The 276896-nt window shown below is 43.6% G+C and overlaps 1 protein-coding gene across 1 annotated transcript; it reads right to left on the bottom strand.

Moving 5' to 3' along the window:
• Nucleotides 1–37486: 37486 nt before the first annotated feature.
• On the bottom strand, nucleotides 37487–263018 carry dcc (DCC netrin 1 receptor). Its single transcript, XM_070924473.1, has 29 exons — nucleotides 262868–263018; nucleotides 205086–205451; nucleotides 193014–193301; nucleotides 184974–185124; nucleotides 184340–184476; nucleotides 168645–168799; nucleotides 167183–167303; nucleotides 143167–143326; nucleotides 136454–136608; nucleotides 135542–135690; nucleotides 135268–135406; nucleotides 130796–130845; nucleotides 111522–111663; nucleotides 109988–110098; nucleotides 107922–108116; nucleotides 104673–104768; nucleotides 97538–97776; nucleotides 95775–95913; nucleotides 92031–92138; nucleotides 91249–91443; nucleotides 91115–91147; nucleotides 85431–85496; nucleotides 79448–79610; nucleotides 77816–78039; nucleotides 77144–77260; nucleotides 68438–68587; nucleotides 62960–63268; nucleotides 50814–50962; nucleotides 37487–37576 (listed from the first exon to the last, which is right to left on the bottom strand). The coding sequence occupies exons 1-29, from the start codon at nucleotides 263016–263018 to the stop codon at nucleotides 37487–37489; spliced, it is 4548 nt and encodes a 1515-aa protein (XP_070780574.1).
• Between the last annotated feature and the right edge of the window lie 13878 nt (nucleotides 263019–276896).

Here is a 276896-nt window from a genome sequence, read left to right as displayed (position 1 = left end):
GGGATGCATGCATCTCTCCTTTATAAGATGAGCCGGTACATATCTAGATACGTGGGGTACGATACGATTCAGGGACGATTACATTTTAATACAGAACAATTTGGTGCAATCCAATGCATTACGATACAGGCCTTACCTTCAAATAGATACTGTATGTTTCCTAAAAGACCAGGGAATCCCAAGTATTTCTGTTGCTCAAACAGCAGACCTGACAACAAATTATGTAACAAGCAACGTTCAGCAAATGCGACAGAGTGTTAGTCGCCCACGTGACACGTTTCATCAAACAAGACTCCAAAGACCGGTCAAATAGGTGTGTTTTGATGAAAAACTAAACAAAGGCATCTACGAGGACAGCTACGTGTTACCTTGCTGTTTCCAACAGCCGTCATAACCACGACAACAACAGGGGAATTCAGCTGATTCCGCCAGTTAACAGGGTCCCTCGTTAAACTGAAACACCCGCAGAGATTTCACCATGCTGTCTCACCAGGTGAGTGTTGAGATATGTCTCGCAAACAGCGGTACTTAATCACTGTTCTACAGACCTTACAAATGGCCAGACTTTGGTCCAGTTTTCCTCATGAAAGACAAACGTCTTCCAAACTTTGGATTTGATGGTGAACTGTAAACCGTGTCGGCACATGATTTGTTTTGACCTCACAAGCAACACTGTGCAGATTTAGCATCAAAGCTTCAGTCAACCGATTTGTAACTTTAGAATCGGGCCGTCGACCGGTTCTTGGTACATTTAGATCTTTAATGTTAAACCCGGATTCCGTTTCGTATCGGTGAATCGTTACATCCCTAATACATCATAAACTGTATTAACAGTACGGACAGTGTGAAATGAATACACTAAGATATATACAGTATGGGCATGTGTAGCAGTTACAGTGGGCAGTGCAGGTATAAGTAGTGCAATATAAAATGTGCAAATGTAAGTACAACTAATGAGAATAGTAAGAAAATAATAAACAGCTGGAGAAATGATATGAAAATGGAGTTTACACTATAGGTCAGATATGTACAGTACAGACAGTAGACAGTAGTATACAATGTACAGGTATATGCGAGCATATATAGTGCAAGTAAGTAAGTGTGTGTGCAGTAGTGTGGCAGTGGTGAGTAAGTGTGAGCCAGCAGCCAGTGAGGCAGAGGCAGTCCTAGTGCAAAATTAAGTGTCCCTGACGATGCTGTCACAGCTTGTGCTGAACAGCCTCAGTGTTGGAGAGAGGAGAACTGGTGATGTGTTTGGCAGTTTTCACCACCCTCTGCTGTGCTTTCCAGTCCAAGACAGAGCGTATGCCATACCATGCAGAGATGCAGGTGGTAAGGATGCTCTCAATGGTGCACTGCTAGTTCACCAGAGTCTGAGGAGGCCGATCTATCTCCTCAGGAAGAAGAGATGCTGGTGAGCCTTCTTGACCAGAGTGTTGAGGGTACAAGAGAGGACCTCAGTGATGTGGACACCCAGAAACCTGAAGCTGGAGAAATGCTCGTCCTCGTCCTCGTCCCTCGTGTGCCACTTTGGGTCATCCTGAAGTCTACAATCAGCTATTCGTTTTTTTTGGTGTTAAGGGCCAGGTTGTTGCCATGTGCTGGACTTCCACCGTGTAGGCCGACTCATCCGTATTGTTGATGAGACCAACTGCCATTGTGTCTGCAAACTTGATAATGGTATTAGAACCATGTAAAGGCTTGCAGTTGTAGGTGAAGAGGAGAGGAGAGGACTCAGCACATAGCCCTGCGGGACGCCAGTGTTCACGGTGAAGGTTTAGGTGGTTGTCTAACCAAATAAACAGTTTACTATTATAGATTGGCGGCAACAAGTGAAGCTTTCTGTCCATCAGGAAACTCCTTAAATCATAGAGAGTTACTCAAGACGCATGTGGATTCGCATGTTAAGGCACAGTATTGAGTGTAGGTCACCTGCATTTGGCAACACTCAAAGACCAACGCACACTGTATGAAAATAGGCTTCGGGTTGCGTTTACGCATGTATAACAAGCCACTACGCGGCCTGTGTAGGCAGCTGGATTGTTTAGACAGACACTATCTGACACGGATGACTGCAGCTGGCCAATCAGAGCTCCTGGTGCTGCTATTTCAAATGAATCAATGTATTAATAGATTATAATCAAACACTGGATGGTCAGACTCCCTTGATCCGTCTGCTATCCTTGCAAGAGAGTCTTCATGTACTTCGCAGGTTTGGAAAAGTCTCTCAAAATGTTTAAAATGAACAAGTTCATACGAAATGTGGTTGACCCCATCTAAAGTCAAAGTGTCTGAATGACCACACTCGAAGGTGGGGTTAAAATCCTCAGGGGCATTCGCGGTGTCGCAAGTAGTTGTGTGAGGAATGACAAAAACGAGCTTGAGAGAAAAGTTCAAACTGAGGTGTGCCAGCCAATCAGAAACCAGGATTTTCTGTTGCCATGGTATAAGTTACATTAAGGGAAAGACACGCAAGGGTGACAGTGACGAAGCAGCAAACAGCAATAACCTGTTTGTCAGGACTGAACGGTTAGCGACAGTAGAGCCTGATAGATGTGTAGTTGGCCTGTTTCTGGCACAAATGGAAGCTCATACATTCAGCTCCTGACGGCAGAGTTATTGATCAGCGTATGCTGGGCCTGTTTCCAGCTCACAGTCAGTCAGAGGACCCTGCCTTCATCGCCTGCTGTCTGACTGAGAGCTGCCTGACTTGATGAAACATGGACATTATCTACGTTAAGGGGCCTAAACATATGTGCGGCATTCACAGATCCACATTTGGACAATAAAGGCCTGAAGTATGAAAACCGCAAAGACTTTGTGTCGAATATAGTCTTTAATATTCGGCAGCTGTGCTCCTGATAAACAGAGAGGACTCTGCTGTCTCTGTCTGGCAGCTAATTAGCATTTTTGTCTTTTATCAAGCAGGAAATTAATCTGACGCTCAGTCCAGATATCACATCATCACTGACACACTTCATTGGTGGATTTCATTCAGTCCACTTTTAATGTACGCTGAGCTGTTCACTTTCTGTTCACACACCCGATAAAGTCCTGAGCAAACCTTCGAATGAACTTTCAAAATCCAAGCTTACTTCCTGCTTGCGAACAGCTGACAGGACTGTGGGCTGGTGTGCTTATAATTTGTCATAGACTCAAAGAAGTGTGACATACAGTATAGTCTATACTGTATACAGGGGGGGTATATTATTGTGTATTCTCGAGCTCTCTTCCTTCAAGGTTTCTGGCATCCTTGCGAGTTAGTGAAAACAATAATTTTCTGCTAAACCACAACATGACACAGAAAAAGGTTGAATAACACAGAGATGACATTTCCAACCCAATGAGGCTTATGTGCACGCCTCTCGCACTGGCTGATGCACTCTGTCTTTCAGCGACGTAGTTAGATTGGTACTTTCATGTGTGGTTGCAGTTATATTGCTTCAGTTTATTTGTCACATAATCACATTTGTACAAAGGAATTCTTCAATTTCAACTGCCCACTAGTGTACCGAGTGTTGCGATTTAGTTTGAGGACCAGTGAGGGAACAACTTCTTTACTTTTATGTTGCACTCCTACCCCTCTGGAAAGGGGGCTTAACAAGGACAAATGCAAACAAACTTCAAGATTGTTCCATCTCTGTCATAAAGACAGTCAATAGTAAACAAAGGTATATAAAAAATATATGAGTACTCTGCTTTGAATGGCAGTTTGAGTCTGATATGGTTTTTCTTTTGAAAAGTGTAATTACCTAATATTTCTTTTGATGTACTCCTACTTCATTGGAAAATCTAATATCTACACAAATAGTTTGTTTCGAGGCTTTAAGTGTTTGACCCTCGTTTACTCCAGTTTGAGTCCATTCTCCGTGTATGAGCCCTGGTTTCATACTGGACAATGACTAGACTAGTTGTGATGGCCCCAAGTCCTGTTTGTACGCACATGTGTTAAACTGAGATTTAAAGTGGACACGGAGAAACATTTCTCCTTCAGCAGATGAATGTGAAAACAGCCCTCTTGTGTCTAACATATGCGCATATGATACTTCCAACTTAAGAAACGACAAGCATAACGTTTTGTATGGACCGTGGGGCTAGAGGTGTTCGGTACATGAACGAACAAATCTTTTCCTTAAGATAATTTTTGCCCTTCTTTGGTAGCAGAGAGTTTAGAGGCAGACAATGGGAAAACAAAATATGACATGGAATGAAGGTCCCCAGTTGAAATTGAACCAGGGGGACATTGCGGTTATGTGGTATGAGCCTTAACCATTAGGCTATCGGGATGACACAACGAGTGACGACGACAAATCTTCCAGTTTAACTGACTATACTTAATCATCAAGACCGTCCTCCCAAGAAGAACAACAGCATCGGCCGCTTCGGCACGTGCCCTGAAACAATGTTCAAGGGACAAGCCTCATGAACGGCAGAACGGAGGAAGACAGGCGTCGTTGTTGTAGAGTTGTTGCTATAAAGTCTGCATAGGGAGGAGGTCGAGGTGGGTGGATGAGTCACACGTGGGGACTTGCCCATTGTTCCGACGGCCCATTATTCCGAAACCCCAATAAACCAAAAAATGTCCCACTGGACCAAAATCCCATTTGTCCAACAGCCCGTTATCCCGAAAACAAACGCCGATTTCTCCGAAAACACTGCAGTTGTTGGTTCAGCATTCACAATAATCCCTCCAGATCAACAGGAGGAGGCGCGCGGAAACAGCTGTTAACCGTCTGCAGCTCTCTCTCTCTGGAATTAGGGCCAAAAGTTCAGTTTACAACCACAAAAAGCAGCAGGCTAAGAAACTGAACCAAGTGATCTGTGTTCTGTCTGTCTGTAGTGACTTTAACCCAAACTACCATGTTTCCCTAAACATATCCAAACCTTAACCATAGCCTTGTCACATGGGAAAATCTGTTCTGAAAGGCACAGAGAAATGGTGTCGTCCTGCTTGGGGAAAAATGCCCTAATCGTGCCTTGATGTCCCCCTGTGTCCAACTGTCCTCATCCAAGCTGCCTAAATAAGCAAAGACTGCAAACTCATATGGTTTTCCATTTATTAAAACTGATGTGGGAGGTGTTCTATTGACGTACATTACCTGAGTTCCGGAGGTGTTGGTGTTGAGACCTGTTTGGCAAATGTGTCTATCTTGTCTGTAGTTGGTGGTCTTTGCCTGAAGAAGGTCCACTAAAGGTCCACCTCTGGATTTATCTGCTGTTCGAGACATGATCCAAAAGAGTATCAAAGTGCTGTACATACATGAAAGACATGGGGACACAGAGTCAGTTAGCAAAGCATGTATTACAGGGGTAATTACAAATATGAATGTAAAAAAGCATCAAATGAATAAAACAAACTGACGAAAAAAAGCATTATACAAGTGGGTTTTGAGGAGAGATTTAAAATGAGGTAGCGATTTGGCACTCCTGATCTCCTCAGACAGGGAAGTCCAGTCTGGGGGCTCTAAAAGCAAATGCAAAGTCACCTTTATTTTTTAGCCGTGACTTTGGAACTGATAACAGAGCTTTGACAGTGGGTAGGAGGAGGCCAGATGAGAGGACACAACCTTGTCTCACTACAGACTGAACCCACTCAGAGAAGGTTTTACCTATGATAACAAAGTGTTTGTAGATGATGATAGATACAAACTTTATTTGTTTGTGATATCCACTTAATGTGGTATTCGCTGGACCTATATACAGTACGTTTATATAAATGCAGGAAATAGCATTTAAATAGTTTTATATTGTCTAAATCTTCACTGTGTCCTCCTTACCTATGAAAACAAACCTATGGCCTTGTAGTTTGCATTAGTATTACCATACTCTCTCTGCACTGAGACCTGGAACTGGCAGGTAAGAACTTCAGTCTCTCCAACTATTTTAATTTCCTATAGTAATATTAAAATCTAATATTCTTCAGCATTTCCTTGAATCACTGCAGGTCACTCTGGATTAGAGCGTCAACTGTGTGTGTTGTTTCCTCCCCTGCTGCAGTGTGAGCATGCTGTTTGCTAATCTCCCTAAAATGAGCAGGGAGTGGATCTGACAGCTCTCTGTTTGCTAACTGACAGCCAATTAGCCCAGTTTCCACACGGAAATTAAACAGACGCTATTCTTGGATTGTGAATCGACGTGACATGTTTCACTGTCACACTGCTTAGAAAAGCTCTCTGTTTAATTTTAATTGCACTGCAACAAGAAGCAGAATTCTAATTAGAGTCTATGTGTGAACAGAGAGAACTTCTGCTGTAGCACCGCTTAACATTTGACAACAAAATGTAGTTTTTAGGAAAGTAGCGTTGAAGTTGATGTGGTTATGTTTTGGACCTGATTGCTGTTAGACATTGTGACTTATTACTTCATCAGACAAAAGTAATTTAAGTATTTAGTGTGTAAGAGCTTTAGTGGGTGTTCAGACAGTAAACCGTATGTATGTACCTAATGCCAATGCAGAACCTTGCTGGATGACGTTTGTGGCGCAGACCTCTGTGTTGGCACCCCATTCAAGGTTGCGCTTTTTCACGCCATGCTAAAGTCAGCCTTACAGTTTGAATATCACCAGTCGTTGGTGCTCCTCTGCAGAACTGGGACAAAGTCATTGTTTTGTACAATTTCCCCCCGGGGATCAATAAAGTATTTCTGTTTCTGATTCTGATTCTGATTTTGCAGTTCACAATTAAGTCTCAGGTCTTGGCAAGACCAACAAGTTCTCAGGCAAATTTCAAGTCGAGGCAAACAAGTCCTAAGTCAAATTCCAAGCCAAGATGGGAAAATCCCTAGTTAAATTAAGGACTAACAAGTCCAAAGTCTCAAGTCATGACGGGCAAGTCCTGAGTCAAGTTGGAGGGAAAACTAAAAGTCCTAAGTCAAATTCCAAGTGAAGATGGGAAGGTCCCCAGTTAAGTTCAAAGTGAAGACTCCCAAGTCCCAAGTCAAGTTCCATGTCAAGTCTCTCAAGTCCCAAGTCAAGTTCCATGTCAAGTCTCCCAAGTCCCAAGTCAAGTTCCATGTCAAGTCCCAAATCAAAACCAACAAGTCCCGAGTCAAGTCCCACATCAAGACCATGTCCAGAGTCAAGTACATATTGAAGACCAACAAGCCCCATCAGGACTGACCAAGGACCTTGAACAGCACTTTCCTATGATTCCTTTGAGGAGCAATTTAACCCAAATATGGTGCTGTGTGAGCCTGGCAGTACTGTTGGTTTATGTCAGTGTGACTAAAATACTGTATTTCAGTTTATTCATGTGGTGTGTTCAGGTGTGCCTGGGACACACTAACAACATCCAGATAGATTGCTGTTCCTCCACACATCTATGGCACTGGATAAGGGACAAAATTTAGACAACTGAGAAGTCGTGGAGGCTATATCTTTGCCGAAGCCAGCTACTGATATGGCCAATGATGAGCCAGCACTGGTAACTGAGAGGCTGGCGGTGGGAAATGAGAAGTCAACTATTTATTCGACCAATTCAATTCAATTCAATTCAATTTTATTTATATAGCGCCAAATCACAACAAAGTCATCTCATGACACTTTACAAAATAGAGCAGGTCTAGACCGACTCTTTATAATGTTATTACAAAGACCCAACAGTTCCCACCATGAGCAAGCACTTTGGCGACAGTGGCAAGGAAAAACTTCCTTTTAAGAGGCAGAAACCTCGAGCAGAACCAGACTCTAGGTGGGCGGTCATCTGCTTTGACCGGTTGGGTTTTAGGTGGTAACTCATGCGTCTAACATGAGAACCCACTGGATCTGCTACTGACTTGGCTGGTCACCAGCTTCTGAGGCTGGTAACTAGCGTGCTGGAGCTAGAAACCCACTGGATCTGCTACTGGCTTGGCTGGTCACTAGCTTCCGAGGCTGGTAAGTAGCGCGCTGGAGCTAGCAACCCACTGGATCTGCTACTGGCTTGGCTGGTCACTAGCTTCCGAGGCTGGTAAGTAGCGCGCTGGAGCTAGCAACCCACTGGATCAGCTACTGACTTGGCTGGTCATTAGCTTCCGAGGAATGTATGCTGGAATATCACGCTAAATGGTTATGTTGGATTGCATCAAAGTTTGAAATACAATATCAAACACATTTTAAATCATTAAGTAATTCCAAAATTGAACTAGTATGTTTGGTTTTCAGAGGATACATGTATAATTTCATGCATTTTCCTTAACCAATAGTTAACAACCAATAACAGATTAATCATTAATTAGACATAAAACATATTTTTTCTCAGTTTAAGTTTTATTTAAACAATTCTTGCACACTTTAAGTATGTGAAATATTAATTAATGAAACACAAACATTTTAACAAACAGAATAATAAAACAATAATGCTCTTGATCGAGGCGGCTGCTCTTGTCCGCCTGTCCTTATTCAACAAATGGCACTGCTAAACAAAACAGTGTCAATCACTGCCATTTCTAGACTAACAAGACAGACCAAACCAAACCCATTTTTTAAATAAACATAAAGGGCTGTATAAAAGGAAAATAAAAATACTCCGAACCTGTCCACAATAAAATGAAATCATACTGGTTTATATTTAAGAACATGAATTGTAAATGCAGAAAAAATACTCGTTCACGTTCACCACAACATATTTAAGACCTACTTTTATTTAGGAAAATGAGCATGTCTATCTATCCCCTTTCTTTTCATGGTTAGCACTGTTGCACGGGAGGTAGAGCACGGGAGAGCAGATTGAGGGTTTGATTCCTGACTCCCCCTATCATGTTGAAGTGTCCTTGACACTGAACCCTAAGTTGGTCCTGGTGGCCCTTGCATGGCAGCTTGGTGCGAGTGAATGGGTGAATGAGACTTAGCTGTAAAGTGCATTGTTAACCGCGAAGGTTAATATATAGGTATATAAGTGAGACCATTTACCATTCTCGAAGCTACTTGTAATTGTGCCGCTTGAAGGGATGCGATAGCTTTCCCTGACCTTTACAGAACTCACAAAACTCACCATGCTTATAGGCATGGAGAAGAAAGTTACCAGCCAATGACCAGCCAAGCCAGTAGCTGATCCAGTGGGTTGCTAGCCTTGGCGTGCTAGTTACCAGTTGCCAGTACTCAGTAGTCTTAATTTGTGCCTTAGGTGTAGTGAGGTGGGAGAGAAGTTTGTGTATTTCATCTTTGTTGTTTTTTTTTTTCAGTTGTAGCGATGAAGATGCTGCTTTTTGCATGTTGGCGTGACGGATAAAGGAATGTCCACCAATAAAAACTAATTTCACAGCTCAATACACTGATCTAACGCAGTGTTTTGGTGCGTGCATTCATCTCACACAGCTGATAACACAGGTAAACTTTGTTGCTCGAAACAGCAAGTCTGACGAGCTGAACACACGTCGTCCACTGAAGGGATCTATGATGAGGTTAGGGGTCCAACACACCTTCCATGTAACATGAACAGGATAATCACTCCCTGTCATAATACATATAATTATAGTTTGACAAGAAACATTGGGAAATATTTCAACGTCAATGAAGAACAAGTCACAGCGAAGATACATTCCTGCTCCTGTCGCCGTCAAATCAACCGCCAAAGAAACCAGCAAAGAAAAACCAGATCATTCCAGCACGACCGGTCAAAGCAGATGACCACCCACCTCGAGTCCTGGTTCTGCTCGAGGTTTCTGCCTCTTAAAAGGAAGTTTTTCCTTGCAGCTGACGCCAAAGTGCTTGCTCGTGGTGGGAACTGTTGGGTCTCTGTAATAACATTATAAAGAATACGGTCTAGACCTGCTCTATTTGTAAAGTGTCATGAGATGACTTTTCAAGCTGAATTGAATTCGGATATTTTAGGCGTATAAACCTTCATTCCGTCTGTTTGTCAAAGAATGAAAACAATGAGAGAGGAAGAAAAAGATACGAGACGAAAGGAAAGAAAGAGAAAGAGGAAAGACAGAGAGGAGATGCAGCAGAGAAATGATGATGAGGAGGAAGCTGATATAATTTGCCTGTCAGAATTCATTAGGGCTAAACTAGTGACACACACACACACACACACACACACACACACACACACACTCGGTGGTTTTAATTCCAGAATCTCATTTCAGATCTGATTAATTACTCTCTCACGCTTGACGAAGGAAATCAGCAGCAAAACTGAGGGGATTAACACACACACACACACACACACACACACACACACACATACACAGATGGTAAATTAATTATTCATCCAGCTCGCCTGTTTTTGTTTGTGTTTTAAATTGAAAATGCAACACAACAGCAACACAATTATATCAGCAAAACAATGGGATATAAACCGTGTATGTGTGTGTGTGGGTGTTACACTGAGCTAAGCACATAGATCTCCAGCGTCAAATGAAAGCAGCAGCACATTTTGGTGCCACTGACAACAACAAAAACAACTATTCACGTGGCAGTTGTTCTGTCATTACCTCAGCTGCAGTTCAAGGTTCAGCAGCGTAAAGCTGTGTCCTCACGAGGCCCTTTAATACCATGGCTGCGTCTTCGTAAACAGTTTCACCTGCATGGGGACGCAGTGGTTAGCACTGTCGAGGTGTCCTTGAGCAAGACACTGATCCGATGGAGGCCAGCACCTTGCATTGCATGGCAGCTCGGTCGCTGTCGGCGTGTGAATGTGGCCTGATCTGTAAAGCGCTTTGGGAACCGTTAAAGTAAGTGAAGACCATTTACCTGTGGTTTAGTCCATGCCCAGTTGCCATGTTGCCTGTTGATATCCTCCAAATGATATTGAGGTTTAAGTTAAATCTGCTGTTGCTGGTGTTGGACGCTTCTTCAGAACCATGGATTAAGTTCAGTGCTAACGTTCTTTAAGTCCAAACATTTTTTAATTCTCACTTTCTACAGTATTTTTGTATGGCAAGTAAGTAAGGTTATGGCAAATAAACAGTGGTGTTTATAGTTAATGCAACTGTAAAGGTCAGGGAAAGACTGCAGTTAAGGTTAATAATAATAATCTGTAATTGCATGAAAGACCGATGTGCTACACATCCACCTACCACCCGCACATGTACCTTGTAAGGTGTGGAATCATCCGGTATGGATGGAATTCCAAGGGATACTGGGCTGAGTGTAACTGAGGCTTACATTGCATTCAGATGCTTTTGTTCAAAAGTACTATAATAAATGCATGCAAATTCAGTAGGAAGAAAAGATAGATGCGCACGTCAAATATACTTTCTATAGCTGCCCTGGCTCTGCGGTAACATGTCAATTGAATGTCTGCTGCATGAACTTTTATGGGTATTTTCCTGTGTCTACCACAGTGGTCTCTCTCTCTGTCAGTCTCTTTAAAACACTCCGTCACAGTCTTGACTTTCAAATGCCAGCCTGGGAGCGTCTGCAGGACCAATCACAATCCATTACCATGGTGGCCGTCACTAACGCCCCATGAAAATGAATTCTGACCGGTTTCATGCCTCATTATGTACCTGTAACCTCCAACAGAACAACTCTTCATCGGAGAAAATAATAATTCTCCTCAGCCCTGGAAAAAAAGGTGCACATTAAATATCATTTTATTTGTATCATTATTTGTTCCACTGCTTGGTAAATGCTTTATAAACCCCAAAAGACAAAAAATATGTATATATATAAGATCACAAAAACAGTCATTTTATTTTAAATATATATCATTTTAATGACGGTCCTCTTCCTTAAGAAAACCTTTATTGAAATGTCTGCTTTTAGTAGTGGTGGTAGTACTGGTCCAGGTCAAAACTGTCAACTTTTTCATGCTTTGTTCCTTTTTTAAATCTTGTTAAATAGTTAAGATAAATATCCACCTGTGGGTTTGCATCATCACCTGCCTCTGTCTCCAAACTATTGGTCCTGACCGCTCCTTGGTCAGCCTAACAATCATAAAGAAGAAAAATAAGAAACGTGAAAACGTGAAAGCTAAAGTGACTTACATTCAAACGTGCAAATCTCTAACATATCACAATCCCAATAAAAGTGACTGAGATTTCTTTTTCCAGCTGCACTGAAATGATGGTAGAAAGAGAAGAAAGTTTAGGGCTTCATATTCCCTTTATTTACACACAAAAGAAATAGAGATAAGAAAAAGCGACTAGGAGTTAGAGAGAAGAATAGCAAAACATATATAGAGAGTGGGTGGCACAAAGAAACCCTGCAGGGTTTAATAAGAAGAAAAGCTGTTTTTCTGAGGACAAATAAAAGAAAAAGAGAATGAATATGACAGACAGACAGAAGGAGGAGGCAGGAAACTAGACTGAAAAACATTATAAGTTTGGTGGGGACAGTGCCATCAAACACAGAGCCGAGACTGACTGTGAACAAGCTAATGTTCAAAGTTCAGTGAATTTTAAAATTGCGGGTCGTTTATCGCATACACAATCGTACACGGTACAGTGAGACATCAAGACGTCATGATTATGTCATGGCGTTAGCTGGAGGTGAAAACACCGGAGTGAAAAACACGAATCACCTCAGAGTAGCAGGCTACATAACCTCCCGAAAAACATCATCGTGCTGGTAGCTGGGTGCCAGAATTGAAGGAGTAATGGAGTAAATTTTATCACATGCGAGCTGCCACTGCCAGTCCAAAAAAACTGCTCGTGTTTGTGGCTCACACTTCGTATCGCGTAAGGTTAAATAAAGTATTGTCTGTTGTAGGTATGGATAATGTTACCGTGTCTAAAGGTTTGTCATGAGAACCTAATCAGAAATCGGGGAACTCTGAGGAATAGGTGATTTCCCTCGTCACTCTTTTAGCTAACTTTGTTGGCTAGTTGTACGGCCATAGACAAAATCTGTTAAATCTTTTGCATTTCAAGTCTTCTAGGCCTACATGACCATTCAGGACATAGTCATAGGCATCTAAAGATTTAGCCACCCTCGGTTTTTACTATACACGCTTGGTTTCTCTATCAGGTAGGTGTAACGCTAAAATGTCTGGCCATTCCACCGGAGTTAATCCTGTCAGATGGTCCATCCACTGAGTGAGCGTGTACGGGTTGGCCAGCCTGGCCCGTGTTCAGAGACACTCGTATTTTCTTCAGCCATTGTTAAAAAAAACAAACAAGCCAACAAAACTTGCTAGCTAGCATTAGCTAACGTGCCACCTAAGCTCCGCCCACAAAAAAACACCATCATAATATTTAAAGAAAAGGGGTCTGTAAAAGAGCAGTTTTTGGCAAAAGAAAATAAAGATAACTATATATCCAAGGTCACTTTAACTGTATTCACCTGTGTGTGATTGTCCTGCAGCCAGACAATCAGTCGATGGATTGCTGTCTTATTCACAAATGGTATTCTCTCTTTAAAGACTATCATCACTGAGGAGTCAGAGGGAGACCGCGGTGCCCTCTTATTGTTCCGCTGTGAGAGAGTCTGCACTGACAAATACAAATGGATTTGTCATGAATAATGAACTGAATGAATCATCTGACAGCCTGTGTCAGCTTGATGACTAAAATGTGATGTGAATGTAGTTACTGTTACTTACTAATGTCGGTGTTCCAGGACATGAAGCTAATCCTGAGGTTGAAAGTCATTGTGGTTCCGGGAGAACAAAACAAATTGGTGAGATAAAGCTGGAAATGGTGATTATTGCGGTCCACGCCTGAGTGAAAAGGGATGATGAGACTGCAAGGTTAATTTCTCAGTTTGCACATGTTGAAATGTGCCTGTGGTCTGTCTGTCTGCTGGTTAGTACTTTGGGCTGAAACAATGCATCTCAGCAACTATAGGTCGGAAATGTACCGACCCTATTCCAGTACCCCAGAGGACGAACCTTTGTACTGTGGTGCCTTCAGGACAAACTCAAAAAGTAAAAACAAAAAGCAGTTTACCACAGATAACACTCCCCCGCCAGCATATACAGATTTTTACTGGTATATGCCAATAATTTTGTAATGTCACACTTAAAGCTAAAGCTGCCAATAAATTATCCAATAACAACAATCATACGTAAGTCCATAGCAAGTTTAGCTAATTAACGTCATTGTTTATTGGCCCAGACTGGATAACTTTGACTGATTGCCCCTCAACCATTGTTTACTGCTGGTGAAGAGGTGTTTTATTCAGGGCACACAAGATACCAGTACAATTAGCCATCAATGACTCCAGTGGTAGTGGCAAATAACAGTTCATGTAAGGCTGCCATCGGTTTATACTGGAAGCAATGAAGGCTGCGGAGGTAACAGCTCGCTGGAAGTTTGGAAGTACTGACCATCCCATGCCACTGAACACACCATTGAGAGTGACACATCATTAGACAGTCTTCGATCTTGGCATCACTTCCACCGCCGGTGAGGCTCTAAGAGGAGCTAAATCATCAGTATGTTGTGCGGCTGCAATGAACGCTGCAGCCTCTAGGGGATAGCAGCGGCACTGTTTCCCACTTTAATCTCTCCTGGTCAGTTTTTGGAGGTCGTACGAAGGATCAGTAAGCAGTGAGGTGTCACATACTCCGGAGGAGAAACCTGAGAGACAAGCTTACACTGCCTTCAATATTTGATTCTTGTTTTTCTCAAACTTTTTTTTTGTAACCTTACCTTGTCTGACCTGAGCTACACTTTCATCCCCACCCGTGTGAGAAAAGGTGCTCATGAGTTTTAACACACACACACACACACACACACACACACAGACATAAACACACTGGCACTGAGCAACATGGCCTTAAAAAGTGGGATGTAAATGAAATGATTCCATTATTGATCAGGGGACTGCAGCCTGCAGCCGCCCGTCTGACACTGTAAGTGATGAATCATCCATTTGAGAGGGAGAGGAGGTGAACCCAGTCACGCAAGGACATGCACTGCATAATTACGCACGCATACAGACACAGTAGACACACACACACACACACACACACACACAGACAGACAAAAAGACATGTATAGAAAAGTAGTGATGAAACTGGTGATGTTATCAGCAAATCTGTCAGTTATTTGTTTGACAAAGAGGACTGCTGATAGTTAGTATAGCACTTCCATAAAAGTTGGGGTAGAGGAAGGTTAAATAAAGAATGGTTAAAAAAGCAGAAAAGGCAGAGTTTGTTTTATTTCCTAGTATGGGTCAAGCTCCCAAACCACTGTATCCTACATTTCCCATAATGCAACTTCGCAGCATATATTTTTGTCACTAAACTCAGTCTCTGGCTGAGTTTTAAATTTTCCTGGCTGACAAATAAAAAATAACAAACCTGCAAAAAGGTTTTAGATATGCATTAGGTGGCTACATACTTGATATCACGCTAAGTCAGCACCATATAATGATGCAGAAAAGGCTAAAGGCTAACGCTAACAGCGTCCAGGCAAAACCATAGACTGTATATAAAGACGGACGACATGGCAGCTCCCTGAAAGTGAAGCCAAAATGCCTTGATCGCCACCCCGGATGGGGCATGGGACAAACTAAAAAGCGAAGATGATTTCTGTCATTTTAGGTGGTTCTTATCACGCTGATGTGTGTTAATTTTTCTGATAAGTTTTAATGGCTTTAATTAGTAATTTGATGCTATAGAAACGGGGTGAGACGTCATGATTGACAGCTGTGATTGACTGTGTTGTGCTCGGGATTGGGTCGGGCAGGCGTATGGGAGGGACCTCACTGCAGGTCCACTCGCCAACCACCACTGGCTCCAAATGGCGTCACCAGCGCAAGATGGCAGTGGCCGTATCCAGGATATTTTGGATTCATTTTTGTACAGCGGGAGGAAGTGGAGACACGTCGTCCATCTTTTTATATACAGTCTATGGGTAAAATGGGCTGCTGAATTAGTAGTAAAAGTATTGAGTTGAGTTATAGTTGTTGACTTTTGTACTTTGAACCTGCATTCATTGATCTTTTTGCCACTTGGTAGCAACAAGCTGTAAACACATCACTGACATTATCACCTGATGGTTCAGGTGATCCAGCAGACACAGAGCGTCCCGTTGGAGTGGCGTTTGTGTCACCTGATGAATGGAAAGTCCAATATTCCCTCTCTTTTTCGCTCTGTTTTTGGTCTCTACCAACATGTGAGGGAAATATCTGGCTCTTCAGCTGCTAAATACTCCACTATGTTCACCAGCTAGTCTCTAACTGTGTCTGCCCTGCTGTTTGCTGCTGAGCAGGTAGCATCACAGTGGCTTTATCAGAGCCTTTTTGTTGAAAACAGCTGCCTGCTGCTGCTGGAAATGTTAATGAGAGGGCTAGGACTGAGCCAAACAGTGAGGGGCGGGGGATAATTCTCTGCGGGTTCTTGACTACGGGTGACATCTTTCACGGTATACATGGTAATTTGACCCATTGTTAATATGAACATATTGATTAGTGCTCTTTTTTTTTTTTTTTTAGAAAATATCCAAATTTAAAGATGGGATTGATTAAATTAGTTTTTTTCCCCCACTCATTTGTTGAATCATGTTTCCCAAAAGCAGAACAAATCTGCCCGGCTGGATGTTTCCCCCGTATAGCGTCCTCAGTCGAGTTGCGAGCTGCTCATTCATAAAACACACAGAACAGTAATCAGAATTTTACATTACAGGCCTGGCTCCCAGCATCAAAGCACCATAGTCACACATGAAACATGCACGACGCTCACAGCTTCACTGAGTTTAACTGCGGAAATGAAAAGAAAATGAAGTTCCTGCTGCGAGTGAGCTTCTTACTGCTCATCAGCTCACACACGACACTTCACACACACACACAAAACCCCCACACATTTAACAGGAATCATTTGTGTGAAAAGCAGTTCAACTTCAATCTGAGGTTATTATTCGTCGCCAAGGAGCGTTAGAGTGCGCTGATTTGATGCTTTTGTCTTTTTATTTCTGTCAATGTTCAAAATGAATTTCAACTCGAAAGAAAAGCTGCTGTGCTATTTGATCAGAAGGTTAAAATGGGAGATGCTTAGAGTGTGTGTGTGTGTGTGTGTGGGGGGGTGCTGCTCACCAACCGACAAGGTATTTCAAGGTACTGACCCGGCAATGTGTATCATCAGATGTGGTCTTGGTTCAGTATTGAAACTGAAACGGGTTTTGTACTTTTTCCAATATTCATTCCAAACCACCATCTTTCCTGGAGCATAAACAAAAGGGATTTATTCGGTTAAACCACAGGCTGGCACAGGACAGCAATCCCGGTCCTCAGTGTCCAAAGTCCTGAGCGTTGGATGTCCAACCCATGCACCCCACTTATAAAAAAAAAAGACATGGGAACTTGGTCACTACCATGATGTTACGATACCATAGTAATACCATTGGTACTGTACAAGAAGGGGTGAGTAATTCCTAGTGATACTGTACCATCCAGCCCAGTATCACTAGGAATTACTCACCTCTTCTGCGCCTCATGATTTACGTACAGTGCCAGAATTCAGTGCCCTTTATGCACTGAGGAAGAAAGTAAAAGCGTTAACTTTACTTATTTCATTAACCATGAGTGCAACCTTTCCTCTAACCTGCAATAACTTATTTCTTGGGCTATCCTGTGGACAGCAGTCACGTCAGTGTCGTGTTCATACATCAACTGTGACCCCTCCCCCCTCCGTTTAAACTAGGATCTGATGGTGAAGAGTGACCGCATCGACTCTCAACTCAGAGTGCTTCCTGTCTGCTCCCCACTGCTCTGCCCGCCTGCTCATTTTCTGTTCAGAGATGGCACCCTGCAGGGCATCATGGGGAAGGGCTGTTTGTGTGTGTGTGTGTGTGTGTGTGTGTGTGTGTGTGTGTGTGTGTGTGTCCAATAACTAACTTTAGGGTTGGACTGAGGCGATTTGCACCAGTTCATATCACAGCATGAGACCCAGACATGCAGACATAGACACACACACACACACCCGCTTCAAATACGAAATCCCTCTCTCTCATACTCATACATGGCTTTTAGGCGCTCTCTCTCTCTCTCTATCTTCAGATCTAGCCGAGTCAAAGGACAGGCTGCATGTCAGCGCCTCAGCTCCCCTCTTGAGCCCAGAGAAAAGGCACGAACTGATACAGAGCCCTCGATGTCTGTCAGGCTTGGATGTCCTCTGGTCTCCAGCAGACAGACTCATATTCCCACTGTGAGTTGCAACTAGACGTCCAAGTATCGATGATGTGAGGGGTCTGGACACATATGGGTTGAGTAGAACAGAGATGTAAGATGATATCAGCCCATGCAATGCTTTAAAAAAAAAAGAAGCAGCCTAAAATCAATTGACTGAACAGCAATTGTTCAAATCCGACTAGGCACAGCAGGACGGTCGAGCTTTGGATTTCTTCCACATGCTGAAGCAGTGAACATGGAACTGATGTAAGAGGGATACTCGGCATTCAAAGTGTTTGGGGCAGGGGGGTGAAAACCAAAAACACATGAGGAAAAAGTGCGTTTGTCTGCTGAAACGTAAGTTGCAGTCGTTAGCATGTTTGGCCAATTAGCCAATTGCTACCTACAGTAGCCGCTAACCGAGCAGCACCTCCAAGGCCAAAAACACTTTGGTAACAAACAACATTAGCTTGTGGGCTTAGAGGTTACGTAAAAAAAATAAATAAAAATAAACTGGAAACATTAAAAAGCGTTTTTTAACCAATTTATACAGCTGATAAAATCTGCCAGTGACAGTTGTCATTTTGTCTACTTCTATTTGAAATCAAAGTTGAATAAAGTTTCTGCCTCTTTGTTTTATACACATGTGGGTTAATATTCCTCAAAATCACACTCATGTACCCCCAGTATAAGGGATAAGCGTGTAGTGAATCCGTGATGAAAAGGTACAGTGTGTACAGTTGAGTGGTTTTACTGTAATGTGTCTAACTTGAGTTGTTATGCTATGCATTGTTATGCTAGGCTAGTGGACTTTTGCTAATGGGGTAGTGTTACGTGCACAGTACGATCGGAATGCTAATGAGACGCGCCGAAGGGGGTTTGTTGTTTATTAACCAACGTTAGGTTACATACAGTGCCATATTTCATGTTCATCAATCATTCCTGTTTTGTTACTGATTTTCGGAAGATTTGTAAAAGCAGGAAAATGAGAATACGTGACAACAGAGTATGTAATGTGAAAAGTACAGTATAACAGTCACTCACTGCAGCGTTCTATGTTATTGTCTAATGTGTTTTGCTGTCATTAAAATTAAATAAATAAATGATATGTACAGTAGTCAAATGAGAATAATTGGGTTTTGGGTCTTCTTACTTCTTATGGCTAATATGTAACGGAAGTGTAATGAAAGAACAAGGACATGTACTCAGTTGTTTACTTTATGGTGCTTCAGTTATCAATGTATTGACACATGTTATGGTTACAAGTGTATTTTCTGAAGATACGGAAATATCTGAAATACTAGGTTGCTGTAACTTACCTGATGCTAAATGCTCATGGTAAATTCTGCAGTCGAGCTGAACGGAAGCTAAAGTTTCTGCCTGAGCTACAGGATTTATGAATACACCTCTCCCTCACCACGCCGGTTTGGGAGAGTAACGAAACGCTTTGGGATCGGTCCGGTGGATCGCCTCAGCCGTCAGCTGCGAACAGGCTGCAACGCAATCCTTGCGACCAACTGCGCCGGTGGAAAAGTAGGTCCACTAAAAGTGCTTGTTTTTGCCCAGTGACAGGTTCAGGTTGTTCTTCAGAGTGTCTGGCAACATTATGGAAAGGAGAGAGACCTTTTTGTTAAAGAGTAAGATCCTTTTCCAGTAGAAACACAGGTCGCTCGCTCAAGGAGAAGTCTCGCTCTGAACTCTTGCTAAGAGGTGAACTAAATAGGGCCCAGGTTTAAAAATACCGAAATTAGGAACAGTTGGTAAAGGGAGGTGGGGCTGAGCAAACAGTCGGTTCTATATTTCAATTTCTCCAAAGCTGGAGTCAGTGTGTGGTTAGCCAAGCTTAGCATAAAGACTGGAAGCAATGGGAAACGGTTAGCCTGGCCATGTCCAAAGTTCAAAAATACATCAATACCTCTAAATACACTGTATCTTGTTTGTTTAATCTGTACACAAACATAAATGTAAAGGGGGGGGGGGGGGGGGGGGGTTATGTGCTGACATGGTTTCTTGATGAGTGACTTCAGCTGTAGTTGTTTTTTTTCTGAATTTTGTTATATACAATGCAACTTTTGACAATTCACTGCACAAACACGTTTGGGCTGATATATATGCCCCCTCCCCCCACCCATGATGACATTCAGAGGGTATACAGTCCACGGAAAATAAGTAAATAAATAGACATTAATACACAAATAATGCAGAATACTCAGTTAGGGAAAACTTAAGTAAAGTAAAGTAAAACAAAATAAATGATAATAAGTTGTCAGGGGTCAAGAACAGTGGTTACCAACCTCCCACATACAAATACAAAAAAGGTGAAAAAGTACATACAATTTAATAGTCTAAGCAGCAGATAACTTATAACTAATAACCCTTACATTTAGTTGTCTTCTTCACAGAAACGAATTAAATATATATATGTGTGTGTGTGTGTGTGTGTGTGTGTGTGTGTGTGTGTGTGTGTGTGTGTAAATATATAAAATATGTATACATATATATTTTATATATCTGTATAACAGTTTAAAAAACGATTAATTAGTTTATTAATAGCCACGATGTTGCACCTGGGAGACGACCACAGCACCCCTTCATCAAGCTAACGACCCAGAGGCGGAGGTGGACACCTGTATGAGAGACAACCCCCCCCTCACTGGCTACTACTATTTATTTTAATAAGTTATAAAGGCTGGGCTGTTATGCCTAAACTAAATGCTCCATACAGCGGTCATACAGTGTGTGTCAGCCTAGGATGCTCTGTTGTTGTTTGTGCTGCTACTGTACATGTAAAAAATAAACCCTGTTATAAAAAAAGAAAAAAAAAAAAACACTTGTTTTTAATGGGTCACAGACATTTGTCCATTCTAAAGACCACATTTTAATCTTGTCGGTTAACGGTTAATGATCTGTTGACGAGGGTCGGGCTATCTGTCGGGAAAAAAAAAAAAAAAGACAATTAGCATCCCAAATATATAATATATATATATATATATATATAGATATATATAGATATATATAGATATATATAGATATAGATAGATATAGATAGATATAGATAGATATAGATAGATATAGATAGATATAGATAGATATAGATAGATATATAGATATATAGATATATAGATATATAGATATATCTATATATAGCCACTAAGACATATAGATATATATATATATATATATATATATAGCCACTAAGACATATAGATATATATATATATATATATATAGATATATCTATATATAGCCACTAAGACATATAGATATATATATATATATATATATATATAGCCACTAAGACATATAGATATAGATATATATATATATATATATATATATATATATATATATATATATATATATAGATATATATATATATATATATATATATATATATATATATATATATATATATATATATATATATATATATATATATATATATATATATATATATATATATATATATATATATATATATATATATATATATATATATAGCCACTAAGACATATAGATATATATATATATATAGATATATATATATAGCCACTAAGACATATAGATATATATATATAGCCACTAAGACATATATATATATATATATATATATATATAGATATATATAGCCACTAAGACATATATATATCTATATATATATATATATATAGATATATATAGCCACTAAGACATATATATATATATATATATAGATATATATAGCCACTAAGACATATATATATATATATATATATATATATAGATATATATAGCCACTAAGACATATATATATATATATATATATATAGATATATATAGCCACTAAGACATATATATATATATATATATATATAGATATATATAGATATATATATACATACATATATATATATATATATATATATATATAGCCACTAAGACATATATATATATATATATATATATATATATATAACCATGACTATACCCTTAAAATCAAGAGGCCTTCACGACCCATGATGGGGGTCGGGACCTTGGGCACTGGCACACATAGAAACAAGCACAAGACGGAAGCAGAAAAATGCAGCCACTAAGACATAAAGGATCTTTCCAACGCTCCTAGTTACGCTCCACACATAGGCTTTATTCGGCCACAAAGCTATCGGAGCCTAAAGCATCAGCACGACTGAGGAAAGGTTGCCACATAAATGTGAACTTGTCAGCTGACTGACCCCCCCCCCCCCCACACATTTAACAAGTATACCCAATCTTCTCCAGTTTAATAAAATACAACATATCTGATCAAGATTTGTCGCCCGGCCACCAGCGTGACAAGACACTATAGCTCATTGTTATTTAAAATGAGATTACACTGTTTCGCTGTCTCCTTTTGCTGGAGACCTCACGGACGCCTGTGAAACGCGACCGGCCAAGGAGGCGCGTCATTTCAAGCACCTCTACGACCCCTTCTGTGAGAGACCACAGAGATCCCGAACCCGTGGAGAGAGACCGCCCGCCACATTTAATGGATAAAAACAGATACATTCTTCCTCAGCAACAACAAGCTCTAGCGTAGGGCCATGTTTGTTTAGGACAAACTGTTTTTTAATTTTATTTTACACCATAAACAAGACTTAAGAAGTTCAGTTTGTGTGGCCGGGCCATAAGGTTGCCCAGACAACAGTGGAGACACTGCACAGAAATACTGTGAAATATAATATTGTAAGAAATTTCAAATATACACCCCCCCCCCCCCAAAAGGTTTTAAAATAACTCAAACTGTCCTCACTAGGGTAGAAACACGAGTGTTAACACATTCTCATTTGTGTTTTCAATTCCACCTCCATGCACCTAAAACATTCACAAACGCCTACACACACTCCCCACTGACACACACACACACTGAGTTGCATGCAGCTCAACTTGGCTGCAGCTCGTTAACGGCGGCTCGTCTCGTTGGTTGCCTGGAGACCGTGCCTCATGTAAACAGCCACTCTGTGTGAGGAGTTAATTGACTTGAGTTTTTGATGTATAAACTCGTCCTGATTTGAGATTTACTCGACAGGTTCTACTTGTCATCTTTACCTCCTCCTTCATTCTGTATTACCTTCTTCTACCCTTCCTGCATTCCACTCTCCTTCTGTTGTTTTTTTTTATTTATTTATTATTTTTTTATGACTGTCAGGAGATTCAGTGAGATAAACACAAGTAGCCATCCATAGTGCAAATACAAACAAAAAAAAGCCAGCTCAGGTAACTACACAGCAGAGTCAATAAGTATTTGGACAGTCGCATTCTTTTGGTGTTTTGACTCTGGTCCAGCACACTGGACTTGAAACGAATGCTGAATCTGATCTTTAAGGGACTTTGATTGTGCCCTTTCCTATTCAGTTGCGTACAGACATGGCGTGATTTTAATCATACAACCGAAGCAACCAGAGTTTTTATGACCCAGGAGTGCACTGTTGATGACCGGCAAACTTAGTCACCTGAACCTCAGTCCAGCTATGTAGGCTTCTCACGTTGCTGAAAAGCAGACAGTGGTTCCTTCGCAAGGATAGCGAGTATCAGCTGATGTCTGAGTTTCAGAATTTACCCGAAAACATCATGCTCTGAGTTTTCAGAGATTTTTTTGGGAGATAAAGACACAGCTGCTTTCAGTGTCTACCAAGAGACTATGCCCATGAGTTTGGCTGACACTGGTGTAGTGGGGAAATACAACTGGAAAACATGGTTTGTTCATTAGTTCAGAGAACTGAAACAATGGGAAGTGGATATGGTTGTTGGCCACCTACACATTTTTTACCTGACTATAAGACACAAATGGAGCTTGGACTTTCCACCCCATGTTGTCAATAATTATAATTTACTGGAGAATTGCGTTGGTGGATTTCTTTTTGTTGCGGGATGGTTAACGTTGAAGTCACTTGAGAACTGACAGCGTGTATGACAAAACCTCGGTATTGGATGACCTGGGAATGAGAACTGGTTGGTGGGTTTTGAGGTTCTGCATTTTAAACATAGATGACCACAACAGAAGTAAAGGAATAGGTATAAACAAATATAGCAGCACTGACCTTTAACATTTCATCACTTCCACCGTTGCTGCAGCAACCCTCACAACCATCCCCACCCGACAAGAAACAGGTGACAGCCATCAACTACTAATAACCGGCAGCACCCAACAAGCCACGAACCCAGCAAATGACCAAACAACCAACCAACTATGAAACAACAATCACCCTAACCAGGTTAGCAGCAGCTACCAACAAACAATACCAGAAATCCACATTTATCCCAATGGTCTGTAAAGCCCCCAGCCACTCAGAATTACCAATGCAGTATGACGAACTGTCGGTAATGCGATAGTTACTGTATGAAATTGTGAATCTATCTGAGAATATTAGAAAATAAAGTATAACGCTCAAATTGTCACGACTGGGCAAGGCAAAAATGACCCCACACGCACGACTCAAACAAAGTACAAATAAAGAGTCTTTATTGATAACAAAATAAGAAGCTTGACCAGGCAAGATCTCTCTACAAAGTAATAAATCAAAATCACTCCTAAGAAACGGAGGAAAAACGCTAATACAAAAATGCGAGAAAACAAAGGAGCTTTAAACTAACAAAGTAAACAGAAAATCACTCCTACAAGTGGAGGAACAAAACTGGAAAGTAAACAACAGAAAATCACTCCTACAAGTGGAGGAACAAAACTGGGAAAACCTAGACAGAAAAGTGAACAAAATAACAAGAACACTGAACCAACTCACACAGGCACTAACAGGGTAACAAGACATGGACTTACAGCTGGTAATCATGGCATAAAGGACAAGACGAACTGGCACAAGACAAAGGGAGACGCAGACTATTTAAACAAGAGGTGAGTGAACACAGGTGGAAACAATCAGGGCGGGGCTGACAATCACAAAGGCGGGAAACACGAGGGCAGGAAGTCAAGTGGTCTGAAACGAGAGGGAACACAGTTACTACAAAATAAAACAGGAAATGACAAGACAACATGACTAAACGAGACAAAAACGGTAACTTAACTTAGTGTAAATGACGAGACATGACACAAATTGCAAAATACTTTTAAACACCAACTAAAAGATTTCATTTTGAAAATTTTGTGTGTAGTTTCGCTTCTATCTTAAAGTGATCCTAAAATTCCCTAACCTAACCCTAACCCTTAAAAAAAAAAAAAATGGAACTAGTAAATAATATTTCATGCTGTATACCCTTGAAAATCCTGCCCATACCGGTGTTATACCAAATTTTGTGACCCATGATATTCTGTGTCTATATACGTATACCCCCCCCCCCCCCCCCCCCCCCCCCCCCGTTTAACAGTCCTCCAGGGCTGTTACAACAAGCCAACTGCTGTATTGCTAATGCAAGTAGCTAGCTGCTGCTCGATAAATATAATATGAAAAAATGAAATTTGGACTCTGTTGAAAAGGCAGATGTGTTTAAAAGTAGTTCTCAATTTGCACGTTGTCATTTCTTTTCTAACATACTACTGTATGAAATTATGAATCTGTCGCTTTACCACCAGTTCGTCACACTCACTCACATACAACACAGTGGTGGAGAACTGAAGGTGACATTAGTAAATTATCATTGGACCAACGCAATGTCAATATTGTATCCTGGTTGTTGATTGGTTAGGGAGGACGTCCTCCGTTGGAGCATCATTTTACGTGTTTTGGCCAATAACAGATTTAGCATGAAAAAAGTGAAGTACATTAAATTGAATATGATCCAACCCTGGGGACGAGAGGTTGCCTTGTCAGCCTCAGTTGAACACGAAATCCGCTTTAATTTTTTTTTTTTGGCGGTACAGCTCGGGCGCTCATCTCATCGCTGGTCAGGACACAAAATAAGATAAGAGAGACTTTACTGTCATCCATCTGTACACGGAGCCGTACATGGAGGAATGAACCTTTGTTCCTCCTGCAAGATAAAGAGTGACTGATGCAACATTCAGTGGGAGTGAAGCAACATCTGGACTCCACATAAGGTGCAAGAGTACAACCAGGATACCAAACAGGCACAAACATGTAGCGCACTATGCAGGACAAAAAGAACTGTTCCAAGGCTGTGTCAAAAACTGGAAAAGTATAAATATAGATATAAAAGAGTATATAAATATAATGTGAGTATGGAATACGTGTAAAGTGTAAGTTGTGGAATAGCAGCGGTAGCAGTTTGGAGAGAAAATCCCTAGGCTCCCTTAGAGTTGCTGAGTTAGGGGAAACTTCAACAACTTTGTGAAATGCTGTTTCGACACAACCCAAAGGGTGAGTGCCCTACAGCCTACCGGAGAAACCTCTGTAAACAGCGTATCAAGTAAGGTAACACTTCACCTTCTGAACGGCACACGACCGTCCAACCTCGGGTCCCAAACCAGGGCTTCCTGAGAGCACATAGTGCACCCCCCCCCCCCCCAAAAAAAAACAGCGCAAACCAGTGCAAAAGCAAAGACCTAACAGTCAACCAAACCACCTAATCAGCATGCGCAGTCAACACCATGCGCCCCCTGCTGCCCAAGGCACAAACCAAATGTATGAACCAACCTTAAGGGATGGACCCCCATTTGTTATGACCTGGCTCAAGTGGCAACAACAAAAGGGAGACCTCAAGAAGACCCCAAGAAGACCCCAGTATGGTCATCACAGCATCTTATCCATCCAGATCTTCAGCATTGCTCTTCACCCCACCATCACCACCATCTAAACTCCATCGGAGGGATGTTCCTGTCAGCTCATGGCATCACAATCCCCCTCAAAATATAATGTCACGATGGGGTCCAAGCCTCTCTGACTGAGGTATCCGTCACCAAGATAGAAAGATGATCCATTCTTTCTCCCACCTACAAAGCTCTGATTGGCTTGGGTTGTCTCTTCAATCGGTTGGAAACCTATTTCAATTCAGAGGCCCGGATCCAGGGTAGACATTTTTGGAAAGTGACGACATTTTTATCCAGTCCTCATTTTTTTACAGTAGTGTTTGAGGGTTATGGTTAGAATTGGGTCTAGGTAGGGTTGGGGGGGAGGGTCTCTTAAAAGTTAACTTAGGTGACGTTGAAGTTAGCTTTTTACTTTGAATCAAAATCACAAAAGTGGTGTTCATTTGCCTTTATCTTGCTGAACAAAACGTGCGAGTATCATAAAACCTTTGTTTGCCGCAGACCTTATTTTCTGCAATAATCCAAAATCCTTCAACTCACACAGTTAATGTTTCATCTCGTCCGAAATGAATATTCACTGTTTCCTCCTGTCGTCCACCAGCCTTTGCAAATGTGCGTTTTTTCACTTCCTATTTTATTATCTAATCACTTTGTCTGGTTGGCGGGGTTCGTCAGGCTGGCAGGCGGCATATGGAGGCTGACATCTCAGCGTGGAGGAAGGAGACGAGCTGTCAGATAGTTTATCCTGCGCCCTCGTCCTCCGCTAACAACCAGCTCGCCACAGGCCTCATTCATCCGCCTCGTCAGGCTGCAGACAAGCAGCTGGCAGCTCGTCAGTCTCCATACAGAGGAGACAGTGGAACGGAGCGCAGTAAACCTCCTCAAGGACTCTCTGTGTTGTCCTAAAGGTCAGCATGTCCACAAAGAGACAAAACATGTGCAACAACTCCACACCTGTTGCCAGAGGTGAGCAGAGACGACAAAAACTGTCAAGGGGCGAAATCTTATGTCAGACACTGGGGGGACCATCCCCAGTACAACAACAGTATGCTGTGGTGCTGTGGAAATGTGCATTGTACTGAGCTATCATGGGAGCCTTTCTGGGATCCCACCCGGCCTTTATTTGAGACCCTGCCATTATAGCATTTTATAAAACGCTTTGCTTTGCTTTGATTTTCCTCTCATTCGCCCATTCACTCACACGCTGATGACAGCCAGCTACCATGCAGGGTCCTGGCCAACCGTCAGGAGCAATTTGGGGTTCAGTGTCTTTCCCAAGGACTCACTCCAGGAGGAGAGGAAATCTACTCAAGGTCTGCTGGTGCATAGTGTCATCAAACTGCCTAATCACTAATCACGTTCCTTCTCTTCAGGGAATGGAGCATTTTCGATTTGAATGACTCCGTGACCTTTCCAATGTTTTTAGCAAAGCCTCTAAGTGTAGCTAAATCACCCGTGTTTGTTCTGTCCAACACTTTCATAATGCAGCTGTAATGAACACTGCGCCCTGTAGAGTTAGGGGTGAACGGTGTAAACAGTATAGAAATGATAAAAATGGTAAATGATCCCACTTATATAGCACTTTTCAACCTTCACGGTTCCCAAAACGCTTTACAGCTAAGTCTCATTCACCCATTCACCCACCGATGGCGACAGAGCTGCAATGCAAGGTATGGTCTCCATCAGGAGCAACTTAGGGTTCAGTGTCTTGCTTAAGGACACTTCGACATGACGGGGGCAGCCGGGGTCCGAACCCCCAACCCTGTTCTAACCAGGTTTACCTCCCGTGAGACAGTGCTAACCACTGCGCCACCATGCCGCCCAAACCAGTATGAATTAGCCCTACGGTACGAATCTTGGCGGTACCGTGCAGACCAGTAGTGCCCTCATTTTGCTTGCCCGAGAAAAGAAAATTGTGGTCCCAAGACTCAGGGACAGGATTCGTTGACGTCACCCAGCGCCAGCCAAATCGTCTGGAAAAATCCATGGACGCTATCCGATCTGTACACCCTGCCCGAATGGAACGAGTGACCACTTACTGCTCCACATGCAAATAAACTAATAATTTACAACTTTATTCACTGAGTTTAGTGACATTGGATCATATTGTATGGACAAAATATTTTCTATTTCCCCTCAACTCTGATTTAAGCAGTTTCCTGAAGGACAGATAGCTTTACTTGTTGCTAAAGTAACTGCTAACTGTGGCTGCCGTTAGCTAATTGGCTCAGTTAGCCGGGCAGCTAGAGGTCCTATTAGCATTTAAGCTTAAACAAAGCTTTATTAAACCTCCTGCTTCCGGTGATCCAAAGCCCCCTGTGCTAGCCTCGTAAATATCAAGAATTAGCTCGCTCTGCAAATCAGTTTCACTTTTCCAGAAAGTCCTTACAAGAAAAAAAACAGTCAGCAGTGGAACGACATAACAAATGTCATCACTGCGTACTTGTGTAAAGACATGGTTCCTTTTTAAACAGTTGATAGAAAGGGCTTTGTTATGTGTAATATGTACTAGAAATATAGTTGAAAGTACGGTAACAGCTGCCATGCAGTCGTCATACCAGTGTTTTACCCCTTTAGAAGCATTTATATTGAAATGTTAAAGGTCCTATATTGTAGAAGGTGAGATTTCCATGTCTTCTTTGATTATAAAGCAGGTCTAGGTGCTGTATAAATACTGTGAAAGTATCAAAACGCTCGTTCCACGGAGAAATGAAACACAGCCCGTATTCAGAAACTGTGGCTTTAAACAAGCCGCCGGGACTTCTGTAAGGTTGTGATGTCACACTGTCTAAGTTATTGGAGCGCTCTGCTCAGGAACTACTCTTCCAGGTTTTTGGAGGTTGTTCAGTCTGTCTAAAACGGCTTGTTTCAGACAGAGGGGGGAACTGAGGGGCTGCATGAAGGGCCAGGAGAAGATACATAAGGACTTTTTTTTTTAACTGTTGATCATGCAAAGCTACTCTGGAATCCTAGCTGAAATGAGCACAACATGGGACCTTTAAGAAAAACAGATATACCGCCCCGTGCCTCAAATTATACCGTGATATACATTTTAGGCCGTACCGCCCAGTCCTACTGCCGGGGAACGCTAGCAGGGCTTCACTCACCATTTCACATGCGCACACATTATTGACCCCCAGCACATTTCCTCGGATGAAACATTTTGATTCATAAAGACTTATGAATAAAGGCGCGTTTGCTTTTGTATCAAAACTTTATTTATCAAACAAAAAGAATGCACCATTGAAATAACATTTCTATAAAAAAGGACCATGGGACTGTTCTACAGTGCATTACAAAACCAGCAATTGTATACAACATTGTGGATAGAAACTTCGCTTCGCTTCATCTGAGATACGTCGTTGTCATCATCGTTTCCATCATCGCCATCTTTTTCTCTCCTTCGCTCGAATGAACAAAACGTACACTCTTAAATATTGCAGTCACTAAGCTAATTTGGTTATAATGACTCTAGGATTGGACATTTTATTTAAAGGACAGAGTCAAACTGTGTTTACTCAGAGCTGTCCGACTGTCGGCTCCTCTGTCGAACAATGATGTTCCGGAAATGAAGTAATTGTCTGTGTGAGAGTAGATAAGGGCTGTTTTAATTTGGCCCCTTTCACCCCGATGAGATGAGGTCCAAATCATTATTATTATTTTAGTTTTTTTTTTTTTTTTTTCTACCCCATTATTTTCTCTTTGTACGCCGTCGGCCTGAAACTGTCTGTGCTGGAGCTGACAGAGTCGATTTCAGGCCACTTTCAAAGTCAGCCCATCCCTGACCAACTTCACGTCGTCCTTTTTTGACCGTGTAATTTGTCCCTTTTTTTGATCCTCAACGGTTCCCACACAGGAGTGAAGCGCCCAAAGAAAGAAGTTAATGAAGTCGAGTTTCCCTTTGAAAAGTGGGAGCCGAGCCTCCCCCAGTTTCCACCTTATCAGGTCTGGTTGGTGTTTCTGAGTTTCACACAGCCACCACAGGGTGAGTCTTTACAGATGGAGGACGAGGTGTCTTTAAAAGGACCATCCTGGTGTTTTTCTGCATGTTTTAGTCCATGGACTACAAATCATGTTTACTTTCCTGCAGAGGAGCACCAGTTTTTTTTTTTACAGGGATCTCCTAACTTCCAGACAGCCCCTTCAGCGTTAGTTTTCTGGTCAAAGATATATTGCGGTAATGCATCCGAGAGCAGGGACTGTTTCAAACACTCTCAATGGTGGTGCATTCAAGGATGCTCAGACGGCTGAGAACTCATCACCAACCACATGTGCCGGTTGGAGCTTGAGCCCTTCAGGAGACCTCACTGTCAAATCTCCCGATGTCGGAACGCCTTCGAATGCACCAAAGATTTCCACGAACGGTCACTGCTCTCAACCGCATTACCGTTGACAAATAAAATGATGTCAAGTAAAAGTTGAGTGTGGTGGAACAAACTACACCTTAGCTCTGCCCTCTTTGCCCAAATTAGGATTTCTGGGCTCCGGATGGCCCGGTGAGGTGTTAAAACCTCTCCCCTTGGCTTGAAAACATCACAGACCTCTACGGATATGTCTGCCATTATATACAGGTTATAGTTACAAAGGATAACTGCATAGATGCGGTCAATCTACAAATTTTAGACTGAAAATAAATTAATTAATTTAAAAAAAAAAAGGCGGTGGTGACTGTGTGTCCTCAGAGTGACCAACCATTTAAAAGTTTCACCTTTCTATGATATTATTAAGAACCCCCCCCCCCAAAAAAAAAACTACTGAAACCTTTTAAGGCAACAAACGAAAAGAGAAACAAAACAAAACAAAAACTCTGAACAGCGCTTCAGTCCTCTTTTTCATTTTGTTCTTTGCTAAACTAAATTTACATTTGCAGAAATATCACACGGTTATAAATAATACGTTTTAAAGAGCACTCGAAATAAAGTCATAATATACCAATAACAATAATAATAATAATATATTAAATTTGATTATAAAAAAGTTACTACTACTCTAGTGGAACTCTGTACACTGTAAAAAAAAAAGCAGCGTTCTGTAGTAGTAGTTCTGCTGCAGCGACGCTTTACAGTAAAATACACGTGTAGAGCCAACATGGGAGAAAAAAAACAACAAGAAAGGCTCCGAACATCTTGCTGGGGTCCGACTGCCGAAGGGGAGCCTTTGTGTAGAAACGGAAGTTTGGTTCAAGCGTAACATTTAACCGGGGGTTGGGGGGCAGAACTGAGTCACAACACTTTGTTTTTCCTGTATTAAGGGCCAACCTTTTATTTAAAAGCTGACAAAATGAAACTGGATATTTTGTATATTTTTGTTGCACTGAATTATGTAGTTGACTTTTGGGGGGGGGGTAGTTCATTGTTTCTGTTCTGGGATCAGTTAAAGAAGCATACCAGTAGTTTTGGATGTTGCAGTCCGTCAAATCGCCTACTTGTACTTTTACATTTTCCAAAATGAATTAAGACTTGCAACTGGGCTCGTTCGCAACAGTCGCAAAGATTTATTCTCTGTAGGTCGACTCATCTCTTCAGCCCTCTAACATTCGATTTCCATGCGAGATCCACTTGCACGCGTGATGGAAGGCAGGTACGGGACCTTGTCTTTGGTGCCAGAGGACTCACTTGCGTTCGGTGATTTTAAATAGGAACGCAGGCGGCGTAGATGGATGTCATGGATGTTAAGCTTTTAAAGATACCCGATCCGAAATCTGAGCAGTGGCCACAGGTAAAACCTTCCCCCCGCATGTGACTCCGAACGAGAGTCCAGATCCCTGCTGTTTTGTCTCCCGCTGGCTTTTGACTGAACAAGTTGTTAGAACTTGTACAAGATCAATTTCACGTTATTATTTTGGGGTACTTCTCCTTAATGTAATGCAAAACTCTCGATAGTATCCGTCTAATAACTTCACCTGCCTCCAACTTTTTCGCTTCAGTAATTACCTGAAAATCCTGAAACAAGGCAAAATGAACTGAGTGCGGGAGAAACAGAGAGAAGCGTATCAGTATTAGATTGAATCTGAGACTAAATGACTCATGGAGATGGATGTTTTTTTTTTGTTTTGTTACAGTACGAGTCACCGCAAGCTGGTTAGGAGTTCTGCGTCTTGCTCAAAGACATTTTGATGGACGCGTTGGCAGTTTTGTGGATCCCATCTGTGATATTTCAGGTACAGGACGATGCCTGTCATCTCCAGAGTCAGCGCGTCTGATGTGTCTGTTTCCAGACAGCTGCTTGAAACGACTGCATCTGTGCCAACTGAAGGAAAAGAACCCAGTTTTTCCTTTTAGGTCTCTCTGTTTGAAAGGTCCTTTTGGGAAAAGCCCTCGGCAGAGCAGACAGTCTCATCTGTTCCCTTTGTGTCGGCTGTGCGAGGGGAACGAATTAACATAACAGAGCACATTTTAACGTTCCACAAAGGGTTCAAATAAAGTGACTAAACGCGGAGAAAGAAAAATAACGCTTCTGTGAAAAGAAAAGGCACATAGGATGTTTCCTTCATCTCGGAGGGCAACAACAAACTCATAAGGGCAAATGATAAATGAAATGTTTGACACATTGTGGTATCCAGAGACTGTTAGCTGGTGTTTATGACACATCAGAACGAAAATACCTTCTGTATTTTCATCAGACGTCTTGGCAAATGTTGTGGAATTGAGGTGAACAGACCATTAAGCGCCTTTTGACAGCTGCAGGGAAATGGCATCCAATAATAATGTAATGTAAATAATGTTTTAGCCCACTAAACGTAAGACTTGTGAGCTCTCCATACCACGGACCATTTTCAAAATCCTCCGTCAGGTTTTAAGATTCAGCCATTAGTTTCAGGTCATTTCTATGAGAGTCAACTTGCAGAGAGTTGAAACTACAGGGCTTCATAGGTCCAAACATTGGGACCCGATCTGAAGCAGACCCCATGGAAAACCCATCTGGACGCGATGCGCGTACCCGAGTAGCGTAGCGCCGTAATCTAGCAGAACCCTTCCGGAACAGAGAAACTCAGTACGGACAATCCATCACAGTCATTTGGTGCAAGTTTTTGACCAAATTTCCAGAAAATCGTCAAAGGAAAAAGTGAATACATTTGCGTTTTGGGACTAGGAGTTTATCTCCAATAAACAGCTGGTGGGGCCATTAAATGCAAGAAGAAGAGGACGCAAGGCTAAGTTTAAAGTCTCTGCAAGTTGATTTTTCGTAGAAATTATCTAAACAAGGGAAAGGAATCAACCTAAGCACTGATGGATCCAGTATGGTCGCTTCCTCTGCTTTCGCCTTTCTTTCCTCTGGGAAATGAGCCGCCTCTTGTGTCAACAGGCCTTTTAATTTCGCATCTGCTGTTCGAATCCGATTTTTCTGTCTTTAAATCAAATTTCCGGTCCCGGCCCCCACGGCGTCGGATCGCTCTGTCTGGTTGCAGCGCCGCTCTGCTTCCTGAATTGGGAGGACTCAGCTCAGACTGGACACATCTCCCCGGAACGCGCTGATGAGTTTGATCCCCACATCGCCTGCATGTCCGCGCTCGCTCGCCTTTCATCCCCACACCCCACCCCCCACTCGTTCTACAGAGACGTTACCTTTCCATTCCCTCCGCCCCCCCCCGCAACGGCCCGGCGAGCGTGAGCTTGAATCATAATATTTGAAGCGGCTTTATAATGAATTCCCGGCCTCGTTCCTCGGTGCCCCAGCTCTCACATACAAACCACCTCTGAATATCAATTCACCTCCTCTGCCTCCGCTCTCTCGTCGTCTCCCTCAGGCTTTTCCCCTTTCATCACAGAAAGATAAAGGTCTGGAAATTACAATACGGTGACTGGGGTGACACAGTCAAATATGGAGCATACTGATGGCCTCTTTTTTTTTTCTCCCCCCACCCTCAGCTGATTAATGTATCATTTGTCATTTTAAGTCCCTGCCATTCTGCAATCTTCCCAAGTAGTTCAGTCGCATACTCGGCTTCCAAATCTGATTTTTTTTCCCTTAAAATGAGGGAGGTAAAATTCCACTTATTCCCAACGATGTCTTCCTTGATTCAGGAAATTTGAAAAATTGCTCCAGTACTATAGAAAAGAGATCTTACCCCCAATTAGCAGGTTTCATTTTCCATTTCTTTTTACAGTGTACACCGTGCTCACTCTGCTTTTACTGCAATGTTTCACACATGTATTTTCTCTCAGCAAAAACACTTTTGCAAAGAGTAATAATAATAATAATAATAACAATAAAAATGTCCAATAACCCGCTAATTCTCACGCTAATCCTCCAAAATCAGACTTTTTCTTTCCTGTAGTCAATATAAATGTAGTTGTTTTTTTTAAAAAGAACTGGAAGGTGGGTGCTCTCTGCGCTGTGGTCCTGACTGGCCTCATGTTGGGGGGGGGGGTCGTCCTGAAACACTCAAACGCTGAGGGTTTCGTTCCCTCACTGCAAATGGTTTCCTTGATCCACTTTTTAAAGTCAGAAAAAACAAAAAAAAACAATTCTCCCCGTACTAGTTAATAATTGAATTCTGATTAAAATTTAACCTTTTTTTTTTTTTTTGATGCATTCAAAGGCTGTAGGTTATCAATTTTCATGGTGGCTCCTGGCCTTTAAAAGCAGCTCTTTGTGGGAAATGCGTTAAAAGAAACCAGATTTAAAAAACAAAAACAAAACAAAACTCACAGTTCTGACAGGACAGCGAATGTAAAAATATACTTTGTGGAATATGCATTATTTGTGTTTATGTTTTTGTTGCTGTTTTTCTCATTTTTGTATAAAAAAAAAACGGAATGCCCTGAAGTCAACTCAAAGTGAAGCTGGGCTCCCACGTGGGCGATCAAGATCGACAGAGGTACATGTGTGTTCATCTCATGAAAAATAAATATGGGTTCATCAAAAGCCGGCCGGAATACAACACACTCGCCACCTTCAGTCAAACAATGGTACAGATTATTCTCATTATCATCATCGGCTGCCCCACGAATACCTCTAATGTCAATAACAATTATAATAATAATAAGTTGATCCTGTGGCTGTAACACCTACTTCACAATTTTCATTCATACCTACTTTGGATGGGATTTCTTGTGGCTGTTGGTAAACAACAGATCCAGCCATAGTTGCTAATGACATACAGTTTTTTTCCCCCCGAGATCCTGGCTTCATGATCTCGCTATCTCAAGGTAACAAGCGTTTTGTTTTCTCAAGAAAACAAGATGATGTTTTTGCGATCTTGTAATGGAGACCCTGACCCTGATAACAGTTCCGTTGTGTACTAAGATGACAAACTGCTTGTCTTGTGATGACGGCATCATTAGCTCTTTCCCAGGATGCTATGTTGCGATTTGCCGGAGTTGCTAATAAATCTGTCTTTTGTGAACACATGAGCAGGGGTCCCAAAAGCCAATGACACAGTATTCACTATTTCGCGGACTGTGACCATTCCTTAGCACTCCAACCAGCGGGGGGGATTCGTCACACTGAATGCACTGAACACTGTGCATTCGTCACACTGAATGCAATGTGACGAATTGTGAGCGAGGTTTTAAGACCGAATTTGAAAACGTTCAAAAGCACCAATCATCACATACCATCCAAAGCCAAGCTTCGTTTGTCCAGGATGGAATTACTACTACTCAACCACTCCAAATCCAGATTTCTTGTAAAATGTGTTCCATACAGATCGTCTTCCTGCTTTCGACTTCCAGTCCAGGTTTGGGACTGAGACAGACTTGAGAAAAACAAAGGCTTTCACAATAGGCTTTCCGACATGAGAATTTGGCAACGACACAAGTCCTTGTGGGTAAAGATCGGAGTTTGTCTGGGTTAGGGAGAGTAAAGGCTTGGTCAAGAGCAGCAACAGACTGTGGGAGTCTATAGAGGTTTCTATACAGTCCTGTAACAGTAGAGTCAGCTGGATCCAGATCCAGATGATTCAGACGGGTCTAGTAGGTTCTCACACTCGTTTCTATTCAAATCACATTTTTGATCCCTTCATTTTTTTTTTTTTTTTTTTTATAAACCTCAGGATCCAGAGGTGCAAGGGCTGCATGTGTTATGGGTGATGGTCGGTTCAATGAAATCATACTGAGGACGATTGAGGAAGAATAGATAAGAAATGTCGGAGAGGATCAGCTTGCGTCACCACAACAGGCAACCTCGGATCCAGGTGTGGAAAAAAAAAAACCAAAACACTTTGGTGGCGGAGGACGTGTTATCTACTTCTTACTGTAGGTTCTGGTAGTGTTTTTTCAAATCATACACACATCCTGTGACTGCACAAAGTTGGAATACCCGAACAAAGAAACAAAAGACAAAAGGAATACTTCCAACAGCGATCATGAAAAATAAGTGAGGTACAGTCACAGTAACCGAGTTGCGGATAACTCAGCGGAGGAGGATGCTAATAAATACCACAAAGAAGAGAAACAGGAGGGATCTTATAACTTTGTCTTCTTTTTTAGTGATAATCCCGTCATCCTGTATCATTAAGTCAAGGCGCTAGGCATCGGGTTTTTCTAGTTTTGTGTTTGAGGTTGAAGGGTCTAGAGGGGTTTCAGTTTGAATTCCTAAGGAAGCCCCTCCACTTTTGTCCTGTTCTTAAAGTTGATGCTGTGCTGCTGTAGTGTTTATCCTCTGTTTAATTCCCTTCTATCCAGCCCTGGTCCCAAACCGTAGACTGAGACCAGTAGAAACCAATCAAACTCAACCCAGCACAGGTGGAGGTCTGATTCCACATGGGCGTCTTCAAACCCAGATTGACCCGTTGCCACCCCTTAGCGAATGGACAGCAGGTGACATCCGGGCTTGATGAGGGGTTCCAGACTGGACCATGGCTGAGGGCTGTGCTGGGTCGGGGTCAGAGGTTAGAAGGCGGAGCCAGTAATGGCGTTGAGCTGCTTCATCAGCCCTTCTAGACTGGCCATCTGCTCCGAAAGGTCGTCCTGCTCGTAAACCTGAAAGACAAAAAAAAAAGCAGGTATGAGCTTTATAAAAACCTGCCTGAATATCTGTGTGGTAACTCATCGGTTTCTGAAGGCATGATTTTGAAGTGGTGTTTAAATGTTAAAACCATTTGCCATAGTGTTGAATTTCTTCTTCTCTCTCCTTACCACTCCTGCTGATCCACAAACTGATCCACTTTGGTGAAAATCCAAATTTACACGAGGACCGATCTTTTGCTTTGATATATATCAAGGATGTTGGCAGTTGGTTAGTTGATAACCTCTGTGACAAAGCTGGTATTTCCTGTAGTTGCCACTCAATAAAAGCCTTCCAGTCATTTGCCAGTGGAAAGCTTTTAGCTTAAAGGTCTCTTCAGACGGGGAGCGATTGACACGCCTAGCAATTCATTTCCAGTGAGAGGCGAGTACTGCCAGAGTTGAATCGTCTTGAGCTTTTTCTTCTACATGAAAATCAATGGACAAGAAACTGATCCTTGCTGTTCGTGAATTCCCTGAAATATATAACAGGGTTTCTAACAGTTACATAAACGGGGGCTTTCGCATGGCAGTGCATCTGCGCGGGACGGATGTATCAGGTGACGTTACGTACAGTTTTAACTTTAGCTAGGCTATAAAGTTACGACTATGCTAATTTAGCTAACGTTAGCCATCAACAACAACAAACAGTGGTTTGCATCAAAGACTGGGATTACCACTGTGTGTCAACAAATTGACCTGTGATTAGGGACATGTGAGGCTGTTGTACCGGCAGGGATACAGTAGCGCACGGAAGCCGTGTCCATGCTTACCACGCAATGAGCGCCTATTAACAATAATATGATATAATAACAATGTGTAAATGCAGTTGAATGTGCTGCGACACCGCCAAAAACTTTTCTGCACCGGACCAGTGAAGAAAGGACATGAATCAACACCGTATCCATTGCCGCCAACCACTTCCCTGGTCACACATTTCATTTTGAGGTAACACTTTACAATACAGTACACACAGTACACACACAAAAAAAATGTGAGTGGTTATGAATTCATTGTTAATAACCAGCTCCCGAATCACTCTGGATCGCGGACTGTATCACGACGGGTTGTGGTGAGTGGGAGGTACTGTGTCCATGAATCCTTAGGTGATGATTAGTTAATATCTGAAACGGCGTGCTGACCACTTTCTTCATGAGTCGTTCCCGATTGACTGTGAGACACTAGTAAAGACTCATTCATTTCTGATGACTGAATTACTCTTTTATTGCCCTCTAAAGTAAAGCAGTACACCATTCTGCATATGAACCCTCTAATCCATCACAATGAGCGTCATGTCTATTTTTCTGTCTGTCGAGAGTTCAGTTCTTGTCTGCGCAGCAGTGCAGTGCAGACTTTTCCAATCCGCGCTTATGACGGACTGAAATAAAAAAGGTGACTGTATGTCGACTGTGACGGATTATCTATCAGCAGCAGGTGTCCTAGCCTCAGTCAAGTTGATTGAACGGAGACCAGTGACTGCCTGAGGGAAGGCACACGGAATGAGAAGTTGGGAAGCGATCAACAGCAGTGCAAAGTTCACAGGAGTTGTAGTTAATGAGCTAAACGAAGTGTAAAACAAGTAATAAGACGTTCACAAACTGTGATCACAGTTGGCCTCCGAGTTGACCGCAGCAAACGTGCTGGAGTCGCTGCTGTCACCGTCTCCGCGAACGGCTGCACTCTAATCCCACAGAGACTCTGCGATCACTGTGTAATGGTGTGTTCGGCCCGAACTATAAAAACTGTCACCTCTGAGTGGGTCGGTTTAAGTGCCTCCATTTCTGTGTATGTGTGTGTGAGTGTGTGTGACAGTCAAGTGCACATCTCCCACATACGCACACACTCTCTCAGTGTGTCATATTGAGCGTGGCCTTCATGCAGAGTTTGTCTGTGCAGTTGGGGGGGGAATCAATATTCTCTTCAGCACGCAGTGGAAAACCAATAAAGGCTCGGCGGATGTATTTCTCGCACCTAGATTGAATGGTTTGTGTCTGTATGCGCAAAATATTCTTCATGTACTTGTGCTGCTTTAGCACAATTACACAGTCAATGTACAATGCCTTCATTGTAATGCACGGATCCTGCGTAAACATCACTGGCTATTAAGTGCAGGTATTGCAAAAACTACAGATATGCAGACAAATCGGCGCAAACTACAAAATCTATTGATATAAACTGTATACTCCACACCGCCGGTGCTATTTGTTTTCCTTGTGTTAAATCATCTGTGTGTGGAAATCAAACTGCCTTACAACTGTAAACAATTTCATCAAAAAACGACCATTGAATAACGCTGTAGCTATATAGCTTTCAATTCAATTCAATTCAATTTTATTTATATAGCGCCAAATCCCAACAAAAGTCATCTCATGACACTTCAATAGAGCAGGTCTAGACCGACTCTTTATAATGTTATTACAGAGACCCAACAGTTCCCACCATAAGCAAGCACTTTCAGCTGTAACCATTATTTTCATTATTTTCATTATTGATTAATCTGCTCATCTACAAAATGTCAGACAACTGCGAAATCCATTGTTTCCACGGAGAATTGATGGCCGACAATTTTGACGATCGAACGATTGTTTCAGTTATTCCATCCAATGTTCTCTGGTCCAAGTTTCTTTCATGTGAGCAGTTTGCTTTTCTTTCTTTCATGTCACTGCAGACTGACAATTTGAAGACCGCACCTTGGATTCTGGCGTCCTTTCATTTTGAAATCAGGCCTTTGTACTGTATGCATCCCTCCAGAGAGGCCCGGACCTGCTGATCCAGATTTGAAAATCAGATATCAGTCTGGTCCAGTTAAAGCTTTTACCCTGACCAGAGTCACACTGGGTCAGCTTTCGACCGCTTTCTGCCTTCGGAAAAACTTAACTCCCCCTCCAGTCATGTATAGATTTTTTTTTTAATATCGCCTCCGTTTAAAACATCAGTGCGGCCCAATTACAGCAGTTCACAAACATCCTGAATCCACCAGCATCACCCAGTTTACCAACTAACAGTTAGCAGACAGTGAGGTGCAGTCATTTCACAGTCAAGAGATATTCAATTAACACTCCCTTTAAATATTTAAAGCAGTCTATAATACTTTGCTACAACGCAACATTTCAGATACTTCATGTGTGTGATGTTTTCTTCTTCTGTGTATTTGAGTGACGACTGAGTAGAACAACTTCTGAGCTTGCTTTTCTGACCATTCGTCTATTTGTCCAACACTGATTTATTACCAAATACCTGCATAACAGATGACATTCCCATCAGCCTCAGCTACAGATGTCTGGCGCTAATTAGCTCATTTTAGCCTGCAAAGGTGCCTAACACTAAGATGGTGTTGTTAATTTCTTCTTCATTCCCCAGATGTAGGCGATGATTCGATGATGGAAGGAAACTCCGCTGATACTGACTTTTCACATAATATTTTTTATTTGCATCAAAGATCAGGATCAACAGGCATGCGCATCTTAACCTGTACAACACCCGTAGCCGAATCAGTACTGCTGCCTCGAACACTGTTCAAGCTCATCTTTTATACATTTAGGCATACATGGGGTCCTACTATAACACACAAGTCTGTACACTTCTGTTTCCCATCTAGGGTAAGGAAAAGAAACCTCTCAGAATGACCTTTCATATTACCTTGACCTCTATCTCATAACTCCCACATTCCAAGGGAGACATCCAAGCAATAATGAGTCGTATCTTCATGAGCCCCAACACCTGCTAGTTGTTTTCCTGGAACATTGCATACGTGGCAACTTTGTACTACATATCATTTTATGAAAAGACTACTTTTATGATTAGTATCAAATAATACAAATAATACACATCAATGGTGAACAGGGTTGGTTAGCATTTTCATTGTCAGTATTCTGATGTTAGCATTGAGCTCAAATCACCACTGTGTCGAACTACAGCCCCACAAAGCAGCTACGAGGGCTGTACACTCTACAGGCGGCATTCATAATGAGGGTAGTGTGTTTAGCAGTGGTAACCATGGGGGCGCAGCGCCACTGCTGTTGAGACACGCAACCTGACGTCACGCTGTGGTGGCCAATCACATATGCCGCCGATTAGACCGGATGACGCCCACTTTCTGGTTTGGGGGGGGTTAAAGTTCACACCACACCGGCGCACAACCCTATGTTAATCGCCCGACCGCCGGATTTGGTCTGAATGCAGCCTTAGTCTTATTCATAACTGTTCCCTTCAAGCTGTAACACTTTACTTTAAGTCCCCCGATTTAGTGTTTATAATGAAAATACAAAAATTGAATAAAAGGTTTATATCACACTAAAATGCAGTTGTTTGCAGCTATAAGGACATTGTTATGTGTTTATTGGTGTGCAGTATTTGTCAGCAATTCTAAATTTCATATTATTACACTTGTGTATTACTATATGGTCATTCATGACCTGTTTATACAGCAGCATCCACAGTTAAAAGAGGACTCATTTCCAGCTCTATATTTTCATTCCACTAGAGCAGCTTTGCAGGATTCATGCAGCCCCTCAGTTCACCCACCCTCTGTCTGAAACAAGCTTTTTGAGCTCCTGTCTCTTTAAGGCCCCCCCACTCCCTCAAAGCCCACTTTCTTCTGATTGGCCAGCCAAGTTTCGGAAGTGTTTGAAAGAATCTCCAAAGGCGAACTGTAAACCTAACGTTACTGAGCAACGTTGACGTAAACATAAACATCTGGTCTGTGCCTGGAGCAGAGATACCATATAAGGACATCCGTGCTTGTACGACATCAGATAGACACGCCGGTTAAAAAAAAATGGAACATAACAGGTCCCCTTTAAGAGTTATAGTTGTTGATAAATTAATGAATAAACACTTAAATCTCTTACAACTACATTTTTATATTCTGCTTATAAATGCTAAACAGGGGGACTTACCCATGCCAACCATAAGGAGGCATTGTGTTTTGGTTCGCACAACATTTAAATACATACCTTATTTTTTTTTTGCAGTCTCAAAAATTTTTTTTTTTATTATTGCTTGACTTTGATCTTTGTTTTGGGGCCAGTTGTTCAAAAGTCATCCGATCAGATTATGGCTATTGGATTGGATCAAATCTTGGAAAGGGGTTGTTCAAAAGGAAGTCTGGATGCTGGAAATCGAATCAAATTTTTAGTCTGGATAAGACCCTCAGGTTGTGTTGTTCAAAACTTTTTAGTCAGATTGGGATCACTTTGGTCCAAAAAAAACCAAAACAGGATTATTCTGATCCCAGTTGAAGGTGGATTTCAAGATGGCGCCGCGCATGGCTGCCTCGGTCTGTTCGAGCGCATAGTTTTGCCTTGTTTTGTTTTGGACACTTTATTATGGTCACTGAACTGTTTGCTATTTATCTTATCCTTTTACCTTTAAATGTAGCACCATCAGACCACGGCAAATTCTTTGTAATGTATGTTACTTGGCAATAAACAGTTTCTGATTCTGATTTCAGGATAAAAATGGCATAAAAATTTTGCAGTTGATCAAAAATACACTTAAATCATGTAGTTTAGATACATTTATTTATATTTTACACTTGATTTATATATAATATAGTTATTTTAATGATCATTTATCACTGTAAATTATTTACAATGATACTGGTCAGTGGACATTTAGTTTTGTCAGTTTGTGTAAAAATGTGTATTTGTGGTAAATTCATATGTTTACTCTAATTTATTTATTGTGGGCCAGTTGAAAAGCCTGACAATTTAAAAAGGTATTAATGGAAGAGCATGTTGGTATTCTGCGGGTCCGTCCCTTCAATTAAAAACACTTAAAGTGGCACCCTGCTGGCTGTTACCTGTCATTACCATTCAGAGCGCTGTTAATCCAGGATTTGGTGATCCTAAAAAAAGGATCTGGATCAGGGTGATCCCAATCCAATTTTCATTGAAAAAACGGTAGAACAGTAAAACGGATTACCTGATCCTGGTTTGAAAAAAAGAAAAGAAAAGGGATTTCCAAATCTGGATTGTTCGGATCCAGGTGAACCTTTTTGAACAACTGGCCCCAGATTTGGTAGGCACATCCAGTATGTCCTCCAGTGCTGTCATACCAAATTTGGTGAAAATCCAATGGTGCTTCACCTAGTAATGCTTTTGGCTTCTACGGTATGCACGTCTATTGTACTGTACTTGTATTGTACTTGTCTGTATGAGCTTTAGCAATGCCAATGTCATCTAATCCACGATGGTGTCCTTTATCCGGTGTATCTTCCCTTAAATACAATTCACAATCTTTTATTGAGATGAACACTTCAAAAATGGATTGTATAAAGTCTTTGGAAATCATTTCCGTGTCTCCAGTGTGCCATTTCAACAGATGACAGAAATCTCTCTTCAGACATAACTGACCGTGGAGATTCACATTATAGGAAGAAAAAGGACAAACAGCTCTTGTACAGTTCCTTTATCTGTGTAATACACGCAGTGAGAGTGAGTGTTTGACCTTCCACTTTCACTCTGTGAAAGCTCATCCAGAAGCCCTATGCTGCCAGGTATTTTCCACTTTCCACGGACAAAAAGGCTTCCATAAAAAAAATAAATAAATAAAGTCTATAAAACCACCCAGTGACCTCTTGATCTCATTTGTTGACCCGTAACAGCAGAGTTTAACTGTCAGTGAACGCTTCATCAATGGGATATAACGCCTGTCGATGCTCCGTGTTTCTCTCTGATATCCTGTTATCTCTGTCGGCCTGTTGACCTGGATTCGCACTCCTCTGTAATCCGCCAGAGATTCATCCCAACACAGCGGAGCGAGGGGGGGGCGCGCGCATGTAAACTCTCTCTCTTCACACCGACACAGATACACCTGAAAACAGCGTTTGCATGCCTCGAGGTTTCTGCCCGCACATTACAGATGCGAGCTCAAAGTTGGCCACTGAAACTCCAAAGTGTTGAACTGTCAAATCTCTTTCTTCTATTGGGAGATCAGGGAGACTTGGAGGGGACAGAAAGTTGGACACAGACATGGTCTTTTTCAAAATACAGGGGCTGGTCAACAGGCTTTCTGCTGGATTGAGGGAGACCTGGTTCTGAATGGCAACTTCTAAATATGTCAGCTGCGCCAGCTCTTCGTAAATTAGCCTAGTTACAACAGAAGTGTTTATTCATATGCTATGTATCTGTCTGAACTAGCTAACTGACGGACGCTAACTTTAGCTAACGTCTGACCCGTGTACAGCGGATTGAAGAGTAAAGTAGGCAATATGAAATATGGTTGAAATATTTGACCTTGGCACATCTGACACCTGGTCAAAATGCTGTTTAATAAAGATTTTGCAATTCTGTTCACAGCTTGTGATGCACAGTAGGGCATTCCAAGAAGTAGTTGATATATCGCGGGGGATATATCATATTTTTTTCACCCAATAACAATGATCAGTTCTGTCAAAAAGGTCTCAAATACAACCAGTAAAGGGTTAACTAATGCAGGCGGGACAAAACCGTGTAGTTTGACTGCGGTAACAGCGACAGCTTTCTTTCAGGGGATAGCGGCAGCGAGATGCACTGTGATTACATGCTCAAACAGTTTGAAATACAAGATCAACTTCGGATATAACTACTGTAGTATACAGTAGTCTAGTACACACGGAACTCACTGTCTGATGTCCTTCGGCTGCTCTGCCTCAACTTTCGGTTTCCTGATGGACAGATAGCGTTAGCTGCTCGCTGTTAAAGTGGCCGCTAACTGTAGCCGCTGTTAAGTTAGCCAACCGTGCAGCGAGCGGTCCTCTGCCCAGGAGCTCAGAGCTCCGGGGAAGGGGGGTTGGTGTTAGACGCCGCGAGCGCCAGGAGGTTTAATAAAGCTTTATTTAAGCTTTACAGCTAATAGGACGCTAGCTGCGCGACTAACTGAGCAAGTGAGCTAACGGCAGCTACAGTTAGCGGTCACTTTAGCAACAAGTTAAGCAATCTGTCCATCAGGAATATTCTTCCATAAAATACGATCGAGTTTCACCAAAATCAGTGGATGAAGCTTGGTTTTTGTACAGTATATCAGTGAAAACTCAGCTCTGGCAGCATCAATTGTTTTTCCTGCATCGTGCTAAAGCCACAGATGAGTCGATTAGTCGACAGTGACTTCCTGTACATAGCTGGCTGCTTTCGATTGAATGGTGCCACAACTTAACAATTCCATCATTTTTAATGGTGAAACTTTGCAAATCACTCGCTAGCAGTCATTGAAAACTCAGGAAGGACCTTACACGCAAACTTAGAAATGCATTTACAAAAGGCTGGTGCAACCCTGACCTGGTGTATTTTAAGATCAGTTCTTCTATCTTCTATTAAAAAAAAACACACACTAGGGAATGAGATTAGCACTGTCAAATTAGTTGTTTTGTGGTATACAGTTAAAAACCAAAACAAAAGCGAACAGCATGTAATTGTTGTCGAAGATTTGTACAATTCTTGTGGATTTGAAGGCAGAGACCAACAGATGTGGCAAATGCCATCATTGTAATGAATGAGACTGAGCTACTTACCAAGACAACTACTGCCACCAAGTATAATAATAATACTAATAATAATAATACTAATACTAATAATAATATTGCAGTGAATAGATCAGATTAAAGCATGGGGACAATTGCAAAGTGCTACCTCAATGAGTGCATGACAACTGGTGTGTTCAGTGACCTTCCCCACTGTCAGAAAGCCTGAGCTTCACAACTCTGCTCTCAGAGAGACTGAGTGAAAAGAACGAAGAGCCTGAGGACGTCCATGGCGTTTGGGGGTTAAAGGTCAGCTGATGTATTTTGTATAGACGTGTGAACCTCTAACCTGCTGCTCAGATCCAACTGAGGCCCCGGAGCAAAGAGAGGGAGAGAGAGAGAGAGAGAGAGAGAGAAAGGGAGAGAGAGAGCTGGGAGTTTAGAGGACACTTCATGCTCCCTCTTTTCTCATGTATCAACACAAATACAGGGCACAAAACAGGTGTTTCAGACCTGAAGTTTGGTTCAGAAGCTTCCACACTTCAGAATTACGCCGCCCGTGATGTTCTCTTGTTTTTCTTGCCGTCTTCAAATCTCATCGTTCAGACTCAAACCAACAACGAATGCATCTACTAACAAGCACACCGCCCTGCTGCCCAAACAGTCACTAGAGCACCAAACGTGGGTTGATACGCCGCTGAAAATAGTCCCCGACAAAAGCACTACCTCCTCCTGCTTGATAAAGGTTTGATAAAAACTATGGTGAGCAGCTGCTTTAGGAAATTACTTTTTCTACTGAGAATTTCTTTATATTTGTGAGCCTTTTTGAGTCACGTATTCAGCGGGAAACGATGGGCTTGAGTGCCACAGAGCAGACTCTGTCCACATTACCCTGTCCTGCTGTGCTGATTTAAAATATGTCACTGGTGTAACAACATAATAAAAGCACCATTGTGCTGTACTTACATCATTCACTCACACTGTGTCGCAGTCCATTAACTAGCTGTGTGTGTGTGTGTGTGTGAGAGAGAGAGAGAGAGAGAGAGAGAGAGAGAGAGAGAGAGGCCAGGGGGCTGATGGGAAAAGACTAGATCAATTACAGAGATAGAACAGCAGATGAAGAGAAAGACCTGCTGACCTTTAGCATCCCTCTCTCTCTCTTTACTATCCTTCCATCTCACTTTCTCCACTCCTCCCTATCAGTCGCATTGATCCTCTCCCCATTTTCCCCATAAGTCTCGCCCCCTTATCTCTCTCCTTCCCTCCTTCTTTCCTCTCCCCTTCTTCTCTCCTTCTTTTCTCTCTCTCCCTGTCCTCGCTTCCTCTTCGTCGTCCCTCCCGCCCTGTCTCTCGCAAAGCATCCCTCTCCTCCTGTTGTCATGGCTACCTTCTCCTCCCGGTCCTCCTCCCTTCCCACGTCCTCTCCTCCCTCTGTCTCTGCTTCACCTCGATCCCCCTGCTCTTTCCCCTCCATCCTCCCCCTTTTCCGAAGCATCCCTCCCTCTCTTCCCGTTGCTATGGCAACGCCTCTTGCCCCTCTGCCCTTTCCTTCCTTGCACCGCTCCTCTCCTTGAGTCTCGTCTTCTCCCCTCGCCGTCTTCTCCTCTCTTTGCGTTGCCGTGGCGATGCCTCCTCTTCGTCCAATGTTCATTGAGTCACATGTGAATATTTAACAAGTCCTAACGTCCGGTGCCCCTCCACATCATCTTCTGTCGTTTATCTCTCTGCCTGTCATCCTCTGCCCCCCCCACCCTTGCTTCTCTCCTCTCAATCAGCCTCTCCATCTACCCCCCCACATCTACCAATTCTCCACACTCATCTACTCCTTGCCACCCCCCCCCCCCGCTCCTATGTTTCCTTCCTCCAGACTAATTTTTGTCTCTCCTCCTCCCTCCTCTTCCCTTTCCCCTCCTTCTAAATTGTTGTCCTTCCTCACCCCATCGTCTTCTTCATCTCCTTCCTCTCTTCCTTTCCTCAGTCTCAGTCACTAATGAACCCTGTTTTACTCCACAGCTGAAAGGCCACCGGCACACTGAAGGGAAGGAAACAGGTGTAGTGACAAAGCTGAGCAGGTGTGTGTGTGTGTGTGTGTGTGTGTGTGTGTGGGGGGTGTGAGTGTATGAGTGTGTGGATACCTTCCTCCCGCCTCTCTCTCTCTCTCTCTCTCTCTCTCTCTCTCTCTCTCTCCCCCTCACCCTCCTGCATTTCTCTCTCTTTCTGAGTCTGTGTCCGACCTTTCCTCCTCACTGGACATTCGAGGACAGCTTTGCTTTGAGTCCTGTTTCTACATCTGACACCTGCTACACCGGCGGAGCTGTAAACCAGCCAGGAGTCCCACTCCTCCAGCCGCGTCCGTCATTTCAGTTTAGAGTGGAGACGGATAAATCGGCCAGGGCTATATACTGGAAATTCCAGTACAGAAATATCAAAGTCCATACACATCTTGAGCACTATTTCTTGATTAGAAACGGTCTTCTATAGAAAAGAATAGAACAAATCAATCATCCTCCATCTTCTTGTGACCACTATGATATATTGTGTGCCGCCTTAGGGGGGTCCAGACCCACAGGTTGGGTAGGTTCCGCTACTTTCTAGAGGCTTTCTGCTTGTCCTCTGCTACACGTGAGAGGGAAATGGCATACGTTTTAATCCACCACTTTTATCATAAATAGAACCAAATCTTCATTTGACACAGGCTTATATTGGAGGCAGGTTTCCATTTCAAATTCTCCTCTGTTCAGTAAGTGTGTTTGATCATGTTTTAGTAAGAGGCTTCCCCGTTTCCTGATTTGCATCTGTGTTAATTTGCTGTTGATGCAAACCAACACCCTCAGCACCCCTACGGCCACACACCCCTACTGCCATGCAAGGTGCTGCCCTCCACTGGAAACAACGTGGGGTTCGGTGTCTCGCTCAAGGACACTCAAGTCTACCAGAGGGATGGTGCCATCTGAGCCACTGGAAGGCTTTTAATGGGAAACACCTGCAGGAAATGTACGGTATCAGATGGCTGCAGTTATTTGTTACTTTGGACATTCACATTTTTACATTCGACAGAGGATAAATATGATTGTGGCCATGTAAAAATATTATGTCCCCAAAACGTCAGCCTTTAAGGAACTCAAACAAACAAACATCCTCGAGGGGATTCAACGTGAGTTGGCTGGCTGAACTACGACTATTACTGCTCTGGTCTAGTACTATTACTACACTACTACAATTAAAACTGCAAATGTTTGTATTTTGCTACAATCATTGTTACTACTGCCATTGCCTTATTGAGTGATGAATAAATCAGTAGGTACAGTTATCAGGTTTGTAGTGGTTAATCCTCCAGACAGTCTAAAATGGAAAATAAAAGTCATGTTTGCGGATTCATTCCATTAAATTCGGTTGTATTTATATGGCGCCAAAGCATGACAGAAGTTATCTCGGGGCACTTTTCAAATAGAGCAGGCCAAGGCCGTACTATTCGTAGCATTATTAAAGGTGTCAGTTGTTATCATGTGTTGGTATCAATCAGTCAATGCCACCCAGTAAACGAGACGTGCTGTGATACAGTATAGAGTATAAACTGATAAAAATGATTAACAAAATATGTACATAAAAACTAAAATAAAGGTCTATATTCTATATATATATGTGTATATTTATATATACATACAGTTTTTGTGTCTAAATCAAAATGCCAGTAAAGACATTCAAATTCTATGAATTCTTCATTTTCTGTCATATATATAATGTTGCAATGTCGGATATTCATACTGAATGTTGCCAAAGTTGCCAAATAATGAGGTAAAGGTATGTAAAAGTAATCCCAGTGAGCCAAAAGCTCAGGCTTCAGACTGCTCTAAACGCTCCATTTCAGTTTTTTCAATCACCGGGTCTATCTGATGTCAGATAGGCACGGATGTCCTTATATGGTATCTCTGGTCCAGGCACAGAGCAGGTGTTTATGTTTATGTCAACGTTGCTTAGTAACGTTAGGTTTACAGTTCGCCTTTGGGAATTCTTCCAAAGACTTCCTGGAACTTGGCCGGCCAATCAGAAGAAAGTGTGGGGGCCTTAAAGAGACAGGAGCTCAAATGGCTTGTTTCAGACAGAGGGTGAACTGAGGGGCTGCATGAAGGGCCAGTAGAAGATAAATCAGGACTTTTTTTGAACTGTGTTTTCATTTTGTGACTCTAGTGGAGTCACAAAATGAAAATATAGAGCTGCAAATGAGCGTCATAGGTCCCCTTTGACATGCAGCAGTTGTGTCTCCATCCCTGCTCTCGTGCCTCCTGAACACTGCATAGTTTCTCTGAATGCATGGCCGTGACCCCGGTTTGAGGGATCACATGAAGTGTGGAACACATATCATTAAGATGGCTCCAGATGGATAAAATGATGCGGAGCATTTTTACATTGACGCGACTTGTAGAAAACCTCGGCATCTGGTCGTCAGTTAAAACAAGCGGAATCATAATCAGCCAATATGTATTAGATAATATTAGATTTTTTACCAATTAGATGACTTCCACTTATATGTTTACATAACTTACAGTTATGTGAAAGGAATATTGGGATTCCTCTACATTTTAAACCCAAGCTTATGCAAGTTATGCATTGTTTGCTTCAAGTTTGGAAGGCTCTACAAACTGAAAGACATATAAAACGGAATCCAACAGTGTCAATGTCAATTGACATGGACACTCTTCGGCTCAGCGACGTACCTGTGCTGTAAAACCCAAATCAACAACAACTGCAACATTCTCTCCATGCTCGACTTACGTTGGCAGCTGACTCCTCGGCAGGTTTTGTTCCTCCCTCCTCCGGTAAGTCTGGCGCTGTAGGGACTGAGACTGGCAGCAGAGGGGAGCGAGCCTTACCGGCCTGACCCAGAGAGGCTGTCTTCACCTGGGGCTTCGGAAGGCTCGCACCTGGGCAAGACAGAAACGTAGAAAAAAAATAAACTAGTCTGACGCTCCTCATTGACACTATGTTTTTGACATTTGGTGATTTGGTGAAACAGAGCGGTATTTTTTTTTAAAGCAAAAGGGGAGCATAATCTATGATTATAGAGACAGAATGTCAAGCGCAGCCAATGATTTTAGAGACGGAACAGCAACATAAGCACTGATTTCAGACGAGGAATGGCGAACGGCGTCTATAATTTTAGAGACAGAACGGCAGCGGCGTAATCGATGATTTTAAAGACACAACCAAGGGTAATCGATGATTGTAGAGACACAACATGCGAGTGTAACAGATGACTTTAGAGGCAGGACGGAGACCATAATCGACAATTTCAGAGGCAGAATAAGTGAGAGTAATCAATGATTTTTCTTTTGGTCACCATCTTCACTTCTTCTTTCAATAGAGCGATGCAGGAAGGAGTCCTAAAACCCAGAAATTGTGTTCGTTAGTGAAGATTATCTTGCTGAACAAAAACGTGTGAGTATCATGAACTTTTGTTTTGCCACAGAGCTTATTTTCTGCAATAATCCAAAATCCCGTGGAACAATCCCATTGGCTTTTTGTTGAGGGAATCGGGGCGACGCTAACTTCGGGGCTGGCCTACAAAAATAAGTCATCCCCTGCAGCACTCTATTTGAAAACCTCAATTTTACAGCTGGTTGCCTCGGGCGACTGGGCCAACTGTTGCTATCGAGCCGTCACCTGTCCATAAACTGGGACTATTTATCTTTGGGGCACCAGGTCACTGTTGAGTCACAGTCTGTCAACAAAAACTCATTGCAGAGAGCTGCTTTTTAATATTGACGTCAATGTGAGCACCGACCGGGACAGGGTTTGATCTGGTAACACACAGCTATTATTGATTTATTTAGATGGCAGCTTCACATGAAACTAAGTCAACCACTGAACAGGAAACGGAGAAGAGGCCTGAGCCATCCAGTCATCATTTTCCAATTCATATTAATATCATAAAGAGTACGGTCTAGACCTGCTCTATATGTAAAGTGCCATGAGATTTTGTTGTGATTTGGCGCTATATAAATAAAATTGAATTGAATTGAAAAATTCACGTTGTTCATTTAGCGTCCATTCATCTATTCCACCATTTAGTTGTTCCGTGGATCACCTGTCGACACAACATTAAACAGATAAGCAAACCAGCAAGGACACAAATTTACCGGACTGAAAAGGGAACAAACATCCAAGCCAAACAACAAACAAATGAATGAACAAGAAAATGAGTCACATAATTACATTCAACTGCATTCTCTCCATGATACAAAAAACATTCAGGAAGCTTCTTCACAAGGCCAGACAGAAAGCGAATGAAAAACAACTTGGAAGAGTGAAAAAGAGGAGACAAAAACAGGGATGTCTGTTTTTATCTCCTCCCTGATTCCCTGAACAGCCTTGTGATGTCTGAAAGCATCCTCGGGCTTCTTCCACCCTCCCCCCCTTTCTCTGCACTGCACTCCTTCACTTCCTGATCAATAGACCCCCCCCCCCCCCCGCCAAACAAAAAACAGACTCGATAGCAGCAGATTACACCAAAGAACATAATAGTATAAATAGTCAGATTTAAACTTCCAACGACATCAACAGTCCTCACAGTGCAGAAAAATGACTCCCAAACTTTGTACAAATTGCCTCAAAACTGTATGCCCCAATCCCAGTTCTTCGTGCAGTTTACAAAATGGAAAAAGTGAGGTGTATTCACCAATAGTCACCAGTACAAAACTGTCCACAAACTAGGGTGACCATATTTTCAATGCCCTAAACCGGGACCCTGAAGGGTATCACAAGTTTGTGCATGTTTGTGCGCATGCATGCACTGTAGGCGTTTTTTCAGCAGGATGGGGAACAATTATTTCAGCACACCTACCGAGCGCACTTTTCAACACCATGGACGCCTTGAACGAAGCATTTTTTGTTATAAACGGGGACTTCACGCAGGAAGACATAAGCCTCCCGGAGCTCTTTAGAAAAGGCCAACTTTTTCCTCGGCATGATGGCTAACCGTTAGCATACTGACTAGGTTCTGTTCATAGCCTGTGACGCTTGCCTACGACTCATAGCTTAACAACAGCCTTGACAACGACAGAACACGATAAACGCGTATGTTAAGTGCTGGAAACGAGTACAATGTTGTAATTAGTGGCGAAAACCAGGACATTTTAGCGTTTTACAGGTTACATTTGTCAGGACTCGGGACAGCCAGCTCGGTTAAGTTAGGCAACAGGAAATGAACGGTGGTCTCAGGTGTCATAAAACAACACACTTCATTGACTGATCCAAGAGGTCTAGCACTATAACATCACACTACCTCCTCGATCGCTACTGGCTCATAAGAGTCTCAATTCACACAGCCGCTTGTAGCCTTTGTCCGGTGGTCGCCTGAACAATCAAGTGATGCCGTCATTGTACTCATGAGAATAGCCCCCTTTAGCTGCGTTCTACATGAAGACGTGGAAGGGATTTCATGGTGGCTCGTTGGTCTAGGGGTATGATTCTCGCTTGGGGTGGAAGAGGTCCCGTGTTCAAATCCCGAATGAGCCCAATCATGAACAAAAAGAAAGGACTTGGCTGGTTCTCTGGTTAAAGAGAAATTGGGACTTTGAGGCCGGCGACAGAAAAACTTCCACGAGGTCCATGTAAAGAAATAAAAATTCTTACACTGACATATTTCTACAAACAACCACTACCACATCCTGGTCTACTGAAAATCACGTTGGCGAGACGGCCACGTCGCTCACCACTGATCAGTTAGCACAAAACAAAACTATGCCCCAATCCCCAGTAGAAAACAGCAAGCATGAAAAAAATCTCAGACTGAATTCAATTTTGTTTTCACTTCATTATTCAGTTTTTCATCATCTGGCTTTACACACAAAATCATGATATATATATATATATATTTATTAGGGATGTTATTAATTAATCATTAACCGACAGTAAGAGTTTTGACAGATTAATACTATCAGTTAAACAGTAAAAAAACAAATTAATAGCCACGATGTTGCTGCTGGGAGACGACTACAGCTGATGGTAGAGTGGGGGGACACCTGTGTGAGAGATAACCCCCCCCCACACACACACTGGATACAGTGGAAAAAGTATTCAGACCTTCTTCCCAAGGTGTTCCGCCGGACATCGGTACCATCTGAGTGGGTGTTCTCCGCCGCGGGTCTCAGACTGAGCACCAGAAGAACCCCACAGCATATACTTCTGAATAACAACCAGTAGCTGTCCACGAGTCAGGACTGAGGTAGGCCTGTTTATTTTATTTTAGGACTATCTGAGGTCTGAAAAATGCGACCACAAGGGTCGGCTATCGGTCAGAAAAAAAAAAACGAAATTAGAATCCCTAATATATATATATATACACACACAAATTGTTGTCAATTATATATCATATCTTTATATCTATAGATATATACTGAAAATGCTGACTGAAACAGTTTCTCTGTGCCTGGAAAAGTTCCTGCAGTTGGAAACTGTCTTCCAGATGGTTCTGAATTGGAATTTCACTGGGTATAAAGTGTCTAAACTTCCTTTTCCTCCATCAGCCTACTGGAAAGTTAAATCAGGGGTCCTTCATCTTTAAACCCAAGGAAATAGGAGAGTCACATAAGAACAAGGGTGTTGTCAAATTGTATTTCTCTTTTCTACAAACAAACACTAGAGCGTAGAAAACGTCTGCTTCATGGTCTCCTGCGGAGAATAAAGATTGCTTTCAAACTGTTGAGTCATACTCTCTGCTTTGCTGTAAACGGCATGAAAAAGTTCACACTAGGATTCCAGCAGAGAACAATGAGGACAAATTCCAAATACTTCCATGACAGCAAGTCTTCCCCTACAGAGACTGCAGCTGTACTTTGAGATTATTGCTAATGCGTGTGACATAGCATGCTAACCTTCTCAATGACATTCAACTTGTCATTAAAGTGTGAATCATCGTGATGAGTGTGAACCTAGTTATGCTGCTATAGGCCTACACTGCCGGGGGACTTCCCATGATGCACTGAGCTTTCCTCCTCTCCCTCTTCATCTTTGCACATTCATCACAGTCCAATGCATGTTGCTAACTTTATTTCTTCCCCGGAGTTTCTTTGTGCTTTGTCGACTCGTAGGTCGCTGTGGATCGTGGTCCTGGTACGCCTGGGTGCTGCTGCCGCCATGGGCCTGCCTGACTCTCATCACTACAGTTATTATGTTTAGTCGTAGTTCTGTCACTATTAAAGCTCCTATTATTAATCTCAGCTAATATTACAGCTATTTCTACTGTTAGTGCTGCCATACATCTTTGCCTACCTATCTGTCTGTCTGTCTATCTGTGTCTCTATGTCTATCTCTCTCTCTCTCTCTCTCTCTCTCTCTCTCTCTCTCTCCCTAAAACCCAACCGGTCAAAGCAGACCGCCCACCTAGAGTCTGGTTCTGCTCAAGGTTTCTGCCTCTTAAAAGGAAGTTTTTCCTTGCCACTGTCGCCAAAGTGCTTGCTCATGGTGGGAACTGTTGGGTCTCTGTAATAACATTATAAAGAGTCGGTCTAGACCTGCTCTATTTTGTAAAGTGTCATGAGATGACTTTGTTGTGATTTGGCGCTATATAAATAAAATTGAATTGAATTGAATTGAAACCTGGACAGAGCAGTTTGAGAGAAAAGAAAGCCAGAGTCCAACATGGAGGAAGCTGTCATATTAGCTGTGCATCCATTTTTATACAACCCTCTACTGCTGACATGTACAAGGAAGTTTTTCCTTGCTACTGTCGCCAAGTGCTTGCTCATGGTGGGAACTGTTGGGTCTCTGTTAATAATATTATTAGTACGGTCTAGACCGTATAATATAATTTCCCCCCCCCCCGGGGATCAATAAAGTATTTCTGATTCTAATATATGTAAAGTGTCATGAGATGACTTTTGCTGTGATTTGGCACAATGTAAATAAAATTGAACTATTTGAACATTTACTGTCCAGTTAGAAACCCGAGCCAGCCAGCATGCTAACAGCAAGTAGCAAGGGTATTGTGGCTGACCGGCGCTAACACCTTCCCAGCAGCGTTTCCAACTTTCTCATTAGGATTTGACGACTTTTTACTTTTGGGTTTTTGGTTAGATGCCTGAAATGAGGTCTGTCAAGCTTAAGAGATTTCAACGTTTTGTTCTACGACATGAAATACGTCAGTAAAATACTCCACTGACACTTCAGTTACTTAAGTCAATACAACAGCCTGTTTTTGAAACTAGAATTAGATGTGTACTGACAAGATGATAGCAGCTAATGAAGATGCAGTCGGCCTGGCTATCGTGTTTTTCCTTTGAGCATGGCCTCGTCTGCAGCTTTTTGATGGGATAGCAGGAAGGGGGGATGAGGTGACGTTTCAACTTATTTTTGAGGATTTATGTCTTAAGAATATGGCCAACCTGCACAGTAGTGATCTGATCACAAAGTGAACCAGACCACCTTCAGTTTTCATCCATCCATTCTGGTTTGTGCAATATTATGACCTTACAAGGGCACTAGAGTGGCTCAAGACTTCTCTGTCTGCATCTTTCAGTCCCAGCACTTCATTTCCACAGTAACACTGACCTTGTGTGGCTCGGAACGTCTTGTATGTCTCGAAATGTGGTGTAGAAATCCCTGCCAGCTTCATTTCAAAATGAAGCAGAACCAAATGTGTTTGTATGACTTCTCAGCACGCTGCTGTAAGAGCGAATCCAAACTGAACTGAGTTCCAGAAAAAAAAAAAAAACATTTTGTAGAAAAACACAATGAGCTGCAGCAGTAGAGAGCTGAAGCAAAGGTTACACATCCACAGTGGAGAAAGCCATAAAAGAGAGTTTCACGGTGCCTGGCTCACCCTCGGGGGGTTTGTCAGAGAGGGATGGGGTGTGTGTATGGAGGTGGGGGGGTGGGGGCTCGTCTCCTCAGAAAGGTGGATATATTTACCAGACAAGCTGGAGTAGAGGTGTGAAACACCCGCCGGGGGTCACATCAGCAGAGTCTGTCTCTTGTTTGTGGGTCGAAGGCAAAAGATGGAGAGATTTATACAGCGATAGGCTGAGGTGAGGATGGAGGGGGCGGGGTTATTGATCCTCAGGACGGTTTGAAGTAAATACAGTTAAAAGATGAAAAGTGTCTTTGAGGAGACAACGCGTCTCTGGGGGGACAGAGGCCCGACATCTCCTCTGCTTCACACAGGGAGTCTGGCGTTTCTTTGTCTGTTTTATCTTCTTCTTTCTGTGTCTCTGCCTGCCTCTGTTTGATGTCTCCGTTAGGGTCGAGTGAACTTTTGGAAAGTAGCCCTAAGTACTTTCCAAAATTGTACGTTGCGTCTCATTATTTGAGATGTTTTTCCTCATTTATTGTAAATGTATGGAGGCCCATTTCCACCAGGAGAAAAAGGAAAAAATAGGTGAAAAGTTAGGGATGATACCTAAACTTGTGAGACACTAAATCCAAATTTCAACTTTCAAAGTCAAGACAGTCACAATAAATCAAGGTTTTGACCTCTTCCTTTAATCATAACGATGTAAAACGGAACCTGAGTTCTGAAAGTAAGTCATAATGTGGATATTGTAAGTAAACATTATGAGATGGTACCTCAAAATCTCGAGTCCAACCTTTCATATATAATTTGAAGTCATGTAATCATCCTCAGCACAATGATTTAATAATTACATGACTGTGAGGCTGTATTTTTAGGTTGTATTTATGCTTTTTATTTTTATTTTTTTGGCTGGGTTAATATATTTTTGGCTACCTGGGGATGGATCCTAATGATTCTGGTGACCTCCTGACCTTTCCTGTAGTGCCCACCCTCTGGTTAACTGTTAAGGCTTTTGTATAGTGTGAGGTAATGAACATTACAGCCTAGTGTACAAGTGTATGATTTGCCACTATAGAAAATGTCTGCCACTGGCCTTCGTGCGTTGTCCAAACGTTACAGATAACCATTTTAAACCATCGTAAAGCTTTTCATTGGTAATAACGTGTGTCCTCAGAGGCGAGATGAAGGCGTACGCTAAAAGCATCCATCACAGCTGGCTCTGCGTCTGCCTCCAGCTGTGGCTGAAATGTCTTTTCTCAGTATCAGACATTCAGTCAGACAATCCCATTATAGCTCCCAGCATTAAACTGCGCATTCAGGCCAATTTAGGTGAGTAACTGCCCGCCATCACACTTCACTCTGCAGATGGGCTTCGGAGGCTCGATTTAAAAAGAGAAGACGGCCTCCGTTTAAAAATTGATATGAAATGAGGGAGGAAGTTTCTGTTGGTTGGTGAAGAAGAAAAAAACCCCCAAAACATCTTTGCTCCAGCTCCAGCCCAGGGGACAAGGGTCTAGCTCCTCCGTCCTACCTGTTTAGGTTCAGGGTAGGGATGTTCCTGTATCAAATTGAATAATTTTGGACATGATCATTTTTAGCTTAAATATCGCAAACCTCACAACTTCAGTTTGTCTCAAGTCCAAGCCGGGATAACCCTGCTGACATCATCAAGGTACCCTTTTCAGACTTTGGAAAGAAGACATTCTGCAACCGATTTGACGGGCGGAGCGGAACGTCTCTTGACATGTGAACTGACACTAACAAAGCCCTGGACGAGCTGTACACAGAGTTATTCTTGACAGGGGGTGGGACATCACGGAACGAAAAAGGCTGCTTTTATTGTGGCTGGGGATATTACCGACACATCGGCTGTCCTGCGATTGGTGGTAACACACTCGACCATGTTTGTGCTCCTTTTCAGGACGGGTGTAAGGCCCTCCCCCTCGCGGCAAATCAGATCGCGTCTCAGTTCTGCTTCAGAAGCCCTGGGTGGCCGAACTTGAAACGCGGGCCAATGCTTACAACTCGGGAAGTCCAGGTACGCACTCTGGAGAGCTATTAGCAGTGCTGAGACACAATGCAGGGACAAAGTGGAGTCTAACTACCAGGGCCCCAACACCAGAAAATGTGGTCTGGACTGAGAACTATCACACACTACAAAAAAAATAAAACCAGCATCTCACAGATGAGCTGGACACCTTCCATGCACGCATTGAGAAGAACAACTCCCCGGATGAGGAGGTTACCAAAGGACCCAGGACCCCTGACCACTAGCAATCCGCTGTTTGTGTACGTTCATTTGGCGTTCGACGTTTAGTTCAATATCGCTGGAAAACTAATAAAATACGTTGACAGTAAACATTTTGCAAATATGTCCAATAAACTCAACACCTGATCCAACACCAGGTACATTAGAGGAAGAACAAGTGTCCAGTAAATTTCTTTCCTGTGCGGCTTTCTATCCATCTTAGAAACTTGAGTACCAACCTTTTAGTCTCTCTCTCTCTCTCTCACCACAACAATCCAATTAAACCATGAAAACATTGCATTCTTTTCACCGAGGGAGTCATTCAGGCTCGGATAAACACACAAGGCAAGACCAACAATGAACATCAAACGCCATCGCTCACAAGTCTGTTTTTTCCCCCCCTCCCTGAGAGAGAGAGAGAGAGAGAGAGATTGAGGTAGCAATGGCCCGCTCTGAGGCTCTGTGTTGGGGGAAGGGGGGTGAGGGGTGGGTGGTGGGTCACAGGGTGAGCAGTGTGTGTGTGTGTGGGGGGGTCTCTGGGAGTCGAGCCGAGCGTTGCCGCAGGCTCTCTATTTCTGAGCGAAAGGTTTCCAGGAGCAGAAAATCAATGTTAATCTGAGGCCACCTGGGCATGTAAACACAACCATAATGGAACTGTACACACACACACACACACACGCACACAGAGGTGATACACACCTACAAGAAGCCGGCACACACAACAGATACACCTACACACGCACATACTGGCCCGGGATCATATGTACTGTAGGCGAGTGTTTTGCTTTCTGTTCGCGCTGCTGCAGGCGATCAGAGAAAGACAGGATGAGCCACAGAGGGAGATCTGAAAAAGAAAGATCTAAGAAAACAGACATTGAGGGAGGAATACAAAAGGGAGAAGGAAAAAGAAAGAGAAAGCAGAGTTCCGTTTCTGCCCCTCTCACGGTGGGACAAGCGCCTTACGAACACACTGGGATGAGTCATTCTCCTCCCCTTCCGCTGACTGCGCAGAAGGGGAGGAGCTCTATTCAAAGTCTTGTGGTTTTATCGGGTCCACAGTGAGCCCCTCCAGAGCTCAAGTACAGGTAGGCTTCACCTCTAGGACACCTGCGATCAGGTTATGTTCGTCTTTTTTAATCGGTAAAAGTTGTGAAATCACATAGTCTACATTGTGTTACAACGGCACCGTCGCTGCAATCCCGGGCTCAGAGCCCGCCCAAGATGATTGCGATTGGTTCAAAGACAAACAGACAAGCCAGAGTATCACCCCCCCCCCCATGCCAGAATGATAATGGGCTGAGCCAGACCTATGCGAGAGTAGGATTAAAGTAGATGACAAAAGAACTGAGTGAGCATTTAAACTCATCCGAGCGCTATTCACGGAGAGAATTTAAAAAAAAAAAAGGTAGTACTCACTCGACCATTTGGGACTAGCGAGCTTTAACGGGACATGTAGGGACGCCGCGGCCATGTCTTTCAAAAGTTAAAGTGGAGTGGCAGCACCGTGGAAAACCTGCTGGTGTACCGACTAATATTAACCATATCGCCAAGCTTTGAAAATGGGGTTACGGGAATGGTCCTACCGCCCCTACTTTCAAAGTGTGTGACTTATTGCACCACATCTTTAGTTACTACTGTAGTCACTCATTAAAACACACGAAGAGCTTCTCAAATATGATGCCTTTATTCTGAAATTAAACTGCTGCGCCTAACAACATGTACAAGTAGAGCTACCAAGATATTGGTAGGCTGACAGAAAATGAATGTGCAACTATTTCGAAAAAAGCTTTTTTCGCGTCAAAATGCCAAACGTTTCACGGCTCCACCTTCTCAATCGTGAGCGTTTACTACTTTTCCTTTTAATTGTTTTGAATTATTCAAATTAAACTGCAAATAATTCAACTAATAATAATAATTTTGAGGGTTGAACAAAACAAGCATTGTGGCACTCTTCTGAAATGCCACAAACCAAACAATCAATTTTTCGAGGCAGTTCCACCTCAACTACAACAGTAAAATGCCTTTTAGACATTAATAATGTCATGATAAAATATATAATAATGCATCCTCATTGAGTACTCCAAGTACATTTTCATTGTACTTACATACTTTTAATATAGTAACATTTTCAATGCATGGGCTTTTACTTATAATGGATTATTTATCACGGTGTGGTATCAGTATTTTCATTTAAGTAAAGGATCTGAATACTTCCTCCACCGCTGGACATTTTGACTTGATGCTGGCGCTAGAGGAAAAGTCAGGAGCTCAAACATGGTCCTCGTCTTCTGGGGCGTGTTGGATATCGGTACCAAATCTTTTAAGACAATCCACCCGATGTTTTGTCGAGATATTTCCCTGCAAACCGCGGCGGGCGGGCAGAGATTGCCATCGCTTAAAGCCCACCAGCAGTCTCAAAAGAGACAAAGACAACTGAGAAGAGCCCGCTTTTTCATGAGGGAGAGGGATGTTTTGTCGAGAGAGAGAGAGAGAGAGAGAGAGAGAGAGAGAGAGAGGTGAACATATGGAGAGACGGACAGGTAACGTAAAGAGAGAGAAAACAGAGGGAGGTCAGTCGAGATCAGATCCAACCCTCTGGCTAATGTCAAGGCCAGAGTATATCTTTCTACAAACACACACACAGCGTGTAGCAGCCTGAGGCTAACACATTTAGCATCCCCGAATATAATATGAAACAAAGTGCAGCCGCTCAGCAGAGAGGATCCACCTTAGAACAAAGAGTCACTGGAATCTGACAAAACAATCAACAACAAACTGGAGCTACAGGGTGGAACGTTAAAACAAATATCGTTTTTGTCATCATGTGTGATAAACCTCGCTTATTTTCTTGTTTTGGCTTCGGCGGAGGAGTGAGACCAGGCTGTTACCATTTCGTGGGCTGAGCACTAAATGAAAAATAATGAACTCCAGTCCAGGGCGGGCACACGTTTTCTACTGGGAGGGAGGTTTCAATGGAAGTTGGTTTATAGTAAAGATACAAGAACCGGCAGGAATGTAACCTAAGTGTGTTGCACCAATGCTTTTAATAATGGACAGAGCGCAAGCATTCTGTTGAATCACTGTGAGGATCGAAACATTAGCGTCTCGTAACTGTCCAAAGGAAGCAGCAACAGAGTGCTGCAGGAATGAGTCCTAAAAACCCAGAAATTAGTTAGGGTCTGAAATAAGGTCTGTGGTTAACACAAGCCTAAGAGATTTTCACATTTTGTTCTACGACATGAAATACGTCAGTAGACGTACTCGTGGATTTTGAAACTTTTACATGTCTTAAAAAAGGCGATTGCTAACAAGTGGCTACATGAGGCTACAGCGGTTGTCGTGGACGTTAACGTCTTCATGCCCAACACGGAAAGTCGTCTACTCAGTCCGCCTTTACAGCCTCGTTGTGTTTATACTCTATATCTATATCTGTCGAAATATCTATATCTATCTATATTCTCTTAAAAGTGAAGCTTAGCGGTGGTGACGTTGAAGTAATGCAGCCGTGGTGTAGTTCCTTTATAGCCTTAACGTTAGTTTTTTACTTCTGGTGATTCCATTTATGCTTCAAATATCATAAAAGTGGTGTTCGTTAGTGAAGATTATCTTGCCGAACAAAAGTATCATAAACCACAGAGCAATAATCCAAAATCCTGTGGAGAAACCCCATTGGCTTTTTGTCGACGGAACCAGGGCGATGCTAACTTCCGGGTTGGCCTACCAAAAATACGTCATCCCTGCAACGCTCTATACAGCACTTTAGTCAATGACAACAAATTGTGCAAGCAGGGATTTCTTGGAGTAGCAACTAGTGGACATTAGTCAGCTTTTAAAAAGGGTGTGCCTTGATCTTTGATTTGTGAAACAATCAGCTGTACTCACTGGACTGCGGCATCATGGAGGTGTACACCTTGGGGTCGATGGCTCCCATGGGCGGCGGCAGCAGCGGGTTGGTGAAGCTTCGCAGAGGGTGGGTGGGCCGCACGCAGGCCGTTGGGATGGTCCGACCGCTCGCGGCCTGGGCCTCCTCAGCAGCGGTTGCGGTAACAGCAGAAGGGGCCCCTGGGACCGGACCCACCCCAGGAACAAGCTCCCCTGGTGGGGCGGAAGAGCCGGGGAGGAGCGGGGGTGCCTGCTGGGGTGGAGGCTGCTGCTGGAGGAGAGGATTGGTGGAGGTGTCTGAAGGCATCGCTGAGGGAAGAGGGAAGAGGAAGAGGTGAAAAGAATTGTTGGGTGGATGAAAAGAGATGATAGATGTTAGGGAACGGATTTGAAGAGAGAATGGGGGCGGAGAGATGGAAGGACAAGAAGACAAAACATCCAATTATTCTGAATCACAGTGTCATTTGTAAAGAGTGAACTCTAATTTGGAGAAAACACACTGAACACATAGGAAAAAAAAAAAAACTTCAAACGTGTGAATCATCTGTTTTTTCATAGACAGCTTTGCTTTGATGTAGGCAGTAATATGCTGAGAAAATGTGGCGCTATAGTGTAAATTACTGCTGCTGGAGGACGGCCACAGGACTAAGAATGTGTTTCTGTTAGGAATGTAGTCTGCAGGAACCATCTACTGTATGTTTCTGCGGTCCGTGGCCGTTTTACTGTGCCCCACGTTCCTAAGCCACTTAGTCTGCAGAGCATCTTAGTTTGGAATCCAAATCCAACTTTCTTTTTGTAAACCCAACAATGTACTGACAAGTCCAAAGAGGCAGGGGAAAACTTCAACGAGGGTTTATTTGAATATCGATTCCAACATCATGGCAGGTGATTCTTACGCCTCAGCCCTGACTTAAATGACAAAACTATACCTGGATTCTAGCACTTCTTAACTGGATTTATGGTCGCCGTAGTGTCTCTGGCGCAGGGGTCCGTGCGGCAAAATGACGTCATTGTGCCGTGCTGAATGCTCCGCAAGCTGTCGCGGCGCGTAGCGGCATTTCAAAATGGACGCCTGTGAAACTAGGCTGGCTGAGCGGGTGCATAATTTCAAGCACCTCTACGACCCTTCCGTGAGAGACCACAGGGACAGCTACATGATTACGAGACTGCCGCCACATTTAATGGATAAAAACGGATACATTCTTCCTCAGCAACAACAAGCTCTAGTGCAGAGTGCAGCCATGTTGGTTTATGACGATCTTCCACTCGTTTTTTTTTTTTTTTTCATTATACGCCCCCTGGCGTTTCAGAGAATACTGCAGCGGATCGCCCTTTAAGCACGAACGCCTCCTTGCAATCTCAAAACTCACGTGACTCTACGAAGGCCTGCTCACAGGCTAATAGCAAAAATATAACCTTAGCATACTCCACCTATTCAAAATATACATTTTATACATAAGTAATGACGTACTGCAATATCCTCAACATATAACCACCCATTTTGCCGTGGAAGGAAGATACACATTTTTCACCCATTACTCTTCTGATAGCATGCAACGTGAGAGAAGCCCGCCTCCCCTACCCTAAATCCGTCACTTACATCACACTGGTGTCATTGTGATCCAAGGATCAGAGAGCAGTCTGGATACCAGACAAAGAAGGATCCCACAAACTAAAGAAGAAGAAGAATCAACCAGAAAAAGTGATAAACATAGGAGAGATGACAGGGAGGAAGGATGTGTCCTCCTCTTTTCTTCATCAGCCCTGGTATGATATGCTTCCACTCCCCCGCCTTCTATTTCCACTGCACAGCTACCCTCATCTCCATCCCTGCAGTGATGGAAAGCTGCAAATAACACTCTTACTCTGAGTGATCGTAAATAAGGAGAGATGTGTTTTCTAAGAGCAACAGTTGTAGTATGTGCTCAAATAGCATCATCAGTAAATCGTATATTGGCCCTGTTAAATTTTTCTTGAAAAGGTCTTTAAAGGAGTTTTTGACCACTATGTGTGCAGGCTTGTGTTCTACTGGCCCACCCACGATGACGCGGTGACACATTAGGGTCCGTTCAGACGTTGTTACTATGGAGCCCAAGACGCTTGTCATTGTCACCGTTGTTCCTTCTTGTCGGTGTCAAAATAGTAAGAACTTGAAAGGTTGTACGGCTCCGCTTTCGTGCACGATCATTTCTGGTGCAGGAAATACATTCTAACCTTTTGTCCTTTCTTGTGAAACACTGTACATAGTTTTTAAATCTAACAATCTAAGACGGGGAAAAACACTCACAACAACAAAGTCCCCCCTCACGCTTAATGAGTCTTGCACGGATCAGATAGTAATTGGATATGATAATAGCCAAGTGTAAAATGCGTCCAAGAAGCTTCTGAAACGGACTGAAATCCAGGAGGCATTCCAGCCAGATGCTGAAAAGGTGTAAATGCATCCATCTCTCCAAGACACATACATAATCTTTACTCCTCCAAGGTGTGAGCTCTGTGGAAGTAACCTCTGCAGAGTCTCTTGTCCCCTGTGATCACGAACGCTGAAGTGATCAATCCCTGATCAGTTCAACCACGGAGTGATCTCTGTGAGTGAGAGAGCGGTGTAAGCGAGAGGTTGTGAAGGCGATAAAACGTCTGTCTCACTCGTAGTCCCCAAATGCGATCCATCCACGTGTTTGTGTTAGCTTATGGATAGTTCAGCTAGCTAGCTAGCTAAACTGCTCAGGTGCTGTAATTACAATCAGATTTTCGATCTGGCCAACAGTGTATGTTGCTAAGTGTAAATGAAATGAAGTTAACTAGTTAACTTAAGTTCGGGAGCGGGGCAACACCTCGACCCACCCTCCCTTTCTCGTTCCCTCTCATCCCTACCTCATCCCTCCCTCTGCTCATCCCTTCCAACATCCCTTCATCCTCTCTTCCATCCTCCCCTCATCCCTTCCCGTTCATTCCGATGCACACCTCTCTCACGTCTCATTCTAGCTACCGTCTGGGGGTCTGTAATCTGCTCGGGTGGAAACACACTGAGACGGAACCCCCACACTGAGTCTTCACTACGACCTCCCAGACCAGCCTAACAGACGACATCCTTCTTCAACCTCCACCCCCTCCCCTTTACATTCATTCATCTGTCTATGGCATCCAATCCTCCAGAATTTCCATTAAACCTTTAAATGACATATTGTTGTGGTGTGGTCCTTGCTAGTGAAAGTGTATTAAATTGTATCTGGATTTCATCCGGAAGTCCAATTCTCAATTCAAGTTGGGTGTCCCGAGTCCCGACAAATATCTGTAAAACACTAAAATGTCCCGGTTTTCACCACAGTTCAAATATTATCATGTTCTGTCCCACTCGTTATTACCTAAAAACGCGTTGGAATTCAACACTCATTTGTCCGCAAGCATCATGGCAGAACCTGTCAGTATGCTAACGGTTAGCTAGCTGTCACGCTGAAGAGAAAGACAGTCTTTTCGTCTTTTTTTAAAGAGCTACAGGAGGCTTACTCCTTCCTTCATAAAGTACTGGGCTACTGAAAATGGCGCGTTCATGGCGTCCACGGTGTTGAAAGGTGCACTCGGGAGGTGTGCAATTTCTCGTGCAAGTGTACTTCAGGGTCCCGGTTTGGGGGTTTGAAAATATGGTCACCCTATGCTACACTGACAAATGGTGAATATGCATAAAACCAAAAGTATGGGCTAAAAGAGTCTATAAAGCGCTGTAGAGCCGAGGGGGCACTGCAGAGTTGTCGATGTTCCCCTGTGAGTTCGTCACTGCGAGCAACACCTTTCATGTTGCTTATCTGACCCATTGTTAATATTATATATTATTTATAAGTTTTCCTTTTTATGATTTTTTTCCCCCTGCACTGACAGTATTTATATTGTGTATCGCCTCGTTTCAGTGACTGTATGTGATTATTATTCAAACTATTAGAGACGACACTACTCACTGTGCACTATTCAAAGCCAATGCCTGTGTTTTTATGGCGGCGCCAATCCATCAAAAAGGGAAGTGGCGCCGTGTCTCATTGTTTGTATGACTTTAAAGTTTAGCCTATCTCCCTCATTATCTGCCTCCGTATCTCTCGCTCATTACATCTGCCTCTCTGTCATTAGCTGCCCTACCCCACCCCACCCCACCCTCCTGCCAGCTCATTGTAAGCGTGTGTGTGTTCTGCCAGCAGCGATCGGCCCTCCCAGTATGTCAGCTAATTCAATGACTCTGAAGCTTCCCCTTGCTCTCTCTGCTGTTGTTAAATCACCGATACAAGCCGACCAGGAATTAGCCAATTACTGAATTATTGCTCCCCACCACGTCGTTTAGCATTTAGCTCTGCAGCAAAATGGGGCTTAAATATGACGAGCGGTGGGCGAAGAGCTGGAAAGATTAAGATGCTGCAGTGTGAGCCCTGTCGTATTTATTAAAGGTTGAGAGTGTATTACTATTATGCCTACTATTATTTCTATTATTAACAGTTGCATTGGTTATAGCAATAGCATCACTAGTTATAATAGTGAGACATTAATAATAACCATAACCATGGTACAAATAGTATCCAGTATATCAATAGTAGTAGCTACTGTGTTATATGTCTCTAGCAGTAGTTATAGTATTAGTAGCAATGCAGTACCTGGTGTGTATCAGTAGTACTCTCAGAAGTAGTAGTAGTAGTAGTACTGCAGTACCCGGTGTGTATCTCTGTCTCTACAGTAGGATCAGCAGTACTCTCAGAAGTATTAGTAGTAATAGTATTGCAGTACCTGGCATGTATCTCTGTCTCTAAAGCATGATCAATAGTATTCTCAGAAGTATTACTAGTAGTAGTATTGCAGTACCTGGTGTGTATCTCCATCTCTACATTAGGATCAGTAGTATTTTCAGAAGTATTAGTAGTAGTAGTAGTATTGCAGTACCTGGTGTGTATCTCTGTCTCAACAGTAGGATCAACAGTACTCTCAGAAGTATTACTAGTAGTAGTATTGCAGTACCTGGTGTGTATCTCTGTCTCAACAGTAGGATCAGCAGTACTCTCAGAAGTATTACTAGTAGTATTATTGCAGTACCTGGTGTGTATCTCTGTCTCAACAGTATGATCAGTAGTATTCTCAGAAGTATTATTATTATTATTAGTAGTAGTAGTAGTATTGCAGTGCCTGGTGTGTATCTCTGCTTCTACATTAGGATCAGTAGTATTCTCAGAAGTATTAGTAACAGTAGTAGTATTGCAGTACCTGGTGTGTATCTCTGTCTCAACAGTATGATCAGTAGTATTCTCAGAAGTATTATTATTATTAGTAGTAGTAGTAGTATTGCAGTGCCTGGTGTGTATCTCTGCTTCTACATTAGGATCAGTAGTATTCTCAGAAGTATTAGTAACAGTAGTAGTATTGCAGTACCTGGTGTGTATCTCTGTCTCAACAGTATGATCAGTAGTATTCTCAGAAGTAGTAGTAGCAGTAGTAGTATTGCAGTACCTGGTGTGTATCCTCTGTCCACGGTCAGGCTGGGGAAAGGCATCGGCCTCAGGCTGAACTTGTTGTGGGTGAAGCCGCAGGAAGGTGACGGCAGGATACCAGGATACTGAGACGAGTCCAGAGCTGGCACCGGGATGGCACTGACCACCGCTGAGACAGGGGGGACAGAAGAGTCAGTACAGCAGGCATCAGTGAACTGTGGCACAAAGACGTCGACCCCTGCTGAAACATCAACAGTCAGTGACGCACGAAAAATCATATTAAAAGTATTCAGTATTGACGTAAATCCGTCCTGCTCATTGATTGGCAACATTACTCCCAATGACTGAGGATTCCTGGGAGGGATACTTCAGTGCACGCAGTACTGACAGAAACATTTCCGTCAGCACAGCGTACATCGTCACATCACCCTACGAGTCAGTCAGGAAAGAGTTCATGTTGTGACCTTGAGAGGAAACTACAGGGAGTCAGGCTCACGCGACTGATTACACTGCCTCAGGTACATTACGTGCGCGCACACACACACACACACACACACACACACACACACACACACACACAGGAGGAAGCACAACCAGTCACGCAAGAGGCGCGTTCAACATTGCATTTTGCGACGTATGCCCATGAAGTGTTTGTTTTTTTTTGTTCAAAAGTAAACATTTGCAAATGCAACTCCCACCTCATATTGAAATTAAGTCTCGCCATCCCGCTGTAATGAAATCATTAAAATAATCAATAAAAAAGAAACATTAATGAAGGGCACAGTGTGCAAACATTTGCGTCAGACAGTGTTCTTGGACACACCTCTGGTTGTTTTCTTTGTTTGTTTATGAGTCAACCTCACCCCCCTGTTTCTGGACAGGGAAGACAATATCACATAAATATGTTCATATAGAGATTTGTTTTTCTCACTCAAGTCGTTCACTGATGTAATTCTTTGGTTTATTAAAGTATTGGCCTGACATTTCATATGAAGATACAGCCAGCAGCTGGTTAGCTTAGCTTAGCATAAAAAAAACCCTAGTAGTACTCTCAGAAGTATTAGTAGTAGTAGTACTGCAGTACCTGCTGTGTATCTCTGTCTGAATAGTAGGATTAGCAGTACTCTCAGAAGTATTTGTAGTAGTAGTACTGCAGTACCCGGTGTGTATCTCTGTCTCGACAGTATGACATGTAGTATTCTCAGAAGTATTAGTAGTATTGCAGTACCTGGCGTGGTTCTTGCCAAGAATTAGACCTGCGCACTTTATATGAAGCCACAGCAGCTCCAGGGGCTGGTTAGCTTAGCTTAGCATAAAAACCCCCCCAGCAGTAACCGGTGAGCAGAAACAGCTAGCCTTGCACTGTCCAAAGGTGAAAACAAATGAAGCCTGATCATGCCCACCACTACTGGGTTTATCAGAATCAGAATCAGAAATACTTCATTGATTCCCGGGGGGGAAATTATACATTGCACAGCGCTGTAACAGACATATTAAATCACCATGACTACAGTCTGCATGTCCAGTTCCTACAACCCTTTAGTGTAATGTCATCATCTCAAAATTGGCACATAGTTGCTTCCATATACATTGTCTAGGACAGTCTCCTGTTGCGCCAGGTTTCCAATGTTGCACTTGAAGTGTTTCACAAGCAGCCCGAGACTCAGCAGCCTGATTTTGCATCATTTTGTGTTTCACTAACAGGAAACCCCATCGGGGGAAAGTACTCTGTCCTCTTCATAACTGCTGGCTTAGCTATGTTCCGGGTATGTTCAGCAGGCCAATGGGACCTGGATGTGGTTTCGTGCAAATACTTTTCACGTGCAGGTGGAGTCACAAAAGTGCAGCAGGACATGCCAGTGGTTTCACAAACGGCTCAGTTCTAAAAGCGGGTTGGCGTCGTTCAGTAGCCACGCCCCCAACTGTACAGGGTACATCATGAAATGTCAGGAGTTATCAAGAAAAACGTACTTGAAACCTGAATCTCTAATTTTCTGTTACAGCGCTGTGCAAATGTTTGTAATACTCTTTATGTAACACCCGTGTAAATAAAGCTTCTTCAATTGAATTCTAACGGACTGACTGAATCTCCTTCTGCCTCCCGACTCTTGTTTTGAACCACAAGGTCTGATTCTACTAAACCCTGATCTATACCAGTATTGATTGTGAAGTATTGATAGTTTGGAAGCAGCAAGGCTGTGATCAGCAGCTTTAAGAGGTGTGTGTGTGTGTGTTGTGTACTGTATTTGTGCTGTGATCATTTAAAGAGAAGCAGGGTTTGATTACAGCAGCGAGATGACCAGAGATGAGCAAGTCTGATCAATACCGTTATTGATTGAGAATATTGATGATTTTGGTGCAGTGAGGCAGTGAGCTACAGGTTAATGGAGGTGTGTGTGTGTGTGTGTGTGTGTGAGAGAGAGAGACACAGAGAGATGAAGAAATGTAGGTTTTCTGATGTAATGAGAGACAGAGAGGAAAGAAAGAAGAAAGAGAATGTCACAGAGAGAAGAGAAAATAAAGACGGAGAGAGAAATGAAGACACAATAAACAGAGAACAGATGAGACAGACAAAAGAATACATGAATAAAGAACATGAGGCAACAAAAGAAGAGGCAGAAGGGGTTAGAATCAGATGACTGAACAACAGACTCTATAAAGACAAAGATGGTAAAAAGACGGAGATGGCAACAGAGAGGAAAATAGATAAAACAGAGGGTAGATGAAGAGATCAGCAGGTCTGTCGTCTTCAGCGCTGACATGTAGCAGAAGAGCTGCTTCAGTAGAACGGAGAGAAAGAGACGGAAGCAGAGACTGAAACTCTTTTAGAATGAACACATTATCGGAAGGCTGGAGTTTGGTCACCTTGTATCTTCTCCCTAACACCTGGAGTGTATTCACCTATTAGCTTTCCTTAAGTGACGATGTGGATATCTGGAAACTGGGTATTTCTAAATTCAGCTAATTAGTCGTTCATTTCAATTCCTTCTGTATGCATTTCCCCGCTTTGGTCTCCTTCCTCCTCTCCTGCAGACGATTCAGATAGAGGAAGAGCGGCTTGTCCTGATAGCCCCAAACTGGCCCCACGTGGTCTGGTTCTCAGACATCCCACCGTTGATATGCGGGGCACGCATATCAATGGGAGCTCCCAGTCCGGGAGGATTGGCTTTCACAGGCCCAAGGGGTTCTGTTCCACCCCTTTCCCCAGGGGCTTTGCCTTTGGGCTTGGCCCCTGAAAGGACCAGCCTCTTAGCAACGGGTCTGCCACATATGGTGGTGCAGACCCTTCAGGGGGCATGGGCTGCATCTACGAGGGCAGCATACTTGTACCGTTGGAGGGTATTTGAGTTGTGGTGTGAGGCAAACCAAGCAGACTTACTCACATGTGGGTCTCAGGAGATCCTTTTTCTGCAGGATCAGTTGGTCAGGGGGAAGGCTTTATCGACCCTAAAAGGTATGATGGCTGCCATCAAAGCAGCCCGTGTGGGGAAGTGCAGGCTTTCTGTGGACTGTAGTATCCTCAGTGCACGATTTTTGAACGGCGCCCGGAGACTCAGAGCTTGTGTTAGAGCCCCTGCGGCCCCGCCTTGAAACCTAAAGCTGGTCCTAGCAGCTCTGCAGTGCGACCCCTTTGAACCCCTTGAGTCGGTGAAATGACTCTCATTCAACACAGCATTTCTGTTGGCAGTGACGAGGAGAGTGGGGGAGATGGAAACCTTATCAGTCCATAAGGGGCTTTGCAGTAGGGGCGGGATGATGGGGTGTAGTGCTGCATCCAAACCCGGCCTTTCTCCCCAAGGTTATCTCAGATTTACAACTCAATCAGGTGACAGAGCTATATCCCTTCTTTTGCCCGCGAGCGGATGGTGAACAGAGACAGAGACGGCCCCGACTCTGCCCTGTTAGCGCGCTAGAGTTGTACATCAGAACCACAGGATGACGGACCAACTCTTGTGTGCTTTAAACAGGAGTGTCTGGGTAGACCACTGTCAAAGGCTAGACTGTCACACAAGTGGTCCAGCAGGCGTATAAGGGAATGGGAGTACCAGTACCGCCTGGAATACGGGCACATTCCACCCGTGGAGTTGCGACCTCCTTGGTGCTGTGGAAAGAGGCATCTAGCAGAGAGATCTGCACGGCAACTACTTGGTCGACTCTATCTACGTTCATCCCATTCTACCGACTGAATGTGGCTGCATCCGCTCCCTTTGGGGAGTTGGTTTTGGGTGCTACTCTAGATATTGTCTATGGCGCTCCAACAGGTTGGGGTGCCACTTAAACCAAATCAGTTGACCTTGCATCAGGCAGTCTGACTAGCCCCTTCACCCCTGTGGTGACACTCTAGGTAGGGCCTTGCACCTAAGCATACAGCGGCAGCAGTCGGCGTCTGGCTGTGCGGCCGGCTCAGGGGTCCCATACATATGGCATATGTAGCCAGGTGGAGAGATAGCCTCAATACAGTTCAATCGAACTGTAAGTTACATTTTAACCGTTGTTCTCTGAGTGAAGGGCCTATCTCTCTACCTTGAGGTTGCGCAGAATCAGGTGTTGATCAAGGAAAACCAGAGCGATCATTGATTTTGTTTTGTCAAAACACAAAAACCAAATCAAAATCAGGTGCAAACACGAACATGTCTCAGGAGTACCATCTACAAAGAGGAATTGTTTGTATTTATCAGCTTCCGTCTCTTTTTCCTTTCTCTTTGTCAGCTGAGCACACCACAAACAGGAGGTTCTATCCAAGACGATTTATTAAGCTCTCATGTAAACACTTTAGGAGAAGTTCTCGACCAGATATCGACCGCAATCGGCAGAAGAAAATAAATGTCCCCCCCATACAGCCAGACCTATTATAGTTCCTTATATTCTGTCATATATGTAATGTTACAATGTTGAATCTCAGGCTTCAGACTGCTCTGAATGCTCCGTTTCAGTTTTGTCAACTGCTGTGTCTATCTGATGTCAGAGAGGCACGGATGTCCTTATATGGTATCTCTGCTCCAGGCACAGACCAGATGTTTATGTTAACGTTGCTCAGTCACGTTAGGTTTACAGTTTGCCTTTGGAAAGTCTTCCAAAGATTTCCAGAACTTGGCTGGCCAATCAGAAGAAAGTGGGCTTCTAGGGGAGCGGGGGCCTTAAAGAGACAGGAGCTCAAACGGCTTGTTTCAGACAGAGGGTGAACTGAGGGGCTGCATGAAGGGCCAGTAGATGATAAATCAGGACTTTTTTTGAACTGTGAATCATGCAAAGCTCCTCTAGTGGAGTCACAAAATAAAAATATAGAGCTGGAAATGAGAATAATAGGTCCCCTTTAAAGGAAAAGCAGAGGTATTATTAAATTAATTAATTATTAGGCTTTTAAAACTTCAAGAAAAGTTTCAGATCATTTCCAGAAGCTTAAAGGTTTTGAGTAACTTTTACAAATCTACATTTATGCATATAATTTGCATCTATTATTACAGATGTAATTGAATTATTTGCTGTTTTTTTTTTTAAAAACATTGATTTTTATTTGTGCAATCTATACAAGAATGTTTTAATGACATCACAGGTGCCTTTTGAAACAATGCGTTCTCTTGTAAATTCCTGTAATGACACATTTCTCTTTGTGGTATTTGCATGGTAGAAATGTATGTTGTCAATTAAGAACACACTCAATCGGTTGTAGCTGTAATGATGCTTATCGTCCTGGCCATTTTGTTGTATTTTGTCATTGCAACAGGAATGAGCTTTCAATTTTCAATAAAGCAAAGTAAGAAAAAATGGAAACTCTGAAAGCAACAAAGCCACACAGCCTCGGCTCAGGTGGAGGAAGGAGCGGGGGGAGGAGGAGAGACAGAATGAAGATGTCTTCCTGACTGAACTTAGACCAAAAAGATGCAATTAAATAAAAGTCATGAAGCGTTAAAAAACGGGACAGAAACCAAAACGGAGAGAAAGAGAGAAAAGAAGGGATCAGAGGACGTGTGGATGTGTGTTGGCAGAGGAAGCCTGAAGGTTTTTCCTGTTCTACTGTGACCCACATATCACACACACACACCCTTATTTAATGCACAGGGGTGCCTGTCACATGCTAGAAGAAATTATCAGTCACCCGCTGACTCACTCGGCGTTGTAACCTGTTTGTTACCAGTGCAGTAAACAACAACAACAACAACAACAACAACACGACAGAAGAAGAAAACAGGGAGGAAAGAAGGAGGACACAAATCCTTAAAGACACGCTGACAGACTGAGAGCTGGGTAATTACAATATGAAACTTTTCAGCTCAGAGTGGGGTTACTGAACACACACACACACACACACACACACACACACACTCCACAGAGAGAGAAGGCAAGTAATTAGACAATGCGGTTCTCCACAGACTGAAACTGGTTCACGGGCGCTATGTGGTGTCACCGCAGACGTTACGCATCATGTCTGTCGATGAGCGAAAGCGGTGTTGCGCTTGACAGGTGGATCCGCCTAAGGGTGGCCGCAGCCGCCATGAGCTCCACCCACAGTGTGGAGGTGAGCTGCCAGGAGGGTTCTTCAAATGTGATTTAGATTAATTCCGGCAGAAAACATGCTGATCTCAGGCGCAGCTCATTTGGCTCTTTGAACACAGCTTGAGGAGTGATTTGTGGGACCTGGACTGAAGTTATCAACGCCTGAATCTCCCCCTTCAAAAAAGGGGGCTTTAATTTCAGGGACACTTTTAAGCAAAGTTTTAGTCTTCATCTTTAGAATATAAAATATATATAAAATAAGTGAATACAGCTCAGCAGCCATCTGTTGTGAATGTTCTATATTGGTGTTTTTGCTGACTGGAGGTGAGATATTAGAACAAAGATATTAAGAGTTTTCACTTCGGTCTGATTTTTAAAAGAACAACCAAAAAAAAAACTCACATGTGACTGAAAGTCATCAGAGTCACTGCTGGAGAAGAAATTTTCATTCATCTGGACTTATGAACCCATTCACACACCGTAAATTGACACTTAGCGATGGTTCAGAGCAACACTGCTCTCTCTCTCTCTCTCTCTTTGTCTCTTTTTTCTTCAATCTCTCTCTCTCTCTCTCTCTCTCTCTCTCTCTCTCCCTGTTTTTGTCTTTCCTCTGCTTATCCTCCTCTCCTCATCCGTTCGCTCTTCGAGCTTCTCCCTCTCCCGCCTGTCTTCAGAGTCAGTCTGAAGGAACATACAGGCTAATTAATCCGTGTGAGAAAGTGTGTGTGTGTGTGTGTGTGTGTGTGTGTGTGTGTGTGTGCGTATGTCTGTCCTCTCTTCCCTCAACTTCACTTCTGTCGTTGCATGAAAGACCTTTTTTTTTTTTTTTTTTTTTAAATCTCAGCCACCCAGACAAGAGAAGGACACAGAGGAAGAGAGGGATGAAGCTTCGTCGCCATAAGGCACCCCAATGCTGCAGACATGTTGTGTGATGTCCCATGCACCAGTAGAAAGAACCCTGACCCATAATGCAAAGCAGAATGTAAATTATTATAGTCAGTTGATGCTGGGTTTTTGTCCTGGCTCCAGGAATCTGTGCAGGTATTTACTGAAGATCTGTGGACCTCCTTTAAAGGAGACCTATTAGGCTTTTCCTTATTTTCTGTCAGTGTTATAGAGAGTCTTATAATGTTACAGTGTTGGATATTCATACTAAACGTTGCCAAAGTTGCCAAATAGGTAAATGTATGTAAAAGTAATCCCTGTGAGCCAAAAACTCATGCTTCAGACTGCTCTGAACGCTCTGTTTTTTTTTTTTCAACCACCGGGTCTATCTGATGTCAGAGAGGCACGGATGTCCTTATATGGTATCTCTGCTCCAGGCACAGACCAGATGTTTATGTTTATGTCAACATTGCTTAGTAACGTTAGGTTTACAGTTTGCCTTTGGAGATTCTTCCAAAGACTTTTGGAACTTGGCCGGCCAATCAGAGGAAAGTGGGCTTTCGGGGGGGAGAGACAGGAGCTCAAACGGCTTGTTTCAGACAAACTGTAAATATAGAGCTGGACATGAGCGTAATAGGTCCCCTTTAAGCCACAACCAGTGTGACCAGAATGACACAGGTAAGGAGCACACCTTTATAATAGAGCCACAGGCGGCAACAACCAATCACAAGAAGGAGTCAATTCACAAACACCTGAGACGATTAAACCATCAATAAGTCATAAAAAAAAATAAAAAAAAACATCCTTAAAAAGAGACAGACAAGAGCAACGCACTTATGTTAAGCACCACCTCAAGATAGGTCACCATTTAGGGTAAATATTTAGCCATGCTAGCGGTGCGGCTCCAGTGTTGGTGAGTCGGTCCGACACTTTGGTCCCAGCTGAAAGATCTCAACAGCTATTCGATGGATTGCCATGACATTTGGTACACACATTGATGATCACTTTTAGTGCCAGCTTTTAACATTCATGCTCCCCTCAGGATGAACTGGGATCACTTTGGTGATACTAAAATTTCTAGCTCAATGGCTAATTAGCTAAATATTAGCATGCCAACACTCTAAACTGAGACGGCGAACATGGTAAACATCATGCTGCTTGTGAGTATGTCAGCACATTAGCATTAGCATTTAGCTCGAAGCAACGCTGTGCCTGAGTCTGGGTACAGCCTCACAGAGGCGCTAGCATGGCTGAAGACTAGTTTTTTTTTTGTTTGTTTTCTTTTTGGCGGCTTATACACTTAAAGTTCCTTAGAGCCAGAAAATGCAAGAGCTGTGTTACTTACGTGTGTTGCTCGGCTGTGAGTCCATGGGAATCATCATTTTGCCTCGTGTCCCCCTCCTGGCAGCCAGGGAGCGCTCCAGAGTGGAGATACTGCTGGACGCCTCATCGCCGTCAGCTCCTGGAACATCAGAACATTGAAATATTAAAACTGGGATTCACATTGGCTCTCCCTTCTTTAAGCCGTCAAAAGAGAATCTGTTCAGCTAATTGTTTTCCACCTGGAGAAATTATTTATATATTGTTACTTAATATATATATATATTTTTTATTCATGATGAATCAGGCTTCATTATGAAGCTAATTGAATCAAGACTAATAGTAATATAAATTAATCAGTAACTGCAGCACCATAGAAATGAAGGAATATTTAGCATGCAGATTACAAATGGAATTTCTAATTTTGGTGTTCAACACATTGTGGAGATTTTGATGTTGCCAGGCAACACAGAGATGAACCCTAACATGAATGTGCAGCAAGAGACAACCACACAAGCAAACAAATCAAAGTTAATAAATAAAGAAAAGAAAAACCCCTCTTTGGTTTATATTAAAAGCTAGAGGGCATATTCTTATATGTTAAATAAAAGTCATAAAATAAAACAAGTAAACAAAATTAAGCTAGTGATGGTTATTTTAAATGGTTATATGGAAGGAATCAGCATCCATCCTGTACCTGAGTGGCTGCTCTTGCTGCCCATCTGGCTCTCTGATTGGCTGTGTGCAATCTGGGGGAGGTCTTGGCAGGACTGGATGGGCGAGTCACGTCCGGACGGGGCGACGCTGGGAGCTTTCTCCATGTTCTTCATCTCCATCTCCTCATGATGGATCCAGAGGTCAGGAGGTCGCAGGTCCTTCTGGCTGCCCTTCCTCTTACTGGCACTGTGGCTCGCTCTCTTCCTGCACAGAGGACCAGAAACGGAAGTCAGCGGGAAGGTGCCAAGGCATGTACACGAACATGTGAAGAAACAACACAACAGACCATGGGCAGACTGCTATTAGAGTCATGTCGCTAGGCAACCCTCCAAATCCCAACAGAGCATGAACACAACAGCTCACCTATACCATAACAGAAATGTACATCCATCATAAAACCATTAGCCTCAGCCATGCATGCTGCAATTTACACAGACAACAAGAAGGAATCAGATCACGGTGGATGGACAGACGAGGACAACAAGGGCTGTGTAATGTTCAGATGACCTGTTGCTCTGGAACACCAAACTGAAACCTGGCAGACTGGGTTAAAATAAAATTTGATTTAATCTCATGAACTGGATTACAAAATAACACTAAACTGGATTAGACAGAGTGACATGTTTTGAACTGGATTACAAATATAACACAACTGAAAGCTGAGAAATGGGATTATGAAATAATGTCAACTTCAACATCATGAAATTAATTACAAAAAAAATAGTGACTTTAACGGCATGAAACAACATGAATTTATCAAAAGAATGTGAGTTTGTTTGGCTGCACTGTAAACGGAAGCACCGGTTACTCTTGTTGTATTTCTGATTAAGTAACTTCTCAACCCATAGACTGTATATAAAGATGGACGACATGGCACCCCCCCCCCCCAAAAGTGAAGCCAAAATGTTAGCGGATGGGACATGGGCTAAGCTAAAAAATCAAAGTACACGTCAAATACATTTTTCCCAAAGATGGTTTCTGTCATTTCAGGTGGTTCTTATCGCACCGATGTTGTGTTCTTTTTTTCTGATCAGTTTGGTTTTAATTAGTTATTTGAGGCTATAAAAATGGGGTGAAACGTCAAGATTGACAGCTGAGATTGACTGTGGTGTGTGTCGCGGTTTGGGTGTATACCGCGGCACCACTCACCGATCACCACTGCACAAGACTCCGGCTCCAAATGACGTCACCAGTGCAAGATGGCAGCGGCCATATCCGGGAGAGGCTTCATTTTTGTGCAGAGGTAGGAAGTGGAGGATGCGTCGTCCATCTTTATATACAGTCTATAGCTCAACCAGTGTTGGCTGTAGTATTAAACCGCACTTGCTAGTTCCAAGGTAACCACATGGGGTCACAAAATAAACCAGGGCTGAAATCTTGAGGATTTTAACTTTAAACCTGATGTGGATTAGGAAATGACATGGGTATGATAGTCACAGATCCTGTTTGATTTGGGGAAAAAACTCTCAGACTGGTGTCAGTTGGGAGGAGCACCTTTGAGACTCACTTTCCATGAGAACACAAAAGGACCTGGACAGATCATTAACCATCTGCCATCGTTACCCTGGCAGCTGTTTACTGCCATCCCATGAGATGAATGAAACATACTTACTTCCTCTGCTGGGCGGAGGAGCGCCGGGTGCAGATGAGCGCCACGATGACGACCACGACCACGGTGACGGCCCCCACGGAAACCACGATGATGACCAGGAGGTTGCTATTCTTTTGCGGCGTGGCGCTGCCGTGAGGTGGACGCATCTGACCAATGGGAGACTCTGAAATACATATAAAAGACAAGTGGACGTAAGACAATGTTGAGCACAGAGTACAAAAAGTGTATATTGTCAGCTGTCGGAATTGAAGATTTAAGGATTATGAAAGCCTATTGCTACCAATATTAACATGAAATCCTTTAAACAACTACTGCCAACACTGACATTAGAATTAAAACTCCATTGACACATTATTTTCAGGGCACTCGCAGCATGACACTGCCATAACAAGAAAGAACTTGACTGCGAAATTGACTTTTCATTTTCATGTTTAAATGGGCAGAAATTTCAATTTAAGTAAGCCTGAAAAACAAAATTGCAAACTAGACATAAATTTGAAATTTGAATTCAAATGATGTTTTAGCTTGTTTTTCTCTCTGGAAATTAAAGGCAAAAATCCTTTTCCACACAAATTTTCCTCTTGGTCCATTTCATTACAGAATCAGATTCCGATTCTGTTGACTTTGACAGATTTCAAAAGGGAGACGTCTGGGAGGATTACCTAGAAACAAGCTAAGATCAAAACTAGCTGAGGACAAAATTCAGTCTGAATTTCATTTTCAAGTTTAGTTTGAATTGTAAAAGTGACGATCTCACTGTTATGCTAAGTGCAATAAATTTTATGTCGACATAGTTATCATTTTCATTTTACTTTTGGCATTAACTGTATTTTTAAATTTTTTTTTTTTAATTTCAAATTATTATTCCAATTTTGTCATACATCATAGAAATAACACAGAAATGTAAAATCACATGTCATTACTTACATTTAATTATTTCATTTCAATATTGGCTGCCTGAGACCACCACAGAAGGTGTTGCACGTATATTGTGGGTATTTTCCCTTTACGGAAAAGTCACAGTATTTGAAAGCTTTATTATTATGATATTTTGACTTGAGATTTAAGTTCATTCCTTTCTGTTTATCTAAACTGCAGCGTTCACAGTCTTATCTAAGTCTTTTTTATTAAATTAAGCAGTCCACATGGAAAATAAAAAGACTCATTTAGCCAACTGAAAATAGTCTTGTTTTGGAATTTTAATGCTATGAAGACACACAGTTACAAAATAAAAGCCTGCGGAATGAAACCTGAAGTGGTTTCATAGGGCTGACAACACAAAGCTGTTGCTGCTGAAGTACCAATCAATACACACTGTGTGTGTGTGTGTGTGTGTGTGCGTGTGTGTGAGTGTATGACAGGTGTAAAGGCAGGAAGGGGAATTGATGACACGCTCTGTCATTCATTAACTCGACCTTGGAGCCGAGAGAGAGAGAGAGAGAGAGAGAGAGAGAGAGAGAGTGGAGGGGAAAGAGAGAAAAAGAAGATAGAGAGGGGTAAGAGAAAGGGCAGAACAGTGGGTTAAAGGTGGGGGGGTGGGGGGGGAGTGGAGGAAAGACAGATTAAGAAAAATGTGTGTGAGAGAGAGACCCTTTACCTCTCTCCCTCGGCCGTCTCTCTCAATGAATTCCACAATCCATCACAGCTTTCGGCTGCGGCACGGGGGGAGCTGCGCGCTATCGCTTTCTTTTGCTTTTTCTTCTTTCAAGTTCGATTCCATCATATTTAAAATGCGTCCTTCGTTTCACGTGGCGCTGGGAGCGCTGACGTTGGTTCCCGGCTTTCACGGTGGCGTCAGGGGGTAAAGGTCGCCGGAGGTCATTAAAGTCAAGAAGGGGAGCAGGAATGCGATCTGCAGCATCAGCCTGGTGGAGGGGCTGACGTACTCAGACCCGGAATACTATCCCGGAAGACTATCATCACTCCAGTAATGACAGTTATCATCATCTCTTGTAAAGTAATATTTCAAATCTCCTGTAGCATCTGGGGATTAATTGCATCTTTAGGTCACATTTTCCTTTTTTTCCCCATTAAAGGGAGTTTTTCTATATCCGAGCTGAGAGTCTGAGGATGGAGGGTGTTGTTTGTTTGTCATGGTGGTAGCTTTGAAACAGCCTTTCTGTTAATAAAACTGTAATGCTTCAGGTTATGCACCTGTAATTTCCTTTTTAAGAGGTTTCCTGGAGAGAACTATGTGACGTGGTGCTAGTTACAGGGAGAATGGAGACAGTTGTTTGGGTTACACTTTAGAGCTAGTTTCAAATTTAAAAGCAGTGTTCTGCTGAGCGGCTTTTCTTGGCACTTTATCTGTTGAATTTGAGTCATGAGAAAACGTTTCAAAACGATTTAAAAAGATAAAAGTTGCCCAAAAATCCAACAATCTAGGTGACAATTAAACGCAGCACGCGGCAAACATAATCGCGGTCCTTGAAGTCAGAATTGCGTCGCACAATAAATCTTTTTTGGACCGTAAAGCACAAAAAACAGAACATGCCGTGGTTGTGGATGAATACAGTAAGTGACAGCGACTGACAGAGCGGAGGTCAAAGCTGAACCGCTGGCAACATGCACTGCTACTGATGACAACAGGAGCGTGAACAGCTCTGCTGAGATGCCCTTGAGCAAGGCACTGAACCCCCGGCGGTTCAGAGAGAGAGAGAGGGAGAGAGAGACTGTGTGGAATAAATCAGGGGTGGGGCGCAACAACATCAACGGATCGACAGGAAGTGCAGGACACCAAGCAGGGAAACAAAGCTGATCAGCTAAAAAAACTAAATTTATTTCCACTCAGTTTCATTTAATACGTTCATTTTTGTTTTTGTTTTTGAGGACCTGTAGAATTGAAGGGACAAATCAAACAAACAAAAAAAACCCCACCAAGTCATCATCACCACATACAGCTTCCTGTCAGACAGAACCACGGACTGTATATAAAGATAGACGACATGGCAGCTCCCCAAAAGTGAAGCCAAAAAAAAAACTAAAAACGTCTCAATTGCCCCCTGGTGGCTGGCTGCAGTATAGGTCATGAGCCCCGCCCCCTCCATGTTCGCAGTTGGGACAAGTGTTTTTCTGATCAGTTTGGTTTTAATGAGTTATTTGATGCTATAAAAAGGGGGTGATTGACAGCTGTGATTGCCTGTGGCGTGTTCGCGATTGGGTCGGGCGGGTGTATGGGCGGGACCTTGATACCGCGGCATCCAAATGACGCCACCAGCGCGAGATTGGCAGCGGGCGTATCCGGGACATTTTGGCTTCATTTTTGTGCAGTGGGAGGAAGTGGAGACGCGTTGGCCATCTTTATATACAGTCTATGGACAGAGCGATGGTCATATTTTGATCATATCATGTTCTATTTGCAATTCTCCATCGGCCTTAATGGACGAGCCTCTTCAAAGTATTGAAATCCCTTGAAAGGACCCTGAAACCGTTTAGACCTTGTCCAAAAGGAATCAGAGCTGCTTCTCAACAGCAGGCAGTGGTGTGTCCTGATTGGACAATTGGGACAACGGGGTGGGGGATAATGAGTGTCATTCAGAAAGCCAAGCGAACACACAATTTAGCATGGCCGGGGAACCTGCGACACCTTAATGGCATGCAGCCATCTTCTCAAACTCACTGAGTTTCTGTTTATATAGACAAAAGGAAGTGTTGCTGCCACATCCTCCCATGAAGGTTGTGCCTTAATGTGTAGAGTGTTATTAGCAGACAATAAATAAACACGCTGATTGATTGGCTCATTATCTGTCATAGGCATATAAAGGTGGTGAAGAACGTCATTCACCATTTGTACGATTGTGAAGCTCTTCTTCCGAGGTCAGAGAGAGGAAAATGTCTTTTCTACCTTTTCAGCTAAGTAAAGTTTCAGGGGAATGTGAGGGCTCGAGATGTTAAGTCCTCCATTAGCAACTCTTTTGAACAGACAGTTTCTTTCACTTGAAGCGGAGGTATTTTTAACTTTAATTGCTTGAGCCTGTATGGAGCTCTCAGCCCTGACAACAGCCAGCGTTACCTCCCCGGGAGAAAACGAGGAGGGAGGGAGAGAGAGAGAGAGAGAGAGAGAGAGAGAAAGGAAACCTCAGTATCAGGGGCCCAACAGCCCGCTCAGACACTGTCAGCGGATCAGAACAACTGGCCGCACGCCTGAGTACCGTACAGACAGCGAATATGAGAGACCTACAGAGAGCTGTGGGTGGAAAGAGTCGGTGGGTGAATCGCCTCCGCAGGCCCGTTTTTCAAGCGAGAGGAAGCTCTTCGACGTGAAGGACGACACTGCGTTAACGATGAAATACGGCGGAGCCGGCCCGACATAAAGCCGGAGGAGGGCGGAGGTCAGAGAGGACGGATTTATGGTCGCCTCCAGCAGCAACAGCAACACCGACAAAATGTTAAGGGTCCATCCGCAGACACACACACACACACACACACACACACACACACACACACTGCTCAACTGTCCTCCAGTGGGATACTGTATCACTGCCAGCTAAAGACCCTGACCTCTGACCTCTGACCTCCCCGCGGGGGAGGGATAACTGAACAGTTTTCTCTTTGAGCAGAAACGAGGGAAGACAGTTATGGTTATGACCATGATTTGTATTATTAGCAACAGCTTTAGCTTTAGCTATAGTTTCAGTGTTTTCTAATAGCAGCAGTATTAGTTATAGCATGAGAAGAAGCATTAGCATTAATGTGTGTATTGATAATAATATTAGCATTAGCACGAGTATTTACTTTAGCATTGAGATTGCATAGTTGTTAGTATTAGCAATAATATGACCATTGGCTTGGGTATTTTTATTGGCAATTAGTGTGTGTATTAAGATTAATATTAACATTAGTGAAGGTATAAGCATTGTTATTACTGTTTTATGCATTTATGATCACAGCAACAGCAACACCGACAGCAGCAGTATTAGTGGTAGCATGAGAAGAAGCATTAGCATTAGTGTGTGCAGTAAGATTAATATTAGCATTAGCATGAGTGTTTCCTTTAGCATTAGATTTGCCTTAGTGTACCAGCAATAATGTGAGCATTGGCTTGGGTATTATTATTAGCTTTAGTGAGGGTATAAGCATTGATATCACTGTTGATATCACACAGCATGTGTATAATGATAGTTTTAGCATTAATGTTGCAGCAGTATTAGGATAAGCATGAGTATTTCCATTAGAATCAATATCATAATTAGTATTACAATTAATAACGGTATTTACATTTATGTATTATCATTGTCATTATTAATAACATTAAAATTATGCATTAGCATGGGTAGTAGGCTACCTTTAGCATTAGAATTAGCGTACTGTTAATGCTAATTAGTATTACTTAACAGTAGCATTAGTTTTATCACTGGTAACATTAACAGTTATATTATAGCTATATTACTAATAATATGAATACAGGACATAATTTAGAGATGAGTGGCAGTTTTAACAAATGAAAATATCTTAACATGTTTTTGTATTGTTTTATTAAAATCTAGAAGCTCACGTTTTCCCCTGGCCTACTTAAAATGATTATCAATAATATTCTTGTTGTTTTTGTCGTTTTATTAAAAACTACAAGGGGAAAATGTATATGCCTGTCCCTCAACAAAGATAAGTATTTTCTCCAGTTTGTAAAAACACTGATTGATGGTGAGATGGTGGATCTAATTAATTTTTCCTGCCAGCGGCGTTGCGGCAACAAACAGGAAGCGACGCTAATGGACTGCAAATCAGCGAGCTGCAGCTCCTCGTCAGGACGCAGCGAGTCATTAAAGTAAGTTTAGACATGACTGAGCCGAGTGATCAAAGAAAACAACCGAGTCGCTGTGATGATCTGATGACGCTGCAGAATATCACACACACACACACATAATCAGCTCAGCTCGCAGGAGATTTGGCCTCATTGCAGTATCAAGTCCAATAATGAACCCAAAAGTAATTCTACTGACAGTCAAATTCAGTCAAGCAGAAGAACTGTGTGTGTGTGTGTTACCATTGATGCTGCTCCTGTCAATCAAGTTGGTGTCTGACGGCCAGTAGGCGTGGTCCCCCCCTCGACCTAGGCGGACAAGAGACAAACAGGGACATCAGGAAGGAACAAAAGAAAGAAAGAGAAAACGGCGGACAGAGAGATTGGCTCCTTGTTAGGAAATAAATGACTTTGTGAAGACGGTGCGCATGCACGCAGACCTGCCATGCGTGTGCTGTGTGTGTGTGTGTGTGTGTGTGTGTGTGTGTATGTGTGTGTAGTTCTCTCCTGGGAGTGCTGTGATCCTGGATTATGACTTAATTTTGTGGCCCCTTTCTTTAATAAGGGCCCTGTGGGGGGAAAAAAAGTCAACTTTTAAGACCGTTATTGTTTTAGTTTATATCTCTATTATTATTTACAATACAAATTCACATATAGAAAACTAGGAGGCCTGCAGGAGAACTTCTATCGTGTCTGGACCTCTGGGTAAATAGTGAAGCTGCCATGTATAGTCAGCTATGTGCTTAATGAGAATTTGGAGGCCCCCGGGGTACATACACAATGCAGAGAGGGCAGGAGGTGGGCTGTGGGGGTGGGGAGTCAACACTTATTCTCTCTGGAGCCCTCTGTATATCTATGGGTGTGTGTTTACTGTGGACCTTCCACAGTAAGAGGGATGAGCATCAATCTTCCCTCCTCCCCCTGACAACACTTCTGATTTCTAATTGGTTAATGCAGTCGTGGTTACAAGTTATGAACTCTTCCTCTTTAAATGAGCAGATGCAGGAGTGGTGTTTTAGCACCCTACTGGTTTGTTTTGCCACATGTTAGAGTTTGAAAGAGGAGGGCTGCACACGGACTTGGGTTCTTTTGCGTGAATGTCTTCTTGAGCATCGTTATGGTGGATCGTGGCCCAGTGTTCTTTTTTACTTGCTCCTTAATAGAATTTTTAGGACCACTTAAGTCGCAAATCTAACATAAATGACAATAAATAATGCCTGCTTTCTTCTACAGGACCAAAGTGAGCTAATCGGGGCGATTTCTCGGGTGGCATGGTGGTGCCATGGTAAGGCAAGGTAGAGCGAGATGGGGGTTCGATCCTGTGTCCTTGAGCAAGACACCGAAACCCTAAGGCTGCATTCAGACCGAGGGTTGTGCGGCGGTGTGGGAGTGACACTACGTGGCCCATTTGTGTGACATCAGGTTGTGAACTTTAACCCCGCCAATCCAGAAGGTGGCGGTAATGCACTTAAAAGGTGTTTGCCAACTGCCTCTAAACAACAAAAGAGAAGAAGAAGAAGAAGAAGAACTTTAACCCCCTGACCTGGGCTGTTAGTATGCCGGCTCGTACGAATGCTCGTCTGTCCGTATCAACACATGGCGGTCTATGTGAACGGTTGCGTTTCTCCAAAAGTTGAATCCATCTTAACTTTTTTTTCGGAACCCCTGCGGTTACCACGGCCGCAGCCTAAACGCACTACCCTCATTCAAAACGAATGGGAGGACTGCCGTTTCCGCTGCAACGCCACATCTCTGATTTCTTCAGTGATTCAAATGGGTTTTGGCGCTGTGTCCATTGACGGCTGTTTCCCCCTCGTAGGACTAACAATCGACGAATCTAAGCATTGTAGAAAAATTTGCGACAAGCATGGGCTCAAACCATCAGTCAAAAAAACAGTAGAGATGGAATGTTGAGGTCAACTGAACACTCTTCACGTCCTGGCTGCGCTTTGACAGATTACGACAGAAAATAGGCGACAAGGGGAGATCCTGAGCTTTAACGTCCTGCATGAGGTCTGCGGTTGGACCACTTTTGTGACCCCCCCCCCCCCAACCAGCAGGTGAGTTAATTTGGAACATCGGAGGAGGACATTAGAGAGGAAGTCAGAAACGGATCACCACAGTCAGAAACAGACAGGAACAGATCATCACAGAGGCTCCCAGAGACTGAAAACTGATGAGAGAGCTTTTCAAAGCCTCCACACTGCACCCCCCCACCCCCCCCACCCCCATCAAGAAACTGAATCTAAAGACCTCCACATCTAAAGTGAACTTAAAGCCAGGCACGATACATAATTCTCCCATATTTTAAAGCTAACAGCTGGCTTCTTCCTCTCCAACCATCCAGTCGCAGCAGAGTTTTGGTGCCAGAAAACAGATTTGATGTCTTCTTGCAGTTTGAAGCTACAGAAAGTCGTCTGAATAAGGCTGGATTCTAAAATCTCCCTGTTTCTGAAAACACACACACACTCATCTTTCTCGTCAGTCTGTCTTGCATTGAACAAGTGTGTATATCTAGGTGTGTGTGTGTGTGTGTGTGTGTTTACAGTGTAAGGTCCACAGTAACAGGGCTGAGCATCAATCTTCCCTCCCCCCCGACGACACTTCTGATTTATATGGAGACTGACCGCAGTGTGTACATGCGCACACCACACACAAACACACACACGCGCGCGCACACACACACACACACACACACACACAAACGTATGTCAGTGACGAACAGAACCATTTAACACCCTGACACCGCAGTGGAGTCTCCCTGGTTCAGTGTCTCTCAGTGTCTGAATCGCTTCACTGCACTTCCAGCGTCACTGAAAATTCCCAGAATGCATTTGTAGACAGCAATGAGCATCTTGCACAAAGAGTGCCACATCCACTCTGTACACAATACCGGACTATATATTGGGAATCTGCCTGACCTCAGATTTAGTGATGTCAATTCCTGATCATACAACGGTGGACCAGGGCCCAGGTCATTGAACATGGCTTAATTAATTCAGGATGAAATGACTCTATCCAGCTAAAACTATCCTGTTAACTCACATCCAGCTAAATTGGTTCTTTGAGCGCAGTTACGTGATTGATTTTGTTGAAGGGGACCTTTATTATGCTTTTCCTTATTTTCTGTCATGTATATAATGTTACAATGTCGGATATTCATTTTAAATGTTGCCAAAGTTGCCAAATAATGAGGTAAACGTATGAAGAAGTAATCCCTGTGAGCAAAAAGCTCAGTCTTCAGACGCTACGTTTCCAACGTTTCTGACTTCCCAAGTATGGTTCACAGAAAATGCTTTTTCTTGGTTGTGAAGGAAAGTTGGTTACTTTCTTGATGGACAGATGGCTTTACTTGTCGCTAAAGTAATCGCTAATGACCACTAACTGTAGCTGCTACTTAGCTGTGCAGCTAGCAGTCCTCTTAACCATAGATATGTATCTATATATATATCTGATCTATGCTCATAGCTAGTTGACTCTAATCATCTGAGTCTCGGAGCCCAGGAAACCTGAAAACTTCCTCCTCCCAGTGGTCCAAAGCTCCAGTGATAGTGTAAACGCCAACACTCCCCCGGTGCACCCTTAGCCTTGAATTGAATCACTGGGGGTGTGTCAGCTGAAGGCGCTGGTAGATAACTTTACTGCACGATTGTTCATAATATAGAACTGACAAATCAAATGGCAGACAGTATCTTCAGTTTACGTAGTAAAAAATGGTAGTAGAAAGAGATTTAGGGGACTATGGGAAATTGGGAATGCCTCCTTCACGTGGCGACTGAGTCAAAAGGTTCTAACTGCGGACCTTATGCAGGAAGTTCAAGCAAGTCCTCTGTGAACTCTGTCAGGTTGCCCCTAGTCTCCCCATCTCTTTCTTATCTTAATAGACACATCTCTAAACACAGCCAAGAAGTGTCGAGTGTCCAGATTGGTGACCACGGGATTCCAACTCTGTTTTTTTTAGACGTTAATGGCTCTCGGACGGTCGGTTGCCACTTTGGCCCTCATTGAAATATCTCAACAACTGTAGAATGGATTGATACTACATTTTATGCAGACATTCATGACTTTGGTGATGAAAGTTAGACATGTCCTCTAACTATTAGATGGATTGCCACTACATTTGGTTCAGACATTGATGTTCCCCTCAGGATGAATTGTAATAACTTTAACTTTTCATCTAGGGCCATCATCAGGTCATGATTTCTATTTGCCCAGTACTTTGGTTTACGAATAAATATATGCAAAATTAATGACATTCCCATCAGTATCAGCTGTACTCTGTGTTTAGTGCTAATTAGCAAACTAAGCTGAATTAGCTGAACTAAGATGGCGGTCATGGTAAAGATTGCACCTGCTTAGCATCAGCATGCTAGCATTGGCATTGTGAGTACGCAAGCATCGTGGATGTGGTTAGCATGCTGAAATTAGCATTCAGCTCAAAGCACAAGTGTGGACTCTGAACCTTGTTTGCTGACGATGTGTTGTTGTTGGTTAAAGTCCAGCGTGCACTGGGGCAGTTTGCCAGTGTGTGCTATGGGCATCAAACGATGCAACCCAACACGACGACGGTTTCTGAGCACGTCATCATCAGTCTGAGTGATACTGAGGCTCATTACACTTTCAATTCAAAGGCTTTGAAACAAATAAAATCAAAGATTCCAAAACTACAAAATCGTCCGTCATGTTCTGCGAGCTGCTGTGAGATTCAAGAGTGAAGCAAATTAAAAATGTTTTGAGCGTTCATTAGCATTACGTCCCCTTCCGCTTGCTGCGTCTGATGAACAGAATCAGAGAACAGAGCGTTAATTATGTCTGAGTTCATTTGATGAACTTACATATGGTAAACAGCTCTTTTCCATCGCCTCTCATGTGTCTGCATTAATAATTACATAAGCCTCTTCTTCCTCTCCTTTTATTTCTCTCTCCGAAGAAAAATCATTTGCCATGCAATTAACGACTTTCCCTCAGCTTGATGAATCGGGGATGTTTGCATGAAAGTGAGAAATGAATGAAATAAAGAAAATAATAAGGAGAAACTGAAATTTCCGCCCACCTTCCTCTCCTTCCTTCCTAAACTAACAAAGTAAGTTACTTTGCAGTTTTCCCCCTTCTATCCTACTTCTTTTCCTTTATTCTAAATCACTTTTCAGCTGATAGTTGTTGAGAAATCAGATTAAGATTAGACAAGACAAATACTCAGTGAGGTCGTCTTCGATTCAGTCAATTAAAATGTGTGTGATTGGCACCGTTATTCTTCTTCTGTATGTTTCTTTTTGTCCTGTAATACCACTGCATAACTCAGGCAAGTAGTTCGCAAATGCTAATTAGTCTGGAACCTCTCAGTTTTGATTTCCCAGTGGCGTTGTGCACGGGATGCTACAATCAGAGCAACAACATGGTATTGTAGTGGTAGGCTGCTAGGCTAGGTAGCAAATTCCGACATCCAATTCATATGGCATGACAAGATAGTTATAGATGCAGATATATGTTTTGGAATTTACTTGATAATACGTGATGCAGTTCGAGAATGATCTGCTTATGTTAAGCAACTTTATCAATCTTGTCAGCGCTAGCTAGCGATCGCATCCATCGCATTTCCTTCGGGAAGCACGTTCCACCTAAACAAGACATGGTGATTTGAGGGTGTGAGGAAAATATGTAATAAATAAAATGATACATTCAAAAAAGAAAAAAAAAATTAAATCCAGGAAGAAGAAACATGATTTAAAGATGACTTGAATTAGACGTGATCTGACATGAAATGAGAGGACGATTTGAATAGTAAGTATGATTACAGACAATCTGATGAGAAAAACACTTGATGACTTAAAGACAGCGATGATTTAGTGATGACAGACAAATAGTATTTGAGATGCACACACACACACACACACACACACACACACACAGTAGGGAAATAAGCCTACCTTGATCATTGGCCATCTTGTCTGGATGCTCCACTGAAAGAGCAACAGAGAGTGTGTCAGCATACTTATAAGATATAAAACCAAGGAATACATTCACAGAGGTCTTGATCATACACACACACAATCTGACAGACCTTTGGCGGTCCTGAAGTGGACGGGCTCAGACAGCGGGCCGACTCCTTTGGCGTTCTTGGCCTGAATCCTGAAGTAGTAAACCGTGTCGAGGTTCAAATCCACCACCTGATGGGTCAGCCGATCGCCGCTGATCGCCTCCATCACCCAGTCGTCTATGGGCATGTTCTTGTCCAGCGTGTAGTACAGGATGTAACCTGTCAGACAAGAAGTTATAAGATACAGCAGACATGAGCACATTCTTATGCAGTTTGGGGAAAACACAATAATAAACTCAACATGTTGCATTTGGGACCATGGACACCTCATATTTCCATTGTAGAATAAGACCTGAGGACGTAGGAAGACTCATAATTGAACATATTTGTGAACGTTTCATCACTAAGAACAGACAGACTGTTAGATGTAAGGTGTGAGATATACAACATTTCAACATTCTAAAAGAATTAGAGAAAAAAAATATATATATGGAAGTACAAGATCTAAAAATATCTGATCTGTGTGTGTGTGTGTGTGTGTTGTTGTGCTGTTATGCCCGCAGGAGCAGCAGAGCTCGTTAAAAACCGACGGGTTTACAGCCGGGTCGATCGCCCAGAGGGAGAGAGAGAGAGAGAACAATGGAAAAGAATGTGTGTGTGTGTGTGTGTTTCTGGTACTCTTGAACTGTTGATATCGCAAGAAGATCATTTTGCAATATTGAGTGTGCACTATTACCTCTGATGGCTACTGTAGAGCGGTACACCTGTTGGTTGGTGATTGGTGTGTTTGTTGTGCGAACCCTCACCTGTGATTCGTCCATTAGCCTCCATCGGCGGTTGCCAGCTGATTAAAATGGCGCGGGGTCGGCCCTCGCGACTGATCACTGTCAAATCTTTGGGGGCGGAGCTAGGAGCTGTAAATAAGGACGGGCAGGAAGGAGAGGAGAAAACAAAACTAGTTATTAGCTTCAATTAGCTAATTAGCTAAGCTAATTAATCAGCTTCAATTTATGTTTATCAGTTGGTGAATGTTACAGTGTTCGGAAGTTCATTAAGTAAGTAGCAACCGGGGTTACCTACACCTTTAAATTAAATTAAATACAACTAATGTGATTAAAGGAATAATTCCACATATGTGGGAAATACAGTTGTTTCCTTTCTTGCAGAGCGTAGAAAAGCATGTCTGTCCATTAAGTATTCGAAGCAGGAGGAAACAGCTAACTTCCGAAGTTAAAACAACACTAAGAGCCGACAGCCATGCTAGCAATTCTGTGATGCTGTGCTTTGGGCTAAATGATAACGTCAGCACGCTAACACGCCCACGGAAAATGCTGGGGCATGCGTTCACCGTGTATTTCAGGGTGTAAGCATGCTAACATTTGCTAATTAGCGCTAAACACAAAGTGCAGCTGAGGCAGATGGGAATGCCATTTGTTTTGAAAGTATTTGGTCATAAACCAAAGTATTAGACAAATTTAAATCTTGGCCTGATGCTAGATGAAATGTCAGGGATCACCAAAGGCAGTAGGATTCACTGCTGACTGACCAACCAGCCGACAGACCAATATTGCCATCCATACGCCTTTAGCATCGCGAAAAAGTCAACGGCACCTCTTTAGCTCACTAGCCAACCTGTTTTACCTCATATGTGGAATACGTACACAGACAGAAATGTTGTGGTTTTACAGGGACCATTTCTTGGCCAATAGTTGATACTAAGCATGCCTGAAATGATTAGTTAATAGTGACTATTTCTGAAGTTCGGTGACAAATAATAAAAACACCTGAATTGGCTAATGAACCTTGATAGAAAAGGCAGAGTTTAAGAAATAAAATTTCTGTTCATTTTTTTTAGCTTCATTATGTAATTTATGATTACGCTCCTGCTGACGTGCTCTTGGGCTGTTAGTGTTGTTAGCATGATGAGCATGAATTGCATCTTTTAAAGATATCTCCCCAGGGGGAGCTGTGTTTATAAAGCGCACGGTTTTATTTTTCTTGCCAGACAATCTTGTGTCAGGGTTTTCTATCTGGTCGGTGAAGTCTTCATATCTTTGCTAAACGTGAAAAAACACAACTGACAACAATCTAACTACAGTTCAGCCGGTGTGTGGGCTTGACGTGACTTTTTTTTTTTCTGTCACTGTCCCGAACTGCCCTGTTGTATTGCTCCTGTTGTGAAAATTTCAAGCACTCACAACCTCCTCAACTGTCACCATGGAAACTGAGTGGGAGCCTATCAGAGCTTGAGGGTGTGATGGCTGTGTGTGTTTCCCGAGTTATAGATGTGATTAAAGAACAGTTTTAAGCTTTGCACCAGGACAGGCGTCAAAGCCTGCTTCCCAGCGTTGGCCGAATGAATGAAACCGCTCGTTAAATCTGACAGACGCGCTGGAGGAAATTACAAGTTCCAGCTGAGCCTGTGAGTGAAAACCTGTACTTCTCGTAAGGGAGACCTCAGGAAAATACACTGTACACATGCCTCTTGGGGAAAGCAGCGGCTCCAGCTTTCAAAAGTGAAATCTTCAGTTTGTAATCAATGCTACTGAGTGGTTGACTACTCTTCACTGAAAAACACAGTATGGATTCAAATGAGACTTCCAAAACAGCCTAAACATGAACATACACACAGGGTTGTTCAAGTGTTCTGACTGCTTTGCCATGTTGGAGATGGGGGGTGGGGGGGTGGGCTTTGTTTGGAATTACATGAAGGCCCTAACTCTTCAAACTAAGAACCACTGGTTACAGTGAAGCAGCTATCAAATGGATTCAATGCTGTCTCACAGGTATATTTTTGAAAGGTGGATTGTTAATGGGATGCTTTCCAGTCCTAAGCACATAACCTGCGGGGTTAGGTCATCTGTGTACGTTAAAGTGACAAAGCCCTCCAACGGCTGGAGGCAAAGGAGGAAGTCAGGTGACGATGGGTGGATGGACGGGTCAACAAAAGCGGGACCTTGCCGTGATAGACCACCACTTATTTCCCAGCTTCCAACTGACAGTAAATATTTCATTTAACCCACGATCATTTCGTCGGTCCTCTAACCTCTAATGCAAGCTAATGTTTTTCTAATCTTAACTAAGTACTTAATTGAACCTACACCATGATCTTTAACTTGTGCTTGTGCCTAAGCTAACCAAACCTTAACCATAGCGTTATCAGATCACTTTTTCCAACAGTGATATGTAACAGCTTTGGCAGGCAGTGATGTCCTACTGACAAGTGAGTCAGATCACAAAACACACATGCATGTGTTGTTCTGTTTCGCTGTTTAATTTCAAGGATTTATTGGCAGTTTGGCCAATTATCAGCAATTTTTTTATGTGATGTGAGCAATATAATGAATTTGATTTAGATGTCAAATACTTTAATAATTTTTTTGCTAATTTCTTGCAGCACCATGTGAATATCAGACAAAGGTTCGGGAAGGGTGGTGTCTAGGTTTTAGCTTTCGACATTTCTAACTGCACAATAAGTTGAAGTTTTGTCCTGGTGGTGGTGCTGGGGGGCAGGTCAGGGGATCACCAAAATCACCAAAATCCATCCTCTAGAGAGCAGGAAAATACACAGCAAATGTAGCGTCAAGCTGTCCAGTAGACGATGAGAGGTTTTGCCCAGACCAAAGTGTTTGTGACTCTAAGAGGTAAAAACCAACATGTCCCTCAGCTGGTGATTATTTCTAACTGTAAGGCAGAGGTGTTATGAGCTGCAGTAAAGGCAGTTTTTTTTCCCTGTGTTTTGCTGTGAAAATGTGGTCAGTGTTTTTGTGTCCAGAGCCGGTGGATCACTGCAGGGACTGAGTGGGCTCAGTCCGTCTGCTTGCTCTGAATGTCAATGTATTCCAGCGGGCCCCGGGGAGCCAGCGGGGGTAATGCCGTTCACGCTTAATTGGGTGACAAATCCGACAAACATGATTGTAAACATCCTGAAAGGGACACCTTGACATTTTGATTTCAGTCTGCGGTTGGGTTTCATTGTGGCAGACGGTTGTGCTGTTGCGGGGGAGAGTGGAGGTTCTCCATTACACCTCAGTGAACCAAAACATGATTTCTGTGCATTGTTAAACCTCTTATTAAAAGTAATCATTGTTCAGAGAGGGGATAGAAAATAGAAAAAAATTGGCATCCATATTGTTTTGGTGAACCTATATTTCCCGAACCTGCCCTCATTCGGTGTATCCCTGTTTTTGATGAAAGGATGACTTTCAACCAATCCTCCAGAGAAAAACTATGAACTTTCTGTATTCACCTGAGCGTTTTCAATGGCAGTGAAAATGAAGTGACAGAAGAAATGTTTATTACAATTGTAAATAAGTAAGTAGCTTTAAATGGTCATTTCCTTGATGTGTCTCTGAACTAACTTATTCCAGACTTTTCAGCTGTGTGTTACTCAGCAGGTGTATGACATCATATGTGACAGCTATGGGGAACACTACATAGGTGACAGGGCAAGCACCCCGAGGACAAAGGGCTGTTTGAGGGTTGAGACTTTTTTTGGTTTTGGGTTAAGGTAAAAATTAGAAACATGAGTGAGTGTCTGAGAGACCTACCTGCTTCGTACGTCGTGGCGTGCGCCGTCATGCTCCAGGTACTGGACTTGCGACCTTTGGTTACCATGACGGCAAACTCGTACATAGTGTTTGGTTTGAGGCCGGTGACAGTGTGGCTGAGTGCCGTGGTGTCTGCCGACTGGACACACAGAAAAGGAAAAGGTAAAGTCGAGACAAAAGACTAAAGCTGCTGTTACAATATAATACAAACATAGCAGATACAATATAGATATGTGTGCCTTTGAAGAAGGATTCTAGACATGAGATGAATGATGTGTCAGAGTTTCATAAGATTTTGACAATGTGTTTGTCCTTTGAGCATCTTATTTCCTGCCTGTTGTGGAGATCTGTCCTTGTGTTTGTACTTTCAAAGATTATTTCTAAGACTTCAGTGAATATTAACAAACCCTGGTGGCGGAATGAACTCAGTTGCGTTTTCACTTTAAGACCAGAAATCTGTTTGTCCTTGTGGCGACGAGAAAATGTCTAATTTTCAGAGTCCAATAGAGAGAAAAGAGGAAGAAGAGACTTGTGTGTCTCTCTGTCTCCCCCAAGCTGCACTTTATTAAGGTGAGCAGACAGTCTGCCCTTGTATTGGTTTACTATTTCCAGTGTTTTTAAAGCTCAGCTCAGATTACCTTCGAAGTTTTCAGGGTTTGTCCAGAGTTTGATTGGAAGAAGTCTCACCAGGTGGACAGGAGAGCATGACAAGATCAGTGAAGGATTTTATCCTGTTTTCAGAGCCATCAAAATGATTCCAGGTTGTGTTTTCTGACTGCACTGCCAAACAATCTAAGCTGTTTCTGTCAGCTGAGAATAATGTCTTGTGATATTTTTTGATCAATAAAAGCTTCTGGAAACTATAGTATGCCGTTTCCCTCCGGTCCGTGTTATGCTCAGATCAACTCTGTAACTGTTTTTTAAGACTCCTTGATCCTCAATGATTATTGTTTGCAGTGGCTGGGCTCCATTTAGTCTTGCCGGGGAGCCACTTGTTACATAGCTGAAAGGGAACGCCTTGCCTTAATTGAGTGCAGGCAGCACTCGAGGTGGCAGGTATGATAATCTATTAGCTGATAATCAAACGGCAGCAGGTAGAGAAGTTGCTGTGGTAACACTTGCTCATAAAAGGTACAAGAAGGGGTACATTCTTCTCACAAGTATGCGACAACTTGTGAATTTGTTGCTCTCTTACAAGCTTGTAAGTATCAAGCTTGTAAGAGAGCACCTCTGTCCCAAGTCAGGACTAGCAAGTTCTAAGGCAAGTGCAATGTAAAGACAGAGAAGTCCCAGGTCTAAAGTCAAGACCAACAAGTCCCAAGTCAAGTCCAATGCAAATACAGAGAAGTCCCAGGTCTAAAGTCAAGACCAAAAAGTCAAGTCAAGTCAAGTCAAGATAGGGAAGCCCCAAGTCGAGCCCCAAGTCTTACAGTATGTATTTCAAATCCTAAACAAGTCATTATTTGACAGATAAGTACCAAGTCAAGACAGGTATGTCTCAAGTCAAGTCTTAAGTCATGACAGGTAAGTCCTAAGTCAAGTCCCAATTTAAGACAGGTAAGACCCAAGTTGTGCCCCAAGTCAAGACAGGTAATGCCCGAGTCAAGTACCAAGACTAATCATGTTTAAGCTTTGGGCTTGGCGAGGGTATCAAGTCATTCCAAAAGGTTTTACAGTCAAAGTCAAGTTCCAAGTCTTTTTCTGATTGAAAGTGATGTGGAACAGCTGCACATTCACATCATGGACTGACTGTCAGTGTTTACCTTGTACTTTCCACTGGTGGAGTAGCTGGTTTTCCACTTGACGGAGTAGTACCGGACCTCAGACGCCTTCTGGTTCTTGGTCATGGAGTTGTCGGCCCAGGAGACGCGGACTGAGTCTGAGGAAAGAGCCACGGCTTGGACCCCCACCGGGGGGATCATGGGAGTGCTGGTGTCTGGCATGGGAGTGGGGTATTTATCAAAGAGATGGAAGAGGTCATCCTCAGATGGGTCTATGGGGTCTGAGGGGAGGCCGTTAACGGTGACCAGGGTGTTTGGGGATAATTAATGAAATCATACAGTGTAATGAATGTGTGGTAATGAAGATTTATATATGGAGGCAAGAGCGACACAAGCATATAATCAGATTAATAGGGGTTTGTTACGTGTTCATATACACACAGGTGTAAAAAAAAACAACAAAAAAAACACAAGATGACATGCAAGTTTAGAAGTGGCACGCAGCAGCCATGTTTGTTTGAGAGGGGGAAGAAGGAAAGAAGGAGTGGATGGATGAGGAAGTGAAAAGCAGGAGAGAAAAAAAGAACAAGACAAAGAGTAAGAAGACAGTAAGAGATTTAAAAAAAAAAAAAAAGGAACTCTAAACTAAGCCTAAGATCCACAGAGGGGCAGGGCTTAAAGGTTGTCTCCCCCCACCACGGTGCTTGTAGTTGCTGATATCCATAATATGATCAAATTTAACTCGAGGTTTGGTGCACCTGCAGCACTCTTGATACATTGATTGATTGATGCTATTGATATCTCTCCATTCAGAGATGTCAGAAAATACTTAGAGCCGTATCATAACTGACTGACAGAACTGATGGAGCCGCGAAAATACGACACCAGTCATAATAAACTGCAGTTTTGCCTTTAATGAAACAAGACAAACACGTGGAAGTCAAATATCTGAAATCCACACATGCATATGAGAATTCATCACACGTCTCATTTCTCATATGAAATCAATGACTGCATGTTTTATATGTCCTATATATTGCTAATTCATCGCTTGTGGAGTGGTGCTTCACATATGTATCAAATTCCCTTGTGGGGGATGTTTGTCATTATTCAAAAGGTTTCACGGGAAAAAAAGAAAAAATAAATCACCACAATTCATCTGACACTGTATTGTTTTCCAGCCATCATATTAGTTCCCCCGCTGTTGGCCTCTGTATATTTGAACAAATGAAACCCATCTGTGTGGATCTGTGTCTCCGGCCAATCAGAGAGCAGATGCTGCCTCCATGTGCTTTCAGAAATACTGACGTGAGCATGTGTCAATGGAAAAATAAAACACAAGAATAACCACATCTTTATTTTTGCGAATGAAATTAGCAAGTACTTGAGCATGTTGTTGAACTGCTCTGCCGGGAACATGAACATTTTAAAATCATTGTTTCTGATGTGTGGCGCCTGAATGCCTCACAGGATGTATAAATGGGACTTCTGAGCCAGGAAGGTAAGGCTGGAGGAGCACCTGAAGGCAGCATGAAACACGAGACAGACGCTAAAAGATGCTAACAGAGAGCTGGAATGAGCAGAGATAACTACAGTGGGCCAGAGGGATGAGATATAAAAGTCACTCGGCTGATCCCAGCTCTGTGGCCTCTGATCTACTGACAGTCAAAGCTACTGGAAGCAGAAACACAATTAATGACAAAGACAGATTCAAATAAACACACATCAGTTTTGAACTTGCTGTTTTCTGGTTCACTGCAGAAGTTGCAACTGAATCATTATTTTCAGTTTGATGCATTTAATAAGTAAAGAAGCCTGCAGGGCAGCTAGAGATTTTAATGCAGGAGAACCTCTGTGAGGTTCGTTAAGAGTGTTTCACTGTTTGTACCAAAAACGCTACTGACCAAGATTACATGGTGAAAGGGTGATGATGTGAACAAATCACAGAAAGACAATTTCTTTTATTTAAATGTTGCCCCAGTTTTCCTGTGCACAAATTGAGGACAGTGAAAGTCAAAGTTTTCTGCTTGAGTGCTCGTCCCCCCCACCCGCAACTGATTCTGAACTGATTGTAACATCTATTTTTATCTCATTTACATCTACACACACACACGTTGTGGAACAAACCATTTATAATTCTAGTTTAACAGACGGCTCAGCCTCCTCAGGGCTCGACATCTTCAGCACCCCCCCCTGCCGCATCACAAGAAAAAACAAACAAAAAAACACAGACTTCCGGCTTCGACTTTGTTATCGTGTTGAGACACAGGCGGCCTTTAAGCATTCTGCGCAACCTCTACATCGCTTGGCGTGACAAAAAAACAGCACCAGTCAATGAGTTTTAAGTTGGCAGAGTTGAAGCCACGTGACGCCAGAACATTCAGCGTGAAAGTACCTGCGAACGCACACCGTCTAAGCCAGTGGGCGCGGAACTGTCGTATACGTCTTTCCCGCATTGAAATTCCAGTGAAAAGCCAGGGCTGTCTGACTTCCGGAATCTGGATCGGAATCTGAAGTCTGAATAAAGTGTGGCTCGTTTACAACCTGTGAGTTTTGATTACTGATAGAAATAGAAAACTATGAAAATAAGACCAAAGTGGTAATAAAGCCTAGTTTGTTTGTTTTTTCGTTAAACATACAGAAGGGGGGAAAAAAAGTGTTTCAGTTTTAATGCTCTGATTCCTTGATCCCATAATTTGAACCACTTGAACATATCGTGGTCTTGACTTTCGTGCATTCACACAAATCCATGCACATTATATATTATTTATTCTTTAAACAGTGCAATACACACATATATATATACAAATACATATACATTGTTATTGTATATATTTTTTATTCTATTTTTCACTTAAATATTGTAAATGTGTATATTTTTTAATTCATATTTTTTTTATATCTCATTTTTGTAGGTACTCTTATTTCTAAATTTATGCTACTTTCTACTCTTGAATGGGAGCACCGGTAATGTATAATCCCCCCCCCCGGGGATCAATAAAGTATTTCTGATTCTGATATTATATGCTGTATACATAATAAACATAAATTGGTCGTAATGTTGTGTTAACGTTCTGACTATCGTCATCGCGTGCTGTCCAAGTATTTGGACAAATTGTGTTTTGACGCTTCGGCAACAGCGCTCTTCCGAAGCTTTCATGCCGAACAGAGCCTTTTTGGACTGAACTGAAGATGCTGCAGCAGGCGGCGGTGTCGTGGTGTCAACTGGTCGCCCGGCATCACAATAAAGCCCCGGTCAGGACAGAATGCTGATGAGGGTGCCTCCTCCTCTGCGCTGCTCCCCCTCTATCCCTTATTTCCTCGCTCTCTACTTCTGCTCACTTTTCCGCCTTCCTTTCTTCATCTCTTCCTTCCTCCAACCTTCCATCCCTCCTCCTCTTCGCTCTTCCCCTCATTGCTCTTTACGTCACCTTTTCCATCCCTTGCTTATCCCTCACACTTGCTCTCTTGCCTCCCTCCCTCCATCTTTTAAGAGCTCCCTTATCCCTCCTCCCTCTCCCCTTCCCTCTGTCTCTTTCTCTGGTCCTCCTCCAGTCACTGATTAAATGGCGGCGCGGCGGCTGGTTGAGGATCGGTCTGCAGTGTGCGGGGTGGCGAGGCGAGGACGAGGCAGTATATTAACAAGGATCCCGCCCCGTTAACGGGCCGCTTCTTTTAAAGCTCTCGTAAAAAAAAAAAACTCTCCAGCAGCCTGCCGCCATAAAGTGACGGAGAATTTAGCTTGTCCCGGCATGACAGGACAGAAAGTGTGTGTGTGTGTGTGTGTGTGTGTGTGTGTGTGTGTGTGTGTGTGTGTGTGTCACTGTTGATGACCTTGTCAGAGCAGTAATGGGTTTAGTTTTTTGTCTCAGCCCTCAGGGCCCCAGCTTATCAGCTCCTGACTGTCACACTACAACTCCACGCGAGACTGTATATCTCTACACAACTCCCAATGTGTCTGCAGAACTCGAGCTACGTCGGTATGCGTCTCTAAAACTCCACCATGTGTGTCAAACACTGAGCTAACCAAGAAAGGACCATATTCTAGCCATTAACTTTCCCTCAATAACTTCCTAATTACGACTTATTGAGAGTAAGTGAGGAAGTTGCTGTACATGAATTTACGGGCCTTATAAGGTGGTAGTACCACAGGAAGTGTCAATGGTGTCCAAATACTAACTAACTAAATTGAGTCTTTCTGACTCAGGATATATTCCCCATTCTAAAGTGAGGTCTAAAGTTGCCTCCCACACTTAGTAAATCCATTATAGACATATCATTATACACACTTACTCTGGTCATGTCAGTAACCCTTAACTGTTTTACCTCCCAGGTCCTTCGCCTTCGGACGCAGGCATCGGACGTGGGAGTCAGGGCACTAAATGGAGCCCGCCTCTGAGAATCGTTGATATTTATTATGACTATTCTTGTGGCACTACCACCTTATATGGCCCGTAATTCATGTGCAGCCACTTCCTGAAGTACTTATCAATAAGCAGTAAGTAGGAGGTTATTGAGGGAAAACTCTTAGTTAATGGCGGAGTAGTTGTAGAATATGGCCACGCAGAATAAGGCATTAATAAGTGCTTTATAATGACTAATAGAGAGCCAATAAGCAGCTAGTTAATGGTGAATATGTGTACCTTAATATATAAAGTGTTGCGGAATCTTTGAAGTAGACTCAAGCCTGGTCGCGACTCAAGAGGTAGAGCGAGTTTTCCGTCGATCACAGGTTTGCGGAGGGGGGGTGTTTGACCCCCCCCATGGTTGCAAGTGCTTTGGATGAAAGCGCTATATAAATGTAGCCAATTACCATATACATATATATATTTATATCTTTAAACTATGACTGTAGGAATAAATCTGTGTGGCTATAGATGCCTATGTCCCAATGTATTTTACTTTCCGTCTTTCGTTTTTGTCTCCGACGTCCCTCTATTGTCACGCCCTCTTTCTCTCCTTGCCTGTCTCTTTTCTTTCCCTGCAGTCACTCATTCCTCTTTCGCCGCTTCTCTCCTCTTTCCATGAGCTTTCATTAAAGTCCATCAAATGTCTCTCTCCCTCTCTCTCTCTCTCTCTGCTACCCTCCGTCTCTTCCTCTCTCTCTCTCTCTCTCGGATCCACATCCGACCTTCGTCTCCCCTCTCCTCCTCATCGCTCCTTCCTCCCACTTTTAAAGGAATCTCAATCGAAGAAAGACAACAGGCACGAGTTAAAACACTAATCTCGTTTCGGGAGGTTCCACCATTACAAACATCCCGTGTTGAAGGTTGAGAAAGGTTAAGAGGTCTCGGCTGTTGGATTTTCCTGTGACTATCATCACATCATGAGGGTTGAAAAACCTCAGAAATGTGGCGTTTTTTTATGCGAGCAATAAAGGATTTATGTCTGCTGCAGGCTGCTGGGTGAGCAGAGGAGGGCCAGCTGTTTAATTCATAAGATGAAACTTGGCTGAGAGTTGGACAAGTTTCATTTATCTCACTTCTACAGCCCACAGTCTGCAGGAAGAGCTAATGAGTGTCACACACGCGCACACACAGTCATAGCAATGGATGTAAGCCACACACCGCGTATAAATATATAAACACACAGCGACAGTTCATGCAATCACACAGACATTTTCGTCAGGATGAATATTTCAGGACTCGGTGCTGTTGGATTCGGGTGGAGGCCTAACTGTCTGACTGTCACTTTAAAATCTTTACGGACTTTTTAAAGTCCTCAGAAATATCCGCTCAAACACAGCTGGGAGAGATAGAATGCATCTATAGCCAGTAGACATCTATATTACTTCGTCTGCCACATTTGCTAATACTGCCGTAACTGCTACTACCCTTACTTAACACTGCTAACGCTACAAGTATTCGACCAAGGCAGCTAATACCACAGCCACTGCAGACGACTGCTGCCCTAACCCTACTACATAACTTCCTCAAAACTCTACTAACAGCACTACTGTTACAAATGTAGGCAGAATTTGTAGCTAACGCTACTGCGGCTGCTATCGCTAATAATGCTAACAGCTACTGCTAAAGCCGCTGCCGTTACACTGCGTTCACATCATAGAGTATATAAAAATGGACGGCATGACAGGTCTCCAAAACGTCTCGATCGCCCCCCTGGTGGTTGGCTGCAGTATAGGTCATAAGCCCCGCCCCCTCCATGTTAGCGGATGGGACATGGGTGTATCAAAGTACACGTCAAAGATGGTTTCTGTCATTTCAGGTAGTTCGTATCACGCTGATGTTTGTTCGTTTTTCTAGTCTGGTTTTAATTTTAATTTTTTTATTTTTGATGCTATAAAAAGGGGATGTGACATCATGATTGACAGCTGGGACTGACTGTGACTGTGGCGAGATGGCAGCAAGCGTATTCGGGTGAGTTTGGCTCACACATACAGATCCAAAGTAGTAGACGGCCTCTTGTGAAGCTGTAGCTTTGTGTGTGTGTGTGTGTGTTTTGTGTGGAGCGTTGTTTTAATGTTTTAATACAACAATGACGCTTGAGTGGGCAAAGATGGTTGCACTGCAACGCCAGGTCCTATTCACAATGGAGTGCTACTACTGCTACTGCTAAAGCTACTCCTAGTTATACAGTTACTGCTAATGCTACTGCTGCTAATACAGCCAATACTGCTACTTCTACTGCTACTGCTGCTAATACAGCTAATGCTAATACTGCTACTACTGCTTCTGCTACCTCTGCTCGTAGGCCTACTGCTGCTAATACTACCGTTACTTTAACCACCACTACTAATACTGCTACTACACGTACTAGGCTGCTGATAGTAATGCTATTAGTACCAGAATCAGCAAAGCTGGTTGCACTGCAACGCCAGGTCCTATTCACAATGGAGTGCTACTACTGCTACTGCTAAAGCTACTCCTAGTTATACAGTTACTGCTAATGCTACTGCTGCTAATACGGCTAATGCTAATACTGCTACTGCCGCTACTGCTTTTGCTACCTCTGCTCGTAGGCCTACTGCTGCTAATACTACCGTTACTTTAACCACCACTACTAATATTGCTACTACAAGTACTAGTCTGCCGATAGTAATGCTATTAGTACCAGAATCGCTACTGTCCCTACTAATAAAAGCATTATGGCCACATCACCGTCACACTCAAAGCAGTCACGGTACATTAGGTGAGGTGACTCGTGTGTGCGACCGTACCTGTCAGCGATCGGGTGACGGCGCTCTCATACAGAGGGACTCCCTCTCCGGCATTATTGAAAGCCTTCAGGGAAATCACGTAGTGCGAGCTCGGCTCTGAGAAAGAGACAGACAGGGAGACCCACAGAGAGAGAGAGAGAGAGAGAGAGAGAGAGAGAGAGGCATAAAGAGTCATTTAAAATGACATTCAGCAATGGCAACATAGTACATTATGATTTTAAGACGTAACTGTTGAGATAATTTGCTTTCTTATCATTGAATTTCTTTCCCTCCTATATGCTTCAGCAATACATAGCAGAGGCTATTTGCACTCAGGTGTCAGTAGGCAACAATGCTATTGGAATAGCCAATGTGGCTAGTTACACCCGGGTGTATATAGCACTGCAGAGACCAGCACCCGGGTGCTAGTTGCAGTTAGGGTTAAAAAAGAAAAAAAAGAATTAGCTTCGCAGGGGATTCGAACAGGTAAAAGACCAGTATTTGGTCCCCTCAATCCTCCTTTAACTGTACTCCAAGAGGACCACCTGACTTCCTATCCAGCGGCCCAAAACAGGCGACCAGCGGCCAGTGCTGAACACCTGCGGCCGACTCTCAACACTTGCGTTCAGATTAAACGGAGCGGGTGTTTGCGTGCGGCCAAGGGTGGTTATTGACAGCAGCAGGGCGTCTGGTTGTCTATTGTCGGCGCGGGGGTTTAGTGCTGGCTGCAGATAGACTTGAGGAAGTCAGGTGACATAAGCATGTATAGGTTAATGGATAGCTGAGTCGATCCTGCGCTGGCTTTTCACCCGGGAGGCCGCTGTTCAAATCCCGAATGAAACTCTTTGACAGTGTTTTGTTCTGTTTTTTTTCCAAACCATGGTCTTTTCTAAAACCTGACTGAAGGCTGTCTAACACATGGTTAATGTTGCGAAACTGTCGCAGTTTGGTTAAGTATTTAAACGTGACGTCAGTAAGTTGAAAGCAAAAGGTCAATGGGTTAGCCCTGTTTTATTTTTATGATGAACATTGTCACGAGCTCATCTCCATCTCCACCCCTGGATCTCATTGCCCTCGTCAGTCACTCATTCATATACGGGGCCAGATCTACTTACCCTCTGCCAGATTGTCAGTGGTGTGTCATGCCTAGCTTTCCATGTCTGCCTGATCTGCCCTGGTTTTTGACCAGTGCCTGTTCTTTTGGACTTGATTAAAAGATTAATTCATGCTTCATTTCTCGTATCACCAATATTACAACCAACATAATAAATATTTCAAATAATTGTGTCTTGTATTGGCTTGTTTAACATACACTGAAGTCATAATTTCCCTCCAAAAAAGTGAGTGACTTGGTTTACAGGACGCGACTTCCTTTCCTCGGTCCCGACCTCACTCTGTCACATGAAGACGGCAGATGTACCCGAGGACGTGATGGCAGTAGACCGCACGAGCTGATTGTCATGCAGCGGCGCGTCCCGTCAACGATGATGCCGCATGCCCCCCCCCATGTAGCGTCAAAAAACAAAATCCCCCTCACATCAGTTAAACAAACACGCCCGCTCCGCTCCCCGGACGCCTCAACCACATGAATTAATGATCTCTATGAATTATAAATGCCATGTACATATGTGCGTGCGCTCCCATGAGTGCATGCAACACAGCGGCTGGATTTCATTTTTTTCATTATGCTCCTTTTATGAGACCCAAGACGGAAATTTTCATCTGCGCATAAAAATGCACCCAATTTGTTATTGTCGTCTTTGGCATGCAAATTGCTTCTCGCGGTCGCTGGGGAGGATGTTTTCTCTTTTTTTTCGACCTTTCACAATTAGATTTCCACCTCAAGCGGCGGTTCTTATTAAATTTCTTTAAATTATTGACTGTAATTAAATTCATCATCATAATGGATTAGTGGAGCAGGGGAGCGCCGGGTCAATATTGGCACTCTGTCGGCAGGTTGCAGCTGGATTCGTGAGGGATGCGCATATGAAATATTTCGCGTGGATAAGTGCCGACCTGCTGGGGAACTGCCCACTGAAATGAGTCAAAATCAGGTCACGTAGCTTCCCGACTGAAGAGCTCCTAAACTGGGCCATACCCGCGTCTTTGAGGACCCGTACCTGATTGATCGTGACCGTGTTTGATGAGGTGACATTGTCGCAAAAACCTGGTGGGACTTCATTTCTACATCTACGGTAAAAACTGATACACGATAGGAATTCTTTAGAAATTTTGGGCAGCAATAAATGATTCAATATTTCTCCAACAGGCACCTTGAAGGTGGCTTTGAGACCGAATTTAAACTTTTTCATGTTGGGGAAATGAAATGTCTTACAAAATGTTTTGGAAATGTCCTTGGAAAGAAATATGTCATCTGGTACTAATTATAGGACACACGACCTCAGCATTTCTAAAATCCAGACTAATCTTCACTAATGAACACCACTTTTATGATTTTTGAAGCGCAAACGGAATCGCCGTAAGTAAAGTAAAAAAAGCTAACATTAGGCTATAAACAAACGGTCGCATTACTTCAACTTCACCACCACTAAGTTTAACTTTTAAAGAGAATATAGATAGATATAGATATAGAGTATAAACACAACGAGGCCGTAGAGGCGGACTAATGACGTTTAATGTCAGTGACAACCACTGAAGTCTTATTTAGCCACTTGTTAGCAACCGTAAGACACGTAACCGCTCCAAAATCCACGAGTGGGGGCATCCACTGACGTATTTTATGTCGTAGAACAAAATGTGAAAATCCCTTAAGCTTAAGTGTGAACCACAGACCTTATTTCAGGCATCTAACCAAAAACCCCATTGACTTCCAGACGAGGGAACCGGAAGTGTAAACATGCTGATTCATTTCTGGGTTTTAGGACTCATCCCTGCAGCACTCTATACCCTGCCTTGCATTGTACTTGGAATTATTTTCATGACAAAGTGTTTTTTAAGTAATAAGTCTTACATATTCATCTAAATTTTTCCTAGTATGAGCAGTCCATTAATGTTCTCCAAACTGCTGGAGAGAGGGATGTCAAAGGTTCAAGCTAAAAGTAGAGGTAATACGGTTAAAATAACTGCAGCAGATCTGTTGACTACTTCATGTATCAATGTACCATTTTTGTTCATGGAAGTTGTTTTAATCTGAACTGTAAATCAAATAGCTTTGGGGCTGTGGAAGTTGTAGTTTTTCTCGTTTCATGGAGCTAGGTTAGCAGTGGCCCCCCTATCTTGGAACAAAGACCGGAAGCACAAATCCCTTACCTAGGTTTTCGATGGAGTAGTATCTCTGCTTGCTGTCCACTCGGACCGTCTCGGCGTAGGGACTTCCCACTCCGTAGCCGATGATGTAACCTCGAACTAAGATGTTTGGGCTGAGGGGTGGAGTCCAGGACATGATGATGCTGTTGGGCAGCGGTCTGACGTGCAAAGAGCTGGGCTGGTCGGGCACCTGACTCTCTGCAAAATCACAAACAATGAAGGGTCACGCCAAAGAAGACGATCTCAAACCTCGGTATTTCTGTAGTCCTGGCTGCGGCCCTGACCTCCACCACCGGCGGTTTTACAGCTGCCCTGTTAGCAGCACCAGTAGCAGGTACTTAGAGCAATAGGGCTAACAGATGCTAACCCTGTTAGCTGTGTATTAAACCCTAATAGGCCCTGACACTTTGTGTTATTCCTCGGCATCAGATTAGATCAGATTAGCGAGCTCTTGGCCCTCAGGGGGAGACGCTTCATATCACTTTATTGAGTGATAATCCATTGAAATGAGATTTGTGTCTCCCCCTGTCCCGGCCTGGAAACATAGTTAGTATGGATGTGTTTGGGTTTTTTTTTTTTTTTTTATCTCAGCAGCATCCTGCTGACCAGGACATTCGTCTCCTGAGCTTCAGCCTGAGGTCAGTTTTTCTAATTGTTCTGCTAGAAATTACTGGGTGACCAAACCCGAGACCTGCCAGCCCATTTGCTGGTTTTTGTTTTGTTTTTTTTTTTCCACTCTCTACATTCATTTCTACATCATTTTGCTGACCAAAGCTGAAGCCAGTGGCCCACTGGATTTCTCTCCGTCTTCCCATTAATAATATTTCATGACATTTTTTTGCAGCAGCAGCCAAGTCGTCTAGCCTTGGCGGTGCCAAATGATGGTGGTGATTCAGCAACTGAGAGAGACAACTTCATCCTTACCACCAGCAGGGTAAAATATTTGAAGTTTGTCTCGAGGGTGGTGCCCAACGCCACAGTGACTTTGATTGTGAAATGTCGTGGCTTACTGTAACACCGTGTTCTGGAATATGTCACAACAACCTGACCTGATGGTGGCACTAGAAGGAGAGTCAATAAAAATCGGTTTTCATACAACTTTGGGTTCAGTTTATCTTCAGATGTGTTTATTTATGTCCTTCCCATGTAAAACACATTCTGGTTCCATGGAGATCTTCATATCCTATACGCAACAGCCCTTTTTCTTTGTACACAGGACTTTCAAAGATGGATAGTCGTGTAAAATTGCCTGCAAACACTTGAAATAAACACACAAAACATATATATATGTATATATATATATATATATATATAGTACAATATATTGACACACCTTGTCACAAGAAGCCAGAAGAAAGTCTCGCAGAGGGAAGCGTACATTTCACTTATATAGCATTTCGAGAACAAAGAAGTGAAATGCAATTGGTCCTCTGCCCAAAGTTAAACAACAATACAACCAATTAAAAGAAGCCATGAAGAAAGCATAATCCCCCCCCCCCCCCCCACACACACACACACACACACACACACACACACACACATACAAGGCCTCCACTTCCAGGCATTCCAAGAGCCAGATTTTCTATCTAACGAAGTGAATAAATGATAAAACTAATGATTCATGCTGTTTCACCTTGGCAGGACACAGGTCATCCCCGTACAAAGGCCCCTCAGACTGGAATAATCTTTTCTGAGATCATTATTACCTCTTTCCGCTGCTCCAGGACACCTTCATTTTCTCATCTTAACAAAGCTGTTTATGCTTTTCACCCGCGTGTGCTCACAGTCTCTCAAATTATAAGTATCTCGTCAAATACCTTTCCTCTTCCTTCTCCTTTCCCGCTCTCCTCCACCTCCCCCTCCTCCTTCCACCCGTTCCCATCCCTCCCTCCCTCCTGCTCCCCTGAGGCAAATCACCCCTCCATCCGTCCATCTCAGCCCTTAACTGGTTAAATATTCATGTGTGTGTCGGGACAGCGGAGGTATTTACATGTTGTTGCACAGATCACTGCTATCACACACACACACACACACTCTCTCTCTCTCTCTCTTTCTCTCTCTGTTCTTACCGTCCAGGTCGTTCTCCGGCGTCTCAGCGGTGTACCAGTCACTGGCCGGACCTGTACCGTTGGCTGTCATGGCTGCTACCTGGAAACTGTACTGACTGCCCTTCTCTAGACCTGGGGAGGGAGAGAGAGAGAGAGAGAGAGAGAGAGAGAGCAAGTCATTATAACTGACGATAGATGTCAATTCAATTCAATTCAGTTTTATTTATATAGCGCCAAATCACAACAAAAGTCATCTCATGACACTTTACAAATAGAGCAGGTCTAGACCGACTCTTTATAATGTTATTACAGAGACCCAACAGTTCCCACCATGAGCAAGCACTTTGGCAACAGTGGCAAGGAAAAACTTCCTTTTAAGAGGCAGAAACCTCGAGCAGGACCAGACTCCAGGTGGGCGGTCATCTGCTGTCCGTGCTGCTATACATATTCCTGTGGTTACTATAACAACAGCTGTAATCACAACATTACTAAAGAGGAGGAAATGGACAAAACTGATAGTTCCAGCAGTGCTTTTTCTTTTTTAACAGTAACCTCAGTGTTAAATGAAATCAAAGATTTAAAGGGCTTAATGGAGAAAATCATTCTATAGCATCAAATGACTCATTTAAAACCAAACTTAGCAGAAAAATGAACACAAAATGAATAAACGTCAGCGCGATAAGAACCAACTAAAACCATCTTTGGGGAAAATGTATCTGACGTGTACTTTTATTTATTTTTTTGTTTGGCCCGTGTCCCATCCGCTAACATGGAAGGAGGGAGCGGGGGCTTGTGACCTATACTGTATCGGCCAGCCACCGGGAGGGGGGGGGGGCGATCGAGACGTTTTGGCTTCACTTTTTGGGGAGCTGCCATGTCATCCCCCTTTATATACAGCCCGTGGAACCCACAGGCCTTTGGTTCAAACGTGGCAAACAACCGCGCGGGTTTAAACCCTCTGATTTGAATTCCTTCCAACTGGAGACGCTGTGATTGTCACTTCTGAGTTTACCATATGGTGGAATGAATTAAGGTTCAACGTGTCGCCCTTTTAATCTCCTCAGTGAAGCTGCGATTCTTTATCTTGTGTACTGAAATTCCGTTTCTTAAACCAACGACAGTAGAAAAAGGCGTGATTATTGCTGACAGCCACACACACAAACACCTGCCACTGGGGAATGAATTCCTGTGCGGACGGACAGACGAAGATAACCATCAGTGGAAAATAATGGAAAGGAAGATCAGTTTCATTCAAATCCTGCACACCTCAAATTGAAATAATAGCTGGTGGCAGTTTGAATGCAGACACGTGCACATGCACACGCACACACGTGCAGACTTCTGCTTTTCTTTCAGAGGAGAAAAACAACGGACACAAGCAGACACGAGGCTGATTTTTAAAATCTAGGTCCTTTTTTTTTTTGTGGTTTGGTCCAAACAATCAGGCTGATTGTAAAACCAAATTTACTGAACTTTAAATATTTAAAGTAAATGACCTGAGCTTCCGAATTCAAACGTGATATGATGTAGAGTAAATCAAACTGCGGAGACTCACCTGTGAACAGGTACCAGAAGTTGTTGGGTTCGATGGCCTCTTGGTCTCCACGGCGACCGGTCTTCCTGTATTTGATCTTGTAGGCGGTGACGATGCCGTTCTGGGCGCTGCGCGGAGGTGGCTGCCACGACACCTTGATGCTCTGAAAGACAACAGGGACAGAGAAAAATAAAGTAATTGTGCGGCAAAACACCCTCTGACTGAAGACGTGGATGGATCATGAGACAATGGGCCCCTGGGCACAGACAAGTAATAGCCACCATCCTACATAGGAAGGACGACCCCCCAGATGCAGCCGTGTCGTTTGAAGTTGTGGTCATTTTGCATCTCTGTTGTCATCTTGCGTCTTTTTGTTGTTGTTTGCATCTCTTTGTGGTCATTTTGAATCTCTGTTGTCATTTTGCGTCTTTTTGTTGTTGTTTGCATCTCTTTGTGTTCCTCTTTGGGCAGCATGGTGGCGCAGTGGTTAGCACTGTTGCATGGGAGGTAAAGCTGGTTAGAGCGGGTTGGGGGTTTGATCCCCGGCTGCCCCTGTCATGTCGAAGTGTCCTTGAGCAAGACACTGAACCCATCGGTGTGTGAATGTGTGAGTGAATGGGTGAATGAGACTTAGCTGTAAAGCGCTTTGGGAACCGTGAAGGTTGAAAGGCGCTATATAAGTGAGATCATTTACCATTTACCATTTGTGGTCAATTTACATCTCTTTGTAGTCGTTTTGCCTCTCTTTGTGGTCATTTTGAATCTCTTTGTAGTCGTTTTGCGTCTTTTTGTTGTTGTTTGCATCTCTTTGTTGTCGCTTTGCGTCTTTTTGTTGTTGTTTGCATCTCTTTGTTGTCGCTTTGCGTCTTTTTGTTGTTGTTTGCATCTCTTTGTGGTCAATTTACATCTCTTTGTAGTCGTTTTGCATCTCTTTGTGGTCATTTTGAATCTCTTTGTAATCGTTTTGCGTCTTTTTGTTGATGTTTGCATCTCTTTGTGGTCATTTTGAATCGCTTTGTTGTTGTTTTGCGTCTTTTTGTTGTCATTTTACATCTCTTTGTTGTCATTTTGCGTCTTTTTGTTGTTGTTTGCGTCTCTTTGTAGTCGTTTTGCGTCGTTTTGTTGTTGTTTGCATCTCTTTGTAGTCGTTTTGCATCTCTTTGTTGTCATTTTGCATCTTTTTGTTGTTGTTTGCATCTCTTTGTTGTCGCTTTGCGTCTTTTTGTTGTTGTTTGCATCTCTTTGTGGACATTTTGCATCTCTTTGTTGTCGTTTTGCGTCTTTTTGTTGTTGTTTGCGTCTCTTTGTGGTCATTTTGCATCTCTTGGTGGTCGTTTTGCATTTTTTTGCTCTTGCTTTGCATCCCCTTGTGCTCTTAGAGTCAGTTCTGTCCATCAACATGAAGTTTGGTACTCACATAGAAATGCTGAGGATCAATGTCAATCAGTGGCTGCATCAGCTGCTGCCCACCAGTGTTTTCTTTACAGTTGGTCACATTTTACACCCCAACATTGTTCCAAATTACACTACACATAGTATTTTGCGTTCACACACGTCATACTTTGTTCAGTGTATGACAGGTTGTTTTTCTAATTTGGATACACACAACTTAGTTAACATTCTGTCACATCGTTCTTTAATTTGCAAGTAACACTTTTGTTTTCTTATCTTACTGAGCTCAGGGAGAGGAAGAAGCCGTCAGGGAGAGGGAAGACGGGGGGGGGACTTGAATTTAGAGTTCTTGAAAATCTCTTTTTGTTTGGCTTTGTTATCGTTTGCTGGAAGCGAATTCTTTCTTTGGAGATAATTTCTCTTGATGGGTTGTTTATGTCGGGCTATTGTTAAGTATGTTAGATGCTTAATGCTGTTGTTAGTCAAGTTTCCCCTTATGTCTGTCGAGGGCTAGTCCATGTGTGTACATAAGCTCCTTGTGTGTCATTAGGGAGGGAGGTCTGTTTAGTCATGTTGTGTTACGTTGAAGTTTTAGTTTAGTTTTGAGTGGTAGCTTCTTCTCCTAGTATCTTACGTTATATTAGGATTGATTTACTTTAGGTTTTTTCTTTCCACTTTATTAAAGAAATTTTCCTTTTTTACACACTGTCCTCAAATATATATATATATGTATATATATATATATACGGTGTATATATACAGTGCTTAACAAATTTATTAGACCACCACAGTGTAAGGTGTTTGCCACCGCTGCCCTAAATTAACAGTATTGCTGATTACCAAAATATTTTATGTTTCTGTAATGGTTAATCCACCAGTATGTGCAAGCCAAGCTGATATCTTTAATGCTAAAATATAATTATTGTTGTTATCCATGAATTCTCAAATTTACTGTTTTACAAAAAAGCAGAAAAAAATACCAAAGCACAAAATTATTATTTTTTGATTAAGATGCCTATTTACAGTTATTTACTTGCATTCCTGAACAGAAACATTTATTTTGTGGTTGCAAGAATGCAAGCTGTTATCAGGGCCAAAGGAGGTCATATAAAATATCAAGATTTTTGGTTAATATATGTGAATAAGGACTATTTAGTTGTTCCAGTTCAAGTTTTTGATAGATTTCTAAAATATTTGTGTTTTCTCATTTTTATGACAGGTGGTCTAATAAATTTGTTAAGCACTGTATATATATTCTATTTTTGCTCAGATGAGTCTGATGCTGAACTTGTTTCTGTGATTTTACTGTTTTTATTGAATTGTTCTGGTAAAAAAAAAAGCTGTGTGCAGTTTGAATTTCACTACACGTTTGTGTGTGTGCATGTGCGTATACACATCGCACACATGTCTATGTGCACGTGTATGAGGGTGCATCTGTGTTTGTGTGTTTGTTTGGGCGTGTGTTGCATGAATTTTAATTGCTTTATTTGCATGTTAACAACCCACCTCTGACACACACACACACACACACACACAGCAGATGTTTGCTCAGCCCCCAGTGTGCTCTGCTCTGTGAGGCAGCTGCCATCAACCATTCTGCTGATATACAGTGTTAGGTGGGGTGAACATTAATGAATGAAGATTAATGAATTAGAAAAGTGAAAAAAAAAAAAAAGAAAAGAATCTGATACATCTCTCTGTTGTATCCCCTCTCTGTACCTCCTTCTATTTCTCGTCTCATCACTTATTATCTCTGTCACAGCTTCTCCTGCTGGTTGTGCCGTTTTTTTTCAACTACTAGTAATACCATTTCTACGAACGATAGAAGAAATTACAACTTTATTGTACTGAAACTTAACCATCAACGTTGAGCTCGGGGGAAATTTAGAAATTCAGGGACACTGTAACAAAGTCGGGTAGTGTATTTGATAAAAACAATCTTAGTCTAATCTAATCTGTAGTGCTCAGAGTCATATTTGGCTCCAAATTATGACTAGTAGGTAAATATATATATATTCACGTGTGCAGGGACTCGATAGCTTAGCCAGATGGCTCGGCCAGAGAGGGACTCAATGCCCAATCTCCGCGGGCCCGCGCCAACTAGGACGCCCATGCACGTGACTTGCACACGGGTGACGTGGCACACATCCCTGACAGTGGCATTCGCATTGTTCTGCTGACTGACAGGTGGCGGTGATGTGCCAAGAAATGTGGCAATGGGCGAAGGTTAAGAAGGAGAGGGAGATGGCTATCGGGCAAACATGGACGTAAACGACTGTTTTCAAATAGGTTTTTAAAAAAAAACATTCATTTTCATGTAGTTCACAGCCCCAAATACTCACTGGAGCACCAAATGTGGATTAATCCGCCACTGAAAAAAGTCCCCAACAAATGCACTATTTCCTCCTGTTGATAAAAACACTACAGTGAGCTGCTGAGTTGAGTGTCACAGACAGGCTACAACCGAAATAGCACATTGTTGGTTTTGGTCTTTTTTCATGGGATTTGAAGACAGACTTAACTACGAATGTTCATAAATACGACCTCCCTAGTTCCATTAGCAGTCAGGGCATATTACCTTGAGCACTGATTCAAAATGGTGGTCAAGCGGTAGGGTGGACCTACAGTAGGTGTGATGGTAGACACCTGCCAGCCAATCGGAAACCAGTGTTTTCTGTCGTTGTGGTCAAATTGTCAGTATTGAATAAAAGTGGGCGGTCATTTTGTACAAAGCACACGCAGCTCGGATCCAGGCAGGCCACTTACACATGTACAGATTGTATCACACACACTCACACATCTGTTGTCGGTGTCACATGAACACACACACACACACACACACACACACACACACACACACACAGAGTGATGGTGTGTGAGCCAGCAAGCAGTTTAAATATTCAGCCAGTGTTACTGTGACGACGGCCACAGAGGAATTCATTAACATTTAGCCGCACCTGTTCCCTCCGCTGCTCCTCATCCTGCTAATTGATTACAGCAGAACTGATTACTGAGAGGGAGGGGGGAGGAGGGGGAGGAGCGGAGAGGCAGGAGGACGGAGGGAGGGAGAGAAAAAGGAGAGGGGCAAATTGAATAAATGTGTTTGCCGGCCAAATTCCTCCATACACTCCCTCTATCTCTGTCTGGTCGGGCGTCACCACGCGCCTCATTAACTAATTAGCCACTTTGACAGGACACAGGTGGATGTGAGGTCTCCATGGAAACGATACAGAAGTTAAATTCATGTTGGAACAACTCCCACAGAGACACAAAGAGGCAGACGGACCCATGAAGGAGGACACCACCACCACCACCACGAGTCTCTACCGTGAGGGAAATACTACAGCAACAACTACTACAACCTTCCCTGGATGTTTAGCACTTCCTAGCTAACGTTAACGCTGCAATGTAGCGCTGTGCTTTTTTTTTTTTTTTTTTTTTCTCCCAAGCTTAAATAAATGTGTCCAAGATGTGCGTAGATACTTCAGAATGAATTTGACGCCTTCCCCATCGTATCGTGTAACACCATCAAACGGTAGCAACAGGCCAGGACGTGGTTGAATGCTAACGTTAGCTGTCGTCAGACGGTAGCTAATGGGCTACCAAATGCATTGTTTTACCTTGAAATACGGCCCGACGTCCCTCCGGATTTTCACCATCCATTGTTTTTGCAGTTGACGGTCAACCAGGTGGTGACACGATAACGATTTGTCAGATTCCTCTATGTTTATACGACTTGCGAGCTGGAACAGAGCAGCGCAACACGACAGCAGCATTTGCGCTTCCCACCCTGAGCGGGAGCTCAGAGGAAAATGGGCGCCGTGTGAATATGGAGCTACTAATGGGGATGCTAGTATAAAACTAGCGCTACTAGCACTGTGCACAATGTATAACTGACCTACTCAAGTCAGTATTCTGTCAGTCTAGTATTAAGTCCACTTTCCACCTGCTGCTAACATAACAGCTGAAGCACAGCGTGCTGTGTTCATCAAGTTGCTCCATTTCATCTCTTTCTCAGTGCTTGCCGGACTAAATGGGCTCCGCGGATCAATTAAGCCTGTTTCAGATGTACTCTCTTTCCTCGTGTGAATTAGAGGTGAAGTGGCCTCAGGCTGTACTGTAACACTGCATCATTTTGCTGCTTTTTTTTTTCTTTTTCTTTTTCTCCGTCTGAGTGGAGTCAGAAAATGTCGGTAGCAGAAATCCCTCTCCTGCAGCTGCTTTGTATTCAGATGCAGTTGACGTTGTAAAGCAGAGGGGGCAAGCGAAGCCGTGGCCCCCGTTCGCAGCCTTCAAACAGGCCGGGAGTCTCCCGTCCTTTTTTCTTTTTAATTTTCCCTCAGAGGGCGCAGAGTAAAATGCAGGGAGGCCTGCAGAAAGCAGATGAGGACGATAATAATAAGTGCGGATAACAAGCAATAATCACAAGAAGCCGAGACGTCTGAGGGATACTTAATGAAGATAATGAACAAAGACAACAACACTCTCTAATATTATGCTACTAGTGTTGCCACAAGAACGCTATCCATAACGACTCTTACGTAGTACTGCTATATCTGCTGTTGCTCATGCTGTTACTGCTAAGGGATGCTCCGCATATAGCATATAATTTTTCAGCATTTAAAGTACAAACACACCAAGCTTTTCTCTTGCCTCAACGAGCCAGTGTGTCCCGATAACTTCAAATCTTCAGCTGTGACCCATTCATGAAGTGTGAAAGTTGTAGAATGCAGGAAACGTGACGGTCAGACTGCTTATTTTATACTAAACTCTTATAAACTGTAACCCTAACTTTTAACCAAAACTAACCTCGTCAGGTAAACCTACTCGTGTGCAAATTCCAAGTGGGTACAATGAGTTACGTGAGTGGCGAACCACCCTTTGCCTCCCGATTTGGACTTCAGATTCATATGCAAATATAAAGCACGTTTGAAATTTGCATGGTCCTCAAGTGAGAAGTAGTGGTTACAAAAATAACGGCAACTCCAAGATCTTCAGCTATAAGCTGCCGTTCTTTACCTACAGTTCAATACTGCCACATTGCTTTAAAACTACAAACACCAGGCGCCCAGCTGTACCGTCGCATCAAAGTCAATTCACCCCTTCCAGCCAACCAGAATTGAGAATTTTCAGTGGCCATGGCGCAAACAGGTCTATACATCTGCGTACTGGGCGGCTGTATCGGGGGCCGGACCTCGGCCTCAGATCACCACTGCGCCGGTGTGTGTGTGTGTTGCCATTTAAACGTTAACGCCAATCTGATGCTTCATTCGGTGATTCTGCGGGTCACAGCGTCTCTGTTGGCTGTCTCAGGTCGTCTGGCAAAAAGAGCCAAACCTGTTTCAGTGACGAGATGAAGTCATAGTCATCGGTTACTGAGACTGGACTTCCTGGATCATAGTTGATCTTCCCGTGTGTACCTGCCCCCACCAACACAGCCTTTTTTTTAAAAAGGCGGTGATGTTTTCATCCTGAATAACTCTCAACGTTGCTTTCGGACACACAGGATGTTTGTGCGAAAGACTGTCGTACCGCGGGGCTGGTAAGGCCATTGTAACAACGGGGCCTCATGCGGAAAGCCACATACCAAGAAATGTCCTCTTATTTTTGTTCGTATCCACGATTTGCTTTTATTTTGTTACCCACTGATTTGGGAGGTTTGATTTGGGATTCACCAATCCCCACTTATTTTTGCTTTTCTCTTCGAGAAAACTTTTCGAGAGCACTCTTACCAAGGTAAGAAAAAGAAATCTTGTTCTCACAGATCACAAAACTGTTTGTCCAACGCAAAGGAAACACAAGTTTGAAATTTGAGAGAATATCATATCATCAAATTTAGATTATTATGTGTTTTAGAGTAATTATGAAAATAAATTCGAGGGCTAAAGAAATACTTTTGGTCCGTTGATCCCAATTCAGACTATACATTTTTTTTAATTTTTTTTTAGTTTCAGTTACTGTGCGTCCCTCTGCTCCGCTGGGTTTTTGAATTTCCTGTAACGCCAGCCCTGGAAGAAAAAAAAAACTTGAATGTGGAATTAATTCAGAGGGTTTCTCTTCTGTTTCTGTATGCTGAGCTGCAGTGTGAGAGCTGCATACAGAACACCTCATCCACCCCGTGACCTCCACACACACACACACACACACACACACACACAGGGCCAGGTGAGTAAACACTCCCTGAATTCAATCTGTGATTGTTTGTTCATGTCCTCTGGGTGAGAGCTGCAACCACATCGACTGTGTGTGTGTATGTGTGTGTAAGCGCGCGTAAGTGTTAATGTCCTCTGGGTAAAAGGAGCAATCACATGGAGGGCAGACTGTCTCTATTTGCTCTGCAATACAACATGCAACACCATGCTGTGTGTGTGTGTGTGTGTGTGTGTGTGTGTGTGTGTGTGCACGTGTTCATAAAATAAACAGCTGTTAGAACAACAACTGTTAGAACAACATATTAAAAATACACATGGAGGTGTGTTTGAGCAGTTGGTTTTCTACGTACACAGAATATTTAAGAAATACTTGAGGGATTTTTCAGAGATGGCAGCCGAGTATTAAAGCAACAGTCTGTGACGCTGACAGTCAAACACGGTGGAAGCTGCTGTCACTATCACTTTCCTTCAACAGGTCTTTAATATAGACCCCTCTCCTGTTAGTAAATATTATGGCGGGAGTTTTTTTTGTGTGGGCGGAGCTTAGGTGGAGGCAGAATAATCCCCTGGACGCGTTAGCTAATGCTTGCTAGCAAGTACGAGTTGTGTACGGTCACTCACTCGGTTAAAGTGAACATGAACCACTGGGGCCAGATTAGCTAACCCGTACACGCGAGGATTAGCTCTGGTGGAATGGCCAGACATTTAGCGTTGCACCTACCTGACAGAGAAACCAAGCGTGTACAGTAAAAAGAAAATAAATCTTTAGATGCCTATAACTATGTCCTGAATGGTCATGTACAAGACTTGAAACGCAAAAGATTTAAGAGATGAGTTTTGTCTCTGGCCACACGACTAGCTAACAAAGTTAGCTAATGCGCTAAAAGAGTAGAGTTAGCGTGACGAGCGAAATCATCTATTCCTCAGAGTTCCCTGATCTGATTAGCTTTTCATGACAAACCTTTAGACACGGTAACGTTATCCATACCTACAACAGACAAGACTTTACTTTCCCAAGCAGTTTTGACGTTGGCCTCACTCCAATCCTTTCGTCTTACCACGTTTAACCATAGTTTTTTTTTTTTTGGACTGGCAGTGGCAGCTCGTATGTGATAAAATTTCAATTTGGAGCCATTACTCCTTCACAACTAAACATGACATCTGCACTAAAATGTTCTGCAGGGAAAGTAGATGACAACTAACTACTAAACTGAATTGCTTGCAATGGGAGCGCCACGTGCTTATGCTATGCTACAAACGGCAGCAGCGTGACGAGGCACTGAGCGTCTTTTCTTTTCTTTCACAGAGAGTTAAAAAAATGTTCAGCTTTGGGTAAGACGCTGCACTCGTCACTTTTTACCCAGCCGTCCAATCGCAGCGGGGCGGGACAAGTACCACAAAGACCAACCTAGATGTTTCCTCGCCCATGAAAAAACATCCCTACGTGCGTCTGTTGCCGTTCCTCCAAAAAACCCTCCCATCACAAGTTCGCAGAGCCAAGCAGATGTCCCAAAATGTCGTGTTTTGTCCGACCGACAGTCCAAAAGCCAAAAATATCGACTTCACAACTGTATAAACAGAGGGGAGTCGCACATCCCCACCTTTGAGAGTCTGCAACAAATGAATTTGTTTCACATTCGTATTGATTATTTGATCATCTGCTGATCATTTCAGCTACGCCTCTGTACCTCTGTTTTAAATGCTTTTCCTTTCAGATGGGGGGAAGTGTTTCCATGGCTACTAAATTGCATGCATAAATACGTAAATCACTAAAGGGTGTGATTTCCTCTTTGTAACCAGTTTCATCATAATGTGTTATTTGCAAGTTGTATCCAGGCGGGAAATAGACCCCAGAAGCAAGCGTCATGGAAGATGTAGTCGTTGAATGCTAAGAACAAGATCATTATTTTGTCTTTGTGTGTGCACGGCAGTAAATGTTTCTTTATATCCAGGATCACACTCATGAGTTTCTGGTCACAGGGCCCTCCCTGGTCCAGTCTGAGCTCGGCTGTTTACCGCTCGGCCTATTCAGGAGATGCGCTCCTGCTGAGGTATACTCCCTGAATTTGTGTTTAAAATCTTTTACGTACACGAGAAGAGCACCTCGGCACATTTCTATGGACGAACACACTTCACTTCGTTCAAACTTTTTTTTATGGAGACTTTTTTTTCTTTCCTCTGACACAGTAAAGGTCACGTCCAGCGGCTCTTCATGGATCAGAAAACTTGCCTGGAATAACTCTGCAGCCAGTGAAACCGTGTTATATCACCACGTCCAAAATAAAATGCTATTATACTACAGTAATAAAACCCCCAGAGGATGTTCTGTTCTGTCATTACATTTTACAGGAACGATCAGGAATGACTTTTGAGACTGGAGAGAAAATCTTAATTAACTGAATCCCTTTTTACCAATGGGAAATGTCATTTGTGTCTCAGTATACAGTATATATTTTATATTTATTTCACGGCTGGAGGATGAAATGATTTCTCCGTATTAAAATACGGAGCACTGTTGTTACTCCAGATTTAGGGTTTCAATGTAGTTTTGACTTCTGTCTGAAACCCAACTGATCTGACAAGAATGTTTCTCAAATGCTGGCACTTAGTCAAACTTAAAGACAAGACCGAGACAGCTCGTGTGACGTCATTTCCAGTGTTTGTTGGGACTTGTGTTCTTATTGGTCCCATTTCTTTGTAATTAAAAAAGGAGGAGGAAATTTAAAGCTTTCTCTGCAGCAATAGCTGCCCTATTGGTGGTCTTTAGGGGGTGTGAATCTTTTGTTTATTAATCATTATACAACATGCAAGCTGTAGTCCCTTCATGTTACACACACAAAAAACAGAAAACTGTTATTTATTGAGGAGAATGAAGCTGGTGGTACGGCAGAAGATACTTCTGTATCGCTTTTCAGCCTTAACAGTTCCCAAAGTCTTGCTCAAGGACGCTTCAGCATGATGGGGGGGGGGGTCGAAGTCCCAACCCGCTCTACCTCCCATGTGATGGTGCTAACCACTGCGCCACCATGCCGCCACATTTTTAGTATCCTCTGGGGCCTCACCTCACCTCACCGATATCCCTGATGGGTACCAATGATGTTTGGGGCGGTTTGAATCACCCGCCGCAGAGCCCTCTTGTCCTGGGCCGAGCACATCCCACACCAGTTTGTAATGTTTCCAATCAGGATGCTTTCTGTTGCTCCTCTGTAAAAGTGTAAAAAAAACTTGGCACGGCAATTTTGCCTTCTTTAGTTTCCTTAAGAAGTACAGTCGTTTCTGAGCTTTCTTTACCAGAGTGGAGATGGTAGTGTCCATGACAGGTTCTCTGTGATGCTGATTCTCACAGGAGTGTGTGTCTTCCCCTTTTTCCTAAAATGAACAATCAGCCTCTTTGGCTTTGCTGATGTTGTTCTCTGTGCACCACTGTGCGAGATTGTTGATTTCCTCGTGATATGAAGTCTCGTCGGTGTTTGAAATCCGAGCCGATGGTGGTGGCGTCGTCTGCAATTTCTGGAGTTTCAGTCAGTATGTGTACAGCGTGAACAGGACGGGGAGCTGAATTCAACAAATGTGATCTAAGTGTAAGATGTGTGAGGGCTGGGAGGAGAGCAGTAGAGATGGCACCCTGTGTTGATCCAGTTTCTCAAAGCACTAGACCCTCTAGACGTTTTGGGCGATGGTGGCTGCCTTGCAGCGGGTGGGAACACTCTCCTGTGATGGTGATACACTGAAAATGTCAGCAATGACATCGACTAGCTTGGTTGACACATGTTCTGATGACCCCCAGGGATGAACTCCCAGCAGGGTTCTTCTCACATCTGCTGTGGATACCGACAGTGGCCCGAGCCTCTGGAGGCGGAGGAGACTTGACAGCTGATTGGTTCAAAGCGAGCATAGAGGGTTTTGAATTAATCTAATAATGGCAACGTGGCCTCACACATGATGGGGGGGCGCCCCTGCTTTTGTAGCCTGCGATGGTCTGGATCGCCTGGCGCATATCTTTGGTGTGGTGGTTGGTGTGTCTCCAGCCTCTCCTGATGTCTCCGCTTTGCCTCCTTGACATCAGCTTTCAGTCTCGGTCTGCGGTGCTCTAAGCTTCCTTGTCACCTCACCCAAAGGTAGCTTTTTTGGCTCTGGATAGGGCCCTTCACCTCTCCATTGATGTGGTTCTCCTGGTGGGGGCCATCTCTGAACAGAACAGTCGTGTAGAGCTGCTGTAGCTTCATCTGTCCACACTTGAACTGTTTTTTCCCCCTGATGGTTTGGGAGCTGGCAGTGAGTTGGCAGGAGATGCAGGGGAATATGGTGTGATTGACCAAGATGGCGGGCGGGCGAGGGCTTTGTAGCTGCCAAAAACGTTTGTATGAACATGATCCAGGGTGTTGCATCCCCCTTTTTAAAATTTTCATCTTGAGGAATGTAAACAGCAGCAGCAAAAACACTGGTGAACTCTCTGGGAAGATAATATGACCAACATCTTAAAGCTACAGCAGGCTATATCATTGAATTATAATTTTCATTGAAATAACTAATTCTGACCATTGCATGTCACAAACAACATCTAATTGAAGGGCTCCTTTAAAAAAAAAATGTGTGTCTGTGAGCACCCGTCCCCTTTGTATTTAGTCTTTTAAAAAACTGGACCAGGTCTGAATCAAAGAACCTATCAGGGTTAGCTAGCACGTAACTGGCCAATCACATTGACTCTGTACGAACAAGGGAGAGAGGAATCAAAACACAGAACCCCTGATTACCCTGATAGGTTGTATGATTCAGCCAATCAGGGAAAAGGGGGGTTGGGTACCGTGAAATTGCAATCATGGGGCAATGCCAGGGCTATCTGGTGGGAACCACTGCTAACCCTCAGCAAGCTGGCTTGCTAGCGTCCACTTGACAGTAAGACGGGTCCTCTAAATGTAGAATGGTATGAGGGGACGCTGCACACGCTGCAACTGTACATAATCAACACTAAATAAGAGCGTGCTGTATCAACACCCGTAGGATACATGTAATAGTGTGTAATGGTCAGTAGCACACCACCCGAGACGGCAGCGCATCTCCTAGCAACACTGGCTCAGATGTCAGTCAGCGGCTGCCACGGGGGAAACGCCCACCCACAGACTTCAAGCTTAGACACTGTTTCCCAGAAATATGCCAAAAAACAGTTTGACAAATACATTACACATTTTTAATGGTGTCTAAGAAAGCAGTGGTATTTTGCTCGTGAGAGGTTGCGCGGAGAATTCGAAACCATGTCCGGATTCCTGCTGATCTCAAGATCTGTTGAAGACTCAAGACACCTGGACGCAGTCAACACACTGGTGTCCTTGTTTCTTAACTGACTGCTCATGACACCAGAGAGAGAAACCAGGTCAGAGATCAGTTCATGTCCCGCTGCCTCCATCTGTCCAGACTGGACATCAATGTGGGCCCCGATACGGTATTCCAGAGTTCTCCGAATCCTTTCAAAAACGTTTTAGGGCTTGTAACAGTGAAAACACGCGTGTGAGCGGGAAATGCGTGAATATGAGAGGGATTACATGTGTGCTTGAGAGTAAAATTAATGAATTATGACCTGCACAGCTTCTCATAGACAGGCACTAGCTGAGAGTTTTCATAATGGACTCTGTAAAACCTGATTTCATGTCCCAAGAAGTCAAATGAACACTTCACTCAGCTGGACCCTCCACTGCTGGTTCTTTGAATTCACGTTTAAACGAGAGTCCAGCTTCTCTCCAGAGTCACGCTAACTCAACTGTGAGGTTTAGTCGCTCCAAGCAGGAACCCTTCCAAGAGCTATTCTTAGACCAGTGGTGGAGTTTGCAGAGTTTGCAGAGTGCTGGATGTTCCCTGAATCCACTCCTGATCCTGACTCTGACAGCCACACAGACAGTGACCCCCGGGTCGGACTCCCTGGAGAATTCTGGGCACAAAAAAAACCCTCTACAGACTGACATACTGTAAACTCCGGCTGTGTGTTCAACCAAGCATTCAACAACACACACACACACACACACTGACAGTGACGCTCCACTGACTGGAGGAAAGTTAAGAGAATGTCAGATTTGTCCGAAAAGTTGGTTTGACGGCAGAAAACTCAACGAGGGCAGAGAGAGAGATTTCACATTTTCCTCCTACAGCAAGAAGCTGCAGAGGAGCTGTACACCAGTTCAGCACAGTTCACATGCAGTTTTATAGATTTTTCCATTAAAAAAAACAAACAACACAATTACGACTGTGTTACAATTACGATTAAAAAAACAAGCTTGACGGGAGAGTTAACCTGTAAGTAAACTCTGACCCATGCGTACGAACATTTTGGCTGAAGCCAGATTGTGATGATGACGCCTCTCACACATTTAATTTCACTTAATATCAAAGCGTTAATCCACGTCATCGTAAAAACTGTACTTGGGCATGTAGTGGAGCCATAACTATTCCATTAACTATTCTATTAACACCTTTCGCTTTGCCATGATGCCATGGTGGCTTTTGTGCGCTCGTACACTTTTCAACCGTCACGGTTTCCAAAGGGCTTTACAGCTACACTATATTGCCAAAAGTATTCACTCACCCATCCAAATAATTGAAATCAGGTGTTCCAATCACTTCCATGGCCACAGGTGTACAAAATCATGCACCAAGGCATGCAGACTGTTTCAACAAACATTTGTGAAAGAATGGGTCGCTCTCAGGAGCTCAGTGAATTCCAGCGTGGTACTGTGATAGGATGCCACCTGTGCAACAAGTCCAGTCGTGAAATTTCCTCGCTCCTAAATATTCCACAGTCAACTGTCAGTGGTATTATAACAAAGTGGAAGCAATTGGGAACGACAGCAACTCAGCCACGAAGTGGTAGGCCACGTAAAATGACGGAGCGGGGTCAGCGGATGCTGAGGCGCATAGTGCGCAGAGGTCGCCAACTTTCTGCAGAGTCAATCGCTACAGACCTCCAAACTTCATGTGGCCTTCAGATTAGCTCAAGAACAGTGCGTAGAGAGCTTCATGGAATGGGTTTCCATGGCCGAGCAGCTGCTTCCAAGCCATACATCACCAAGTGCAATGCAAAGCGTCGGATGCAGTGGTGTAAAGCACGCCGCCACTGGACTCTAGAGCAGTGGAGACGCGTTCTCTGGAGTGACGAATCGCGCTTCACCATCTGGCGATCTGATGGACGAGTCTGGGTTTGGCGGTTGCCAGGAGAACGGTACTTGTCTGACCGCATTGTGCCAAGTGTAAAGTTTGGTGGAGGGGGGATTATGGTGTGGGGTTGTTTTTCAGGAGCTGGGCTTGGCCCCTTAGTTGTGGGAACAGTTTGGGGATGGCCCCTTCCTGTTCCAACATGACAGTGCACCAGTGCACAAAGCAAGGTCCATAAAGACATGGATGAGAGAGTTTGGTGTGGATGAACTTGACTGGCCTGCACAGAGTCCTTACCTCAACCCGATAGAACACCTTTGGGATGAATTAGAGCGGAGACTGAGAGCCATGCCTTCTCGTCCAACATCAGTGTGTGACCTCACAAATGCGCTTCTGGAAGAATGGTCAAAAATTCCCATAAACACACTCCTAAACCTTGTGGAAAGCCTTCCCAGAAGAGTTGAAGCTGTTATAGCTGCAAAGGGTGGACTGACGTCATATTAAACCCTATGGATTAAGAATGGGATGTCACTTAAGTTCATATGCGAGTCAAGGCAGGTGAGCCAATACTTTTGGCAATATAGTGTAAGTCTCGTTCACCCATTCACACAGCGATGGCGACCGAGCTGCGGTTCCCAAAGTCTTGGGCTCAAGGACACTTCGACATGACGGGGGGAGCTGGGGATCGAACCCCAAACCCACTCTACCCTGCTCTACCTCCCATGCTAACCACCATGCTGCCCCCCCCACACTACGCACTGTTTTATAAATGAGACCCCTAGGCAGTGGCTACTACATGATCTTGGCTAACCTGACTATAAGCGGGGGGCTCTGTCGACCAGCATGCTTCAGCTGATAAGGCAACTACCGGTGCGCCGCCGGAACGCTCCAGGTAAAACTCATGCCCTAGAATTTCTGTTCCGTGCTTGCGATTAGTCGCGATAAAAAAACAAAACAAACAAACAAACAAACAAAAAAACATGTCACGGGGCCCAAACATTAGTCCTCTTCCGAATGCTTTTGGGACGAATATGTGAAAGACTGTAAGCACTGTACTTACAGCCTGTTTTATAGGTTTAAAAGTAGATTAAGTTCATGGTCTGTGGTGTTAAAATCTGTAGCGTTAAAATGTTAAAAGCGTTATCGACAGTTTAAAATCGTTAAACTGCTAAAAAAAAAGACGTTTCTCACATTCTGATGGGTTAAAAGAAGATGTAAAAGTGTTGAGCTGTGGTCTTCTAGATAGTCTTGATCTAAGATCCTGCGATCGATTGCTTTTGTCTCAAGTCGCGGTATTTTCCTCAATAATCACTCGATGCTCGATGAAAAACACTTCGGCAAGGGGCTTCGACGTTGCTCGTCGATCAGCCCCTGACCTGAGAGCCGATCAGCGGAGAAATATCAATCACATGCAGGAAAATACGCGGACAGAAAGCTAAACGAGGTCAGCTCTCCACAGACCCGCGGTCCGGGCCTCCTCCATATGGACATGAATTACGAGCCGTTCGCTGGAAACATGAATCATTCCCCTCTGCTGCTTACTCTCTGAGCAGGATGATAAAAAAAAAACCTTCACACCAACATCTGATGAAACACCCAGACCCAGATACCTGACCGGAGGCTCTCTTAATATGTACAGAAGCCATGGAAGGTGCGAAACATTGTTTCACAGGAGAGCATAACGTCTGAAAAGGTGACGTCATCTTTGAGCAACGGGCTACTCAAACAAGGTGAATCATGGTCAGACAACATCAGCCGTTAAAAAGGGGGGGATTTATAGCCTTCAGATGAAGGCGTACGGCACCCAAGAGACAAAAGAAGCATCAAAAGTTATTTTGTTCATCATTAGTTGTTGTTTACATCTTGCTCAGACCAACTCAGAAGCAATTATTTTGCGATTTCAGTGCTTTTGTGGCTTAGTTCAGTTTTACTCTAGAAGCTCCCCTTCATATTTATAATGATAAGCTTTTCTGTATTTTACAGTTTACTGATCACCGTTCATCTGTGTTGCAGCTGTGTTAAAGGGGACCTATTACGCTCATGTCCAGCTCTATATTTTCATTTTGTCTTTGGAAGAATTCCCAAAGGCGAACTGTAAACCTACCGTTACTAAGCAACGTTGACATAAACATAAACATCTGGTCTATGCCTGGAGCAGAGATACCATATAAGGACATCCGTGCCTCTCTGACATCAGATAGACACGGCGGTTGAAAAGACTGAAACGGAGCGTTCAGAGCAGTCTGAAGCCTGAAGCTTTTGGCTCACAGGGATTACTGTTACATACGTTTAGCTCATTATTTGGCAACTTTGGCAACATTTAGTATGAATATCCAACAATGTAACATTATATATATGAGGAAAAGCATAATAGCATATACAGCATAATTAGCATAATAGGTCCTCTTTAAGTTATTGCTGCTGCTTCACATATTTCCATCAGTGAACCAGCGGGAGAAATTTGTTGCAGGAACTTCGTCAGCAGAGCTAACAGATGTGAACATGTGTGGTGCTATTTGGTCAGCGGATCAGGCAACAGGCTCTGCTTTGGTTTGTGTGAACTCTTAATTAATTTATTTTTTTACTCTCCAAGCAAATCTCCAAACCCCATTTCCTTTGGATCATCAAAATAAATTCTGTGGCGTCAGCAGGATTATTACAGGGAGCTCTCGGTTTATGGAAAAGGCCCGATGGCCACTCGCTCTGCCGTGCACACGTACATCTGACCTGAGTGCAGTCAGCGAGACGAGAAAGATGGAAACGTGTTTAGAATGAAGCAACTGCTCCATTTTTTTTTTGCCTATATTTGTTCACATTTTGGCAATTTTTTAAAACTGTATTGCTGAACTCCAGCCTGGGCGCCCTCTTAGATCAGCTGATAGTGGCCTCCGGTCATTCCCGTTGGGCTTTTGCAGGCCGGTCCCCCAAACTCTGGAATGACTCACCTGCTGAGATTAGGTTTGTCAAATCTATTAAATCTCTTCTTAAAAACACAAAGCAAAAGAAAAAAAAATGCTTGATTTATTTATATTTTATTGTTTTATTGTTTTTTTGTGAGGCACTTTGAGATCAGATCCAATGTTAAGAAAAGTGCAATATAAATAAAGTTTGTCATTATTATTATTATTATTATTGTTAAAAGTATGCTGAATTAGCTATTAGCAGCTCCTGTTTGCAGTGTACCCGTGGATGTGCAGACAACTATCACTGGATTACTTTGATACTGAAGAAAACTTAAGAACGCGATGATTCTCATGGGGGTTCTGAAGCGTCTTTTTTCAATGATTTCTGGGTGTTTTTTTTTATTTGCAATGGACATTGGCGATAACGGTAGATAGCCTTTGAAAGTCACACTGAGTCGAAAACATGTGTGTCATGTCCGTGTGTTCAGATTGCTGTGCAAACTACAAACCCATGGTTTTCAGAACACCTGCCTCACATCTCTCCCTTCAACTCTCCCAAGGGGGGTGCACATATTGTACAATATGTTATTACATATTGGAGGTCACTCCAACTCCGCCCTCAGCTAGTCAGGTGCCAGCTAGGCCTTACATATTTTTACTTATGTACTCCATGTCTTCTGATGTATTTTTAAAGGCTGCTGAAAAGCACATTTCCCTTGAAGGCAAAATAAAGTCACGTGAACTCTTCTCATATGTATATATAAATACATCTATCTTTGAGCTTTTGAGCACCTGACTTAGAAATAGAAACTTTCAGACAGCGGCCCCAGCAATGGCCCCCGGGACACCTGACCCAGTTGTGTCAGTGGGCAGTGGAGGTCATTACTTTTTTTTTATATGATGAAAAACATCCATTTTTTGGGTGGAGTTTTTGCCTTTGAGAATTATGTTGTATGGTCCTCTACAGCAGTGGTTCCCAACCTGGGGGTTATTTTAGAAGTTCATATCTTCATCTATTTATTATAAAGCCCGGCCGCTTGGACTATTAAAACATATGTACGATAGTGAAATAAAAAAAAAACTGTGTAAAACTGTGTTCCTAAAAATATAAGGAGAAATTGTTGGATACATTGCAATATCCACGGGATATAGTCTGTTCAGAATTGTATACAAACTGCTAGTTTCACACAAACGCCCTGCAGGTACCAAGTTCACTGTTTAGGCTATTTTTATGCAATGACTATTATGAAATACACATAAAGATATTCAGAAGAAAGTAGGCTACTTTTTCCCCTTTTTTGTAATTGCACGTGGGTGGGGTCGTCAGTGTATATACAGTGGTAAAATCAAGGTACCTAAATACCATTGATCTACAGTGTTTCATAAATCATTTGAACAGCTCGGACGGTGAACAGAGGAAAAGTAAATGAGTTGGGAATATGGGAGTACATGCATATACACATTTGTTGATCACATCAATCAGTAAAAAATGAGGCCGCATCACCGGAGAGGCTGACTGATGTGCGGTGTCACCGTTTAAACGTGTGTCAGAACAAACATCAGTCACTTCCAGGAGTGGAGAAACCTGGGACATCAGATCCGGAAGTATGGCATGTGGCGATATGGTTTCCAGCGGATGCAGACCGTGGCTGGTGGTGCAGGGATGTGGAGATGTGGAGAGAATGAAAGAGTGCAAATTCAAACTCACCCTGGACAGGACAACCTCTAAGGTGATGTTCTGAGGAGGAGCGCTGGGCACTGCAGAGACAAGCACAAACAGTGTAAATACTCAAAAATCAAAGAGCCGCTTGCACAAGCAACCTTGACTTGAACGTTGAGGCTGTGGCATACAGCGCGCCGTGCTTTCTTTCGTCGCTTCAGAAATCAAAATTGGACGGGAAGGTAGAACAGATCCCGGATCACCGAGCTTAGAACCAGCGATGCGGGGGTCACGAGCCAAAACAGTGAGCGCATTCACTGACTCGGTTCATTGGTTTTTAAAACGGGTGACTTAAACAGACCTTGTTCGAAAAGCACACATACATTTGTAATAACGCACATAGATAAAAACACAGCTTTGGAATAACTCCCTGTGTTGTAGCCGCAAAGTTGTTGGAAGGTGTGTTTCTTTTTATTTTCAATTAAGCTAAGCTAACAGCCCCCCCCCTTGCTTCCAGTCTTTGTGCTAAGCTAGGCCAAACACACCTAAAATCAGTTTGTTTCTCTCAAGAGACTCTGGACCCAAACGCCTTATGCAGATGATGTTGTCAATCAGTCCTCCCGGTGACATCGGCGCAGACAGGGAGCGGGCGGAGCGGGCGGAGCAACTCCGCGACGGCGTTCAACTATCCGAGATCTGACTGCGCCACTACAGACCACCACCCAGAAACACGCCAGGTGTCATTACATGCACACACTTTATCCCTCTGAACCGTCAGGACATCAGACAGATTCTGAAGTCAGTCCCGGTTTCTTTACTTCTTGAAGTTCTCAGAAAATACCTGACTTTAAAGACTCTCTGTGAGCGTCACAGCAGATAATGATCCAACGCAAAGATGAAGGAGATGAAGAGGAAGAAGGGGTGGAAGAAGATGGAGAGAAACAAAAGAAAGAAAGCTGAGTATCTGACTAACGTTTCGGAAAAAGAAAGCAAATAAGAAGATGAGGAACAAGAGAAATGAAGGAAAACAAAGAGCAAGATAGAGACAAAAAAAAAAAGAGCAGAAGACATATGAAGCTAAAATGCGAAGGCAGATGAAGAAAATGAAGAACAGGAAGTTAGACGGCGATGATGTGAGAGATACAGGGCGTGAAAATGAAGAAAACAAATCACGCACGGAAAGAAGATGGGGAACCAGAAGATGGCAGATGAAAAAGGAAGAAAATGGGAGACAAAGACAAAGACGGAAGCGGAAGAATGGCAGGGGGGAAGAGGACGGACGGCGGGGCGGCGGAGAGGTGGCGGGCGCGTGGTTCGACGAAGGCGAAAGTGTGATGTTTCACATTGAGAATCAAAAGTGTTTCGGTTCTCGAATGAACTCTGCGTCTGTTCAACCAGACGCCTGATTAACTGTCAGCAGCTTATCTATTGATTCAGCTGCTCGCTGTCTGTGTGTGTGTGTGTGTGTCAGTTTTATTGTGGATTCAATTAGCCCACAAGTCATTGTTATCATCGAGGCACAGCCAGAAGATTCACAATACAGCCGCTCTGCATCTGTGTGTGTGTGTGTGTGTGTGTGAGTGTGTGTGCGCTTGCAGCTGGACAGAATGCCTCTAGGTGGCTTTTGTTTTCACAGGCAGTAGAAAGTTTAAATATTTACCAATATTTCACATTTCCTGGCGAAAAAATGATGCCCACACAGTGCCGACTAGTGGTTCGAGCAGTTGAGTATTTGGTGAAACTCGACAATAAAATTATTCAATATTAAAGGTCCAATATGATGCTCGTTTCTGGCTGTATATTTTTATTCTGGGGCTCCTCTAGAGTAGCTTTGCACGATTCACAGTTAAAAAAAAAAAGTCCTTATTTATCTTCTCCTGGCCCTTTCTGCAGCCCCTCAGTTGAAACAAGTCTGAAACAAGCCGTTTCAGATGAACTGAACAACCTCCAAACACTTGAAGAGTAGTCCTGAGCAGAGCGCTCCAATAACTCAGACAGACTGAGCGGGTGGATGAGCGTCCCTGTATTTGGTGGGTGGTGCTGTGCCTGGGCCAGATGACCTGCTGGGGGGGGGGGGGGGGGGGCGTGGCTGACTGTATAGTTGTGACATCACAACCTAACGGAAGTCCTGACGGCTGTGGTGTGATCGTAGACATACACGTAGACTCCGCATTGGCCTTTGGATCGCGCGTCGTCAACGAATTTGTTAAGCACTGTATACATATGTCTATGGTTTTGATACTTTCACAGTATTTATACAGCAACCTAAACCTGCTTTATAACCACACAAGGCATGGAAATCTCACTTTCTACAATATGGGACCTTTAAACACACTCTCTTGATCTGCTCATGTTGCAACCTCCAGCCAGGTCGCCCTCTAAATGCAGTTCAATTTCACGTAGCTTTTCCCAGATGAAATGGTCAGAAAGAAAATGTGAATTCATGAGCGTTTCCATTAGGTGATGGAGATAAACGTCGCTACCATTAAACCAATCACAGAAGAAGAAGAAGAAGAAGAAGAAGAAGAGGCAAAAGGGCGTCGCTGAAAGAGCTGCAGTCGAGGCTCGAGTGATGGAAAACATGACATTTCAAGCGTTTCCACTCGGGTTCTTTAACATGCAAATTGCAAATGTGCATGAAAACAGGTGACCCAGGTGACCCAGTAGCCCCCCTGCGACATAATCCTACAGTGTGACGTTTAGTGTGGCCAGATACCTCAAATAATAGTTCAAACTCCTCAGTTATGCATGTGAGGATCTGTGGATCTGCACAGATGGAATATCTTTTGGGGTGTGTCCACTATATATATATATATATATATATATCACCTGTTTTAATATTGTCTTTCTTTGGACTCTTCAATACTTTCAAACTTTATGAATACCTCTTGAAAAATGTTTATTGTGTAACGTGTCATTTGTGATATGCACACTGATTTCCGCTCAGGCTTTTGCTCGCTGAATGTTTCTATCATTGACTTTTGACACATTTTCTGTTGATTCTCTCCGTTCTTCCCAAACTTAAATACTGACCCACCCCCCCCTCTCTCTCTCACTCGCTCGCTCATTGTGTGTGTGTGTGTGTGGGCTCCATTAGTGTGTCAGGCTAAGAGGCTCTAAAATGAAGCAGCTCCTCTTTCTCATCCCCCTGCTTAATTAAAGACCCCCGAGTCCCCCTAATGAAACAACTGACAGCAGGAGAGAGAGAGAGGGAGAGAGAGAGAGAGAGAGAGAGAGAGAGAGAGAGAGAGAGAGTGTGTACGAGAATGTGTGTTTGGGAAAAAAAGAGGGGATAAAGTGTGTGTTGCTATTGCTTGGCTCGTTTTTCTATATTTCCTGCTCCTTCATCCAAACCACAGATGGCCCCTCTCTCTCTCTCTCACACACACACATACACACACACACACACACAGCGTCAGGTAATAGGCAGCACCTGGTCCAGCAGTTCTCCGGTCTCAGCTGAACGGCTGCAGAGCTTCAAACTGGGACCAGTTGAAGCCAGTCACGCTGCAGACCAACAGACGCACTCTCAGTACACTGTGTGTTTTACACCATTCATACCCAGCCCTAATTTAAAGGGGTTTTACTTTGAAATGCCGCATGGACAATAGTTTGGAAGAGATTGCAACCTGAACAACAATAATCAGGAAGTAAGGATGCTAATGTTACTTTAAAAGTTACTGCACTTCAAGGGCGTCATTGGTAATGGTAGGGACGGTGGCGGAGTGTCCCTACCACTTTTCTGATTACCTAAAATTGTCCCCGCCCCACTAATTTGACACTCTTCAGATTTCCGTCCCACTGTCGAACCTCTTCCTCTTGGCAGGTCCAGTTCATCTTTAAAAAGAAAAAGGTCCACAGAAATGATATTGTCCCCCATAACGTGTGTGATGTCATCAGGCTCATAGCTACCATTGAGATCATGTCGTCGGTATTTTGGGGGGGGTGAGTTTTTGCAAACTATTATTATGTGTAACTTTTTTCGCGGTAACTTTATTTTGAAATGTAGACCTTAACTCCAGTATTTCATATCCTGTGGTGTAAATGGCCACAACATGATGGTAAACCAGGTTGTTTCTTGTTTTTTTTCTTTTTTCAGGTCTGTTTGAGCAACAGAAACACTTGGGATTCCTGGGTCTTTTTTGAAATATACAGTATCTATTTGAAGGTGAGCAATGCTACTTTTATAGAATTGGCTTATTTAAATTCATAATGGAAAATGAATGCCTACATTAAACAACTGAATCAGATTGCATCGTATCGCACCGTATTGCATCGTATCGTTCTGTATTAAAATGTATCGCCCCTGAATCACATCGTAGCCCATGTACCTAGATATGTATCGGATCGTTTTATAAGGGAGAGACGCACATCCCCATGCACTTGTATATGCTAGTTTTGCACGGAACTCAACCGTTAGCGCCGGATGTCACGGTTGTGGCAAGCGGTGATGCATTCACTTACTGATGTGCGTGAGTCACCACATTGGGTATATGAGGAGATGTTAAGGTAGAGCTCACCGTCTGATTGGGTGGTGACGCCGACCGTCTCTGAGGCGGTGCCCGGTCCGTAGCGGTTGATGGCCAACACGCGAACGGTGTACTCTGTGAACTTATTGAGTCCGTCCATCTTGTAGTTGAGTCCGTTCACCTCCACACTCTGAACGCAAACACAGAGGAGCGATTACACTTCATTCCACTTGTGACCTTTGAACACTGTGTAACGTTTTGTGTTTCAATTGGACTCTCAGAAAAAGGGCAAAGAGTTTATTAAACGCCACATGAAAGTGCTGACCTGCTCCTTGCCGGACGGGCTCTCGGTCCACAGCAGTCTGTAGCCCAGCACGGGGCCATTCGGTTGGCTGGGAGGCTCCCAGCTCACCTGGACGGAGGTGGGAGACAGAGCCTCAGCTTGGAGAGACTCCACCCTGCTGGGAACCTGGACTGTAGAGACACACAGAGACAATACAAACACTCATAGTACTGATCCTACTACCACTACTACAAGCACTACTGCTCTTCTTCTGCTACATCTACTACCATGACCACAGTGACCAAAACCATTTGGAGTGTGCGGAGCCTGTTACATTAAAGGGGTACTCCGCTGATTTAGTATCAGACCTCCATAAATTTGGTGACTCTAAGAAATGGCCAAATCAAAGCAGTAGAGGCCAGGATATCCCATTATCCCAAGATCCAAAAACACTGGATCCTGCACGGTGACATCATCGGGGTTGCCTTTTCAAACTTGAGATGACTTTCGCTGTGATTTGGCGCTATTTGAATAAGAATGAATTGAGTTATTTGCCTCAATGTCGCTAGGCTAGCCACATTCCTGATGCCTGTTTATAGTATTCTTACAGTTTTTTCGAGCTAATTAGCGCTAAATGTGTTGAGTTGGCCCAGTTTGACCTATAGGAGCTAGTTTTTGCTTTTGGTCTACCAGTATCTCTGGGACACTCTCCCCAGCAGAAAGGGTCTGATAAAATGATTTCATTTGATTTCATCCTCGAAAAAGTCTTTTCCCAAAGGTGTTGAAATTAAGGGGGTTGTTTCATAATCCGGGTGGTCTTATATTTACACAACACATTCAGAAATATCTAGAAATGTACACGATACACAAAACAAAGACCACAGATTCAACAGAGTATAGGTATGTATATACGGCTTTTAAAAAGAAAGATATTTTAGTGTGTGCATGTCTTACGGTCAGGTTTGGTGGTGATCCTCAGGGGGGCAGAGCTGTCTCCTGGCCCCACGTCGTTGTAAGCGATGACTCTGAAGCTGTAGCTCTCCTCTGGTTTCAGGTTGGACACTGTCAGCTCCAAAGACTCCGGCTCCGACACGTTCACTGACCGCTCCCTGACACAGGGAATCGCAGTGTCATACACTGAACTATTTTTCATTACAATGATAATAAAAAAAAAACAATAATAATGTTTTTATTATCACCACATTTTCTTACTCGTAATATTTATTTTATATTACTTGTTTATTTTTTTTTTATATGTTTTGTTTTATTTCATCATGAAAATCAGACGTTGATCAGGGTTGATACTCCTTAAATGCCACTGCATTTAAAAGAGAATCCACTTTGTAGCAGTGCGGATAATCGGAGCTGTAATCAACTGTAATCTGTGTAATCCCTCAGTGACTGCAGCTAATCCTCAGATTACAGCACCTCTGCAGCCTCTCACTCCTCAACTATTCACCAACTGAAGAGGCCGCTGCAAAGATTAAAATGTTTCCACTGCAGCATCAAATACACGCTGTGGCTTTTAGTCTGCGCAGTTCACCGTAAAGCTGACAGAGAATATATATATTTGGAGTGATTTTTGTTATACTAAACATTGGAGGTATTTCTTTTTGAAAATCCTGCTGACGACAAGGATGGGAAACTTCCATCTTGGCAGAATTTTGTTCCTCTTTGGTGAGAATTGATAAGAAAAACATTGTACATGTTGAGGAATCTTTGTCGCACGGAACTCACTGCAGTTTCTTGTCTTGATTTTATCCAGTGAGAAACACAAAAGAGTTTCAGATTGTAACTGATCCTGAATTTAGATTGAAGGGAGGATGAAAACAATGCAATTAATTTATGTGTCCACTAAATAAATGACTGCTGCCAGGGATTGAAAGAGTTTAAAATTGGCAACATCAGAATCAGAATCAGAGTCAGCAAGCAATGATGGATGAATCGCAATTACTTCTGCTCATTTCAAGTCAACATTCCCATCAGCCCCTGCTGTACTTTGTTTTTAGTGCTAATTAGCGAATATTAGCGCGCTAACACACCGAACCAAGATGGCGAACGTGGAACTGCTAAATGTCAGCATGTTGGCAGTTCTAATGTTTACCATGTTCACCATCTGTGACAGCGGTACTAACTGCTAATGTCGCCATGCTAACATGCCCACAATGACGACATTAGCATGTAGCTCAAAGTGCCGCCGTCACAGAGCTGCTAGCATGGCTGTAGGCTTCTTAAAATTATTCATTTTCATGCTATCTGCACTTGACAACTACAGTATGGTTGAGGTTAGCGAAAAGGTCGTGATTAGTCTCTAACAGGACGTCAACTGTGGTCTCAAAGTCAGACATGCTACTTGACCATCCACCATCCCGACCTCCAGACCTTTACTTTCTGCCTCATGACATATAAGACACGTCTTATATGATACTTCCTGCGTTGGCATTGGACGTAATTTTTTGGGGTGCGGATCAGTCAAATATATAGACGTAATTCTAGGGATACTGGACTGCAGTGGACAGAGGAGAGCCAGCTCAGACTCCCTTGTCTGGGTCTGCTGAGATGAGTCTTGTCTACAGTCACAAAACCATAACAGCTGGTCCAGTATTTATCTACTTCCGGCCACAGACTGTAGGCTGCATGTACACCTGTGCGACACCTGTGCACCTTTGTGGACTGACAGCATCCATTCATAAGAACATGTGTTCTCGTGTCACTGCTTAACTGGGTCCAGAGTGCCAACGTCTGGTGTGGTTTATGTGAAGTCTATCAAAGGGCTGCTGCGCGAGACGTTAACAAAAGCAATAATCCGCCATTGTTGTTACTGTTGTTCACTTTACATTACACGTTACGTTACATTACACGTTTGTGTACGCATGGAACAAATGAGCCACCGCATGTTCATTCATGAGCTTTAGAGGTGTCGGTAGTGTATTTGTTAACACCCATGCTAGCTAAGCTAAGCTAAGGACATCCTGAATCAAGATCCACACACAACACACATGACACGAGATTGATATCAATCTTCTTACCTTTCACAAGGAGCTATACTACTCAAATGGAGATACCCCTATCTCTCTTTACATATGGATGAAGGACATTATGCTATGTTTGAAAAAAAACAAAACAATCAAAAATCAAACATCTGTGTGAGACCATTTTCTGTCCTTGCTGCTCCTAAACATTATCGTAAGGAGATGGTAGTGCGCTTGCTCAATGGGCCACACAATGTGGAAGCTATGTGGAAGATCTGTGTAATTTTTAACCCGGAAGTTGAACTGCGCCACTGAGCGACTTTCATAGGAATTCATACGCCTCCGACGCTATAGCCAGCTCTCTTTATACATCCTTGATAGAAACATGTAGGTGCATCCTCTTGTTCTTGTCTTCCCCAGAGTGAGGTGTATCTCTGTGTGTCCACTACAGAGATAGGTCAATGGTTAGCCTAGCTTAGCACAAAGACTTCCAACAACTCGAGAACTGTCTGATTTACATGTATCTTTTTAGTTAACAACAAGAGCTCAAACCTGGCAACCCCATAATGGACTGTAATATTTTAAGGGACCTTTAATGGGTGAAAACCCCTTGAAATATAAAAATAATACATACATAAACAATAAGCTATTTGAACATTTCTAAGGGGCTTTCATCCATTAAACGCCCTTACTTAATGTCAACACCCCCTTATACCCTTGTTATATTGGAATCAATTAATTAGTTATTAATTACACCAAATTTGGAGCCAGTGCCTGTAACCCTATAACTCTTTATAACTATATTGATGATTGTGAAAGGAAATGGACCATTTTTTAATCACTAGACCATTGCAATGAATTTGGAGATAAGGTTTTCCAGGATCTGTTCCACTGTTGGACTGTCGGACTGCTTTAAAGGCAGGGCGCTACCAGACCTTTAAGGTTTCAGTTGTATCCCCTGCCGTGGGATTATTTCTTTGACAGGCTGTTCTTTTTAAAAATGTCATAACATGTTGATCCTCATCTCACTTTTCCTAGTACAAGCAGCACTGTGACAGCGAGTTATAAGAGGTCATATATTTCAGTCAATCAGTTGTTGGGTTGCCAGGTTTGAGCTCTCTCTCCTAACTCTTCCGTCAACAAAACCCAGCCGACACTAGCGTTTTCACCTCGATTGAAAGGTTAATTCCCTTTGAAGGTAGCAATTAAGGGACGGCTTTCCCTATTTGGTGGGTTTTCTTCACCCTTTACAAGAACCTGCAGAAAACCCAATTTTAAATTCTTCACAGTATTGCAATCCATCAACCAGTCCATTAATCATCCTACTTAAAATCCCATTAAAATACTGTCGTTCAATAAACAAGACACAACATGCAAATTAGACAGCTTGAGAAAGGGAAAGTTGGTGAAATTTTAGGGCCCATTTCGTCGAGAGGTCACCACAGTCCTCAGCAGACTGAGATTGTCCACTGCCAAATGTCATGCCAGTCTAGGTAATTATCAAGATATCTGTCTCTAGACCAAAGTGTTGGGACTGACAAACTGACCGAGCAACAAATCACCCAATATCAGCAGCAGCAGTAGAGAGACACAAAGGTTACAGAAAACACAAGAGTTGAGAGGAGTTCTCAGGGTTTATGAATCCATATTTTAGTAAAAAGGCTGAGAGGCCAAGCTGGATGTCGAGTTAACCAGCAGGTCTGCTTCTGTCACACAGCGTGAATTCTCTTTGCCCTTCAAAGGCCACAGTCCGGGGTCATTCCGTCCGTTCAAAAACTAATAATTCACCGACGGTGAGAGACGGACTCATCCCATCATCTTTCTGGTGTTTCTCCTTATTTTCTCTCTGCTTGACAGCAGGGTGGGCAGGACCTTTCTCACCCAAGGTTAGGGAAGGGTTGCGGTTAGCCTGTAACAGGACGCAAACTCTGGTCTCCTGTGAGAAAAGGCAGACATGCTACTTGCCCATCCACCATCCCGACCTCCAAACCATTACTTTCTGCTTCCCGACATATAGGACGCTGCTTCCTGGGTTGGCATTGGATCTACATTTTGGGGTGCGGATCAGTCAAATATAACGCAGTGGTTAGCACCGTCACGCGCGAGGTGGTAGGGGTTTGATCCCCCCAAGTCATGCCAAAGTGTTCTTCAGCAAGACACTGAACCCTAAGTTGCTCAGTGGCGTGGCATGGCAGCTTGGTCGCCATCGGTGTGTGAATGAGACTTAACTGTGAAGTGCTTTGGGAACCGTGAAGGTTGAAAAGCGCTATGTAAGTGAGACCATTTACCGAAAGTAAATGTTGTGTTTCTAATCTGTTGATGATCTGACAGATGATCACTCGTACAAGCCCGCCCTTGTCAGGGTTTAAGTCTAAGCTCTTCTTCTCCTTCGCTTTTGTTGTTTAGAAGCAGTTGGCAAACTGCTTTTAAGTGCATTACCACCACCTTCAGGATTTGGGGGGGGCGGGGTTAAAGTTCACAACATAATGTCACACAAATGGGCCACATAGTGTCACTCCTACACCGCTGCACAACCCTCCGTTAATCGACGCAACCGTCGGATTCCGTCTGAATGCAGCCTAATCCTTAATGGGCGGAGGTCCAGCGTTTATCATGGAAATAGGTTTAAGCTATGTTCCTGTCACAGAGTGTAGGCTGCATGTACAACATGTGCAACACCTGTGTGGGACAAATACCAGAATATGTTTAGTACCACTGACGTGCAAAATGGTGGCACCTGTGAGTACCCTAACATATTCTGAAAATAACAATAAAGAGTATGACATGCTGAGCTATGACATGCTGAGCTATGACGTGTAGCGACTCGGCCAGAAGCCTCTGAATAGAGAGTGAAAGCTCATCTTTTCGTCCATCTAATACTCTTTGCTTTCCTTCTGTTTCCATTTTTCTCTCTTGATCTTTTTTTCAATATATTTCCTGGAAGTCATTACAACTGACAAAAAAAAAAATGTCATCCTCCCTTCTTGCTGTCTCCCTTCCTCCTGTAATCTTTTATTGTTTTCCCTCTCCGTCTCCCTCCCTCCCTCCCTGCCTCCTCTGTCTCATTTTTTTCTGCAAGTTATTAGTGCTGAAAAGAAAAAAAACCCCATCTCTGTGTTTTTCTCTAAGTCATTAGAACTGACAAAACCCCTCTGCCTCTGTTCTTTCTGTAAGTCATTAGGACTGACAGAATCTCTCCGTCACATCGTTTCATGATGGAACTTCAGTGGCTCTTTTGTCCAGCGTACCGTTCAGAGCAGTAAAGCACTGCAGGCCGGTTAGTCCCTGGTGTAACAAAGCTTAAAAGCCTGGATGTGAAGCCTTCAGCTGGAGCCCCAACTGTCAGAGGTTACCATTTAACATCAGCGGGGGACTTGCCAACATGTCACCCAGAGACTTTTCTAGTAAACGTTCAGAGCTGCTGAGAGCAGCAGAGCTGTGATCAAAGGCAAAAAAGTGTTGTCTTTGACAAACTGTTAGTATACAACTCCAACGCCATCAGTCCTGTGTCCCTTTACAAGTCAATAGCATGGACCTTCCTGTTATACAGCATTATGTTCACACACCCTCAAGTCTACAACATGGGTTCATCTACCTTTTTAGCCATGCTAGCAGTCACCGCTGTGGTCCAGACTGAAATATCCCAGCAACTATGGGATGGATTTGCCATGAAAGTTTGCATAGACATTGATGGTCCACAGTGGATGAATCTTGACCACTTCGGTGATCCCCCGATTTTTCACCTAGTGCCATCGTCAGGTCAAAATCTCAATTTGTTCAACACTTTGGTTTATGACCAAATACCTGCAAAACTAATGGCATTCCCATCTGCCACGGCTGTGTTTGGTGCTAATTGGCAAATGTTAGCGTGCTAAAACACTAAACTAGGCGAAATGTTACCTGCTCAACATCCACGTGTCAGCATGTCACCACCACAATGGAGTCTTAAAGCTACAGTAGGCAATATTATTGAGTTATAATTTCGGTTGAAATAACTCATTTTGACCATTGCATGCCACTAACAATATCTAATTGAAGGGCTCCTTTAAATAAATGTGTGTCTGTGATTTAGGTCTGAATCAAACAACCAATCAGGGTAATCAGGGGGCGTTTTGATTCCTCTCTTCCAACGGTTCTGATTCACACTCCAATCCAGAAGCCCTTGTTTGTACAGAGTTGATGTTTTTGTTGCGTGCCAGCTAACCCTGATTGGTCCAGTTTTTTTAAAAGACTAAATACAAAGGGGGGCGGGTGCTCACAGACACACATTTTTAAAGGAGCCGTTCAATTAGATATTGTTAGAGACATGCAACGGTCAAAATGAGTTATTTCAACCGAAATTATAATTCAATAATATTGCCTAATGTAGCTTTAAGTTAAGGTCCATTTATTATTATTATCTATTGTATTTTCCAAGATCAAGAATGAACTCTCTCACTCAACAATAATGATTTGTATATGCAAATACAAAACTTTGGCAGAAAGTAATGCCAATGGGATGTTCACTCTGATGGATTGCTAATTGATTTATACGGTGGCCCTGAGAGCTCAACACACCAACGCAACCTAAGAACACATGCAAACAGACAAAACACAAGCAAATGAATGATGCCTATATAACTTTGTGGTCCAGACATCCAGGTTGGGAACCACTAGCTTAAAAGAAGGATTCAGGATCCAAAAGTCCCGTCTTACCTTTCGATGCCATCCTGCGAGTAATAAATGCCGTAGGTCTGCACAGCTCCTCCGGCTTCCTCTGGGGGGCGCCAGCTGAGTCGGACAAATCGGCTGGACACTAGGACAGGGACCAGGTCGCGGGGGGCAGAGGGGAGGGCAACGCCTGGGCTGGGGGACACTGGTGGGGGATCAGAGGAGGAGGAGTAAGTCAAGGGAGTGCCAGAAGGGGCAGGGGTAGCAGGGGTAGCAGGAGGAGCAGGAGGAGCAGGGGGAGGGCGAGGAGGGGGAGGCGGTGTCTGGGCGGGTCTGTACTGAGTGGGCGTGGCCTCTGTTAATAGTTCATCCAGGGGAGGGGAAGGGAGGAGAAGCAGGGGACCAGGACGGGAGGGGGGAGGGAGGGGGGGGGGGTGCAGGAGGTGAGCAAAAGGAGGTGGTCAAAGAAAAGGAGCAAATGGCCGATGAGATGAGCAGATAAGGAACGGAAAAGATGTGGAAGAGACAAGAAGGAAGAAAAAGGAGGAAGAAGAGTGGTAAAGAAGATCACAGGCAAGAAGAAAAAAGCGGCAGAGCATCTGAAGAGTTTAGTCATCAATCATCTGCTAGCAAAGACTAAGAGTCATGTGATCTTATAACGAGCCATGCTGGATTCACTCAGACATTTCAAACAGATGTGCTTCAAAGTCAGGATTTTGTTCCTGGGAGAGTTGATATATGGGGGTTTCCAACTAAAGAGTTTGATAGTGGAGCTGTATAGACTCGTGCAACACTTGGTGGATTCTCCGACATGAAGTAGGACGTTTGAACCGATAATAACCAGCATCTGTATCTGGACACTTTATCTGGAGAATGACGTCTGGTCCAATTACACCTGGTGATTAATAAATGTTATTGTTATCTCGAGCCTGCTTTGCGATCGTTGGGATCTTAATATGCTAATTAGGTGGGCGAGGCCAGGCGGAGGGCTTGTGGGGTTACCAGGGTGACTAGTCTCAGCCATAGACTGCACGTAAAGATGGATGGACATGACAGCTCCCCAAGTGAAGCGAAGCCAAGAAAAAAAAAAAAAAAAAGTCTTGATCCCTTGCTGGAGGTGTAATGTGTGTTTACAACACGACTAAATCTGATATCACACACCACACTGCCCCTGTTCATTTGCATTGTATTGTATTCGTTTTCGCTGAAGTGTGGTGAGATCTAGACACTGAAGGAGTCAGCGCTTCTGTACAACTACCCAATAAAATTTTTTTTAGACAAAATGACGGATTTCAACTCTGAGAGCTTTCAAAAAACACAGCAGCACACACATAATTGATATCCCTACCTACACGCCAACAGTCATGGTATAATAAAACGGTGACGGTGTGACAGGGTTTGGCTCCTTATCCTCCGCCATCGCTGCCGGTCGATAAGAAGTGCGCGATTGGGATCTTTTGTCCGGACCGAGTTTACACGCAAGTCGCGCAACGAGCAAAAACCGATCTCGGCCAAATGAGGACTTGGGCGGCGATTGATGCAATTTCACCACAGTCCACAAGAACAACAATCAGGACTGCCAAGAACCCAGATTGAGAGAGGCCTTGCAGGTCCCCAGGAGACCGTGTGTGTGTGTGTGTGTGATGTGTGTGATCAGCAGTGTTACAGTAGTTCTGGCTTTTAAGTTGCCACCAATTATACTGCTATAATCCCTTAGGCAGAACACAGCAATAATCAATGTACACACACACACACACACACACACACACACACACACACACAAATACAGTGACAGACCACAGCTGATGAGTTTTCTCACTTTGTAGTGTATGCTCAGTGGTGTGTGTGTGTGTCTAAAACGCCATCAGCTGTCGTCCTCTCCTCTGGAGATGGAGGGAAATAGGAGAAAGAGGAGACAGAGGGAACGAGAGGAGAAAAAGATGAGGACGAGAAGGAAGAAAGAGGAGGAGACGGAGGAAAGAAATGTAGATGGAGGACAAAGAGGAAGAGGGGGGAACAAAAAAACAGGAGAGACGGGAGAAGGAGGAGGAGGAGAGGAAAAGGGGATGAAGAGCCAAGGAAGGAAAGAGGAGTGAAGACCAGACGGGAGGTGAAACTGGAAGAAAAAAAGAGGGGTAGATGGAAAACAGAGGAGTGTTAACACACCTCCTCTCGTCTCTGTATGAGATGAGATTTCGGGGTGTGAAGGGCGGATTCGTTCCTGCTCAGTGACCCGGCCGAGAAAAAAAAAAAAAAAAAGACCAGCCGGCGCTGAGAAAGTAAAGCATCACTCTCAGTCCAAAATAGGCGAGCAGGGTAAATAATAGAGTCAGACACCACAGAAGAAGAGCTAGAAAACCATCTGAATAAGTGCTGAAAATTACACCGCAGTCCGCCCGACGACAGATGATACCTGCGCGCGCACACACACACACACACACACAGCCTCGTGTTTTTTTTTTTATTCCCATCACTCTGTCCATTTTCTACAAGCTGCTCTGCATTTATATTGTTTCTGCCGCCTGAATGATCTGTAGGGGAGTTTTGCTTTCAGCTCTGAGGCCTCTGCAGCAAAGAAATGTGATTCTTTATTTCTTTATTTTTCATTTTTTTGCCTGTGTTACAAAAAAAATACAAACAATGCACTGGAGAATTATAACTTGTACCTACAATAAATGGACAAAGCGCAGTCTACGGGCTCTGGGTTTGGGCACGAAACAAGCAGTTTTATGTGCTTCGACATGGATGGTTTTATAAATAAAGGTTATTATTATGATGTGAATATTACATGTGTAAGAGAATAACGTTTGGACGACAATTATATTGCTAAATTCAACTTTCTAACAGAGTTTCACATAAAAGAAAGTAAAGGAACATGACATTTACTTCCTTTTCAAATTTGACAGAGCATATTCTGTGTTCTAATAAAAACACTGAAGCACTGGGGATCAACCTGGTCAAAATAACTCTGTAAAATGATGACCATGGAGCTGCAAGTACGCCGAGCTGCAGTGGGCGAGAGGCACTGGATGACAGCAAGATCACTGCCTCTCTCTCTCCCATCACGCAACCCACATATATACGCCCTGGCCGAGGGTTACCATTATATTTGATTTTGTTTTGTGGCCCAAAGTACGAGTTGCCTCAGACACAGCAAGAGCCTTCTGGCATACGTTCAGGCGGGAATGCACCCAGGTAGATCAGCTGATGGTCAGCTGACTATACAGCCATTCACTTCGCTCACATCAGTGAATGAAAACAGCTGGCAGCATACATCGAATCTGCTGCTGTTAACTGCCGCGGTTGCTGGTCTTTGCTAAAGCTGCTGCTAACTGCTATATGCTTAACATTGACCCGTGTAGATAAATGGTAAATGATCTCACTTATATAGCGCGTTTCAACCTTCACGGTTCCCAAAGCGCTTTACAGCTAAGTCTCATTCACCCATTCACTCACACATTCACACACCAATGGCGACCAAGCTGCCATGCAAGGTGCTGGTCTCCATCGGGAGCAACTTAGGGTTCAGTGTCTTGCTCAAGGACACTTCGACATGACGGGGATCGAACCCCCAACCCGCTCTAACCAGCTTTACCTCCCGTGCGACAGTGCTAACCACTGCCCCACCATGCCGCTCACCTCCCCGGTCGTATTGTGCACCTAGCTAACAATATATGCCAAAACAATTACAAAAAATATATTTCTTTGTATACTTATTATCAAAATCCAATTGTGTTTTTCTTCCTGCAAAACAAAAAACAAAATCAAACAATCTTCAACTTTTAGCAGCACAGAGCTAAGATTCACGAGTTAGCCAGCAAGCAAAGGCGCGGTGCGTTGAGCCCACTTTTGAACGCTCAAATCGAATTCCTCCCAACGTTACCTCCCTGCCTGCCTCTCCTGTTTCACTTGGAAATATCGTCACGGTACTGTTGCTAACTGCTGCTGCAGATGTTGGTGCCATTGCCAGGAGCGGTCACACCTGCAGTTAGAAGTTGCTAGTGCCTGTCATAAACCGCTACTGCTGTTGCTAACTGCTACTGCTGCTGTTAACTGCTGCGGCTGCTGCTGCTGCTGTATGCTATCGCCTCTACCAGGAGCTACTGCCTCTGCTAACTGCTTGCCATTAACACCTACCACTGCTGTTAACTGATATGTTGCTGCTAGCTTCTGTCGATACTCATACATTTCACTGCTGCTGCTAACTTAGAGATTGCTGCCAACCACCCCAAATCTGACTATTGTAGTCTATTTATCTGAATGCTGAAATACTGCCCCTGCTAACTGACAGCAGAAAATTAGTCAGCATTCTTACACTTCCAGGTTCCCTCAACTCGAAGTCAGTGGGGTTCTTTGAATGGGTTTTTGGGTACATGCCTGAAATAAGGTCTGTGGTTACCGGGGCAACGCTAACTTCCGGGTTTGCCTACAAAAATACGCCAACCCTGCAACAACTCTATTACTAATATATATATATATATATATATATATATATATATATATAGATACATAGATCGATAGATAGACAGATAGCAGGGTCTCAGTTAAACTTTACCCACACTGCAAGAGCTTAAACATAGCGACATCTATTTTACTGTCTGTAGTGCTAAGGCAGCATAAATACATTAGGGAGGACTTCTGATGTGTAGAGGCGACGCAGACTAAATCTGTGTCTCTCCTTATCATTTTGCCTATAAATGTTCTGCGTGTCCCTCACTCCCTTGCCCTCTTTCTCTCTCTCTCTCTCTCTCTCTCTCTCTCTTTTTTAACCTCTATTTATGCAGAAGAAGACTGCTGAGCTCATTCACTCGCTTCACATTCATACTGCCTCTCACTCTCTCTCTCTCTCTGCACTCAATTTCAGGGCTCATTTCAGCCAGCTGCCGTTAAAAACCCCTGTACTACACACCCACCCACACACACACACACACACACACACACACACACACCACTCCTCTCTGCCCTCTAGTTTTAAATTCCTCTAAAATGGATATTTATTCCTGTAAATCTCCACCACTGTGGGTGAGTGAGTAAAATCTCTAAAACGTTGAGTGAGTGAGTGTGTGTGTGTGTGTGTGTGTGTGTGTGTGTGCATACTATGTGACCAAGCTGACCTGAAGGTGGAACCTGACTTTAATGGATGAAAGTTGAATAACGGCACGTAGACCCACAGAAAACAGTAGATGCTGGAGGTCGAAGAGAACACACTACACTCGAGTCACGTAGCATCTTTTAGCTGCTTCGGTTTTGTATATTTTCTCACTGACATTATTCAAAGTTAGGTCTTGTGATATTCTATATTTTTTTCTGCTTTATTTTGTGTGTGTGTGTGTGTGTGTGTGTCACAGCCGGATAAATCTTCTTCCTCTGTGCCATAGAGCTCCATTGCAGTTAAAAACACACCCGTGAGCCGCACTGCTGCACGTTCCCTTAGCTCCGTTTAGCTGCCCCAAATACTCATTAGAGCGCCGACTGTGGATTCATCCTCCGCCGAAAATAGTCCCCGACAAATGATCTATTTCCTCCTGTTTGTTTGATAAGTGAGCAGTTGTTTTTGGAAATGAATGAGCCTTTTTATTTAACAATAAAGCAACATATTTGTGAGCTTTTTCTTTTTTTTTTTTAAAGATTTACATCTTCGGACGAAACCAGTGGGCTTTTGGGTGCCACAGACAGCCAGAGGGACTCGCACATTGTTGGTTTTAAAGGATGTGCCAGTGTGATAAGTTTAACGCGACGATGATTGTGGCCAGAAAATATCAGCATTGCAATGATAATAATCCAGCTTTCCTGAAATTTTACCGTTATTACTATGAGAAATCGGGACTGTTTTGGAGTTGTTGAAGGGGTCAGCTTTAACTGTTATGTTATAGAGCTCGGCTAGCAGTGTACTACCTTGCTCCCAGGCTAAACACATCGTGGACGCACAGAGATGAAACTGATACGCCATCTTCTCTGACTCTGGTGGAAGACAGAAAACAAACAAAAAAAAAAACTCAATGTTGGACTGTTCCTTTACTGTCCCGGAGGCACTGTGAGACATGGAGTGTGTGTGTGTTTTCTAATTTGTTGTGAAAGCCCTGTGGTGTGTCTGCAGTTTTAAAGCTGCTCATAACGGTGTGTGTCTGTGTTTGCAGTAATTTACTGTGAAAGCTGAGAGCGTGTGTGTGTACATTAATTTACCCTGAAAGCTGTGTGCGATGTGGGTGTTGTGCACTGACAGTTACACACTGTGAAAGCTGTGTGTGTGTGTGTGTGTGTGTGTGTATGTGCACTTAAAAGCTCTGTGTTACAGTGCAGTAATTCTAGGTGTCTTTCTGTCTGGTAACGCAGCGTTCTCTGTATCCGGAGCCCTCCGTGTTATTACTGTGAAAGCAGGAAATGCGGGTCACACACTGAACTTTGAGACCCCCCCCCAAAACACACACTGATGTGATCTTAGAGAGCTGACCTAACAGCCTCATCAGCCCGTAATAATCAGAGTAATAAGCCATGGTCTGAGTGCATCTACTTTTACCTTAATACACACCAGAGTGCCATTAATAAACTATGCTGACATTCACCACGACACCAAAAGTCCAACACACCACACCCCAGTGCACAGGCCAAAAATCATTGTTGTTATTGTTGTGTTGTGCGTGTGTAAATATCAGTTGTTACTCTCTCGTAAATCATACATTACTGCAGAAGCGCGCGATGACTAATGAGAAAGCGCCCGCCTACAGCCTGTCTTTGTGTGCCGGAGGGCGCTCTTACCTCCGCCCGATGGCGGTATGCGTGCGATATGTTGAGACTTTCTCTGGCGGCCCCTGATTGGTTGACGCCACTCCAGAAAATAAGCGGAGCTGGGGCGGAACGTTTTTTTTTTCGGCCCCAGAAATGCTGCCAGATTGGGCCATTTTCCGCCCCATTTAGGTGGCTGTAGGGTGGTTTTATGTCGGTAAAAAATTAGCTTGGGGTTGGTTAGACAAAACATTTGGCCTGATTTGTCATAGTAGCCCCTACCGAGTGGAAACGTTACGGCACGCCTCCGATGGTCAAGATTAGGTGATCAGACGTTCCTACCCGAAGTGAAGCTAAAACGTGTGAAGTTTGAACTAAGGTCAGAGGTCACTGCAAATCAAAAGGGTCCGTCCTCTAGGGAGCACGGACGGGATCGGGAAATGTCATGACGACGTAGCCATTAGGGGTTCAGAAGTGTTGCTCTTGTCTAAGGAGGGAATAAATGTACGAAGACAAACTCATACGATTGATTTTTTTTTTTTTTTTGCTGCGGGAGTGTAACGAAAAAAAAAAATCCAGCTTTATCCCACTTCCTCTCATGTTCCTCTCTCGCTCTCTCTATCTCAGCTTTCCAGCAGATGTGAGGCCTTCGTGTCTTATCTCAATCTACATTTTAATACCCCATGTTTTGAATAATTCTTACTACAAAATCATGTACATGACTGACAGCACAAGATAAAAAAAAAAATAAAGGGGGGGGTTGAGTTCTTGGTTGATTTGATCAAACTTTTACAAGAAACGTTAAATTTCTCTGGGTGACACAGAGACTAATTCATATCCTGCGTCGGGTTGACACCAACTGAGGTGCGCATCAGACTAAACTTACAGATGTATTAACAATATTTTTCTACATAATAACATATAGTGGGTGCCTTCGGTGTGTAGGACACACACAAGAAAGCAGCTAAAGCGCCTCCCTTGTCCTTTAGACCAGTGGTTCCCAACCTTTTTCTTAAGGGTATATACACTGGCGACCCCCACCGCCCCACCCACGATTACAATAAAAGGGGGAAAAGTAGCTTCCTTCTTTTGAAATACCTTTATGTATGTTTCATTATATTCATTGCACAGAACATTTAAGTGTACAATGAGCCTAAATAGTGCACTTAATACCTGCAGGAAGTTTGTGTAAAATGAGTAATTTGTATAAAATTGTGAACAGACTATTTCCTGTGAATATTGCAACGTATCAGACGATGTTTCCTTAGATTTTTTGGAACACAATTTCACTATCATACATACGTTAAGTCCAAGCAGCCTGGCTTTATAATGAATAAAGATAGAAACGTCTAAAATAACCCTTAAATGTAATTGTCTGAAATGCATGTATGTTATATATATATATATAAATTCTTACACCCTTAAAATCAAGAGAGCTTCACAACACCCCCATGGAGCTTTGGTAACCCCTGATGGGGAGCACTGTGGTTTCCTGGTAAGATACAGCCACACTGGACATAGGCTTTGTCACTGGACGCACAAATAATCAAACATTTGCAATAGGAGCCGCAGTCGTACAGTAATTATCCACTGTCCTGGCCTAATGAGCATGAACTACAGCCATCTGGGGGTGTCCAGAAATTATCCACCGCCCCGTACAAATGAGGGCAAGCTATAGTCATCCAGGAATTACCCCCTGACCTGTCGAAATGAGCCCAACGTGCAGCCATCCAGGGGATTACCCACTGCCCTGTATTAGCAAGCCCGAGCTGCAGGTGTCCAGGAATTGGCCACTGTCCCCGCGTAAATGAGCAAAGGCTACGACGGACGGACCTCCAGGGTCTACAGAGAGCTTCTGCATTCCTTTTCGTTTGTCCCGCTGCTCCGAAAAAACGCGCAGCATCGCAGCTACGTACCAAAGCGCGTCTTTGTGAGATTTTGCGCCCCATTCCACCGCTAACACGCGCTAATGCATAGCTGGCGTTTCTAAGTTAAAGACTGTGAAAATCCTTCACGTCTCCCGGAGTTCTGCTTTCTTTGAACGGCAGGATTCATTCAGAGGACATAAAGACACACACATACACACACACACACACACACACACACACACCTCCTCTCTCTTCCTCCTCCTGCTGAGTGATGATGAAGGGGCTGATGGGAAGGTGTTTCATCTCAAAGGGGATCAATGTTGGAAGTGACAACACACACACACACACACACACACACACACACACACACACAAAGACACACACGTAGCATGGCGACACATTTAGGCACAGGCGGTGAGGTACAAACCTCCAACCTCTCACCAATCGATAAGCGAGGACAGACACACACACACACACACACACACACACACAGACTATATGGATGACCTTCCACTTTCTCCGATCGATAAAGGCCAACGTCGCAGAAACATCAGCGGTATGAGAGGGAGAGAAGACAAATATTTTCCTCTCGCCTACCGTCTCTCCCTCTCTTCTCTGTGGGTTTTTATGCAGAACAACAGAGATAGGTTTTTTTTTTTTCTTTTTTTCCCGGAAGATTGATCTCATAGGAGGTGAGGAGAGAGCGGCGTGAAATAAAAAAAACATATCATTGAGAAAACGGTGGGGCGCGAGAAACCAAACTAGAGCATCGTTCATTGGTAATAATGGGTGTAATCCCCACTTCTCATGACTCCTCGCCCCGTATGCACACTATCTTTGTCGAAGCGCATCAGCGTTTTGTCAATTTAAGAAACTACAAAGCTGCCAGAAACCCAAAATATAGGGGGGAAAATGATACAGGCACCCATTAAATAATACATATCTGGAGTGATAACCACTCTAGAGCGCGCTTCAAGGTTGAAAGAATCTTGTTTCACTTTATATAAAGCAGAAAACATCTCTACTAACAAACTCTAATAAGTTTTTACATGTAAAGGGATTTTATCTTCCTCTTTAATTAAAAAGTCTGTGTATGCCGGGGTAAATCACTGTAAATATTAATATTTCATCGAAAGGTTATGATCCACAGACATAAATGAGACAGCGTGTGAAAGCCCCACATTGGCATTTTCTCAGCCCGGCATATAAAAGTTCTGCTTCTATAAATAAAACATCAGCTCAGCGTATTCACCTGTGACTGACTCCAGACGAGCATTAGCAAGGCGCTGCCTTCAAAGAGAGCACTGGCATCATCGCGAGAGAATATGTGCCGGTGGCTTGACATGCGAGCTGACAGCAGAGAGGAGCTGTCGATACAGTTGTTGCAGGGGTGACGACGTATTTTTGTGGGTTAACCCTGGAAGTTGGCGTCGTCCTCGACAAAAAGCCAATGGGATTTTTTTCCGTGGGATTTTGGATGATTGCAGAGAATAAGCTCTGTGGTGAAACAAAAGTTTATGATACCGACACGTTTTGTTCAGCGAGATAATCTTCGCTAATGAACTCCACTTTTATGGTTTTTGAAGTGTAAATGGAATCGTCAGAAGTAAAAAAGCTAACGTTAGGAAATAAACAAACTACAGTGCGGTCGCGTTACTTCGACGTCACCACCGCTGAGCTTCACTTTTAAAGGGGACCTATTCTGCTCATTTCCAGCTTTATATTTTTGTGACTCCACTAGAGCAGCTTTGCATGATTCACAGTTTTAAAAAGTCTTGATTTATCTTCTACCCTTCGCGCAGCTCCCTCAGTTCACCCTCTGTCAAACAAGCCATTTGAGGTCCTGTCTCTTTAAGGCCCCCCCCCTTCCTAAAAGCCCACTTTCTTCCGATTGGTCGGCCAAGTTCCGGAAGTCTTTGGAAGAATTTCCAAAGGCAAATTGTAAACCTAACGTTACTAAGCAACGTTGACATAAACACAAACATCTGGTCTGTGCCTGGAGCAGAGATACCATATAAGGACATCCGTGCCTCTCTGACATCAGATAGACCCGGCGGTTGAAAAAACTGAAACGGAGCGTTCAGAGCAGTCTGAAGCCTGAGCTTTTGGCTCACAGGGATTACTTTTACATACATTTACGTCATTATTTGGCAACTTTGGCAACGTTTAGTGTGAATATCCAACAATGTAACATTATATATATATGACAGAAAATGAGAAAAAAACAGGTCCTCTTTAAGAGAATATAGAGAGATATAGATATATAGACAGATAGATATAGAGTATAAACACAACTAGTGACGTTTTATGTCCGCGACAACCTCATTTAGCCACTTGTTAGCAACCGCCTTTTTTAAGACACGTGAAAGCTACAAAATTCACGAGTGGGGGTATCTACTGACGTATTCTATGTCGTAGAACAAAACGTGAAAATCTCTTAAGCTTGTGTTAACCACAGACCTTATTTCAGGCGTCTAACCAAAAACCCATTAAAAAAAAAACCCCACTGACTTCCAGACGAGGGAACAGGAAGTGTAAAAATGCTGACTCATTTTCTGCTATCAGTTAGCAGAAGCAGTAGCATGCAACAACAGCATTCAGATAAATAGACAAAATAAAAATAAAAATCAATAGTGTAGTACAATAAATAGTCAAATCTGGGGTATTGAAGTATTTTATGACATAAAACAAAACATTAGCAGCTAAAGGGGAAAACTGTTACTGAAAGCATGTGCCGCGTCGTTAACAATACCCAAAAACCCATCCTCCTTAGGGACTGATGAAAATGTCATCCAGTGTGTGTCTGTTGTTGACTATTATTATTATTGGTGTCGCAGCTTTCTGTTTTTTAGTCACAGTTTTATTAATAACAAGAGCAGAGAAAATATTTCCAATTCTGATCTCAGCTGAATCAAATCCTATCGGCTTTGAAACTGTGTTCGCATTGTGGCAAGTGTATGCGTATCAGATCTACTCATTCTATATATAGATATATACACTCAAAGGCCTCTCTCTCTCTCTCTCTCTCTCTCTCTCTCTCTCTCTCTCTCTCTCCATATCATACAGGTGATATTGAGCTGAATTTCATTAAATCTCCAGGTGCTTTGAAGCCGTTTCCGGGAGCTGCCGCGCAGTTCAAATGGCACTCGGCAGGCGGGGGGGGGGGGGGGGGGGGCGCTGCCGTGTCTTGATTTGTTTTGTTGTGTTTGGGGCGACGGCGAGAGAGTCAGACCAGCACCTGTCTGTCAGGAGGACGAGGCGCTCGACGAGAGAGGAGGTGGAGGGAAGAAACGAATGACAAAGGACAAGGGTGGGTGGGTGGTGGTGGTGGTGGTGGGGGGGGGGGGTACAAATGATTAAGACAAGGTGAGGAAGACAGGGAGAACAAGGAGACTTAAGAGGCGGAGGGAAAATGCAAAGGAAAATAAGAGGGAGGAAAGTTTTGCCGAACATTCTGTCTAATATTTGAAAGAAAATGTCATCCGGACACTGACACAGTAAAACGTTTTATTCTGACTATTTTGTACGTTTGAACGGCCGTTTATTGCCTGGATTGCTCTTTTCCTCTTCAATGTAAGCACATTACAGCGTAAAATAATTAGGCCACAGTGAATATACTGTAGAGGAAAACACCAGGCTTCCACGAAGGATTTCATCTTAAACATTCATGGGTTCGGCTTGCATTCGCTCTGTAGTGGCGAGAATTTCCGACCAGTTTCCATCATTTCCGACCGCGGCTGCCAGCTGAAACCTGCCGCAAAGTTAGCCGCCGAACACAACGGGGCATTTAGCGGCTAAAGAGCTAACCGGTGACGTCGTTTGGGGCCAGAGTCTATCAGGAAAATGAACACTTGACAGAAACCATATTTGGGAAAAATGTATTTGATTTTTTTTTTAGTTTGGCACATGTCCCATCCACTAACATGGAGGGGGAGGGGCTTATGACCTACACTGCAGCCAGCCACCAGGAGGGGGCAATTGAGGCGTTTCGGCTTCACTTTTGGGGAGCTTTCATGTCGTCCATCCTTATAAACAGTCTATGGTTGCAACCACATCAAACTTTAGGAGGCAATGATCTGTCGGTGTTGTCGTCAAGAGTGCCCCCAAGTGGCCAAAAAACACAGGTTTCAACACTCTGACGATCACATGTATACCTTTCTAGAGGCTGCCCAGAGGTACAGTGGGAAAAATATGGAATGGCAGACAGGGATGAGGGAAAAGAAAATGAAATGGCAACTCCCCCCATCCCCGGCCACACTCCCCGTATTTAGCATTCAGAAGCAGTACCCAAACATCAATAATATACATGTTATTACTCACTGTAATGTTGTTCAGCAGATATGAGTACATTTTCTCATTAATGTATTTGGAAACTGTCCTCCCACTCACTCATTTTTTACGTTCAAGACAGGGCCCCCCCCCCCATTAATTATGATGGGAGGAAAGGAGGGAGTCAGGTGACATTATAGAACAAATGCTTCTATGTGTCGTCGTAGAGTTCTGTCTATGTACTGAAGACAAATCAATAGATACGATTGCAGCTGTGTTATACCGTGTGATCAATTATTCATTACCTGTTTATGCACCAGTTTGTAGTGTGTTGTAAAGTATATGTTCATATACTGCTTATAAATGCTAAATATTTGGGTTTAAATAAAGTGTTGCCAAACAAAGAGTTGGTGGAGGTCAAAGCTCCCAAATCCAACCGTTTAGAGTCGACTGCGAAGGCAGCGTTCACAGGCTAACTTCCTATTAGAGGTGTGTGTGATGTTTTTTTATATTTTCATTCACTACACTTGAGGGGTTTTTGTGTGTGTGCTTTTTGGTCAAATATGAATTGGTCAAATGGGCAGAACACACACACACACACACACACACACACACACACACACACACCTGTCTTCTTTCTTTTGCTCTCAGGCAAACATTTAATATGTATCTCTACCTGTCACACACACACACACACTCATCAGGTCCTCACAGGATAGAGGATAGAAGAGGAGAGGAGGCTACTATCACTATGGCAACAGACAGACTCCCACACCCCCCACCCTCCTACACACACACACACACACTCCTGTTGTAGAGTGGGGGTAGAGTGTGTGTGTGTGTGTGTGTAGAGAGAGAGGGAGAAAGAGAGAGCATAGGTGACGGAGTAAAAGCATTTCTCTGTGTGTGAGAGATAAGTTTGTGTGTCTGTGTGTGTGTGTGTGCGCGGGCGCGTGGGTTTGCTAAGGTCAGACGCTCACTGTGGAATACAAATCTGTCATGGCTGACACACTTCCTCCTCTCTCTCTCTCTCTCTCGCCACCTCTCTCTCTTACTCGCCCTGCCCTTCGCTTGACCCCCCGTCTCTTACTCTCTCCTTTTTCTTCTTCTTCTTCTTCTTCTCTCTCTCTCTTTCTCTCTCTGTCTCTCAGTCTCTCTCCATCTCTCCATGTCCTCCCCCCTCTCAGTTTTTTCCACAGAATCGTGTTGGGCGATTCCATTTTATAATTCCATTTTCTTCCTCCCCATCCGTCCTGATCCTCCCTCAACCTTCTTGTCTTCCAGCAGCCTGAAAATGATCTGGGACGACTGTCTCTCTCTCTCTCTCTCTCTCTCTCTCTCTCCGCAGATGATACCTTACTTCCATTTGAAGCATGGAAAGAATAGATAAAAAAAAGAGGTTTTCAAAGTCCACATTGCTAAGCGGGCCAAACTAACTACGTCCCTTTCACCTCACGTGGCATCATCGCCTGGAATCTCTTCCCCCTGTCTGACATTTTAAAACCTCTGCTATATAAAACATCGTTTTTTGTGTGTGTGTTTGTTCATTCCGATGTTAATTGTGTTTGCCTTGGCCTTTGTGGGATCTGACACATCTGCCCTGCGACGCGGTCCAGCGCGGCTGACAAAAGGAGGCTATACAGAAGCTTCGGATGGCTCAGAGTCGACCCGCGCGCCCTCGTCCTGGACCCGGCTCCCCGAAAAGTATCATGCAGCTGAGGGCAATAAGCGAATCCGTTCATTTGAGCGGTGTGGCCCAAAAGCTTTGCAAATGATTGATAGTGGATTGACGAGCGCCTCCTGCCCAAGTTGCGGGAGGTTCGGATCATATTAAGGAGGAACCAAAAAAAACAAAAAAAAACGTGTTTCATTTAAGTTTTCATTCATTTTTAAGTCTGTGCTTTCGTCACGAACCAGGCGTTTAAAGTAAAATGAGCGGTAACGTTGTGCTTATATAACAGCCGGCAAAGTACAGAGAAATGATGACATTCACAATAGACAACATGCATGCTCGTGAAACTTGAAGTCACCCTTCATTGTGGGTTTAAGAGTAACGTCTGCCTCGAGCAGCAGCTAAATCAATCAGAGTTTACTCCATACAACATAAAAGACTTCTTTGTGCCGTTTACACTTGTTGATGTGTATTTCTAATATACAGCACGGCGTGCAGACAGTTAAACATCCAAAGTTACATCCCAGTGTGCAGCATCATCTTCGGCACCTCGGACAGCCGATGTTAAGAAACTATTCACGGTGTGCGTGTGCTGCTTTGGGAAACACATTAGACATTTCAAGGTCCCATGTTCTGCTCATTTCAGCTCTATTTTTTTATTCTGGGACTCCACTAGAGCAGCTCTGCATGATTCACAGTTCAAAAAAGTCCTTATTTATCTTCCTCTGGCCCTTCATGCAGCCACTCAGTTCCCCCCCTCTGTCTGAAACAAGCCGTTTGAGACAAACTGAACAACCTCCAAAAAACTGGAAGAGTAGTTCCTGAGCAGAGCGCTCCAATAACTCAGACAAACTGAGCGGGTGGATGAGTGTCCCTGTACTTGTGCCTGGAGCCGATGACCCGCTGGGGGTCGTGGCTGAGTGCGGTGACTGTATCGTTGTGACATCACAACCTTACGGAAGACCTGGCGGACCTAGACCTGCTTTATAATCAAAAAAGACTTTCTGCACTATAGGACCTTTAAGAGTATTCATAGAAAGACTTAGAGAACTCTAGCTAAGCTAGTGTTCAGTCTGTTAGCTTTCTTCTAGGGGATATGTGCTCTAAAAATGCAAAACTGGCTTTTTCTCAACAATAACCTTCACTAGGAAGAGGCACTTTTACAAAGCTACACAATGGAAGAGGTAGCTCCTCCACAACCAAGAACTGACGCTTTAAAGAGAACTGTCCTGCACAGGGCGACCTCTGAGACTGTCCTCCCAAGAGGAACGCCGGCATCAGTTTCACCAGTTTCAGCAAGCGCCCTACAACATCTGTGCACGTTCAGTAAGTATGACCCGAGCGAAGGCGGAAATGAGGAGGTGTTGTTACAGAGCGACAAAGACCACATCGGGACGAGGTCGGGCGGATGGATGGGTCAACAAAAGAGCAAAACATCAGACTATAACACCGGATACCGCTGTTTGCAGTACAGACATGATGATGTCACCCCGCTGACCGGGCGTCAATTCAGAAAACACGTCTATGTGTCGTTCTAGAGGGCGTGGAGCGACAACACAGTTTGTCCTTTGATTCGGGGGCCTCGTCGCAACTCTCTTTGCTCTGAAATCACCTGGGCCAAGTTCACGAGAGATTTTTTTTTACCAAAGACAGCTGTTATTCAGTTTGCTTTAGCTGGCAGTGTGATGTCAGGGGGCAAGCGAATCAGTCCAATAGAATCCAACTGTCAAATCGTCACAATCAGAACGCGAAATGGTGAAAACAAGATGACAGGTCCAAGAGACAAGAAGAGCAGGGACGGCATGCCAAAGATTTAAAACGCAGGAGAGTGTTTTTCTATCAGGACTGACAGCAGGAGGACAAAACACTGAGGTCCAATAAAAACACCTTCACATTCACTGAAAGGCAGCAGGCTGACAAGCTGCTGCAAACGAAACCAAAAGTTTGGGCGATTCGAGAGGGACGAATGAAAGGAGGGAAGCAAGCAGGAAAGAAAGTGCAAAGAGAGGTCGGAAAACAATCAAAGAGCAAAGGAGCCGATTGGAGGAAAAAGACGACGGGGAGCGATTGCGGTCCTGAAGAAAGGGGACAACAAGGACGCGGGATGAAACAAAAATGAACTAAGGGGCCGAGCGACAGACCCAAGGAAGCAATGGAAGAATGAAGGGAGGATGCAAAGGGGGAAAGGGGAGGAAGGATAGAAGAGCGATGGAAGGTGTAAGAGAGCGCAGGGAAGGCAGGAAATAAGGAAACAGTTGGGAGAGAGTGGGACAGATAGAAGATAAAGAGAAAGATAGATGTGTGTGTCCTGACCTTCAAGCAGTAATAACAACTACATTTGCAATTCAGACCTTTCCATAGACACCACACACACTATCTCTCTCTTTCTCTCTTAATGTCTGAAGCTGAACTCATCCCGAATCTGTGACAAAATTGAATCATTTATGAACAAACCACGGCGCAGATGTTTGGATGCGAATGAATATTACAGGTGAACTCGGCCGTCCCGGCTCATTTTCCGAGCGGTTCAAGGGAACGGGAAGAGTTGAAACGGGGGAGAAGGGTTAGGATGCCGGGTGAGAGAAATCAGAAGAAGGAAGAATGAACCCCCAGCTGTCCAACATGAGACTTTGCGAGAGAAATGAAGGAAGACGGATGGCAACGAATGCTCTGAGGTTTAAATCCTGATCCGGCTTTCGGATCAGATCCGGACCAGGGTTTAACTGAGACTGCACTGCAGCGGGAGCGAGAGAGGAGTGAGGAGACTGTAACAGAGAGAGAGAGAGAGACAGAGAGAGAGAGAGAGAGAGATGGGGGTAATGTCTTTCTAACATATATGAATGCATTAACATACACATCACATATACACGCCATCAACCTCTCTCTTACCTCTCCGGTCTCTCTCACAGGGCAAGGGCACTCTGATTCATTGGATGTTATGACGCAAATGAAACAACTGATTAGAAATATTCTTGAGTTAAAAAAAAAAAAAAGTATTAATAAATAAATAAATGAAAAAGACTGCGTTCACTAGGAAAGTAAAACAGGAAGATATCAAGGACATTTTCTGTAAGGGAGGGGAGTTATAGAGCTGTTGCAGGGATGACGTATTTTTGTAGGCAAAACCGGAAGTTAGCGTCGCCCCTGGTTCCCTCGACTAAAAGCCAATGGGATTTTGGATTATTGAGGAGAATAAGCTCTGTGGCAAAACAAAAGTTTATGATACTCACACGTTTTGTTCAATCTTCACGAACAAACTCCACAGGATTTTTAGAAAGCGTAAATGGGATTGCCAGAAGTAAAAAAAAGCTAACGTTCAGCTATAAAGGAGCTACAGCACGGTCGCATGACTTCAGCGTCACCACCGCTGAGCTTCACTTTTAACTTTTAAGACAATATGAAAATATATATAAACAGATAGATTATAAACACAGCGAGGCTGTAAAGGCGGACTAGTGAGTAGATGACTTTCCGTGTTCGGCATGAAGACGTTTCATGTCCGCGACAACCTCTGTAGTCTCATTTAGCCGCTTGTTAGCAACCGCCTTTTTTGAGACACGTAAAAGCCTCAAAAGTCACGAGTGGGGGCATCTACTGACGTATTTTATGTCGTAGAACAAAACGTTGAAATCTCTTAAGCTTGTGTTAACCACAGACCTTATTTCAGGCATCTAACCAAAAACCCACTGACTTCCAGACGAGGTGTAAAAATGCTGACTCGTTTCCAGGTTTTAGGACTCATTCCTGCAGCACTCTACGACTGATGTATCTGCCTGTGGTAGCCTTTGCGAGGAGCAGTTAGCGTTACGCTTGAGTTATTTCTGTAAGTTGACGTACAAAATGTACAGCCGCGTGAACAGAGAGCTATTGACAACACAGCAACCAAAAAGAGCTTTTTAGCCTCTAAGTTTTGGTGTTCTGACACCCTTACTGTTTTGATTCAGCCTCACAGCTCTCATCAACCTTGTTTCCAGCAATCAGGACCGAATGCTGCCTGCCAGCACCAAACAGCAGACAGACAAAGTTAGCGACTGGCTAGTAAAGGAAGTGGAACATTTAGCAGCTAAAGTTTCAGACATCTTTCTCAGGGTTGGAGGGACACCAAGCCAAAGCCAAATGGGAATGGATTGTGGCCACAAACACAACTCCAACCGGGATCATAATGCTGCACTGTATTTGCTGGATGTGGACATGGCAATGTATGCGGCGTTTTCTTGTTCAGCTGCCCACACGTGGCCAAAAAGAAAAAAAATGAACGCAGCTCGCCAAGGCTCGGCTCATTCAACTAAATGCTGAACATTACATGTTTGAAAAGGACTGAGAAGAAGTATACGCTTGTGTGGCCCTACCCCTTTTCTGTACCTTAAATAATGAACTTAATGTTTATCATATATGCGCATGAATAATGACCTTAATGCTTGTCATGTATAACTTAAATATAAACCGCAGTGTTAATCCTGTTTACACATGCATAGTCATAGTCATCAACGAGTGTCACAGCCCCTTCCTCATCCCTGTACCTCTCAAAAACGATTGATTTATATTTGTACTTTCCCACATTAGCTAACTCGGTAGCAGCAGGGTTATTTAGCTAGCCTCCTCACGAGCTCCGTTAGCTCGCTGCAGGGACCTGCAACCTGGTCGAAACAAGTCAATACTGTTGTGGCTTTGTTTGATATATTCTGATATGAGTGAGTGGGAAGCCAGTGAGGGATTAAGTGGCTAGCAACCAGAAGGGAAAACAGAGAGGAAAGAGATCTTTACGAGATGTTGAGGCCCAGAGTGTCAAGTCACACAGCATCACTACCTGCACGTGTTCTGCATTAATAAACCCCGCTCAGCTACACTGTGTGTGTGTGTGTGTGTGTGTGTGTGTGCGCGCGTGTACACTGGTATTTTACCTGAGTGAATGGTGTATTTGTGAAAATGCAGTTTGGAGAGATTTTAAGTGAGGCAACAAAACAATTGTATTATGTGTGTGTGTGTGTGTGTGTGTGTGTGTGTGTGTGTGTCTGTGTTTGAAGAGTCACTCCAACAATCAAGAGGCATGGCATCGTCAAGGGTAACAAGGTGGTATGCAGACAATCAAACACACACCCACACGCGCGCGCGCACACACACACACACACACACACACACGCCCGCCGTGATTTCTCGTGGGAATGTCTGATTGGCCGCTGTGAGCCTGCTGGGATGCTCGGTTCCCGTGGCGATAGTAACCAAGCGATAACACCAACCATCTGACCCTCTTAATGTCTGTGTGTGTGTGTGTGTGTGTGTGTTGCCATCTGTGCTGCTGGCTCAGGGGAAAAGCAACACACTGAACAGTGATTAAAGCAGAGACAAAGAAAGAAGACAGAAAGACAGAAAGAAAGAAAGGACAGGACAGGTTAGATGAAGACGTACAGGTGACAGCATTTTGAGACACGGACGACGGAGGTTAAATCAGTCAATCGGATAGTTAGGTACTTAGTTAGCTAACAAGTACGCTGGTCAGCTGCGTGGATAACATATCAGTTATTTCTGTACTTAGTTAGTTGATCAGCTGGCTGTCTGGTGTGTGTAGTTTTTCGGTCAGTCAGTCACACAGTTAGTTAGCTTGTCAATTAGCTAGAGACTATCAGCTAGGTAGACAACTAGTATATCAGTGATTCAGTTAGTTAGGGTTAGATTGGTTAGCTAGTTGGTTCGGTGGCTGTCTATAACATTAGTTAGTTAATGAGTTAGTAAATGTGTTTGTTCCTCAGTCATCACATGAGCTAGTCACTTCTTTGAGAATATGTTTGTTGGACAGGTAGATAACTAGTATATTGGGTATTCAGTCCGTTGGTTAGTTGGCTGTCTATAACATAAATTAGTTGATTTGTTAGTTAGTTAGTTACTTATACTTTTAGTCAGTCAGTCACAAAAGCAAGTCACTTTAAGAATACGTTTGTCGGTTAGCTAGATAACTAGCATAACAGGTATTCGGTTAGTTAGTTGGTTAATTGGCTAGCTAGTTGGTTAGTTGGCTGTCTATTACATTCGTTGGTGAGTTAGTTAGTTACTTTCCGTCAGTCACATAAGCTAGTCACTTGTTTAAGAATATGTTTGTCGGTTAGGTAGATAACTAGTATATCAGTTATTCAGTTGGTTGGTTGGTTGTCTGTTACATTAGTTACTTAGTTGGTTAGTTAGTTACTTGTAGTCAGTCAGTCACATAAGCAAGTCACTTGTTTAAGAATACGTTTGCATTCTAGTATATCAGTTCTTCAGTTGGTTGGTTGGTTGGTTAGCTGGTTGGTTAGTTAGCTGTCTATTACGTTAATTGGTTACTTACTTTCAGTCAGTCATCACATGAGCTAATCACTTTAAGAATATGTTTGTCGGTTAGCTAGATAACTAGCATAACAGGTATTCAGCTAGTTAGTTGGTTAATTGGTTAGCTAGTTGGTTAGTTGGCTATCTATTACACTCGTTAGTGAGTTAGTTAGTTAAGAATATGTTTGCATTCTAGTATATCAGTTCTTCAGTTAGCTGGTTGGTTCGTTGGCTGTCTATTACGTTAGTTGGTTACTTACTTTCAGTCAGTCAGTCACAAAAGCAAGTCACTTGTTTAAGAATACGTTTGTCGTTTAGGTAGGTATATCAGGTGTTCACTGAGTGTCTCACTGAAGCCTTCCTTCTGACTGCGCCTCTTCTTCGTCATTCTGCCACGATAAAACACATCCTGAAACCCTTTCCTGCTGATGCTTCACCATGAAGAGATTCTGCCTCCTCAACTGCTTTTCACGTGAAACAGATGTGATTGATTGCATTGACATCAAACAGCAGCAACAGCAAAAAATGAATAAATAAATAAATAAATAATCAATAAATTATTGGATGCATGGATATAATTGAATATGGATTATGCAGTGTTTCATGTGAACAGGATCACTGCAGACTCCAGGATCACAGCCACAATAATGTACAGTGTGACTACAACACAGCCGCTGGGCCATTTGCATGCAGAGTGATTCCATTGTGCTGACTCAGATGTTCTGCAGACTGGTGGAGCAGTTTCGCATCTTCATATCTGTGTGTGCGCCTGTGTGTGTGTGTGTGTGTGTGTGTGTGTGTGTGTGTGTGTCAGATGGCAGGAACTGCTGTCAGACCACATGACTAACTGCATTTCATCCCTAACAACAAACAACAACGCAAAACAACAAACACTGACTTTGCCAAAAACCAGTGGACTCCTGCTGTCCCCTCAGCTGTGACTCAGTGAGGCACTCAAACAGAGCACCTCCTCCCGGGACAGGATCCATGTTAGACCTCAAGTATTAACTCCCTGTGTGTGTGTGTGTGTGTGTGTGATCTCATTAAAATATGGAGGCACGTGTGGCAGGGCTGGGAATGGAAACGACTAAAGCAGAACTAAAGAGCTAAAGAAAACAACTTTAAGATCTCACTTCGACCTGTGACGGGGTGGAAACAGTCCCCACTGAGGGACATATCTTATGGGAGCTAATTGAATTCACCAAAGGGGAAAAAAATAAATAAAATTGGCCCTTTTGTAATTATCACTTTTCATTAGGACTTAAGAATTGCCGCGACTCCTATTAATGACTTCCCTAATTTAACATGTAGTTACTGTAACTCGTAATCATCTATCTGTCTATCACTTAATGATATGACCTCAATGACTCGTAATTATGACTTTTTTTTTCTCAAACAGAGATGATAAACGAACAATCTTTTCCTCTTATTATTTGTGCACACACATAAGTCATTCATGCTTTTTTTTTTAAATAATAATAATAATAATTCATTTAAAAGCACAAAATAATCATTTGTACACAAATAATTACATTTCTCTCATAACTACCCGATTGCTCATGTACATTGCAACCTATTCATTACCGATTCATTAGAACGTGTTTACAGCTATACTGTATAAATTCTTGTTTGCTCCAGCTGTGGTGTGGTGATTTTCATGTTCGATTTTTCACTCTGATGAATGTACATGCAGCAAACGGGGCAGAAAGGTCTGGTCTTATACTAAACGATGCATACTAACGCGTGGGAACACGTTTCCATGTGGTGGCGGCGTACAATTCCAGCATTTTAAACGCTCAATTAAAAATCAGCCGTTTGAGCTTCTGATGTGTTGACCTACGTAAACTAAGCTGAGTTAGTTAGTTAGTTAATTAGTTTTAGTCAGTCAGTCACATAAGCCAGTCACTTCTTTAAGAATACATTTGTTGGTTAGTTGATTAGCTAGTTGGTTAGTTGGCTGTCTATGACACTAGTTAGCTAGTTAATTAGTGAGTTCATTACTTTTAGTCAGTCACATAAGCTAGTCACTTAAAGAATATGTTTGTCAGGTTAGGTAGATAACTAGTATATCAGGTATTCAGTTGGTTGGTTGGTTGTCTATTATGTTAGTTAGTTAGTTAGTTAGTTAGTTACTTGTAGTTAGTCGCATAAGCTAGTCAATGCGTTCATCGGTTAGGTAGATAACTAGTATATCAGGTATTCAGTTGGTTGGTTGGTTGGTTGTCTATTACATTACTTAGCTAGTTGGTTAGTTGGCTGTCTATGACATTAGTTAGCTAGTTAATTAGTGAGTTCATTATTTTTAGTCAGTCACATAAGCTAGTCACTTAAAGAATGTTTGTCAGGTTAGGTAGAGAACTAGTATATCAGGTATTCAGTTGGTTGGTTGGTTAGTTGGTTGTCTATTATGTTAGTTAGTTAGTTAGTTAGTTACTTGTAGTTAGTCGCATAAGCTAGTCAATACGTTCATCGGTTAGGTAGATAACTAGTATATCAGGTATTCAGTTGGTTGGTTGGATGTCTGTTACATTAGTTAGTTAGGTGTTTAGTTAGTTATTTGTAGTCAGTCAGTCACATAAGCTAGTCACTTCTTTAAGTAAACGTTTGTCGGTTAGGTAGAAAACTAGTATATCAGGTATTCAGTTGGTTGGTTGGTTGTCTATTACATTACTTAGTTAGGTGGTTGGTTGGTTGTCTATTACATTAGTTAGGTGGTTAGTTAGTTAATCATTTGTAGTCAGTCAGTCAGTCACATAAGCCAGTCACTTCTTTAAGAATACATTTGTTGGTTAGCTAGATAACTAGTATATCAGGTATTCAATTAGTTGGTTGGTTGGTTGGTTGTCTATTACATTAGTTAGTTAGTTGGTTACTTGTAGTTAATCAGTCGCATAAGCTAGTCAATTTGTCAGTTAGGTAGAGTTTCCATACGGTGGCGCCGAACAATTTCAACATTTTAAACACTCGTACGCTTCGCCTTGTAAATAAAAAAGACACTAAACTGTCTGTAATGAAAATCTGCAGATTCGAGGTTTCGCGATTAACAAAAGAATAAAACCGGCCACAGAAAGTTGGAAATCAAGCGATGACGTAAGAAACACAGCGAGGTCAGAGAGGAAGTGACAGAAATGAGGAACGACAGATGATGATAAGCAGGTTGTGTTCATCAGTGAGCAGCAACAGGGACATCACATGTATCAGCTGTGTGTGTGTGTGTGTGCGTTCCTACCTGGCTCTCGGAGCAGCAGCTGAGCCATCGCCTGCGAGCTGCCGGCCGAGTTTTCAGCCACGCACTGATAAAATCCTTCATCTGACTTCACCAAACCCAAAATCTGCAGGTTACTGCCGTCCTGAACAGTAAACACGTACAACATGTCAACAAAACGTCAATAATATACAACAAAAGTCTGGCTTACAGCATCATGCAAACAAGGATGTGTTCAAAAAAAGGCAAGGTGTGTGTGCGCGCAATCATTTCCTTTCATCTATTTGTAACTTTAATTTGACAAAACTTTTTTATTGTCATTTTTCAATATATTGATCTCTCATTAGTGCCCCTGTATATTTCGATGGATATTTTCCACACATTGAGTGACTCCAGCTGTAGATATGTCTTTACAGTCGCTGAGTGAAACAGAGGGCTATTTTCCTCATAAACAGGACAGCGGAGACCACAGTGAAAATCTCAGGTATTTCCACGTAAAACCCGGAAATAATCACAAGGCTTGAGGATTCAGAAGCATTTACAAACACAAGAACTATTTTGATTCTGTGCCTCAAGTTTCCAGCAGATCATTGCTTTCTAAGTAGCATTGTGGCAGTGGGGGGGGGGCTTTCTCAGCATCAAATCAAGGCCAGACAAGAGGTTTCTAAGGGGGCAGTGCATGGAACTCTAAACTCGTTTTGCTGGAACAGGATCAGTAGATCAGAAGATCAACACGTCGAGCTAAGTTCCCCGAAAAAAAAAAGCAAATTCATCACAGATACAGAATCTGCTAAATAAAGAACGCCAGACTCCAGTCAGCAAAAGTCCTGTCAAACGAAGGCTGTCTTCTTGTAGTGGTCTCAGGGGACGAGCAGCAGTTTCTAAACCACTTCTCAAGCGTTTGGCCTTGTTTCTTCCCCTTCTGAGAAATGTTTTTTTTTTTTTTTTTTCCCGTCATCTGTCAGGGAACTAAGCTCGACGTATTGATGTTCTGATGGCGTGGAAGGGATACAGCTCACAGAAATCGAACCTTTTGTGCGAGGGAGTTAAGTTGGTCAGCTTGAATTTGATCGCCGACCTAAAAGTAGCACAGAACCAAGATATTTCTTCTTCATTTTGCATTTCTTAACTTCTTGTGTTTTGAAATGTTACTCCTCAAACTTTGTGACTATGTCCGGGTTTACGTGAAAATACTTGAGATTTGCACTGTTGTTATTTATCTTATCTTATTTCTATTTTTATTCTTATTCTTATTTTAGCTTTTATATTCTACTTATTTGTTATCAAAACAATAGCACCGTCAGACCACAGCAAATTCCTTGTAATGTATGTTACTTGGCAATAAACAGTTTCTGATTCTGATTTTCAACGTGGTCTCAGACTTTTGGACCCCCCCCCCCCCCCCCCCTACACCCCCCACTGTATTTCCCTTGCACATATAGAGAATATCTGTTTGTGCGTAGGCTCTGGCTTCCGCGCGACTCACCACGATCTGGAAGTAATCGCTGGGGATGACTTCCTCTCCGTTCTTCATCCAGCGGACGGTCGGCGGCGGGCTTCCTGTCACGGCGCACTCCAGCTCGATGTCGGTGGACTCGTAGGCGTATGTGTTGGTCGGGTAGTTCAGGAACTGAGGAGGCACTGCAGGAGTACACAAAGTTCCATTGTTGTTTCTGTACGTATTGCTGTTCAGCACCTTTACTTACTTTCTGTCAGGGTTGTGTTTCACATTAGCAGGTTTCTGTTACAACCTCGGTTACAAACTAATTGACACAATTACAATCAGAGTCCTCGGCTCATTACCCTCCATGGATCATTGCATATTTCATCTCCTCATGGTCGTTTGACACTTTCAGGTCCTTATGCATGTGTGGGTTGTTGCTCATCTTGCAGACAGAGAGTCCACATGGTTGATCATTAGTCCAACGTTCTCACCATGTTCACCTTTAACATATTTTCTTTTTTGTTGTCGTCTGTTTGCGACGAGAAGCTCACTTGAGTTGAACGTCTCGAACCTTTGGATTATTGTGATTCAGATTGCTACGTTTTTAACATTACAAGCTTCTTTTGAGGCACATTTTCGGCATGTCTACATTTTTCCACATTTTTTTTATTACATTTTTAAGCTATTGTTAGCATGCTTTAGCCCGTCTATGTTTGACACTTTCATGTTTTAAGCAGGTTTTAGAGTGGTAAGCATGGCATATTTCAGTGACAGTCGGGGGGCTGAGTGAGTGCTGGGGGTGAGGATAATGCATCCGGTTGTGCATGGATGCAAATCATGGCCATAATAACTGAAAATACGTCACCAACTGCTGGTAGGCGGACCTCTGGCGCTGGGCTAGCTGTTTCGCCCTATTTTTAGTCTTTATGCTAAGCTAAGCTAACTAAGCTCGTGGCATCAATCGAACTCTGCAAGAAAACAACTACATGTATTTCTTAAGAAGGCTCCTTTAAACTCGAAAAATGTTTGAAAACACACACACACACACACACAAGTATGCGGACACCAGAATATTACAGCCATATGTGATCGTTGAACATATCCAAGGATGAAGGGAAGGACAGAAGAAAGAAAGAATGAAAGAAAGACATGAGGAGAGGAAGGGAAAAGGAAGGAAGAAAGTAAGAAAGAAGACAGAAATAGAGACAGAAGAGTACAAGAGGAAAGAGAGGAAGACAAAATGGAAGGAATGGAAACTGAAAATGAAGATAAAAGGAGAGGGAACACAAAAGAAGAAAGAGAGGATGACAAAACAGTAAAGGGGGGGGTGAGAGGAAAGAAGAGAGAAAACAGGAAGTGAAAGAGTTGGATGGGGAAATTGGGAAGAAAGGGTGTTGGAAATAGAGAAAAGAGGGTGAGAGACGGATGGGGAGAAAGAGAGGAACGGTAGAACGTTGGTAGAGGAGGTGAGGTGTGTGTCCCGCGTCAATACATCATTATCTGGAGGTGTAACTTTATCACAGCAGTGATGCTCTAATTAAGAGCTAACGATTTCCTTTAAACTCGGAGCTGCTGCGAACCACACACACACACACACACACGGCTACACGTGTCCGGGAATTAGCCTGAGCACATTAAACGCCGGAGACACAGGAGGAACCGGTCTGCACCAATCGGGATCAGCCTGCAGTTACGCTAACGTCCGCCAGGCGCCACTCCAAGAAAAACGCTGACTGTATTGAAGAGAATGGGGAAAACCCCCAACTTCTAAACAGCTAAACCTTTTTTTTTACCAGCTGTGTCCCAGTTCCACACTACATACTAACAGTATACAGCATTTTCCATTTTGTTATCGTCGTAACAAGCCTGATTTTACGGACCAATGAGCTTCACCGTTTTGTATTGACAGGAAGTGATGCAATACGTGCGCCATTATAGCCAACGAAACTTTGGCTTTGGGTTGAAGCGATGAAAAGATTTAGCCCGCTTGTGGATTCTACAGGTTTGATGTTGTTGCTCATCAATAGAGCCAATCAGAGTCTCCGTGGGCGTGGCTAAAGGATGGCGTCGAAGCATACTGGTGACACCTTCCATAATGTAACCTCTGCGCATTGTGTGTTTGAAAACTGAACTCCTGAAGCAACTGAAGCATTCCTTGGTTTACAGGTCCACACACAAGGATTTTCATGACAATTTCTTCCTCTGGGGGGGGGTGGGGGGTCCATACATTGCATTTATGGAAGGGATAATACCTTTCAAGCCTCTGTGGGGCCAATCAAAAGCAGCCTTGAAGGGTTGTTTACTGTTCACCTGTGGCCTTCTGAAGTGATTCATCTATTCTCTCCAATCTGTTCCTGTTTCTATTATTTCTACTTTAAAAAACAAACACGGCAGTTGCTGTCTGGGAAGTTTTCTCAAAAGTTAGAGAAAGATAGAGCTTGTTTGTTTCTTCCCGTACAACAGTCACCCATCGTTACTATGGAAGACGACCGCTCTGGGGCCGATTACCCGGCAGCCTTTGATGTGTTGGGGAATCCCCCCCCGAGCGTCCGCTGATTGTTTGCTGATTACCTGGTCATCGGTGGAGACGTGTTAACAAAGGCCGTCCCGTGTTTCCAGGCGGCTCTTTGTGATACCGAGCGGCAACAGGCATCCGTTCTACTTCCCGCTGGAAACAGCTGAGAGCAGCCATTCATATGGTAATGAGACGCATCGACAACCACCTGACCTCCACCAGACTCCTCCTCGTCTATATGCACACACACACACACCCTCACCTGGATTATCATTTAGAGCCTGACACTATTCTTTTATAACGTTCAGTCCAATAATAAAAAATAAAAAAAATGCAATCTGAAAGCATTTTTGAAACACACAATAACACACAATAAGGAAAGAATGTGCTGTTGTGTGATCTCGCTCTATCTATCTGTCACACACACACACACACACTCACACATACACACACACACAGTATCAGTGATGCTGCCTCTCTATAGTGGCACCGTAATAACTTCCACTCACAGCATTCAAATGGAAATCAGCTCCATCGCTCATTTCGACGAACATCTGCTGTATGTGTGAGTGTGTGTGATGATAGTACCCAGTGAAGGACATTCACTCACTCACACACACACACACACACACACACAGCTACAGCTTTAGATACAAACACACTCACTCAGTCTGAGTTAAACTCTCTCTTCGCGCGAACAGAAACTCGTTAGCAGCCTCTTTATATCTGCACTTAACCGCCAATTATCTGTCATTAAGTGCATCCATGGAGACTCCCTACACACACACACACACACACACACACACACACTTTATCATTCACTCTGTGGATATAATGTCTGAATAGTAAACAGGTTTTAAAGTCACAATCATTCAAGAGCAAAGGGGCTAACATTGCTGTTAGCTGTTAGCTTCAGCCCGACCACGCTGCCCCTGTGTAGCGCTTTGCCGCTAAAAGACGTCTTTGTCGTCCGTGTCCAACATCGCTGACAGTCAACGTTTAAATGTGCTGTCTGCGTACCATGTCTTGCATCATGTGTTGTGAAAGAAAAATCTGTCTCTTGGCGATTTGCGGAGTCTCGTGATCGACCGATAGCTCTGCTTGCTGTTCTCGTGACCGCTAGCTGGACTTGCTGTTAGTTAGCCAACCGTGCAGCGAGCGGTCCTCTGACTCTGACCTCAGACCACCAGGGGCAGTGTTGGCATTCACCGTCACTTTGAACCGTCGGAAGAAGGAAGAGGTTTAGTAAAGCTTTGTTTTTGCTTTACAGCTAATAGGACTGCTAGCCGCACGGCAAGCTGAGCTGGAGCAGCTAACGGCAGCTACGGCTAGCGGTTAGCTATCTGCCCATCAGGAAGCTCCGTAAGTCACAGAGGGTTGAGGCGGACATCAGATGGAGACCCAGAAAATATTTTCTCCATAAAATATGATCCAGTTTCACCAAAATCAGTGAATAAAGGTCAAAACAAGTTGTGTTTTTCGTACGGTAATCCCGCCTATCATTTTTCCAACCTAATTCTTGTCTCATTTGCGGTCTGATGAACAGGAAATTCGTCAAATTCAGGTTGAAAACAATAGCAAACGGAACGGTTAATTTGCATATGGTCACCGGAGACCCATGTTGATGCCAGGCCTGAGCAGGGTTGACTTGACAAAACTCCTCCAGAGCCACAGAAGACAATATTATGACTGTTTCTGCGGGCTGAGCAGTACTCCCTTTAATATATTGCCTTGATAGACTATTTAATATTATTTCCAATGCAAGCAAAAACAAATCTGTATCTGCAATTCACAACGACTCTTAACATTAAAAATCGACTTTCATTGAAGTATTCACTCCAGTTCTTTACTCGCAGAAATACCACAATGTGAAATCGCTCCATTACATGGCCTTACAAGTTTTTACCTCGGCAAGTACTATCAGCCAAATGTAACTGAAGTATCATTATGTTATCTCATTATGTCATATTTGATTGGGTAATTATTCTTGATGCATTAACATGTAAGCAGTATTTCATTGTTGTGATTGGTTCGAGGTAATTCTACTCATTATATACACACCGTACCGGTAACTCCAGCTCCAGTCTGATGCATGTAGTGGAGGAGAGCGTGATGTACAAGTGCATCAGTGCTGCTACTTACATCACCACACGCAGGCTTTTTTTTTCTTTTTTCTTTTTTTTTATGCAGCGTCTACTTCTATGCATGCGTTTGTGAAACCAATTCATTAGAAAACCATAAAAAGCCATTTCTCCCAGTGAAAAACTCTGCGGCGGCACACTGACACTGGAACTGATTATTTTCTGTCAAACTGAGGCACGAGCATGAGGAGACTCGGCGCCAGCACTGACATCACAGGAACCTGGTGCTCCAAGAGCTGGAAGCAAGGCGTGGGCAGACGTGTAAGAGCGGTTACAGAGATGGCTGGATCACCAGGGCATGCGTCGCGGCTCTGACGAGAATCTGAAATAACTTTAATGGTAATTTAGCAAACTTGAAACTGCCAGTGCCTTGCTCAAGAACTCTACAGCAGTGCGTCGGATGAAACTGAAAAAAAGGAATGGTACCTATTAATAATAATAATAATATATATTATTACTATCATAACTGCCCTGACTTAACGATAATGTAACGATGAAAACAACAATGACAATACTTCAGAATAACAAAAAGTAATGGTAACAACAGCAATAACAACCGTAACATCCATGATAATAACACTAGTAATGTTAATACTAACAATATTGAAAATAAACGAAATAAATGACAAGAAATAAACTAAAAATAAAATGAACGCCACCGTCAGTAACATCAATTAAAGTGATGGTAATCATAATAGTAATGATGGTGATGAATAGCAGTGGCCAAAGTGGTCATATTTAATTAAAAATTAGAAGAATATATAAGCAATCTATAGGAGGGAAAGAGAGTGGGAAAAAAATGTAAATAAATAAATAGAATTGTTGCACAATTATCTTTTAAAGAATCACTTCTGAACAGAATTCAGTTAGGAATTTAGTGACTTTTCGTCACACAGGGAGAGGACTGATTACAGCCACACTGAAAGTCAAAACACCAATAATAATAATAAAAATAATCTATTCCCGGTAAACTGTAAGGACGGGCTATTATTTACTTCCGCTTGTCCTCCGCTTGGAGAAAGGCTTTTGATTCTAATCTTTCCATAAAAAAAAGAAAAGTTGATTTTTATCACACACTGATCTGCTCTTGCTTCAAGTTTGCTGTTGAGACACGGCGCTAATTCCACCAGTACTACGGAGTCAGGTCGACTCAACACCTGCGACATATAATCAAATTTAGATTATATGTTTTAGAGTTATTACAATGATTGGATTATTAAATTCGAGGGCTAAAGAAATACTATTGCTCCACTGATCCCAATTCAGACTATAAAAGCGCCTGGCTTGGGCTTTTTTTTTTGCTTCCATTTTCATGTCAAACCATTTTCTTTTAATTTCAGTTACTGTACGTCCCGTTGCTGACTCTGCATTTACAGCAGCAGCAGCATCATCATTGACTTCTCTTATTTTGCGTACTCAGTTTCTTCAGTTTCTGCTTAGTTACAGTCAAAGGGGCTTCAGCTGGTTTCGGCCAGCACCAACCAGGCTTGTGTGAGTGTGTTTGGGCCCACAAGTGTCATCTAAAGTTGCTATAGGAACTATATATATACATATATAAATAAGATATAACGACAATTTATTTGACGTTAATGGTCAGTAGACTGCTATTATTTTTAGTCTATTGTTATCTTCTTTTGTGTGTACATTTTATTTTTCTTAATATTATAATTTTTTCCCTCTTTAGTTGATACATTTGAGTTTATTTTGGGGACATAGTTGAATTGTGATTTAGATATACAGGCTAACATACACAAGGAGGGGAATAGTTACTGGGTAAGACATTCTAAAAACTAAGCTAAAGAATGGAACACATGAATCAGGGCACTGTCCTATAGGTAAGGATAAGGAAAGTTCTGCATACAGGTACCCAGCCTTTATTTCAGGGCTGCAGCTCACAGCGAGAAGCAGACTTCTAGCTGGTCACCATGGCAGCAGCAATGGGCGGCGGCGGCAGCAGCAATCATCTAGATACTGCTGGGCCGACCTCACCTGTCCGTCCCCGGCTGGAGCTGTCTGTCTGGGGGGGAACAGGTGAAGCTGCCGTGAGGTGTAATTGCTGCAGACTAAACAGGCGGCAAGGAGGAGGGAGGACGCTGACAAAACTGTGACGTCATAGCAAGGAAGAAACCAACTGCAGCCTGAAGCATGACGGTTAAAGCGCAGAAGGAGTGTAAAGAGGCAGAAAACCGTAAAACAGACTGTGGAAGCCATCGGAATAACCTTCAATTACAGAATCACCTCCAACCAGCAGCGAGCACTATTTTACATAATATCAATTCCCGAACAAGAGAAAACCAGGTGGCAGGATTAAGGGCAGCAATGAGAACAAAACGGCAAAGAGCAACCAGGAATCTCCCAAAATTCATCCCGAACATTGGAAGCAATGAGCAATGAGAGTGGGAGAGAGAGAGAGAGAGAGAGATGACGACAGATGGTCAAACGAACAGATGTCTGTAAGTGATCACCTTCCGTGAAGACGTGTGTACTCTCTCCAGGACAAGCGTGAGGAAGACGGGGGTTGTTTTTTTTTCACTCCACAGGTGGAGGTATCACACATGCGCGAGTGGCATTCTGACAATCAGCTGTTGACTCTTAAAGCTCAAGCGGAGCACGGTTGGTAGCAAACACAAAGAGCGAGGGGTCGGCCCCCGTCATGGGGTCAGGTCAACCTGAAATGTCACGTTAAGTCCTTTTTTTTTTTCTTTTTCCTATTGCCCTCTGCGACTTGATTGAGGTAAAATCCTGGATTACAAAGCTTAAGAGACAAAGGCGGGTCAAGTTGATTTGATTCGTCGGCGGGGGGACTCAGCGGGCGCATTAAAAACCTGCGATCAGGCAGAAAGAAATGAGCAGGAGCAGGCACGCTGACGGCGGATTAAGCAGTCAGAAACAACGTGGCCAAACAGCCCGGCGACACTTTAATCCGTAACACCGGACAGTTCATAAAAGGGACTGAGAAAGAAAGACTGAAGAGTAACATCATGTAACCTGGATGTCATGGGATTTATGGTGCAATACATTTGGGGAATCATGCAAAGCGACTACCTGTATTTGTATCCAATATATAACACTTTGCCCCCCCCCATTAAATATTGACAAGGCATCATCACAGCCCTCCAAATGCTTAGAGAGAGGAATCTGCTGCCCTGTTTTGTTGGACATACTGCATTACATTCCAACGAGCTACTTTCGGGATTCATACCCAGGAAGTCCGCTCACAACGATAATGATGAATAACAAATCTATATCTATATTAATCTATAACACTGCATGATGAAGTTGTCTCCCCTCCTCTCCCTCTCAACCCTGTACGCATTCATGGCCCGCCGATAGGCCCCTTTTAGTGCTTTACGTCGTGATGACGTCACGGCGTTAGCTGGAGGCAAAAACACCGGAGGGCAAAACACGAATCACCTCAGAGTAGCAGGCTACATAACCTCCCAAAAAACATCATTGTGCTGCGTCGCTGGGTGCCAGAATCGAAGGAGTCATGGCTCCAAATTGAAATTTTTTCACAAACGAGCTGCCACTGCCAGTCCAAAAAAAATCAAAGACAACTATGGATAATATTGGACTGAGGCCATCGACTAAAATGCTCGTGTTTGTAGCTCACACTTCGTGTCACATAAGGTTAAATAAAGTCTTGTCTGTTGTAGGTATGGATAACGTTACCGTGTCTAAAGGTTTGTCACGCCCACCTCATCAGAAATCGGGGAAACTCTGAGGAATAGGTGATTTCTCTTGTTAGCCCTCAGTTTCTTTTTACTACGCACGCTTGGTTTCTTTATCAGGTAGGTGCAACGCTAAATGTCTCTGGCCATTCCGCCGGAGGCACAGCGAAATGATAAGAAATGAATATGTCAAAGTTAAACCCAGGCCAAAGTGACATCAAACAGATCCAACTGTGACTCAGCCCCCCCTCCCCTGCCCACAGGCGCCAAACAGCTTCCTTTAATCTACTCAAATTAAATGTCCATTTAAGGATCACTTTTTATAACTTCAACCTACTTGAGGGAGAAAATGTGGAAGGAAGGCTGAACAAAGAAAGAAGAGTCGGAGCTAACAGCTAACTTAACACCAGTCTGTTCTTTTGTATTTGCCGTTATATACCTGTTCAGTGAAACCACGTAAATCAGGTAGCTCTGAAGTTGTTTGGACTGCTGCTGGAACTTGCTAACAGCCCCCTCCACCCCCAACCTAGTTCTTTTAGGCTTACACTTTTATATAACACTTTACTTAGTGTTGCGTTTATTGCCTAGTAGCTAGCTTTAAGAGATGCTCCTCCCTCTGTTCCCTCCAGCTCCCCATGATAATTATTTTTTTTATCCAACATGGAGCCAAAACTATCTGAGAGTGATGAGACGTTCTATTCATTCTGATTGGCTGAAAATGTCCTGGCCTTGGTTTGGACGGGTGGACATATTGACAGACTTTAATCCGCCCTGTGTATTGGTGAGGACTTCCCCCTCTTTACAGGGGCTCTGTGACCCCCCTTTCTGTTTCATGTCTTTCAGTCTTTTTGGGCGGGCGGCAGCGGGCCGGCCGGTGGCTCAGCAGGGGAGTTTGGCAGCGTGTTAAATGTTTTCTAAAACACCCACAGTAATTCACAGAGCCTGTAATTAATCAGGAGAGGAACCCCCCGCAGGCCACAACCAGGAAAGTGTGTGCGTTATTGCGTGTGTGTGTGTGAGTGTGTGTCGTCTTTCCTGGAGAGGGGCTTTGTGATTCCACAGCAAAGTGAGACAATCAACTGCAGACCACAGAGACTAAACAATCTGTGTTTTACTGCTGTGAATTAGTCCGAGTGTGTGTGTATTTGTATTTGTGTGTGTGTGTGTGTGTGTGTGTTTGTGTTTAGTGATTAAGTCGTGTGTAGTTAGGAACCAGGACCTCCACTATTTGGAACATAAGCTAAGGCAAACGCAGTAGTCTACAGCTGGTATTTCAATGTGTCAGAAACATATTTAATCAACACCTAGGCAAATAGAATTGTGAGACGGGCCTTGGAATCAGCAGATACCCAATATGAAAGGACTTGGATCTGGTTGGGGGCCAAGAAAAACTTCATGGGGACATCCCTAGCATTTAACATTTAAAAATAACATCACTATAACACTATTTTAACATCTTTAGCACCTTCACAATACATCTTAGCAACACCTGTATAAGAAAATTATGAACATACCATAACAACAATAACGTTTATAACAACACTGTAAAACCTTTATAACAACACTGTAAAACCCTTATAACAACACTGTAACCCTTTACAACAACAGTGTAAAACCCTTATAGCAACACTGTAACCCTTTATAACAACACTGTAAAACCCTTACAACACTGTAACCCTTTTGTAACAACACTGTAAAACCCTTACAACAACACTACAAAACTCTTATAACACTGGTAAACGTTTATAACAACACTGTAAAACCCTTATAACAACACTGTAAAACCCTTATAACAATACTTCAAAACCCTTACAATACTACAAAACCCTTACAACACTGTAACCCTTTATAACAACACTGTAAAATCTTTATAGCAACACTATAAAACCCTTATAATGACACAGTGAAACCTTTATAACAATACTATAAAACCCTTATAACAACACTGTAAAACCCTTATAACAACATTGTAAAATACTTATAAGAACACTATAAAACCCTTTATAACAACACTGTAAAACCTTTATAACAACACCATAAAACCCTTATAACGCTGTAAAACCCTTATAACAACACTGTTAAATCATTATAACAACACTATAAAACCCTTATAGCAACGCTGTAAAATCCTTATAACTGTTAAATCTTTATAACAACACTGTAAAACCCTTGTAACAACGCAGTGAAACCTTTATAACAATACTATAAAACCCTTATAACACTATAAAACCCTTTATAACAACACTGTAAAACCCTTTATAACAACACTGTAAAACCCTTATAACAACACTATAAAACCTTTATAAAATCACTGTAAAATCCTTGTAACACTGTAAAACCTTTCTAACAACACTCTAAAACCCTTATAATAACACTATAAAACCTTTGAAACAACACTGTTACACCATTTGTCAGCAGCTGTCATGTCAAATGAATCATGTCATGTAGTGATGCTGTATGGGGTCAACCATGTGACTCTCTGGTTACAGCAGTCTCCGAATGATTTTTTTTTTTGCCTTTAGCATGCAGCGCTGACAGCAGCACTGAATATGACTGATAGCTGCAGCACGGGCTCTGTTTCTCACGGCTTCCATTAAGCTGCTAACAGGGACCGGCTAATGAGCCGGGCTGCACTCATTATTATGGGAAACAACACACACATTCGTTATCCTAATCATCTAATCATGGTCACTGCCCTGTGGAGTCAGAGCACACACATCTCCATACATCACCACACTGTGGATATTCATCACCATCTAACTGCCTCCACTTGGAACAACAAAGTGTAACGGGGCATGCGAACACAACATATTTCTTCTTTATTAGTTTAATGTAAATGTAAGGCAGAGACTGGAGAAGTGCCCAAATACACATTTTATATGTAGAGTTTTTATGGAGGGGGGGGGGTTATGTTCAATACTGAAACATTAAACTAAGTTAAATTAAGTTGAATGTCTTTTTGCATGTCCTCAGTGGACCGAACAGTGAATGTAAAATTTGTCTTTTTGAGGACACAAACAGTGGGATTTAATTCCAAAATGACTTCAATGACTTTTCACTTTGAAAAGTTTGTTGTTCTTTGACGATACTGTATGCCACAAGAAAGAGCCTGCAGTCAAATAATCAAATAATAGCATTACTTCTTTTTTTTAAAATCACTATTAATACAGCCAATGAAACACTTCCTGTATAATGTTTCACATTAAAAGTCCACCGGAACAGGGAGCGTTTAATGTGAAACATCTATACAGGAAGTGTCGAGCTTCACCAACAATAGCATCATTTGAATTTCACTTCGTCTGTGATGAGAGAAACTGAGAGGGGAAACGGGGAGCATTTCTACACAGAGTGTGTGTGCGTATCTACATATTTGTTCTCCCTACACAAAGCGTGTAAATGTAGCATGTAAGTAAACTGCTCGTCTTATCAAATATATTTAATTTGCAGATGGGGCAGAGAGCAAGATAAAAGGCGGGCAGATGGAGGGATGAATAAATAAATCCAGAGTGCATTCACAGATAGCTGCAGGCTCGCCGTGATAAGAAAAAAAAACCTCAGTTTAAATCCTCGCCTGCTTCAGCTCTGAAATGTATTATCAAAGGCCATTTAATGGGAAGGAATGACAGAAAAAAACGGATTGCAATAAATGACGTGTAGAGAGGCTACAGCGTCGGCTTCTGTGCGTTTATCACAAATGCTAAAATTACTCAGGAGGGTAATCCCGATCACGTCAGCTTCATGTCAGCTTTACATTTTGGTTTTCTTTCAATTGATCCCCCCCTCCCTTCCTTCTAGCCGTTTTATCATCTTTCTTTTCTGCAACCACTAGATTTGCACCACCCCGCTCACTGATCGGCAGTGGATGGCGGGTGGAAGTGGTGCTGGTTCTTTACTGCGAGAGGCCAGAAAAGACAGCTCTCTCTAGGTGGAGTTCAGTGTTGTGGTCAAATATTGAATGTCTGAGGTCTCGGGAGTTGCATGTTTATTAGGATTTGGGATATTATGTGGACGTTGCAGGTTTATACAGAGTTTAAGTTATGTGCAGTGTACGTGCTAGCTAACCCTGATTGGTTGTTTGGTTCAGACCTGGTCCAGTTGTTTTTTTAAAAAGACTAAATACAAAGGGGGCGGGTGCTCACAGGCATTTTTTTTGAAGGAACATTTCAATTAAATATTGTTAGTGATATGCAATGGTCAAAATTTGTTATTTCAACCAAAATTATAATGAAATCAGGGAACACCATCTTCAATTCTTTATGCTTTGCCTGATTCAGTTATTATTTACTATTATTATTATTATTGGTGAAAGAAATACATCAATACGATTTGAGTTTAAAGCTACAGTGGGCAATATCGAATTCTAATTTTGGTTGAGATAACTCATTTTGACCATTGCATGTCACCAACGATATTTAATTGAGGGGCTCCTTTAAAAAAAATGTGTGCCTGTGAGCCCCCGCCCCCCTTTGTATTTATGTTTTTTTTTTTTTAAACTGGACCAGGTCTGACTCAAACAACCAATCAGGGGTAATCAGGAGGTTCTTGTGTTTTGATTCCTCCACCCTCCAATCCAGAAGCTCTTGTTTGTACAGAGTGGATGTGATTGGCCAGTTACATGCTAGCTAACCCCCGATTGGTTTAGTTCAGACCTGGCCCAATTCTTTTTAAAAGATAAAACACAAAGGGGGCGGGGGCTCACAGACACATTTTTTTTTTTTAAAGGAGCCCTTCAATTAGATATTGTTAGTGACATGCAATGGTCCAAATGAGTTATTTCAGCTGAAATTAGAATTCAATATTACTGCCTACTGCAGCTTTAAGAAGTCTAAAAGATGCCACGGTCATGTGAGCAGTAACATTTCCATTTCCATGGCACTAATTTAACATGCAAAATACAGCACTTTATGATCAGATCTGACTCCCCCTGTTCAATTGTGAGCATCGTGCGGTGAGAGTGTAAACAGAATGCGAATGTGATGTGAACACAGGGACAAGAGACAGACTCAGAGGGGACGCTGAGACAAAGACATGAAAGGACGGAGGCGAGCGGAGAGGCTCAGCTGGAGGGAAAACGCAAACATCGGAAGGTTAATTTGCAGATTTTCTCCCGAGAGTCGAACAAACAACAGCTGCTACTGTTTGATTTCGACTCTCTGCTGGCAGAAAAAAAAAATAAATCCTGTCATTTGTTTCATTAAAGGTAAAAAAAAGATTTTTTTTTAAAATGATGCAGTCATTTTCTTCTGATAAGCCCTGCATTCAAAGCCCTCTACGTCAATTTTCCCACAGAGCCCTGACGGAAGATGTTGTTGTTCTACCTTGTGTGCACAAGATAATAACTTGTCATGCTCTTCAGTTCAATTCAATTTTATTTATATGGCGCCAAATCACAACAAAAGTCATCTCATGACACTTTACATATAGAGCAGGTCTAGACCGACTCTTTATAATGTTATTACAGAGACCCAACAGGTCCACCCTGAGCAAGAGTGGCAAGGAAAAACTTCCTTTTTAAGAGGCAGAAACCTGGAGCAGGACCAGGACTCTAGGTGGGGGGGGGGGGTCATGGGGTCATCTGCCTCCTGACAGTCCTTCTATCAAGCCTATTCATCAATTTAAGAGACCGAAACAGACGTTTCTTCAGATCACTTCTCTCCACAAATCCCTCATTTTGTCGCTATCACCGTTAGATTTGCTATTTAATCGGCATTATCGACGAATCACCCAGGATGTGTTACTTACTGGATGCATTTCAGAGAAAGTTACTCACTGTTACCCAGGACAAGTTTTTGGGGCCCCTAAAGCATGAGCATTAGGCGTGAAATTACAAAGCCGTCCCGATCATATCTGAATGAAGCTGCTTCAAAAAGAACGCAGGGTTGTGCGGGAAAAAAAAGAGAGCTTTCCCAAAAGTTTGTGGGGACGTATCTAATTCATCCTGGCATAAATCTACACGTGCTGTAAAAACATGGCTCGAGTAGCCATTATGAGACGCATCATTTTGTACCATACATTTAATAAGCCCGAATACAGGCTGGGAGAGGGAGGCTTGTTAAAGAGGACCTATTATGCTTTCCTTATATTCTGTCAGATAGGTAATGTTGCAATGTTGGATATTCACACTAAACGTTGCCAAAGTTGCCAAATAATGAGGTAAATGTATGTAAAAGTAATCCCTGTGAGCCAAAAGCTCAGGCTTCAGACTGCTCTGAACGCTCCGGTTCAGTTTTTTCAACCGCCGCGTCTATCTGATGTCAGAGAGGCACGGATGTCCTTATATGGTATCTCTGCTCCAGGCACAGACCAGATGTTTATGTTTACGTCAACATTGCTTAGTAACGTTTACAGTTTGCCTTTGGAAATTCTTCCAAAGACTTCCGGAACTTGGCCGGCCAATCAGAAGAAAGTGGGCTTTTAGGGAGAGGGGGGCCTTAAAGAGACAGGAGCTCAGACTGCTTGTTTCAGACAGAGGGTGAACTGAGGGGGCTGCATGAAGGGCCAGTAGAAGATAAATCAGGACTTTTTTTGAACTGTGAATCATGCAACGCTGCTCTAGTAGAGTCACAAAATGAAAATATAGAGCTGGAAATGAGCGTAATAGGTCCCCTTTAACTTATTTGGGATCATATATTTATTTTGGGCATGTTATTTTCTGGCTTGTGGACACATACACACACACACACACACACAAAAAAAATACTTATCTTAACGTAATCGTTTTACGGTAAAATGATGAAAATCCAACAATGTTACAGCAAAAATATATTTGACTGTGTTTGCGTCGAACCAAAACCAACAATCAGCTGTCGTTCAGGTGTCTGAACACACACTGAATACATGAGCAGCTTCAGTGTGAATCCACCAGCTGAGGAGCAGTCCGACAATAAATACAAACATATTTTATTTATGAGAACCTCCTGAAGCAAACAGACGGCTCTGATTTTATATTTCATGACTGCATTTGATTCTGGATGTGACTCTCCTGTCTGAGTGTCTGCAGACAGGATGGGTTTTTTTTTTATTATTATTTTTATTCTATTCTGTTTATTTTTATTCTTTTGGGGGATGTCAGGCTGTTAACAGTTTCCAGTCAGGATTTCCTTATTACTTCCCTCGAGCTTTGAGAAGCGACAACAACACCGAGCACTGAAGGTGTGTGCGTGAGTTCTTGTACTACCGTGTGAGGACCTATGTCAGTTTGGAGAGTCCGGTCCCCTGTTTACAGTATAAGATGGTTTTAGGGTTGATGTTGGAATCAGATTTAGGTTGCGGTGTCCCCCTTTGGCTAGCGTTTTAAGAAGCCAACCATGTGATCGTGTGATCATAACATCCCTGATTCAGGTTTATCTCTCTACTGTCGATATCAAAATAAAGGCAAAAAAAGCCCCCCCAAAAAAATGCTCAGCTCACCCAGTACACTCAGCTCTGTGTGTGCAGTGATGTTGTGGTTCTTGTTGGTGGCCGTACAGCTGTAACTGCCAGAGTCGTCGTCGGTGACACTCCTGATGATCAGATTGCTGCCCGCCAGCAGAGAGTACTTCTTATTCCTACAGAGGAAGGAAGAGTGAGGACGTTTTACCTTTGATACTTAAAGGATTTAAGTACATTTCCCATCGTCAACAAATCCCATGACAAGACCGAAACCAACAGGCTTCCATACCTTGTTTGAGCCCACTGGTTGTAGATGCACCTTTTAAAAGGCTCAGTAATTTCCAAAAAACAGCAAGAAGAAATAGCGCATTTGTTGGGGACTATTTTCAGCTGCGGATTAATACATGTCAAAATAAACTGCAGTGTGTGTGTTCATGGTGACAGCAATGGAGCTCTATGGCACAGAGGAAGAAGATATATCAGGCTGTGATACACACACAGTACTCTAGTAGATACGTTCACTGTTGGTTTGAGTCTGAACATGAGATTTGATGACAGTAAGAAAAATATAGACTCCTTATCACTGGATTTATACTAATGACAAGACTATACCCTGGTTGTTACCTAGTGTGCAATGCAAACACATTCAAGCAGGCAGAAAGGTTAGACAAACCAGCTCTGGATCAATTCCTCTCCTCTCCTCCACTGGAAGCTCGGAGTTGGGTATCCGGAGGCAGAGCATTCCAGCACGGCGTCGGCTCCCAGCAGAGCCGTCACTCTGGACGGACGCTGGAGGAACTGGAGGTTCCTGCTCACCCCGGGCTCTGAGAGAAGTAAAACACAGTCCATGTCATATTTTATGGAAGCATGCAGGCATCCGAACATACCCTATAACAGTCCCATTCAAAGCGTGTAAAGCATCGGAGGACAGGAAATGAAATAACTGGATCAGGCGTGGGCGCATTCTCGGGGGGGTGGCCCTTCTGGTGAAGTAATTTTAAAATTCACAACTGTAAAATAGCTGATATACCCTATACTATCTCATCCATACACGCAAATTGTCACTTACTGAGCCCTGGCGAGCCTACGTCGAACAAAATTAAACCAAACAAGATTTGTGTATTCTACCGCTGGGACAAAACCAGGATAACTAGGACAAAAGAATTCAAACAGGCTAACGAACTTTGTACATAGCACGGCCCCTTTTTAAGACTTTGTCCTCCTTTCCGCCACGGTGGCAAACCTGCCAACCACTTTGTGAATGTTTACGTCCCATGGCAAGGGGTTTGATATCTATGCTGTGATTAGCCGTTAGCCACTGTCAGGCTAGTGACATTAGGGCTGGCAGGAACGGTGGGCCCTACGGAGCGTGGGCCCTGGGGCACTCACTCCCTCTGTCACTTGTGCGATGTTACAGTATGGAATGTAGTGTTGGCGAGCAAAAGATGTGAAAAATGGGCAAGGATGACGAAGTTGTTTACGGTACTGGTTGCCATCTCTGTGGTTTAAATGTTGCCAGTGTTTTTCGTCAATCCATTCAGTAGTTATTGAGATATTTCAGTCCGGACCAAAGTGGTGGGCTGACCGACCACCCCTTTCGAGTGTTATCATATAATAGGTTCAGGAGGCCGTTATCATCTATTCACATGGGTGATCACTCATGTCACATGACCTTAGGTGTAGGCAACAAAACTATTTGGTTGGGTTTAGGAAAGGATTGTGTATGCTGATGATGTATGCTGACTTGAAACTTTTAAACAAGACAACATTGACTTTTTCGTTTCACATGGGACCTAAACACTAGCCTCCCGGGGTGAAAGTCCTGTGTTTGACCCTTCTGTTTGACCCTGGTACCGAAGCCTCTCGTGGTTCTTAAAAGTGCATGAATACATGGGCCAAAGAAATCGTCTGAATCTGAATTTCAGAGGCGGCAGCGCTCCTCTGATGGGCAACCCAGATTAAGTCACACTGACATCCAAAGACTATCTGAGCGTTGCCTTTTTTTGGAAGTTGATGTAGGGCGAAGCTTTCATGTTTTCAGACTTCAGATTTTCTATCCAATTTCATCCAAGAAAAACCTGAGGCCTGAGGACACACACACACACACACACTCCTGCAGTGGGTCAGGTTGCGTTCGCCCTCAGGTTGGCCCGAGGGCTGGAAGGTTCTCAAAGAAAGACGAGACGATTTCCTTTAGGAGACAGGAAGTTACATCAACACGCCCCCGGGCACTGACACCCATCCACCCACAACCCCCCCCCCCTCCCCCCGGTAATCCTCTATTAATCCTCGACTATAAATGAACGTTTAGTCACTTCATCTAATTTCTTCAGGCTAAAATGAATCTAATTGAGCTGATTTACATTTAGGAAGTAATTGAAGAAAATAAAAAGGGGATTAAAAAAAACATTGACTTAGTTCGTTTAGTTAGTTGTTTCACCATCTACAAATCACACTTGATGTTTATACCTTATTCTAAATGTTTTTGTGTGTGTGTATATATATATATATTTGTAAATGCTATTATTAATTAATATCATGTTGTGAAATGTATTATTAATTTTACTACCGTTATAAATACCATCTTGATATACATGTTATTTTTCACTTAATTTTTTATTTCGTTTTATTTTCTGTTATTTTACTTTCCTAATATTTTCATTTTGTCTATTCGTGGATTGTAATATTTTATTTTATTGCAGTTTTTTGTATTTCACATCGCGTTACTTGATTGTCTCATATTCGGAGTGATTTTGTAATCAATTTTACATTTCACATTGTTGATCATACGCATCATGTAATCATTTTTAAAGTTTTACATATTTCAGTTAGACAGTATTTTTTGCAGCATGTCTCATTTTTTTAATCTACGGTAAATTTGTATATGTATACATATATTTATTATATATGTATTTTATACAGTGAGTGTTTCCAAGTCGGTCTGATTCATATACAGCGTCACACGCATACAATAAATAAGATGTAAAGCTGTATGTATGTAAGATATACGTATCATATAATACATTTTAAAGGTTTACATATTTTAGTTAGACTGTATTTTAAAGCATGTATGTCAATATTTTTTCGGATCTCATTTTGTGTAATTTAAGGTAATTTGTATGTGTGTGTGTGTGTGTGTGTATACTATAAGACTGTATTTTTTTCAGTGAGTGTTTCCATGTCGGTCTGATTCCTATACGGCATCACATGCACACAGTACTTAAGATGTAAAGCTGTATGACCTCAGGATTCAGGAGCAAAAACAAACAAAAAAAGATAATCAGCAGAAACCTGCGCAGCAAACATGGGGAGACAAAAGAAGAAGAAGACGAAGAAGCCGGAGAAATGTCCATGCAGCAGATTTGGCGTGGTTGGTCGCAGAGAAGAGTGAAGAGCGAGGGATCACGGGGATAATCACTGAGCGACGCCGTGACTCTTTTAATGTTTTCACAGGCACGCCGCCGAGGAGAGGAGGCTGCCAGCAAATCCGATGCCACGCGGACGCCGCTCGCATGGCAACGAGGGAGGAGGAACCAGGACGCTCTCTGGCACACACACACACACACACACACACACACACACAGGGGCCTTTCTCAAACCACCCCCCTACACCCGTCCACCACTTTAAGTGCCATCCCAAACCAATTACCGGGGGAGTGGAAGTGGGGTTATAAAACCCTCCGACAGTGAGTCTGCACCAATGTTACTCATGGAAGACGCTGCATACAAACGTAAGTCCTGTGTAAACTGCTCAAACCACGACATTTGATGTTCTACACACACGTTAACAACTTGGCGGTTGCATTGTATTTGTATTTGGTTGTATATTTTACGAAGCAGAAAAAAATGAAATGCCACCAAAGACACCTGGGGGCAAGGTTTATTTGTCCATACAACAGAATAATAGTCATTTATTTATTGATAAAAAGGTGAACTGACTATTTCATGTGTCTCCAAACACTAATTATTGAATAATTCATCTAGTTTACACAGATTCTTTTTGCTTTTCAGGGCCTGGGCTATGTCATGTTATTATTCTGGTATGATCTTGTTGTATTCTTCAGTGTACCTGTGAAAAAGACTGCGTGCTTTACAAATAAAAAGGTAGCTAATCAGACTCTTTTTCAAAAACTTGGAATGTACGTGTTGTCAATATGAATGCCACTGGTGCTTCACTTCTTTCAGCTGCACGGCTGTATTTTATTTTTCTTCTGTATGGAGGAGCGAAATGGAAGGAGCTGCTGGTTCCAGGTGTGTTTTTTTCCCACGTCGCGAATTCGAGAGAGTTTTCTCTCAAGGTTCTACTCGATGCTCCTCAACACAGAAACTACAGTTGCTTTAACTCACGGCCGTGGCCATCAGTTTGAGTATTATATACTTTGTTTCTGAGACGTCGTGCTTTTTCTGTTAGTTCGGCACGCCGGATGGCTCCAAATACCACGATACCCATGAGCCTCAGCTCAGAATGCGACGTCTACCTTAAAACAATACTCACACGTCCGTAAGTACTTTGAAACAGCTTTTGCGCCGTGTTCTCCTTGTTCTTCCATACTGGCTACAAAGAGGTCCCTTTCCCATCTTGATTCCAATGCAACTGATGGACGACAAAATCCACAGTGTTTAAAAAAAAAAAGTATCCCAAAGTTGATCCGAAGTTAGCAGTATCGAGGTGGGTTTCTTCCAAGGTCACCACGTGTTAGTTTGAGATTCTTTAGAGGTGCTGGCTGGCTGTTACCCCCTGATTCTGTGTGTTATGCTAAGCTAAGCACAGACAAGACAAGTGGTCATGTCCACACACCTGTACATTTGGCTTTCAAAGAACCCAGTTGTTCATATTTTGGACTGACGATTCAACCAGTAGAGTTTCTTGTCAACCCCCCTAACAGGCAGAAATGAGCCAATCCCGACAAACCAATCAACACGTGGTTACACCTGCTGTAAAACTACACACAAGTCTCTCCATGCATTAATCTGACTGGCTGCTACTGCTGGAACAGAGCAAGAAAGTAGGACAGAGGACAAAGGTCACACAGACAGCGATGCAGTATCTGGAGATGACACATGGGAATCAGATGGTGCCATCTGATAATCTCTGACCTTTGACCCCTGAGCCCCTCTGGTGGCTCCATCTGATAAAACTTTATAAAGTCAAAGTTAATGAAATCCCAATCATTAGAGCTTAATCCATCCGTTCCATTAAAACTTCATACAGAGAAAAGGGTGGGTGGGTGGGGGGGGGGCTAAAAGAAGAAAGGGATTAAGGCGGAAACCTCGCCATGTGAAACCCTCTTTAACGGCGCCACGTTAACAGCATGAAAGACTTTACAAATCTGATCCCTTTAAACTGGAAACGCAGGAAACTCGGTGGCGACAGATTGCAAGAAATGTCCCCGGAGTCTGGACAGAGATCAGTTTAAGGCCATGCTCTGTTTTGCACGTGTATGTATTCAATTTTATTAGAAAGCAATCATAAAGTCAGTTATTTCGAAACAGAGGAAACGTTTTTTTCAAATTAGTTATATTCCTCCCTTTGGCTTAAAACATCTATCAAATTGTAAACCTTCATGCTATTTACGCACTTTTTTTACATTTATTTATTTGTCTTATGTGTTTGTTTGTTTTTACCGTTTTGGGTTTATTTTTCAAACCTTTTATTTCATTCTTAAATCGAAAAATTCCATTTAATTCGATTCTATTGATTGATTTACACATCATATCAACAATGTCTTTATTATTCACTGTTTTACTGCTATAGGATTACATTTTTTAAACATTTCATTGAGTCTTTATTTTAAATGTACTTAACTTCATGCAGTCATTTGGATATTTTATTGCATGTTGTTTGAATAATTGATTTTAATTAAACTTTTTCAAATGCATTTTACTTGAGGTGAGTTTTGAGGTTCAACGATGACTCTTCCCTCCTAAACCGTGCCTCCAGGACGCCTCTTGGCCAGGCGAGAATGAATTATTATTATGCTCATTTCCATATATTTATTCTGGGAAACCACTTGAGCAGCTTTGCATGATTAAAAATAAAAAAGTCCTTCATCTTATTCTGGCCTTTGATGCTGCCCCTCAGTTCACCCTCTGTCTGAAACAAGCCGTTTGAGCTCCTGTCTCTTTAAGCCCCCCCCCCAAAAAAAGCTCACTTTCTTCTGATTGGCCAGCTCCCTGAAGCCTACGGAGGGGCAGTGAGACGCCTCTGAACAGTGTTTCCCGATGGCTGGATGACAGATAGCTTTATAAGGGAACAGTTAGCCGCCGTTAGCTCAGTTAGCTCGGAGCACCGGGGTAGTGTTGGTGTTTACACCGCCAGCACATGAGCTTTGGACCGCTGGGAGGAGGAGGTTTTCAGTCACATGGTTAGAGTCAGCTAGCGAAGACCATAGATATAGATATATATTCATGGCTAAGAGGGCCGCTAGCTGCACAGCTCACGCTAACTAGCTAGCTGCAGCTACAGTTAGTGGCAGTTAGCAATTACTTTAGCAACACGTAAAGCCATCTGTCCATCAAGAAACTAACCAACTTTCTTTCACAACCGAAAAAGCACTTTCTGCAATGGCCCCCAAATACTTGGAGTAGTCCTGAGCAGAACGGCCAAATAATAACTAAGCATAACTTAGCAGGCTTAACAGAGCGGGTGGAAGAGCACGTCCCTCTATTTGGTGGGTGTGCTGTCACTGCTGTGCCTGGAGCAGATGACCATATAAAAGAAATCCGTAGAAAAAGTAGAAGAAAAAAAATGTTGGAATTGTCGCGCTCAGAGCAGTCTGAAGCCGGAGCTGCGTTTACCCCATCATTTGAAACTTTTGCGACGTTTAATATAAATATCCTACATTGTAACATTTTATATATATATATATATATGACAGAAATATAAGGAAAAGCATAACAACTGCTGACCTGTAGTTTTGAAATGCAAAAGTGCATGTGACTGCGCGGGCTGAAGTCGAGAGTGGTGTTTAACCACGAAGAGTAGTGAGCTAACCTGAGGTGTAGTCTGAGTGAGGAAGTGGACGGTGCATGGACGTGTATAATTGGACGGTGTGGAACATCGGTGGCTGACAAGGCTCCCCGCAGACTGATGAGAGGCTGCTTCCTCTCAGCCCACTGACACGTTATTAAAAGTCACATCTTGCACTCTATAGTCATTACATTGCAATTTCATTTTAAAATGAGACGTCCGGCACTGGGAGGAAATGAGCAAAAAAATGACTACCTCACAAAATGATGATTGCGGGAAAAGCTAGAACTGCTGGTGCAGACTTCACTGTAACAAGACTGGGAATCTAAATCGGTCTGCTTTTGAAGGTTGTTAACACAAATATACACCGATCAGGCATAACATTATGACCACTGACAGGTGAAGTGAATAACACTGATTATCTCTTCATCATGGCACCTGGCATGTATTAGGCAACAAATGAACATTTTGCCCTCAAAGTTGATGTGTTAGAAGCAGGAAAAATAGGCAAGCGTAAGGATTTGAGCGAGTTTGACAAGGGCCAAATTGTGATGGCTAGACGACTGGGTCAGAGCATCTCCAAAACTGCAGCTGCTGCTTGTGCGGTGTTCCCGGTCTGCAGTGGTCAGTATCTATCAAAAGTGGTCCAAGGAAGGAACAGTGGTGAACCGGCGACAGGGTCATGGGCGGCCGAGGCTCATTGATGCACGTGGGGAGTGAAGGCTGGCCCGGGTGGTCCGATCCAACAGACAAGCTACTGTAGCTCAAATTGCCAAAGACGTTAATGCTGGTTCTGATAGAAAGGTGTCAGAATACACAGTACATCGCAGTTTGATGCGTATGGGGCTACATAGCCGCAGACCAGTCAGGGTGCCCATGCTGACCCCTGTCCACCCCCGAAAGCGCCAACAATGGGCACATGAGCATCAGAACTGGACCACGGAGCAATGGAAGAAGGTGGCCTGGTCTGATGAATCACGTTTTCTTTTACATCTGGGTGCGTGTGCGTCGCTTACCTGGGGAACACATGGCACCAGGATGCACTATGGGAAGAAGGCAAGTGGAGGCAGTGTGATGCTTTGGGCAATGTTCTGCTGGGAAACCTTGGGTCCTGCCATCCATGTGGATGTTACTTTGACACGTACCACCTACCTAAGCATAGTTGCAGACCATGTACACCCTTTCATGGAAACGATATTCCCTGATGGCCGTGGCCTCTTTCAGCAGGATGATGTACCCTGCCACAAAGCAAAAATGGTTCAGGAATGGTTTGAGGAGCACAACAACGAGTTTGAGGTGTTGACTTGGCCTCCAAATTCCCCAGATCTCAATCCAATTGAGTATCTGTGGGATGTGCTGGACAAACAAGTCCGATCCATGGAGGCTCCACCTCGCAACTTACCGGACTTAAAGGATCTGCTGCTAACATCTTGGTGCCAGATACCACAGCACACCTTTAGGGGTCTAGTGGAGTCCATGCCTTGACGGGTCAGGGCTGTTTTGGCAATAAAAGAGGGACCAACACAATGGGCAGGTGGTCATAATGTTATGCCTGATCGGTGTATATGTTCAGAGTTATGTGTTATAATATTTCACGCCGGACATTCTAAGTTAGGTTTATCAGAACTCTTTAAGGCAGGTCGACTTATTGATACATTGATTGGAGACATGTGGGACCCAATGGATCAGTAAACCAAGCAGCCATGTATTTGCGGTCCGTCAGTCTCACAACCACCCGTTTACCTGGGAGCACCCGGAGCTCGGCGTCCGTCCCCGTCCTGGTGCTGCCGGGGTTGTCGGCCAGACAGCGGTACGTGGCCGAGTCCGGCGGCTGGACACGGCTGACCTGCAGCGAGCCCGACGGCAGCACCGCCAGACGGGAGTCGAGGTCAAAGGTCAGTGGCAGGTCCTCTCGGTTCTTCTGCCAGCGGATGACGGGCGTCGGGTCCCCCGAGACCTCGCAGCGCAGCAGGGCGGTGTCGCCAAGGTACGAGGAGACGGACTCCGTGGGGACGACCACCTTCAGAGGACCTGGAGGGAGGCAAAAGAGGGAGGGGTTTATGAATAGACACATGGAGTACTGAGTATGGAGTATCCTCTCAGCATGAATGTACATATTTTACTGATCATTTCTTTGACTCTTGCCGAAAGCTTCTTGTTTTACCCCGCACGGAGTCATTATTCATTTTCACTCTGTTGGTTGTAACAGAATCAGAATCAGAAATACTTTATTGATCCCCGGGGGGAAATTGTACTGACATTGTAACATGAAGAAGACTGTGCTAAACTGAACTTACATGAACTTCACAGAACCATATAGAACTGTACTATACGGAACTGTACTAACTTAAATTGTAGGCCCACTGGACTGGACTGTAATGCTGTATACTGCACTGACAGGAAGTGAATAGGTGAACTTCAGAGTGACCTGTGTTTTGTGGAGTGGACCCGTGATCTCTGATAATGATGTTCATTTTCTGTTTGCTGACTTTGCTGTGCTTTACTGTACTGAACTGTACTGTACTGACCTGCACTGTACTGAACTGTACTGACCTGCACTGTACTGTGCTGACTTGCACTGTACTGAACTGTACTGAACTGTACTGACCTGCACTGTACTGAACTGTACTGTACTGAACTGACCTGCACTGTACTGAACTGTACTGTACTGTACTGAACTGCACTGCGCTGACCTGCACTGCACTGTACTGAAGTGTACTGAACTGACCTGCACTGTACTGAACTGTACTGTACTGACCTGCACTGAACTGTACTGACCGGCACTGTACTGAACTGTACTGTACTGACCTGCACTGTACTGAACTGTACTGTACTGACCTGCACTGTACTGAACTGTACTGAAATGTACTGTGTTGAACTGGAATGACTGACCTGCTGTCAGTACTTCTGTTGGTACTGCTGTTTGTAATTCTGTCAGTACTGCTATCGATACGACTGTTAATACTGCTGTTAGTATTTCTGTTGGTACTGCTGTCAGTATTGCTGTCAGTACTGCTGTGTTCTGTTAGTACTGCTGTCAGTACTGCTGTTAGTACTGCTCTTAGTACTGCTATCAGTACTGCTGTTAGTACTCCTGTTAGTGCTGCTACCGATATAGCTGTTGATCCTGCGTCCAAACCACTGTTAGTATTGCTGTCAGTTCTGCTGTAAGTACTGCTGTCAGTATTGCTGTTAGAATTGCTGTCAGTACTGCTGTTAGTACTGCTATCAGTACTGCTATCAGTACTAACAGTTAGTTAGTACTGTTGTCAGTACTTCTGTTGGTACCTCTGTTAGTACTGCTATCGATATAGCTGTTGATACTGCGTCAGTACTACTGTTAGTATTGCTGTCAGTTCTGCTGTCAGTACTGCTGTCAGTATTGTTGTTAGTTTTACTGTTAGTACTGCTATCAGTACTTCTGTTGGTACTTCTGTTAGTACTGCTATCAGCACCTCTGTTGGTACTTCTGTTAGTACTGCTATCGATATAGCTGTTGATACTGCGTCAGTACTACTGTCAGTATTGCTGTCAGTACTAACACTGGCTCTGCGTCAGAAACCAAAGACACAGCAGCAGCAGCAGGGCTGAAGAGAAGACGTGAGCTGACAGTAAAGGCTTTTCAGGTCAACGAGAGGAGGGAAAACAATGAGACAAAAAAGGAACAGGAAGAGAAAGTGAGGCACAGCGGGTGCAGATATGCGAGAAAGAGTCCTCTGAACAGCAGGAGGACGGATGAAAGTCAGACAGGAAGATAGAAGGACAGACAGAGAGAGAGAGAGAGAGAGAGAGAGAGAGAGACGGGGAGAGCGTGGCGTCCAGCCTGCTGTGTTTAGGACACACGTCGTCTCCTGTCTGATCGGATTCACTTCAGCTACAAACAGCCTGTAGCCACATACACACATGACGCTGCCGACTGCCAGGCTCACTCCACTCTCACACACTGGAAAGCCTGGTTATTTTATCGTCTGAAGCTCATGCGCGGTTATATTTTAATTTTTAACACGGCTGCCAGGGCCTCTGGGCAGATTAACTAAAATCTGCAGGAATTCAATAAAAAGAAGTTTACTTTCTTGTCTGTGTTGATGTTGTTCCAAGATTTACAGCTGAGTTGAAACAGGTTTAAATGATTAAATGAGAATATTTTCATGGCAAAATATTTGGAATATTTTTTGCCACCAGCTTTCGATCCCTCTGCTGACAACAAGACTCCGGGAAGTCACTAACTCCTGGCAGGTGGCGAGACATGTTGGAGGGGGTGGGGGTGGGGGGGGACTAGTTTGGTCACCCAGGCACAGTCACAAAATAAAAAAACAAGACTCAAGTCAGACAGGTCTCAGCTGACCACATAGAAGAGACTTACTCCAACAGCAGTGACGCTAACATGTCGCTATAATCCAAGCTGCTACCACTGTGGGTTTCAAGTGGCTCCTTTGCCCCCCTATTCTGGCGTTGCCATGGCATGCGTGAAAAAGGCACGAGAGTCGTCGAAAATCACTAGCGGCGCCTGAAAGGTTATTCCAGCAATTTACTGGGAACTATGTGTGAAAGGGGCTTTGGTGAGCATTCGATGTGTCGGTAGGCACATTTCTTTACTTTGGACGGAGCTTGGCTACCTTTTTATCCTTGCCTCCAGTCTTTATGCTACGCCAGGCTAACTACATCCTGACACCAGCTCCATAGTCCATACACTGACTCTGCCCTTGTTTTTTGGGGGTGTTTTTGTGTAGCAGGAATGAGTCCTAAAACCTGGAAACTAGTTAATCTAGCATTTTTACACTTCCGGTTCCCTCGTCTTGAAGTCAATGTTTTTTTTTTTTTTGAATGGGTTTTTGGTTAGATGCCTGAGATAAAGTCCGTTAACACAAGCTTAAGAGATTTCAACGTTTTGTTCTACAATATGAAATGCGTCAGTAGACAACACTTTTTGTGTCAAAGGCGGTTGCTAACAAGTGGCTAAATGAGACAACTACATTAACGTCTTCATGCCGAACACGGAAGGACATCACTCAAGCCTTTACAGCCTTGTTGTATTTATACTCTATATCTATCTGTCTATATATCTATATCTTTCTATATTCTCTTAAAAGTGAAGCTTAGCGGTGGTGACATTTGAAGTAATGCAACCATGGTGTAGTTCCTTTATAGCCTTAATATTAGCTTTTTTACTTCTGGCGATTCCATTTACGCTTCAAAAATCCTAAAGGTGGCGTTCGTTATTGAAGATTATCTTGCTGATCAAAACGTGTGAGTATCATAAACTTTTTGTTTGCCAGTTTATTTTCCGCAATAATGAAAAATCCCATTGGGTTTTTGTCGAGGGAACCAGGGTGATGCTAACTTCCGGGTTGGCCTCCAAAAATACGTCACCCCTGCAACACGGTGTGGGGCGCAGGAAGGGCCCAATGTTGGAACGTTGCCTTTTTGGTGGCATTTCATGGCTTTATTTGGTAGCACCAGAGAAGCGATGACAGAAAACGAGTAGTTCGAACAGGGGAAAAACCTACAAAAAGTTATTCATTTTCTTTTACGCAGTCATTTAATTTCTTGAATTTCTAGAAAAGGCATGTTTTGTGAGTAAGTTTTACGTCTTCACACATTTAGAATTATATTTTGGAGAAGAAAACTGCTGTTTGATTGGTGTAAAAAGTTGGTCAGACAAGCGATGTTTATTTTGATATTGTTGATCATGTTTTAAAAGTGTAGTTTCGAACAAGTTTCCAACTCCCAAGAGTGTCACATTTCTGTCGACATATGAATCCTCATGAAGACTTTTTCATCTCGGGAAGAGACGGAAAAATAAATGCAGCTCGTGTCTGATTTTCCTTGCAGTTTGTGTTTGTGTTATTTTGTTTTCATGCTGGTTCGAATCAGCTTCTGCTCCCCCTGTTTTAACTCGGAACGCAAACAGCCCGGGAAACTTTAGCTCTGACGCAAACGCTGACTTTCCCTTTCTGTTCCGTGACATTAGAGAAGCTTCGGCTTGACTCTTGAGTCGTAGGATGAGCCGCCGCTGGATGCGGGTTTGTGCATCTTCACGGCGGCGAAGACTTGAGCCGCTGTGACATCACACAGATTGGAGGCGACGGGAACGCTGATGTGAATTTGGATTGTGTGTCTTATATAAGTTCTGCTGCTGTCCGTTCCTATGTGAATCACATTGCTGCCTGCAGTGGCACACACACACACACACACTCTTGTTTTTGTCACTTGTGAGGACACTGTATTAACTTAGATTTCATTTCTGGGGGCTTACCCTAATGCTTCGCTATAACTGCTACATGTGTAATCCATAAATCTTCTAAAACAAATGTTTTAAGCTCAATGTGAACCCTAAAAAAGTCTTAACCCTAACATGGTTCAGCTTGTGTAGACTGTCCCCACAAGAGTGTGAGTCCTTATAATGTTGGTATGTGAACAGGTTTTTGTCCCCCATGGGATTATACATGAAGTTCTTACGCAGTATAGATACATTAAGGAGGATCACTTTGTGCAACAATAACTTGAATGTAACAATTTTCCATGATGCCTTTCAGGAAAAAGCTGTTAAGCTGTTAAGTAATGAAAGATGTGCTTTAAAGTTCAGCTTTGATGTCATATGGACGTTACTATAGTTACCAATTCATGGATTTTAAATACCACAATTAAAATCAGCATCCAAGTGGTAGTTACAACTGTGAATCTTGTATTTTCCAGAAAGGTCAGCTATATCTGACTCGATGCTAAACAGTACAGAAAACAGATGTGTCCGAGAGGCAAATCAACAAGGCAGCCTTGTGTCAGCGTCACATCCGTCAAAGTGACTTAATTAGTTCTGATTTAATGTTGTTTTAGCATCATCACATCATTACTATTTTCATTTCAATCACACAGTTGTAGCATAGCACTATACAAACTGGCCATCCTGTCTGACCTGAAGCATCGTGAGCCCATCTCCGTTGTCACCAAATGGGCACAACAGCAGACCTATTTGAATCTGGCATGCGGGAGAGGTCAGGAAACTAGTCTAGTGAATCCTAACCGTGGGGGCTTTTCCCAGCACCACGTTCCCTCCAACAGAACCAACCTGTGGTATAGCTGAACTGTATCCGGCTCTGTTAAGATGCAGCATTTTTCATGTCTTCAGAGGACTTCCACCTACAACCAAGGTAGCCATGTGACGGTCTAAGCCAACAATGAAGTTTAAAAGAAAAATAAATAAATAGAAATGAAATAGAATATAACAAGTCCTGCAGACATGGCAGCTGAATTATGTGCATGTGTTCTCGCTTGCGCCTGGTCTGACAGTGAATTTGCTACAAAAATTCAAAATATTTGTGGACTGTAATTAGGGGCAAGTTGATTGTCATCAAAAAAGAATTGCATTAAACAGAACAAAGTTAACAAAAAAAAACTATGATAACCTTAAAAGAACCGATATCCTAAAAAAATTGCATTATCTGTTATTATCACAGCAGGTTCATCATTCAATTACAAAAGCTTCACCAAGTCATCTTATCTTCAGTCATCTGCCTTACTCTGTCTACTTTTTGAGATACCCTTTAGATACCCTTCTCGAAATTCCAGGAACAAGCTAAACTGACCTGGGAGCAGGCTGGATTATCTCACCCGACTGGCTGATGTTTTTCTACAATCTGAAGGTCAGACTAAACTACCTAAACCTTTGTTGTTTCTTTGATATTTTATGAATCGGCGGCACCACGTTCATCTCTTTCACTGGAGCTGATCTGACAACACGAATTGCTTTTGATAAAAGGGAGTGAGTGGCACTCGTGGATCCAACGTGCAGGAGCGGGGAGTTTACTGTGCTCCTGATCACACGGAATGAAAAAAAAACAAAACAAAAAGAAAAATCGAAGATGAAGGGGAGTCAAGAGAGGAAGAGAAATGGGTCAAACCGTCAAGAGGGGAGGAAGAGGAGGAGGAGGAGAGGACCGGAGGGATTAGGAAGGACAGGGGTGAGAAGAAGAAACTGCCACCCTGAACTCAACATGCCTTCACTTCAACTTCCTGTCTTAACCACTAACCATCACATGCAACCACCACCCCCCCCCAAAAAAAACCCCCACTATGTCTTCAATTTCAATGGCGACGGTGGCTGTTGTCTCCCCGTCATTAGACAAATGGACCAACATAACTTGGATGGATAATAACATGCAAATCACAGTGAACAGGCAAGGGCAGCAGAGGGATTTGGGGGAGGGGGGGGGCTGCTCTGAATCTTCGCCTTGGGAACGATCATTATCTGCTTGCGTGCGTTCGAACCCCGCTCCTCCTCGCCACCGCTAATTGGGATTTGTCCAATTCCTCAGAGAGGCGACTGCTAATTGGGGACGGCCGGACTGAGCGCGGTTCGGTCTCCACCCGTGAGTTTAATAATGGTAGTTTGTGCTTTGGGGTGGCTGGGAAACAGCACTGAGGTTAAGACACCGTAGCTTGAGATGAGCAGCGGAAGCATTCGATAATATTAATACAGAAATATTCCTTTAGTGAACATCTAGAGAAAGATTCAGCAGCCTACATCAATCCTGCACTTGTTCCCATTGATAGCCTATAAACACCACTGAAAGTAACGTTAAGTAGTAGCGTTTACGTTACATTAGCTTACATTTCTTTAAACGTTTTTAAATTTTAAATTTTCAGTAGGACTGATGAATTCAGACAGATGAATCCCTCCCAGAACCAGTAACGTCGGCTAACATTGCTAGCAGAGGCATAACGTCACTGAAAAATCGGCCTTTTCCACAGCAGATGTTTGGACCTCTATTCTATTCAGGGTGTCAAGAGACAGTTCGACACATTGACCATCACTGTCGCATCAGAGACTTTTAGCTAGCATGGACAGCAAGGACCCTCTGGGCGCTTTCGTACGCCGACCAGACGTCACGGTTTGTCCGGGATTGTCCCGGTTTCAAGCTGGGTGTCCCGAGTTCCGACAAATATCTGTAAAACACTCAAACTTTCCCGGTTCTCACCACAACTAGAATAATAACTATAATATTATACTTGCTTCCAGCACTTACCGCAGACGTTTATCACGTTCTGCCCCACTTGTTAAGTAGAAACAGCAACAACAAAAAAAGGCACCACGCGTCTGAACTCAACACTGATTTGTCTGTGTGTGTGTGTGTGTGTGTGTGTGTGCTATGAGTCAAGCGTCATAGGCCATGACAGAACTGGTCAGTATGCTAACTGTTAGCTGAGCTACCAGGAGGCTTACTCCTTCCTTCGTAAAGTACCCGGTAAAGAAAATGCCGCGCTCACGGCGTCCACGGTGTTGACAGGTGTGCTCGGTAGGTGTGTTTAGCGCTGAAATAATGATCGGTAATGATTTCAGGGTCCCGCTTTGGGGGGTGGGGGGTTGAAAATATGGTCATTCTACACTTTCGCCATTGATGGATCATACAAGGTGGAGGAACTACTTATATACCTAAAAAAAAAAAAGACCAGACCTGCATGATTCAGAAGATGACGGCGGTCCCCGTGCCTTGCCAGGTGGAACCTCTGGCGGAGTCCGCACCTCCATGAACCCAAGGAAATGCTCGTTGTGTGTGTGTGTGTGTGTGTGTGAATGGATGATTGAAAATAAATGAAATGGTTTTTGGTTTTATGGTCAATGAACGTTACAGAAGTGTCGGTGTTGAACTGTAGATAAATAAAAGCATGCTCAATTCAAATCAAATACTCTCCGCCGGTCTCCCTCTCTTCATCCCGCTATGCTCTCTCTTTCTATTTACCTCTTCTTTACTGTCTCAATCGTCGCACTCCTTTGTACTGAGCGTTCAGTCTGTGTTTTCTTTGCTTCACCCCCCCCCCCTCTCTTTCTCTCATCCTTCTGCTGTGGTCTCTCTCTCTCTGTTCCTCTTTATTGTCTCTCGCTTCATTCTTCCTCACTCTCTCTCTCCGAGTGTTCAGTGTTTTCAAATTAATTCCCAGTTTACAGTCATCTCTGAACACACACACACACACACACACACACACACACACACGAGTCAGACTACTAATTGAATTTTTAAGCCTCTGCTGTTAATTAGCATTTTGCCTTGTAATGTAATGTGTTGTGTGTCGCCTGTCTCTGTGTGTGTGTGTTTATGTCTGTGAATGACATGTAGGCAGAACTTCATTCATATTTTGATGTAACACTGGGATCTGGGTGAAATGTTATGTGTTTGTGTACCTCAAAGACAAGCTCCCAAGTTTTTTTTTTTTTTTTTTACTACTGGGTCCGCATCGACCAGTACAAACAGTACTTTTGGACGAACCAACATGTCCGGGCCCTTTTTAGTACTCGGAGAGAGGAGGCCATGTCGAACTTACCTCGCCTCGCCTACCAAATGGACCACAACAATGCCAAAAAAAAAAAAAAAAGGTCCAGCTTTCATTACATATAATCCCCCCTTCGTAAAATACAGTTGGAACGCCAGGAAGAAACTGAGCACCAACGCCTTCTGTCCATTATCTCGTGGTGGTTTTGGGTTTGGTGAGTGTTTTGATTCAGGCTCAGTCCAATCTTTTTGGTTTTCGTTTCTTTGTTTGCATGCTCTAATGTCAGTCAGCCTTCAATTCCCCATGGAGATACAAAAGCCTTTTAATATTACGTAACTGCTCTGCTATTTACAAGTGCGCGTAGTGCTTTCTTTTTCCTATAATGGTCTGGCTTTGCCATGTAACAACCAGTAATTAGTAGTTTTATGCACAAATGTATGGGAATACATATACGTTTGTGCAAGAAAGTTTTGCTTCTCAAATATATGTAATTCTTCTATAATTTTAAACAATGATGCAACATTTAGGCACATTTACATATAAAACTTCTCAACTTGTATTTCTTAAAGGGGACCTATTGTGCTCATTTCCAGCTCTATATTTTCATTTTGTGACTCTACTAGAGTAGCTCGATTCACCATTCAAGAAAGTCCTGATTTATCTTCTACTGGCCCTTCATGCAGCCCCCTCAGTTCACCCTCTGTCTGAAACAAACCATTTGAGCTCCTGTCTCTTTAAGGCCCCCTTCCCCTCCGTAAAAGCCCACTTTCTTCTGATTGGCCGGCCAAGTCCCGGAAGTCTTTGGAAGAATTCCCAAAGGCAAACTGTAAACCTAACGTTACTGAGCAACGTTGACATAAACATAAACATCTGGTCTGGAGCAGAGACACCATATATATATATCGAAGAATATCGAATGGGCGCGCTTTCTTTTGGTCTCGGTCTTCTCAATACTCGCCACGATTCGGACTTGTCTCCGACTCGACTGCCTAGACTACAACCAGGGGTTCAAAGAGTTATGAGATGGTGGAAGTAGTAAACCGCAAAACCACAGACAGGTCTCTCTCACACACACACACACACACACACACATACACACACACATTCTCGCCTCCCTGTGAGCTGCACCTGCCTCTGTAAACGCTCTAACTGAGTGGGAGAACCTGCGAGTCACTCCAGAGACCAAAACACTCCAAACACAAAGAGCTGGGCGAGCTAAAGAGGCGACACACACCAAGAGGAGGCTGGTCCGCAGTGGCAGAGGAGGTTGGCTCCTCCTCTGTTTTTTGGGGAGACGAGACGGAGATCAAAATCTAAATAAAAAAAAAGAGGTATTGTTTGAAACCAAATCTGTGTGTTTAAAAGTAGTTCTCACTTTGCATTAATATAATTTCTCTTCTAACACACTGCTATCTATCGCTCAACCGCCAGCTCGTCACACTGGGTTGGTTCTCCTCCCGTCCAATCTTTTGGAGTCTCCAGCCGCCACTGTGATCCTTGTGTGTGTGTGTTATGCAGAACCTTGTAAACAGAGTCTCTGAAGTGATCAGCACTTTAGTTTAGGCTATAATTTCCCTTCCCATCAGCCAACTGAACAGAAGTCGCTTGAGCGAGTCGGTGGCAAACTCTCTGACCTCACATTTTGGGTTTTTTTAAGTCCGGTCCCGCAGCTTTTCTGTCCGAGCAAAACCTCCGCCAGTCAGGACACATGGATCATAGGCGTTTGACGTTTTAAACACGTGAAATTTGGACCAGTCAGTAATTAAAAAAAAAAAAAAAGCCCAAATACAATCTGACCGATAGGGCAGAAATGATCCCTGAAAATATTTCCAAAACACTTTTCCAGAGCTGTAACTAATACTTAATTAGCCGCTGGGATGATTTTATTTCAGATCAGTCAAATTAAACATTTGGTGTTACCATGGAGACTGCAAACCAGATGCGGGAAAACACAGCAGTGACGGGTTCTCGCGGCAGCACGATTTGGGACCGGAAAGGCTACTCTTTCTTTCTTTTCTTTTTTTAAGTCCAATGACAGATGTGAGGAGCTAAAGAAAATCCCTGAAATGTCAAAGAATAGTAAGGACACCTTCCGGCAGCATTTCAGGCTGCGTTGAGGGGGGGGGGGCACTACTTGGGTCGACTTTTACTTGTGAAAAATGATACATTGTATGTTATTAACCCTTTGAACTCTGCAATAGAAATGGTGCCTATATTGGAATTTTAGCTTATTGTGATTGTCATTTCTTTGGAATATCTTCAAATGCTTCATACCTCTAAGAATCTGTACAGCCTAAGCAAAAAGATCATGCATGCCAATGTACCATAATAATTGATAAAAAGTGTTGAGATTGTGTCATGAATAATGTTTTTCTCATCAAATTCTGTGAAATGAAACACACAAAAACACGTTGATCCAAAAGATTTCTACATGTGGAAACATGAACAAAATATTTAACACTCCATAAGTTATTTGAACTATGTCTTTTTTTTCCAGTTTCTCTCTCTCTCTCTGACTTTCCTATCAACCTGCTAATAATGAATGCTCTAGCTCTAGCTAGATCGATTTAAACACCGTCATGCAAACAGCGGCCCATTTTCAAAGGGTTATAAATGCTGGCGTACGTGCGACAGTTCAACTGTGCTCCGACGACACAGAGTATATGTAGAGCTGAGAGAGACTCTTGATGTTCATGTTGAGCTTGAATGTAACTGCTGAATGAGTGAAAAGGAAAAACTGATGCTGTCACACAGCGCATTGTCTTACAGTGCAGGCGGTGCACACTGTGGGTGACGGTGATGCACTTAAGCCTCTGCGCCACTCTGCCCACTAATGTCTTCCATAAAGCGTATTGATCTGAAGCCACACTCCACTTACTAAATTACATTACAGGTGAACTACTTTGGTTCTATTAAATAAATATGAACAGTAAAATGAACGGAGGAAGCTGAGTAATATTAAGTCTAAAAGTGTGTGTGTGTGTGTGTGTGTGTGTGTGTGTGTGAGAGAGAGAGTTGCCTGTCAAGGACAGGTCAAGGTGTTATGGAAACATTCATCTGAATGAGGGAATCTCCTATATTTCCCTGGAAGCAAACTGTTTAAACCCAGAAAAGAGTAGGTACCTAAAGTCGAGCCCTGTGGGACACCACAGCACCACCACCTTTGACAGTGGTTTTAGTCATGTGGGCAGTTTAAATGGGGACCTATTCTGCTCATTTCCTGCTCTATAATTTCATTTTGTGACTCCACTAGAGCAGCTTTGCAGGCTTCACAGTTCAAAAAGTCCTGATTTATCTTCTACTGGCCCTTCTTGCAGCCCCTCAGTTCAGCCTGACGTTACTGAGCAACGTTGACATAAACATAAACATCTGGCCTGTACCATATAAGGACACCCGTGCCTGTCTGACATCAGATAGACATGGCGGTTGAAAAAACTGAAACAGAGCGTTCAGAGCAGCAATAAAACACTAAATCAGTGAACCAATTACTGTATGTGCTGTTAGCAAAACATAATTTGTGTGTTAGAATAGAATAGAGCAGTCTCTTACCGGCTACAGTGACCCTGGCGGTCCGGCTAACAACGCTCCCCAGTCCGTCCAGTGTGGCGAGGCACTGGTATTCGCCCTCGTCGGGCCGGTGGTGCCGTGAGTGCACGACATTCTGCACCAGCAGCGAGCCGTTAGCCAGCTGCTGCCGCCGCTCATCCACCACTGCGCTCAGCAGCACGCCGTCCTTGCGCCATGTGATGGTGGGAGGCCCCGCCACTGCGTCGGACTCCGCCTGACAGTCGAGCTGCAGCACGCCCCCTCGCACCGTCACCGTGTTCTGCGGCTCCTGGGTGAAAGTGAAGTCCACGAAACCTCCGAGACTAGGCGAGGAGGAGGAGGAGGAGGAAGATGAGGAGGCGTCTGAGGCTGGAGGAGGAGGAGAGATGAGGAGGAGTTACATGGAAGCACAGAAACATGAGATCACCAATAGAGTCAATCATTTATTAATGCGAACTGACAACAGAACGGCAACCACACAGCTGTGTGGCTCATAACAGGGATGAAATACAACAGGGTTCCCAGGAGGGGGCGTGACTTGTATTCAATACAAGATGCAATAAATCAAAACAAAATAAATTACAAAAGTCGGGAGGTAAAGAAACATCGCACAACGTGAGATCAAATCTTCACAACTGGGTCATATATTCGTTCTGTGTCAGCAAACTGATTAATTGCACATTTGCATGTGAATACGTACCACTGGCATAATATTAATTGAGATGATAAGGACCTTAACATGTGTCCTGCCTGTCTAAATGACCACAAATTGGAGGGGGGGGCATGCCAATTCATCCCACAGGATTAACCAATCAGACATCAGCCCCAACTCTCCGTGACCAATGAGGGGAAAGCATATGATGCAGGTCAACCAGAAGCGATGTCACCATGCATGTAGCATGGATTCAGATGCTAGCGGCGGCTGGATAAAAACCGTTAGCAATCCACTAAACGTTCTTTTCCAACATGAACAACATTTCACACTCATACAATCAAACAGTTTTTACAAGGGGGGGGGTTCAGCAGCAGGTTACGTTTGTCTCTCGTGCTTTTATCTGTTTATTCATTTATTCATGTTTCGGCTGATGTATTTATTCATATTTGTCGTGAGTTTTGTCAGACACGGCGGTGTTTAACCCCCCCGCCCCGGCCTGTAGTGCTCTGCTCAGCAGGATAACTTGTCGTCTCATCCACAGCTACATCAACTTGTTGTGTTCTCTCTCTGTCTTTTTTTCTTTTTTTTTTAAACATTTTGTTTAATCTTGCGAAAGGCTCTGACAACGGCAGAGGTGTCTCTCCTCTCCTGTTTTGATGCCGGCTGCTAAAGAAAGAAAGAAAAAGGCTTTCATCCCGATCAGAGAGGCAGTTTGTCCGATCAAAGCCGCCGTTCAGTGTCTGTGTGTTTCTTGGAAAGACTGAACAGAGGCTCAGAACAACCTGAAGTCACGTCATTACGGCACGGAGTCGACTTTGAAGCACAGCAGATGTTCTTTTTTTCTTTTTCTTTTTCTTTTCTTTTTTTTTAAACTGACGTTCCTCTTTTAAGAGCCTCGCAGCTTCGGTTTCTCCTGCAGGAAAACTCTGATCAGGCACGCATCAGGTATAAAAAAAACTAAATAACTCTCTCTGGCTCTATTCCCGACTGGGACGGGAAAACAAATGGAGAACACTCAGCATAAAAGCAATTCATCACTAATGGCTGGGGTTTTTTTCCCCCTTCAGCATAGCTTTGTTTTATTTCTTACTCAAATAATGGGGCAAAAACAGAACCAGCATCGATAAGCAACAGGGCCGTGGGCAGGAGTCTAAAACTACTGAGCTCATGAGTCAAAGTCCTCCTAACAACTCCCTCTGTGCTAAAATGCTTTAGTTTCTTCAAATTTTGGGGATTTTTCATATTTCATCTATTTGATTAGGTGCTCATGAAGTCAGCAAGTGCTTATAGACTCTACACAGTTTATTAGACAAAAACTAATCTCACGAGTCCCTATAATTAGCGCCAGATTAAATCGTTTTAAATTTACTAGAAATTATAGACCTCGCGGCATGTGGAAGATAGGCCAGAGTGAAAACTCAAAAAGATAAAGTTAAACAGAAAATAAAAGAGAGAGGTAACTGTTTAAAGTTCAGAAATAAACTCTCAGAGAGAAAATACATGGAACGGAATGGAACGGAACGGAACAGAACGAAACGACATCTTCACAAGTGTGCAATGTGATGACGCTCATGGCAGAAGCGTTAGCTTTCTGCTGCAAAAAGAGTGACTGCTCTAGTGCTTATGTTTTTTTTTTTAATTTTAGATCGATTTGAACAGGATCATGCAAACCATGACGTGGCCATTGTGGTGGTGGGGGGAAGGGTCCGTGGGAGATCCGCCATGCTTTTCACTGCATGTAACGTAAAATTACGTCATCACGAAAAAAGAGTGGATGCTATAGCTGTTAATTTGATTGATTTGATAATTTGAACAGGAGCATGGCCGCGGGAGACCCGCCACGATTATCACCACATGTAACGCAATGTAACGTAACAACGTCATCACAGAAGCATTAGCTTTCTGCTGCAAAAAGAATGACTGCTCTAGTGCTTACGTTTTTTTTTTCATTTCAGATCGATTAGAACAGGATCGTGCAAGCCGTTTGCATTAGATCCATTTCGGAGGGTTAACCGCATATAAACCACCCCTGGTTGTTTCCAGAGGCAATACAGGGGGCGGGATGTGACCTCAGCGTCCTCAGCTGCAGATAAAGCAGTCAAGAATTGGATCAGCATCTGTGAAATCGTCACAACACCGTAAACTTGAGGATACCTTCCCCTCCTCCCCTCACTTCTCCTTCTTTATTCTTTATTTATCCTTCTTTCTTTCCTTACCATCCTCCTTCCCTGCCCGTCCTTCCTTTGCTCTCTTTCTTTTCCTTCACGGTTTCCTTCTTATTATTGATTCCCCTTCAGCAGCCCCCCCCATCTCTATCAGTAAATCACCATCTTGACAGCTCTATCTGTACTCACTCCCACCAGTCACACACACACACACACACACAGAGTCAGTCAGTTCATCAATGTGTCCTTGTCCTTGTTGTCCTGCAGTTTGATGCTATCACTCTCTGTCTCTGCTTCCTCTCTCTTTTCACTGCCTTTCTTCATATTTCACCTGGAACACGATGCTGCCCCTCACCTCCATATTTTTTGAACACAATCACGTTATTTTACTGGTCCATTGTTTCAGAATCATTAAGGAAATTCCTTAATGATAACGAAGGACCCGTTAAAATTAAGCATTACCAAGATTTCACAAGAAACGGGGTACAAAACAGCTGAAATGCTGTCGTGAAAATCATTTAAGTTCTTAAATTCAGCAAACCGGAGACATTTTAACACATTCCAAACCTGAAATGAACCCACGGAAAACCCACCCAGACGTAACGTGCATGAATTACTTTTCAGGGAAAGGGACCAGACCCGATGAGGCACAGTCAGACCTGGCCCATGAGATAGGTCCTGGGGTTCATTAGAACCGGTGTGACTCCGGTCCGGGGTCTGATCTCCGTTACTGTGGCTCAGGAGGCAGACCGGGTCGACCACTGATCACAGGGGTGGCGGTTCCAAGTGTCCTTGGGCAACGCGCCAAACCTGAAATTGCTCCTGATGGTCAAACCAGCACCTCGCATGGTAGCTGGAGACCATCGGTGTGACCACAAGACCGTAAAACATGATATAAACCCCGCCCTTTATTTGCTACTGGGTGGCCCTGTGAAGATCTGTACAGCAGACACTCTCCTAGTCAGGAATGTGGTGTGACCCCACACTGGTTGGGGAACTCTGAAGCCCAGTTTTTTTTAATATATATATATAATAGAGGTGGAGAGGTAGAAAGATATAGAGCCATCCAGGAGTTTAACTGATAAGATAAGAGTCAGTGACAGCGAGGTGGACAACGGCCAAGACCATCGGAGCGCACACACTCTCACAGTGGCTGACAGCATGGGTTAGTCTCTGAAAAGCAGACTGCATTAAGAGTCTGGGGCGGCATCCAAAAAAATGTGAGTGTGTGTGTGTGTGTGTGTGTGTGTGTGTTTAAACTCTGCCAGCAGCAGAGGATCATCTTGACGGAGAGGAGGAAACAGGAAGGCACTACGTCCTGAATGGTGATGTAGGCCTACAAGACTTGAAACGCAAAAGATTTAACAGAGGAGTTTTTAGTCTCTGGCCGCACGGCTAGCTAACAACGTTAGCTAATGCGCTAACAGAGTTAGCGTAACGAGAGAAATCACCTATTCCTCAGAGTTCCCCGATTTCTGATGAGGTGGGCGTGACAAACCTTTAGACACGGTAACGTTATCCATATCTACATACAACAGACAAGACTTTAATTAACCTTACGTGACACAAAGTGTGAGCCACAGACACGAGCATTTTAGTCGATGGCCTCAGTCCAATATTATCCATAATTATCTTTCTTTTTTTTTTGACTGTGGCAGCGGCAGCTCGCATGTGATAGAATTTCAATTTGGAGCCATTACTCCTTCGATTCTGGCACCCAGCGACGCAGCACGATGATGTATTTTTTCGGGAGGTTATGTAGCCTGCTACTCTGAGGTGATTCGTGTTTTTGCCCTCCAGCTAACGCTGTGACGTAATCACGACGTCCCGCACTGAAAGGGGTCTATTCCATGTCTTTGATAATGTATTTCATGTGATTATAATGAAACAATCTATTGCAAGTTTAATGATTTAAGCTAGCAAATTATTACCCCCCCCGGAAAAAAGCTGTTAAGTGTATGTGAGTCATGTAGTTGAGTTTAATAAGCCAGTAAGGATGGGCGGTATGATGACACTCAATGGCAATGTTACATGTTTTATAGGAATTTTAGCGTCAATATGATATGAAGAGCCTTCATTTGTCAGGTATGTAACTCACTGCAACAACCAAAAGAAAAACATCCCCGTCTGGTTATTTCCTCCATAACAATATTCCAGTTGATTTTATCGACGCAAAATGGCATCCATTGCGATGGAAGATTTATCGATTTTCGGGGGCAAAATTCTACTGCAAACAACAACAACAACAACACGATGTACATTCTCAGAGGTGACTGCCGAGTTGGGTCAACTGTGCTAAACCACATCCCTGCTGTCAGATACACTCGCCAACTAGCCAGCATCCCAATTATATACATGCACACGCACACGCACACACACACACACACAGTTTGTAAGGTCCCATCTGCAGTGAGGTCTGACACCAGCTGGACAACGCCAGTGCGCGCGTGTTTAGCGTTAAGCCTTCGTTAACAAGTCTCACCTGTCGTCCACCCTTCGCATCTCATTGAGCTATAACTCCCATAATCCCTTTGACAATCTCCCAGCTGAGCTCAGCAAACACACACACACACACACACACACACACACATTAACCAATCAGCAGTGACTGACATATGCGTCCGTCCATCCATCCGGTGATTGCTGGGAGCAGTTAACATTTGTCATGTCATTTTTGTGTGTGTGTGTGTGTGTGTGTGTGTTGCAATTTTTCTGTCTCCGGACTAGAAATACGATGTCCCCGTTCTTAATCTGGCCCACAACCTCTGACTGGTTGATCGGCTCTGTTACACAACGTCCTGTCCACACACACTCAGTGAAAATCCCTTTCTCTTAACGTGAACACACACACACACACACACTTCACCCACTGATATTAACACCAATTGGTCTTAATTAGTCGAGTCTCATTCAGCCTGCTGTGTTTCCTGCTAATTACTTTGAGTGTGTGTGTGTGTGTGTGTGTGTGTGTGTGTGTGTGTGTATCACCACCATCAATCGCAGCCTGTTTGTTCTTCAATGTGTAAATTTACGTTAACGACAGCAGATGTTTGAATGCTTCGGCTCAACAATAATGAAGATCTTTGTCGAATCGTGCTGAATTTCTGCACGTTCTTGAGAAAGGTCAGCCAGATTAAACGATTTTAACTTCGAATGAATGTAATTTAACATTTTGATCGGTATCTTTGTACATGTTAAGAATTTTTCCTCCTTCGTCAGAACACAAGCATGAAGGCTGAATGAAAGGAAGTAAAGGGATTAGTTTCAAGCACACACACACACACACACACACACACACACACACACAGAGCTGTATGTGTGATTTCCATTTGGTCCTTGTCAAAACGCTTTGAGAGACAACAGTGACACTCCATCCCCTGAGACAAATAGGATCATATTCACTGTGTGTGTGTGTGTGTGTGTGTGTGTGTGTGTGTGTGTTTGTGTTTGCAGGTTAAAACCCCAATAAGCGTTCCGTCTGCACGTTGTTAACAGAGACCTTTACTGCTGTCAAACACAATTACCAACCGGTCAACAGCAGGCCAATTATAGGCTACAGACACACACACACACACACACACACACACACACACAATCAGTGAATGACAATAACAAGGTAGCTTACTGTCAAAGAGGAGGGAGTAGCTGTCATAACACGCACGCACACAAATTCCTGAATGACAATTTTAAAGTAGCTTTGTGTCGAAGCGAAAGGGGAATAGCTGTCATACATGTCACTGGAAAACACACACACACACACACACACACATTGTGTAGTGATACCTCAGGTCCACATTCTGTCCACTTCCACTGCATCTATCACTTTAAATATTAACCATCAGATGAATTATTAATGAGTTCATGATTTGTAGCAATGTTGCAAAAAAAAAAGTCATGTCAAATTTAAATGTAATTATTACATCATCATTACAGTGCTTAGGTCCAAACTGATCATTTAAGGTCCAGGCTCATACAGTATGAACGGTATCAGACACAAAATGAGCCTCACGAGCCTCGGGAGATGAGCTAAGTGGTTAGCCTCGGTTAATGTTTGCTGGTTAGCCTAGTTTGAATACAGCAAAAGCTAACCAGCAGGCCTCTGCTTCTGTTAATGGTCTGAACACAGTTAAAGTCAACCACAGGCCAGTTGGAATGAAGCCAAAGCTAAATGACTAGCCTCAACCTCTGCTAACTCATCCAGTTAAGGTTAACCAGCTACCAATTTTCAAAGGTGACCATATTTTCAAACCCCCAAACCGGGACGCTGCACACCTACCGAGCACACCTGTCAACACCATGGAAAACCACAAACGCAGCACTCCCATAGGCGGGTACTTTATGAAGGAAGGAGTAAGCCTCCCGGAGATAAGGCTGACTTTCTCTTCGGCATGACAGCTAACCGTTAGCACGCGAAAGAGCCGCGAGCGTCATAGCCTCTGACTCATAGCTGATTGATTGACACACATACAGACGAATCAGTGTTGAATTCAGACGTGAGGTGCATTGTGGGTTGGGTAATAAATAAATGTCTATGTAAGGGCTGAAAACTGGTATAACATTATAACTGCTATTTTAATTGTGGTGTAAACCGGGACATTTTAGTACAGATATTCGTCTTGTGACACTCAGCTAGAAACCGGAACAATGCCTGGAAAACCGGGACGTCTGGTCACTGTTTAAAAGCTAACTGGCTAGCGGCCTCTGCTAACACTCAATACAGTTGCGCAACTGTACTGAGCAGCTAGCATCAACATCTGATACCCATGAACACAGTTAAAGATAACCAACTAGCCTCTGCTCCATGCTAACTAGTCTAAATAGAGTTAAGGTAGGCTCTCGTCTCAACGCCTCAACTATTACCATGCGCACACCTAAAGCTACCCAGCTAGCGTCAGCAAATTCTAGCAGTTTACAGCGGCCTAGCTGTGTCTGAGAAAATGGATGTGTGGCATGAGAGCGTGTGAAAAGTCTCAATAGCGTGGGCGTGGGAGAGTCGGCAGCCCTGCATATAACCTAAAGCTAATCAGCTAGCCTCAGCTAGTGGGTCACTGTAGCTTTTACTCTTCTCGTTTTAACGGTTTCAACACAGCGAAAGTGACGGAAAAACAACTTGAACAATATCTGCGTGAAGGCTGGTAATCATGCATAATCAATACAAGCTGGCCGATTAGCCGGGGTGTAATGTGATCACAGACAGAGGAACAGTATTCAGAGGCAGACTTGGTGTGCTCACAGGGGGATAATATCAGGGATAAAATCTGCAGCGTGAAGTGAAAACGGTGTCAGAGCAATCCTATTGGTCTTTGATCACAGATTCTCACTTCCTGAAAACCCTGAGAGTCGAGAAATAAAACACAGCAGCTAAAAGCTGCAGGATGAAAGGGAAGATCAGGAAGAAATATCAGTGAGGGGAGGGAGGAGGGGTGATGTGCTGTTTTTTTTTTGTTTTTTTCAAAAGCCACTAATTCCCCCTTTCTCCTTCAGTCTACAGTTTTCTGTTAATCTTGTCTCCTTTCCTCTGCTATCGTTTTGCTTTTCCTGGTTTTTGTTTACTATCATTTTTGAAATTATTATTCTTTGTTTCTTTTAAGGGGAACTAATAATTGTGATAAAATATATATTTTTAAAATGCAGAATACTTATGTGCAAGTGTATGCTATTTTATTCATGCCAGATTTGTTCCCACATTTGAGGCTGAGTTTCTGTAGCAGATGTTTTGGCTGCGCAAACTGAGCAGGAAGAAACACAAATTGGTTCCATGTTGGTAGGAAAATGTCTTTCAGCTGGAAACCATTTCCAGAGGTGGAAGGTCAGCTAGTGTGCAGCTCAGTCTGATGGTCCACCAATCTGCCTCTAACTGAACACTGCCACAAACCTGCTGAGTCTAGTGGAAAAGGGTCAGTGTAGCAGAACTACAAGGTCTAGAACTAGAATGACTAGAGGGCCAATAGCTACAACAACTACAAAGCCTAGAGCTAGAACACTGACATAGCTGAGGTCATAGCAATCCAAGGTCTAGAGCCAGAGTGACTACAGGATCTAGAGCCAGGCTGACTAGAGGGCACAGAGCTCGAACTGGAATGCTTCGACTGAGGACAACTACAAGGTCTCGGGTTGGACCAACTTAGAGGCCTTGAACTACTACAAAGCCTAGGGCTGGACCAATGACAAAGCTTAGGGCTAGAACACTGACATAGCTGAGGTCATAGTAATTCAAGGTCTAGATCCAGAGCGACTACAGGATCTAGAGCCAAGCTGACTAGAGGGCACAGAGCTCGAACTGGAATGCTTCGAATGAGGACAACTACAAGGTCTAGGGTTGGACCAACTTATAGGCCTTGAACTACTACAAAGCCTAGGGCTGGACCAATGACAAGGCCTAAAACAACCACAGGGGCTAGAAAGACTAAACAACCTGGACTTGGATGACTAGAGGTCCTACAACTAGAACTGCTACGAGGCAAGTACAGTAGAAGGTCTAGAGCTGGAACCACCAAATGGGTGGGGCGGCTGTTACTCAGGAGGTAGAGCGGGTTGTCCACTGATCACAGGGTTGGCGGTTCAATCAAACCCCAAATGAACCCCAAATTGCTCCCAATGGTTTGCCAGAACCATAGCTCGCTGCCATCGGTGCGTAAGTGTGCGTGAATGAGAGGCAAATTGTAAATTGCTTTGGATAACAGCGCTATATAAATGCAGTCAGTTTAACATTTTACCAGATTCTGGCCCACAGCTAGAACTACAAATCTTAAAGCAACCACAGTATCAAGAGTTCAAACTAAAAGACTGAAGGTCTTGAACAATGAGCCAGAATAACAACAAGCACCAGGGCTAGAGGAACGAAAGGACCTCTTCCTTCCTTCCATCCTTCTGTCTCTCTCTCTCTCTCTCTCTCTCTCTCTCCTCTTTTCTTCTAGTCCTCTCTCGCCCAATGTGCAGCTATAACCCTGATTACCCCACACCTTTGGCATCACAAGGCCAACTAGGATCAGTAATATCGAACAGGGAATCTAAGTCTCTTTCCATATGTGTAAGCGCTTTAAGTGTCTGTTTGCATATTGATTTCACCCAGTTCGCTGTTTACACGCATTGACCTGTTTGGGTTTAATGAGAATAAATGTAAAATGTTGAGATTTGGCCTCATTTACACAAACACACACTGTGAAATGTAAATGAGTGCTTGTTGTCTGGCTCTCTTGCATGAATGATTTATGTGGATTCATTCCACCGTCTCTCCAAAATGAAATGACTGTTGGTTTCTGAGGTCAGTGGTTGTCAGGGAGCGTGCAAGCGGAGAGCAAAGCTCACACCTCGTTGCTGGCGAGTGCTTTCACACTCGAAACAGAAGTCCGTAAAGCACTTCATACTCACCACCAGTCAGCAGCTTGTTTAATCAGAGCAGCGTGTCTGTATGTGTGTGCTGTAGAGCACCCCCAGTGCCATCCAGGGTTCAGATAGCATAGATAATGTCAGGTGGTGAGCATTTCGCTGCATTTCATACTAATTAGTTTGTTTGTTTGTTTTTTTGGCCAAATACGTATTGGAACAAACATAATTGCCGCTGGATTATTTTATATGTCAATCTCTCTTCCAATTCCAGGAAGCATGACATCCTTATTTCACACAGGGAAGAGGTTGGACATACAAAAGGTTAAAGGGTTTGACACCAGAGACTGCGGTTTGTGTCTTGCGTACCCATAGGTTTAGGGTGCTAGACCACTTTGGTTCAGGTTCAAGAAAGTAAATATTTGAAAAAATTTGACGCATCCTGTCTCGTGCTTCAAGTCCGTTTCGACTAGTTTTGACTTTTCGTGTTTCGAAATGTTGACCGAAGAATGATTTTGTCAATGATTTTTGTTAACCTAAACTCTGGTGTCATACAGTATTTCGACCACACACTTAACCACCTTGTCACAATTTTTCAGTCACTATTTTTCATCACTGTTGCTAGCTTGCTAGATGTATGTGATGTCCCCACTCTTAATCCCGCCTACTAAGGTCTGATTGGTCAACTGTTTATCCAACCAGAAAGACAGCTTTTTACACTTCCGGTTCCCTCGTCTGCAAGTCAATAGGGTTTTTTGAATGGGTTTTTGGTCAGATGCCTGAGATAAGGTCTGTGGTTAACACAAGAGATTTCAACGTTTTGTTCTATGACATAAAATAAGTCAGTAGATACACCCACTCGTGACTTTTGAAACTTTTACGTGTCTTAAAAAAGGCGGTTGCTAACAAGTGGCTAACTGAGACTACAGAGGTTGTTGCGGACATTAAACGTCTTCATGCCGAACAGGGAAAGTCATCTACTCACTAGTTGTGTTTATACTCTATATCTATCTAAGTGAAGCTTAGCGGTGGTGACGTTGAAGTAATACGACCGTGGTGGAGTTCCTTTATAGCCTAACGTTAGCTTTTTACTTCTAGCGATTCCATTTACGCTTTGAAAATCCTAAAAGTGGTGTTTGTTAGCGAAGATTATCTTGCTGAACAAAAACGTGCAAGTATCATGACCTTTTGTTTTGCCACGGAGCTTATTTTCTGCAATAATCCAAAACCCCATGGAAAAAATCCCATTGGCTTTTAGTCGAGGGAACCGGAGCGACGCTAACTTGCGGGTTGGCCTACAAAAATACGTCATCCCTGCAGCGCTCTATGCCAGACCTTTTTTCTATCGCTAAACAAATATGGGAGATGTACGCAGCAATTCAGAGGTCTGGAACCAGGCTAGGAATTTGTTTTCATTACAGTAAGGTTCCACCAACATCGCTAACAACATACTGTATAAAAGACACACAGCTGAAGGGTTCATGATCTGTTAGGGAAAAAAAAAAAAGAAAGAGTGTGTGTGTTCACGTGTCCGCGACGGGTAAATGTGCATGTGCTTTTAGCTTTAAGCCTGTGTGCGCACGTATTTATATTCCTAGAGTTGTGTGTGTGTTTAATGATGTGAGGCCCGAGGTCAGCAGAAAGCTCAGCTGTAGAAATAAACTCTGCAGGTTTCTGTCCTTCACTAACAGGTGTGTTGGATTTGCACTCGACAGATCATCAGTGGGGGTTTTTTTGTTTGTTTGTTTTTTTTAAATGAAAAATCGTATGACTGTGTGGGAGAGACTGCTGCTGGGGTGGGGGTGGGGGGAAACCTGCCTGTACTGAAGATGTTTTCTGCTCTGTGTGTTGAAATAAAGAAATGGAGTGAAGGCTCAGTCTGAGTGATGACGTGTGTGTTTTTGTTTTTCAGGCTTCAGGTGAAGAAAAGAAACATTTGAGTGCGCTGACAGTGAACTTGGCTGCGCGATTGCAGTACAATCCACGAAGGAAAGCCTGACTCCGACTTAGTGATTAAATGTTGAAAAAAACAATCGATCAAGCCCAAATTGGCTCTCTGTCAGATCCTGAGGACTCTGAGAACAGATTCAGGTGTGTCATTAAACCGTCTCCGTCGTGGGTGATCCGATCACGAGAGCTTGACCTCATACCCGGATCAGAGTACACTTCACCCGCGTGAACACCATGTACCGGGGTCCACTTGAAAAAGGTGGTCTCGGGTGCAGTTCAGGTGCGAAAACTACCGTAGCCTCCAAAACACGGGACGTAGACCGCTATTTAGAATGTGACGCCGGAACCATTGGCCTGTACCGCTGCTCGGGTCGCGCCGATCTCATCCTCCGAACTGCGCGGCCGTGGCCGATGAAGGCAGGGAGGGGGGCAAGCGGGTCGTCCTTGACATTGTCTCCCCAATAATAGTAGGCAGGAGTGCTCAAAGTACTGATGAGTGATGACGCAAGCGAACTCTACCCTACTTCTGTCTTGATGCGTTATGGCGCATTTACCGCCACCAACTGCCACAGAGCATGGATCAAGTGCACTCGGGTACGGAGCAATGTGGAAGCTGACCCGGCGGGGGGCAGTGGAGGGGTCGTACTGTATGACATGACTGTGTTGTCGTACTGATGGAACCAGTGCTTTGGGAATGTATATGAAACTGAATTGGAAAACATAGGCCTTTTATAATGCGGGTAATTCCAAACTGTATGGCACACACATCCAACCACGTGAAATTCGCCACACTGAGTGACCCTACATTTTTGCAGATTAGCCAACAGGGGGCGCCACCGGGGCATCACTGCAGCCTCTTCCAGTCCTCCTCCACTCCTGTCCTTCTTTCTTTGCTACTTCCCTGAATCAATTCTCTCTCTCTCTCTCTCTCTCTCTCTCTCTCTCTCTCTCAGGGGAAACCTCTCCTGTCATCCTCCTGATCTGAAAGTATAAACGCTCTGTGCGCGCGTGTGTGTGTGTGTGTGTGTGTGTGTGTGTGTGTGTTTGTGAGAGAGACAGGATGGGGGTTGTGCAGACAGATGAGGATTTCTATCGACTGACACCTTATCACATTTTCTGTCAAATCTTGACAAATACTGTCAAACTCTGTGTGTGTTTTTGTGTGTGTGTGAGAGTGTGTTATATTTGAAGCTTGTAAATCAGGGCCCATGAGCAATATTTATTTCCTGATTTTGGAAGTCACATCACATCCGTGCATAAATACTGGCTTTTTATTTTGCGCTCACACCGAGCAAGCTGTGTTTCACCGCACGGCTTGTCAACGGCTCTGACCCACTGCACTCCCTTTTACCGCGGCAAACCTGACGCCAGAAACCCTCAAGGAGAGGCTGACCTGGAGCACACAGAGTAGAGCAAGAGGGTAAAGCTGTGATGTCCCAGAGGTGGGTCGTAGAGTGGAGTAGTAAATATTAAATACAACAATGAATTATAGCTGCAGGGGGGGCAATGATCGGGCTCCAAGCAGAAGCAAAACTCTTTAAAGGTCCCATATTCTGCTCATTTCCAGCTCTGTATTTTTATTCTGGGGCTCCGCTAGAGTAGCTTTGCACGATTCACAGTTGAAAAAAGTCCTTATGTATCTCCTCCTGGCCCTTCATGCAGCCCCTCAGTTCCCCCCCTCTGTCTGAAACAAGCCGGTTTAGACAAACTGAACCACCTCCAAAAACCTGGAAGAGTAGTCCTGAGCAGAGCGCTCCAATAACTTAGACAGACTGAGCGGGTGGATGAGCAAATCCCCCCAGTACTTGGTGGGTGGTGCTGTGTCTGGAGCAGGTGACCTGCTGGGGGGGGGGCGTGGCTGAGTGCTGTGACATCACAACCTTACAGCGTCTGAATACAGGCTGCGTTTCATTTCTCCGTGGACAGAGCCTTCTGATCCTTTCCCAATACCTGCTTTATAATCAAACAAGACGTGGAGACCTCACTTTCTACAATACGGGACCTTTAAAGTAACTCCGGTTTTGTTTATGTGACATCAATACCTTGACGCTCCGTTAAGGGGTTTCCTACACAGCTAACAACAAGCTAACAACGACTCACCAGCGGCATTCAGTGTCTGGCTGGCCTACAAAAGTCTCAACCCCTTTAGGACACATAAAGAACATTTTAAAAGAAGAGCGAGTGGAGGACCTTAGTGATCCGGCTGGACCAGCATCTGGGTATCTAGTTTCAAATTTTATAACAGGAGCCCTGCATAGGAACGCGTTTACCGGGCAGGCAGGGTCAAAATAAAAAGATCTAACTGAGTTGCATTATGGGACATTTTCTCGGCTTCTGGTGCTACCACTGAGCACCTGGAGAGCTCAGCGGTGGTACTGCTATCTGCAGTATTTTGTGCAGTATAACGCAGCTCAGTGGGTTGTCACTATTTGAATACAATGTTTTAAATGTGCGTCATGTCGTCAGATCTCACGTCACATTGCTGCCCATCCTGCAGATTCTTTGCGTGCCTCGATGTCTCGACGAGTGTCCGCTCCGCTCAACGCAAAAAACAAAACAAAACAAAAATCTGCTGATGTGTTTTTTTAATGTTGAGTCCTCATTTATCAGATGGTTTATTTGACTGCAAACGAGGGCTTTCCGTCGCTTCTGACAGACGCTGAGGACTCATCAGACACATCTGCTGCTGCTGCAAGGACGCGGCAACGTCCTCACAACGCACCACGCCGCTGAGTGTGTGTGTGGGTGTGTGTGTGTGTGACATCCGTGACCAATCAAGACAGAAGCCACAGGCTTTCCAACTGCCGTCCCTCGAGACAGAGCAGCGGCCAGCCAATATGTCACACACACACACACACACACACACACACACACACACACACACACACACACACACACACTGTGTAAGCCTGACAGATTGGTAGTTTATGGGTGTTAACAGACAGAGGGAGCCTCTTTCTTCACCATCATCAGTCATCGCCTTCAAACCCTCCTCCTCCTCCTGACGCACACAATAGCCCTGCATGTGTGTGTGTGTTCTTGTGTGTGTGTTGTTTATTAAAGCAGGAAACAAACAGGGAGCAACTGGCGGGTGCAGGTCAACAGTGTGACCCCCCCCCCCAAACAAAGCCTAAGTGTGTGTGTGTGTGTAAAAAGGATATTAAAGGGCTTCAATTTAAGGTCAAAGGTCAACAGCGAGCTGACTTGGGTGAAGAAGGAGTTCGCCCTCCAGGAAAAAAAGGGGGTGGGGGGGTGGAAAAAGCAGTGTCTGGAGGAAAGCGGTGCTATCGAGGAAATCGAACATGTTAATGGCACAACATCCGACCTTAGACCATCGTCTGGTCTAATACGCCGTGTTGTCTAACAAGCTAGAATAACACAAACGACTGAATGGATGGTCGATAAACACAAAAAAAACAAATCAACAAATATAACACTCTAATATTGTTTGTTTAATATTTCTGGTGTTAGTGGCCTTTGACAAACACCATTTCCCACAATCCCACGGACTGCTGCACGGTTAAAAAAAACAAAAAGCAGCTTGACAGACTACCACTGCCTTCACGCATTACTCATGTCGGCCGGCGGCTGCAAATTAATTAAGTCACCCCGGGCTCTTACTTGAGACGTCTCTGGAAACATCAAGACTACATTTTTTTCTATTTTATTCCTTTAACGCTTCAATACTGTTCTGCAACTGCTCACTAAAAACCTGTCTGCAAAAGAGCTTCACAGAAATAAATCTGCAGGGAGGTTGGAAATGATTCTTTCACACACACACACACACACATAATAATCAACAAACACCCTGTGGCCTGTGCGGTTCATATTTAGCGTACTTGTTTAGTCACCGGTGTGTGTGTGTGTGTGTGTGTGTGTGTGTGTGTGCGTTGGGGGTTGGTGGCTGTCAATCAGAGCCAGCGGAGCGTGGAGATGGAGGAAGGGGCGTTGCCATGGGGAACGCCGGGTGAGCGCCCCTCCGTCCTCACGTCCTCTCCTCGTTTCCTTCCTTCGCTCCCTCCTCCCCTGCGTCCTAACCTTCCCTTCTTACATCTTTTCTTTCCTTCCTTCCGTCCTCCCCTTTTCTTTTTCGCTTCCTTCCCTTCCTTTTGCTCACCAAGTAAATGATTTGCTTGACATTCTCATAACCTTCTAAGGGAGTTTTCTTTAATATATACAGTAAACTAAAATAAATACATTAGATGATAGTAAACAAAAGAAATAGTAGAATAACATATATATGGATATGTTGAGTTGTCAAAGATGAGGCGTAATGAGAGAGAAAATAAATGTAGCCCGTTTGAACTGGGAACAGTTCGGACTGAATATTAATACGCACACACACCCTGCAGCATACGTTCAGGGGTCAACACGCCAACGCTGGCCACAGTCCTGCAGGGGATTATGGGTAGGCCAAGCGGTAGCTGTCAGCAATGTGAGGACCTCACTATCTAACAATCTCACACACACACACACACACACACACACTGTAGCTGAAGCTCTCTGGAGTTTTATAAAAGTGAGATCGTCCTTCAAGCTTTATCCTGTCCCTGGAGTGTGTATTTGTCTGTGTGTGTGTGTGTGTGTGCTGACAGTGAACACGCACGCACGCACGCACACACACACACACACACACACACACACACAGCATCCAGCTCTGTCTATTCATATTCTCCTCATTTGCAACAGAACGAATATGTTGCAACAAAAAGAAGAAACATAATTACATTTTTAGCAACAGAACAAGGAAGCGCTTGTAATTAATGTATCTGTGCGATGTTCGCTGACAGCATGTTTAATTTGTTTTCCTCACGACATCTGCTGTACTTATAGTACAAATAAAAACATTTTTTTTATGTGGGTGTGTATAGCCACTCAGCCAAGGGAAGATAATGGTCTTGGTTAAACATTCAAAAAGTCCTCTTTTTGGGGACCTGGGGGTCGTGACCTCGCCAAAGCTCCACGGGGGGGGGGGGGGGGGGGGGGGGGGCGTCGTGAAGCCCTCTTGATTTTTAAGGATGTATGAATTTTTGTTTATATAAAATGCAATACACAAGCATTTCATTAATTTCTGTGAAGAAGGCGACTACATTTAAGGGGTTATTGTAGAAGTTTATATCTTTATTTGGGTTAGGGTTAAAACGTATGTATGTATGACAGTGAAAATGAAAAGAAAATCATAATACGGACATGGAATTGTGTGAAAAATCATCTGATACATTACAACATCATCAGGAAATAGTCTGTTCAGAATTGTATCCAAATTGCTGGTTTTACACAGACTTCCTGTAGGTGTCAAGGTCACTGTTTAGGTTAACTGTACAGTTGATTGTTCCGTGCTGTTATTGTTTTTTTTATGCAGAGAATGTAATGAAATATACATCATGATGTTTTTAAAAAAGTAGCTACCTTTTGCCCTTTTTTATGTGGGTGGGGTCCCTTAAGAAAAAGGTTCGGGACCAGTGCTCTAGAACGACACATAGCAGTGTTCTGTGATCTGACGCCCAGTCAGCAGGGGGGGGGGGGGGGGGGGGGGTTGGTTGGTCATCGCCTGTCTGCGCCTTCCTGCTACACGTCGCTGTTGGAAAATAAATCCATGCTGTGATGTGACAACGCCTCGGTTAGGTTTAGGCTCAAAAACGAGTGAAGTCAGGCTTCGGTAAAGATAATGGTTCGGGTTAGCGGAGCTTCATCGTCATGGTTACAATAAGAATGTAAATGTTTGGGGCGCTTTCTGAAACGACTGATTTTGTCGTTGTCCTTGTTACCAATTCAGTTTAAATTGCATGAATGAGTTCCTCTGCTGATTGGCCCCCGAGTTTCGGACGTCTCCTGACGTGACATGAGCGGAGACTTCATTCCACCAAGCTTCTGAAGTTGATGGGTGACTCGAAGCTTCCGGACCAGTTTGGACTGATGTCCTGCTCTGAGATGCTTCAGTGATACACACACTTTGTTATTTGTGTTTGTATTTAGGCATGAGTGTTTGTGATGGATTACATTAGCCAAAGTCAGCGTGTCTTTGCATTGGCTATGTGGGCCTGTGTGTGCTCACGCTGTCTTTCGCTGTAAATAAGCAGTGTGTGTGTGTGTGTGTGTGTGTGTGTGTGTGTGTTTGAGCTGTATTTAGGTCAGAAGCTGCCAGGAAATCTGTGTTTTCTGTTCCTGCGAAGTGAAGCCGTCTGGTTCAGGTCGCACGCGTTTGTCTGCCCACCAAGAAACAGGCTCATTAGGCTAATTAGTCCGATTAATGCAGAGGTGACCTGCACGGCGGAGGGGGCCCCGGGGCCAAACAGATGGGACGGCAGCACCACCAACCTGTCAGCGGCGAGCGCGCAGTCACTGAGTCAACAGTTCAACAGCGAACACGACACTATAGACAACGCAGGTGTCGGCCCCCGGCATGTAGACTTTGAGCTGAGATGAACTATGAAGCTGAAACGATGGGACGCGAAAGGTAAACCGTGACAAAAATGCCAGACTGAATGATGGGGGGGGGGGCAGAAAGGGCTGATTGCGCAGGAGGACGGAACAGCTCGGGAGCTCACTGCTGCCTGCGCGTTCACCGTGCAGGGGCCCGGACCGTTTTGTTGCCGTTGCAAAGTGAACTCCAGCGCGTTTGCCCAGTTGGTTCAGTTCGTGTTTAAGCTCGTGTGGAAAGCTGTCGATCAAACTGTGTGCCGTACAACCCAGACCCGGACCACAGGCTGTATATAAAGATGGCCGACGAGTCTCCGCTTCCTCCCACGTGTACAGAAACGAAGCCGAACTCTCCCCGGATGCGGCCGCTGCCACTGTGCACCCACCCGACCCAATCATGAGCACACCACAGTCAAGTGTTTGTTTTGTTTGTTTGTAGAACTTAAATATATTAGGGTTGCCTGTACGTTTTCGGTCAACTGTTTATTTATTGATCTAAATATTGACTTATTCCATTTATTTATTATTTTTTTATTTAAAAGATTTTCCTTTTAGATGTTCTCTAATTTCATGCCTTATTGTTATGTAGTGATTTATATGTGTACTCAATATGAAAGAATTGTTAACAAGGACCGAAAAAAGAAGCAAGCAAACAAAACATAACATATGCATATATCCACCAAACACTGGGCTGCTCAGCTCTCTGGGAACTGGGTCGCAGTGGAAGGTAAACAGTAAATGTAAAGTGTCAACATGTTTCCAGTGTATATGTATATATATATGCATTTAGAGCAGTGACATCAGAGATTCACCGGCTCTGCGTCTGGAAAACGCACCAAACAACCACAACACAACTACAGTACAGGCATTCCTGTCTCTGAGCCCAGGGAAAACACACACACACACACACACACAGTGTTCACTTCTAACAATAGATGTTGGAGCAACATGACAGGGACACGGCGATTCAGAGGAGGAGACAAACATGTAAACAACTCTGTGATGTCAACTTGTGCTCCCTGTCACTGCCTGCATGCCGCGGTGGATTCTGGGTAATTGCCCGCCTCGCGTCAAAGTCAGTTCTTGGTGATGAGAGATCTCAAGGTCGTTCCTGTAGATATTATCCCGTCTACAGGTTATTTACCAGTTTGTGCAAATGATTATGATTAGAAGCATACGATATCAGAGTCACCTGTAAACAAACGTATAGATTCGATGATTTCTTTTGATAAAAAGCCGGCAAAACACTTGAGACTGCTCGTAAACCTCATTGCTGCGAGCGTACGGTAATGACTGAATGACTTTATGAATGATATTAACAGTTTAATTTTTTTTTTCTGTAAACCCTGTCTCCCTACGTGACCTTTCAAAGCCTTTCCCAACACTTCCTGGCTTGACCTTAGCATTAGCACCTGACAAATGTAAGTCCAATATTCTCTCTCTCTGTTAGCTCTGTTTTTGGTCTCCACCGCCTCCTGGGAGGGGAAATAGCTTGCTCTTTAGCTGCTAAATGCTAAAAAGCTTTTTCACCACAAGCAGCTGCTGGAAACCAGAGTCGATGAGAGCGCGAAAACGCGGCAACAACACGGCGTTCCGGCTGCGGTGTTGAAACAAAACCCAGGCCTGTATGACTGTTCTCGAACGTCCCTCAGCAGTAGTCACGCCAACAAGACACCAGCTTCCTTCAAAAAAACGGCTGGGATTTTCAATGTCTTGGTAAAATGAAATGTGTTTTCATACCAAAATACTTTATCTTGGTAACAGTAATGTTGAGTAAAATATAATATGAACTTGCCCCAGGTAATTAGGTTACGCCATAATTCTCAGAACTGTTCGTGTTTGTGGCTCACACTTAGTGTCAGGTAAGGTTGAATAAAGTCTTGTCTGCTGTAGGTATGGATAACGTTACCGTGTCGAAAGGTTTGTCATGCCCACCTAATCGAGAAATTGGGGAACTCTGAGGAATAGGTGATGTCTCTCGGTACGCTAACTCTTTTAGAGCATTAGCTAACTTTGTTAGCTAGTTGTGTGGCCAGAGACAACACTCGTCTGTTAAATCTTTTGCATTTCAAGTCTTCTAGGCCCACATGACCATTCAGGACATAGTTATAGGCATCTAAATATTTAGCGTGTTTTCTTCAACAAGCCAACAAAACTTGCCAGCTAGCATTAGCTAACATGTTCGGGGAATTATTCTGCCGTTGCCTAAGCTCCGCCCACAAAAAAAACAAACCGGAAAAGGGGTCTATGTTAAGTGTCATAACTTGTGTTCTACTTCTCTTCCTAGGTTTAAGTTCTTTTGTGGTTTTTGACCAACTAAAGGGAACTAACCGCACAGTAGCAGGAGGTTGATCCGCTCCCAGTTTGACTCGACCTGTCTTCACATCCGACAGCAACATCGGAACAGAGCTGTCAGGTTGTTCATGACGAGCTCTGAGGATGAGGATGGATCGGCTGGCTTCAGCATTAATATCCAAGTCCCTGCTCTTTGAGGCTTATTAATTATTGTTCCATATTTTTGGTGTCCTTTAGGCATAATTCCCTTACAACAGGGGGGCTAATAACACCCGTGTGGTCCAAATACAACACATCATTCTTTAGTCTTTGGGCGTGATTTACTTAAGCTACCTTATCTTTAGGTTAAACTCTTGCAGCTAAGACGGATCAACCCAGTTTGCATCGTTTCATGCATGAAGCCGCTTTGATGTCTCGTTTTAAAAGTTTTTAAGAAGCAGAGAAGAAGAAGACGAAGATGTGTACTGACAGGAACGCTCGTGGGCAGTGAGATGTTAAGTCAGGACATAAACTTCCTGCTTCAGGGAGAAACAAACCATCAGAAACGCAGCCGGCCTTCCTGTCGCTCTTCAGTCCCGTTACATGTCCGTCTGTCCGTCAGTGTCGGCCAACACTGACTCACCCAGCACTTCACAGTCACTTTATAATGCATCTTTTACCTTTAACTGCAATATGTCATAATAATAATAATAATAATAATAATAATAACACTGACAAAACCAACTCAATAAGAGCCATGTTTCCATGGTGACCATCAGCGACACCGGCCAACCAATGGCACTAAACAAAAATGAGCACAACATGGCTCATGATGAAAGCACAGACTGTTTGATACAGTGCCATGAGAGTGCCTTACATGTATGCTACATTCAAAGACAGACCCATTTTTATAAAGTTTGGGGAAATCTGTCAGAACTATGTGGAACCTGGCGTCTCTGCAATCATGCCGCGAGGGATCGTCTTGATTGTTCCTTCTTGCGCAATATCATTGCAACCTCTGGTGTTCTTTGTTTTTGTTTTAGTTTAGTTTGATAATGTATGAATTTATATTTGTTGCAAAAGTGAAAATGAATACATATATTGTTTAAAAAAATAAATAAAGAGGGGATAAGGCTTTTAGAGACGCAGCAGTCTCGCATTGCCCAGACCTGCCTCCACACTTGGGAGACAGGTCTGGCTCAACCCAGTGTCGTTCTGGGATAGGGCGGGCGGGGGGGGGCACACGCTCTGGCTTGTTTGTTTTCTTTAAACCAATCACAATCGCCTTGGGCGGTGCTAAGCCCAGGATGCAGCAAATAGCGTCCAAGGGGGAACTTGTTATGGTGGAACATTTGCACGTGGGGAGGCGAGCCCTGGCATTAAAATGGTTAAATCCCCGCTAAAGAAAACTAAAAAAAGGCAAACTACAACTATTACTGTTAAAGAAGGCGAAGACCTGATCATCGGTGTCCTAGAGGTGAAGCCTACCTAAACTTTAGCTCACTGGACCTGTGAAAACCACCCGATAATGCAAATCTTTGTCAAAACTTGCCATTTTCAGTGTGCGGGCTGCTAGCTCGCAGGTTGTTGGTGTTGCGGTTTCACGTAGCGACAGGGACTTTGAAAGCAGCAACGCGCCAATAGCATAGGGGGGCCATATTTTCGAACCCCTGCACAAGGACCCCGACGTATATACCACACACGCATGCACACACACGGAGGACAGTTATTTCAGCGCTTAGCACACCTACCGAGCGCACCTGTCAACGCCACGGACGCCATGAACGCAGCATTGGAAAAGTTAGCATACTGGAAGGTTCTGAGCCGCAAGCATCATAGCCTATGACTCATAGCCTAGCAACAGCCTTGACAATGACACTTTGGGACTCAGGACGCCCAGCTTGAAACCAGGACAAGCCCGGACAAACTGGAACAATCCTGGACAAGCCTCGGTGCAGTCCTTAACTAAATTAGGACAAACAGAATTTCACTATTTAGCACCCAAAAAACGGGGGGGGGGGCAAATTCTTCGTAAATATTCCCCTGATTCCATCTCTGGATTGAATGTCCTGTCTGTCTGTAACTTTGTATATTGCTGACCAGGTCTCTCATGAGACCCCATATCTCATAGAGATTGTAACCGTTTACATAAAGATTAAATAAAAAACAAAGTGTAAGCCTTGTGAGATTCTATGTTTCTCTTATAGTCATCAAATCCCATGTTCGGACCCTAACCAGCAGTAAATGTATCTATTAACAAGTACTGTGTGTGCGTCACGGCCTGATATATCTCCCCAAATGCTCAATAGAGCACCAAATGTGGATTCATCCACTGCAGAAAATAGTCCCCAACATATTTCCTCCTGTTTTGAGTGACGTTCGATAAAAGAAAAACACAGTGACTGACCAGCTGTTTATCAGAATCAGAATCAGAATCAGAATCAGAAACTGTTTATTGCCAAGTAACATACATTACAAGGAATTTGCTGTGGTCTGAAGGTGCTATAGTTTTGATAACAAATAAGTAGAATATAAAAGCTAAAATAAGAATAAGAATAAAAATAAAAATAAGATAAGATAAATAACAAACAGTGCAGTGACCAGAATAAAGTAAAGTGTCCAGATAAAGTGTCCAGTAGGGGGGTGAGTGCGTTAATGTAACGCAGTGGGGACAGGGGTGATGTACGTTAATATAACATATAGCTTGTGTTTGTGTTCTGGGGGGGGGGGGGGGGGGGGTCAGTGAGAGTTTGTCAGGTTTAAGGAATTTCCTGAGCCCTTTTCAAAAAAAAATAAACTATCTATTCAGGACCAATTTTTTTTAAAGATTTAAATCTTGAGTGAGAATGAGAATAAGATGGGCTTGGGCTGAGTGCCACAGGCAAGGTAGGGAAGTCAGACAGAGTTGAGAAACGGTTGTTTTTGGCCTGCTCGTGGGATTTGTGGGCAGTCACAAAACCACATAATATCGCCAGCCTTAAACTTTACGGAGCTGGAGTCAGGGCGTGGTTAGCCTAGCTTAGCGTGAAGGAGGAAGCAGCTAGCCTGGCTCTGTCCAAAGTTCCGTTTAAACCTGACTAATCAACACGTTGTGCCTGTGGTATCCGTACGCAAAAGGGGATGTAAAAACAACACTTTGTGATTTTGGGGGGGGGGGGGTCACATGGAACGATTTCTTGACAAATGTATCCATCTCGCCCAGCCCTTCTGTGCATCATCTCCAGACGCAGCTGGTGTGTCCAGATACAGTTGAGCACAGGTTTTGGTCTCTGTGCAGACACAATGGTACCAAACCTGGCATCTTCACTGCCCCCCCCCCATGACTAAATCCACCTCTGTGCACGGCCCCCTGTTAACAAATAACTGTTATAAAAATAAAATCAGCGCCTGAGTGCAGCTGATCACAACACGTCCTCGCTCCGCCGCTTCACAATCAATTAACAACAACGAACGCTCCATGAATCACCGCCCGTTACTGAGTTCCTACAGGTCTATTTTATGTTGCGTTCGGGCTCTCTTGGCGCAGAGACACACACTGATCCGTGGTCAGTGTGGCGGCCAGTCATTCCGCACGGGCCCACAGAGAGAGAGAGAGAGAGAGAGAGAGAGAACAAAGCAGAGTGAAGAGAGAAAACTGAGAAAAAGGAAAAAATAAAAAGCAAGGAGAGATGCTCTCGGCTCTCCCTCTCGATCCACCCACCTCTCTTCTTCCTTTCTCCTTCTCACCCCCCCTCTCTCTCTCTTTCTGGTGCAGTCTCAGTGATGTATGGCTGCCATCACTGAAAATAATGACTCGTCTGCCCGTAATCTTTTATTTCACTGCAAGGCCGAGCAGGAGAGAGGAAGAGGAGAGGAAGAGTGGAAACCAGAGGAAAAGATGGGGAGGATTTGGTAATGAGAAGAAAGAGGAGGAGGTGGAGGAGGAGGGGCAGGGGGTGGGGGGGAAGAAAGGAGACTTCCACTGTATGTGGACGATGAGGTGGAAGACAAACTGTCGCCTGTGTGGAGGAGAAGCAGGAGGAGGAGGAGGAGGAGGAAGAAGAGGGGCTGAAGAGGGTGAAGATGTTGTAGCAGGCCGAGTAACCCGTTGACTGATTAATGAAAGCCTGCTGGGGTTTAAATATTGGACGAGCTGATCTGAGAGCAGATTTAATGAAGAAGTTCATTTCATAATTTCACATAAAATCCATCATCCAGTGAATTATATATATACATATATATATACATATGTATACATATATGGATGTTGAGAACTCTTTCAGTGTAAAATAACAACATTTTGGTCCAATTTAAATTCTCATGCTTTCAATACCCGTAATGTTACTCACTGCTCTTACAAACCATATAATAATTAAAAAAAAATAAATAAATAAATAAATAAAAATCAAACTTCCATTCGAAGGTCAGACTGGTTTGATGCATACAATGGAGATCGCTGGACACCATCTCCTCCGTCGAGGATCTGCCTCTCCGCTCATTAAAGCCTCTCCTTGCCTAATGGGCCGTCTTCTGACCTTGGAGTTTTGGGGGGGTTTGTTTTTGGCACGGCGGACTAACAAGCGTGCTCAGAGCGTCCTGTCAGCATATGGTGGGGCAGGGCCCGGGGCGCGGGGGGGGGGTGAGATGGGGGGGGGTCCTGGACGAGGACTGAGACTCCACAGGAAGAAGCTGGACCCGCTCCAGCAGGAGATGTCCCGCCAAAATAAAGAACACGAACACTTTGTTGGAAGTGTTGGGTCTACTCTTTTCCCCACATTTAGCCCTCAAAATAGTATTTTTATTATCATCTTATTCTATATTTGATCGTTTTTTGTTATTTATGTCCATGTTATAGATTTTTTTTATTTTATTATTTCAATGTTACTTTCTTATTTCACACCCTGTCACATTTTTTGTTCTCAGTTATTGAATTTTGTCACACATTGTGACCTCATCTTCATCTTATCCCACTCCTCCATGTTGAATAAAGTCATGTTGTATTTCTCAGAGCCTCCAATTTGACACGGAGACTGAATCACTGACACGCACATCCCGCGGTGAACCCCCCCCCCCCAGAGCTGTCCGTCAACGACAGGCAACAAGTTCTTCAGTTCAAGTTCCTCCTCCAGGAGATTTTTTTTAATTATTATCATTATTTTCCTCCGGTGTTGACTGGCTGAGTGGAGTGACATACACACACCGTATGGTGAGCGAGGACACACACACACACTCGGGGCTGTGTGTGTGTGTGTGTGTTGGCCATGGCTGTGGCGTTGTGGGGTAATTTGGTCCAATCTAGGCAGAAGTTGTGCCAACGAGGCTCAGAGCCTGCAGAGACCGGACAGGGACTAATGACCTTCACACACACACGTTACACACCAACCATATGTTTCAAAGTGTGTGTGTGTGTGTGTGTGTGTGATTAGGGAGCGTGTGTCTGGCCCGCTTTGCTTTGTTACTTTATAAATCATTCGTTTAATAGTTTGACACTAAATATCAAAACGTCCGTTGTCGTGTTTTTGTTCTGCAAGAGGAAGAAAAAGAAGAAAACGAAACAATGGAGGAATTCTGTCTTGGCTTTTTGTCTGCCCGCTAAATTTGAGGGGGGGGGGGTCTCAAATGAATAGTTTGATTTTAATAAGGAGGAATCAGACCATTCAACTCCGCGATCCCTGATGAGGAGACTGTGACGTTAATCACATGAATGCATGAAATAAACACAGATGCCCCAATATCCACAGGGCCTTTTCACGTCGCTGCAGGTTTCATAGCAACAGTAACTAAGGGGGTGGGGCTCATCGACAGGTCAGCTGTTCAACCTAGCGATAGGATTCATCTCCAGACAGCATCATCATCATCATCATCATCATTATAGTCCATTTCTCCTGCTCTGATTCGGCAAGGACTGGTCCCACACCGACAAATCAAAAACCTGAGCTGTAACGCGTCGAAATTGAAGTGAACGCTTCACAGCCGCTTGACTCCTCCTTAGTGGTGTTCACATTGGGTTTGACAACCTTAAGGGGGGGGGGGCTTAGATGGTACCTGAATCGCCTCACAACAGCGGATCTCAGAGTGCGTCTAAGCAAAGGTCCACCAAACAAAAACTAAAAAAACATTGTTGGTCACTTTTTAAATGTTCAAAAAAGAAATAAATAAATAAAAGCTGCGATCTCCAGCTTGAACGGGTCAGCTTTATTGGCGGGGTGGTCTTTGCGGCTGCATGCATTCCCTCCCCCCCCCCCCGTAGCTGACTGCATTTACATCACACAACGTTGGTATGCAACAACCCTTTGAGGTCAAATAATATTGAAAAGAAGAAATAAATCAGTGAGAGGCATTTAAAGGCCTGAAGTGCCGACTGTTTGAGCTGACAAGTCAACTTATCAATTAACTTTGAAAAAGCTACTGTGTGTATATGTGTGTGTGTGTGTGTGTGTGTGTATTTATGTGCCTCTCCCCCTCTCTCTCTCTATCTGATCAATACATCTTGTCAGGCAGTGGTTGATAGATTATTGATTGTAATCAGCCTGTCCTCTGTGTGTGCAGACAGCCTCTAATTCCTCTGTCAATCTGCCCCCACCACTCATCTCTCTCTCTCACACACACACACACACACACACACAGTATTTACTCCGAAAGACGTACTCTATTTAGCGCATTTGTTTAAACCTACAAAAATGAACAGACGTTTTTAAATAAATACAAAGCAACCTCGACGTTCTCTGAATGGAATCAGCTGTTAAGCTGGGCTCAGACTTTAGGGGGTTTTATAATCCTAAACGACTTTGAAATCGGTGCGTATCACGCACATAAGGAGAAACTTCATAGATGTTCTTCCCTCTAATCCCAAAACATGCACACACTGCGAGGTTTGACAATAACAGCGCATCACGCGTTACAGGATTAAGGTTGGCGTGCCGGAGGAAGCAGCGCACCTCCTCACGTGATCTCATGGGGAAGCAGATGTGGTGCAGCGGACTTGCACAAAAGCAGAAAGGTTGTGGAGACACGGTCAACGCAGGGTTGAACTGGAGGTAAGATTTTAGTTTTGATATCTGACAACGGCAGTATGCTAGCTAAAGGGCTAAGAGTGTTTACCGTGGCTTGTCGACACCACCGGCTGCTCCGGGACTTGTCCAGACTGGTCTCTCTCGTTGGCCAATTGGGGTCCTGCTCGGAACGTAACGACATAATGATCCAGATTTTAACTAAAAATATCAAACATGTTGGAAAGGATCGGGGCCACCCAGATGAGTCTGCGAGCAGCTGGGGAGGTTTAAGACTGGATCTGTAAACCCCTCACCATACCTTATAATCTGGGCCAAGCATCGGTACCAACCAAGATCCCAGACCAGATTTCTTCTCCGATTCCCAGGAGGGGTGAATCGGGGATCGGGGAATCGGCCCAAAACTCCTGCATTCTGAAACATGCTAAAATCTCCCTGCAACATCCTGAAATCTCGCTGAAACATCTTGAAATCTGCCTGTAACATCCTGGAATCTCCCTGAAACATCCTGAAATCTCGCTGTAACATCTTGAGATCTGCCTGGAACATCCTGGAATCTCCTGGAAACATCCTGGAATCTCCCTGAAACGTCTTGAAATCTGCCTGAAACATCCCGGAATCTCCTGGAAACATCCCGGAATCTCCCTGAAACACCCTATAAATCTGCCTAAAACATCATGAAATCTGACTGAAACATCCTGGAATCTTCCTGAATTATGCTGGAATCTCCGTCAATTATCCTGAAACATCCTGGAATCTCCCTGAAGCATCCTATAAAGCTGCCTAAATCATGAAACATCCTGAAATCCGTTTGAAACATACTCACACCTCCCTGAAACATCTCGAAATCTCCGTGAATCATCCTGAATTCCCGCTGAAATGTCCGCTGAAAGCCCGAGAAATATCTCTCAAAACTCCCACTCCCAAAAAAAAAATCGGGTCTAAAACATCTTGAAAACTTCTCTGAAAGACCTTCAGATGTTCCTGAAGTATCCTTTCGAAATTCCCTGAAAAACAAATCCCGAAAATCACCTGAGGTAACCCTTAACTCCGTTCCCTTTGCTCCCTCCCTTTGCTAGCTAAACCATCTGCCATTATACAAACCCACATCTATCAGACGGATTGACGATGAAATACTGAAAAAAGGGGGGGGGGTATGGGTGTGGCTGCTTCTGGTGGTGGTGGGGCCCTTTAATAGACAGGCTGGTTTAATTCTCGGTCTCTCTAGAATCCATTAAAGTCAATCTGTGATATCCATTACCATCTCATCAACACTCCTGCATTTACATAAACACGCATAATTAAGCAGAGCGGCGGCGAGGACTCCGAGGCTCTGATTACAGGCGCACCGCTTGTTTAGTTATTTATTTATTTACAGCCTCATCCTATCAGAGCGCACTTTACAGTCAGAGGTTTGAGCTGACGACTGAAGCAGTCGAGACACGTCTCTCTCTCACACACACATACACACACACACTCGCTCTGTCTCTGGGTATTCAATCTTCATTCGTCGCTGCCACTGATGTGTGGAGAGAGAGAATGAGTTACAGAACTAGTGTGTGTGTGTGTGTGTGTGTGTGTGTGTGTGTGTGTGTGTGTTGTGAATATCAATGCTCCCTCTGGCTGACCGGGCTTTTCCATTTTACCAGTTTCACGTTCGGACCTTTCCGTGCTCCGCATACTCAACAGGCGGACTCCAGGCCCAGATGGATGATTTCACCTGGAACAAAATCCCGCAACAAAACGTTCAACCAATAGGAGGTCAGTATCCAAGGGATCGCTCTCTCCCATTGGACGCCCCCAAACATGCCCGTTTGAACCCAACTGTCCCCAGAGCTAACAGATACGAACCATAAAACCTTACTAGCTGAAAATCGCCACATCAAGCCTCAAAAAGATTCCTCCTAAAACGACACCTCTTCTTCGGACGATTGTTTTCACGCGGCCCATCACATTTCAGAAAATAGTGGAAAAACGGCCGTTGCAGTTTACTGAAGCCTAAGGTGACGTCATGAAATCAAACGGTCCAAAACCCAAACGGTCCAAAACCCAAATACATTCACTTTCACGATCACGTAAAACGAACAACAAAATAAAGAGCAAATCCTCGCAACCACAAGAATTTTGGCTTCCTTGCTTGAAAAATGACTCCCTCATTTTGATTCCGGGAATTTTCCAACAGTCGACTTATCGGTTAATCATTGAATCATTTCAGCCTTACTTTCAACGACGAATGAGGTGGAAAAACTCATAGTGGAGTAAACCTTCCTGCTTTCGCAACACAGGCTATGCATCAACGCAACGGTGTGGAGAAAAGATTGGTCTGAATTCCTGGCCTGCGTTACTATCCCAGTCCACCCCTGGAGCCAACTGAGCCCAAATGGAATATTGGCAGTACCCTAAAGGGAGCACGTGGAGGCAGAATAAGAGAGGTTCCAGGATTGAGCCCTGAGGAACTCCACAGGCCAGGGGAACACAGTCAGCGGTGTAGTTTTTAAAACGTACTTAAATATTACTGTGATATACTGCAACATTGTGGAAAATGGACTTACATTCATCAGGTGGAATCAAACTCAAGTCCAAATGGATATTAACAGCATAACAGCTATAAAAGGCTACACCAGGGCTGTGTGTCTGTCATCTTGATTTGGTGCATTTCTGCCCCCTGGTGGCTAGAAATGGATTAATGCAGCTTTAAAAAAGATGTATTAACGATAACCAGATAGATGGATAGATAGATAGATAGATTCTGTTTGACCTTGAAACCAACAGATAAAAAGTCACGCAGCAAAAATAAAAATCTCTCCTCCCCTTTCTTTTGTCTTCCTCTGCTGACTTAATTTACATTCCAGGACGTTCTTCCTTGTCACGTTGACTCTGATTGATACGTTAAATTGCATTGTCTCTGTGTGTTATGTACCTGTGTGTGTGTGTGTTGGCCCGTGTGCGCTGCACCAGGAGACGTCCTGACTTTCATGTCCATACATTAGCATTAGCGCCGACAGCAGAATTACCATTAGCATCTGCACAAATATTAGCATCTGCCTCTGTGCCGCCGGCTCAGTGTCCTTCAGGGAAGCTGACAGTCCTCCTTTGTTCACGTCTGCATCTCTTTGAGCTCACTGTGAAGGTGGAGGGATAGAGTAGAGAACGCAATATAGCATATTAAAACATTTAGTGTGCAATTATACTCTCCCCATACGCCTACATTTCAAAAGAGATGTCTGTAAAACTGTTGACGGGAGGCTATCAAGGTAAATGCCAATGCTGGCAATGCCAGATCTTATGGTCTGACCATCAAAGAATTACCCTTTACATTCAATTCGTGGTCCATACTACTTTTTTCTCCTTTTGTTTATTGCGCCTTTGTTTTGAAGGACGGCTAACAACAGGTAGAGAGGAAATCAAAGGAAAAGCAGACAAATGGCCTCTCTATGTCCTTCTGCGCCTGTATCACCCCCCCCATTGTTCTCACCCTCGTAATATTAGACTTATTTGTATGGACTGTAAACAAAGCGTCTGTGATTGGTTATCCGCTGCCGGTTTCTCCTCACTGAAGCTTTTAGTGTTTTATTGAGTGGATTCAGAGAAAACATAGTTTCTTACTGTTCGTTGGGAGAGAAATAAAACCCTTCAGCCCAGCGGGAGGAGAAAAGCTTTATGTTTTCTGTCCTGCTGCTGTTCACTTTTACACTTGCTGGCCTTTTTTTTTTTTTTTTTTTTCCCTACCTGCAGCTTTACCGACTCAACCACACTGATTCTCCGTCTCTCCGCAGCTCTGTCCGAGGTAAATCGGCCTGCGTACCTTTAAAATCTGCAGGCCATCCCGGGGTGGCGAATTAAACGGACCTCTCTGTTTGAATTCTAATCAGAGCTGTTGACTGCAGAGGTTAAATGAGAAGTCCTGTTCTTCGGATATAATCGTAAAGCTCTGATTGTTTCAAGCTTCGGTCATAGGAAGGATGAAACGACTTCTCAATAACGTGTGGCGCAAAAAAAGATATAAAATACAAATCCAAAGGTTCAGCTGAAGCTAAGCGCTTAGCGCTAAACTGTTCCTCCTGTCGGTGCTGTCCCCACCCGAGCGCGACGCGCAGCTCCTTGCCGGGTTTCCAAACACAGGCCATAAAACACACATCCCCTGCCTCATAAAACACACCGCTGTGCGCGGACCGCGACGGGCCACCGGACACGTGAGCCGAGCGATACGACCAGGCGGGGTTTTACCTCAGAGTGCGCAGAGCTGCCTTTTTTTCACATTCACGTTTGCTTTATTTTCATTCTGTTGGACTGCAGAGGAGTAACCTGATGCAGCCATCACCACCTGAAGGTAATTCAGTTTTATATGTACTGCGATGCCCCCCCGGGAACCCCGATTAAAAAGGGAAGTCTAAGGCAGTTTTTTTGACCACCTGGTCCAAGTAAAGTTAAAGCTTTGAAAACCCATCTGCACTGATTTTTCACACAGCGTGTTTTTCACCATTGCGTTCCCAGTTATATTTAGAAGGGCCGTGAGTTTCCTGTTTTTCTTTCGCTGTGGATTATAAACATGTGGAATTTGTTTGTTTTGTTTGAGAAAAAGATGGCCGCTACAATAATGACTTATCGTTCCTGGGAAGACGGTGGCGATTCTTCCTTTTACACTAATATGGATCTTGCAAAAAGCGGGGAGAAAAAAAGCTTCCGAGTAACTAAAACCACAAATACAATTCAAACCATCATCTGAGCCAAAGGCAGCTTCCTTCCCTCAGTAACTGCAGACTTTTTACACCTGACTTCTACATTACAGAGCTATGACTCAACTATATAACTATCTCAAACGGGCCAGAATTATGATAATATACCTAAGCAACATTTGCTCCCTCTGAAAATATGTGCTGATCATTTAGTGGACATTCTGGCGGGGCAGAAGCAAGGAGGCCCGTGTCTGTCCAACCCCTCAACCACCAATGACCTTAAAAAAATCTTTTTTTGGCTCCACTTCTGCTAAAAGTAGCAAAATCATCACCGTGTTGTCCGTTCTGTCCAACACTTTTATATATAGCGGGGGCTGTGACGAACACTGCAGCCTCCCGCTGGCGAGACTGCTGATGGACTGGTTGGCAACGGAGTGTCTGTTTTCAATCACTCTCAAGTCAGAATGCTTGCTACTACCAAAGTAAGTTGTTTGGGGGGGGGTGTCAAGTTTTTTTTTTTCTCCCACTGATCAGGTTCAGATCAGTTTTTCTTCCTGCGACACATCGAGACACAAAGAGGCATCGGTCGCGGTGATCATCCCTCCCTCCTGGCTCTGGAGAGAGCCCTTCCTGTGGCTCAGACCGCAGTTCATTAAAGGCCTTTTGTTGGAGAAGAGAGTGGATGGATTAAGAGAACAAAAGAGAGGCTGAGCACCTGATACACACACACACACACACGGCATTCAATCAGTGCTCCTCCATATGGAGTAGTCTAGTGTGTGTGTGTGTGTGTGTGTGTGTGTGTTGCTCTTACACCTGCATTAAGTGACCATTTTTGACCTGAACACTGAATCGGAGGGAAATGGGAATCATCGATCAATGATTCAATAGTTTTTACTGTAGCAAAAAAAAAGTTTCAGACGCTCCGAAGAAACTGCAATACTGCTTTGTGATGACATTTCGGCTCCTCCGAGGGTGGTGGGGGGGGGTGTATATATCTGACTATTCTGCCTGCCTCCGTCGCTCTACAGGATCGACTGTTAAACCAACAGAGAGAATGATGTAGCCTGAGGCTTCTGTCACACACACACACACACACACACACACACACACAGAAGCGCTACTTACTGAAGCAACATTCCCTCTGATTTGCCGCTTTTTTTTTGTCATTATTAATCAGAAGAGAAAGAAAAAAGGGAAAAACGCTGACTGTAATTTGGGTCTCACAGCAAAGTGGACAAAAAACAAATTAATACTTTAGAAATGTTAAAAAAAAAATCATTTATGTAATATTTCACGTAAAGCAAATCAGTGTTATTTGTAGGATGTGATTTGGTAAAGGCAATACAGCGTTACACTTATTGATTAATGGCAGTCATTTCATTAATAGATCATTAAAGACAAGTACAAGTATCGACAGCTCAGTGCCCCCCCCCCCCCCCCCCCCAACTAATACGTGTAGCCATCTTACTGTGATATTATATACAATCAGTACTGTCTGTCGGTCAGAGAACCTCCACAGAGTTCAGGGGGTCGGCGCACTCAGTGTTGCCCAGGAACCTGCTGCCCTGCTGGGCTTTGTGAGCGCAGAGGGCCCCCTGCTGTCACTGGAGCTCCACCAACACAAACACACACACAAAACATTTTTTACAATCTACTGTCCTCTGGAGACCACTTTCTAGTTTTGGTTATAGTATAGCACAGCATAGCATAGTATGTTATAGAATAGTATGTTATAGTATAGTATAGTATTGTACAGTGTCGTATAGCATAGCATAGTATGGTATGTTATAGTATTGTGTTATAATACAGTTATAGTAAAGTATATAGTAGTATAGAGTATAGTATGTTATAGAATAATATGTTATGTTATGTCGTAGAAAAGCATGTTTTAGTATGGTATAGCATAGTATGTTTTAGCAAGTTATAGTAAAATATAGTATGTTATAGTAATATATTATAGTATAGTATACTATAGTAATGCCCCAGAACCTGCTACCCTGCTGGGCTTTGTCTAGAGGACCCCTTGCCGGCTCCCGGAGCTCTACCTACACAAACACACACACACGCTAAGAAGCCTTTCTCTTAGTTACAGTTTTACATCCCACTGTGTACTAGAGATTGTCACTCCTGAATATATAATGTTGACAGTGTATTTATATTTATATTTATATATATGTATAAGTGCACAGATGGTCAGAGAACCTCCAGAGGGTTCAGGGGGTTGGCCTGTTCAATGTGCCCAGGAACCTGCTGCCCTTCTGGGTTTTGTAACCCCACACCCACCCACCCCCACTGTCCCTGGAGCTCCACACACACACACACACACACACACACACACACTGGCTGTGACTCATAATAATGCTGCTCATGCACAGAGTAAGAAATTAATCCCACACACACAGTAAAGTCAGCAGCTTACAGCCGCACTCACACACTGTATTTCAGAAGCTTTCTTATTTAAATTCACTAATTAAATTATAATTTACATGAGATTAAAGTCTTATGGAGGTTCAACACGGTTTAAGGACATTTTTAGAGAGCTGCCACCCCACCCCTATTGTTGTAACACACACAGACACACACACTCTCACACACATGCATACATGCATACACGAGTCTAGTAAGCAACTAATCCCCCTGTCCACACACAGACAGACACACACACACACACACACACACAGGCAAACAAAGTCAAGTCAACAGTTAATCCTTCACTCACACACACACACACACACACACACACACACACACACACACAGTGACAGCAGTGGTGTTGGTGGGAGTGTCAGCGTTTATAAAAGACTGAACAGATGTCGATTGTCCAGCTGCCTCCTTCTGCTGTGTGTGTGTGTGTGTGTGTGTGTGTGTTATTGTACCTCTCTCTTTGTGAGGACCAGTTTGAGTTTGCCTCTTCAAACGGCCGTTTGAGGGTTAAAACCTGGTTTTAGGATACAGGTCAGAATTATTAGGTTAATTAGGTTGAGGTTAAAATGGGGCCCAGGGTCAGCAGGGGGCGTATTATGTCAATGAGGGCCCTCACAAGTATAGAAGTATGGACGTGTATGCGCATCCCATTCTAAATAATGTTGATGTGCATTCTGTCTACTGCCCTGTTACACACGGAGGATGAAGAGAGGTGAAACAACACTCATTTTATGATAAGATAAAGCTGGTGTGTGGGAAGTTTGTTGTTTTCAGATGTGCATGAAGCAGAACTGGAACTTCAAGTAAAGAAAAGTTCAAACGCAGTAGTGGGGAGCAGAACAGACTAATGAGCTTTATCCTTTCAGCGTAAATTGCTTCTGATAATACATAAATGTTCAAATTGCACTACTTCTGAAGCCAATAAAAGTTATTAATTCAGAGCCGGGGTCTGGTGTCTCAGGATGATCTAAATGCTCTTTAGTTTGGGTGTAGAAACCTCTGCGCAGTTACTCCGGGCTGGTTAGTCCTCTGCTCAGGTCGATGATGAATTACTTAAGGTGTCCCATTTGGACGTGCTGGCGTGCTTCTGGTTACACAGCAGCTAGTGCGGGGGTGAAACCCATTTCATGATCTTTTCACAGCCTCAGGCTGCATTCGGAACCGAGTCCGGCGGCTGCGGCGCTTAACGGAGGATTGTGCTGCGGAGTGACACTACGCGGCCCATTTGTGCGACGTTATGTTGTGAACTTTAACCCTTCAGGCGGTGGCGGTTATGCACTTTTGTTTGTCAACTGCCTCTAAACAACTAAAGAGAAGAAGAAGAAGAGGAAGAAGAACTTTAAACCCTGACGAGGGCAGGCTCGTACGAGTGATCGACTGTCCGCATCAACAGATTAGAAATACAACATTTACTTTCGGTGAAAGGTAAACAAGGTTCTTCTTCTCATGAGCGTCTTAGGATCTGACTGACCTGCGCGATCGGCCGCCGCAGTGCGACGGTTGCCTTTCTCCAAATGTTGAATCCATCGCAAACTATATCTGAGCCCCCAGTGGTCCTAAACGCACTGCCCTCATTCAAAATCAATGGGAGGACTGCCGTTTTCGCCACGACGCCGCGATTTGGTCTGAGCAGAGTACCTTAAAAACTCTGAAATTGAGAATCCTTCTGGGAAATTCAGGCCTGTGAAGCAGCTCCTCCTGTTAGTCTGTGATACTAACGTTAGCTTCCACAGCTACGGTACGAGAGCTGGTAGCAGTATCAGTAGATGTAACCAGCGTTGTCTGACGGCCATTTTGCTGTTAGATAGAACTTCTTGTGTCGGACGTCATGAATGTATTTGAATATCACCAATGCAATGTCTTCACCTGGTAAGATCCTCCAACAACAAGCGACTGCATTCATCTGATTCTCGAAAACAACATACGTTTGTTGTGGATTGACGTGCCTTTGGCACACGCCACGCCACGCCACTTTACCAGCGCCTGGCATCACTGAGATCCCAGCGACACCTTCATCCAACGCGTGGTTTCATTATTAATGAATCCCTCGCTTGTGTTCATTTGTATTTTTGGATTTACGGTTTGAAATCTGTTCTGTTAGCAGGAAAAAAACCCATGAACATTCTGTCTTAGATGAGAGGATGACGTCAGAGGAGCACAGCTGAAAACGGGCAAAGAAAGATGATGACGCTGAGGCCAGTCAAACACTGCGTTTGCTGTTTCATCATTACGACTGTTGGATGAACATTTAATAAAGATCTACATGCGAGGAAGAGGAATATCATCAAGACTTTTACTAGATTAAATGTGTGGGGTTTATCGCCTCATCGTTCTTCCACTGTAGTTCTCTCAAAATCAGCACTTTTATCCCAAAAGCTAAAGTTTCCCCCGAGGCGACTGCTGGTTGAAATATGGAAGTGGGAGAAAAGAAGAAGAATCAAAAGCCCCATTAGTTAAAATGATCAAATAATAACCTGCTGAGCGGTGATGGTTTTCATCTCATTGTGTTAGCACAAGAATAGTATTTAGAGACTTCTTGACATCACAGGACAGTTTGAAGACGTTTGATCCCTTTATTCTGTGATCTGAAAAAACCCCCCCCAAAAGGTCAAGGTCACTAGAGCCGCAACGGTTACTCGATCAATCGATTATTCGCTCGAAAGACAATCGTTTCGGTCGTTTTCCAAGCAAACATTGTAAATTGTTTGCCGGCTCCAGCTTCTTAAATGAGAGGATCTGCTGCTTTTTCTTTGCCGTTTATGACGGTAAAAGAAGAGTCTCTGGGGTTTTGGACCGTCGCTTGGACAAAAGAAGCGATCTGAAGGCGTCACTTGGGGCTCTGGGAAATTGTGATGCGCATTTTTCACATTTTTTTTTGACATTTTACAGACTAAGTGATCAATCGATGAATCGTGACAATAATTGGGAGGTTAATCGATAACAAAAACGATCATTAGTTGCGACCCTAGTGAAGACATAGAAACTAGCCAAGTTCACCTTCTGACCTCTGGGGAGCGTTTGAATTCGTTCAACCTTTATTTATGCAGGTGCTTCAATGAGATGTGGTCGTTCTGGGTTGCTGGACAACACCAAACGAGACAAACGCTCAGCAATGGACAAACCGCCTCAATAAGATCAGACAAGGTGAACGCTCCCTTTGAGGAAAAGTGACACAACAAACCTTAAACACAAACCCCACCCACCGTGGCGCCAACGGGTACTGTCGACACTGGAAACTTGCGCAATTCGGGGTCAGTTTTCAGGTTCTGAATCTACTTATAGGGGATCTTAAACTTAAACAAAAAAAAATAAAGATTTATATTATGATATAATGTATGCATCAATAGGGGAGAAAACACAGGGGAGGCATCAAACCAACAGTAATATAATTAAATACAAATATCAGTCATATCTAACTATTGCGGAGTGGAACGAAACGTTTAAAGGCCTCTTTCGCAAGCTCTGTTTCCAGAAAAAAACCCCGACGTCTGCGAGAGCGGTGAGTTTTCCCCTTAACTGCAGAAGAGACGTCTTGTTTCCCCGAGAAGGACTCAATAACTGTAAATAAAGAGAGTGGGCTTTCACTTTGACTCAAACAACTGCAGTCAGGTGTGCGGAAATAAACTCGCCGCCTTCTCTGTAGAGGAACAGTCAGTTTATTAGTCAATGCAGCAGCAGTCTTTGTTTTAAGAAGAGCCCATCTGCTGTGTGTGTGTGTGTGTGTGTGTGTGTGTGTGTGTGTCAAAAAGCCAACAATGACCTCCTCTTCTTATATCCCACTACATCTGCCACGACCCCTGACTGTGTGTGACTAACAGCACGGTATGAAGTCACTAAGTGTGTGTGTGTGTGTGTGTGTGTGTGTGTCGGACAGATGGGGCGATGAGTGTTCATTATCATGGAGATGAGGGCAAACACTCTCAGCACACACACACACACAGGTCTTTATTTCAGCCTGTCTGTACTCCCTCCTGACTTCTCTGCTCCGTAAACTACAAATTGTGTGCAAAAAAATGTTTTTGCTGCCCAAAACTAGCTATGCGTCTCCTTAGGGTTAGCAGGTTAAGACGACTTCTGCGGCCCCCTCTCAACCGTGACTGGCTGACCCGCTCTTTTCCCACTGAGACAATATGACAGTTGTCGGGGGTAGCTAACAACAAAAAAGATTTCTGGAAGTGAGTTGAGCTGAAATATGAATGCATAAATGACCAATAAGTTTCACGCAAGCTGAGACGTTGGCTAACGCTAGCTTTTATACCATTCGCTGATGTCTTCTGTCCTTTCTTGGACCTCCACGGACTCAAGCCTTGGGTCCGGAAAGGCACAGACCCAGCCAGAGATTTACACACTGGTACGGCTCGGGACCTCAAGACTCTTGCGGAGACAGGTCGTCACCCTCGCACGATCCTTCCATGGCCAAAGTGCCCTGAGAGCCCTCGCAATCCATGCTAGCTAAAAGTGGCTGATGCGATAGTGGTCACTTTTCTGGGGTACAAACGAGTGCAACACCAGGAATGCCTTCGGAAAGAGAAGGTGCATGTTTCATAATACCCATTTGTACGAGTCATTGCCTCAAGACCACAAAGACGGAGATCACGGATCTCTCACGGTCCTCCATGCTAGCTTAAAAGTGGCTAATGCGAAAGTGATGGTCAATGTGTCAGTCCGTCTGTCTCCGTGCCTACCCCCATCCCCATCAAATACGACTTCACCAAGCCTCCACACAAGTGTTTGCCCCCAACTAGTCGGACGTAGGCTGTTGGGGAAAGTCTGCCACTATTTCAGTCTGAATGTTACCGTTTTGCAAGGGCACCATCGCTGCATTGCACTCTGGGGTTAGTGCCCCCCCCCCCCCCCCCCCCATGTGAAAATGTTTTAACAAACATATACTGATGTTGCTGGGGCTTTTTTTAGTCTCATTCTGTCTTAAAAGTCATCAGTGGATGTAATTGTTTCCACTTAGACACTGAATATAAAACCTATTTTCTTCTGACTATAATGCACTACACATGTTACAGAGTCATTAATGTCTGCTGCAGTTAGACCTACTGAGCCTACAGTCTGTGTGAGATAGGCAGCGTTAAATAAATCATTGGAGTCAAAGTATTCCATTTGCAATAATGTAAAGATAATGCACATGCAGTAACTCGTATGCACACGTATCTGTGACAATGAGGACAAAGCAGGCAAAAGCTGAAAACACACACGTTCCTCTTCTTCTTCTATCATTAAAGGGGTGTGTTTTTCGGTCACTCTTTGGGTACAAGCGAGCGCAACAACAGGAACGCCTTCGAGAAGAGAATGGGTGTTTGCGCGAGTCGTTGTGTCAAGGCTACAACGACAAGAGTTCTCGGCAAGAGATCGGGGAAGCGACCGGTCATGTTTTGCATGAAAAAAAAAAAAACGTCAATGAGTTTCCGTCCACATCGAAGTGACCTAACTGGAAGAGGGCGCCAGTCAAAACAACGTACACAACGTGTGATGGAAGTACGACTGTTTAGTTTCGTGTATTCACTTGAGGAACAACACAGTCTCCTCATCGCTCCACGCAGATCTGATGCTTAGACGGCTCCGCATAGACGGTGCATAAAGATGGTACAACATGACAGCTCCCCAAAAAGTGCAGCCAAAACATCGCAGGCTTTTCACCCTGAAGAGGTAGAAACTTAGGTGACATCCGAACTTCTGAAGCCCATTGCCCCGGTGAGATCTCTCGGTTTCAGCTTTGATCTCGTATACTTTTTTGCCGCGAGCCACCGACGAGATGACGGCTCTCCAGGACAGGACACAACCTGAGGGAGTCGGGTGAACAGCAAACTCTACTGTTTCAGAGTCACACGAGTCAAATCACCCTTTCGTTATTTCTGTCATGGCGTGTTTGTTGTTTGTTTTCGGGTCCCTACGAAATTTGTCTCCGTCAGCGGATTTCTGACAGTAAAACTTGCAGACAGGGAGCAGAAAAGGTTGGGGCCATCCATTATGCCATCGAACAAAACTCGTAAACGCCTCATTAACGCCTGCTCGATAAGTTTACGCAGTTCAGGGGGTTTCCGGGAAAAAAAAACCCGAGGACGCTTTAGATTAAGGAAATCGTCTTTACCTGGGACACATTGTGGAACAGAAAACTGACGCCTCGCAGAAAATCGAGCTTGTACCTGTTGAGCTGTCTGGCTCCGGACCAAAGAGTCGGGCGGATTAACTTGGACTGTTTAACCAACATTCGCCGACTCGCTGACAAGTGATTGACGGCTCCTTCTTAATAATTAATACTTAAAAGCAGGAGCCGGCACTGGCAGCCTCTCTGTCACCTGCTGCGAACGTCTCTCAAACGGGAACATGAAAGGAGCTGCTAGGCGAAACAGAGCCTGGACCGCAGCCAATCAGCTGTCAGAGTGGGAGTGCGATACGCCTCAGACGCCGAGTCGGCACAGAAAACCTCGTTAGTCCGTCCAATCTGTCAGAAGGGGAAAGCTGCAGCCTGAGAGACGACAGTGTGTGTGTGTGTGTGTGTGTGTGTGTGAGTCAGAGCAGAGGTGGGATGCTCATAGTGACGCGTCAGTGAAAACACTCATTTCAACAGAAGTGGTTGTAAATACAAGAGTTACAGGTTCAAATGCATCGAAAATAAATGTAAATAGTGAAACGTTCAGAGGTTGGATTTCTCGAATTTCCTGGCAGCCCAGTGTTTACATAAGGCAGCCCCCTGAGTGTGTTATTTAGGTTTTAGTGGGGATTTGATTGGTAGGTTTTCACTGAAAACACGAAGAGTTCCCTCACTTCACTGACGTCCTACCTGGGGTTGTCTTAAAGATGAAGGGTAGTTTGCAATTAAAACGAATCCAGACGTTTAAAATGTCTGGTTCAGAGCCAAAACGTAAAGAGGAGGAGGAAGAGGAGGAGAGGTGCCAGCTGCTGTCAGAGAAACGACGACAGCCTGACTACGTTCCAAATACACAGCGACATCCAGATCAAAGGAACCAAACTGAAGAGTCCAAAGTCTTGCTAGTGTCCCCTACAGGCTGCAGTGTTCATTACACCAAAAAAAACAACAACAACAACAAAAAAAACATCAAAATCTTGAACAGAAACTGGAAGAGAGTTCAAAGTCCATGTGACTGTACTGTACTTTGTGCTTTGCGCTGAATGCTAACAGCATCATTCTTCAAACATGTTTACCAATTATTAAACATCTGTTTAGCGTAACGTTTGCTAATTAGCATCAAACACATCAAAACAAGGCAGATTGCAGGTTTCGAGTCTAAGTATCATTAAACTTTTGTTTTGCCACGGAGCTTATTTTCCGCAATAATCCAAAATCCCATGGAAGAATCCCATTGGCCTTTTTGTCGAGGGAACCGGGGCGACGCTAACTTCCGGGTTGGCCCTACAAAACTACATCACCCCTTGCAACGTCAATGAGTCAACGAGTTATTACAAATGAACCTCTTGACATTGTCATCTGTAGCCTAAAGAGTTTGCTGAGTGATGGTTACGGTCGAAATTTACAGTTATGGCATCAGAAAGTGATTAAAGCTCAGTGGGCTTTGTGCAGTCCCGCAGTCTGCAGCGCATTAGGCTACGTTACTGCTCAGCACTGACACGGCGGCATCCCATGAGACCAGTCTGACAGACACCTGAGCCCGTTTGGGACTGTGACGAACCAACTGTAAGTTTATGACTCAAAGCAACCTATTCTGTTAGGTTTAGGCTAACGCTAGTGTTGATTTAGTCCCTCGACTTCAACCTTGAAATGTCAAGTTTATTGTGGACATTCCGACTTTCTTCTCAACATCACGACTTTCTTCTCAAAATACAAAATCTTCCTCCTTTCCATTTTCTTCCCCCCATGCCTGGCCCCAATACCTTCATTCTTCAAGTGTTTTTTAAACACTGTAGCCTCGATAATGAAGGCTTTTTCATTTTCTGTACTCTGACAACGCAGCGTGCCTTGAACTTGCTTTAAACATTTTTATCATGTTTTCTTCACAGTTTTTTTTGTTCGTTTTTTTTTTTAAATCCTGCTAATGAGATGCAGTTGAAAGCACTGGGAGGAAAAAAAAGGTCATGAATGGACGCATGGTTTTGCGTTTGCTTGTTTGTTTCGGTCAAACTGCCGTTTCACGGGCCGGGGTCGGGCTGACTGTCGGGCGGGGATGTCACCTGCCCTTTCATTTCTCCTGGAGAAGGAACGACAAAGGAGACACACGGTTGGGTTCAGAGCTTCAGCAAAGGACCATACCGCTGTGTTTTATCATTTTAAATAAACTGCTGCTGCTGGTACACAAGTACAATGCTATTTATCCTCCTGGACGAGTAGGTAAGAGTTGTCAAAGCACAAAGCTGACTAATATATAGAAGCAGAAAATATATGTGGTGTATATATACATATATATCCGTGTCTCATCAAAACCTTGGAATATTCTGGTTTACAAAAACTGTTGTTTCATTCGGATGTGTTTAAGTCCCGAAAAAGAAGGCCAGATTTTTTTTTACATTTGGGCTGGTGTGGGGGTTAAACAAACAAGATCTGACTTGTCAACTTTCAAGGTGCGAGGCTGTCCGTTATCCCCTGTTTTCCGGTCTCTATGCTAAGCTAAGCTAACAGCCGAGCATACCTCCTGAAACAGCGGTGGCCGCTTGAGCGCACTTCCGTCCCCAAAATGCAGAGCTCTTCCTTTCATGGTGGAGGCTGCTAGGGCCACATGCAGCCTGAGAGGGGGCAGGGTTCACCACTCAGGGGTTGAAAAAGTAACTTCTTCTGCTTCTACATGTTTTGTTTTGGGGGGGTTTTTAGGGTTAAAAAGTAGTGGCGTGGCGTGACTTTTACACTAGGTGGGGTTACTAAATCTCATTTCGGCGTCATTTACGGGCGCTCCATTTCAGTGCTTCTACGAGCTACTCGGACGGGGTTGCCAGGTTGGTTCAAAAGCGTAATTATCGGCCAGAAAATAACATCAACACTGGGGTAGAAAGACGGCTACTACTACGACAAATCAGGTTTTGTCAACCCGAGCCGAGCTCATTTTTACCGACATAAAAGCCACCTGAAAGGGCAACAAAATCGCCCCAATCTGGCAACATTTATCCGGTTGTAGTTCTCATGCTTAACTATTTAGCAGCGACACGTGTTCTCCATTAGGATGGCAGGAAAAGAGGTCGGCCCCAACTCGGCGAGGCCTGCAGCGGAGAGGAAGTGGCTCTGTGTGTGTGTGTGTGTGTGTGTGTGTGTGTGTGTGTGTGTTTACATAAATCTTTACTGTCAGATGAAAACCATGTATCTCCCTGTTTAGTGGTAGATTCTCCGTCTTCAGAAAAGAACTCATCAAAACAAAGACTTTACATCATAGAGACAGAGGGTTTTTCGTCTGGCAACAGCTCTGTGTGTCAGACTGTGTCTCAGTGTGTGTGTGTGTGAGTGTGTGCTGCATGCAGGACGCATCACTAATCTTTATAAGTGGCCATAAATCCAGCTTGCGGTGCTGCGGTGCCGGGGTGGCATGCTGCTGCTGCTGCTGGTGGGTGGGTTGGCGGGGGGGGGGGTGTGCGGTGAGCGATCAGGGTTCACTGGTTTCTGGAGTCGTCCTCGCTCGCTCACATGACGCCACGCCTCGCCGCATGAATATTTATGAGAGGAAACTGCTGCAGTTGAGGCGATTCATCTCATCGGGGCGAGAGCTGCGGCGCTGCGCAGGAAGCGGGCGGTGTCTCACACACACACACACGCTGTCCTGGACGTTACTGGAGTCCGGCCAAACATGGCCGACTCTGTTTGTCATCTCCCAACCTCGGCAGCGTGATTGTCTTGTTTGTTCACAGCAGAGCAGGGACTCCAGGAGAATAACAAAACAAAAGCAACCGCAGCCCTGCAGCACACCTTCACCTGTGTGGCCACAGTGTGTCACCTCTGGATACAGGTTCAGACCACAGTACTTGCGCTGATGCTTCCCGCTGCACGGCCGAACGTATGACGCCTGAACGATGCAGCCATTAAAGCCACCAGAGCGTGAGTGAGGTCCAGCACCCGGTGCTGGCTGGTCAGGCCTGGCTGAGGTCGGTCACGCTCATGTTCCTCCACATCAAACTGGCAAAACCATTTCTTTATGGAGCTGGCAGTGGACGGGAAACTGTTGTCACACAGTTGGAAGCACACGACTGCCGCCTGACACATCACTGTATGTTGTAGAATCAGAAGATTTGGCAACAGAGGAGGTGAGAGAGGCAAGGCAGCGCTTCCACCACCTCAGGCAGCTGAGGAGATCCAGAGTCCCTCTGAGGGTCCTTCAATCCTTCTACTCTGGAGCTGACAGCAAACAACCCCTGCCTGGTTTGGCAACAGCACCAGCCCAGCAACAGACTGCTCCAGCCGCTGAGGTCTGGAATGCGCCTCCACAGTCCCACGCAGCCTGAACACAAAGACTGAGACAAAGTTTTTCTCCTCAGGCCATCAGGCTCGTGAGCACTGATCTCACCAGGGCTCATTAAGTTGCCATTTTTCATTTTCACACTGCGCATCCTGCATGTGACAAATAAAAGTTGTCACATGCAGTCTTGATGATGAACCTTGAATCATCATCAAGACTTCCCCTTCAGTGGAACTGAAAAAAGGCCTTGTCCTCACCACGAGGAACAGACCCCGTCCATGACAGGGGCTGGGGGAGATGACGAAACGGCCATGAAATTAAAAACCTGCTGGACTCTGCCTCACCTGCCCCGCCCCCCGGCACGAGTCCTTCATAGACATCATCAAGGGATGAAAAGGGACACTCGCACTGTTGTGCGTCCTATTTAGGAGTTTATGCATTCCTTTTTAGTTCTGTTTGGGTTTTGAACGTACGTTTACATGGACGTGTGCGAAACGGAGTGTAAACACACAGAGGTTTGGCGGTGCAATCTGCACGTCATCATCATGGGGGGAGCTCAAGCCCGTTTGACTGCAGGTGTGGCTACAGTAAAGCTACAGTAGGCAATATTATTGAGTTATCATTTTATTATTATTTAGGTTGAAATAACTCATTTTGACCGTTGCATGTCACTAACAATATCTAATTGAAGGGCTTCTTTAAAAAAATGTGTGTGAGCACCCACCCCCCTTTTGTATCTACTCTTTGGACCAGGTCTGAATCAAACAACCAATCGGGTTAGCTAGAAACGTAACTGGCCAATCACATCGAGTGTGAATCAGAACAGTTAGTGAGGGATCAAAACACAGAACCCCTGCTAGCTAACCCCTGATTGGTTTTTTGATTCAGACCTGGTCCAATGTTTTTAGAAGACTTCAAAGGGGGGCGGGTGCTCACAGACACACATTTTTTTATGTGACATGCAATGATCAAAATTAATTAATTCCACCAAACATTATAATCAAATAATATTGCCAACAGCAGCTTTAATGAATTTAATTATTAATGATTATTATTAGTTAAATTTAACATTGATGAGGTCAAATATCAAAATAGTTTTCTGTTGGTCAACTAATCTATTAATGGAGTTTCAGCAATGCTCTTTACCAGCATGTGCTGTCGCAAAACAAGCACTGGCGACAACAGTGAACCCCCCAGCTCTGACAAACCACATCGAAACTGGAAACCCTACTATACCACAATTACGCAACTTCTACATCCCATCCCTCCCAGCTTTATAGCCCCAATACAACCGCTAGCTTATATCCTGCCACAATAACTCAGGCTCGCCTTCATGTGGCTTAGCTGGTAAACATGAAAGGAGTTTGCGACGTGTCCAATCGTATCGTCTTGAGTCCAGCTTGCCTTGAGACCTGTCTGTCCCTGACGATGATACACCTCATGCTGCATTTCACTTAGTGAGGAGGGCATCCTGGGAAAATATGTTGATGACATGTGGATGATGCTAGTGTTTTTATTTCTAATAAAATTATTAAAGAGTATTAAGAAGTTTTTCTTTATGTAATCATACATTGATCTTTTTTTATTTATTTTTTTATTTTACTGTTGAACGGCCCATAGCCCAGGCGGGCACCCTTCTGGCATTTGCCCACCTTGCCAGATGGCCGGTCCGTCACTGGCGTGTATCATGCGGTTCAGTATACAAACAGCTTTCATCCCGAGGCCAGAAAACCTTTTCCATTTGTTCTCAACTTTTTAATCAGCTCCCAATTTCTCTGCAAAAAAAAACCCAAACACCCCACAACAAAAAAGCAGCAAAGCACAAAATAATAATAATAGACTAGAAAGAATAAGTAAAAACCAATTAATGTGAAAGCCTGCAGTTGTATTAATGACGAGGATTTAAAGGTGAGGGAGATGTGGTGCTCCGAAGTCAGGTAATGCCGGTTCCCAACATGAATAATGTATGAATAGCAGAGCAGAGCAGCCGATGTTAAATATAGACAGCTGAGAGAACAAGACGTAAATGAAACACTAATGTTCAGAGCCGAGGCAAATTATCTTTCCGCAAATTACTCACAGGCCTGGGTTTTTTTTTTTATTTGTAATTGTTGTTTTGTTTTTTTTTCATCCTGCCATCTGAATAATGCAGAGACACGAACACATCCAGAAGGCTAAGTTAAATTTTTTTCAGGATTAAAAGCCAAAAAATAAAAAATAAAACACTGCTCGGTTTTGCGACTTACAAACACAAACGTATCACTGCCGAACCTCACATGTATCCCGGCTTCTCTCTTCATGTCACGTTTGTGGAGTCCTTGTCATTCTGGGCTTGGACGCTTTGAGCACGCGGGATCCGATTCAGGATCAGTCATGAGTTATGTTATGAATTCAGATTTTGAATGCAGGGGCATTTAAAGGAGCTCGGGAACATTTTGAAGTGTGTATGCATTATATTTTGGGCTCACCTTGTCGGGCTTCTTAATCCACCTTATAGCGGTAGTAATCTTGTATGTGCCTGGTGTTGGACCTACAGCTTTTTAGCCTCTTTTAGCTCTTTTTTTTGGGGGGGGGGTTTGTGTGTCTGCGACTTTACTGTTTTGCTTTAGTCTCATCGCATGTAGTTTTCCTCATTGGAAGGCAGCTGTTTGGTGAGAAGAAGGTAAACCCACTGCACTCGACGTACTCAGCACCAAATGGCGGATAGGCAAAGTTAATGGTTAGCTGGTGAACACAGGGGAGCGTTTAGCTGCCAAAGAGACCAACAACAGAGCGAAAAAAAGAGAGGGAATGTTGGACACCCATTCGTCTGGTTGCTGGAGACACGACTCCAAGTAAATGCTAATGTTGCTCCTTATCTGCTGGATGCGTAAGCCGGCAACTGTTCGCTAACGCGTTAGCCATAGCAACGTCACACATATAGCATGCGTATTAACGGTTATTGCAGCCCTAACTTCTGTACGGGAGGTTACAGTAAAACTGCTACGATGTTCTGCAGGATACGCACCTCCTCAAAATGACCACTACCGTGTTGTAGTCAGCGGGTATTTTGGAAATGTATGACTCTTTTCGGTCATTTTTCCGAGCAAAAGCTGGTTCCGGCTTCTCAAGCTGTACAGTTTTCTACGCCATCTTGGGCCGTGGGAAACTGTGATGAATACAATTAATAAAAAAATGTATAGACTAAAAAAAAAAAAAAAAGTGTTGAAAAATTAATCAGCAATTATGGATCATGAAAAGTTAGTTCTATTTTTTTCTACATATTTGTATCCCCAGACCTGTTTCTTGTGCTGTTGCAAACCCTCACCAAGAACATAAAACACCATTACTGCCTCTACTACAGTAATGACTGCACAGCAATGGTTTGGGCGGTCAAATTCATTTCTACGCCCAAAAGCCACAGATTTTTCTCAAAGGGCTTTACTATCTGTACAACATCAAAACACTCTCTATCCTTACAATCTAAATTCAGATACAGGGGGGGAAAAAATAGGGAGAAACCTCAGAGAGAACTGCAGAAGGATCTCTTCTAGGATGGACGGACGCAAGTTCCATTTAAATATAAAACCAACTGGGGAACTGAATGCCTGCCTGTCTACATTCTGTTATTTCTCTATTTAATCTGGTGTCATTGGAATTTAGTCTCATGATGGTCTTAACAGTGTATGACAGTGAATATTGTACAGTGCATCCGGAAAGTATTCACGGCGCTTCACTTTTTCCACATTTTGTTATGTTACACCCTTATTCCAAAATGGATTAAATTAATTTTTTTCTTCAAAATTCTACACACAACACCCCATAATGACAATGTGAAAAAAAATTTTTTGAAATTTTTGCAAATTTATTAAAAATAAAAAACTAAGAAATCACATGTACATAAGTATTCACAGCCTTTGCCATGAAGCTCAAAATTGAGCTCAGGTGCATCCTGTTTCCACTGATCATCCTTGAGATGTTTCTGCAGCTTAATTGGAGTCCACCTGTGGTAAATTCAGTTGATTGGACATGATTTGGAAAGGCACACACCTGTCTATATAAGGTCCCACAGTTGACAGTGCATGTCAGAGCACAAACCAAGCATGAAGTCAAAGGAATTGTCTGTAGACCTCCGAGACAGGATTGTCTCGAGGCACAAATCTGGGGAAGGTTACAGAAAAATTTCTGCTGCTTTGAAGGTCCCAATGAGCACAGTGGCCTCCATCATCCGTAAGTGGAAGAAGTTCGGAACCACCAGGACTCTTCCTAGAGCTGGCCGGCCATCTAAACTGAGTAATCGGGGGAGAAGGGCCTTGGTCAGGGAGGTGACCAAGAACCCGATGGTCACTCTGTCAGAGCTCCAGAGTTCCTCTGTGGAGAGAGGAGAACCTTCCAGAAGGACAACCATCTCTGCAGCAATCCACCAATCAGGCCTGTATGGTAGAGTGGCCAGACGGAAGCCACTCCTTAGTAAAAGGCACATAGCAGCCCGCCTGGAGTTTGCCAAAAGGCACCTGAAGGACTCTCAGACCATGAGAAACAAAATTCTCTGGTCTGATGAGACAAAGATTGAACTCTTTGGTGTGAATGCCAGGCGTCACGTTTGGAGGAAACCAGGCACCGCTCATCACCAGGCCAATACCATCCCTACAGTGAAGCATGGTGGTGGCAGCATCATGCTGTGGGGATGTTTTTCAGCGGCAGGAACTGGGAGACTAGTCAGGATAGAGGGAAAGATGAATGCAGCAAAGTACAGAGACATCCTGGATGAAAACCTGCTCCAGAGCGCTCTTGACCTCAGACTGGGGCGACGGTTTATCTTTCAGCAGGACAACGACCCTAATAACACAGCCAAGATATCAAAGGAGTGGCTTCAGGACAACTCTGTGAATGTCCTTGAGTGGCCCAGCCAGAGCCCAGACTTGAATCCGATTGAACATCTCTGGAGAGATCTGAAAATGGCTGTGCACCCACGCTTCCCATCCAACCTGATGGAGCTTGAGAGGTGCTGCAAAGAGGAATGGGTGAAACTGCCCAAAGATAGGTGTGCCAAGCTTGCGGCATCATATTCAAAAAGACTTGAGGCTGTAATTGCTGCCAAAGGTGCATCAACAAAGTATTGAGCAAAGGCTGTGAATACTTATGTACATGTGATTTCTCAGGTTTTTTATTTTTAATAAATTTGCAAAAATCTCAACTTTTTTCACGTTGTCATTATGGGGTGTTGTGTGTAGAATTTTGAGGAAAAAAATGAATTTAATCCATTTTGGTATAAGGCTGCAACATAACAAAATGTGGAAAAAGTGAAGCGCTGTGAATACTTTCCGGATGCACTGTATATAAATAAGAACTCTCTTTATAGTCAAAATTGAGCTAGTTTAAGGAGAATAGGAGGATTTTGTATTGGTATTTTTAAATGCTATGTCTTTTTTCATTCCCACTCAGCTGCATTTTGCTTCAGGTCTACCACTGACTGATAAATGAAGCTCTGCTGTACTAACACACAGGGAACCTCCATGTGTGTCAGTTTGAAATATATTCTGAGATTTGTAAATTACTTTTGGCCCACCGCAGGAGTGAAAAACCAAATTAAACTGAGCTGAGCAGCGGCTAACACATCGCTTTCACTCGTCCACTTTATTAATCCACCGCTCCGGGCTTGCGTTTACACACAAAGAGCCTTTTTCATTTGGCCGAGCGATCAACCTCCCAGACCTCAGTGACACACGCATCATCTGTTACAGGAACACGCTCAGAGTCCAGAGCTGCAGCTCAACACATAGTATGAAGAGTCCAACCTGGCTAAGTCTAAGGCAAGACCAACAAGTCCAAAATAAAAATCAATCAAGACAGATGAACAAGTCCCAAGTCAAGATCAACAAGTCCCAAGTCAAGAACAAAAATCCAAGTCAAGACATGGAAGTCCCAAGTCAAGACCAACAACCTAAGTCAAAACAGTTAAGTCCCAAGTCAAGACCAATAAGTTCCAAGTCAAGGCCCAAGTCAAGACCAACAATTCAAGTCAAGACAGGAAAGTCCCAAGTCAAGACCAACAAGTTCCAAGTCAAGTCCCAAGACAAGATCAACAACCCAAGTCAAGACAGGGAAGAGAACTGTATTAATTTGCACCACTAAAGTACAATATGAACTAAGTCAAGCCCTGGATTACTATATAATGTTGCCCTGTCTTGTGGGAGCCCTGTGTCAGAATTTGGTTATAAGATCTTAATTATTTTACTCACGGTGCACATTATTCCACAGCAAAGTAGTATTTAGTCAAATTAGCCCAATCTAACACAAATGAAGTATGAAGCCAGCATAGCTGGTTGGACTGGATTTAGTGGGGACTTGATGATTGAGAAACATGCAGGAGTCAAATCATGACTTGATAACTAAATAAATATGCAGGCATTCTCCTTCATACACAATTAATAGATAGGTGTATGGGCGGATGAATGGAGGTGTAAATTAACATCTCCTTGGTGTTAAAAGCCTGCTGTGTCCCTAATGGATCGCCTCTGACTTTATTATTCAGCTCTGCTTATAAATGAAAAGGTTTTTACTGCTTTGAGCTTTTAGCTTTAATGTGATTCTTGATTAAATTTAGCTCCTCTTGCTGCCATTGTTTGTTGTTTTCCTGCAGTGTTCGGAGTTTTTTTTTTTTTTTTTGTTGCTGTCGGCTGAAAACCAAAGACTCTTAATCAAACAGAGGTTGAATAACGCATGCTTTTTTTTCCTCTCTTTTTTTTTGTTCAACTAATGCATCTCTTTCTCTTCACTTTCTAAAAGCAGAGCAGAGACACATAAACCAAGACATGCATGTGAATCATCCCGTCGACAGTGTTGCGTTGCCATGGCGGCTTTAAATCGCCTGGATCAACAGAAACTCCAGGAAGTAAAGGTCCAAATCAGAAAGTGAAGCAGGCGGGACGAGCTGAGAATCACGCATCGATCTGGAATATCCCAAAACAGCGAACCTGTATTGAGGGGATGCGGTGATTCATTCTTTCGTTATTTTGTGTTTGTCCTTTTATGTCTTCATCTTGAGAAAACACAATGTGTTACTGTTTCTAGTCACACAAAATGACACCATTTGAACGAATACGTACCTTGGTGAATATTTGTTTTATTTAAGTTATTTTATGTAGCATATGCAGATTGGATCAGGATTGTCCACATCTTCAAATAATAATAATAATAATGGTATTTCTTTTTTCATATTGGAGATGATTCTCCACTGTTTCAGCTACACTTTCTTCACTCATTTCATTCCTAAGAACATCACCTGAGAGACAGTCATCCTTCACGTCCTGAACTAGAAAATAACTGATCACACTGATTGATTCTGTTGGTGGACTGATAGAAGGAAGGTGGTTCTGTGCGGCTGAACTCGATCAGTCTCCAGTCTCAAAATCAATACCCTGATATCAGCAGAAAGATTAGGAATTATTTCCATCAGCAGTCAGCTGTGTGTGATCATCAGACTCTTCACCAGCTGATCAATAGCTTATCATCACTAATAGAGGGACAGGGTCTCTGCTGTTCTGGACCTATTGATCAGCAGGGAGCTTTCATCTATTTCTCTTAAAGCAGAGATGGAACAATAACACGAAAGCATGAAGAAGTCCGCAGGACGAGCACGAGGCCGCTGAAATGGGCACAAAGCCGGCGGTTTAAATCCAATGGGGACAGAGGGAGGCGAGGTGCTACCAACGAGGGGTCTGTCAGCAAGGCATCGAACCCCAGGAAGCTGCATGTGTGAGACTGCAGGGGACGACAAAATGCGAGGCACATATGAAATGGACTAGATGAGACGAGACGAGCTGGTCGGGACGAGGGAGTTGAAAACAAAATCACATAACAGGATAAGGATGAAATGACGCCCCGAGACAATACGAGATGGGACAGAGGTTAAATGGACAAGACGAGGTGAGACAAAACAAGATAAGATGGGATGAGGCAAAATGAGACAGACAGACAAGACATAACACGAACAACGGACAAGATGTTGAAAGAGATTTACAAGATAAGAAGAGATAAGGTTCGACGAAGATGGGATGGGATGAGATCGACAAAATGACCAAGTAAGATGTAACGATGATCCAACGAGATGAGATGAGACAAAAAGAGACGCAGCGAAATGGCAAAATGAAGCACAATAAGACAACACGAAACGAGGCGCGGCTAAATGAGACGAGACACGACAGGAGGAGACGGGATGAAATTACAAAATGAGGTACGAAATGAAATGAGATCAATTGAATTAATACGAGATAAGGTGACGAGATAGATCGAATGAATTGGGTAAAACGAGACTAAACGAGACAAGACGAGTTCGGACAGATGGAGAGGAGATCAGAGACATTAGAAGACGAGACATGAGAAGACAAAATTAACAGAGGCACGGCAAGCCAGACGAAATGCGAGGAGGCGCGGTGAAATTGAGATTAGATGACGGCCTAAGTTCCACTCAACTAATTCATGTATAAAAATTGTAAGCACGGTGGTGAATGTCATGAATGCAGCACAGACTTTTATGTCATTTTACGACCAGCGGCACATAGAGACAAATCCCCCTCCGCATAAAGATAAAGCTTCTAAGACAAATCTGCTCACTCTTAACCGCACCGATTCCTGCAGCATTGTTCAAATGATCTCAACCCCTACATATACAGTACACACACACACACACACACACATATCCACCCAGGGAGACAGACGGAGACAGAGGGTAATTGAGAAGACGTGTGACGAGGATAGGATAGAAGCACTCAGGGACATAAAGAACAGATAAACAGCATTGTAGGATTGTGAACGTCACTTAGTGGTGCACCGGGGGGGGGCGGTATACTTGTTGGACAAATCCTATAAATATAATAAAATGCAGCTGAAACTGCGTGAAATATAATGTCCTCAGTGCTACGCTAAGCTAGCTGGTTGCTGAATCAGAATCGGAAATACTTTATTGATCCCCGGGGGGGGGGAATTGTACGTATATATGTATGTTGTACATATATATGTTGTAAATTGTGTATATGGTTGGTAATGCCATTATTACCAGACCAGACACGGAAGATCCTCCAATAAGCAACAGGTTCTGGCTTTGGAACCACTTCGGTTTTTCCCTGTGAATTATGAGGGCGACGGACGAGAGAGCGGCGGTTGGAAAAAACATGACGGCAGCCATTCTACTCTGTAGTGGAAAACGCAGACATGCTTAATGTTCCGTTCCACTACTCCTTCACGAGCCCGACCGTAACTCCTGCGTAGTACAGAAAAAAAAAAGACTAAAGCCCAAATAGACCAATACCAATTGTCCGAAGCTCCCGCTCTGAGCGCTTGTACCCTCATACTGCCATGTTGGCACTGCTTCACGTGGCTGTGCCAGGAACCTCTGTCCCCAGCGAGAGGTTGTTTTCCACTGCAGGTGACATCGCCACATCAAGCAGATCTGCAGAAAACGTGGGCATTCTCATCCTTCGGAAAAGAAACTTGAAAATTCAGTAAAAAAATAAATAAATAATAGCTTCTTTTGTTTTAGTTTTATATGCTGCTAAGAAGACACCCCAGGAGATGGGTGAGGTATAGCTCCATCGTTGTTCAAAGTCAAAGGGATCATTCTTTATGGTGTATGAATTAAAAATGATTCAAATCAAGGACATTGGGCCTATTTAGCAAATGTTAGCATGCTAACACGCGAAATGTCATCAGCATGTTATATCAGAAATACTTTATTGATCCCCGGGGGTAATTTTTACAGTACTGGTGCTCCCATTCAAGATTAGAAAGCAGCATAAATTTAAAAATAGAAGTATGTACAAAATATAAAAATAAGAAATAGAATATACCATTGTCATTGTGAGCATCTTGGCATGCTAACACGTGAAACTAAGGTAGTGAGCATGGTGAACATTGTACCTGCTAAACATTAGCATGTTGCCATTGCCACTGTGAGCATGTTGGCATGCTAACACACTAGATTATGGTAGTGAGCATGGTGAACATTATACCTGCTAAACATTAGCATGTTGCCATTGCCACTGTGAGCATGTTGGCATGCTAACACGTGCGCACGCTAACACGCGAAACTAAGGTAGTGAGCATCTCTGAGGTCACAGGGGACGCTTTCTTTCTTGAAGTCCTTTCTTCTCAAGTGGCACGACCGGCATTTGATCCCCATTCATTTCAACAATGGACTCATCGAGACGCGCTCGCTTCCATTTGGCCAGGAATGATCCTCATTTGCTTCATGCATGATTTTAAATCTTTCAACACTCTTTATCTGCTTTTCTCTTGTGATGATGATGATGAAGCACCACGCAGTTTATGCTTCCCACGATAGCTTCGTACATCCCTCAGTGGGTCAGCACTGCCAAGAAGGCTTGCTCTCGTCACCATTTTGAATGCTGGCGTGAGCAGGCCTTTGGCCACAGGTGTCCAGGCGATCGGGTGCCACGGTGAACCCAACCAACAGCCCGGGCCGAGGACTCTGCCCACCCCATCAACTTGAGGGCTCGAGTGGAGGAGCCCGTGGCGAACTAGCCTGCAGGCTGTCGGGTTGAAACGGGCGGAACACCCGAACACGCCCAAATATTCTGCCCGCTGCTCCAGGTGCAGTTCCATCAACCAGTTTGCACGGAAGGTTTCATGAATGAGGCAGGAGGAGGAGTGTGTGTGTGTGTGTGTGTGTGTGTGTGTGTGTGTGTGTGTGTGTGCCGTAGCATCCACGCAGATAAAAGCTCGGCCTGAGTAAAATATTCAGCCGAGGATTTTACAGCTGAGCTGCTGAAGAAATACAAACCACACACATACACACTGTGTGAGAGCTGCTCAGCTGATCCAGCAGCTACTCTGTGTGTGTGTGTGTGTGTGTGTGTGTGTGTGTGTGTGTGTGTGTGTGCGTGCTCTCCTACCACCAATTAGCTTAATTAAAGTGTTTGGACATAATTTATTGACAGCAGGAGACTCACAGAGAGAGAGAGGGAGTCAGCCCAGCAGCTCTCAGATCTGTTTTTTTGTTTTGTTTGTTTGTTTTTTTTTCAGTCAGCAAAATCATAAAGCAAAACGACAAACATTAAGTGATTCTTAAAAGATGCTTTGGGACATTTAAAGTGGGCTGAAAACCAGCTATTCTTTTAAAAATCCGCTCAGATCAGCTGGTTCCTCAGTGGAAGAGATATCTGACATCTATCCATGATATGTTATATCTTAAAGGACTTAAATACCTACAAAATGAGACGAATACAAGCGTACACGACGGAGGGAATCAAGTTGACAGGCAGCAAAATTTGAGGACATTTGATGCCTTTCATTTCCCAGTACCGTGTGTTCGAACACAAAGAGAGACCACAAACAGACCAGATGTTTATGAGAGGAATAAAGGGCAGAATTTCTCACACAGGCAAAAAAAAAAAAAAAAAACAGCAGCTGCATCGCAGTCAAACCCAGTAAGGAAAAACCTTTTAGATCCCAGCACAACCACAATAAAAAAACAACAAAAAAACACTAAAATCAGTTTAGTTAAGTTTCCTTTTTATTGTGGTTGGTATTTTTATACGATTCATCTGCTCTTAGCGGTTTCTTTCCCTTTTTTTTTTTGGTGTGTGTGTTTGTTTTATGTGCTTTGGCTGGAAGGTTTTGCCTTTGGGATCAATAAAGTGCTCTGTCCGAAATCAGCAGCCTAAACCCCATCAGTCCCATTAAAACCCGCCGTTTTAAGAGAAGCCCAAGGCGTCACCACCTTTTGCCGGCAGCCTTACACACAATATGATAATATATATGTGTGTGTGTGTATGATACAGTAAAAAACCTGATAAACCTGGTAATGTCTGGCAAAAGCTGGTGAAAGCCAATCAGACCCACCAAACCTCATCATGCATGGGAGCAACTTAAAACTCTTTCAGTCTGGCAGAAACTGGGGGCAACTGGGGGAAATGTAGGCAAACGCACGGCACGGCCTCGCACACACACACACACACACACACACACATACACACACACACACACACACACACCTGCTCGCAGCCAGACCTGCTCAAACCAGCTGATCATGATCGGACTGCTGATGCCCAGCGAAAACCCAACATGACTAGCAGGAATCTGGTGAAACCTCAGTAACACCCCATGAAACACACAAATCAAACCCTGGAAAAGCTGCTAAAGCCCAGTCAGACCGGCAGCCTGAGCCTGATCAGTCCCAGTGAATTTCTTGTTTCTGGGGGGGGGGGGGGGGGGGTGAAAACCTGCTCAAAGCCAGCAGCCTTAACGCACGATCCGGACCCTGAGACCTGCTGAAGCCCCGGTGGAATCCCTTTAAACCCAGTCAAACCCCTGCAGCCAGCTTACGACCTGATCACACACACACACACACAGAGTAAAGCCTAGTTAAAACCCAGTTCAACTCGGTTATAGCCGAGGTTTTTAAAACAGCAGCCGACAAAGAGACGCAACAAATGGGCCAATTCTCCTTTGGTCTGCGGCAACCAGAGAAGCCACACACACACACACACGCGCACACACACACACACACACACACACACACAAACTGCGGGATGGAGGCTCACCGTGCGCTGTGGTGCGAGCAGCCAGCAGCCAGCAGAGCAGCAGCAGGTACAGTCCCCCTGTCGTCGTCGTCGTCGTCCTCCTCCTCCTCCTCCTCAGCAGCACCAGCGCCTCCCAAACATCACCAATACATCCAACCAAAACCGGCTCCATGCTGCCCCGCTCGCGTCCCGATGGAGCCCCCGGTGGACCACGGCAACAAATCCTGCTGTTGGTTGATTACTTATTTATTTATTTCTAATCCTCCACAAAATCCAACAAAAAAACAAAAACAAAAAAACAAAAACAAAAAAAAAAACCCACTATATGGTGAGTCAGGAGGAGGATGATGGTGATGATGATGGTGATGAGGAGGAGGAGGAGGAGAGAGGGGTAAAATAACCTCTCCTCTCCCCAAACATAACCCTCCACGAGATAGGGCTTTTGGATCTCTCTTCTCCCCCCCACCCCAAAAAAAAAAAAGAAAAAAAGAAAAAAAGAAAAAAGAAAAGAAAAATCCAAAACAGTCGCACGCGCGCAGGTAGTTCCCTTCTTCGCGGGATGAGACGGAAGTTCCAGTAACTATGAAGGCAGAGTCTCCATCACTCCCGCCCGGTGCGGCTGATCCCCATTCACTCGGACGCAAGGAGGGTTAGAAATCCACGCTGCCTTCCCGGAGGTCTGCTCCGTCTGCCGGGGAGGACGGATGGAGAGGGTCGGAAGAGGAGAGGGTGTGGGGGGGGGGGGTGGAGGAGGAGTGTGGAGGGAGAGAGTCGAACCCACTCTCTCTCTCTCTCTCTCTCTTTTTCTCTGTAGGTCTATACAGCTGGAGAGAGAGAGAGGGGGGGGGGGGGGGGGGGCTAGGCAGAGTATGGAGCCATTGATCTAAAGAGGCTGGAGGTAAAGCCCGGAGCTGGAGCTGGAGCGGCGCGGAGAAGCTGGAGCCCCGGCAGAGGAGGCGAGAGCGGCCGGGGAGAGATTAGCTGAACTCTCCTGCCCTCTCTGGCCACACCGGGAACTTTTAAACACTTCAGTCACAGCTGGCAGGCGGCGCTCATCCGTTCGTCAGCGTGGTCTCCGTTCATTTAGTTTGGCGTTATTTACTGTGTACTTCCATTTGTATGGAAGCCCATTACCGCCAAGAAAAGAAAAAGAAAAAGATGAAATGTGACGTGATGACAAACATTAAAATAATATTATGAGATACTAAATTTATGTATGTTTTAATTTAAACTTATTGTCATGATTTTGACTTGGGAAATGCAGTCAAAATTATTGAATTGAAAATTATTATTTTTTTATCATCATTTCATAACTTTTTCATAAAATCTCATAACTTCAGTCGCCGGCTAGATTTATTTGTATCAACTCGCCATCCCGAACTTTTCATTCATTTTCTTTTCTTTTCCTGACAGAAGAAGACAAGTTGTTGCCCTTCAAACTGATGAGTGATTTGACAAACAAGCTGCTAGTCTGCGAGCTACTGGCTGGCTAGCGGTCATTCATTCTTTTCAATGATTTGTTCCGATTCTGGTTCTGATATTCGGATTCACTGAACTTTCTTTCCAGAATTAATGCTACTACTTTAAAATCAAACCTTTGCTTTTGTTTGAGTTACATATTTTAAATATATAAAAAGAATAAATGAATCGTCAAATTGGTCGATCTTGTCAGAAGGGAATTGGAATCCTTTGTCCGGTTTCTGGAAAATATCATAGAAATCAGTCTGAGTAAATGGGAAAGAACTAAAAATTGGATAGAAACTATGAACAAAATGTAGTTGGCAAGTTATTTCCATAGGATCGTGCATGTAAACGGGTGATGGGTCGCCTATGTCAGGCTGAACCCTCAGCTACTGAAGTAAAACACCAAGGACAAACCATCCTTGAAAACAAGGCCTGGTAAGGCGATGAGTTGTTAACCCCCAGATTCTGTTTTGCCATGGGCCATGAGCCCCCCTCTAGGTGAATATCAACACTGACCTCTTCTACGCTATAATTTCTGTGTAAGAGAATGTAGGCCTAATTACAAAGATATGGATGTCCTAATTATGCCTATCAATTAACTTGGTAAGACTATATAAAACAAATTACCAGCAAATTATCAATTGGGAAAGAGAATATAATTATACAGTCATTTGGTTGTAATTTCCAAGAAATTTCTAAAGAAATGACTTGCTAATTATCATCAACTTAGTGGCTATCACGGCTATCGATGAACTTCTTATTACTTTCTTGGACATTTCTTGAAGAAATTACCAGCTATTTATTACCTGCTTATTGGGAAATAGCGGAATGTAATTATTAAATTATGTTGGGGTTGTTTTCGATGAACAAGTGTTGGGGTCATCTGGGTGTAATTTCAAGGAAATTTGCAAATACGTCACTTTCGTCAATTATCGCTTACTTACCGTGAAATCTGCAGACCTGTAAAATGAAGTGTTACCAGAAAGTGGTTTATCCTCCGTATATGCTGCAGGAAGGAGCCACTTTGTATAACGCAGGCAAGCGTATTCGAAGGGTTAGACAGGGGGGGGGGCAGAGGAAGTCACAGCAAGGCAGTAAAAGGGTGGAACACTAATTCAGAAGCACAATAGACGATCTGGCAGAGAATGAATGGAAGTGAGATATATATATACGATGCGGCTAATGAGGGAGGTGGGAACAGGTGTGCAATTGGAACTATAGCTCAGGAACAAACGTGGAACTAGAAGCAGACTGACGTGGGATAATTCAGGTTTATTAAAAGCAACTGTGAACAAAGCAGACAGAAGTAAGGTTTCGATCAGAAGAACCTGCCTCCGCAGCCTGTGAGCTAGCCGCTAACGTGGCTGTAGCCTCTCGAGCAGAAAACAGATTTACGGCAGTGAAACCAAGAAACCTTCGGGTTGCACAGTGTATCCGCCCACAGGTGAAGAACTACAAAAAGCAAAAAAAAAAAAATGTGAATCAGTAAAGCAAAAGGACAAGAGTCTACAGCCATGCTAAATGCTCACAATGACAATGCTAACATGCTTACGTTTGACACGTTCGTAATGCTTACCATGGCCACCATCTTGGTTTATCTTGTTGTTTTGAACTGTTTTTAAGATGATCGCAAGCTCTTAATAATATATCAGAATCAGAATCAGAATCAGAAACTGTTTATTGCCAAGTAACATACATTACAAGGAATTTGCTGTGGTCTGAAGGTGCTATTGTTTTGATAACAAATAAGTAGAATATAAAAGCTAAAATAACAATAAGAATAAAAATAAAAATAAGATAAGATAAATAACAAACAGTGCAGTGACCAGAATAAAGTAAAGTAAAGTGTCCAGATAAAGTGTCCAGTAGGGGGTGGGTGCGTTAATGTAACGCAGTGGGGGCAGGGGTGATGTACGTTAATATAACGTATAGCTTGTGTTTGTGTTCTGGGGGGGGGTCAGTGAGAGTTTGTCAGGTTGACTGCAGAGGGGAAGAAACTGTTTTTGTGGCGGGAGGTTTTGGTCCTGATGGACCGCAGCCTCCTGCCAGAGGGGAGGGGGTCGAACAGATGGTGTCCGGGGTGGGAGGGGTCGGCAGCGATCTTCCCTGCTCTCCTCAGGGTCCTGGAGGAGTACAGGTCCTGAAGAGATGGAAGGTTGCAGCCGATCACCCTCTCTGCAGAGCGGATGATACGCTGCAGTCTGCGTCTGTCCTTGGTGGAGGCAGCAGCGTACCAGACGGTGATGGAGGAGGTGAGGATGGACTCAATGATGGCGGTGTAGAAGTGAACCAGCATTGTTTGTGGCAGGTTAAACTTCCTCAGCTGCCTCAGGAAGTACATCCTCTGTTGGGCTTTCTTGATGAGGGAGCTGATGTTCAGCTCCCACCGGAGGTCCTGGCTGATGATGGAGCCCAGGAAACGGAAGGACTCCACAGTGTCCACTGGAGAGTCACACAGGGTGATGGGGGCGGGTGGGGCTGCGCTCTTCCTAAAGTCAACAACCATCTCCACTGTCTTTGAAGCGTTAAGCTCCAGGTTGTTGCTGTTGCACCAGGTCACCAGGTGGTCAATCTCCCACCTGTAGGCAGACTCATCCTCTCCAGAGATGAGTCCGATGAGGGTGGTGTCGTCCGCGAACTTCAGGAGTTTGACGGACTGGTGACTGGAGGTGCAGCTGTTGGTGTACAGGGAGAAGAGTAGTGGAGAAAGAACGCAGCCTTGAGGGGAGCCGGTGCTGATCGTCCGCGAGTCTGAGACGTGTTTCCCCAGCTTCACGTGCTGCTTCCTGTCAGACAGGAAATCTGTGATCCACCTGCAGGTGGGGTCAGGCACGTTGAGCTGGGAGAGCTTGTCCTGAAGAAGAGCCGGGACGATGGTGTTGAAGGCAGAGCTGAAGTCCACAAACAGGATCCTGGCATAGGATCCTGCGGAGTCCAGGTGCTGGAGGATGAAGTGTAGAGCCAGGTTGACGGCGTCGTCTACAGACCTGTTGGCTCTGTAGGCGAACTGCAGGGGGTCCAGCAGAGAGTCTGTGATGGATTTGAGGTGGGACAGGACCAGGCGTTCAAATGATTTCATGACCACAGAGGTCAGGGCGACGGGTCTGTAGTCATTTAATCCTGTGGGCCCTGGCTTTTTGGGGACGGGGATGATGGTGGAGGCCTTGAAGCAGGCTGGCACGTGGCATGTCTCCAGTGAGGTGTTGAAGATGTCCGTGAACACCGGAGACAGCTGATCGGCGCAGCGCTTCAGGCAGGATGGGGAGATGGAGTCTGGTCCAGCAGCTTTACGCGGGTTTTGTCTCTTGAAGAGCCTGTTCACATCTCTTTCAAGGACAGACAGACATATGGATCATGGATTGCCACTCCATACAGTGTCCCTGCACCACCACATGTGAGGGAATGTTGGCCATGTCTGGTTTTCGCCACAGGGGAGGTGGAGGAGGTTCCATCCGTCGCATACTGGGAGGGTGAATCTGAGAATCTCAGCAACATATGGAGCTTTGAGCAGAGCGTCTCGCAGGTGTGCAGACGAGCCCCCGTTCTAAATCGGAGCTTTCGGTGCATCGACAGACATGGTACCACACAAAGACACACCAAACCGACAGGTCATCAGTGTGTGTTTCTGCTCTCAGTGTGATCATCAGCTGATAAGTAACCTACCTCTCTCTCTCACACTCACACGTACTATTACCTAATTACTGATTATCAGTCTGTGAACTTGTCTGCGTATGAGAGACCCTGTCGAAGAAAGCCTTTATTCCACTTTGAAAACCCACCAATAGGAGCCAATTAGATCACAATACCGCTGATAGCATGTGTTTATTAGTGGTCTAATTGGTGGTCTGCATCTTCAGTGAGAGGGAGAGGGTGAAATGTTCAGGGAGGGATTTCCCCTCATCCAGGTGAGACGAATCTGGATCTCGAGACTAAGGCCGAAGACGTTTCGCTGTCCGTGTGGAAGGCTTCTTCAGTTCAAAACTACCGTGGCCAAAAAAACACCTGCATTTATCCCAAGCACCCGCCTCCGGGTCTGCAAAGTGAAGCCAAAGGGGAAGTGCCTTTTTCTTTCTAATGGCCAGCAGGGGGCGACTCCACTGGTCGCATAAAGAAGGCAGACTGTATAGAAGTCTATGGGAAAATGACCCGACTTCTCACTTGATTTATTTCCTCAAGAAACATTTTCCTGGTCCCATTTGGAGTAAAATAGATGACAGGGCGCGGCTACCTTGTGATTGACAAGTCGCTGCCACGGCGATCAATCAGGATAGCTGTGTTCGGCTGTACTAAAATACACCCATTTTTTTCTCCCGGTAAGTACATTTACAGGCTAATTTCGCCAGCGGCGACTTGGCACGGCGTAGCCAGGAGCCAGGTGCGGTCAGGTTGCCGGTATGGGTGGGCGTGCCTAGTGTCCAAATATGGTCACTTCTGGTTCCAAAAAAAACCCCCCAAAAAACAAAAGGGCGACGGCCCAAAATGTCTTAAGGCTTCAAAACAGTAGTCCACAAACCAATGGGTGACATCACAGCAGCTACCGAGCAGGTCCATCCACTATTAACTGTGGATGTGTACTCGTACTGCTCTCCTGTATCCTTCCATGTTTCTAATTCAGTTCATCCTTTCTCAGCTTCACCTTCTCTCTGTGAGTGTGTGTGTGTGTGTGTTTCCATCACACAGATCAGTAACTCTGATCTGCCAACACAGCAGTGGAAGACAATGAAACCCCAGAACGTACGTGTGTGTGTGTTAATCTTGCGAACGGATATTAATGTCAGACGGGAAATTAAAAGCCGGGTTTGTGAAGACCGTGCTTGTCCGTCTGCGTGCGACCAGAGCGTTTAGTGCAGGGGTCTGTGGTGGCAGCCTGGCAGATATGAACACACACGTTGCCTTAGATATGTAGTCAGTGATTGCAGCTCGGTGCTGTTGGACTGGACAAGAAAAGACACTAGAGCTGCCCGCAGGTCCGCAGACACCTGCCAGTTAAAAAAAAAAAAACAGAACAGTTGGTACAATTCTCATTTCTGTTTGGCCCCCTCCCGGGTCTCACTCCACTTTCAGTTTGAAATCCTTCTTGCAATAAGGACGGTTTTGAAAGTTTCATGGTCCTCTTGGGCAGGTGGAGTGTGCTCGAAGAGGACTTCTGCCCAGAAAGAGGTCAGAGGGGGCGATGGGGTTCCAGGAGGGAACCAAGCGGATATGAGGGGCGGATGATCGGAATCCGACACAAGACCAGAAATTCTGAACTGACACCACAGTTATGGATCTCGGTAATGCGTCACCCACTTGGAAACGATGTGGGTCGGTTGTTTTGCTGTGTTGCTGGGAGTTTTGGTCTCGGCGTGGCAGCTTCCACCAAATAGGAGAACCTACGACTCCCAGTGACTCCAAAGTTGTCTTACGTAGCTGGCTTGCCAACGCCGCTGGTAAGCTGGTCTTCAGAGTTGGATTGTGTGTGAACCTTGCCGCTTCACTGCGAGGACGGGATATTTGAAGGGAGGGGCTAACATTAAGCTAGCCGTTGACAGCAGTAATTACCTCAAAAGCCATGGTGATTTCTTTTTATTTATACAGCCCAATATCTGTTCATATCATGAAATAACCACAGATATTGATGCATTTTATGAAGCACCTATAATAAAAAAGGGATTAGAAGAAAAAAAAAAAAAACATGTTTATTGTAAATTAACTTCAGTCAGACTGGCAGTAATAACACCACTTAAACTCCAAATTGAGTTTAACAGGAAAAACAATGCACTCTATGAAACTAAAAGACACCAAACAAGTTAAATGCGCGTTCTTCTAATTAAAAATTGCTAGTTGTCGGGTTTTGCTAGCGTTCGACTAACGAGGTCGGAATAAATGACACCCATGTGGTCACAGATTTTTAACAGCAACGTGAGGACGTATTTGACCCCCAGCAAACAGCAAATAAACACAAACACTGCACATGACTCAAAATAACCACATCTATCATTTAGTCCTGGAAATGAAATAAAAATGATAAACAAAAAAAGAGAAAAGAGAAAAAAAGAAAAAAGGAGTTCAGATTGCCCCATGCACACTGAAATCCATGTTTGGTTATTTAGCTGTGAAGATGTCAAGTTTGTGTTTTGGTCTCATAAAACACTTACCTTTATCCACTCTTGAGAGATTGAAAAGGTTGAATCCGAGTTTTTAATTAAATGCGAGGCGTTGATAATGGGGCTGCAGGAGCAACAACAACCTGAAACACAACAAATTAATTCAAGTATTTTTGTTCTGCGGAGTATCTCTTCACCTTCAGGGCAAATCTTTCCCACACCGAGCACCTTGAGGAGCTTCTTAACTACCTCCACGAGAACCACAAGTTTTAACTCTGAATCTTCTGGAACAGCTCACCAGCGTAGAGAAGCAGCCAGTCACCACTAAATCCCAAATCAAGTCATTTTTCTTGTACTAAAGCGTTCTGTCACGAATGGGCCAGGCAAAAAGTGAACCCAAACGCACGAGTCAAACAAAGTACAACCAAAAGTCTTTATTGATAACAAAATAAGCTTGACCAGGCAAGAAATCTCTACAAAGTAATAAATCAAGATCACTCCTAAAAAACGCTAATACAAAAATACGAGAAAACTAAGGAGCTTAAACTAACAAAGTAAACAGAAAATCACTCCTACAAGTGGAGGAACAAAACAGGGACAAGAACACTGAATCAATCAAATCAAACTCACACAGGAACGAATAGGGTAACAAGACGCGGACTTACAGCTGGTAAACATGACATGAAGGACAAGACAAACGGAGACGCAGACTATTTAAACAAGAGGTGAGTGAAACACAGGTGGAAACAATCAGGGCGGGGCTGACAATCACAAAGGCGGGAAACACGAGGGCAGGAAGTCAAGTGGTCTGAAACGAGAGGGAACACAGTTACTACAAAATAAAACAGGAAATGACAAGACAACATAACTAAACGAGACAAAAACGGTAACTTAACTTAACGTAAATGACGAGACATGACAGTTCTGGTTATGGTGGGGCAGAGAGGCCGAGTGGAGTGGACGCGTCATTATGCTTTGAGAATGGACAAGCAGAGAAGTAGAAAAGTGAGCAGATTATGGAGTATTTTGCGTTGCACAAGGATGAGATGAGAACATAAAAACCATAGGTCAATAACAGGCGGACCACGGTTCGAGTCCGGACCCAGACCTATGATCAATAAATTATGAAGGGATTTTAAATTTTGACGGGTCGCTTCTATTTGAACCGGCGCAGGTTTTCTAGTCTTTACGGCACTGGTTCAGCGGATCAGGAAACTCACGGACCAGTTGCATACGGGTTTAAGCCAGCCCAGGTGATGCTGCTCAGCCAATCAAATCTGTGCATTCCAGGCGATAAACATTGCAACTCAAAGAAAAAAGGGAAACTCAAGCTGCTGCTGCACTTTATTTTGTTTTTCTAAAATTAAGCACTTTGTTTTAAGATGCACAATTTTTCTAAAGCTATTTTATTTATTCTCTCTATTTTGTTTTTAAATGCAGCCCTTCTTTTACTTAATGAGAGAAGAACATTATACACATCTACAGTATTATATATTGTTGATTACATGCAGACGTTGATACAACTACTAGGCTACTAGGTTTCTCTAACTGGACCTCTTTGAATTTTAGTTGAATACCCCCTGACATAAACAATCACTTTGTTGCCTAGAAACATAGCATTGTGTGTGTGTGTGTGTGTGTGTGTGTGCTACACGGTGTGTAAAAACTGTGCAGGCTCTCCTTTGCTTTAATATGTGCGCTTGTAGCTGCTATCGAGTTGATATTGTCGCTACATCTCTGCATTGTCTACCTTCATTCCGGTGTCTTAAGTCTATAAGTGGCAGGTTCTTTCATTTCTGTAGCCTAATGATGCCCTAGCTCTTTTCATGTATTGTTGAGTTTTGGCCACTTCTCTGGTTAATTCTAATAAGACTTCACTGAGGAAGGTGGTTCATGCTCTGAGCTTCTCTCCTCCGACGTTTTTAATCATGACGCAATTGAGGAATTGATCAAACATTCATTTTAAAGCAGAAGGTTTCGGTTTAGTCGTATGTGCCTCACGATTTTGCTTACGTGTCAGACGGTCCTCTAATTGTTTTAGTCCGTTTATTTTTTTTTTTTGCTGAGGACAACTCTTAATTGCCTCCGAAGTGATCAGCTGTGAATTACCGCTCAGAGGAGCCTCCCGGGAGGTGCATTCGCCGACATTTCTTCTGAGGATTCAACCTCGTTTGCTGAAAAAACAAGAGACAAGCTGTCATATTTAAAAATATAACCTCGAGGGCAAACACAGAGGTTGTGAAAAGTTACAGAAGCCCGTTGAATTCACCAAAGGGAAGAAAAGTTATGCCATAGTTAGAACTTTTGGACATTTGTACTTATGACTGAGCATCTCATAATGAAGAGATCCGTAACTTGTAATTATGTGGTGAAGAACTCCAAATTACGAAACACCGGAGCCTCACTCGAGGGAGAGAAATGTATGCAAATTACATGAGTCATGGTTCTGTCTTCTGAAATGGGGGTGACTGATATAACAATGTTTACCTTTTGTCACAAATACGAGACCCGTATCTCAGTGAGTGTGACGGCCCACGGCCACACAGGGTAACAAAATCCCGATTCACACTCTCACTCATTCTTATTAGTTTTGGAAACCTACGCAGGTCATTTCATTTGCAGTCAACAACACTTCCATCAATTAACACCGCAATTTTGTTTGACCGGTCATTCGTTATGTTCATCATTTGTTTCTTTGTCTTGGAGTTGTTTGGGGGGAGGTTCCCTCCTGATCCAGCAAAAGGCGGGGCTGAGGGCTCTTAAATCCTAGAGCCAGCTCATGTTTACCCCTTGCCTTTTACTTGGTTTGGCTGAGCCGCTATATAAGTTCCCTTGTGTGTCATTGTGGCAGGTCAGTTTGTTCGGTCAACACCTTGTTTAGTTGTTGTCATATTGAGTGCGGTTATGTTGCGGTGACCCTTTTTATAGACCTAATGATCAACACCTTGGCTTTTTATGTTTTTGCATTTTTGAGGTAAATAAAAACCCAGTTTTTCAACTCCTGTTTCCTTGTTGCCTTACTGTTTGGTCCATGACAGTAAGCAAGGGATAGTACCCGACGAGTTCTATTTGTCTTGGTTTCAGCGTCCCGATTGATGCAAATATTGATTGATTGATATTAACGAATTTGAAATTTTTGGCGTGGTTCTCACTATTGACTTCCTTTCGGAATTTGTCACAGACATGACCCTCGCTCCAAGCTCCTTGGTCAACCTTGGCGTCTTTGAATGCACCAAACAGTGAGACCTCTCTGCTCTCCCGTGCTTGATCGCACTGCGATAATGAAACTTCACAAAAGAAATTAAGTCGACTGTGATGGATTATCTTTATGAGGCCAGTTTCAAGTCTCTGAATGAACTGAAACCAATGGCTGCCGGGAAGGAGGAACTCAATCTAAAGAGTGATGGATGATTTCGGAAATGATCAGGAGGAACGTGAGGTACACAAGGGCTGTAGCTCATACGTTCAAACATGTAAAAACCCTTCTAAAAACTGAAACCAGTTCCTGGTACCAATTATCAGTGTTGGCCAGGCTGTTGGATAAAGTTGGCCTGTTTGAGGCCAGAATCAATACGCAGAGGTGTTATCAGTTTATTAGCAGCGGTGGTGTGCCAGCGACTCCCCAGATAAGAGTGTAATGTAGCCGCAGTCCAAACAGCAGCTAAATTGACTGAACAAGCTGCTGTTTGTGTCTGTCGGCTGGAAGTCGGATTGTATCTGCAAAACAAAGAGCAGCAGAGAGACGGCAAACAGAACGAGGAGAGGACGGAGGCTTTAATCAATGCTGCTCAGCCAGGGATGGAGAGAGGGGATGGAGAGGTACAGACGGCAAGAATGTGAGAGGTACCTGTACCTCTCACATTCCTGCCGAATGAAGAGAGGAAAAGGAAGGTACTGCTGGCCACTGAACAAAGGACCCCCCCCACACACACACACACTCTGTTTTTAGATCCCATCATGGACATCCATTTCGTATGGTGACTGGTGGAGCCTTGATCCAGGATCCATCACACAATAATTTCCTCAGCAGTGATTACTTCCAGAAAATATAATGCTGGTCAGATTATGCTTTTTTATCAACGTCATGAGAAAACTTTTATATTGGACATATCTGCACATATGTGCGCTGTCAAAACTCACAATGCACATTACAAAACTCAGGACTTTGGACCCACGGGCTGCCAAAACACTTGGTTAAGGTTCAGGAAAGATGGTGGTCTTAGTCCCGTCTCGGGCCTAAAGACCAACATCTTTACCAAAGGATTTGTACGGAGCCCCCAGAGTGGCCAAAGAGAGAGAGAAAAAACAAATCGTGGTCCCACGTTTTGATTAATTGCAGTGTATGAGAGCCAGCACAACAGACCAGCCTTGTTTATCAGAGCGTTAAGTAATGGGAAGCATTCATTCTGAAGACCTCTGGCTTAACGTTCGCAAAGGTTCGTTTTGAGCAGACCGGAGTGAAGTGCGGAGGGGCAGCTTGGTGGCCGTCCCGCCTGTCCGCCCTGCCTGTAGCCCAGAGACGCTCCGGCAGCGAAGAGCAGCTCGAACTTTCCAATGTGCCCTCTTTCCCTCTGCCCAGTGAGCCAAGTGATCCTAGGCAGGCCCAATACGGCAGATATTGCGGTCGTTATTTGCAGTTTGGTTTGTCGTTCCTCGAGGTAGTTGGACAAAGAGATGAACCAGTACCAGTTTTTCCAGTTCTGCATGTTGTGGCATTTTGATCTGTTAAATAAAAATAAAATAATGACATGCCAACAATAAACATAAATGTCTTAAGCATATAACAAAACAATTCATTATATACATTACACCCTTTTTTATGTACTTTCTTACTTTCAAAAAAGGTATGTACTACGTGTTGGCATTTATTCCTCTTTTATTCCTTTTTTAGTGATACCACTTTCTGCTTGGACGAGACCTTCAGAAAAAGATGGAAGTCTTTAAAGCAGCACGCCGTGGACATTGTTGCTTTGAAGGCTTGCATCTTTTCCAACCTTTGTCAAGATCCTTTCCAACACTACTCACGGCAGTCTGAATCTCCTTTCTCCTTCGAGTCAGCTGCAAGAGTGTTGTCTTTACTTTAAGAAGCCAAGCTATAGCAGTCTTTAGATTCATTGTGATGTCGTGTTTGATTTCTCGATCATTAGCAGAGATTGCAGATTCCAAGTGAGGTTTTGGCCATTCTCTGTCTGGCATACAGAGAACCTCTGGTCCCTTGATCCATCTCTTAAGAAGTGGTCTGCTCTTCGTCATCTAGAGGCTTCATCTGCAGGCTTATCCTTTGCGCCAACATATCCCCATTGCGATACATCAGTAGAATCCCTAACAAAAGAGACCCTGTTTGCTACAAATGTTTGGAAGCGTTTGGTTTCATTGTTCATGTACTTAAGCACTTAAGTGCTATCGGTGCAGAAGATGGATTTGTCCAGTTGTGCAGCTGTGCATATCTGAGTTTACCAAAAGCTTGTGAGCTACATGCACTGGTCCACTTTAAACCATCATTGTGATCTGCCAGCCATCCTGTCGACCACTGAGAGAAGGTTTGGGGTGTGTTTCCATCCCGTCCAAGTTTTCTTTACAGAGCTCCTGCATAAGGTAAATGGTGCTAGAAATCCTAAGGGTCATATAAAGAGCCGACCATGGACAAGATGCCACGTCTTGTGTATGGTCGTTCCTGTGCAGCAATTCTGAACTTGAACACATCTATTTCAACGCACCGGAGCAATCCCAGTGCTCCTTCCATTGGCAGATTGTCTTTGTCCAAGTCCAACTCCTTGGTCTCTTTGGTTCTGTTTTCTTGTGGAATGGATGTCAGTACAGCACGGCTGTTGCTGATCCACTTTGACAGCATGAATCCTCCCATTTGGCAGAGAGCAGTCATGTCTCTTACCATTTGAACAGCTTCCTGTCCCAAAGGTATGGATTTCAAACAATCATCTACATAGAAGTTGTTCTTTACAGCTTCTTTACTTCTTTACAACTTTGTCATCTCTGCTGGAAAGTGAGCTTTGTTGTCTTCAGCAGTCTTCCTTATGCACAACTGGGTGACAACACAGCTCCAAAAAGATGTACATTCATCTGGTGCTCAACAAGATCTTGCTGAGCATCACCGTCAGGCCACCACAGGAATCGCAGATATCAGTCAGTATGCTTTTCTGATACTTTGACCTGATGCGACATTGCTTTGAGGTAGATGAACTTCCATGATGCAAAAATGTGTATGTTTGCAACACTGTGTACCCCTTGGGGCTCTTTACTTGCACAGGTACAATGGAGAAGATGCAGGTTTCATCACATTGTTGTTGGTCATGAAGCAAACCCCTCCACCCTCAGATTCACCAGACTCTCCCATTCCATCTGCACGGAAAACAGACAAGGATTCGGTTGGGCATATGTCTTGGTGTTACAGTCACCCTAAGATCATCCAATTTATTTTCCAGAGACTGGACATTAAGCAAGATGGATGCTGGGCAGAGGTGGACGGTGGGCTTGGACTCTCA

The sequence above is a fragment of the Enoplosus armatus genome, chromosome 18 (genome assembly GCF_043641665.1).
Source record: "Enoplosus armatus isolate fEnoArm2 chromosome 18, fEnoArm2.hap1, whole genome shotgun sequence".
Lineage (NCBI taxonomy): Eukaryota > Metazoa > Chordata > Actinopteri > Centrarchiformes > Enoplosidae > Enoplosus > Enoplosus armatus.
The sequence above is the reverse complement of the archived record's forward strand: the minus strand, read 5'-3'. Positions and strand labels throughout refer to the sequence as shown.

Bases quoted from the DNA above. Each gene is read 5' to 3' on its own strand.
- dcc (XM_070924473.1), bottom strand. From the start codon at position 263,018: ATGGAGCCGGTTTTGGTTGGATGTATTGGTGATGTTTGGGAGGCGCTG. The intron at 135,407-135,541 runs GTCAGCACTTTC...GTTTGCGTTCAG, and splicing joins GCCCGTCCGGCAAGGAGCAG to AGTGTGGAGGTGAACGGACT. The intron at 111,664-130,795 runs GTGAGTTTGAAT...GTTGTCTTTCAG, and splicing joins TAGAGGTTGTCCTGTCCAGG to AGCATCAAGGTGTCGTGGCA.